The sequence below is a fragment of the Centrocercus urophasianus genome, unplaced genomic scaffold (genome assembly GCF_019232065.1).
Source record: "Centrocercus urophasianus isolate 14NV4802_14NV808 unplaced genomic scaffold, USGS_Curo_1.0 seq_9, whole genome shotgun sequence".
Lineage (NCBI taxonomy): Eukaryota > Metazoa > Chordata > Aves > Galliformes > Phasianidae > Centrocercus > Centrocercus urophasianus.
In genome coordinates, this window is record NW_024885532.1 from 1154533 (window position 1) to 1433509 (window position 278977).

General features: G+C 40.8%; 2 protein-coding genes across 4 annotated transcripts in view; one reads left to right on the plus strand and one right to left on the minus strand.

Annotated features, from left to right (window-relative positions):
- The window catches only part of CLDN10 (claudin 10), a 13552-nt gene extending 4726 nt beyond the window's left edge, over window positions 1-8826 (minus strand). Inside the window, exons 1-3 of the mRNA XM_042839043.1 lie at window positions 8583-8826; window positions 1574-1735; window positions 1345-1426 (exon numbers count right to left, since the gene is read on the minus strand). Of these exons, the coding sequence (XP_042694977.1) occupies window positions 1345-1426; window positions 1574-1735; window positions 8583-8802 (464 nt within the window). The 5' untranslated portion in view covers window positions 8803-8826. The remainder of the gene's footprint in view (window positions 1-1344; window positions 1427-1573; window positions 1736-8582) is intronic.
- A 79705-nt stretch (window positions 8827-88531) lies between these two features.
- Window positions 88532-242375, plus strand: ABCC4 (ATP binding cassette subfamily C member 4). Of its 3 annotated transcripts, none has more exons than XM_042838843.1 (32): window positions 88532-88635; window positions 99572-99682; window positions 102895-103015; window positions 103686-103910; window positions 107868-107957; window positions 108429-108592; window positions 112525-112650; window positions 115325-115574; window positions 118451-118555; window positions 126798-126887; window positions 127220-127411; window positions 128914-129008; window positions 129115-129201; window positions 139340-139436; window positions 140445-140660; window positions 142608-142748; window positions 144066-144103; window positions 144446-144546; window positions 147758-147904; window positions 174445-174524; window positions 191809-191959; window positions 192563-192682; window positions 196621-196731; window positions 198199-198299; window positions 200345-200536; window positions 203770-203826; window positions 205935-206090; window positions 209894-209983; window positions 210453-210625; window positions 218754-218859; window positions 233024-233158; window positions 238095-242375. In XM_042838843.1, exons 1-32 carry the CDS (start codon window positions 88562-88564, stop codon window positions 238200-238202), a joined length of 4050 nt encoding a protein of 1349 aa, XP_042694777.1. In that variant the 5' UTR covers window positions 88532-88561; the 3' UTR covers window positions 238203-242375. The 3 variants fall into 3 exon arrangements, with proteins under 3 accessions (XP_042694777.1, XP_042694778.1, XP_042694779.1); XM_042838844.1 differs by having other exon boundaries at window positions 203773-203826; XM_042838845.1 differs by lacking the exon at window positions 203770-203826.
- The last annotated feature ends 36602 nt before the right edge of the window (window positions 242376-278977 follow it).

The following is a 278977-nucleotide window of genomic DNA, read 5'->3' on the forward strand; positions in this document are numbered from 1 at the left end:
AACTAAAGGTATTTAGTCAGTTAAACTGCCTTCTTTCCATCAAAGAGTAAGGGAGAGGCTCAGGATACATTACTTGGATCTCAAGGAAATTTATATCCAGTGATTGACATGTTCTGGAGTCAACATAAAGAACGTTTTGAAAATCTTCTCTTTAAAGATAAGTTTACATTACGTAAGAAACCACAGTGTGAAAGCCTATGATGCTCTAATTTGCAGCCAATGTTTTCAATCTGGGTGGATAAAACATGCTTCTAAAATTCAAACATTGGCTCATGAATGAATTGCTGCCTTTGAAAGTTCTAAGCATTCACAGCTCTAAGGAGAGTCTTTATGGATGACTATTTCTGGTAAGGATTCCGCTGTTCAGTAAGCACAAGTTCTTTCCTTATGTTCAATTACATAAAGTATAGTCAAAGCATTGACATTAGTCTTGTATGATCATGGGTTTTGAAAAGGTTCATGATCCAGCCTGGAGAAAAGAAGGCCCCTGAGAGGCCTCACTGCAGCCTTTCAGTACCTAAAGGGAGCTTATGAACAGGAGGATGTCTTGCTTTTTTACTCACGTAGCGACAGGACAAAGGAGAGTGGTTTTAAATTAAAAAAAAGGGAGATCTAGATCAGATATTAGGAGGAAATTCTTCATTCAGAGGATGATGAGGAACTGGCACAGCTGCTCAGAGAATCTGTGGATGCCCCATCTCTGGTGGTGCTCAAGGTCAGGTTGGATGGGGCCCGGGCAGCCTCAGCTGGTGGGTGGCAGCCCCGTCCACAGCGGAGGTTGGAACAGGATGGGCTTTAAGGTCCCTTCCAACCCAAACCACTCTGTGATTTTATGATCCAAATTTTAGCCATCTGGATTTGGAAATATGTCGGGAAAAAAAAAAAATCCCTTCAAATGGAAATAAGATCATGCACTCCTCAACACTGTTACGGAAACTATCTTCTATCAAAAGCATAGATAAATATTTTCTTCCTTTCCTATGGAATTATGCACCTAATGAGTGCCTCTGTCTTGTGAAATGCCTTTTTTGCACCTCTGACATAAACATAAGTTTACTCCAGTCAGCACAGTAGGCTCTGGAACAAGTGCTGCAGAGCCCCACCAAGCTGTGATAAGCCTGGGCACAAAGACTACAGGCCCATCGTTCTACAGAGAGGTGTAAGCTCACTGCATTTCAGCACAGTCACTGCAGTTGGAAAACATGATCAAATAAACTGCATCCCACTTTCCCTTTCTGCCCAACAGGAGAAGCATTTGCTTCCTGTATAAATGAGTTCTGGCGTGCAGCACAAAACTTAAGGTATACTTTTTCAAAAGATTTATGGGTATAGGAAAGTACTTACTTTTGTGCAACATAAGTAGGATCAAAGAACTCAGACGTAATCCTGTGTGCATACAGGGAACAACCAGTCATGGAGCACAGCCCTGAAAAGCATAAGACAAACCATTCAGTGGAACGGGCAGAGAAGCTTTGGGCCTCACCCTGAAGCCGATGAAGTGGCGTAGAACGGTGTGTGCACAGCTCTGGTATGACTCCAAAGACACAAACTTAGAGAAGTAAGGTATATTTACCACACAGTATGAAAATCAGTCCAGCTAAACAAGCTATTCTTGCTTTATTTTTATCAGAGCCGCCGATTTTTGTGCACTTCATCCCAACCAGTCCAGAAATGGAACCGAAGAAACCCAGACAGACAGCGGAGATCATCAGTCCTCTGCAGGCTTGGATGTAACCTGCAATGAGAAGGGGTAAGATTCATGTGAGGGCATGGACCACACCGGGTTTCACTACAGCTTCCCTCACCACACACAGGAACAGGCATTAATTAGTTATTTCAAACAGAATCAAACCTTGGCTGGAGTAATGCCATCTGATTACTGAGCACGTTCTTCTAGGCGACGGCATGACAGTGTTCTCCAGTGGGCATTGCCATGTGAGCCCAGCACATAAGAAACATACTATGGCAATCAGAGCTGGAAGAAATAATCCTGTGGCACTGAGCATAGCATCAGCAAGAGGCTGGACCGCTGGGTTTTGAAGAGCACAGTGCCTGTCACAGGTTGCAGAGCTTCTCAGAGCACATGAAGTCTTGTATGTGCATGTGCCATAGATGCAATAGGAGTGGCAGCAGGCTGGTGAGCCTGGCTGGACGTGCCACTCTGATCTCATTTGGATCAGCTAAGAAGATCGTTGTTATGCAAGGAGTCCAAATACATTCTCAGCGTCATGGATAGCAGTGATCCTTCAGATAAAGCAAACTACTGGACATGTGCCTTGCCACTGCATTCAGTTGTGTTGCCATGCCAGCTGAGGCTGCTCCAAACTGAACCGCCCAGCAGCTGGACTTTCCCACAGGACAAGAGATTACCTGTCCTTTTCTTCTTTCACAGTTAAACACTGTGATAATCACACAGTACTGTCCACTGCGTGGAACGCCACAGTCTTACACAGTTGAGTAACTGTCACAAGATGTTTTTCTCCATAACCTACTACATCTCATTTAAAATGGAAATGCGCTTCCATTATTCATGCGTTCATTCTTTTCTCTTTGATCTCCAGTGGGTGGAAATCTTGAGAGCCAAGCCAGGTTTCCATTGCTTATTACACCTACTTTTAGAGAATAACAAACAAATAAAAAAAACCCTGCATAAAAGCCCTTAATACGTAGAAAATTAATTTATTAGAACAGGAACCAGGGCACATTTAATGAAAACAGACGGCCATAGATTCAAACCAAAAGGTGTTACTGTTCATATAATGAAGCTGTGGGACTCTTTTCCATAGGCTATCTGGATGCTAGAAGTGTACACAGGTGCAAAAAGAGATGGGATAAATTCAGTTAGAAGAAATGTGTGTCTGGCTGGCTGGTCCCTGAACTGCAAAAGGCCATCACAGGTGCTTGCCCTTCTTCTACACTCATTAGCGGCATTCGCTTTGGTTGCTGTTGGAGGAACATCAGCTTCAGGATGACGACTCCCTGTTTGAACAATGTTTAAAAAAAACTCACTGATGCACAACTTAGCATAAGACACAGCACACAAGATGCCCCATCTCTGGAAGCATTCAAGGCCAAGTTAGATGAGGCCCTGGGCAGCCTGATCTAGAGGTTGGGAACCCTGCCCATGGCAAGGGGTTGGAACTAGATCATCATCTTTGAGGTCCCTTCCAACTCAAGCCATTCTCTCATTCTCTAACACTGCATTTTGTAGGATATAATGCTGCATTTTATCAGTCCTACAGAATTCAGGTGCTCACTGCATGCCTTGGAACAAAACCCAGTGGCATTTATCTGCATGCCTATAACATGATTCCGTAACCCATCCTGCTAAATGCAGTGTACAATTTAATAACCATAACTGTCATAGGACTCTCATGTTGGAATTTGAGAGCCATTTATGCCTGCTCAGGTGTCTAACACAGTCATTAAAATTAAAGTCTGAACTATAAGACACACTCCTACTGTAGCTGGATGAGCTGTCCATTGGAGAAACCTTTATTACACTACTGATAATAGATGAAACATGGGGTAACCAGCTCAGAGTTGACTTCTAATTTTTAGATATCTACAATTACGTTAATAGCCCTTATCTTCTATATGCAATAATACCTAACAATTTGTATTTTTAGAAAAAAAAAAACGATAAAAGACATTGAAGAAATGTTTCATTCTTACAGAAACACACTTCAAAATATTTTTCCTTAATGAGGTGTTACTTCAGTATTACTACCACGTTCAAGCTTTGAGCTGAAAAATTATCTTGCTATTTGCATAGAAATCAATTTTTTCCCTTTCTGTTGTGCTGAGTCTATCTACTAGAATCATAGGATCATAGAATCACCAAGATTGGAAAAGACCTCTAAGATCATCTGGCCCAACTGCCCACCCACCATCAGTATTTCCCCACTAAACTGTGTCCATTAGTACCACATCTAAACGCTTCTTGAGCACCTCCAGGGACAGTGATTCAACCACCTCCCTGAGCAGCCCATTCCAGATTAGCACACTGACGCAGAATAATTTGATAAGGCTTATATTTTCCCTTAGTAATTGTGAAATAGCCTAGGTTAAAAGGCTTCAAGCAGAAATGTTTAGTGGCACGTTGCTGTACCTCCAAACCTTTTGAATATAAGTGAGGAGTAGTACTTCCCAGTGTTGTAGCTGAAAGAAAAAGGGCAGCTCTTCCTCTGCTCTCCTGAAACCTTAGTTAGGCAACTGCTGCTGCTTCTGATCTTCTCCTTCTCCACTCAGCACTGAAGAGCCTCCAGCCCTGAGTCAGGAACCATAACAAGTGTCTCTCTGAGTAGGTCCCTCTTGTATCCCTAAACCTGTAATCAAAAATCTCATACATCATCCTACAGCATTCAAAGGAGATGCTTTCACCCGAAATACCACTGAATGGAAAAGAGAAGCACCACGACATCCTGCAGTATAGGGATTCTGACAAGATTTGAGACAAATCCAGCTGAAGAATTACAGACTGAAGATATACGAAACCACATCTAAAGATTACCATCTGCCTTGAGCACCTCTCACAGGTCCTATGTAAGATATTTTACTTTTTCATTGGGATCTGCAAGAAAATAAAAAGTAGAGCACATCTTCTGATGTTCGCTGGACTGTACAACCAGTTTATAAAACCCGGCATTTCTAAGGCATAATTCACCTAATCCTAACAGAGCTATATCTACAATAGATCATATTAATTACATGTAATTTTTTTCTGCAAGCTTTGTAAAGTGAGCCTAAGGGTGACTCACAACTATTTGGTGGTTATCTAATACCAGGTGAGATGACTACCACTGCTAAGTAAACTGTTTCCTCAACAGTGAAATAAAATTGCACTCCCAAACAGCTCGCTTCAAATTCCAGCAATAATTAAAACTTCTTCTGTGTCAAATTCTGTAACTTTACTCCTTTGTTTTTTTTCCCCCTCAGGCAAAACCCAAAAGATGTCAGTAGGTAAAGAGTGTTGGTAAGACTTCAAAATGTGGCTCTCTCAGTTTATAAAGGCCCAAGTCTGAAGACGGTGCCCTCGCTTTGCTAATTTTTGCTACAGTAGGCATGGAAAAATTTGTCTTTATTACTTTTCCATACAACGTATTTCTCGTAGCACCTGGGTGAAGCAGGAGATGCAAACTGGTGAGGTAACTATTATTTTTGACAGGTCCAATTTATTGACACCGTTAGTAGTTAATTGACACATTAAGGTGCTGAACCATGAACACATCCACCCAGAGGTCCTCTAAACCTTTATTTATGCCTGAGCCTCCGAGGAGAAGCAATAAATATTCACCCCAACCAAAATAACCAGCATATGCTAGGAACAACATGGTTGAAATTCAGTTGTTACTGAAGGTCAATACACAGCTTTAAAGTAGTAGAGGGGGTGAGACAGCGAGAAATGATTAACTCACTCAACAGAAATCATTTTCAACTATAATTGCATGAGTTGGAGCACGGCTCAGCTCTGCTGAATGAATAACCTTCCTCACTAAATATTTCACCAAATTCTGCAGGCCAAGTGAAGTGGGACTTGTTTCAGCTCACCACAGCAATTATCCAACTGCCACACATTTTTAAAACAAAATAACTGAAGTGGTCATAATCTACACCAAAAACATAGAAGAGTAGAAGGCTTTGTTGCTTCTACCAAGCTGACTGTGGCAAAAGCATGCGTAAAAGGGTGAAATCAATCTCAGGATCAAACTCAGCCCAACTGCTCGGACCTAGGATAAAACAGGCCACTTACAGCTGTGAATGTAACTGCACCTTTTCTTTGCTTCCTGGAAAGCAAGAACCAAGGTTCATCATGCAGAGACTGGGAATCTTCTACCACCAAAGATTGTCTCCTTCCCAAAAATGTGCTATGCATACTTTCGTCAGCATCTACAGGAAGCTGGTACCTTGTCATGTACGCACTGACCACCCAAACAAAGCTCTGAAGCAACGAGAAGCCATATGTTTGAAACAGACAAGTAGACAAACATGTATTACTCATAAAGTCATGTTTAGCAGCATTCCAAGAGAAACCTATTTCAAGTATTTTTTTTCAAACAAATGTGTTTTGTCTTGCATTCAAATTAATCTTGTTGGGCTATCATCTTTCTTGCCTCACCACTCTCATGCTTGCCTCTCATGCTCTCAAGGAGCTATGAGGAATTCACACATTCATACTGTATGATTCTCACAAAAACATCTGCATACTGTTATGGGGGGTTGCCACTTTCACAATGAATACCTGCAGCGGCACCTTGCAGTCTGCATCATGTGAAGTAGCAGTGGTTACCTTACAGATACAGCTCAGGTTCCTTCTAAAAGTACACACCCATTGCCTTTGTATGTTTTTCTAAGCTCCAATACCTTCTTTTATATCATAAGTAAATTTTTGTTCAGCTGTGTTCTTTCTAAAGGTCACTGGATACACTGCTGAGAACACGGTAACGGATACAGCATTAGGAGGTGGTTTCACCACCAAGTTTCTGTCTACGACCAGCAAAAGCAAACCCAAAATGATTTGAAGTCCTGCAAGAACACTTATGCTCACATACAAAACATGGGGTCCGTAATAAGGGGCCAGCCCTTAACAGTGGTTGGCCAGGTTTACTATACAAGAATGCATGAAGGTGGAAAGGAACACAGGTAATTTTCTCCAGCGGCCAGTGGCGCAGTGCGATGGCCCCAAAGCCGTGAGTGCTGCCCTGCTGCCATGTCACTGCCAGGAACTTGCACTCCATGATGCACATCAGAAACTGGGAACAGGGAGTGACCCCTGGCTACTCCTAATCCAAGCTACAACACTTTCTGAAGAAGGCAGCCCTTTTCCTGCACCCCACAGGAGTGTCCAAGCATCTCTCCAGTCCTGCCCCACCACTTCAAGGAATGGAGCATGCTCTATAGGGTTTGCTGCTTCTGCTCACCAAGAACTGCTCTCTTGGGACAGAATGGGCACCAGAGCTGTCCTTCTTTGCTTCCCCTGGGTCCACCATCTGAGGTTGAGCTGCCATACCGCAACACCAGGGAAGGGTGAGGGTGAGAAGGTACACAGGTTCACAGCAGAGTCCGTTGCTGTGAGGAGCAGAGCTGGGGCCAGGCAATAGCCCAGAGGCAGCTCTGACTGCAGCAAGACCCTCAGCTGGTCTACAGTGTGCTGGGGGTCACACTGCTGTATGTGCATCCCACGTCTCCTTTACTGTGCCTGCACACCAGTATCTTGGCCTCACTTGAAGACACGGATCAGGGACACTGAAGCCAAACTATCAAGCAGCCTCTGTCAGGAGGATGGGATGAGCCCTGTCCAGATGTGGATTCAGATGCTCTGCCAGATGCACGCCTGCACAGACAACTGCCTCAGACACTCATTTCTTGGAGAACTGGGACATGGCACCCAGAACATAATGTTTTCTAGGTCTGAACTGGGTTTGTGGAGAGTAAAAGGGGCTTTGCTGTTTTCTTTCTTTCCTGTTTGGGGTGGGTGGGGGGTGAGGATTTTAAACATTCCCACATACTTTGTTTGCAACTTTGCCTCTCTCGTTCTAAAATCAGATCCACCCACTGCAAACCCAGCACCTGAACAACGGATGCCACGGGTCCAACACTCATCCGTGATCATGCAGTGCTCCCTCACAGAGCACAGCTCCTCATCAAAGCCTGGAGAACACTGGTTCCTACACCAAGCCCCTGAGTGGTGCCACTGTTCCACTCCGCTGTGGGACCAGCAAAACCCTCTGCCACCATGGGGCTGGGGCAGACGGGTTCTGGGTGCAATACTCCTCCATCCACATGCAGCATCTGAAGCACAGATGCCTGAAGGCTGCCTGCACCCTGACCTCTTGCACGTCCTGAGGGTGGATTCAAGGTTTTCTGATACTGGGACTCATTTGCTTAATGGCAGCATTAATCCCTGCTGTAACAGCATCAGTGTCCCACTAGCAGATGTTTCCTCAACGAACTTTCCCAAGAAGTGGACCAGCCCTGGACCCTGCGCAGGGAGTGCCCTGGAGGCAGAACCGTGTTTGTTGTTGTTGTTTTTTTTTGGAATATCAAAGCCACGGGCAGGCTATATAGTTTATTCCTTTATGACCATAGAAACTTGGAAAAGGTGCCATTATTTTAAAAACCTCTCCTCCCTTTATTGACAGCCACTCCTGAGGCTATAAACCAGGGCCGGCCGCACTTTCACTCTTTCTCCCGAAGCTATCATATGAACTGGCGGCAAGTTGCTCGCTGTGCGGGCTGCAGCGTTCGGCTCCCCGCAGCGATCGGCCATATCCCCCCCCAGCGGGCACGGAGCGCAGCACCCACCCGCCTCATCCCTCGGCTCCAGGCGCTGCAGCTCCGAGCTCTGCTCCGGGAAAGCCCAACGCCGCGGTTCGCCCATCGAGCGGCCACATCCCAGTTAAGAAGAACCGAGCAAAGCAGCGCAACACACCGCTATAACCCCATGCCCGCATCACCCCAAGCGCTGCGCCCCGACGCGGTCCCGGGACGCGGCCCGCTCGCCCCAACGCGCGATCGCGGTGCAGGCACGGACTGCGGTGTCGGGGCCGGGGGAGCCGGGGCGGAAGGCGGAGGGTTCTGACCGTCGAGAGCTAGCATGGACGGGAAATCCTTGCAGTTGGAAACGCCGGTGGAGTCGGTCACGCAGGTCTTCCAGAGGTTGGCCCAAAAGGTGGCGGTGGTGATGACCGTGCCGTCTATGGAAGACACCTTCCAGTAGTCGGTGGGCAGCGTGGAGGACACCAGCACCCAGCCGGAGATGGTGAGCAGAAAGGCGACGATCTCCGCCGACGTGCTCGCCATCGGGCCCGGCGGCAGCAGCGGGCGGCGAGCGAGCGGCGCGGGGCCGCGGAGCGGAGGGTGGGGCGGGGCTTAAGGGGCGGCGACCAATCGGCGCCGGCTGCGCCGGGAAGCCGCGCCCCCTCCCTCGCCCCACCCCGCCCCGCCCAAGTCACCTCCGCTTACACCGAGCGGCGGGGGTCCGCGCGTGTGAGCGCTTCGCTCCCCCTTGGGCCGGCCGTGCGCCTTGCCGGCCCTGCGGAACGCCCCTCACCGACTGCAGGAAGGGGTTCTCAGCCCTCTGCCACCCGCGCGCAGGTGGCAGCGCTGCTCGGGCTCGGCGTCGTGTTGCAATGCCAGCGGTGAGCGGCGGCTGTACCGAGCCCTGCCGCAGCCCGCGGGGCGAAACCATCCGCCCGGCCCTCCTCTGGTCAGGAGCTGTTTGCTTTCCACATCAGTAGTGTATTTGCTATTGATGTGGAAAGTACACTGCCGGTCTTTACTTTCCGCCTGTTTGTTTCAAAACTATTGTTACATTTTCTGAAGCTTTTTGCCAGACAGGCAATCACGGGAGGATAAGAAGCCACATTTACATCATTCTACGGTGATGAATGCTGTTTGATTTTGCCATGTGGAAACAAACCTGGATATGAGTACCTTATTGCTATGTGGCCATTCACGACGGGGGGAGGGTGGGGCAAGGAGAGAAAAGAAAGGAAAAACCCAGCGAGGGCTGGGCGTACCCTTAGGCACCCGTCAGGGCCCAGTGGCAGCAGGCTGCTGTCAGCCTGTTCATAGAATCACTGAGGTTGGAAAAGACCTCTGAGGTCATCTAGTCCAACCGTCAGCCCATCCCCATCGACCCACTGACCACATCCCTCAGTGCCACATCCACACGGTTCCTGAACACCTCCAAGGACTGTGACTCTACCACTGCCCTGCCCTGGGCAGCCCATTTCAGTGCATCACCTCTCTTTTGGAGAAGATTTTTTCCCTAATACCCAACATGAGCCTTCCCTGGCATAACTGGAGGACATTTTCTCTTGTCCTGTCAGTTACCTGGGGGAAGAGGCTGACCCTCACTTCACCACAACATCCATTCAGGTCATTGTAGAGAGCAATGAGTTCTCCCCTGCGCCTCCTCTTCTCCAGACTAATCAATCCCAATTCCCTCAGTTGCTCCTCATAAGATTTGTGCTCCAGCCCCCTCACAGTTTCACTGCCCTTCTCTGGACACACTCCAGAGCCTCAATGTCCTTCTTGTAGTGAGGGGCTCAAAACTGAACTGTTGGTGCCCAGCAGGTTGAGCCGGGCTCTGCAGGACACTGCTGTGGTGTCAGCTGTGCCCAGCACTCAGAAAAAAAGTGCTCCTGGGTCAAGGAAGAGGGTATGGCTCTAGACCAAAGTCTCATCTATGTGTCAGCATGATTTATTTGTTGGAGGGCAGGGCAGCAGACACAACATTTGAAAGTTGTTTATTTTATTTCCCCCTCATAGCACTTTGAGGTCTTGGTGGTGGGAAGAAAGTCAGAGATTCAATCCCAAATCTGGGTAATTGCATGCTCCTGGTGTGAGAAGCTCGCCTGTACATTTGTTGGTAGTGCTGCTTGGGTCCGTGTCATGTGTTGGATCCCAGATCTGCTGCCTGGGCGGCTTTTGGCCAAGGCCCTGGCAAGATTTCCAGTGTGCTGCTAGATTGAAAGCAGGAGGGCAGACTGAGCATGCTTACTAATACCTCTAGGGCCAAATCTGAGCCTTGGGAGGAAGAGAAGGAGGAAGAGGATCTTTCCATCAAGCACAGGGAACAGATTCCCTGCTGTGACCTTCAGCAATCACTTCTGCTCTCCCAGGCTCTCCACTTTGGACAGAGCTGGGCTTTGGCTGTGATATACAGTACAAACCCATGTCTCCTGGACCAGTATCCATCTACCTCCACTGACCACAGAGGAAGCCTGGGCAGGTGGCTGAGGACAGGTGATATTAATTCCACCTTCAACCTACTCACTGCTTGTGACCAAAGACCTACCAAGCAGGCCTAATTTGTAAGCCCATTCACCTGTACCCTTTTTTACCCAGGGAAATATAAAGTGTCTTTGGTGTACACAAGAGTCTCAGTTTAGCTCCAGAGAAAGCCTCCTGTTCTTTTCTAGCCTGACACTGCTGCTCCTGAAATACCTCTGGAGATGTTTGCGTCATTTGTTTGATCATTGCTGTCTTTCTCACCCAAAATCAGAGCCAAATGTTAAGCTTCTAATCTCACCTCTGATGGTGCAAACCCAAAAAGACATCATGCACAACTGAGTGTTTACTCAGATGAAGGTTAGCAGAAGCTGCAATAGATACTCTTCCCCCGTGGCATGTTCTTTGCACTGGCAAGTATCTGCAGGCATTAGTTGTTGGAAAACGCTCATCTGTGAGGTTGTGTTTGTCCCCATGCCACATCAGCTTCTCTCTCCTGTGCAACAACAAGGTCTTCAGTCATGATCTTAACTCCAGGGTCTTCGACTTCAGGAAATCATGGCCTCTTTTCTCCCAGCTGCTGTTCTAGGATCATGATGGGCACATAAATACTGGCCTGTATTTCCCCTCAGACTCCACCTCTGCCTTCTTGCCATCATCCTTCACACTGTCTTAGTTACCTTCAAGTTGTGTAGTAGAGTGAAAGGCGTAGCCATTGCTTGGTTTCTTCTTACCATGTTTTGGGACCAGCTATGACTCAGGGATATTTTTGAATTCCACAGGTCACTGGGTGTCAGATGCCTGCTCATGTCTGTATGCGAACTGAGCAGATCACTGCATTAATGCAGTTTTATGCTAAGTCGTTTGAGTGAGCGTGTGTTTATTGCCTCAGTCCTGGAAAGAGAGGTGCTTGAAACTTGTTATAAGAAAGCTGTCCCTTGGGGTTCATTTGTTCTGTTACAAGTCTCACTGGTCTGGGACATAAAAACGGCATTTTAAAAGACTGATTAGTAAGCTTTAGTAAATGTATACTGCACATGTTTTTAAAATCAGAATGGTGTATTCAACAGTTATGTAGTATTCAACAGTTGAATTTTTAGAACATATAAAAGCTTATTGTATTACTATGTACAGAAGTGTCCTTCAGGATAGTTTTCTTAACAAGTCTGAAATACAGGATATTATTTTAGCTTCTGCAGGATCAAAATCACAGGCAATCATTATTGCCTCATAAATTAAACACTGAGTGACAACACCTTTTGTTCTGTGGCCAGGATAAGCAGACTGGGGTCATCATGCCTTTGTGCCGGAGTAATTTTTCTTGTAATTTTACCATACGTAGGTTGGGCAACTTGAGGCTGTTTCCTGGCTCTGCTGTGTTATGAATTTCAGGGTGCCTAGAGCACCTGTTCAAAAGAAAAAACAACAACTTTATTTTTCTAAGGCTGAAGGACGACTTCCTTGTTTGCCAGGGTTTTCCTGAGAAACTGAATGTTGAAGAGGTAATGCAAACTTGCAGGGAATAGTATGACTTGAGTACCAAGCCAAGGTCAGGTGTGCTGCCAGTGGGAATGCACCTCAGCTTGGCATTAGCAGCGGAGGAGGTCAGAATGACTACAGATGGGAAGACTTGCAGTCTTCTGAATTGTAGAGCACAAAAGTGCTGCCTAAAATAAGAACAACTAAATCTTCTCCAAATGCAGAGTAGACAAAGCAATATTTCTTGTTTCCCTGTTCCGTATCAACTAAAAGAGTCCATCAGAGTGGGAACATCAGTTAATAATCACCAGCCCTTGCTTATGTTGGGTCACCACCATTGTTTTTGTAAAGCTATCAGAAATTAAATTAAATTACTACCTGTCTTCTGTAAACCATCAGGACAAGAATGATTGTAAGTTACATGGTTCATATATGCAACCAAAAGTAAGAACTTCATAGGAAATGACAACCCAACACATTTTAAAGGAGTGAAAAATTGCATTCCATGAGTCAATAAACTTTCCTCTCTCCCATTCTGTGCAGTGTGTTTGGACATTAGAGACTTTGTTTCTTGACACCAAGATTAATGCAGTATTCTTTTCTTTCAGCTTTGCTTAATTTTGCTGAAAAAAAATCTTGTGTTGTTCCCTGAAAGTTTGTAATACAATGCTTTTAAAAATAGATATAACCTGTTTAACAAACTGAGCAGGAAACTTGAAGAAATGCATCCCCTACTTCACTTGAGGTGCATTCCACCTGGCAAACAGCACAGCTGCAGCACTCAGCAGTTCAGAAGCTGTCTCCACACACAATGAAGTTTTGCCAAATGCACGTAGATCACAGTGTAAACTGGGGAAACTTTCTGATTTCATCGTAGAATCATAGAATCATTTGAGTTAGAACAACCATTAAAAGTCATTTACTCTAGTCCCCCTGCACTGACCTGTGCAACGGCGATTAGAATGGATTTGCCAAATGAAAGACCTCTGTATTCTAGAGAAACTTAGAAGATTTTATGTCCTCCCAAAGCAGCCTGTTTCCTGAAGCGATCCTTGCAGCAAGCTGGAAAGATGAAGAGGCTGAGTCCAGGCCGTATATAGTGGCGTTCCCTCAGTGGGAACACTTTGCAGCTCAGCTTGAGCTCTGCCCTTGTACACCATGGCTGGTCTGTGCCCTTTTGTGAGCAATTGGCAGAGCAGGACGTGAGCAGTCCGTCATCTTTCACAGGTACCCACCCAGATAGCTCCAAAAATACACATGACTTCTCAAAACAAGAGTGTTTGTGTTTTCAGACGGGGTTGGACTAGGTGACCTTCAGAAGTCCCTTCCAACACGAATTACTCTATTACCTACAGTTCTGTGGCCTCACCGAAGCAACAAGTTTAACAAGGGGATCCACATTTGACTTATTTTAGTTGTTTTGAGCCTTTAGTGGTGCCCAGCTATCACACTTCCCAAGTCTTATGGGGGACACCACACGATATGTGGGAACAGGGAGACCCATAACCGCATGCAGATGGCACACCAAGTGAGCAGAGGCACTGCTTCGTACCCTAAAAAGATTCAGAGTATGTTTGAACCCTTTAATTTTTGGCAAGGCAGTGTTCTCTGAGAGGAACCTGACCACATCCCTCTGCACACGCATGCACGCTCACAAATGAATCTATATTTAAAGCCTTTTTTTTTCTCTTCACACCTCGTTACTGTCAGCTTTCCTTTGGTTCCTTCAGATTTCAGATCTCTCCTCTTCATCGGGGAATTGCTGCTGTGGCTGCAGGCAGCCCCTCTTCTCAGTGCTTCTGTCAAGTCCAGTCTGTCTATCACTTATTTCAATGCCTACACTAGTTCAGAAAAGAAGTCAGACCAGCAGGATCAAAAGAAGCAGTATCACCGATAGATTAAATGCACATTAATTTGAACCTCTGTTTATCAATATTTTAAAGGCTGTATTGATCTATAAAAAGCCACATGATTTCCTTATTCCCTTTGTTTCAGAGCTGCTTGAGCGTGTTGTTTTAAGTCAACTTTTAACTCCACTTTGTCACCATGACCTTCTTTGATCCCGGCCAGTTTGCTCTCAGATTAAGTCACGCTACAGAAGCTGCTCTGCTCCAGGTTGTGGTTTTTGTGCTATTGGTTAAACGAAACTATTCACAGCCACTGGCAGGGATGACTGGTGCCTAACAAACAGTGGGGCCAGTGACAGCAAACCACAACACCATCCTGGTGACACAGCCCTTTTCTGAGTAAACAAGGGGCCGCTATGGGAATCGGGGCAAGGAGCTGGAGCTGAGGGAGGGGAAAACTTCCTTTCAGGTAGAGAAGCTGGTGAGAACTTACGAAGCAGACCCTCGCCTCCATGTTGGAAGCAGGGGAAGCTCTGTGCTGAGACTTGCTAGAGCTGGGTACAAAGACCGCAGTGTAAGTTATCACCCTGCTGCTGTCCTGTGCCTTGCTTCTGCCTCCTCCTTTGCCATGCCCTGCTGCTGTCACATCACGTGCTGCCATCTCCTCCACTGCTGCCTCCAGTTGCTATCATCCCCCTTTAACTGAAGCATGTGCTTATCAGCTTTGTCTGTTCTGTTTTTGTTGTGTTCTTTTTTTTTATTATTTTATGAAAACCCATCCGGTTATAGTACCAGTTCACTCGTGATTATTTTAACTAGTTAATAAAGCCTCAGGTCTTCAATCAGATCCAGCAGGGCCATCTTTTTTAAAAGCTGGATTTGTTGACTTGAGTGAAAAGCGCTGACCAAATAAATGGGAATTCTCTGGGTAGGGAGCACGTGTACAGGTTGTGTGCAGCAAGGGGTCTTCCTCCATGCTGTGTGGTGCTCCCAGTAGCTCTTGGGAAGATGCCTAGTACTCCTTCATGTGTCTACTGCATGCAGTAAATGAAGCAGTTATGTTATTTCAGAGAAAGTTTGTTTGGACTTATTTTTGCGGGATCATGTTCCAAGCCATTTTCCAAGAACAGTACACAATGTACTCTGCCTGTTTTCTTAATGCTTTTGTGCTTCCAAGGTGAAGATATTTTCTTTTATTATATTACCATCGTCCTCCCTTTCCATTGCCCTCGTAAAGAAATAAACCTTTTTGCACTGATAATGTATATGATAGAAGATTTGCACTGTGTTTTTCTGTTTTTCACTTTCTTCAGGTGTCCTTTATCAGCCAACTCCTTATTTGAGTGGATCATTTACGTGTTTGTTCTAGCTTCATTTCAACTGTGAGGTGAAATCTCTCCTTTTGAAAGATTTAGCATTAAAATTAGTCTTATTTTTTCTTGCCAAAATTGCACTTTAACATTTAGAAAGTGAGATATTTTTCAATAGTTTTGACTTAAGTCCAGCCTGTAAGGGAAGTTTGCAGCACTAAGGGACTTCCCATGTATATGGCCTTTTTTCTGATTTTGATGGTCTTTTTTCGGATTTAAATATTGCCCTGCACTTTCTTATTCCAGCTCTAAACTGGGAGAAAATGGGACAATTGAACAGTCTGCATACTTTGTGTCAGCTCTGCAAAAATTCAGTTTCTTTCTTTGTTCCAGTGTCTGGTATTCTCATCTTATGTGTTATGCATAGGTTTGAAACAGAAAATCTTCCAACAGCAAATTCACTGAGTTCAGAAGACAACAGTGCTTACTGCAGTGACTGTTTGTTGTTGTTGGTTTTTCTCTTTTTCATTTATTTTTTCTTTTTTCCTACAGGATAGTTGACAAAAATGAGTTTTTTTTGACTGAGGATTAAGGGTTTATTTGGAAAGATGGCCCAAAGCATTTTTTATGTCATAGTTCTGGGAAGTACGGGAAAAACCTGATCCTATAAAAGATGGAGAGGACATAATCTGGCACACGAAAGCGAGAGGTTTGCTGCATCCGTTAACAAACTTGACATACGTGTTACAATACAGATGCAGGAAGTATTTATGTTATTGCTTAACATACTGCTAATGCAAAACACTGCATTTCTGTATGAAATACAAAAACAAAACCGTGTATGGAATTCATCGCACAGTCACAACTCCCACTTTCCTCCAGCTTACACGGCCCCATCAAATGCAGATTGTCCTTAGAGATAGGCAGGTTGGTGGAAAACATTTCACTGACCAGGAAGGAAACCAACACAGTGGGCATAAGCATAGGTGTGAGCATATGGGTGCCTGTGTGCAGGCTGGTGAGTGAGGGTGCAAACTGAAGCCTCATGAAGCTGCCACCTCGTGCCAGCCATTGTGCTCTTCAGGAACCTTCCAGTGACGTGTCACATGCCCCAGGCTGTGACAATATTGATTTCTGGGATCGCTTGTTTGAACTAGTTTCAATTTTCATTCCATCCCACAGATCCCAGCCTGGGATCCCTGTGATTGCTGTAAGTCCTTATGCTGCCTGTGCTGAGCAGAAGTTTTTACCCACGCTTGTCACAACTGTTTGTCAGCCCACCCAGGGCTAGGCACACCTCCTCTTTGCTGAGGTTTTGTAAGCACAACCCAAGGCTCCCGTCTGCTCCCCTGCCTAATGCTCTCTGCACAGCCAGATAGCAGCTCTGGTTGAAGCCACCACTTCTGGGGACATCGGCCAGAAGTTGTAGACATTATACCCCGGATCTACACAAAGTGGTCAGAGAGGCAAAAGAAATGTCTTCTGAGCACCAAGTTCAAAGCGTAGCATGGAAAAGCTATGCTTGCAACAAAGGGAAAGCGGAACCCTGCCCGGGCCTCACTCCCAGGGCTGCACCAGGAGCACAAGCCAAGAGGCCTTCCCTTGCCCGTGCCACCAGCCATTGCCCTGGTCTCGGGTGGCCCTGCCAGGCCTCTCACATAATTGTACACGTTGAGTTATGGTGGTAGCAGCTCAGGCATTTTGAGCCCTCACCCTCTGCCCCTCTCACGTCTCCAAGGGCCGCACCGCCCCTCGTGCAAGCAGAAACTGCTCCGTTTGCCCAGTGAAACTCCTGGGCACTGGTGCGTTTCCTGGATTTTCACAGGGATCAGCTGCATCCTTGGACTCTTTTCTTGTGGCTGGTGGTCATTTTTCCCTGTTATGGTTGAGTGATTAACCTGTTACCTCCAACTGTCAGCCACAGTATGCCAGAAAAGACAGAAAAGTTAAAGATTTGCTTAGACTTTAAGGGCTATATGATGCCCCAGGGGTGCTCAGACCCTGGGGATGGAGTGGCAGCCACTCTGTGGAAGGGAAGCAGCGAGAGGAAAAGCTGCAGAAACTTCTCTCCACAAGCTCTCTGGGTTTGGGTCATGTATTCAAAGGCCAAAACAGGACAGTTTCAGCCATCTGTAACAGCACGAGGAAAAGGCAGAGGCATACGATGGGGAATTAGTGGCTGCTGCAAGGACAGTCATTGGTTTGTATAAACAGAGCCCCATCCGTACATTCAGTGAGGGATCTACCGCTTGGTCAGTGAAGTATGGTCAGATATAAAGAAAAGCCCAGCACAGCTCATGCTGCAAGCCTAGTCCTCCAACAAGGCCTGTAGAACTAAGGTTCTTCATTTCCAAAGAGGGACTGCAAGGGATCACTTCACTGTTTGTCCCTGAAGTCAAGCTCTCTTCCCTGCAATGCTCCCTGCTCACCATTGTGTGCTGCCTTGCGAGAAGGCCTCTGCCAAGTTTTCTCAGGCGTGCAGAAGTCATTCCCTTCTCATTTTTAAAGTGCTGTGGTTAATTTCTAATGAGATGTGCCTTTGAACTTCTGAACTTTAAACTTACTGGAGGAAGCCGTCAGAAGTAGATCAAAACCTGTAGCGTTACTTTGAGCAATGATTCATGCCACATACGCATGATGCCGAGATATTAGCTCAGGTCCTTCATACGACACGTGCATCGTTGAATATATTAAATACAACAGAAGAAAATAGAATTGTTCAGTTGAAAGGGACCTTCAAAGATCATCTAGTCCAACCGCAATGTATGTTAATGTATATGAGTAAATACAATAAAGTAATTAGGCTAGGATGCGTGTCCCTGAGAGAAGAATTTGCCCTGTAGGTTACCATACAGACCGAAATACAAATCACTGATCTTTACCAATGAAAAACACATTATGGAAAAAAACACACGTATACTCTCACATTCATGCATTTGTATATACTGGAAGAATGATACACTTTGTTATATTCCTGACCTCTATCTAGTATCTCAGCATCACGGGGAGAGATCAGTCTTCTCAAAACTGCTATTTCCTTGGTATAAGATCCAAATTACTGTCTAGCAATAAAGACAATTCATTAAATATCGAGAGAAAGAAAGATTTAGGATAAGACTTGGAGATGGAGCAACCCAGCCTCACACTTTTTTCCTTTTTACAGAAAGCCACAACTAGGGACAAAAAATAGCACTTGATCATAGGGTTTCTCTTTACTCAATTTTCTCTGCCTTAAATATCCCTACATACTGCTACATACCACCTCTGTATCCTTAGGATTTTTTATTGCTAGCAGTGTATTGGCTATGTAACAATTACGGCAATTCGTTAGTCTTATCGGGAATTACCTAGATTGACTTGCAAAACAGAGAGGTACTTCCTTCAGAGTTACACCTTAAAAACTCTGACCGAAAAATGCCCATCGAGACATACATTTCTTTAATTTTTGCTTTTTGCACTTTTCCGCCCTCCCCTCTCCTCCCCCCCATTATTTATGTTCTCATTGCTAAGAATTTGCACTAATATGCTAAACGTTTTAGCAAAAATTTCCTAAATCAGCTATTTGTGAATTGTGGGTCACTGCTTTCATCATCGCCACTCAAACAACAGGTTACAGAAAGGTTTGACATTCTGACTTGATTTGTTTGTGCAGTAGCCCAGATTTCTGTAATGGGGAAGTAAGCTCCTTGAGAAATCTCTGTTTTGAATAATGCTGTAGCAGTCCTGAACTGATAGGTGTTTTTGAGGTTTTTTTCCATTTGGTTACCAGCACTTTATGTCGATTGAACTAATTCTTTTTTAATTTTTTTTTTTTAATGGTAGCAGTCACACCTGGCTAGATAAGATATCTGAAACCCTTCCTGATACTTAGATGGGCAATAAGGATGGTGTTTAGCATTTCTGTGGGCATGTTCTATACAGTATTTTTCAATTAGAGTCCCATAAATGTCAATGACTTTACCTCTACTGCCCCAACAGGTCTGTAAGCTTCGGAGTACCCAGAGCTTTGAAAGTATACTGGCACAATTACTCTCCCATTGTGCATGATTTGGGGGTAACTTGCACTATCAGTAGAGCTTGCCAGATTTTGGATGAAGTTGCTAACTTATGCAAATTTGTTGTAGTCCTACAATGTCTCATATCTTCCTTCTGAACAGTCGGCTTGCACAATTATTTCTGCACTGTGCATCCGGTGATTTATGGCCTTATTTGAAAGATTTTTCTCATGACTAACTCACTAAATAGTTCACGTCCAAAACCAACTGACAATGGTTCTTTCTCCACTCTGAGCCTGAATCCTGGTGGGCTTTACTGCCATTTTTGAAGGATAAACACTGTAACAGGTAAGTAAGTGAGGGATTTAGTTTGTTAACGTGCTAGTAATATTTTAATGGTAATGTAAAGGAACTGTGAATGCGTTTTCTTCAGCTGCCTTTTCCTGGCACCCATTTAATTGAGAATCTCTACACTATGGTAGTAAGGGTTGACTTTAGCATCCTTCATGAATTTCTCTTAGCCTTATTTTTCTCTTAGCTTTATTTTTCTTGTTTCTTAAACTCAGACAACGCTACTAAAGAATTATTAGCTATCCTGTTTGCTCAGAGCAGTTGGTTACGTTAAAATGAGTTTGTGTCCAGGAAGCAATGTTCAGATGGGAAAACCCAGAGAAATGCAAAACATTCCCTGCCTTTGTAGGCTGAGACAGAAGGAGGGCACTCTGTGGAACCTCCCCACTTGGCTGAGTGATGGCTAGAAACATGATGCTTTCTTCACACCTGTGTATGCAGACACTTTCACTGAAGCGTTTTTGTGCTATGACTGCTGTGTCTACGCTTAAGGGGCAGAGGTACATCTTCTGGCTGAAAGTTTTCAACTCCTACTCGTGATCTGCTGATCTGTGGAGTTTGAGGAATGCTGGTAACAGCTAAGTGAAGTAGTAACAGGGATTGATGATACATAAATAAATGGAGCTATTAACCTGTGCCATGGCAGGCTTAAGTAGCAGTGTGTGCTAACCACAGTTGCACTCCTCTTCCCTTGCCAGGGGGTTTCATCGAAACTTCCTCAGCACCTCTGCGAGGCACTCTTCATCTCAGTCACTACTGCAGCATTGATAATAGTCTCACAATTGGTGTAATCAGAACTTCCAGTAAGTTCGCTTACATTTACAGTGAATGTGATGCAATATGATAATTGATGTTTGGCAACAAGGACAGTTAGGGTAAACTTATCCCAGGCTTTCACTGCAGAGCATGACTTGACGAACACAAGAGGAGGGATTCTCTTGGACTTAGACATCGCAAGTGTCGTTCCTCATATCTGGCCTTATCCACCTTGTCTCTTTTTGCAGAGCAGGAAAGGAAATCAATGCAATACATAAAACAGGTCAGCTAAATCCTACCCAACATGTGTACACTTGGTTTTTGGCATCTAGTGTTAAGTGTTCACACATTAGGTGTAGGTTTCTGGGCCCCACAGGATTAATGGAACTCCAGGCAATATACTCTAAGGAGGCTGGAGAGCTACTCAGCTGAACAGAGGGAAATGGGATGAGCTGTGTGCCTGAAGTACCTGTTTCTTTTTACTGACTCTAAAGGGAACCAGGACTGATTGATTCATACATAGTCATCTATATTATAAATACCTTGGGGTAGGAGTTTTGCTATGTTGAATTTCGAATCTCATATTTATCACTGCGAATACAAACAGTCTGAAAAGCTTTTGGGATACACAAATGCAGGCTGGCAGGCTACAGATTCTTCTGTATTGCCTAGTATGAATTTTGCGCCCTCTCCTGGTGAAAATCCATGTCAAATTGATGTAATTAAAAAATAATGGAAGAAAAAAGAAGGGAAAAAAAAACCTCTGTAGCATTAAGATCTCTTTTCATTTTCCTAGAACAGACTAAGCACAATGAATAGTTTACTAGGTACTGTTCCTTGAATTCATCTCACTTAAAGTCCTGGAAAATAAGGCTACTGAATTGGGAATTTATCTGTTGATGAGGTTAATCGAACTGTGATCTCTGTGAAATATGACTTTGAAGTGAAAATGTCAAATCATAGGAAATTAAAGATAAATATACATAAAATAAAGTCTTTTGGTATGTGTTGACCTGGTGATACAGAGAAGAAAATGACCTGACAAGTCCAAATATGATCTCAACTAAGACAGTTGTGTAGTAAAATCACTCAGTTTCTACAGCATTGAGATTTATGCAGCTCTGAGTAATCAGATCCAATGTGCAGTCACAGAAAAAGCAAACAGAAATTATTATTCCACTTGTAAGAAGAAATGGCATTTCTCAGGGCTACATCACACATCCCATCTTCCTGAACAAGCTGAAATGTGGCAAACAGATAATGCGAGCAGAAGATATGCTTGGATCTTGAAACAGTTATAATTTCAGCTATAAACCAGAGAGACTGCCATAGGAATTGAAGGTGAAAAAGTGAGAAAGCAGAAGAAAAGCTTCTATGGTCATAGGAGACAGAAAGGTGTGGCACACTGGAATATGCTGCAGCTGGGTCAGAAAACATAGACATAAAAAGGACGAGCAAGCCCTGAGTCTCCTCAGAACTTACATTCTGGAAGAGGATGCAGCAAAAGGAGACACATGGCCATTCTGTAAGCAAGACTTACTCTCCATTCTGTAGGGCTTTTAATATGGATCCTTGAGGAATCCACAGCACATGAACCACGGTTTCCCATTTGAGCTGCCTGTCTAAGCCATGTACTCATTTTGGATTGGATCTGTCTCTCTGAACTTAGATGTCTGAAGTTTAAGTTCTTAGCCTAAGCCACCAACTCTAAACCCCATCTAGTCACCAGAGAAGGACAGGTGCTTCCCAAAGACCATCTACCTCATCGATCTCATGTGGCCTGCCCTCTGGGGATGTCTGTCTGTATTCACTCATTGCAGAAGAAGTGGTTGCCTTAGACACACCTTTTGGACTGCTAAAATTAGTGAAGTCAGTTCCATCTCCCAGCCGGTACGTAGATCAGGGCTGATGTTGCTGAAATGAAGAACTGCCTGTGCTCCTCTGGAAGAGCAGCTTTCAGCCAACTGGGTTGGCTTGTACGCGTGAGGGAGGGCACGGCACCAAATTATGGTGGGAAAGAGGCATCATAGTGCAGCCAACTTGAACACAGTGAAAATGTCACATCGGGAAAGGGGAAGGAATACACCTTTGTTCATTGTCCTCCCAGAAGCTGCTGGCATTTATACGATTTGCTGTCTGTGTGTGCTGGCTGTCCAATCATTCAGCTTCAAAGCATCTTTCTTTACCCAAGCAGGCAGCAGGTGGAAGCCGTGGGAAGCACGGCTACCCTCCCAGCAGGAACCTCCCTGTTCTGCCTTTTGGGGCTAAGGAGAAAGGATGCTACATTTGCTCCACATCTGCTCCTAGAGGAAAAGGTTGTGTCTGATCAGTACGTTGGGAAATGTAACATTTGTGTTTATGTGTTATTTATGGTGAGGTGAAATTTCACACTGTGTTGCAAGCCATGTGGAATGTGTTTACATTGGCATTTCCTCTGCTTCTGCCTTCAGCTGAATTAACTGCCATCTATTCAAATATCTATTCATGTAGATTTTGTTCATTGAGTCATTTACTACTTGTGAGGGGAAAACATGGCAGGTGCTGCTGCTCAGGCCTCTAGTTCTGGCTTCTGGAGATTCACAGGTGGAGAGGGATGGAAGTGCAGGAGAGTTTCACCACTTAGCGCTTGCAGAACTGGGGACAGATTAATAGATACCTTGTTTTTAATAGACTGCTCCCTTTTTTTTGTGTGTGTGGAATGACATGATTTTTGTCAGAGCTTTTGAGACAAGCCTATTCTGTGCTAAGTGATCTTTAAGGAAATGTCTGCTTTCCTTCTCTGCTCTCTGGTATTTATTGGGGTAGCAGGGAAGCTCCAGTGTGAGTGGTTTTGTCTCAAAAATAATGCTTTTTCCCAGTAAGTTCTACTGCTGCAAACACTGCTGTATGAGTGGGCCTGGATTTTCACCAAGCTCTCATGATGCTCATCAGCTCAATTATCTGATGGACTTGTGCATCAATTTGATGACACTTTGTGGCATCTCAGTGCAGGAGAGAACCGCTTTCCACCTGTTTCATTTCATACCTCGAGTCTCTGGCAATCTTTTTACCCTTCTCTCATTAGTTTTGTTTTTCTTGTGTATTTACTTTTACATTTCACAGCCCTGGGGTCAAGAACATTCATTTCCCCTGTGGCTTGTTCAACTTTTACCCATGTGTTTTTTTCTCTTTCAGATACCTCAGCTGTATCTGTGTTGCACTGAAGATTTTCAGATGTTAAAAGCAAATTATACTTCCTTTGTAATAGTGCACCTTATATTTCAAGGAAAATTATTTTCTAGTCTTGAGAAGTCATCGCTCTCAGCTGCACTGTAACTGTAAAATGACTGCAAGAGGTTTTTGTGTGGAACATTTTGATCATTGAATCATAGAACCACAAAATGGCCTGGGTTGAAAAGGACCACAATGATCATCCAGTTTCAACCCCCTGCTATGTGCAGGGTCACCAACCACCAGACCAGGCTGCCCACAGCCACATCCAGCCTGGCCTTGAATGCCTGCAGGGATGGGGCATCCACAGCCTCCTTGGGCAACCTGTACCAGTGCATCACCACCCTGAGTGAAAAACTTCCTCCTAATACCTAACCTAAACCTCCTCTGTCTCTGTTTAAAGCCATTTCCCCTTGTCCTGTTAGGGCTGAGAGAGAGGAATACAGAAACAAACACGTGTTAACATCACGAAATGGCCACCTGCCACCTCTCATAAGAGCTGTCCTCCCATGAAGCTGTCCTTCACTACCCCTTTTAAAGAAAGTTATATTCAAAGCAAAAAATTAATAGCCCTACCCTTCCTGGGCAGGAAATGTCTTTGTTCTGGCAGGGCAAAGTACTGTCTAGGACAGAGAAGTTCTGTTGCTTTTGATTTGTCATTATAAAAAGCTGAGCTGACATAGTATTGATCTGCTACATCTGTTTTTTGTTTTTTTGGTGGTTTTTTTTTTTTTCCAGATAATTTATTTCTCTGATCCTCGGACGGTAAATTTTAAATGTTGATTTTACTATTTGGAGTTGATGAATGAGTTTGTCAGTTGCTTGTCCTCCTAAGCATCAGCATTATTACATTTCAGCCTTTCAGCACAATAGAAAGTAAATCACAGTGGGTGACCATGTCTGTGTTCCTTCTGGGTACACGAAAGCATTTGTTTTATCATCATATATTATTTTTTCCCAGCTGAGTCTTGCTTGAAGAAATTCTTCTACATCTTTTCTCAGAGAATTTTGAATTTTTCTTAAAGACAAACTATTTTCTCATTGACAGATCATTCTTTCAGATGCTCTAACATCCAACATTTTGCCTGTATAGAGCTTTCCTTAACTTTGTATAGGACTTGGGAGGTAGCAGATGCATACCAGGCTGGACTCAGCCATCCATAAGCATCTCATGTTTGAACATCCTAGTATTAGTTCATGTAGCTGCTCTTGCTTTCTGCTCAGCCTTTCTAATGGGTGATGTCTACAGTCACCAGAGATAACAAAGCAAAGCAGAGCAACGTATGTGTTAAAAGTCCAGAGTTCAAATTTTGGACAGTATTACAGATTCATCTCCCAAACCTTGGGTACTGCTCTGAGCCACTTCTGTAAGGAACATTTAAAATTTCATTTGAACTCTACATTTTTCTTCAGGTGATGGAAGGTCTTCCCTCTAGTGGGTGGACGGACAGTGTTTGTACCCCTGTGCTACCCAGAGAGCTGAGCTGAGGAAAGGTAGCCCTGACTTTGTAGTGTTTCAACAGTTGTTGGCTGAGACACTTGTGATACTTCAGTTAACAGGGCTAATACCAACTGCTCCTAAGATAATCAAAGTGGGTCTCAGTGAACTTTCTCCTAAAATCTGCCAGATTTTTTGTCTTGAGTGCATGGCACTTTACTTCCTGGAAACTTTCAATAAAATTAGGCCAGGCACCTTCTTTGCATTCCACAATCCTGAGATGTGAAATATCTGAGAACATAACATAAAGACTTTGCAGTCATTGCTTTCACACTATAGAGATTACATTATTTGAACAATAAGTTAAGGAAGGCACAGAGATACATAACAGCCATTAAAGAAGCACTCTGTGGCCAACTGTCACTGCCACAAATAGATAGCTGAGACTCACTTTCAAGAGGTGATCATCCTATAGCTGCAGGATAAAATGCTATTGAAGAAACTTGCACTGTTATGTTCTGTCTAACACAAGAGCACCTCTCCTATGAATAAAGGTTGAGGGAACTGGGCTTGATAAGTTGGAGAAGAGAAGGCTTCAGGAAGACCTCATTGTGGCCTTCCAGTACTTGAAAGGAGCACATGAACAGGAAGTTGGACAGTTTACAAGGGTGGATAGTGATAGGACAAGGGAGAATGGTCTTAAACTGAGACAGGGGAGGTTTAGGTTAGATATTAGGAGGAAGTTTTTCACATAGAGGGTGGTGACGCACTGGAACAGGTTGCCCAAGGAGGCTGTGGATGCCCCATCCCTGGAGGCATTTAAGGCCAGGCTGGATGTGGCTCTGGGCAGCCTGGTCTGCTGGTTGGTGACCCTGCACATAGCAGGGGAGTTGAAACTGGATGATCATTGTGCTCCTTTTCAACCCAGGCCATTCTATAATTCATTCTATGATAAGATTCAGTGGATAGTTTTTCTTATTGTCTAGGCTCTCTTTCTACACAAAAAAGAGACAGTTGAGGGGGAGGACAGCTATTCAAAAAGAGTTGTTTGAGATAGGTTGGGTGAGTTCCCTCTTTCCCTAGAAGGCAGGAAGAGTAGAAATGCATTATTCAATTATTAACATCTCTTCCCTCTATTCTTTGGACATTAGAGGGCTTTCACCTACAGAAGTTAACAGCCTGATACATCCAATTACACAGCGTATGAAAGAAGGTGGTATCTTTTTCTTAATGTTTGCAGAATTAGTGATTTACCTAATCACTAATAGAGAGAGAGAGGATTAGTTGTTTGCACTTTGTGCATACAGACTTGGAGAAGAAATATCTGAAGAACTGATTTTTAGTGACCCTAATATCTGTTATATACTTTTGAGAACAGTTTTCCTGCAAGCAAGTCACGCTCTGAGCAGTGCTTTCTAATGAATCTAATTACTAACCCCTTTATCTCCTTATTTCACTGCTGTAGGCAGATTTGTGTCTACAGGGATAAAACTTTACTGATTTTACACAACTTCTTTGTATGAACAACTTCTTGCTAGAAGATTTATCTTGCATGCTTTCCCATTTTCACACCACTTAATCTTCCCCATCACTCACCAAAAGAACACGGTATTTTTTTTTTGTAAGTAATACGAAGCAGTGCTCAGGATTTCTCATTTTACTTTATATTGTTCTCTGTTCTCAGAGGCTTGGACACTTCAGATATCTGGACACAGTTCTCGCAGAACTGGTTATGTCTAATGTTTTGTAGCTGTTCCAAAACACATTCAGCAGCACGCAATCTCTCACCTACTTTAATTCCTTGTTTCTTATTTATGAATGTTCTGTTGCTTGTATGGGCTGTATATTTTTGGAATGATCTCAGAAAGTCATAAGCTTATGGAAGCACACTCTTCAACAGCAGCAGTTAAGTGCAAGAGATTGCAGGGCACTCTGCATGAAAAACCAAGATGGATGGTCTTAAGAAACAATGAAGCCGGATTCAGGATCAGCTTGAAGAGCAAAGGAGGTGTACCTTCTTAGAAAAATAGAGCACTTCAGAATTTGGATGAAGTTCAAAGTATATTTATCAGTAAGGGGGCTTAATTTTGAATTTGCTCATCTGCCTTAAAGAGGGTAAAGGTCTATCTATAGAGAACTTCCTTCACAACACCTTTGTAACTAACTCTTTTGACAGGTTCCTAGTTGCAATGGCTTTGCAAACAAATAAGAATGTTCTTGGGCAGCCTCTTTGAACACTGCATTTCTACACAGTTTTGCTGCATTCCTAAATTCAAATGGAATACAGCCTGCATTGGCATGGCTATAGGCACTGCTGCCAAAATTGCAGGATGGCTTATATCTTCTAGCTGTCTTTTGTTAAAGAAAATTGTCTGTGACAACATTGTATATCATTTGTATTGTTTTGGATATTTTTTAGGCCCAAAGTGGTAATCCAAAGTCATAATTACGAATTTTGGAGGTCTTTCTTTTTTCAGTGTTTTCATATCATGAAACTGAATTTTAAGCTTTTCATATCAGGTATAGCTAGGCATGTGCAAGAGAAGGTGTCACTTACAGGTAGTGCTTTGTGGAGACTGCTGTTGTCAGAATTACAACCTGGTTTATGTTTTGGTCAGATGAGTAGTCACAAAATTACAGAATCACAGAGTGCTTGAGGTTGGAAGGGACTTGGGTTGGTCATCTGGTCCAGCTTCCCTGCTCAAGCAAGGACATCTACATTATCTACAAATGAGGTCTTGGAAGAGAACTAACTGACACAGTGTGGGCAACGATGGTGAGGAAAATGAAGGGCTTGCTGAAAAGCTTGAAAAGGTGAGAGCGATTCTTCAGTTTCTACTCAGAACACCTGGAGAACTCGGGACCCAAATTGAGAGCTGCCTGGAGTCACTAGGCTGCATCTGGAGCAAGCTAAAACACTAAGAAAGAGCCCTGTTTCTGCTTCCTTACTGCCTGATTAGGGCAATTACATTGGATAAAACAACTATGGAGCAATTTAGGAATCTAAACATTTATGTATTGTGCCATTTTAAATGCCCTAAGGTATCTTCCAGTGCCCTGAGTGAAGGGCGTGGGCCTCCTATATCATTTTTGCCAGTCATGTGGAAAATGTCAGATATTTTAAGAGCTTTTAAAATGGCCTGTGCTTAAACATCTCAATTGCTTCCTTTTCTCTAAGTCAAATAAGCCCCACTCTGACACGCTCATTCATTCGTTTTACCTCAGGAGAATAACTGCTCTCCACTCCCCACACAGAAAGGACTGGAGACAGATATTTAATTTACCTAAAATCCAATCTACCCTCTGTACCTCCCGCTGGAGCTGTCTACACAGTAATGAATCTGAACATAAATGCAGGCTGATTACATTTATTACTCAGATTACAAGGAAGAAATAATCTTATTTCTCACAGTCTACCCAGTTAACAAACAGGTAAATTTTAATCTCCTTTTATTCTTCCCCATAATTAATCAGACAAAATTACAACTTGCCAGTGTGCCACTCCTACTTGGGCACCTTTTTATCCACACTGGGAGTCATCCATAATGCCTCAATTAAAAGCCTAGATTTCACAGCTTGGATTTAAATCCAAGCCTCATTATAGCAGGGGATGTGCCTCCAACGTTTTTTAAACCAGAATCTTGACATCAAGCTGAAAGACTGGGCAATCTTGTTGATTTTCAGTGAGATGTGTTTTTCTTGGTGAAAGAGATGAAGTCAAAGAGTCCATCCTACATTTTTCCATCCTTGGAGAGACCAAGTTCCTAGACCAACAGGGTTATTCTGGCATCCTTGGAATTGCCTTACTCGAGCACTAGAAGTAGGAAATGAGGCACATTAGGGAGCAATTTCACCTTCTGAGATGAGACATTTCTCATACTTTATTACACCAAAGAGTTCCTTCCAGGATCACATGAAACTGCACTGATATTGCTACTACGCCTGAGAGGTCAAACATCCTCTGAGCAGAAGCTGGGGAATGAAGATAGCCAGATTCAGGTTTCTGTCCAGGACAAGCCAGTTCACCTCTGTGGTTCACTTCACTGTACCAGAGAACCAGTGTGTGTTCACTACACTGTACCAGAAAACATTTAGGGTTGAGACTTTATTTTAGATAAACTTACTGTGAAAAGCACTGCTAGCTGATAAAATCTATTGCTTTACTTAAATCTTGTTTCTTTGTCTCTTAAGACAAAATAATAACCTTTAAAATATTTATTCCTCTACTTCCTAGAGCTCAAACACTTCTCCAGATAAGGAAAAGACCTGAGCATTGTTTTTAAATGAAAGACTTGACTGATGTTACAGGAAACAGAATAATTCGTTGAATGGCCTTTAGAGGGAAGCAGATCCAAAGAATCCATGGAGAGAGAGGAAAATATTTTGCATGAACAGACTGCGAGATCTTGCTGCACAAAACCAGAAACTGAGACACTGTGCTTGTTGTCTCCAACTCTGTGTAGTTCTGGTTCAAATTTGAACATCCTCCACGTTATCCTTAGGTGAGAGCTCTAGTCACAGCAAGGGAAACCAGGCTTAAGAATTTAGCTCAATTTGCTTGTGTAAGGAGACCTTGCTGCTGACCTTTACTACTATTCCTTCAGCATTCTCACTTGACAGTAGGATTAGATTTAAGATTCGGTGATGACTGAGAATCACAGGAGCACAGAGGGCACTATCTTGGTGGTACTTATCATGTCTGGAAAGGTAAGTCTTTCTGTCCTATAGCACAAGGCATGATTTGATATAAATCTGTGATTTGAAGCTTCCTGACTTCTGTCTGTTATCATATGAGGCATCAGGCAATAGTTTTGTTTGAAAAATGCCTCGACAGAGATTTAGAGCCAAAATCATAAAGGTTGAGTTTTAAATACTACATATCTGAAGAAGCATACATTTGACATTGTAACTCTAGTTGTTTGAAGCGTTCTTTTTGTACTAAAAACAGTTTTAAAAACTGTTCAAAGATCCATAAAGATCAGAAATAGCAGTGAGATATTTACAGGAAAAATTCTTTGCCCTTGCTATGTGCATCTGTGGCATGAAGCACTCATTCCCCAATGGGCATTGAGCCAGCGCAGCATACCTGTGTGCTGCACTTTTGGCAGGCCAGAGGTGTTTTATGGGAAGAAGGCAGATGTCCTATATATAGCCTGGAATTATGAGTCTGAAAGAGTCTGGGAGAAGTTTGATCATTTTCAGCACATATGCTTCTAGATAAAGAAGGTGGAAGATAGTCTATGAAATGAGGTCTAGCATTCGACCTCTAATTGGCAAAACGAGGAACATCAGGGAATTATAAATTTATAACATAACTTTAATTGTTGGAATTATTGGAATACATAATCAAATAAATTCTTTGTAAGTACTGTAAGGCAATAAAGATTTGCATAAAGTCCAGAACAGATTGTTATATATTATTATTCTTGTCAAATCAATCGACTTATTTCCTGATGGAGTAGAAGGCCTTCTGTCTAGGAAGACGTACTTAAATGTTGTATACCTTGAGTTTTTTTATGCTCAGCAAAAGCAGCATGAAGTTTGATGAAATTATCACGAATTAGCAGCCCCAGACTCTCACTGAACTTCAGTGGCTTTCTGTCAAAGGCAATCTCAGAAGGAGTTTGTGGGAATCCTCCCTCATGTGCTTATCATTGTGTGCTTTGTTTACACAGCTAGCAAACAGAACTCTGTTAATGCTGGCAGAGCTAAAACACAAGCTATTGAAACGTAGGGCCTGGAAATTAAAGTATTCCCAATCCTGTTACATGACTTGCAAGATCATTTTTAGACTTCTGCCTAGCTCCATGGCAGCCCCTGCTCTCTCTGCAGATGCTGTCCTGGCAACACAGACTACTTTACTGCTAGTTGCCTGTGCTGGAGTTCTCAGGCTTATGAAAGCAGGGGTGACTTGCTGGTATTGTCTTAAACAAGATGCCGTGTCCTAGAATCATATAAAATCAGATTAATTACATCAGCTTTGGTGTATCCCTTTTCACTGAAATTGCTGAAGGATGCTGTAAACAGATTAACAAGTGCTGGGCGAGGGTGTAATTTTAAACTTTAATAACACATGCTAATGTTCAAGGGTTATGCAAGAGTGGCATTCAGAGGAAACGTGAACAGTGTTTTATGTGCTGTGGAAAAGTTTCCAGATTTGTATTCTCTTCATTGTCTTAGTCAAAATTGGACTGATGATCCTAACAGACTAATTGTATTTTATTTTTCACCACTGAGCTTTGGAATTCCTAGGGATAAGAGTTAAATTCATAGGAAAAAAAGAAAAGAAAAAAAAAGACAGGAAGGTTCACAGTCTCAGGTATTTCAAGGACAAAAAGGATTATCGACTGTAAAACCTCTCCTCTTTCCAAGTAAAGTCCACTTGAAAATGCCAACATATAGATCAAGAGGAACTAGAGAAAGAAGAAACACTTGTGCCTGGGTAATGTGACACTGTGTCCTCTTTGTCGATAAGTGAGAAAGATCTTTCATGTATGCACAGTAATCTGGATTTGAATAGTAAATCCTAGCTGTGACTATTACTCTCTTCCCATTCATGATGTGAAGGAAGGAAAACGGGTTATTTAAACAGTGAAGAGAAAAGCATCTGAGACAACAGTCAGTACTGCCTGTTAAATATAATTAGCCAACTCTTTTTCGTGACTGTGGGCAGTCGGACTGGATGATCTTGGAGGTCTTTTCCAAACTTGGTGATTCTGTGATTCTATAACTAGTTTATTAAATACCTGAATATCTTCTAGCCATTCTATGTTGACTAATCAATAAAAATGGACAAAATATATTAATTCAAAGTATATTTTTATTGTTTTTCTAGCATATATTTAAGATTTAGCCAAGAGTGGAGGCAAACAGAAAACTAAACAGGGGGAACTCAGTGAGAGTAAATGTAGTTTTAGCAAGTGGATCCGAGAGATCAGATGTTTAGAATTTTTAATCCCAAAATAAAAATTTTGATCCTGTCACCAAATCTAACTCTTGATGTGTGTACACAAAGCCCTTCCCTTAATGGTTTTTTCTTTGACCTTGGTTTTGGCTACAACTGGCCATGTAAGAGCTTCTGTCATATACCTGTTAGAGGGCGATGATAAATGGATCATTAGCACAAAAGCAAACACGGAATTAAAGAAATACTCTGTTTATTCTTATGTGTAACACAGAAGCCCAGCTAAGTGGCCAAAATAAATTCTTGCTCAGGTGGTTAGGACCAGACTGGCGCCTACACTGATGCCTGCTTTCAGTGCTCATAGATTAATTTTTCCAAACACAACAAAAGAGGAGAACAAAGTCAGAAACACAAATTGTACCAAAGGGGAAAAGCCAAGCAGTTGTACAGGATATAGACTTCAAATGTTTTGATTGATAGTTCATTATTGATGAAGTCTGCTATCTTTATATCTTCCTAAGCTGTGTCAGTTGACAAGATCCTTGATCATTTTGGAAGGGTTCTGGGATAGCATGGGGCATCTCTACCAATGAGAACTGTGGTAGTTACTGGTAATCTGTATGATCAGAACTTCATTCTTAATCTAATTGCATAAATGTTTCTTACACTTATCCTTCTTAGTCTCAGATGTATTGTTCAGATAGTGTGAAAGTTGAAGACATCATTTTCCCAGGAAATCTCTGTTGTTTTATGTCCTCTTCTCAAGAAATTCTATCAGAATTCAAAAGGCACCTTGAAAAATGTTATCTGTGCAAAACATACTGGAGCTGAACAGTTGAACCATTTATGTGTTTAAATTATTTCGTCCTTGGAAAACAGATAAATCAATTTCGTATGTGACCTGCCTGAAGTTGTGAGTTGCGGTACCATATGAGTCTTTCTTGTACTGGCACCAACATTCTGGTGCTAACACCAGTTCTAATATCATTAAACAAATTGTAAAAGTGGCCATGGGCTTTCAGAGTGCTACGTACAAGACCTGAGTTTTTCATCCTTGTGCAATCATTTCCTTTTTTATAGGCTTGTTTGCTAGCCCCAACATTGATCAAACATCTAAAAATCTCATAGAATCATAGAATCACAAGGTTGGAAATGACCCATAAGATCATCCAACTGTCTTCTCATCACCATTGCCACCACAAGCGCTAAACCACATCCCGCAGCTCCTCATCCAGGCGCCTCTTGAACACTGCCAGGGACGGCGACTCCACCACCTCCCTGGGCAGCCATTCCAGTGCCTGACCTCTCTGAGAGAAAAAGTTCTTCCTTATGTCTAATCTAAACCTCCTCTGGTACAACTTGTGGCCATTTCCAAACCCCTCTTCACCACAACCTCTCTTCAGGAAGTTGTAGAGTGCAGTGAGCCTCCTCCGCACTGAACAATCCCAGCTCCCTCAGCCGCTCCTCATAAGACTTGTGCTCCAGACCCCTCACCAGTTTCGTTGCCCTTCTCTGGACACGCTCCAGGACCTCAATGTCTTTCTTGTAGTGAGGAGCCCAAAACTGAACACAGTACTTGAGGTGCGGCCTCACCACTGCTGAGTAGAGGGGGATGATCACCTCCCTGCTCCTGCTGGCCACACTATTTCTAATGCAGGCCAGGATGCCGTTGGCCCTCTTGGCCACCTGGGCACACTGTCAGCTCATGTTCAGCCAAGCATCAACCAACACCCAGCAGGTCCCTTTCCTCTTCACACTCATCCAGCCACTCATCTCCAAGCCTATAATGCTGCATGAGGTTGTTGTGCCCAAAGTGCAGGACCCGGCACTTGGCCTTATTAACCTCATGCCATTCACCTCAGCCCAGTGATCCAGCTTATCTAAATACCTCTGAAGGGTCGCCCTACCCTCGGGCAGATCGACACCACCTCCCAGCTTGGTGTCATCTGCAATATTACTGGGGGTACACTTTATCCCCTCATCTAGGTCATCAGTAAAGACATTAAACAAGATGGGCCCCAGTACTGACCCCTGGGGGACACAACTTGAAACGGGTCGTCAGCTGGACTGAACTCCATTCACCACTACCAGTTGGGCACGGCCTTCTAGCCAGTTCCTTACCCAAAGAAGAGTAGACATGTGCAGGCCATGGGCAGCCAGTTTCCCCAGAAGACTGTTCCTTACACAGACTGTTTTTGGACTAAAATGCATGAAGGTGTTGTGTGGAACTTGGAGCTGGGGCGGACAGTATCCTGTTCCTAATGTCTGCAGCTCACAGGCTGCCCACCTGCAGAGCAGGCACTGCTGAGCTCCTGGCTGCTGCTGTTGTGTGGGCTGCTTCCTATCCAGCAGTCATGCTGCTGCTAATGCCTTTGGCTCATATCTTATTTTTGGGTGTTGTCTGATTGGACATTTTGATCCTTTTCTTTAAGACATAGAATAACTATAAACTATAAAACATTTCAAAAGGAGAGCCAGGGTACTGCACTGTCTATTTTTTTCTGACAGAAACGATTCCAAAGTGAGAAATGTATTGGTGACTGATGGAGTAACTCCCAACATGCTGAAGGAACAGCTTAACAAGGGCCTACAAATTCCACTGATCCAAATCACGTTTTAATCACATTTTGTGAAGTAAAATGATCAAAGAACTTTGATCTTCTTCTCCCTTCTTCTTCCTGCTCCTATACAGAATAAACCTACCCACTTCTTTTGAAGTTTATTCCCTAGATCATAAACTCTTTGTGACACAGTTGGCCTTTCTATTCGTTGTTTGCGCAGTACCAATTACAAGATGTAGTCCTAGAAGCCAATAATAATAATTGATAATTAACATTTGTTCTAGTTCCAGTAGTTCCTGATAAGAGCAATGCAAGCACAATGCCTGTGTTTGGTTCCTTTGTGGAGTTCTGCATGAGAGGGATGTAATCCTGAAAGTATGCAAATACAGCTGACCATCGGCAAGGCAGTGAAAATACCTAATGAGGCAAAGTCAAACTCACAGATGCCCTAGGATCCTACTGAGGGTCAGTGGATCATTTGCTCTGTAATATTTGTCAGTTCTTTGTAGTTTTGTGGTAATCATGAAAGCAGCACAGCCTTTCCAATGCAAATACAGTACTGACTTCAATCTAATCCTTCTATAGAAAGAATGAGTCATTATTGATGGAATTAAAATATAGATATGGAATTTAATAATACATAAGTGATTGTTAAAAAAGGAATAACATGAGACAAACTTCACTAGTGGCCAGATTGGCAAATCTCAATGATAGTTCTATTTCTCCATCAGGAAATACAAAGTTTCTCTGCCTTGAGGATATTCCACTAAAAATCATAAGCCTAAAGCTTGTTCTATAGTCACTATTCAGTAGGACTTGATGAGTGCACACAGATGAAACAGCCTTTCTTTTCTGTATATATGTGTTGAGCAAATGTGATAAAGGCTGTTGCTTTCAGGATATGCTCTCCTAACGGACTTGGTAAGCATTTTCAGTTTGCAAAAAAGGTATATAATGGAAACAAATGCTCACTAATCATAACTCCCTCAGCCTCTACTAGGAATCCCTTCATCCAGCTGTAATAAAACGCATAAACAGCTCTTTGCTTTAATACCTGTGCACATACAGTGCTGGTCATGGCCAGATCCAATGTGATAAATAGCCAGTGTGCTTACAGGACCTGTTCTCTTGGAGCTTGGTGCTTGTAGAGAAGGCTGGAACTTTACAGCCCTTTTAATAGCACAGCCATCCACAGTAACATTGCAGAGGTGGCTGCCTGGAGTTATATAATAACAGGCATGGTTTTTCCTTAACAACTTTACTTAAGCCACTACACTTCTGTTCTTCATGCTGTTGACTGAGGACTTGGCATAGTCTGAGGTGCCATCTGTAGTAAGGGACTGTGGAGGGGACAGGGTACAGAAGGAGGATCCCGTGCAGGAGCATGTAGTGGGGAACAGAACAGTTATATTGGTGGAAGTTTCCCGGCTCCTCACACAGCCCTTTGCCAGAAGGACATAATCATCAGCTGCACCTGATCAACGGGGACTTGAAGCAGGATAGGGTTAGCCATGGTTTCACAGAACAGCTGAAAAATTTGGTTGGAAGGGACCTTGCAGACTATCCAATTCCAACCCCCAACACCTTCCACTAGATCAGGTTACCCATGTCTCCTTCCAGCTTGACCTTGAAAATTTCCTGAGAGGAGGCATCCACAGCTTCTCTGGGCAACTGGTTCCAATGCTTCACCACCCTCTGAGTGGAGGATTTCTTCCTGATGTCTAATCTAAATCTACTCTCTTTCAATTTAAAACCATTACCTTTTGTCCTACCACTACGTTTCCCAATAGAGTTCCTCTTCATCTTTCCTACAGACCTTCTTAAAGTACCGGAAGGCCACAATAAATTCTCCCTGGAGCTTTCTCTTCTCCAAGCTGAACAAGCCAGGCTTCCTCAGCCTTTCCTTGTAGGAGAGGTTTTCCAATGGCTCTCTTCTGGACTTGCACCGACAGATCTTTGCATTTGTTATGATGGAGGCAAAAACAACAATGTGATGCAGTACTCCAGCTGGGGTCTCCAGGGAATGGAGTAGAGGACGTCAATCTGCTGATGATGCTTCTTTTAGTGCAACCCAGGATACAGTTGGCTTTCTGGACTGCAGGTATTCATTGCTGGCTCCTGTTGAATCTCTCACCAAGTCCCTCTCTTCAGGCCTACTTTTAATCCATTCTCTACCCAGCCTGTGCTTGGAATTGCACCAGTCCAGGGGTAGGACCTTGCACTTGGCCTCGTTGAACTCCATGAGGTTTACACAGACCCACCTCTTGAGCCTGTCACAGGCCCTGTGGATGGCATCCCTGCTCTCCAGGGTGTCAACCACATTACACAGCTTGGGAGGGGAATGCCAAGAGCAGCATAGGGAAGCATATGATGGGAGAGCAGTGGGAGATATGTCAAATCTGTGAGATGTGCTTAAATGCACTCAAGGTAATGGAGAATCAGCCCCTACATCCCTTCAGGACCATATCCACTATGCACAAGGACATTTAGGCTGTGTACTTAACTAACATTAGGTGCTTGAAGTGTATTATTCTGGTCTGAGATAGCAGCTTTTAAGAAACAAACATTAGAAAAGAGAAACTTCCTCACAACATCGTAACTTTCTCAACCTATTTAAAAGAAGTACTTCTTTTCTCTTACAAACTACAGCCTGGTCACACTGCTTCAGTGGGTGGACTCCCATGCTCCATTTTTCCCCTCCCAGATCTTGATTAACTCTCAGCCTGGTGGCCCAGAGATCAAAACTGCAGTACTTTAGAAATAACTGAGGCCTTGAATTTCTTGAATTTTGCAACTATATAGTTGAAACCAGCAATTCAGAAACTACTTTTAAGAGCATCTGGAGATCTTTCTTACTTTTCAAAGATACAGTCTTCATCATCACATACTCTGGAACAGCACACTTGCATTCATGTTAGAAACTTAATTATGCATCAGTTGCGTGGGGGAATTTTAAATAAGTTTTGCTGATCCTTTTGTTTCATGGATTTGACTAAAACATTCTGTTTATTTTGGTATCACTCGCATAGCTGGCATGACTGATTTATCTGATGACTAATTTATTTGACTCCAGCCTAAGATATATTGCCAAAACTTCAACAAAGGGCTCCTTTGGACAGGGTTTATATTGTTTCAGTGCCTTCTAACTATTAAACATTTTATGAAAACAGCCATTGACTCCTCAAAGCATCCTGCCAACTACACAGTGTTTAACAACTGAGCTGAACAAGTCCTTCCTCCTGATTAGCCTTTTTGCATGCTGCAGCTACTCCTCCACCATCCTGCTATCACTGAAGTATCTTCCAAGACTGATAGCATTATTTCTGCATGAGGATAAAACCTATGAGACCATGAGAGACAGCTTGACTTCAAGTTCACATTTCTGCACACAGAGCATGTTTTATGTAAGAGCTCAATTCAAAGAATAAATGGCAGGCTTAGTTTTTGAAATAGCTGATGTTTTCTCTTGCATGAGTGAGATCCAGGCTGTCAGTGACTTGTTTTCCATACTTGTGCTCATCATCACATGAGCGAACATGGATTTTGTTGGGGCATCCTAGCTGTTTGAAAAGAGACAACAACAGGACTTTGCACATCAAGGATAGTTTAAGCTTAAAGGTCTACTCAGTGAGGACTAAATACAGTAGGATAGGATCCAAGGTAGCATTTTAGGGGTTGCAGCAGCTTTGGGTGAGGCACTGCTCTCTTCAAGCAGTCTGCGTGGGATATGGGGAAAACGTGAAATTTGGGAAAGTTAGCATAGTAGGAAAGGAGAAAATTGTTCTTCATGCGCATTCTGGTTTGGATTGAAAACTGTAGGTATAAATGACATCCAACTCATCTGAGGCAGGGATACCTGCTGGTATCCGTTGAGTCAGGGTCAATCTGTCGATTCAATTGAATCCTGCTTGGTATGTCTATAATTTCCCAAGTCAGTATTGGTTTTACTGTCATTTGGCATGTACAGGTTGCTCCTCTGATCTAGCACGGGGTGGGGATGGATTGGGTCGCATTCTGGGTTCTGTCCCTGATGAATGTAATGGAGCTCCAGGTGATCAGCTCACATACATACACTGTACGCCACAGATTTCTGGCATGGACTGGCATAAATCCCAAGCCTACATCTAACATCAAGCACAGCAATTTTAGCACATCTGTGACTGGCTTCAGTTGCCTGGAGAAGCAGGACAACATTGCCTCAGTAGGAAAAAAGAAGTATGGAATGTAACCACTTAAGATTATTTATGAATGTATCTTAGCTCTGTACACGCGATCTCATGGTAAATCTCAGCTGTTGCAGAGTGGACTTTAAGCTTATTCAAAGCATCACCTTTCCCTGCCAGCCTTGCTTGACTCTTCACTGAGCTGGCCATTAGCTGGATGCTTTTTATTCAAATTCTAGTCCAAATGCTGTTTATATTTGATACAAGGAAGATATGCATAGCTTGTGTAGTTCAAGCATTTTGGCCTATATTGTTTCCTCGTCTCCTCCATTTGTGCTGATTCAGATAGGTTAGAAGGATATTTTTTTTCAATGAAAATAGCACAGAGAAGTAAAATAGGAAAAATGTGAATGTGCTGTTTTTGCTCAGGGCTGTAGATTCTTCAGCAATATCTAGGCCAAATTACAAACACAGAACAAAAATACCTACTCTGAATTCAGAAAAAAATGAAATATATATAAAGAAAGGGCAGGAGGATTTAATACTATTTGCCAACATTTGCAGACCAGAATTCCACTAAAAGACCTTCGTAGACCAAGGTCTGCCAACAAGTGGACTGTAGATACTGGATAATTCATCTTTTCTGAATAAAACTTTCCACCCAAAGGTTGGAAAGGAGAAGTGAGAAGAGGCCATTTCACGTCTGGTGTCTCCAACAGACCACAGGATACAAGGTTGAACTGATTTGGGTAACTGCACAGAAAAAGAACCATAGAATAACAAAATTAAGCAGGAGGTTGCATCTAGTCTGTCTGTAGGAAGATGAAAAGGGACTTTTTTTTTAGGGCATAATGATGAAACTACTAAAGATCTTCATGGTAACTCAGGCTCACCATTTCTTGTGGTATTACTAATAGACAGGAGGAACTGATTATTCCCTTCCTGTCAGCAACCACTTTCTACGTATTTGAAGGTTATTTTCATGCCTACATTCAGTTTAGCCTTCTTTAGACAAATCAATTAACCCTTCCGGTCTTCCTTCATAAGTCACATTGTAAACATGGATTCTGATTGTTCTTATCTGTGTTATTTCCAAGTGCTCTGCGTCTTTTTTAAAAGTGTAGTACCCAAAGTGGACACAGTACTGCAGCAGAGGCTTCTGCTTACAAGCAGAAACCATCTCACATTGAACAGTCTCTTTTCCTGTGAAATTTTTTGTTCATGGGTTTTTGCTGTTGTTTGTTGTTTTCTTGGGGTTTTTGTTGTGTGTGTGTTGTTTGTTTTTTTTTTTTCTGTTGTTGTTTTCAACAGAATATAGTCTCTATGCCATTCATTTCTTGATCCCTATTAAGGCTAATCCCTATTGGTCCAACTACACAGAACCAATAGCTGGCCAGAAGCATGCAGGATTGTTTTTTCTGCTGTTTCCATTACGTTATTTAGAAAGGAGAAGGTGCATAACTCGAGGTGAAGGAGGTGCTACGTTATACAAACGTTATTTGAGCAACTGCACTGGATCAGACATAACATTGAACAGTTTTGAGCCTGTCTCTCCCAGTATTGTGAAGGAGACACTAAGACTGCAAAGATGTTGAGAGAAAAAGAAACTGATCCATTTAGAAAATATTGCTGTTGGTAGAATTGAGTGAAAGCAGATGTAACCCAGTGAACTTCAGAACTTGAAGTAATGCTATTTTTTTACTTACTGAGGAAAGTGAGCGATGCCAGTGAAAAAAGCTCTGGCTCTCAAAATCATTTTGCATGACTAATACATAATAGAAATGAGTGTTAGGAAACTGACTTTTCCTCGTCATTCTTTCTTCTTGTAAAAGGCACGGAAGTGCCTATCACATCTGAAATACCTTTCTTTATTTCCTAATTCCTCTCCCTCTGTTCATCAGTATTTTCACTTCGGTACTGCAAGCTGGAACCATTTTGTTGCAATGCCACACAAGGAAATGAGCACAACATGGAATTTTATTTTAGTTTGAAACTAAGCAAGGTGGTAAAATTGTAAAGGATAAGTGATCAGAAGTACTCAGGCTCCTTAAATAAGAATTCCCACTCATTCTTTTGATTGAAATGCTAGAACATTTTTGAAATGATCTGATTTCTCCTGGTTAGCCTTTCCTGAAACTGTGGAGAGCCTGGGCCCAGCGCCTCCCATGCTGACAGCAGAGGCAAAACTGACATCACCAGCACAAGGCAGAGCCTTTGCATTTCTCAGGCTTCCTTCTTGCTTTCCAGCAGCTTGTCTGCGTGTTACCAGTTCAGAGTAGTGATGAATGCGGAGCCGTAAGCTGAGTGCACGTCCTCGTTAAGACACTTTCTGCCTCTAGCCTCACTCCTGTGCCTGGGCCAACTCCTCTGCTGTGTTTTGATACCCCTCTGGTAACAGACCGGAGAAGTGAATGTTCTAGAAGTGAAGGTGCAGTGCAGGACAAAGTCAAAGTCAAAGACTGCGAGCACACGGAGGCTCGTGCTTCTTTGGGGGTGACTGTATGTGTTCTGGTTGTGGCAGGTAAACATCCTGCAGTAACGCTGACTGAAGATCTGCTCTTTCTTTACACCAAGCTACTAATAAAACTGCTTTTCTCTCTGTCTCTGTGTAACTCACCCATTTAGTTTCTGAAGTCTCCTAGTGATCTGCTTCCATTAAGCTGACGTATTTTTAGGTAGCTGTGGCCTACCTGCTCTGCCGAGAGCTCTCTCCCTGCCTCTTGGCCCAGCTGATCCTCACTGGGCTCAGTTGGCTGCAAGTGTTTTGTCTCCTTGCAAACTGTTCCTAGGAAAGAGCTGTGGGGGAGTGTGGAGATGTAACTGCACGCTCAGATCTTGCTGACAGTGCAAATCCTGCCAGATAGTTAAGAAAACCAATCTGTGAATTTATCTGCCCTGGGCCTTCCCTTTAGTCTCCCCAGTAGTTTCAGTAATTCCCACGCTGCAGTGCAACTAGCCAGCGACTTTAGGAAGAAATCAAATATTTGCATATCATTGCAAACCAGGAAAATAATAATAAAAATACGTGGGATGCGTGGTGGTGTGGAGTCTCTCTTATCAACAGGCTCCACAAAAGCTCCTTTTTTTTTTGTTTATAAGGAACTACAGACCAAAGATGTCTGATTTTGCAGACAGGAAGGGTGAGGGAGGGAAAACAATCCCACTTGTTTTCTCCTTTGAGCAACAACATTTCTCTGAACTAAAGAAGGCAGCAAAGCCACTTGGCAGACAGGCTAAGTGTATGAAGTACCTTGGCTGGAAATACTTATGCTTGTTCCTGTCCTGTAACGCACACAGCCTTTTGCTGTGTGACAGCATTCTGCTCCGTGTGTGCTGAGGAGATGGATTTGCCATCTTGTGTAGCCAAACCCCCTGCAGCCTCTGCCTGTGAGGAAGAACAACGATTCTGACCACCTGTGTCTCTTACACCCGTCTCCCATGACCATACCAAATACAGCCCCTCCCAGCTGTTGATTATTTCTTTGCCTTTGGCCCCTCTGGCTTGTACTTTTGAAGGGCTTTGTATCTCCTGAAAAGATCTGCTCCTCAGATACCTCAGTAGAGCCCTGTCCCCCTCCTGCCCTTCCCCAGGTAGCAGTAATGTGACTGCCCCTCTGCAGCCTGTGCTGTCAGACCCACAGTTGTCCAGAAACGCCAGAGGAGCCCTATGGTGGTCACAAAAGGAGATGACCTTGGGAGAAGAGGGCTGAGGGAGAAACACAAGATGAAGGCTGTGGGAAGCAGGGAACGTGCAGAATGGCTGTGCTGTGGGGAACACTGATGTTGGCAGGTTGCTGGCAGCATGTCCCCAGCAGGGTTATGGGGCCTTTGGCCCTGCTCCATGCAATTATGGCTTACTGAAGGCTGACACTTTAAAATACTGAATTTCTGCAATGTGAACAACGTGAATGAAACTAAATGTGAACCTCTGAGTTTCCAGGAAGGGAGTTAAGAAATTGCTAGATAGCCACCTAATAAAACGAAACTACTTGCAGCATCAGGATGTTGAAACACGGTGTAAATTAAGTTAAATGGCCTACTGCATTGGTTTTGCTGGGGTATATTAATATCATCTGTTTTGTAAGCTGGTATTAAAAGTATGCTATGGAAAAGCCAGATACCATTAACTGTTACTTAGTGGATTGAATGACCTCTTCTCATCGCTTTGTGAGATAACCACATCTGCCTTTAACAGAGCGTGGCTGGCTCAGGGCCTGGCATGCGGTGGGATGTGTGCATGGGGAGGGATGCCAGCTGCTTGCCTTGTGGTGGGTGTGCAGCAGAGAAGATGTTTATGCCTCTGGAGAGGCTGTTTGTCCTGGTCATCCAACTAAACGCTGCACTGAGATAACAGTCGGTGAGTCACTTTCACTGTTTCTTAGTGGATGGGGTTTGGTTTCTGCTTTTGCTGCTTCCAGGATGAAATGTCAATAGAAAGGCTTTTATGTGACACTCTGTGTTATTGTTTATAAATTCATTTGTGAAGAAGGAAAAGGCAGTCTCCAAATACAAGAATATTTTGGCAGATTTCCATCTGTGCTAGAAATTTAGAACTTCTGAGCACTCACTTCCTTTGGAAATATAAGTGTGCACTGCCCTGGACAGATTTACTGTGCAGCAGAATGTAAGCCTGAGACATGTCTTTGCAGCTGACTGGTAACTGGAGAGGTATGGCCACACATTTCAGTTGGTCTCCCCAAATACAAAAATAATGGCAAGTATAAGGACTGGTGTAACCAGTAGAAATCACTATATATATTACTATAAGAGCAAATTTTGTAAGAATCTTCAGATATTCTTTTTTTTTTCTTGTTTTGGCTGCCAGACTATGTAATTTCCCCCATTGAAATACTGATAGTCTATGTAATTAACTTCTGGGAAAATGAGGGCTAGAAGGGAAAATTTAGGGTACAGCCTGAAATAATATTATAAAATAAGGTCAATGAAATAGTTGGTTGATGGTGTACCTTATTAAAAGTTACCACATGAAAGTCTTAATTCATGGAAAACTGTTCAAGGGTACAACATAAATCTCAGCTTAAGATGTGGAATTAAAGCTCACGCATTTTGTCTTTAAGAAGGTAAATACTGAGGGCATGTTTTATTTGAGGGCTTGGCTAATTACCTCCATAATAAGATATGGTTTTTTTTAGGAAAGTTATCAAAGTAAATAAGAAATGTAACTGTAAAATGATCATATCAGCGAAGTGTTGGATGTGGTCTTCAATGCCTCTGCTTTTTTCAGATTCTTTTAAAAGAATTAAAGGCCAAATATCTCGGTGACCTGTACAAGTTATTTAAGATAAGAGATGAACAAAAGGCTCTCAGGAGCTTGCCTGAGTGCAAAAATGTGTTGTGCTGAATTAAGGCCTTAAAATTTAATCTGTTGATTTCTTTAATATTTGGACAGGCAGCACTGTCTCCCAGTATCCCATAGAGAATCACTGAAGTGATAGGAAAAGAATCTGGCTTTCTATCTTTCTCTTCAGGCCAGCTGAAGATATTCACTCATCCCCTGTCAGTCCTGTGCACTGGATGAAGATGCAAGGCCATCTTACTCTAGAGGCCCTTCCCTTTTAGCCACCATCCTTGTTCCTGAGAGATCTCAGCTAGCTAAATGCCAGCTGGCTACAACTGTACACTAACACATTCTGGTAGATGTCTGCTCAGATGGTTATTTGTGCTTAACTACTAAGTAGTTCTTTTTGATATCTCTTTTTCTGTCTCCTTCATGCCTTTCATTTTGTTTCTGTGACAGAAAGCTTCCAATGGCGCAGACATACTGTGCTGGTGTATTAGCGGTAGAGAAACCAAGGAAGGTTTGAATGCTTTGCTATGTGGCTTGAATTTTATTTTGGAATATGTGTGTTTTTTAAATAGTAGTGAAATCTAGAAAGATTATAATGTCATTAAAACATTTTTAAATCCTGAATACCTGAATACCTTCTAAAAGGAGATGTGGCTTCTTCGCTTGAATAGTGAAATGTCAGCAGAAGTATCCTGTTGCTAATCAGGCAACCCACTGCCATACCTGCCCAATCTCACATGTCCAATCTGGGACCCCCTTCTAATGCATGCTCTCCAGCCCTTTAGCACAGATTAGGAAACCAACAGTATCCCCAGAAAACCAGGATGGAGACATCTGGAGTGAACCTGATGACAGTGGGCCAGAGGAAAACAATCCTTTGTTTCTTCCTGAAGACAAAGCCAGACCTGCTATTAAAACAGAAAGAATTGAGGGACCTTGGGGTAATGCTCTGTGACATGATGTATGAACCATCCTGTGGGACCCATTGCAATTGAAAAATTTGCAAGGAAGATACAGCAGAAATCCAGGTGGAACTGAAACTGAATACTTATTACAAGCATGCTTAAGTGGTGGGGACAAATAGCGTTGAGAGGGGACGAAGCAAATGGCCATTGGGGTCCAGAAGTTTTCTTAAATTTGGGACCCAACCTGGCAAGCATACCCCATTCTATCACCAGCCAAGAAGTGAATTGGGCTGGGGGAACAGGTGAACCATAATCCCCATCAGTTCTCTAAGTGAGCTCTCTACAGCCAACATAGAAGCTGCTTGAAGACAAGCAATGCAGAAACAAAAGCCCCTTGGTTTCCCACTGTCTGTTACCGTAGATTTTGTGATGTTAGAGTCACTAATTAGGGGAGCCCTGGCAATTCTTAATCCCTATCTAACTGCGACATGGGATGGAATAAGACAAGACATAAGAGATAATGAAGCACTAGGTGACAGTGTTTGTTATGCTCTCAGGCGACTCCTACGTGGGCAGAATTAATGCACAGCATTGTTAATGACAGCTGTGAAATATACTGGGGTGATGCACTAGTGGAAAAACAAAACGCAAGTCCTTGGGAAGGAGATCATAGGGTGAGATATGTAAACTAGGGAGCAGAAACTAAGCTGTAAGAAAATAAATCTAAACCCTTGCAAGCAGAATTTCAAAAACAGAGAAATCTCGCAGTATTCTCAGGACTGTGACTTGAGGTCAGCCCACTGGCATTATTTTGAGTCTAACTGAAATATTCCAGAAATTAGATAGCAGCGGAGAGAAAGAGTGCATTTTGACTCCTTTGGCACCAGTTCCTGGGAAGCGAGTGAACATTTTCTCCCCCTTAGCAAGGAATTGCATGGCATGAAACAAAATAAATGAGCACTGTCTGGCGGCAATTGGGTTTGTCTATCTGGAAAGTAGACACTTATCACTTACATTTTTATTCCAGTTAGTCCTTAAGGATAATTTGTGAAATTTTGAATAGATAGAAGAGCACAAATTTCAATACTAATCACAACAAGATGCCAAGAAGTTGTGTGTGAGACCCAGATGGCAAGAAGTTAACATTATATGTGAATGGAGCAAGAGCTGTTTGCCAAACTGCCAAGGTCAGTTTATGGCTCCCACTCAATAAGTGCATGTCAGCTATTTGTTTTGCAATTAAAGACCATGAAGAAAATATTTTAGGTTTCAATGCTTTGAATAGATGGATCTGGAGCCTGCTAAATGTAGTCTTTTGGCCAACATCAATCCCAAGCCCAACAGAAATAGGGAGGCTGCAATGCATGTAGTTTGTGCAGCCCCTGCACTTCCTGATTCAAATATTACCAACATACTACAATATCCAATTGTAACTGACTGGGAGAAATGACAGAACTCACTCACTTATCTCCAGAACTCACCCCCCATCCACTCACCAGTCCAGCCAGTTCAGAAACCAGTCAAGAAGTAGCATTTGACAACTGAATATCAGATTGGGAATCAGAACATAAGGAGACAGTCAAAATTCTAATTGAAGAATTAAGAACATAACAGTCACTGGAACCAGTATGTCCCTATGACCCTATTATAGGTAAATGGGCTTGTCCCAAACATGCTATTTACTATAATCTGTTCCAAAGTGAACCTGGTAAATCCAAAGAGACCTCAATTGTTTAGCTCGACTGCATTTAAATGAATAGAACAACAATAACCTGAATGGGGAAAGGAGCATTTATCTTTACTCCAAGCAGTTAAACAAGTTGAGAAAATACATCAAAGACAGCCTGTGATGATCAATTTAACATTCACTGATGCTATGCCTATGACCTTAACTAAACTTGGTGTCCCACTTGTCTGGGAAGCTACCAATAGCAGTGCTGCAAAACTAAAAACAGTTCACAATGGATTTTGCTTATTTGTTCAGACTCTTCCTGCCCCCCTCCCAAAAAAAAAAATCTCACTTTTCTTCCAGTACGGCAGGCAGAAATGCTGTTGTTCAAGCTGTTGTTCCAAAACACCAGTAATGTTGCTTTGATCTGTGGTCAAAGAGCCTTAGAGTGGCTATGGTCTTAACCTCATGTGATCTATTGGATGTATGGGAATAGACTTTAGTAAGGAAGATTTGAATCTTTCCACTGAGATCATGAATGGAACTGAAATATAAATGGATTTGGATATTAACTGAGGAGGTGCTCACTAAGCCACTTTCTATAATTTATCAGCAGTTCTGACTGTTCAGGAAGGTCCCAGTTGACTGGCAGCTAGCAAATGTGACACCCATCTACAAGAAGATCTGGAAAGAAGAATTGAGGAACTGCAGGACTATCAGTCTGACTTCAGTGTTGGAGAAGGCTATGGAGCAGATCATCTTGGCTGCTATCAGCTGGCACATATAGGACAATCAGATAGTCAGAACCAGTAGCATGGGTTTATGAAAGGTGGGTCCTGCCTGACTAACTTGATCTCCTACGATTAGGTTACTTAGTGAATGAAGAAGAAGTTGTGGGTATTTTCTACCTAGACTTTCATAAAACATTTGACTGTTTCCCACATCATTCTGGAAGAAGTGCCTGCTCATAACTTGGATGTATGCACGCTCCTCTGGCTAAAAGTTGACCTGGCCCAAAGATCTGTGGTGAATGTAGTTAAATCTAGTTGGAGGTCAGTCATAAGTTTTGCTCCTCAGGGCTCAGTATTGGTGCCAGTTCTATTTAATATCTTCATCAGGGATCTGGATGAGGGATTTAAACATACCTTCAGTAAGTTTGCAGATGACACTAAGTCAGGCGGGTCTGTTGATCTCCTTGAGCTTAGAAAGGCTTTACAGAGGGATTTGGGTCAGCTGGATCAATGGACCAAGGCCAACTATATGTGATTCAACAAGCCTTAGTGCTGGGTCCAGCACTTGGGTAACAATAATGCTACAGGCTGGGTAATGAGTGGTTGGAAAGCTGCCTAGAAGAAAAGGACCTAGGATTAGTGGTTGGCAGCTGGCTGATCGTGAGTCAGCAGTGTGCCAAAGTGGCCAAGAAAACTAGTGGCATCCTGGCTTGTATCAAAAATTTTGTGGCCAGCAAGACTAGGGAAGTGATTGTTCTTTCTGTACTCAGCTCTGGAGAGGGTGCACCTCAAATACTGTGTTCAGTTCTGGGCTCCTCACTGCAAGAATGCCAGTGAGGTCCTAGAGCGTGTCCAAAGAAGGGCAACAAAGCTGATGAGGGGTCAAGAGAATAAGTTAGGAAAAGCAAAGAAATGGTTTCAAGTTGTACCAGAGGAGGTTCAGGTTGGATATTAGGATGAATGTCTTCCTTTAAAAGGTTGTTAAGCACTGGAACAGTTTGTTCAGGGAATTAGTTGAGTTGCTATCCCTGAAGATGTTTAAACGGTGGGCTGGTATAATGCTTAGGTGCATGATCTAGAGCTAGACTTGGAAATGATAGATTAATGGTTGAACTTAATGGTCTTAGGACGTCTTCTCTGTGATAAAAAAAAGCCACTGCTTTTGTCTTAACATATGCAATGCTTTGGTATATATCATATACTCAATCATTGCACTAGGATTATATCTCAGTGGGAATATATTCATTAGAACACAGAAGACAGCCAAGAAAAAGCTAACAAGACAGAAACAAATGGCAAACTGTTGATGATAACGCATATGTTGCATGGGACTACGAGGATTTATTTGTGACAGTAATGTGAGATATTTGTCTTGACACTGAACATAATGTTTCTCATATTCAAATAATTCTGATTAAAGCCCTGAAACTGCACAGGAATATATTGGAAAGGGATGTGAGGGAACTCTTGTATGAGAAATCTTTGTGATTTTATACATGTAGAAAATATGACTGTAGATATAAGTAGTTCAAATACTTGTATTTGTAACTTGACTATAATTATACAATACAAATTTAATTATTCAGCTCCTGTTATTATTATAATTATTACAGTCTGATGATACATTGAGTCCAGATTCTATTGGAACAAATCTCATGCTGGTGAGAATGTTGCAAGGTGATGACCTGTATCAGCTGCTAGAGCATGTCTGAAGCAATGGACAAAGCCCCTGATTGCCATTTTACACGGTGCAGAAAAAAAACACCATGCTCTGGAAAAACTGAGAAGAGTACAAAATTGGTGGAAAATTCTTCTTGGGTGATCACTGACAGCAACAGGAATTTTTAATTACATGCTTCATCCAGCTGTGATAGTACTATCTCTAACGTTAGTGTACCTATTGCTTATAATCATATTGTATATAAAACTTTGGCACATTATAAAGCAAATAACCCAGCTTCAACCACCCAAAAGATACAAAGGAGTGCATAACTAATAGCAACACTGCACTATTTCCCATGGATCTGTAAGTGCCTATCAATATACTATTAATGGTACAGAGATAAGAGGTGACTGCACCATGACTCTGTGACAGTAAGGAGGATCTATAGTCATGGGGTAGAGTGTGGTGGTGTGCTTCCCCTGCACCTCCTCCTCCCCCCAGCCTGACCTTTCTACTGTAACTCTGCTCCGATGACGACCATCAGTGATGGCTGTGGTGGGTGCATCCAGTGGTGATAGCTGAACTGGACTCAAAGAGGAGTCAGGGCAGATAGCATGCACCCACCAAATATAGCTGGTATGCAAAATTGACAAGTGGTCAATCACCGTGGTCCATAAATAGGGGACAGTACAGAGCCTGCTCAGCTCCCCTTCATGGCTGAGGGCTGCATACCAGCGTCTGTCTTTGAGCAGGGACACCTCTCAGGGTTACTCCTCAAGGCTGAGGGATTCCTTACCTGTGGCAGACGCTCGGTAAGTGACTAATAGTGAACTTCTTGAAACTTCTTGCAAGGCTGAGATTTCTGATCTACTAATAGCTTGCTAACAGGCTGTAAGGTACTGAGTGATATAAAGGATCAATTGGCGGTATCATCCTTTAGATGTAAAATGTTGGCCATTGGGTCCATTCTAAGCCTGGTGACTTTGTTAAATCACTATCTTATAGCAATAAAATATATTGCTGCTTCTCTCTTATGAGGGAAGCGTGTAACATCCTCTATGACAGTGCCTAAAGAATACTCTAACCAGCTTCCAAGCCACAAGTGAGCGCCACAGCATCCACTCCAGAGAAGATTTACAAGGATAACTAGACACTGCAGGACTCAGTGCATGTGGGCTCTGGGCACTGTAAAGATAGAATAACATATATGTTATTCTATATATAATAGTTATCTGTCTTGTCTGTGTAGAGAATTGTTTTCTCTGTCAAAAATGGCATTTCACTCACACCTGCCCAGCTTGGTCCACAGTTTCCACAGTGGAGTTTTTTATGCACATAGATTTTTTTCCTGCTCCTGTAGCAGTTGGCTACGCTCATTCTCACATGCCTACTCACAAACCATTCATTCAGCCTCTTTCCTCCCTTTCCCACTACTCTTTGGAAATGTCAGATATACTAGAAGGCTGAAGATTTTAAATCTTAAATGTGAATGCCGAAAGGATAAGCTGTAAGGGTTTGCACTTGTCTTCTTCTCTCTCCCATCCATCTGGCATGGCTATTTTTGCCGGGTTTCCTCTTCTCTCCCTCTGCAGTGATTTTCAAAAATGAAATGGATTTTATCTCCATGACTTTGAATGAAGGTCTTACTACCGAAAATTTAGAAGTATATTAGCCCTGGGCTCCTCAGTGCATGCAACAGGAAAGCTCCCTGCACCCACCTCAGTGCTCACAAGGCAGACCAGGGTAGAAAACTTGTTTGAACAGAAGTATTTTAAAGCATTGGCTCAGTACCAATTACTGCAGAGACCTATTCATTTTGCAGTACACTCTCTGCTGCTCTGTAGGAGTAATCAAAGAAAACTAAAAGCAAACCAGAGATTACAATCTTTTCTAGCGAAGATGAAAGAGCGTTGTTATTAATGCCCCAATAACAATCTTTGCATTCTCATCCCTGCACCAGCTGCGTGGAAAACATGTTGGCAACTGCCAGCACTTTCCAGACTTCCTCACCAACTTTCTGCAAATAAAGACCACACGTTTGGGATTGTCCCAAGCAAAATCATTAGAGTGAGGATTAGTGAAGAGAAGCACAGGCAGCACTACTTTTTGATCTTGACAAAAGTGAGAAAGATGCTCAGCATCTTAACATCTTCTCATTTACAGAAATGGGAAGGCAGAATGGTCATAGCATAAAAACAGAATTGCAGAAATGCTGACAAACTTCCAGTTGCAAAGAACTAAAAAAGAGAGCTGCTCTGCAATGCCTTACCTTTTCCTAGAATCCTGCAGATTTTAAGGCAGTATCAGAATCTGTTCTTTGTAACTTTTGGGTCAGTTGCTCCCCCCCGTAACTGGCAACTGACTGTCAGAGCCTCCACCTCCATGTTTTCCATCAGGCCGTAGGGCAGTCTGGCCCTGCAGTTCTTGGACCCCATTTGTTTATCTTTTATATCTCTGTGGTCATACATCCTCCCAGTAGGCACACCTTTTTCCAGTCCTCCCACAGTGCTGAACTATTCTGCTTCAACAAACCGGCCAGGTCCAGAGTGTGTTCATAGTAAATCACAGAAAGCAGTGATTCATTGTGGTTTAGATTAATGAATTTTCAGAGCTTATGGATTAAAATCTTGGAAACAAAAGGCTAGAAAACAAAATTTGACAGCAGGATTCAGAACCACTCCAAAATCTCTAACCTGCAATGCCTCAGCTCTGAGATTAAAAAAATCCAGGTTTCTCAGAGTTGTTCTTGCTCTTGAGGACTCCTGGGCTCTAGATGCTTCTTCAGCAACACTCTGCCACAAGGAATCCCTGAATCTTGCTCTGGATCTACAGTAAAACTGCTGCTGGAGATCCCCGAGGGCAAATGTCTTGGATTGAGGGAGTTAGCCTTCTTCAGTTCACACACACTGTGTAAGGGGCTGTTATATCAAACATGGCTCCTCTTCATGAATGGCCCTACAAATGAATTTTTTGCCTTATTTGAAGCCACCCTACCAAGACTCATTATTTTTCAAACTATTTCCTTCCTAGGCTGAACTATTTAATGTACTTTCTTCTTTCTCTTTCAAAAGTAGGGCAGTGATATGAAATATGTTACAGATAACACCAAAACTTTGCTGTACGTTGTTACTACATCTGAGGATCTCTAGAGCTTTCTCTAGGGACTAAACATGCATTCAAGCTGTCTCAGTTGAGTGGAGAGAAGAACAAGTAATCTAAAGTCAGAATTAGTAGCCTTTCATTACCAAGATTAAAAACCTGATTGTTCTGGATAAACAAAACTCTGTGCTGGAACCAGCATTTCTATCAGTCGAAATGCTGACCTTTTTGCCTACTGAGAAGTGGAGAATGCTTGGGGATTAAGCCATAAACATCATGTCTCATGGTCCCCATTCCCAAATTTGAGCTACTGATCCTAGTGTATTCCCTCTCTTCTGATCTCCCCTCCCAAAAGCACACTTCATGAGGTATGGGCTCTGAAGTTGCACCACGGGAGGTTCAGGTCGGATATTAGGAAAAATTTCTTCTCTGAAAGAGTGGTGAGGTACTGGCACAAGCTGCCCAGAGAGGTGGTGGAGTCACTGTCCCTGGAGCTTATTCCTTAACCGTGAAGATGTGGCACTGAGGGACATCGTTATCGGGCATGGCGGGAATGGGTTGACGGTTGGACTAGATTGTCTTACAGGTCTTTTCCGACCTCAATGATTCTATAATTCTGTGATCCTATACCGCGTTGCCACCACCCGGCGGCAAGCTTCACTGCTCCTCCCTTGGCCGCTCCACAGGGAAAGCGGAGCCTGAGCAGCGCTGCCTTCACGGCGACGGGGGAACCCCGCAGATCGCAGCACCCGCCGGCGGAGGCGCTGCCGCCCTTGGGCACGGCCGGCTCTGCCCTGGGCCGCGCCTGCAGCACCATGGAGAGCGGGCAGCTGGGAGCCCAGCGCGTCGGGGGGCTCCGGGCCCAGCCTCGCCCCGGGTCACCCCGCAGCAGCGTCACCGGCGTTGCTCTCCCCATCTGGATGGCGTCCGGCTGAGCACGGCGGCTTTGGGTGCAATGGAATCACAGAATCATAGAATGGCCTGGGTTGAAAAGGACCACAACGATCATCCAGTTTCAACCCCCCTGCTATGCGCAGGTCACCAACCACCAGACCAGGCTGCCCAGAGACACATCCAGCCTGGACTTGAATGCTTCCAGGGATGGGGCATCCACAGCCTCCTTGGGCAACCTGTTCCACTGCATTTGAAGCCCTCTGTGTGAAAAACTTCCTCCTAATATCTAACCTAAACTTCCTAGTCTCAGTTTAAGACCATTCTCCCTTCTTCTGTCACTATCCACCCTCGTAAACAGCCGTTCCACTTTCTATTCATCTGCTCCCTTCAAGTACTGGAAGGCCACAATGAGGTCTTCCTGGAGCCTTCTCTTCTCCAAGCTAAACAAGCCCAGTTCCCTCAACCTTTCTTCATAGGAGAGGTGCTCCAGCCCTCTGATCATCTTAGTGGCCCTTCTCTGGACCCGCTCCAAGAGCTCCATATCACAGAATCACAGAATTGTGTACCGGGGGCCTCAGGCCTGCATGCAGTAAATAGTAGTTGGTTGTCATTTTGCAGCTTCCTTCCTGTTTTCAGCTTTATTGCAGCATCATGAAATGGCAGCTCTGAATCTTCGAATCATTAAGGGAGGAAAAGACCACTAAGATCATCAAGTCGAGCCAAGACCACTAAGATCATCAAGTCGAGTTGGCCCAACACCACCATGCCCACTATCCATGTTCCTCAGTGCTACATCTGATGCATGGCATCCTCCTGTTGGTTCTGCTGCCATTTGGGATAGCTCTACTTGCACTACTTCACTGCACTCAGACAGGCACTGACAAGACTAAGAAATGCCAGTGAAAGATCTGATCAAGCAAAGGGTGAGGAAAGCACATTTCTACTGCTTTCTGGTACACCTCCAGAAACTCATGACAGGGAAAACCAGAGTGCAGAGCAGTCCGTGCCATAGGGTGAGAGTACCAAATGCTTCATTATTTGAAGAAGTCTAGCAGCTGCCCTGATTGACTGTGGAAGTGTCATAGGAGAGGGGACGAATCTGAAAAATTTGGAGATTGCAGGAATTCAGCATGATCAGCATGAAGAGGAGAGATGACTATTGCCTTTGAAGCACTGAATTAGGGGGAGATGGGGTAGCAGGTAGTCTGGGTTGCACAGGCTATGTTCATGCCTTTGCTCCTATCAGCATAGAAAGTCAGTTCTGGTATATACCCACATACTGCCAATGACAGCGTGATAGTGCTGCTCAAAGAAAGATCATTGAAATCTGTTTCTTTTCATTGTTTGTTTGCTGTGGTTTCAATATGGAGAAAAATAAACATCTTAAAACTTGATAGAGACTATATGGAAGCCTCTGCTGTAAGAGATCCTGAAAAGTGCAATAAAAACTTTTATGATCAAATGAATCTGCTTTGGAGTAGAAGTGACTTCTGTTATTTACTGGTATTACTTTCTGTGGGGGAACATAAGGATAGACTGGAGTGCAACGAGGAGCTTGTGTAACAAAGTTGTCTTTGGCTGGAGGACAAATTGCAACCAGACTCCATAAAATCATAAAAGTGCAGTGGTACAAGTTATTTTACCAGCCCTCCCAAAGTCAATAAGCCAGTAGCGATGGTGAATTGATGGTCTTTTACATGAACATTTTAGTGTTTTACAATGAAGAACAGAGTGAGAGTGGAGAGCTCTTTCCCTGCTGAACTCTTGATTTCCTTGGATTAGCAGGAGTTTATGTTTAGCAGATTTTCCAAACAAACAAAATGCCTCTCTCTTTCTCAGTAGTGCTTAAGCTACGTGTAACACTACCCTGTGCTGCTGCCTGCAGTTTAAAATTAGACTTCTTAAATGTCAATCTAGAAGTTTGCCACCCTCCTGTTTTAACAAGAGCACACAACTTTAATTTGTTGTAGGCTTCTTGTCTACGTTATTCTAAGCAAATGAACAAAATCTTACTCAGATGCCTAAGTATTTATTTAAAAGATATTCACATACTGATGTGCAGTTTGTTTATTCGAATTTCAGTCTGCCTGTGATCTAAATAATAACAGTAAAAATACCAAGTGCAAGTGGCAAATGGATTACAGCTGATAATTCTGAAATCAGCTTTTATATGAATTGTAAGAGGAATAATGGAAGTTTATAGTTACTAAAGTGCTTTAAACAAATTTGATTATGTGTGCCTGAGAAGAATCTGCTGTTTCTTTTTATTTAAATCTCAACAAAAATAATGCGTAAATTGTTATTTGCAAAAAGGATAACATTCACATTTAAAGCAAAGTAGGATTGAGTTTTAATGCTTGTTAATTCATTTCTGATTGTCAGCATTCTATAAAAGCAGTGCAAATCACCTCACCCATTCAGATCCCCTGCGTGTCACTTGTGATGGTGTTGAGCAGGGATGGCAACCTGCACAAAATCTCAAAATCGTCCGTACGTGTAAGGGTTGATCTGTAGGCCCCAGCAGGCAGTCTGATGTGGCAGATGGGGAAGGCAATGCATGGGTCTGTAGCATCCCTGTGTTTCCAGGTGTGGGGACGTGTGTGCACAGCCCTGCTCACACCATATGGGAACAACCAAGCAGCTGTGCATTTTGTATCAGCCGCTGCCTGTGCACGCTTTATAACCGTGTTTATTGCTGGTCTCATAAAAGCATTGCATGATTGATTCTATTTCGGATGGATTTCTGTTCTCTTTCCCTAAAACACCTGTGTCTGGACACATTTTTCCTACCCTAGCCTGACTCCATCTTGCTCTTACACCGCTCGTATCCAGGAAAGAGCAGTACGTCTGCCCCTGCCCTCAGAAGTTACGCAGTTTCACTGAGACCACCACCTTACCTACAGTCTCAAGGCTCAACAGACAGAAAACAAATCTCTTCACACAATGCTTTATACATAAAACTTGTGCTGTAGACTTTCAGTGAGCCCCTGCCCCTGAGGAAACTCTTTCCTGATTTAAGGTATGAAGACCCCCATTTGCTTTCGTGCTCTGATAGATGGCTTTAAATACAACACTTACCATTAAATGGGAATAATACACCTTTGATCTCTAAAGTTAAAATATTAGCCTGTGATACAGCAAATATATACACATGCACTTAGTTTTCTGCATGTGAGAATTTGCATAGTATTTGTGGATGTAGTGCTTTTCTACCTAGTTTCCTTGTATACCAAAAAAGCACTGATTGCTGTCATAGATCTTGCTGTCTTTCCTCCTCACCCCATCCAGCAAGCAGTATGCTTATGTTTGCATGCAAGTTAGAGTTGGAAGCCAGTTCTGTGCATCTCTCTACTCACACTGGATTGCTACTGATAGCGTGTTTGCTGGAAATTTGTCCAGAGTATTTATCTTGAATTACCAACTGCCCAGTAGAGCTTTGCACTCTTTCTTGAAGTACATATCTACAGTTTTTTTTCTGACATTCTGCCTATGCTATCCTTATTTTCATAGCAGTGCTTTAATCATGATCTCTTGCACAAGCTGAAATAATCTCTCTCCTCAGGCTCCCATCCTGAAAAAAAAAAAAAGAAAAAAAACCCAACCCTCTGTATGTTCCAGTTAAATTCCACTTACCTTCCACTTTGAGGATAGTAAGGTGAGGTCTGCAGTGAAAAGCACCCAGCGCGTTGCCTGCACAGTTCATCCACAGACCCTGGAAAACCCAGGTTGCAGTGATAACAGATGATGCTCTGCTTGTGACTTTCCACTCATTCGATGCAGTAGCAGCAATCGTGGCTGCTAACCCACAAAAAGAAAATATAAAAGCTATAATCTGTATTCCTAGCATGTTTCTCCGTAACCCAAGGACTGGGTAATGCCACTGTGTGGAGAAAAAAGTGCTTTAGTCATGTGAGTAAGAAAAAGGCATAACATAAGCAAATTATACTTGAACAAGCTCAGTTCTTCTTGCTACGGAAAGTTAATGTGGCTGAAAGAATTTGTCATGCTTGAGTGATTTAAGAAAGGCCACGGGCATTGCAAATGTTTAGAATGAAAGACAAGGTACAACTTTATGGGAGCTAATTACTGGTACTTACTGATTTCTAATTGTAAAAAATAATTAAAATCTTTTCATCGTTTTTTTTTCGATTTCATTATTCCAGTTAATGCTTAATTTTTAGTTAATTGGAAACCTAAAAACATCACATCTAGCAAAAGAAGTCCAGAGTCCAAACTGTACAGTGCTATTTAACAGATTACCGTAACACTTTAGAAGAAACACACAACAGTTGAAAAATGCATTCTTAAAAGGCTGTGAAATTAATTCACCCATAGCCAGCCATCATACAGACAGCCGTAAGACAGTAATATCTTGGAGGCTGTGTCTGTGAATGTGATATGGAGTGACAAATTTAAAGCAAGAAAAGAAATAGCAGCTGGTCCCTCAACTTTAGTAGTGGGGAGAATAACTTCATGTAGCCACCATCGAGATTTCTTCTCTGGTCAATTTACTGCTTCTTACGATATGTATGACCTGCATGATGAATATGGTGCAGAAACATCTTACTGCTGACTGAGCTCCTGCAGCTTCGTGCCATGCAGAATTCTTAGAGAATATCACTGATTTAATAAAATGTCATCCTTAAGGTAGTAGGCATTGATTCTCAGCAGAGCAATAAGGTGCAGCACCACACAGAAGTAGTCTTTCATCCAGTTCCTGAGTAAACTCTCATTACTTGTGTGGGAACTGCACATGGTTTCATAGAATCATAGAATCATCAAGGTTGGAAAAGACCTCCAAGATCATCCAGTCCAACCATCCAACTGTCACCAGTATTTCCCACTAAGCCGTGTCCCTCAGTGCAACCATCTGAACGTTAATTGACCACCTCCAGAGTCGGTGACTCCACCACCTTCCTGGGCAGCCTGTTCCAGCATCTGGCCACTCTTTCAGAGAAGAAGTGTTTCCTAATGTCCACCTGAATCTCCCCTGGAGAAACTTGAGGCCATTCCTTCTAGTTCTATCCCTAGTGACCTGGGAGAAGTGGCCAACCTCCACCTTGCCACAGTCTCCTTTCAGATAGCTGTAGAGAGCATCACCCTGAAATTCCTCTTCTCCAGACTAATCAATCCCCGTTCCCTCAGCCACTCCTCATAAGAGTTTGTGCTCCAGACCTCTCACAGCTTCATTGCCCTTCTCTGAACATGCTCCAGGGCCCTCAATGACTTTCTTGCATTGAGGGGTCCAAAACTGAACACAGTACTCAAGGTGTGGCCTATGTCTGTTTTGTAGACATATCTGTCCTTCAGACTTTTGAGATGCTGTCTTCCAGTTTTATTCACAACCATCTTCATGCTCTGCTCCTCTTGGCCTTTTTTCTGATGAAGGAGCATAAATCTGCTCTCTTGCCCTTACCTTGTGCCCTTTGGTGACATATGATCCCATACATCAGGGGCAAATAGATCAGGTGCAAATTTTTATTAACATGGCCAGCTTCGGAGAGGTGGAAAGCAGTTTTGCTATAGTGTAGTGTAACAATATAGCAGATAGTTTTAATGATGGGGACTGTATTAGAAAGATAACAATCATTTTTTCTCTTGCTGTTAAATAATTCAGTAATATATTTGACTTACACCAAGAGTTAATCTTCATATACAATGACTTCAGATATAATCCTTCGTATATCTTTTCACAAGAGGAGAACACAGATAATGGCCCACTTTTGGTGCAGATTCCGGAGAGCTAATATCCATTTTTTCAGATCAGCTCAGTGACAGTGGTCCTGGCTGAGTGCTCACAATTACCAACGTGGATTTGCAACTGAATTCAGGACAGAACTTTTCCTGAGTGCTCTCCTGGCTGATGCTGGCTTGTGTGGGCTCAGAAACTGAAGGTGGCTGAATGCCAGTGCTGCCCTATCCCTCCCAACTCTGCCTTTTGTAATGCACAGCAGTGTGCCTTATCACTGGGGTGTGTGACAAGCCACTAAGGTTCCATAGTTTCTTCTTCATGACATGAACCAAAGGCAATGATGCCTCCTCTCTGACATCTCTCTGTTTCAAACCAGAATCTAGATAGGAAGGGGCTTTACATTTCTGTTTCTAGTCAACTGATGCAATATCCTAAGCACTTTTCCCTTCTCACTCTTGCATACACGAAGGCCCATTCTGGTACACATCAGACACGAGTGCTGTGTTCATGGGACACTCAAGACCACTTACAAAGTGCCTGCACAAGTCATAGGCACCACTTGAACTGTATCTGGACTATGTTTTTCAGGCCTGAGGAGGACTTTGTGGTTTCTTGGCCTTTCTCCCAATTCTCATTTGGTGGATGACTCTGCGGAATTCGTGGTTAGACACACTTTCACCAAGCAATGTTTCTGGGCAGTTATTGTGTGAGTGATGAATAAATTAAACAGATACTTAAGTGATAAGAAAGAAGTAAGCAGTCCTGTTTACAACCCTCATTTCTTCTATAAACTGTCGAGAAGCAAGTTAATCAGTCATTTAAGAAGTTCAAGAAAAAGTTGAAAGTTAACCTGTTAATGGTGTTTTTCATTACAAGAAGAACTTCTTTGTTACTGAACAGACAACAGTTGGAAAACAGATGATAGTTTAATGAGTGTTTAAGTATAAAGCTGGAAAAGGGAAAGCACTGCTACAGGCCTTTCTTGAACCATTTTTCAAAACCTCCACAGAAGACACTACCTGATTGTGTGACATATTACAGCTCTACTGTGTGATACTACTGTTACTACAGATACTCCTTTTGGAAATCAGTCCAATCCCAGATTTTAAACAGGGCTGATACCTTTGCAGATATCTTGCATGACAGCAAGATTTGTAACAGCTACCAGTACTATTTTTGGTATATGAAGAAATTAAGTAAAGCACTGGGAATACGGTGCAAATATTCACATGCTGTAAATTATGTGCCTATGTACGCAATTGCTTTGTACAAAGTATGCTGTTCCAGAATGTCCATTTTAATGGCATGCGTTGCATATGAAACCATCTACTGGAGCTCAGAAATCAGGGCAAAGATGTTAACAATGGTAAACTGTAGCATCCAGTTTATGATGCCTATGTTAAGTGTTGTAATCTGATCACTAGAGGAGTAAAGATTTCCCAAAGCTGATATGTTGGCTGATACAGATATGAGTGGTGACAACATATGGTTTCCCCATGAAGACATACACACTTCGCTAAACCAAATTAGCTGTGAGGATAGCTATGGTAAAATCAACAAAAGAACTACATGCAATTTGTTCCAGACATTGTCCGGATAAGCAAAAGGAGATCACTTCAAATGAGACAGTTCAGGTAACACAGGGAGGGCATGCTAGATAAGTAACCAGTAATGCTGAAGCAATCCACCCCTCTGCAGCACAGGTAGACAACACAAGCTGATCCTGGGCACTGTGGAAGGGGTTATGACAGGCCTAAACAACTGTGAAAAAGTTGGACAAGCAGTAAAACAAAGATATACAGGGACAAATTTGTGACTCATGACTTCTGCAGAAGCTGAAGAAGTAAAAGCAGTGTCTAATATGGTGAAGTAATCAAAAGGCCTGAAGACATCAGTACAGGGAAGGGCTAAGTTGTGTGAAAATATGATTGGGCTAATAGCACAAACACAAAATAGGTTCCTGAGAACTGGCAGTGAAGTAAGAGATTATGTTGCAAGTAGGAAGGCTGCATTCCAGTAGGTTCCAATTCCTGCTGTTCCTTCCAGATAAATGCCTCCTAGAAACTAGGTAGACAGAGTAGATGGCCAAAGCTGGATGGAAGGAAACTATAGAGGAGCTTCAAGGGGCAATGAAATCACTGGAAATGCAAACACTATAGGAATTGGCAATTTCACACCTCTCTAGCAAAAGGACCACATGCAGTTACAGCAGGATGAAGTAATTGTAGGGTGAGGTGTTTGCTGCTCACCTTTTATTCCAAAGGTGGTGGGTGACCTACACAGCTAGAGGAGGTTACCTCAGAATCTTATTCCAAATTCATTGTTTTTTATTGAGCATTGCAGTGACAATACGATAATACAATTACAATATTGGTATTATATTTTATTTTGTAGTATAATCCTATTATTCATAGTGCAGATGTTGTATTGATACAGTATGGAAAGAGAAGCCTCATATTCTCATCACTAGGAAAAAGATTTTGAGGATATACAGGCACAGAGGGTAGCCTGGTTCAGGATTTACTCTTTATATCAGTTAGGTTTATGTTTGTATAAGAATATACATGCATGTGCATATCAGTATATGCATGTATTCGATATAGAAAATACAAGCTATGCTTTACAACATTTGTAAGCATTTCATGTTAGTTTTTTTATAAGCTAACTACTTATTCATGTAATATTATTACTTTTTGAGTATTTGCCCACGAATGTGTGGGATTGCAAACACAAATGGGGGAATTTTTGATGGAAGAATAAAAATGCACAGGATTAACCTTGTTTCTTCATCATTCTCCTTACTTGGACATTAAGAATAGCAGATGAGTTGGGCAATAGGGCAGTCGGTCACTCTTGCTTTACACTTTTTGATTTATGTAGTTAACACTGGACATTAGGAAACTTATTTAGGTTAATAATATTTACTGTAATTAAGTACATTGTTCTTGTTGGCATACTGTCTAGACTTGCAGTGAGTAGCAGAAAGTCGAAATGGTTGTATCTAGATAAAACTACAAGAAATGCAAAACACTAAAATGCAGCAAATTTGAAATTGTAGGACAAGTCATATGTTGGATCAGTGCTGTGAGCCAGGATGAAATAAAGCTAACTGTGCTTTTCTGAGATCTTCTGAACAGGCGTTGATAAAATTAGGTGCTCAGTGAAGACATCATGTTTAAATAGAGTGAATTCATCAAATGAAGCCGCTGTTAGAACCACTGTGCTACAGTGTGCTGGTAGCATTACTGGAAGCAGTAGGATTGCATGTGAACAAGCTTCAGGGTTCGGTGGACCAGAGCTCAGTGCTTTGAGAAATGGCAGATACAAAGTGAAATGATTGCAGTACTCACGAAGAAGGAAGATACTGGGAAAGAGGACAGCCCCTGCTTGCGCTCCTGCTCCCATCACCTTGCAGCCCAGCCTGTGCTGGGCCATGGACCATTGGTCTGGATATGGACCCTGTCCCTGACCTGCTGGCTTGATTCCTGGCTTGACCTCAGACTTGGCCCATCCCACGGACCTGCCCACCAAGGCTTTGTCTGACCCAGGTCACTGTCACCACGGACTACGGCTCCCCATCTGCCCGGCTCCCAGCTGGGGCAGTGGGACTGACTGCTAGGCCCTGCCCTGCCACCTACCTGCCGTGGGAATCCATGCCCTGAGAAGACATTATCTAAATCTCTGTCTGTTCGTGGCCAAAATTACGGTGGAGCTGACTAATCGGCAATCCTGTCAATGCATAATTCACATTATCTGATTTTTACTAACTTCGAATGAGCGCATTTGAAAGTATATGGAAACCATTCTTTTCTGAATGCTGTGCCACATGATTGAGTTACAGGCACAGAACAGGAAAGCTACCAAAATATAATGGTAAGAATATGCATGAAACAGTAGTGTAAATTTTGAAGATGACGTCCAACTGTGTCAAATTTGCATATCAAAATTGCATAAGATACTTTGGCATAAACTAATGATATAAAAATTATAATGCAAATGAGTCAATGAAGGACTACCGCTAGTACTGTGTTTTACAGATCAGAAAATATTTTCATGCCTCCACAATATTCCAGCTGATAACATAGCTCTTTAGAGTACAACACTCAATCAGACCTCAAAACTCTCTCCATCAGCCTAGCTCATAAGGAATGGCTCACACTCATCTCTTCTGCCTGCCAGCCTGTGGTGGTACCAGGCCTCTGGAATACTATCGCTTCACACAGGCAAGAAGGAAAAAAAATGCTGTTCCCTTCCTTCACCGGTTCCCATCCACACCTCTCTCACGAGGATGCCTCCACCCAGGCTGCTTCCCATTGTGGTGTGGCAGGGAACCAACCTCTCTTCTGAATGACTACATTCGTTGGGCAGGTGCTGCTCCAGGGACTTTTGCAATGCTGTTAGTCATTCTTCGCCTGAAGGCAGGAGAAACATATCTGCTCACAAGAACAGATAGATTTTTTTATCTGCAGTAACAGATACTGAACATGACATAAAACACCAACCTCTCCTATTCACATAAGGCCCTTTAATACCACTTTTCCAACAACAGCTAGGTGGTTTCTGCTAAAGCTGATATGCAGAACAAAGAACTATGCATACACACTTAGGCATCAATTCCTGTGACTTGCTCATATGATTCTGAAAGCAGAATTTGGTAGTTTAACTCATTTAAGTCACTGAGAAATTCTCTACAACAGGGCTATTAAGATATTTTCTTGTCCCTGCTGACATTCCAAGTCTAAGTCATGCAAGATACAACTCTTCATCACTTGACCCAAGTTCCAACACCAGCATTTTGGTAGATCTGTCTTGCAAAAGAGCCCAGTGTTGCTTCTGGGAACAGCCCAAAGTACTGGATTCTTACTCCAGCCATGTTTGTCTCAGACCATTTCCTTTTCAGGAAAGGACTCATGGGGTTATATATTCTATTTTTCCATTTTGAATCTTGCAGTACTGTTTAGTCTGCTGAAAAGCCCAGACCTAGTGCTTCACACCACACACATGAATTAGCTTTCAGGTCTGGATGGTCTCCAGTCATTCTTTCAAAGAAAAGTCTATTGCAGTACCCCAAAAGTCCCATGCCTCTTCACTTTTCAGGTAGCAATGTATTAGGCCAAGCCATGATCGATGGCAGATAATCCTGTCCAGAGCCTAAAGTATAAAACTGAAGACAAAATAGCACTGTTCAGACAGCCTTTCTGAATATTTCTGCATAGCAAGCTGTCCAGGAGCAGTAAGGTGACTACACACATCTGCCTCACATCTCCAAACAGATCATGTGGAGAGCATGTGTCATCAGCCAGAGGCACAGCTCTTGGTTTGCCGGTATGTAAATAGCTTGCCACCCAGTTGGACTTATAGCCAGTGGCTGCAGCTCTTTTCTTAATTCCACCTTTGCTGCTAATTAAAAACACACCCAGGCAGTCCGTCGCCCATGACACACACACCTGACTGAGAACCACTTAACCACACTAATGCCTTCCAAAACTGTCAGGATCCAGAAGGGCACAATCATGGTGCTCCATGGGCTGAGGCAAGTTTCACTCATCTTGTAGAAACCAGCAGATGAACGCAGTGCTGAGAGTAGCCAGAAAGCTGGCTATTCACTGAGGCCTTGGCCCTGCTCAGCATTTTACTGTTAGTAAGGCAAGATACAGAATAAGAGAAGAATTGCTATGCTACATCTTGATCAGTGCTCATTAGCTGTCTCCCATATACATTCCTGGTGCTTGTTACTGCATTATCTTAAAATCATCTCATTTTTATATACGTCCCAACCTGAATCAGATTTCAACCACTTCCCCCTTTCAATGGGGCTATTCTGACTAGTCTTTCTTAGGAGAAGGCATTTGCTTCCGATTTAATGGATGAAGCTGCAAACTGGAATGTGTTACTGAGCAGTTTGCTCCAAGCATGGTTTGTTCAGTATTTAAATTCACTGTCAGCATCCTGTGTCTCTTCTTTTGCTTATCAAACAGCCGTTTAGCACTGACTGTTCTGGAAACAATTTTATACAGGAGTCAGTACATAAATGGTCCTCAGTTAGTTTTTATAAACTGAACAGATTAGTCTTTTAGTTTTTGCAACCTTTTTAGCTTTTATAAACTGAACAGAAAAAGTCTTTTAGTCTCTTTCATCAAGTATCTTCTTGGACTTTCAGAAAATTTCTAGGATTGTTTCCAATTTTTAAGCATTCTTGTCAAATTACAGGCACCAAAATTGAAAGTTATAACTTGACATTTCCTGCACCAGTGCCTTTCCTCTTTTTTTTTTTTTTTTTTTTTTTAATCCAGAAGAATCTCATTAACTTTCTTTTCCATGGCACTGCATTGCAAACTCATATTCAGTTATTACTCTTGACTACTTTCTAAAGGCATGATTTTCCAGAACAGGAAATTGAGCAATCCTCATGTGTCATTATCTGATATATCACAAGGAGTGTGTTAAAATAAAGTAATATTTGATGTTAATTATATTAAAGAAACACTTTCTGCCTTATCATTCCAAATGAAAGATAGTAATAAGATTTTTTTAAGGAAAAGCACAGGAAGCCTTGGTAAAAGTACTAGTCCTTGGAAATGAAGAAACAAGGCCATCCTAAACAATCACTCTTGCGCATGAACAGCTGCTTTGGCACAGTAAATCCAGTCCACTTGGGAACAACTTGTCGAATGACATTTCGTTGTGGTATAACTTGGCAGCAGTTCAGCACAAAACAGCTGTTTGCTCACTCCCCCACAGCATGATAGGGGAGAGAATTGAAAAAAGGAGAAAGGTATAAAGACTTGTGGGTTGACATAAGGTCAGTTTAATAAGAAAGGTTAAAAAAAACCAAAAAAAAGTATAAAAAAACAAGAGATGTGCAATGCTCAGCCATTCCCCAAGAAGCAGATCCCTTGACCCCAGCTCTCTCAGTTTTATTGTTCAGCAAGATGCCATATGGCATGGGTTATCCCTTCAGCCTGTTTGAGTCCTGGCTCTGTCCCCTCCCAGCTCCTTAGGTACTCTCACTTCCTCACTGGCAAAGCAGCACCAGAAACTCAAAAGTCCTTGATTTATTGTAAGCATTGCTCAGCAACAACTAAAACATCCTTGTGTTATGGATATTATTCTCATCACCTAAATCCAAAATACAGCACCATCCCAGCTACTAATAAGAAAATTAACTGCTTCCCACCTGAAACTAACACTAAAACTTACTCCTCTTTAAGATTTTAAACCCTGGAATTATATCAGACGTACCTTTTCAGATTTACAGAACATCCTTTCCTGTTCTGTGCTCTGCTTAATTCCACAGAAGTAGCCAAATGTGTCTCATAGTGCTTGAAAATCAAAATATTGCAATGGTCCCACCGTTTCCTATGGGGAATACTTGATTCAATGTTGTGGTTTTAACTACTTTTGCAATTAGTGAAAAATAAGTGCCTTCTTGTGAAACTACATTTATCGTTATATACATCGTGCTACTGTTGGTAGTTTACTGGTATAATTACATTTGGCTGAGGAAGGGAAAGATGAAGTTAGGAATGGGGGCTGCTATTGCTGAGAAGCTTTTGGAAGAGTAGCTGGGAAATGAGAGTTTTACCGCTGAGAGGCTAAGCTTTGCCAGAGATGATCATTGTGTATTCCTATGTGGTGCCAGCTTCTCAGGACTCCAGGAGTAAAGTGCATGTGAGAAGAATTGTGCCCTTCTCCCATCTGGTCCTTGGCCCTGGGCTGAGGGAACTCTCTTTTTTTCCTCTCCTCCCCCTCCTGAAAGACAAGCTGTTGGCAGGACCAGAAACAGAGGTGAGGAAAGTGGAAGATGGAAAGGGAAGAGGAAAAGGGAGAGGAGGACACAATTCTGCAGTCAGTCACTGTCTGGTGCTGATCCATTTCTGAATATGGGTAGCCATTGGTACACTCACTGGGTCAATATCTAGAGCTGAAGTCCATGTTAATCTCATAGTAGGAATAACAGCTTTTCTGTTATGTCCCAAAAATATATTGCCTGTGTTTATTGCTCCTGGACGTCCTGAACAAAACCACCATCCTCACTTTGGGTGGCTGAGCTGATCAGTACTGTGCTGGAGCCTGATGGGAAAGAGCTTCGAAAACACTGCTACTGTCCAAGTCAGTATCACCTTATTGTCTAAGCCACACTTCATTTTGCAAGGAAAAACTGTCCTTTTGTCTTTCTTTAATATTGAATTCTTCATTATCAGGCAAGAGGCAATTTAGCCTGGAAACCTTTATGTTTTTGAGGAAGGATTCTAAAAGAGAAGACTGCAAATAGACGTTAGGCAAAATAAGACTGCTGACATAGCTTCAATTAGTCTAGAACAGAAAACATCTTTTCATTTGGGCTGACAACTACAATCCTTCCAGTTCTTTATTTCCCTGGCTATCATTGGCCAAATTCCAGAAAGCAAATGATTCTCAAATTTGGAAGGGACTAAGTGGAAACCTCTTCTGTAACAATCACCTTCTGACCACAATCTCTGGTTTCCTATAGATAACTTGTAGATTTCAGCAGTGGTGAAAATCATACTCTTTGCAATGGTTGTTGTTGTTCCAGTGCAGTACAATTCATCTCAATAATTTGTGCAAGAAAGTGCAATTGTTTGAAGGTCTCATTGTCTCATTCCTTGCTACTGATTTATAATCTTAAATCGCCGATCTATTTGGGATTTGATGGAAGTAAGAGCTGTATTTTTACTGAGAAGGGTAATTGATGAGTAACTACTGAACTGCCACCTCCTCAGCTCTGGAAATGTACAAAATCTCATTCAGAGAAAAGAGAAAAAACACATTTGAAAGTGTTTATTGACCTACCACGTTCAGCTGCGTGACACACATACTTCAGACTTCTCTGTCCAAAGTCCAGCTCCAAGAGAAGAGCCTCATTCTGCCATAGCTCCACCGAGGTCAGCACAGCTGCTGTTGTGTTAACACCTTCCACAAAGCTGCAGTTACTCATCTGTTTTGTTTTCCTTTCATGTTTCCTTCACATCTCAAGTTGTTGAATACTAGCGCCACTTCTTGATCCTAGACAGAAAATGTTTTGAAAATCATGTCATAAAATGCATTTTTTGTCTTCTCTAAGTGAAAAAATGGAATTTCCATCTTTGCCATTGAGTACTTTCTTCTGATAAAAACTTAAGATTAGGACTGGACTAGACATGAAAACAGTGACACAGAAATTAAGAGCGAAATACTGATTTGTGGGATATGTGCTGCTCTAGACAAAGGGAAGGAGGCAATCATTTGCAAGTCCTTTTTGTAAATAGATTGCAAAAAAATAAGGAAAGAAAATGTAGCTAAACAAGAAACCATTTTGGTCAAAGTGACTCACACTGATAAAGACCACCTAGCATAGGAACACTAACCTTGGTAACTTGACCTAAAAAGTAAATAGCTATGAGATTTGGAGTCACTGTGGTAGAATTAAACTAGAGTATTTTCTGAACAGTAATTTAAACATCAGGAACTGATGTAATTTCAAATTCGGTTTTGAAACGTATTCTTTTTTAGATATGGCTCTGGGGAATAGCCTTGACCTAAGTGGTCACTAGACGAATCAACTTCAGATAAAGGGAAAAGAAATCGTCGTAGTGTTGCAACTAAGCTCTGTGATTTTGAAAGCAGAAGTTGTGGTGAATTCGTTGGACTTATCAGTAAAATAATCTCCATTAAGAAGTTTAGGGATTTGAATGCAGAGGAAGACTGTAACTTGCAGCTATGCAAGAGCGGAAAGGAAAAAAAAACAGCATTAGACTTACTGGGTAATAGGGAAAAGTGAGTTAACACATCATTTTAATCTGCTAACCTACTTATCTGTGGTTCAGAATGCAATGGAATACTACTAGGGATGCCAAAAATCAAACTGAGACACAGCGAACTTCAAAGTAAATGACAAAAGGTCTTGAGATGTATGAAATAAAAGAGAACAAAGAAAGAAAATACAGATCAGCTGTATAGAAGGAAGGAAGTAGATGTTAATGATATGTCAACATTAACCCAAAACAGTTCAATCCAATAGGGGACAGGTGTTATGTGGTAGCATCCAGTCTGGCATACCTGTGAAGACGCCTGGATTTGTTCTGTATTGACTGTAGAGAGATGAGCACTAAGTATGGATTTGTAGCACAAGAAAGTTGTAGAGTTAAGGCACATGTGAGACTGTTAAAGGAGTATCAGAAGGTGGTCTATGATGCTGTCTCCTATGTTTAAGCATCCAATGAAGAGTTACAGTAGGTGTCCTAGTGAAGCCTGCATCAGTTCAGTGCTTAGTATGTACATAAATGTATATGTTGTACATATGCATTATTGTATATTACAAAATTATGTGTTGGGATGCAGATGACTGGCTCACCACTTCCATGGCAAAATGGGAAGAGAAATAAATAGAAAAAGCAGTAATCAGTTTTAATAACGTGTATTAATTGAAACTGTCAGCAAAGAAGTGGAAGTCTCTTCATCAACTTGTGTATAATGAACCTCCTAGTTCCTGTGTAACTCCTGCAGACCAGTGGATTATGAAGTAACTGGGAGGGTGACACACTTCATCCCCAGCTTCCAATGCAAAGTTTGTGACTTCAGACATCCTGGGGCCCAGCAAGCAGGGGGCTTGGTTGGATAACAAGACAAGTAACAACTAGTCTCAACTTTAAGTTCTTCTATATTTTATGTGGTCCTGTGTAACAGGATAAAGAGCTGAAATTGTTTTGGTGTGAGAGACCATCTAAGCAGAGAGTGATGCAGACAATTTATATTTGCATTATGTTTGTCTGTCAAAATCAGTAAAGCAGAAAAGCTTCCATCTGTTTTGCTCTCTAATCCTTATTTATATGAACACTCAGTGGAACACAAACTCCTTCTGAAGTATGCAAAACTTGCTGGGATTCTGCAGGGCAACTTTAAGGCAAAAACACTACTACAACTTCATAATTTCCAAATAAATGAGGAAATCAATACCTTCTGCCATACAGCGCAGAAACAATCTGTGCAGGGTTCACTTTTAGGATGCAGATTCAAGCTCTTTTTCCTGTGGCAACAGTTTGGTGCTTCTGTATCTTTCAGGTTCCAAAAGGTGCTTGCACCAAGCTGCTGGAAGCACGTCTTTCTCCCAGGGTTTTGAGGGAGTCATCGTCACTAGAACAATTTAACAAATTAAAAATTCCTGCATCTCTAATGACTGGATCACCTGCAAAATCTTTTAATTTAATTTCCAAATGTTTCAAAATAACATCAGTTCCACTCTTTGTTTGAGAAAAAAAAAAAAGAAAAAAAAAAGAAAAAAAAAAAAGAGAACACCAGATCTACCAGCTCCCCTGATCCTGAAATAAGATTTTTCCTTCATCTGGGGACAGTCTTACACTTTTCAGTTACTTCAGGGGGCTCATATGGGGATCAACATTTTTGCTACAAAGTTTGACTTAACTTGTGTATGGAATCTTACGCTTGGGGTTCATGAAAATGGTATTTGCTTTGAAATATTTATCCCATGCATTCCATGCAGTTTCAAATGGACAGAGTTCTTTCAGTTGAGAGGAAGTAGCACTACATTCTATGTAAAACGCAAAAAAACTCAATCCTTTTTAAAAATCCCACTCTTTAAAACTCTGTCGCAATGTTGTTGAAAAATTTGTAATGGATCCAACTCAAGCTTGTTACTATGTGTCAACATTTGGGTCTGTGGACCATAATGTAACGTACTGAAGTTGCTTCTTATATCTCACGAAGTATCCCGTAGTCACCCATAAGGGTATGTACTAAGATCCTAAACCTTCAAAGGTAAATTCATTTTTTAGCAATTACAGTGTGGTGCAACCAAGTTGATTGCCTTAATGTAAGTATCAGCAGTCAATATTGCTCATGTTTGGAAAGCCCACATACTTAGTCATGCAAACATTTACACTGCATCATTTAAACTAACATAAGGCCCAGGCAACTCAGTACCTGCCGGTGTCAAATCCGGGGGATGTTCTACCAGAGCTTTTCTGGGAAAGCATCCAAAGTCAATGCCTTATACAACCAAATGCAACAGGAAGAGGTAAGCTTATTAGGAATGTAAAAAGCAAGAGCAGATAAAACAGAAAATAAAATTATCCAGTTCAGAGACATACACAGTTCAGTGAAGCAGAGGTGAGTGATGTTGTCTTGCTTCCCACCAGCTAATTGTTGTGTTAGCCAGTGCCATTAGACTTATATCATTTTAATGAAACTACATTACATTTTCAGGGCTCATGTTTGACTGGGCATGCCCCTGCTTCTTTTATTTCTTCAGCCATTAGCAAGTGGCTCAGTGCTGGCACCTGAGCAGCCATCAACACCACTGAAAGTTGGTACAGAGAATGGGACAAAGAATTCATTCTCCATATTTCGTGGCTTTTACGTTCCCTTCCCATCCATCTCTAACCAGCCTGCATCTTGGACACCCACTCTACCCTTATCTTCTCCAAAAACAGAAGTGGTAACATATTTCACAGAATCACAGAATCACAGAATGGCCAGGATTAGAAGGGACCTCAAAGATCATGAATCTCCAACCCCCCTGCCACTTGCAGGGCCACCAACCTCCCCATTTAGTACTAGACCAGGCTGCCCATCCAATCTGGCCTTGAACACCTCCAGGGATGGGGCACCCACAACCTCTCTGGGCAGCCTGTTCCAGCACCTCACCACTTTCTCTGTAAAGAACTTCCCCCTGACATCCAACCTAAATCTTCCCTCCCTCAACTTAAAACCATTTCCCCTTGTCCTGCAGTTATCAGGACAAAGGGAAAAGAGTTGATTCCTTTCAAAGAGTTGATTCCTCTCCTGTTTGTAGGCTCCCTTTAGGTACTGAAAGGCTGCAATGAGGTCACCATGCAGCCTTCTTTTCTCCAGGCTGAACAAGTCCAGCTCCCTCAGCCTGTCCTCATAGGGGAGGTGTTCCAGTCCCCTGATCATCTTTGTGGCTCTCCTCTAGACCCTCTCCAACAGCTCTCTGTCTTTCTTGTACTGGGGGCTCCAGACCTGGACGCAGTACTCCAGATGGGGCCTCACAAGAGCAGAGTAGAGAGGGGCAATCACCTCCCTGTCCCTGCTGGCCACCTCTCTTCTGATAGAACCCAAGATACATTTCAGAGAGGCTCGATGACACAAGATGACCCACTAGTTGTCCTACTCCTATCTAGTTTCAGACTAGACTGTATGCAAAGGAAGAAAATGCCATTCAGCATAGTCTGTGTTGCCTAAATGGCATAGTCACCTCTTTGAAGCATCTCTTCTATTTATTTGTCTCAGGATAGCTTGTCTGTGTCCCTTACTGCCCGATGTTGTATCTGTGCACTCATGGGCAGGAAGGTGGGAAGGGAAGAAGCACTATCCCTCCTGATATGAGCTGAAAACCTCTTATCCTCCCAGCCAAGTGGCTGCATTCAGGCTACTTGCTGGGAACACTCTGTGACAGCTCCCAAACTGCACCTGGCAGGGCTAGAATTTGGCACTGTCCTAATCCACGTTCTTGGCAATGCTTATTTTATTAGTAAGTACAACAGTGATGGTGTTGCTCTGTGGAAGCATCCCTTGGCAGGATGGCATCAGGATATAAGATCGTCTGTATTGGCCATTCCTAGGAAATGCAGACTGTTGCCCAGCCCACTTGCTTTAGGGAGGGAAAAATGCTTCCAGGACTCTTAGGAATGCATGCAGCTTGCAGAGCTGGCAGTGGGGAAAGGTACCATCACTGACAGAAAGCAAACTTTGCTTTCTCATGTCTGAGGAAAACAATCTTCGTGGATTTGTCCTGGAAGAACACCAACACCTGGTTTTAGAGGAGAGCTGTGCCTGAAACAGGCTGTGAGCTCATTCTGCAACGAGGGTGAAACACAAGAGCAGCCTACAGGCACTGCAGAGGGCCAAGATACGTTGTTTTATCCTTAGGGCTTTCTCATTAGATGGTTATGTGCTGTGCTACCCACGTCACCTGGCTGCGTTGCCTAGGCTGAGAAGGCTGGAGCTAAAAGCCTCAGAGAAATAGCACATTTCATTCAGGAGACTGTGAAAAAGCAGAGCCAGAGAGGCTTCACCTGACGGTTTCCAAATCTTCCAGACTTCTGGCAGGCAAGGCCTGACTGACCTTTTGTATGCCAAATTTCTTAGGTTTCTGCAGCAGTCTGAGCGTAACAGTTGCTGCGCTGAGAGGCTGGGAGCCTACCAGGAGCATGGGATTGCCATTCTTCATTGATGGTTGTAAGGCTCTGGCATTTTCCCATGGCCCCAGCGAGAAGAATGGAAATTATCTATCCTGGTTATCAGCAATGATACTTGGCTTTTGCTGGACTGCGAAAGTGTCTTGCTTGTGATGTGCGTTATTGCCCAAAGTTCTCCCTTCTCCTGGGTTCATTTCTATACTTTCAAGGATGTCTCCTCTAAGCTCCCGTAGTCTGAGCTCTTCTGGATTTGGAGCATCCAAAAAGAGGGACATTCAGGCCTCCTGGCAAAGCCAGGGATGGAATGAAACACATGGGTCAGGGCAGGGTGGAGTGGGGTGGCAGGAAGGCCTTGTCCTGTGCCAACATTTGGACAGACTAGGCCTGCAGGAGTGGGTTCAGTACAGCCTGCCCCAGCAGGGCTGCCAGAAAAACCCTGGGGAACAATATAGAAAGCTGTTAGCCTAGTGCTGCTCATCTTTCATATCATGGTTAAAAATACATGTGCATGAAGCATGTATTTAATGCTCAAGATGACACTGTTCGGAGGAAGCTTTCTTTTAAAGCAGGTCCCCATTGAAGTGACACACATGAAAATCGGGTCTGTATGTTCTGTGTGTGGGCACAGCTGGGACAAGTGACTCATTGCCCTGTAATTCCTCTGGAAAAAAAAAAGTACTTGTGTTCAATTATATAATAAATATTTTTACTTGTTGGGGGTTTTATATGTTAGATCTGGATTTGGGCAGGAGAGGAGACCAGCCACAGAAGCAATTGTGTGTAGGCTGCTAAGGGCAGTGGCTGGGTCTATAGCTATGCAAGAATATGTGCAGTGCATGCTTTTGACCTTGGTCGTATCCTCTGACTAATACAGCAATGCATGCATATAATCCTAAAAATCTGTTTACAGTAAAAATGCAAAAGTTATTCCAGAAACTGTGCAGATGCTACTGATAATTTGTTTTATGTGAAAGAACGTGAACAAAGCAGACAGAACTCTTACTTTCAAAGAAACAAGAAAAATGGAAAAACCCAAATACTGTACTAAATTTCAAAAGCAGAAATTCTCCAGGGAAGGAAAAATCTAAAGTCTGAGGATGCAGAATAGAAAAGTAAGTATTAAAAACTATGGGAAAAGGTACTGTTACTACTAAATTCATTAGAAAAAATCTGTTCTGAATGCCCTCCATAAAATACCAAAGCTTCATATTCCAGCAACAAATAAGAAAAATAAACGAGACCAGAAATGTTGAATTACATTATACATTGATTCATTTAAGCTTTTAGCTATGTCTTTGGCCTGTAAAGTGCCAAAAATGTTGCTTTATAGGATCAGAAAGAGTAAAAACCTTTAAACCAGATATTGCCTAAATCCACTGATAAATACAGCAGTCTTGGTTTGAAAAGCCACCATCCTGTTTGTCATTTTGTCTCCTTTTTTTTATCCTGGTCACTCAGAGTCTTTCTTGCTTGCAGTCCTACTCAGGACAACAGTGTGCAGAACGTTCCATGCTGGAAGAGCTATAAGCAGCCCCCAGGGTTGAGTTAGAGGCTCATTGGGGTAAGGCAGGAATGTCTTCCACGTGCCATCCGATTTTGGCTGTGAAAAAATGTACCCACAAATTTTGGATGCACTGGTTGGAGTCAGTTTAAAAAGAATGCACGAATCCATAGCCCTAGAGGAGCTGAGAAGCAATGCCTGCAAGTCGTGGAAAAGGGATGCTGATAAAAAGACAAGTAGCGACAAATTCAAGTATGGGCTGAGAGAAACAAATGCAGTGAGGGACTGATTTGGGCCTAGTAAAATCTAAATGAAAAACTTCACACCTTACAAATTCTGGGGAATTGATGTGTACTATCTGTGCTGCTGAGTCAGCATGGAAAGAAAGAGAGGAAGTGTATAACCAGGGAAAAAGATTTACCAAATAGAAAAACTTTTCTGAAGGTCCCTCAGATTAGAGTTTTCCCTAAGTGCACAACAAAGTGCTCAGATCACAGTATTTTATGGAAACAAAAATAATTCTGGCAATGCAATTTGTTCTGAATTGACTAAATGATATTTAAAAAATCCACTTTGAGACAATCAGCAAAGGACAAAGAAAATATTATTCTTAGTGTTAAAAAAAAAAAAAAAAAAAAAGCTGTTTTGATTGTTTATATGAAATTACTTATCCAGTCTGGAATTTCTTTGATGATTAAAAATGTAAAGTTCTCAGATGCATAGGCTGGAAAAAAAAGCTTTCTCCAACCCCAAATTAACCTTTTCTGTGAAATTAGCATCAAGTCAAAAAAAGACTCATTCATTCGTGGGTTTATCCATCCATCTTACCACCAATAGAGAAGCTCTCTTCCATCTCCCTCACAGCTCTGACTCTCTATCTTCTGTCATTTATTATTGTTTAACTGTACTGCCATTCACCCAAGCCAGGGCTGAACTGTGCTGGTCGCTGCATGACTCGATAGCAAAACCTTCAAATTTACTGTTTCAGTAAAGAAACCTTTTAGATAGGAGATGTAAGTAGAAAGGATTTAATCAAATATTTATCATAGTGTAGTCAACTAGAAAAAAAAAATGGTTGCCATGGTAGCTAAAATTTCCCTACACAAGCACTGGGTGCTGTGATAGTTCACTGGTCAAGTCACAAACTTGACAGTCTCTGCTACTACAGATTTCTTCTCTGGCCTTAGAAATGTATGGTAGGTTTCTTTCTTCTCTACTTTTTCAGCTGCCACAAAAGTTAGGTGTGGCTTTGTGTCTGTTTGTTTGTTTTCTTTTTTAAGTTGAAATCTGATAAAGAACAGGTAGTTTTCTGCCATCTGTATTGCTTGCATTTGTACAAGTTGTGTCTTCTCTAAATATGCAGTGTATATAATGCTTTTAGCATCAGGTTCTGCTAGGATGATAAGGATGTGCCTAGCCTAAGCATTCAGCTTTATGATCTATTACAGTTCTCAGCTTGAAGTAAAACACCAAGCTTAAAACACCAAGTTACTGGATACTGTAAGGCGGTCTCAGCAGAAACTTCAGTGCATTTATGGAATTAGGCTGTTTCACATCACCACTTTGTTGATATGTTCTCTTTGTGGAGAAGGTAGCAAGAGCTATATCTGTGTGTCTCTTTTATAGTGTTGTCACACCTTTAAGGAAGGATCAGTCATCTGAAATGTCACCTGGTTTGTATAGAGGTGCCAACATGTGGCACATCTGATCTGGATTGAAATCTTGAAATCTTTCTGCAGGGATGCTTGTTGATATATTTCATCTTTGGACTTCTCTGAAATCTGAAGGGTTGTACAAAGAGTGGAACAGGGTTTGGAGCCTACAGGGAACCTAGTATGTTCCTCCCCCCCCAAGTCCTTTTCCTCCTGTTTACATCTTCTGCCTCTCTCTTTAATTTATACACTGGCAAGTCCAACAAAGCAACTGAGTTTACCGAGTCACTCCCACTGAACAGGAACTCTGAAGGAGGAAGTGGACTTACCTATTTCACATACTCAGAAACATTCCAGCACAGAAATTAGTAAGGCCATGGTCTTCTTATTCTGGGTGGGCCTTTTTCCTTCAAAGAAAGGAAATAGGAAATATCAGGAAATAACATTCTTACAAAATTGCTAAGGGAAAATCACTTTAATTTTTTTACAAGTTAAATGACTCATTCAAAGGTTCATTACTTATTATGTAGAACAAAAGCTGGCAAGGTTATTCTTACTCTTTTTTCTTTCTTTCTTTTTTTTTTTTTTAACATAATGTAGCCCATGGGAATCCTGCTCCTGAAGCAGAAGCACTATATACTGTTCTGGCCCAGTACTGGACAATTAAAGAATGAAAAGAACAATCAAACCCCAAAGGAGCTCAGCATCTTAATATGAAGACAGTGATTTACCATATTTTCTAATCCTCTTGATAACTCTGTATTATAATGGTTGCTTGGTAGCAAAATGATGGCTAGGGTTCTCTAAGGTTTTTTACTCTCTGTTTTCTGGTGATAGTAAATAGAGCTGAGAGCTGAGAAGGAAGTGCCACCAGCATAGGTGCTAAATTGGTGCTCGCAGGGAATGCAAAAAGATTCTATTTAGATTGTTAGCAGCCTGATAGGTTCATGGAAAATTAATTTGGAGCTTTCTGTTGGGAAGGATAATCCTGCTACTGCTTGCACTTAGGAGGTGGGAAGCCTTGATTTTTCCTTTTCCTTTCTGCAAGAGAGAAGAGTTGTACTTTATGCATCTCCTTTAAAAATGCCGCACATGGCACTTTCTCTGTCTGGAAAGATGATACAACATTTTGCTGCTGTGGAGTACATTTAGAAGGTTATAAAATGCATTTAGGCACAGAAACAGAACTACAGCTACGACTACTGATAAAGCCTAAAGCTATCTCATGCACAGCAATCTAAGCCTATAAATATACAAACAAACTTATCCCACCTATTCCTGTCTGCTCCAATCACGACTGAAGAGCTTCCTCTCAATCAGACTAATCTTGAATTTCAGTTGTTGCTGGGACCTGGTGCATCCATTGTGCTTGTTGGACAAAGCAGGTAATTCCATACTTCACCATCTGCTGTCATCTTAATGCTTGACACAACCATCCTTCCCTGTCCCCTTCTCATGGTTAACCTCACCTCTCTTATTTTATCGTGCTCCGACTTCTACCCTCCTTCCCCATCCTTGCTTCTCTCTCTGGCACCACTTCAGCCCCACATCCTCCCCCAGGCCTTGAAGCATTCTTGCCCCAGCCCTTCTGTTCTTTTTCTCTGTGATTCACCTAGGAGTCCTTATTCCACTGCTGTTCATCTTATGCTGATATTTCTAATTTCACGCTTACTTCTGCTTGTGCTGTGTGTGGAACTACCACTCCTCTTCCGAAAACTTCTGCAGTCCTTTTACATCTTTCTGGCCCAGGCCATCAGAAGGAATACACAGACAGAGGATTCTTCTCCTTGAAGAAATCAGAATTGTATAGTACAGACAAGGACAATAATGGAGAAAAAAATTAAAATGTATAACGTGTACATAGCTACAATGGCCTTAGCTTGGCAGCTTAAGAGCAAGAGCAGGCAGTGCATATGTGTATATCTGACCAGTGTAAGTCATGACATGGATGTGCCACAACTGATGCCATGGCATTCTTCTCTCTTTTACATTAACTTATCTGCCTCTTCTTTCTGGACTACACCCACTCCATGCTCTTGGATGTGAAGCTCTGGGCCCATAGGAAATACCAAGAAGTGCAGAATACAAGATGCACGTCCCCATGGTAACACAGAGTGCTACATACACATCTCTGTGTGGTCTGTTCTCCGCTCCACCTTCCAGAAATTATCATAAACAGCAAGGTCTCACTTTTTGCCCTCCAAGTGCACTGTTGCTACTTCTTGGATGTCTAAATAAATGACTAAAATTTTGAGACAAAGACAACATAAACATCTTCCCACCACAAAGGAAGTAGAACAGCAAGCCTCCCTCTGCAGAAGACAAAATTTTCTACCGTTGTTTGAGGCTGAGAAACAAATAGTCATGATATGGGAGCACTACAGAAGAGCTCTCTGCCCTCTGCTCTAGCTGCAATATACATTACTTCAGCCTTCTTTTCCCTAACCTAAACACAGCTGTGGACATACTATCCTGAAGCTACACTAAATCAAAACAGATTGAGAGCAAGAATAAACTACACTTGACATGTGTTAGTCATAGTACTTAATATGTGGAGAGAAGATACTCAGATGCACCAGTGATTAGGATGTGGTAAGAATCTACATACAGAAAAATGTTTTGTATATAAATACCCTTGGTGCTGTGGATGTGTGTGTGTACATACATGCACATACATGCATCATGTACATACATGCACATATATGCATACCTATATAAATATATATGAATATGCATAGATGCTTGTCCTATTTTGGATTACATTTACAATTTTAAAGTGGCTCATGTAAACAAGGAATTTAGCACAAATACTGTGCAATAATTACATTACAAATCTTATAAAGTAAATTTCTGATTCACAAAATGCATTTGATTCAGAAAAAAATTCCTGCTGTCTTGGTCCACGCTTACTTGCAGTACCCAAAATATCAGGATGTCAAGAAAGAATTAATGAAGAAGAGCCTTGCCAGTGGTGCACGTTTAGGTAAAGAGGTTATGTGGGCCATGGAAATGTGGACAACAAAAATAAATTCTTGGTTGCTTTGTTTCGGCGGGTAACTGGTGATCTGCTCAGAACTGTACCATGAGTCCAGAGAAACTTCTGTTCCTCTGCAGAATCCTGGAGCCTCAGAAAAGCTTGAAATTCTGTATGACTCAGCCAAAAATCCAGGCTGTGGACCAGCATGTTGTAGTTCCTGGTGAAGCTGCAGTGAGCTAAGGAAGGACAAGTGATAACAGTGTTGACAGAATATGTTTGCTAAATCTGAGAGTTAACACTGTGTTCTGATGGTAAGTACCTAATATCCAGGTCAGTTATGACACATTTTGAAGACAGGTTGTGTTTTTATATGCAGCTAATTGGCTGTCATCTCATCTCCTGACATATCTACACTCTGCTGGTCTTAACTTATTTCGGGAAATACCTTTTCCCATTTCCATCTGTCAATAGATTTCCAGAACAGTACTGAGAATGAAATAAGCCATCCTCTCCTGCCTCAGTAGAAAAATAAATAACTGTTAAATGCAGATTTTACTGTCCTTAGCATCTTACTAGAATGCATAATCATCTATGCTTGTATCTAAAGGTAATGGTGTATGCACGCAGCTGTATTCGACCTAGCACTGTCAGGTATAATTAAGGGTAGAAGTCAAGTTCTCAGCGTGCAGCATGAATTTGCTATTTCCATTTACTATTAAAACTTATCTGAGTGTTTTAGTGTGTGACGTCTAAAAATTATTTGACCTAGCAGTACTCTAGTTATTCTTGAGCTTCACCCAGGATGCTGGATGACAATGAAGGCTGTTCAGAAAAAGTCTAAAGAAAAAAAAAAAAAAAAAAAAAAAAAAAAGCATATATATTTTTAGGTTTAGTGTTATTTGAGGAAAGTGTGTAGACTGAACCATCTTCAGTTTCTGTTTTGAGGTCAGAAGTATTGTCTTAAAAGGAGAGAAAATATCTTATTTACATCCAACGTCACATCATACTTGATAGCATCCAGTAGGGTAAAAGCCATGTCTGTGCCTTTGAATTTAAGCAAGTTCTTCTATGACTTTGTATTAGAGAAAGAAAAATCTCAAATCTATATATTAACTTACAGACTTGTCTGTCTTGCCCTCTCTGCCTTTGCTGCTGGCAAAACCAAGTTTCTTAAACTTAAGCCTAGCAATGCTGTATGGAATATGATGAGAATCCCGGTGATTGTGACAATAACTTCTCATTTTGGAAAGCAACTCATGTACCTTTTCTTCTGGAACTTGCTAATTATTTGTGTTTTTACTAGAAAGAAAGGAATTATTTCAGACAGAAAGGTAATTCTGTTTGGCCATGTATACGTTGTCTGTATTTTAATTTTAGCAATTAGGAGGCAGAATGACAACAAGAATAACCTGAAAAGTTTAGGATACAATAACAGATCTGCTGACTGATTTGTTGTGTGACTTGTAAATGCATGAGTGCTCACCATCTGCTTTTTCCTTCTTTAGTCTTTAGGCAAGTGACAACCTTCATGCTTCCACTTTGGTCTCTCTCCTCTCCTCTTGACCTACTTAGGTTGACACTGAATGAAAGGGATCTGGACAGGCTGGACAGCTGAGCTGAGGCCAGTGGGACAGAGTTCAACAAGACCAAGAGCCAAGTCCTACACTTTGGCCATAACAACCCTATGCAACACTACATGCTACAGGCTTGGGGCAAAGTGTCTGGAAGACCACATAGAGGAAACAGGGGTGCTGGTCAATGGCTGGCTGAACGTGAGCCAGCAGTGTGCCCAGGTGGCCGAGAAGGCCAGTGGCATCCTGGTTTGTATCAGAAATAGTGTTGTCAGCAGGAACAGGGAAGTGATTGTCTGTACTCAGCTCTGGTACAGCTTGAGCTCTGACAGCTTCAGGCTGCATCTCAAGTACCGTGTTCAGTTTTGGCCCTCTCACAAGAAAGACATTGAGGCCCTGGAACGGGTCCAGAGAAGGGCAACAAAGCTGGTGAGGGATCTGGAGCACAAGTCCTATGAGGAGCGGCTGAGGGAGCTGGGATTGTTTAATCAGGAGAAGAGGAGGCTCAAGGCAGACATTATCGCTCTCTACAGCTACCTGAAGGGAGGTTGTGGTGAGGTGGGTGTCAGCCTCTTCTCCTATGTAAATATTGATAGGACTAGAGTGCCTCAAGGTGCACCAGGGGAAATTCAGGCTGAACATTAGGAAATGCTTCTTTTTCTTTGGGACAGTGGTCAGGTGCTGGAATGGGCTACCTAGGGAGGTATTGGAGCCACCAACTCTGCAAGTGTTTAAGAAATGTTCAGATGAGGTACTGAGGGACATGGCGTAGTGGGCAATATTGGTGACAGGCAGACAGTTGGACTGGATGATCTTGGAGGTCTTTTCCAAGCTTGATGATTCTGAAGAGATCACGCAATGGAAACTCCATTCATCTAAATAAATGTAGAGAAGGCAAGATATTCTGTAATCAAGAAAAACACTGAAAGAAGCATAAGGCAAATGTTGTTTACTACTAGCTTATTACATCTTAGTCACTTTTGAAACCAGCGTTTTTAATGGAAACCACTGGAGTTGTTTGTTTTGGGTTGTTTTTTTTCCAGTATTGTGTAGCCCAAAAGCTACTGGGGAAAAAAAAAGAAAAAAAATACACACAAAAAAGAAAACAATAACCAACTAAAAAAAAATTACAAACACCAAAACAGAAAAAAACAACAAGACAAAACTCCTGTCCAAGATCCTCATCTGTACATTATCATATCACTGAAACCAGACTTACATGAAATGAAGTAGAAGTCTACATCCAAGCTCTGAGTTTGTAAAAGTAATTTCCCTCTTTGTTGTGCAGAAGTCATGGTAACACCCTGGGAATCTTGCCTAGTCAAATAAGTCCATGGACAGCAGCATCCATAGAAAATACAGGTGTCAAGAGGCCAGCTAGTCTACTTCCTACCCTTGGACCGTGTTACCTATGTCATGACAGATTAATCTAATCTGGTTTTTCAAATGTCAAGGATGGGAAATCTACTTTACTTGTGCTATTAGTCATAGGCTACACAATACTCACAGAAGTTTGTTTTCTGTTTGCTGACTCACCCTTGCCCTGAAACTAGTTCACCACAATTTTTCTGATACTGTAATTCATTGTTGCTGGGAGATTATCCTGGGCTGTGCTGGCTAGTATTAAACTAGAAAAGCAAGAGGTCAGGTTAGGAAGAAGGCAAATAAAGGTCAAAAATCTCTATCAACCACTATGATGTGGAAAATATAAAGATTTTGCTCCTCAGAAGCTATATTTCCAATATTAGAAATATGAGTTGAGAAAAGAGAAGACATGAAAATGCAATGAATACCAGCAGAAAGTTTAATGTCTATTACACGGTGAAACTGGAACAGTAACATAAGCTTTAGCTGCTTAGGAAGGGATAATAGAGAGGTGCGTAGCTCAGAATAGCAGTACTGTAAATACACCTTAATATTTTAACTATAAGTACAAGGAACTGTCGATGAAAGCCTGCTGCAATCTCATCTAAACCATACTACAGTTAACAGTCTTGAAGTATCTGCATGAATTACAGAGAGAAAACTGTTAGTTGAAACTTACGGGAGGTAGGTGTGCCGATTATAACTTTCAGTGCAACCTTTTCTGCTACTTTTCTATTGCATCAACATTTTAATTTAATAGAAAGTAACTTGAATCCTGTCTTAGCAGATAATCAACTGAAACTACTATTTGCTACTTACACTACTTTGTGTAAAGCAAATAATCAGACAGCCAAACATCTTAAGAACTAAACTGTGAAACTAACATCGTGTGTGTGTTTGTGTGCAACACTGAGATAGAAAAGTGTGAATAGAAATTAAAAGCTCTTTACAAGAAATCCTAATGGTTTAAATAACTGTAATGTTACAGTCAAACATGGAGAAAGCAAGCTATGGACTCAGTAGTAAAGATAGTAAGGGTGGGATTCAGTGGCCCAGCAGAGGTGTCTCATGCCATTCGGAAGCCACCTGAAACATCATTGTGTGACTGGCAGATATTCTGCAGGTAATGGAAGGCCTGAACTGTTCTGAAGTGGTAACTTCTGGCTCAGTGGAATACCTTACCGTACCCAAAATAGAAGTAGGCATCTATGCTTATGCATCATAATTTCAGAAAAAAATGAATAAGTTAATTGGTATAAACCATAAAATTAGAGATTTGGGGAAAATACAGATGGCTAGGAGAGTAACAAGAAGAAATAAGAAGAGCATTGGTATTGAACACCGACAACCAGGTGGCAATAGCAGAACCATTTACAGCACGACTCTGCAGCTTTTACATTCCTGTGATGTAGCTGAGGAGGAACAGGCTGATATGTCTGTATTGCAAAAGAACAAGAATTCATTCTCCAGCAGACACGTCAGCAAGATGATGAGTCAGGCCACAGACTGAAGAGTGACAAGCTGGGCTTCCTGCCAGTGGACTGCCTCTTTCTTGTTTGTGGCATGGCAGGAGACAAGGCTACCTTATTGGCTTGTCAGGCAGGCATACAGAGTGCATTTCTGTCTGGCTTCCTTCAAAAAAATTAAACAATGCACTGCTGTAAAGCCTTTACATTCTGCTGTTGTAGCTTGTCTTTGGGGAGCTATTCCACCAAGTGTCTTTCAAACAGCTTTGGAAATGTTTCTGTCCTTATTTCCTCACTTGATGCCACATGATGCTCAGCAAATTCTTTACCCAGAGTTTTCAAACTCACATGTGATACTCAGTCACATGTGCTCTTGATGTTCTGGATACCTGCCTTGAGGTCCCAGAGAGCATTTTGTAGAAACTGATCAGTGCTGAAATCAATGGGAACTTGCCAGAACAAGAAGGGTTCTAGTACTACATCCTCTGAAATATTAAGCTTTAGGTTCATATTGCATAATCAAAATGAGCGCCTATACTTCATCTAAAATCCACATGCTTTTATTCATCATTTGAAAATTAAACCACCCAATTATGCTGTGAGGGCTTTGTGAAAAGCAGATGTTTGTTAACCACTTGTACTCAAGCGGTGAGCACCACTGAACACACACATGAAGAAACTTGTCCACCTGGAAGCATTCAGAAAAAGAGAGTAGATCAAAGAGGGCTGAAGGCTGCACATCATACAGGTGTTCATTTAGCAAGCATTGCCCTTCTTGTGCACTAAAGAAACAGGGAGCCTTATGTGTCTGTCAGTTTGTGACATCTGCTGTGAAACTAATCGATTACCCCAGGGCAATAAATATGACTAATGGGTGTGATCTAGATGCCACTGGCTTAGTTTGGCTATTACCTTATTTGAGCAGCTGGCTTTGCTGCACTGACATTATAGATTTATTAAGTCATACCTTAATTAGTTTGCTTATATATCTTGTACTTTCCATGTTCTGAGCATTGTGCTATCATAGCAAAACATTCAACAGATAGATTGGCAGTTGCTTTTCTTTTCCCCTAAAATAAAACGGAGATTATAAATTCCATTATGGTGTTATTTTTCCTCTTAACTGTGTGCAGTCTCAGATTTTCTTGAGCATCCCTGTTGCTGTTTTAATTGCTACCTAACTCTGTGTTAAAATTCAGTAGTGTCAATGTTTGTTACTGATAATGCTGGCAAAGAATTTTACTTAAGGTTTCTTCTTTGCCCTTTTCCTGCCATTGCAATGATCTTGGATATAATTACTTTGATATTTTACTTTAATACTGATAACTCTGTTCATTAAAAAAATTACTTGTTCATAGACCAGTTGTTCTAGTCCAAACTAAGAAATGTTTGGATAATCTTTCATTGCAATATTACTGGCCTGGTACTTTATTTCACAAAGGTAATGCTTCAGGAGTAGAAGCCAGTTTCAAGATTTACATCTTTCTTTTTCTTTCTACCTGAAATTATGGGACATCCATTGGGCTGTCACACATTTAATTCTCTCATGAAGATCTGGTTGGACAAACTTGCTTTGCAGAAATCCAAACCTGCCAGAGTTTGCTGTTGGGCAGAGTTTGTATGTTTTGGAAGACCAGGGAATACATGAGAACTATCTTGTTAAAGCCTGTCCTTTCAAATCACCACACTTTTTCCTTGTGCTAATTTGCAAGGATCTATGGACAATTGTTGAAAATCACACTACTTATTGCTTGTAAAATTCTGTGGCACACTGGATATGCTCAATGTATTCTGCTGCCAGTTTTGTCCATGCTTACTGACAGCAAGCTTAAGCTTGATTTGTTTGGCTTGCAGTTGTTTTGACATTCTTGCAAGCATGAACTGATGTGCTTTCTTCAGTAATACTGTACAGCTCAGATCCTGTCCTTCCTTTATAACAACGTGTGAACTATATTAACGGTCTGAGGTCTGATGCCAGCCCTGTTAATTGTTTCACTGATAAGGCATTTCAGTAGGAAGAGATAGGGCTGGATGCTTCTGAGGGCAAAAGATAAACAAGGAGAATGTATGTACAGTGCTAGTCTTCCAGCTGCCTCAGCTGGAGGGGAGGCAGTTTAGCAGACTAGAGTTGAGATTAGTTGCACCAGGTCTAGTTAGAAGCCAGTAACTAGTGGTGTGTCCCAGAGGTCAGTACTGGAGTGGATGAGACACCAGGGAGCTGTACTGCCATCTGTATGGATCTGGCCGGGTGGTGAAATGGGCTGACAGAAACCTCATGAAATTCAACAAGAAATGCAAAATCCTGAATGTGGAGAGGAACAAATCCATGCACCAGAACATGATGGGGGCTCACTCTGAGTGAGAAGCTGGACATGATTCAGCAGTGTATGCAGTCCAGAAGGCTATATCCTGGGCTGCATTAAAAAGAGGAGTGGCCAGTAGGGATAGGGAGGTGATTGTCTCCCTACACTCAGCTCTTGTGAGAACCCATCTGGAGTGCTGTGTCCAGGCCTGGAGCCCCCAGTATAGGAAGGACATGGAGCTCTTGGAGCAGGTCCAGAGGAGGGCCACTAAGATGATCAGAGGGCTGGAGCACCTCTCCTGTGAGGAAACATTGAGGGAACTGGGATTGCTTAGCTTAGAGAAGAGAAGGTTCTGGGGAGACCTCATTGTGGCCTTTCAGTTCTTAAAGGGAGCATGACAACAAGAGGGGGAACGACTGTTTACAAGGGTGGATAGTGATAGGACAAAGGGGAATGGTTTTAAACTGAGACAGGGGCGGTTTAGGTTAGATATTAGGAAGAAGTTTTCTCACTCAGAGGGTGGTGACACACTGGAACAGGCTGCCCAAGGAGGCTGTGGATGCTCTACCCCTGGAGGCATTCAAGGCCAGGCTGGATGTGGCTCTGGGCAGCCTGGTCTGGTGGTTGGTGGCCCCACCCACAGCAGGGGGGTTGAAACTGGATGATCATTGTGGTCCTTTTTAACCCAGGCCATTCTATGACCTGTGAAGCAGCTTGGAAGTAAAAGGATTAAAGTGTCCTCATGGACACCAAGTTGCACGTGAGTTAACAGTGGGGCCTTGCTACAAGGCTAACAACATTCTGGGGGAAGTTAGGAAAAGTACTGTTAGCAAGTTGAGGGATGTGACCATTCCCCTCTACTCAGCACTGGTGAGACCACACCTGTAGCACTGGATCAAGTTCTGGGATCTCAAGTACAAGAGACATGAACATACTGGCAGTAGTCTAATAAGAGCCAAAAATGATCAGGGGGCAGGTACACAAAGGCTAAGAGAGACTGGACTATTCAGCCTGGAGAAGAGAAAGCTCAGGGGGTCATATCCATGTGTATGTGCTGTGCGGGTGCTGGAGCACTGGCAGCACTGGCACAGGCTGCCCAGAGGCTGTGGGGTCTCCTCCCTGCAGCTCTCCAGAAGCCGCCTGGCTGTGGGCCTGGGCACCCTGCTCTGGGTGGTGCTGCTGGAGCAGGGGCTGGGACACGGGCACACAGAGGGCCCTGCCCACCTCAGCCAGACTGTGAGACTGCAGAGACACTACAGCACGCTGGAGATCCATTCAAATAATTATTTTTGTAATGGAGAGAGAAATATTATTTTGTTATCTTCAGATACTTGTACTGCATTCCCATTTTCTTAGGCCTCTGTCAATTTATTTCTTCCAGCCACAGCCTCTGTGGCAGGCCATTGGCAACAGTACTGGAAAAGAGTAACAATTAAGGTGCTAAATTTTTTTAGTTACTCCAAGGACTTCTGTGACGCACCACCTTGTGGAACTGCAGAACTGTTTAGAACCACTCCACTCTTCTAATCACAGTTGAACTACAGACAGCATTGGTGAGCTGTTGCCTCAGACCAGCCTGGCTCGTCTCAAGCCCCTGAGACTGCAGTCCTGAACTGAGGTGAAAATGAGTGCATCTGGTGGGGTTTAGCCCAGTGAGCTCATTCAGAGGGACCCGGACAGGCTGGATCGATGGGCTGAAGTCAACTGTATGAGCTTCAACAAGACCAAGAGCTAAGTTCTGTGCTTTGGTCAAAACAAGCCCATGCATCACCACACCTTGAGTGCTATGTTCAGTTTTGGGCCCCTCTCTACAAGAAAGAGATTGAGGTCCTGGAGCATGTCCAGAGAAGGGCAATGAAGCTATGAGGGGACTGGAGCACAAATCTTATGAAGAGCGATTGAGGGAATTGGGATTTTTCAGTCTGGAGAAGATGAGGCTCAGGGAAGACCTTACTGCTCTCTACAGTGATCTGAAGGGAGGCTGTGGTGAGGTGGGGGTCAGCCTCTTCTCCCAGGTAACAGTGATAGGATGAGAGGGAATGGCCTCAAATTGTGCCAGGGGAGATTGAGGTTGGGTATCAGGAAAAAGTCCTTCTCCGAAAAAGTACTGAGTCACCCTCTCCGGAGGTGACCTGTAGGTGTGGCATTGAAGGAGAGGGGTAGCAGGCATGGTGGTCATGGGCTGATGGTTGGACTAGATGATCTTAGTGGTCTTTTCCAACTGTAATGAGACTCTGATTCTATGATTCAGGTGGCCTTGCTCCTGGCCCAGGAGGTGTTTTTCTGCCTCCTATGGTGCCAGCGGCACTGCGAGGACGGCAAGGCATTTCACCAGCAGCAGTTTAATCAGTACACGCTGACCAGCACCGGCAGCACGAGCAGCGTCAGCGAGGGCAGCATCACCAGGCTGCAGCCTGGCAAACGCGGCGACCCCTCGCCTCGGGAACACAATACAAAGTACGGCCGGTTTCAAGCCTTTCTTCGAGCCTTGTGGGGCATACAGGGGTCTCCCAAGGCGGGCAGAAGGGAGCGGAGCCGGGCCCAAGCAACGGGAGCAAGAGCCGCCTGGCAGGGCACGGCGGTCCCTCTCAGCCCGCTCCCTCCCCTCGCTGCTGCCGGTAGCTCTCGGCCGCGGCCTGCGTGCGGGGAGCCGGGCCGGCAGGAGGCGTCCTGCGGGGCGGGCTGGAGGAGGGCCGGGGCGGGAGCGCCGGCTGTCCCGGAAACAGCACCGACCGGCGGCACAGCGGCGGCGGCTGCCGCGGTGGGAAGTCGCCTGGAGTCGTGCGCTGCCGCCGGCGGGCTGGAGCGGCGCGAGGCGGCGCAGAGCGGCGGTCGGTATGGAAGCGGTACCCCGCGAGGAGAAACCCAACCCGCTGCAGGATGCCAACCTCTGCTCCCGGCTCTTCTTCTGGTGAGCGCCGGGCACGCGGCCGACCCGGGGTGATGCTGAGTCCCGGCCACGCGGCGCGGGGAGGGACAGATCCGCCGCGAGGCTCGGGGCGGTAGGGCGGCCCGGGCAGACCCCGCGCGCAGGTGGCTCCGGCGGGAGCGGCCGAGGAGGAGCGAGGTCATCCGAGGTGAACGCGGAGGGCGGTGGTGCCGCTCGGGGTGAGCCGCCTGGCGGCTGCGGCCCCGGGGCCTCCCGCGAGCACCGCCGCCCGCACACGTCGGGCGCGGCCCCGCTGCCGCACGTGGGGCGCCGCGGGGCCGGCGGGCAGCGCGCTCCGGCCTCTCCTCGTCCCCCGGCTCCGCGCCGCCGCGCCCGTCGCGTAACGGGCCGCGGGCCGGCATCTCGCGCCGCACTCTTTCGTGGCGCGGGGTTTTCCTTCCGCCGGGCTGCCTCTGAAACTGCGCGGTGTGCGGAGTTCGCTCTTGAAGGGGCTGCTGGCTGAAGGTCAGGTGTGGCGGAGCGAAGATGAGGTGCCGCCGGGACGCTAGGAACTGGTCGGGGTCGGATGGCCCCTGCGGCAAAGGCGGTGCTCGTGTTAACGGAGACCACGTGTAATAGAACAGCGAGGAGTTACTTCCCCAGTTTTGTTGCTTTGAAAGGCGTTAGGAAAGGACACGCAAGGTGAAATGGAAGGGCACCAGCTCGTCTGTCAGGGCAGATTCGTTTAGAAGAGAGCAGGCAGCTTTCTGAGCCCAGAGCTCAGTGTAGGAGAGGAGAGTGAGAGCATAGCACTTAGTTCTGCAACACAAATAATGCTCTGGGATCCTGAAAGCCATGCTGAGCAGGTGCAGGAATCCGTTTTGGAAGGTAGGGGGATTTTACTAGTCCTGACTAAATAATGAGAATAGGGGGGCAGACTTGGGTAAGGTCTTAACACCAGGAATGCCCACGTTGGATGCAGCAGTGCTAAGAAGCCTGGATGCAAAGGGATTTGGGGAAAAAAAACTGAACAAATGGGAGAAATTGCCTCATATGCTGCTTGTCAGGCCTCCAGACTACTTTGCAGCAATGGCTTTAGCCTTTTAAAGCCTTTTCTCTTGCATGTGCTGCATGTGATTGTAAAAAACAAACAAACAAACAAAAAATTAAAAAACCACCACCCAGGGTTCCACTTTCCTACAAGTTTGTATGGTTTTACATAAAATCAAGAAGTATTTAAACACCCTTTAGCTATAAATGAACTCTAACGGTCACCTTGAGAAACATTCTTCTGTCCTGCAGATGCATACAGTATCTAACAACCTGCCCTGTGAGCACTTCTGAGGCACTGCTTCGTTTTAACCACTGCTGCTTCATGCTGGATGCTCTGCAATGCTTCCTGCTGGAGAACTGGAAAAGTGGTGCTGGAGGAGGCAGTCCTGGGAGCTGCTGTCATATGGTTGCAGGAGTGTTCCTGCTCTGCTCTCTAAGTCCCGGGTGTTGTCAGTGAGGATAGAAGGTAGGGCACAGCAGGTAGCTGTGTCCTTTTTTTTTTTTCTTCCTTTTTTCTTTTTTGTTCCCCATATTTTTTGCTCCTAAAATGCAATTTTGCCATTGCAAGAAACCACCCTCCTCTTTTGTTGCCAGTAGTGCAAAAGAAAAGCTAAAATTATTCTGCCTTGCGGAAACAAGATCAAACTCACAGGGAAAGAAAAGAAGTCATGTTTTCACTGAATTATAAAACTAGGGTAATGAGTGTGTAGGCTGAAGACATTCTTCTCCCATTGTTCAAAGCTTGTCTTCTTGCTCTTGGGGTTGTGACTTTGACAAGTATGAGCTTGATGAACATTAAACTCTCCAGCAGTACATTCATGGGAAAGAGGAGCATCTGGATTGTGTGTGAATGTTGTTATTTTATGGTGCATCCCTTCTGTAACGCTAGTCTGGATGTTACATGAATGAACTATTTATGGCAAGATTATGAACATGAAAGTGGTTGCGAAATACTCCAATTTTCCATAGCTCTCACTGAATTATCTATGTTACTGTAGAGTTATCAAAGCCCAAATTGTTGTTTACATGTTGCAGTTACTGCTTTATCTACTGACCTTCAGAGTTGCAAGTTTCCGTGCTTACCAAACTTCTTGTCTGTCCGATAGTTACACCGCTCAGCACTCAGCTGTATTTCTGATGTACTTCATTTGTGAGATTTGTTTCGTTACTGGCTCAGCTTGCTGGTGGGATTGAGGGCTTTGAAGGATTGATAGGAAGATTTGCTTTCTTGGAGGGACCTGAAAGACAGTTTCATTCAGTGTTTTTGATGTTCAAAGATCTCTTCTGCCTGGAAAGTGTTTTGAGTTTAAATGCTTTAGACTTCATGCTTTATGAAGTTGAGACTGGTGCATTTAACATCTTTTTTTTTTTTTTTTTTTCTGCTGGGGAGGGTTCAGTACTACTGAACTAATAACTGTACAGTAAGGATATTTATAACTGTTGTTCTGTCTTGAAGATTGCATGCTCATTAAGTAGCAGTGGGTATGCTGTTGTTAACATATAGCATTTGCTCTCTTGAATAATCAAAGATATTCTAACCGTACAGTGTTTGGATTTTTAAGCACTCTTCGGCTCAGGCACTGAATCCACTCCTGTGGTAAGTTATAAAACAAGTCATGACGAAATTTTTACAGTGGGATAAATTTTGAGCCATTAAGAACATGAGAAAGAGAGCAAGCTGTAACACCCTGAAAAAAAAGAATCCAGTATTTTTGTTCAGAGAAGTGAAAGAAAGTGCTGTTAAATATCACGTATTTATAATTTATTTTTAATAATAATATTAAAATATATTAATAACAATAATTCTGTTCCAGCCTCGCAGTGACAGAACTGAAAACTTGCTCAAAGGTATCTAAGCAGTTACGATTGTAAGCTGTAAACAGCTTTTGTAATTACGTTTTGGTGTCTACAGCACTGCTGTTGGCTTACTAAGAGTGCGCTCTAGGGAAAATGACAAAATGACTGAGACTTCTTGACTGGTCTGAGTGTAATGGGAGAACAATAAAAAACATCTTTGCCCTTGGATTGAAGCACAAACAGAATGCAATAAGCACAGACATGAAGGCACCAGGTATTTTGGCGGAGGCTGTAGAGTGTGTAGCTGTTTGCATCTGACCAAATACAGTTGTGCCATAAACCCGTCTTGAATCAGTGAAATGCACACTTAAATTCTTCCTCCCTGCCCCAGAGCTTAGAATCAGAAGGGCCACCAAGTGCTTCAGCTGGGCCTTGAGTCAGCCTGGATGCCACCTTCATTTTGGTCCTGTGACATGGCACGTCCTGCCTTGCATGGGAGGAAGTCAAACGAGGAATTCACTGCCTTTCTAGAAAGGTCCAACAATGCCACTGTTGCAACTGATGTGTGTTTCTTATGGTGGCCATTGAAGAGGTTTGCTATGAGGTTTTTAAGTTTACTTCAGGCAGCAAATGAAAATAGCAAACAGGATCAGGTTTTCAGATTTGGCCTTATGCTTTGTGTAATACTTGGTGAATTCCCACTCAGAATGTCCCAAATTAACGTTTTTGAGGTTTTTCACTTTGTAATGATCTGAGATAGCTATCTCAGATAGCTAATTTGTAGTTCATTCATTGATTAGTTGGTACAAGGTGGCTTTTTCAGCAGGACTGTTTAGATACTGTGGGAAACTTGAAGCAAATATGTAAGCGTTTTCAATGTGGATAAACAGAAAATGAATTTTCAGTAGTCAAATCAGGCTTGCTTCTCTTTTTTTTTTCTCCCAGTTGAAGGAAGACTGAGGGCCATGAATCATAGAATGGCCTGGGTTGAAAAGGACCACAATGATCATCCAGTTTCAACCCCCTGCTATGTGCAGGGTCACCAACCACCAGACCAGGCTGCCCAGAGCCACATCCAGCCCTGCCTTGAATGCCTCCAGGGATGGGGATCCACAGCCTCCTTGGGCAACCTGTTCCAGTGTGTCACCACCCTCTGTGTGGAAAAACTTCCTCTTAATATCTAACCATAGATACAGCCATATACATCTTTTATAACATCTTTTGTAACCGTAGCCATACATACATCTTTTTATAATAATAATTTTTTTGTTTGTTCATTTGCGAGATGTTAAGTACCTGTAGTCACGTTTGAATCAGTCTCTTGACCAAAAGTTTTGCTCCTTTTGTTGCAAGATAGCTGTACTATATGGAAGAAAATACTGCTTGAAAATCATAGCTTATGTATAAATCATATCAGCTATGATAAGGGCGTAGATACTGTAGGAATGTTGGCATTTGCTGTCTACAGTAACTATCTGTGTTTAGATATGCAATTAAAGGAACCACTTGACAAAACACTGAAGCTGTTTGAAATGTCCTAGCCATGCTCAGTCATTTCTAAGAGGAAGTGTCCTTCCTGTGATCCATGCAAAATTTAGGAGTATGTTGTACTGTTGAGTATTTTTGTTGGTTGTTGGTTTGGATTTTTTTTTCATGTAGTTCTAGAACAGGCCTTAAGAGTGGAGGACACAATAAAATATGATTTCTGGGAGTGGAGAGTCAGAAGGAGTGATCACCTATGTGTTTATTTTCTTCCTGTATCCCTATCCAACCACTTGTAACAGCAGTGTAAGCTCACAGGTCACTTAATTCTTCCTCTTGCCATTGGGTGTGGAAAGAGTAGATAAAGAAATTGGTAACAGAAGGTTTCTTTGGAAACTGAAATGAGTCGCCATTAATTTCAACTGTAAACTTTCTGAATAACTTTGGTTTCAGGATTTGATCCATGGTGTGTTTTGTTGTTTTTTTTTTTTGTTGTGTTGTTTCTTATGGCTGCTTTTTTTGTGTTAAACACGTAGGTGAGCTATAACAATTTTTAGATGCATTTTGCAACAGTGAAGAAACTGCCTGCTCCAACTGTTTGAGCAGTTAACTCACCTGAGATTAGGAATTTCTTTTGATGACTGGTTCTTTTCTGCTCAGTTGAAGAACTCTCTTCCTTTTCCTCTGTGTAACTACTTAATACTCAGGCCCTACTTCAATAGATAGCTTCTACTAAAATTTCTTGTCGTAAGACATAATCTTGAGACCTTTGCATCAAATATTTGGCATTACAAATATTCTTGTCCTGTGGATGTCAGATTTGGAAAGTAGTCATTGGAATGCCATAGTTAAAGGTAGTGCCACCCCCTGTTTCCTGGTTTCTGACTTTACAAAAGATGTCTGCTGCAGCATGGCAGCGCACCTTTTCCCCTTTTCTCACTTCCTTCTGTCTGTCTGTGCTTCTTGCCATCTGAAATATTTGGAAGTGTATTACAGTAGTCTGTTGAAAACGTTGGTTGAAAAGCACCTAAAGAAATACCAGAATTTAATATGTTTAATCATTGTAGATGACTGCCTTGGTAAAGGGAAATAAGAGAGAGCAGCTGGCTGAGGGGAATGAGTGAGCATGTGAAATAGTGATAGCTTAGGAAAAGAAATCACACGGTGACCACAATGAGTTGGAGTGGTGTTTATACCTTGTCTGTACATCCCATGCCAACAGTGCTCTTCTGGACTAAAAGCGGGATGTAGCACTGCTGGATATGTACTGCTGGTGTAGAGCTCAGAGTTGTGTCACAAAGCCATGCTGGGGCAATCCCAGATATGTCTGCAGACTGGGACAAGAACTCCTTGAGAACAGCCCTGTGGAGAAGGACTTGGGGGTCCTGGCAGGTGAAAAGATGGACATGAGCCAGCAGTGTGTGCTTGCAGCCGGAAAGGCCAATGGACTGCATCAAAAGAGGGGTGGCCAGCAGGAAGAGGAAGGTGATTGTTTCCCCTCTGCTCTCCCCTTGTGAGACTCCATGTGGAGTGCTGTGTCCCAGCCTGGGACCCCCAGCACAAGAATGATGAGGAGCTGTTGGAGAGGGTCCAGAGGAGAGCCACAAAGATGATCAGGGGGCTGGAGCACCTCTCTTATGAAGAAAGGTTGAGGGAGCTGTGCTTGTTCAGCTTGCAGAAGGCTCCAGGGAGACTTTATTGCAGCCTCCCAGTACTTTAAGGGGGCTTAAGGAGGAGTACCAACGTTGTACATGGGTAAGTAGTGATAGAACAAAGGGAATGGCTTTAAACTAAAAGAAGAGATATTTAGATTGCACGTTGGGATGAAATTCTTTATTCAGAGGGCGGTGAGGCACTGGCAGAGGCTGTCCAGAGAAGCTGTGGGTGCCCCATCCCCGGAGGTGCTCAAGGCCAAGTTGAATGAGGCCCTGGGCAGCCTGAGCTGCTGGTGGGTGGCAGTCCTGCCCAAGGCATGGGATTGGCCTGGATGATCTCGAAGGTCCCTCCCAACCTAAGCCATCCTGTTGATTCTGTGAAGTTGGTTAAAGAACAGTACAAAAAAAGAGCACATAGATACCTGGTGTAAGCTGTGGAGGATAAGCACTGTGGATTTGCTATCAAAAGGTCCTATGAGGAAACCTAATTTGTTTTACGGAAAATCAGCTTCAAATTGGGTGACTAAAGAGCAAGAAATGCATGTTCCTTTGCAGCTTAGTGATTGGAGTAGTGCTTTCAAGCTGCTCAGGAGGTGAAATCCTAGATTCTTGTGTTGTGGAAGAATTTGAGTAAACAATGACTCTCCTGTGCAACTTTGGAAAAATAACTGGACATAGAGTATAAACAGTGATGCTTGTAATGTAGTGTACAAGTAGGCTTAGGAAGAATGGTGAAAATGTAGCTTGTAAATTACTTCCCTAAGGTATTAGCTGATGAAAACATACAGGATGTGGCTTTTAGTGGGCACTGTAAAATTACGCCATTGTTAAACTTATTCTTGTTTTGCTTTTTTATTTGTAATTAGACAGAATTGTTTAATCAGAAAAGTAGTCCACTTAGTCTAGTCTTTTGACTTAGTGATGAAGTAAGATCTTTTGGGAAACTGGTGATGATCAAACTTTATGCTTGTCCATTGAAAGGTGTCTTAAGATTTTAGTGATAGATGATTGTGTAGCTTCTGGGGTGAAGCACTGGAACAGGTTGCCCAAGGAGGCTGTGGATGCCCCATCCTTGGAGGCATTCAAGGCCAGGCTGGATGTGGCTCTGGGCAGCCTGGTCTGGTGGTTGGTGGCCCCACCCACAGCAGGGGGGTTGAAACTGGATGACCATTGTGGTCCTTTTCAACCAGGCCATCCTACAGTTCTGTGATCTAGAAGCTGAGGGTGACAGACAGCAGTGCCCTTAGCCTCTGGGGTACAGCTGGTGAGACCCAGCATGGTGTCAGTCCCAGTACCCATTGACAGCCCCAGTGAGGAGAGGGGATGGACCAGCCCCAGGGCATTTGCAAGCAGAACACCATACAGATCCAGAGTACAGTAAGTTCCCTTCCTGGGCTGATGAACTGGATAAGCTAGGCCTGTGTGCCATATTTCCTCCTTGACTGAAGGGGAGATCTTTTGGGACACTAGCAAACCTAATTTAACAGCTTTCTCATTTAGGAAATTGTATGTGGTGTATCAGAGTAGCATGACTATTCTGGTTACATAACAGCCTTGCCTGTTGGATAGGAGTCCCTGATTCTCTCGTCGTGCTTCTCTTATACTGATAAGAAAACCTTTTCTTAATATTGTTTTCTGCAGACCCAGTGGAATCTCTCCAAAATACTAGGTAATTAATTATGGCAAGTAAAAATTGCACTTTGCTGAACAACCAAGTAAACTGTGGCTAGTTGGCTGTGTTGTAATGTTACAGGGCGTGTAATGTCAGGGCCAGGAGTAGGAAAATGCAGGAAGTGAGTGTTTATGTTATGGTCTTTGTCAGTTCAGAACTGAATCATTTTATATTTTTATCAGTGCCCAAGGCACTGCTGTAGAGGAGGGACGTTTTTTGGGTTCAGAGCAGTGAGTTACTGCTTTGCAGTTGGATATCTGTTGGGATTGCATCAGGTTTACAAGTGATTTATTATTTTTTTTTAATTTTTCTTTTTAAATCTTTGTTCCTGGTGACATCAATATTCTGGCAATAACAAGGGCTAATTCTGGGCTTCTCTCCAGACTGATGTCTTTGATCAGCTGATGGTCTTGATAGAGCAGAAGCATTCCCTGCAGTACAGAGGGTACTCAGGATTCTTCCAAACATTCCCGTGTTTATGTGTAGTTTATGCTAGCAAAAAAAATGGGACTGTGTGAGAAGGATTGAACTTTCTGTGTTTCCTGAAAGCACAACCTGACCATGATACTTACACTAAAGGAGGTAGGGAAGATTACCTGTAGTCTATCCTGCTCTGTTAGAAAAGAGACCTTTGGCCGGTTTGTTGGTACGCTGCAGACTGTGCTGCAAGAGGAGGAACACCTGGTACTGACCACAGGAGCCGACTGAAGGCTGCAGATGCTTCCCATGGCTGTGCTGGAGCCAAGTGAGCCTCTTTCATCCAGCAGGCAGAAATTGGTGGATGGACCTTGAGATTATTTGCCCCGTGTTTGCTTTATACCCATAGTCAGTAGCAAGAGCTCAGTGTTGAACCGCAGATTCAGGTGATTTGATGGAGATGTTTGTGTCAAACTGTGCAGAAGCTCTTCTCATGGCAGGAGCAAAGGATCTTTGAGAACCACAGAATAAGTTTAAGTTGGAAAGGACCTTGAAAGGTTAACTAGTCCAACCACACAGCATAGAACAGAAACACCTACGGCTAGATCAGGTTGCTCAGAGGCTCATCCAGCCTAACCTTGAATATCTCCAGGAACCTGCTAAAGAGTCTGTCTCCTTCTTTCTTAAAGCCCTCCTTGAAGGGCCCCTCTCAGGTCTTCCTGGAGCCTTCTATTCTCCAGGCTGAACAACCTCAGCTCTCTCAGCCTGTCCTCGTAGGGGTGATGTTCCATCCCTTGGATCATTTTTATGGCCCTTCTTTGGATGCACTCCCACAGGTCCATGTCTCTCCTGTACTGAGGACTCCACATCTGGACGCAGAGCTTCAGGTGGGGTCTCACCAGTGCAGAGTAGATGGACAGGATCACCTCCCTCGCCCTGATGACCATGCTTCTTTTGATGCAGCCCAGAGAATCTTGGTTCTTTAGAGAAGCTGTGGCAGTGATTTGGGTCCTGATGCTGTGTTGGCTGTACAGTCTAAGCAACAGTTGATGTGTTTTTTTATTTCTAATTGTACGTTTAACATGGATGTGGAGAACTTAACATCTCATATACGATGCAGATCTTCAGTACTCCCTCCAAGACTTCAGAACAGGCTGTTGAGCGTAAGAGATGCTGCTTTAAGGATAGAGAGTTAATCTTTGAATGAATCGGGCAAATATTGTGCGCTGACATGCTAAGTAGTGAAAGAAAAGTGTAAATCCCATTTGTCACGTACAGTTCTACCATGGAGCCTGTGAAAAGGCTGTTGGGACAGTTCTGCCTTGAAGAAACTGTGTTCCTCCTCTTCCAGCATTCAACTCGTCTTGCCACCCTCTCTGAAACTAACCACCCGACTTCTCATATGCCAGTGTATACAAAGTTAAACTGGAGCGTGCCTGAGCAAGAAATGCAACTCGTTGATGAGTGTCCATAACCACTGTTGTGGTTGTGAGTAATAACTGTCCTGATTGTAAACCAGGATTGTAAACCAACTTGATTGCAGTCTTGAATTCTCGTCTGCATGCCTTCAAGAAAAGAATACTCTTCATCTAGTGCACCAGGTGTTCTAGAAAACGCTGTGTTGAAGTCAGGGAATAATTAGGCTGAAGAAACTGAACAGCATGTATGAGCTTTCACAGGCAGTTGACAAAAGACAAGTATCTTGTCAGGAGTTGATAAAAAAAAAACAAACAAAAAACAACTGTTTTTCCAAAATGGGTCCATCTCTGACCTCTTTGTTCTGTTCGTGACGGCCGACCTAGAAAATTCTTCTAGGGAACAAGCATGAGAGCTGAAGTTCACACTCTACCACAAAACCAAATATTAGGGATTAAAGTATATAAAGTGGAAAATGCATTTTTTACAGCCTCCCCATTGCTTTTAAAGTGTGTGTGTTTCATAGGTATCGTTCTCTTTTACTCTGCTTCAAGAATGATGATGTTGTTGTGCTTTCTCGTGCTTTTGCCTGCTTTGTGAGATGCAACTGAAACTATTTAGGTCTCCTTCACCTGTTTTTCAAGATTGAAGAAGTTTCTGTGTGCATAAAAGCTAGTTTTACTACAGTACTGTTTGATTGGAAAAAAAATCGTAGAATCAGAGACTAGAATCTCAAAGTGTATCAGACCCGTAAGAATCAGTTACCTTTTCTTACAAAATGACAGCAGCACTGTAACAATCTCTTTCATAAAATACTGAGCTTTTAAAAATCTGAGTACTTGAGAAAATTGATCTATTAGAAAATGTTTCCCAATTTTTAGTCTACTCGTTTCTTAGTATCCTTTCTAATGTGACATTGTGCTTTGTGTTTCTACTTCCACCTGTGTCCTAGTAATAAAACATTATTTATCCATTTTTACATTTGTGTGTTTGTCTATAAATTACTGACATTTAAGATTTGTAAATGTGGAATTTGAACATTTACTTTTTCTCCCATATAAATGAACACCCATGCAAATTACAAAAGTGTTTTTAAAAAATATACAGTAGAGTTTTATGCACAGTTCTGTCAATATTATAATAATTGGTTTAAGCTCTATTTTTCCATAAATATTTAAAGGAATGCTAGTTTTCCATAAGTATAAGTAAGCACTGAAAAAACTGCCTTGAGTCTGAAAATTGCATTGGCTATCTTGGATGCCTGGAGCTAAGGTTCTGAGGGGCATAAACAACTTCTGGTTGTTCTAAAGTGAAGATGACTTACTTCTTCAGGGTTTGTGAAGATAAATTCTGTAAAACATGTGGATGTTGAGTGATGCTTGAGAGGAGGAGGAAAGACGGGGCTAAAAGAAAGAAGTAACAGATAGGGAAGTTAATTATTCTTTTGGTCTGCTGATCTGTTTACTAATCATTGGTATTTAAATAGGTGGCTGAATCCATTATTTATTATTGGCCACAAACGGAAACTTGAAGAAGATGATATGTACAAAGTACTGCCAGAAGATTCCTCAAAGAAGCTTGGGGAGGACTTACAGTGGTAAGGAGTAAAATCATTGTTCTATTTCATTGTTTTTCTGCTGATGAATGTGAGGTTTTATTCATATTCTAAAATTTCAAGAGGTTGTTGTGAAGTTTAACAAGGTCTATTGTAAACAATTCTGGATAGCTAAGAGTAGCATTTACACATTTTACTATGGAGACATTTTCATTTCTTCTCATTATACATAGTGAAAGTATGTTAGAGTATTACTATTATGCCATTTAAAATTTGTCTGGCACTCTGCAGAATACTCTGGTGAAGAAGGCTTTTCACCAGCTGTTATTGTGGTAATCCTTAATAAATTAATGCAGGTCTTTTGGTCTTACTGCCATAAGACTATGAATAACTATGAAAACTGTTAAAACTGTTAGAACTTCTCTTTATAAAAGTGAGGAAAAATATTTTTGTTGTGTTTTTGGAGAACAGTGAGAGCTGTATATGCTTCACATGTGTTTATATAAAGAGAATTTTTCTTTTTTCTTCTAATAGTGATGTATCTCCCTATCATAGAATTACCAAGGTTGGAAAAGACCCCCAAGATCACCCAAGATCAACCATGCACCTATCACCAACATTTCCTACTAAACCATGTCCCCCAATAGAGCATCTAAACGTTTCTTGAACTCAGGAGGTTCACTTGTCCAAGGTTGCTCTGAAATTAAGGCCATCTCTTTATTTCCGTGTAAACTACAACAAATACAAAAAGCACAATAACACTGTTTTGTAGAGCAAATTCTCAGTTACATTACACCATTTTTCAGTAGTCACCATTGTTATTTATGTTGTTTATGCATTTTTGCCAGCAATGAACAGGACTCTACATGCTACACTCTTAAAAAATGTGCACCAGCGGAGATGACCCACTGTTTCAGAGCTGCTCTGACAGCATAATTGCTAGGAAAATATTGCCTAAGCAGTCCATCTTTTATCAGACTAAACAGATAAAAGTCAGAAGGTGCCAGATCCAGATTATACAGTGGTTGCTGTGGGACAGTCAGTCCAGCCAGTATTGGCGATGTGCTCAAGTCTTCAGACTGGAATGACACCTGGTGTTACTGTGTTGCAGGATAAAGCTTGTCTTCTTCTCTGATCTGACTCTAGAAGTTTGAGCCTTAGCTTAGTCAGTGTTGTGATTTAGTGGTCAGAGATGATGGTTTTTCTAGGTTCCAGAAAATCCAAAGAAGAATTACTCCTTTCCTATCCCAAAGCATGACACATCACATTACCCACTGAGGACTGTGGCTTGACCTTTTTCTTTGGTGGGGAATTCATGTGTCCACTCAACGACTGCCATTTTGACTGGGGCTTGTAGGGGTGACACTGTGTCTCATCCCCAGTAATGATGTGATCCAGGAAACTGTCACCCTCAGCCTTGTATGAATTCAGTAGGGCCTGACAAACTTGCATGCGCTTTTCTTTCTGTTCCTGTGTGAATATTCATGGAACTCACCTGACACGAACTTTGCACTATTCCAGCATTGCTACCAGAATTTCTAACACACTGAAGCCAGTATTCAGCTCCATTTACAGTTCCCTGGTCGTCATCCACCGGTTTGTGTGAATGTCACACATTTCATTTCCTGGTGGGACAGCTGTGCATGGCCATCCGGAACATACCTGATCTTTTAAGCTGCTTTTGCCACTGCTGAAGCACACCACCCACTGCTTGGTCTTCACATGTGTTTGATGAATGATTCAGTAAGTGTCAGTGAATGTCCATGCATGTTTCCACATGGAGTCATTCAGTGACTTCCCTTTGCTTCATATGCACATCTGTGTCAGATACTATTTTGAAAGGCTGCCCCTCTGCTGCTCTCTGTCACATGGCAGCAACATGGGACGGTGTATTAGTGGGAAGGTTCAGCTTCTACTGCCCTACCAGCAGGCATTACTTTTGGAGCAGCCCTCAGAAATTGTCTTGAACCTTTCAGTAGAGAAAGGTTTTGTATTCAAATAATTTTGTTAAGTAGACAAGAGGTCTCTCCCAGCGAAAGGTGATCTCTGAATTAATAAACTGTGGCCTTGTCTTTATGCTGGAGGATGTAGAGCAAATCAGCATTCCTAATAGTTTAGTTAGGGCAAGAGGCTCCTTAAGGAGTGAAAGGAATCCAGAAACTGAAGGTTATGGCTTTTATTACCCTGCCATGCCTGAGGAAGGTGAAGAATGAGAGGCAGTGGTAAGCTGGCTTGTGATGTTTGCCAAAGTCCAAGGATGTGTCTTGAAGCTGTTCAGGGAGTGCACTGTAGAGGAAGATGAATGCTTTCCAATGATTCTTACAGTAAAAGCGCACACTTTCCGTGAGTCAGGAAATGGTAGAAAATACAGCATGCCAAATAAAAAAAGGTTCTTTTTATTCCCTAGTGGACTTGGCTCAGAAGCAAAGAATATAATTCATAAATAGCCACTGAAGGAAGAGCTACTTCTCTTTGGCCAGCAAAAAGAATCTGTCTAGTTTCAGTTCTGATTCTGGAGTATCTATTTAGACAATGATTATAATTCTTTTAATAAAAAAAGAAGGTAAAATGAAGAAGTTATGTTTTCCCATCCATACTGTATGCTTCAAACTTGTGTGCCGTGTTACAAAATAACAAAATTGGCTTTCATGAGTTAGACTAATTTCAGCCCTCAAACAAGCGAAGTCAGAGGGCCTGGCAAAAAATATTTAGCCTCCAGAAGCAAGGGGGATGCCTTGTCTGACAAGTGTATTTTAAATGTCTCCTTAAGTTCCAGTTAATTTCATGTTTGCGTTTAACTGGACAACATCGTTCTTGGTATTACCACCTTTGATTTTAATCTGAGCAGATTGTATCTTGCTTGTGGGTGGAAACGTGGTTAACACAAAGGTCATTGCTACTCAGCTGGTGAAATCCTTCAGAGAGACGTGAGGAGTGCGAAGTGACTGAACTGCTGCTAATGCTTTAAAAAGGCAGATGGTGCCATATCTGTTTGTTTTCATGAAATCATAGGGCAGAGACGAGTGAGGGGCAGATAGGAGAGAAGGTCTGATTACAGGAGAATAATCTTGTAATGCTAAGCACAGTATGTTGATGAGAAAACATTACTACCTGTTATCTTCTTAATTTCTTAATGAATGAAGAGTATAAAGGTGATGGTGGCAATCCTGCTGCAAGTCTGAAACTGTTTTACTCCAGGGAATTGCCTTATTGTTTTACTGCTGTCTGCAGCATATTTGTTTTTTGTTTGTCAGGTACTGGGATAAAGAGGTGCAAAAAGCAAAAAAAAGAGGAAAAACACCCCATTTAACTAAAGCAATTATTCTTTGTTACTGGAAATCCTATTTAGTTCTTGGAATTTTCACAATGATTGAGGTAAGTGATATAAAATGTGATGCAGTGTATTTCTTAGCTAGCAGTGATGTGGAATTTGACCTTTGAGGTTGTGTAATACTTAAATGATTTTATGCTGAGTTGTTCAGAGAATCCATACAATCCATGCTGTTCATATGCTCTCTCAGAAAAATAAGACAGAGATGCAGCCCCTTTGAGACTGAAAAACTGAGCTGTGGCTGCAGAGTTATGGACTTGGAATAGAGAATGATTCCAATGCAATACTTCTGAGACATTACAAACTATCTGACTTGCTTTATAGGGCTTAGCTTTATTCTGTATATCTGAGGGAGATGCCCCACAGAAGAAGTTTGGGTTTTTTTTTTTCCTGATATACGTAAATGGTTGTAAAGGACACACTAAGTTATCCTTGAATATGCAAGTGTAATATATATTCATGTAACTTCTATAACCTCAAAGCTCTTACTGGTAAGTGACAGAGTTCTTTTTAAAAATCTAGCTGAATTTTAATGGGGGTTAAATTATTTTGGAGTATGTTTTTATAAGAATTGGCTTGATGTTTTAGAGAATGAAAAAATAATGTAGGGTATAATTTGTGGCAGTAACTTAGCTTTTTTTGCTTGGACACTGAGATGGGGAGCGTGGTATGATATGAAATTGTTGATGCTTGTTTTTCTTCTTTTTCTTTTAGGAAACCCTCAAAATAGTTCAGCCAGTATTTTTGGGAAAAATTATTAGTTATTTTGAAAACTATGATGCCTCAGATGAGGTGGCTTTGAACATTGCATATTGCTACGCAGCTGCTCTGTCTGTGTGCACACTGATTCTAGCTATAATGCACCACTTATACTTCTATCATGTACAGCGGGCTGGCATGAAGCTCAGAGTGGCTATGTGTCATATGATTTATCGGAAGGTAAGCAAAAGTTATGAGTAATATTTGGTGTTCAGGTGCTATTTCATGTGATGAATGGGGTTAAAAATACAGCTCTTTGTTGCGCTCGTTCTTGCAGTACCACTGAAGTTACTCATTTGTAGAAATGTACTGCACTCTAATAATATACATCATCTCTTAAATGAATCTTTTGCTCTTCCTTGAGTAACATGATGTCTGAATGACCCCTTCAGTCCTCGCAGTGAAGGACTTAAAGCTTAGGATGAGCTGCTGGTGTTCACCTGCTGCTGGTGGAAGGGCTTGTTGCTGGAGCAGCAGGAGGTGGTCAGCATCCAGCAGAAGGGCAGAGCTGCTGGTGGGTGCTGGGCCCTACCTGCTTCCTGCCTGCAGTCTGTCAGCCCTCCAGTTTCTTCCCCAGGAAGAACATTGTGTTTGAATGTCACCATGAGCCTCCGCACCCCCGTGCCTGGGAGTTGCTTCACTGTGTGATCTTACCCCCCTGCTGTGATTAATGGCCTGACTCATTTCTGTTTTCTTCCGCAGTGCTTTAGGGACAGTGAATTGCCTGCTTTGCAGGTCAGGGGGATTTCCGGCTGAGAGCATGGGGTTAGTTCAGTGAGATGTGGAGATAGTGCAGTATTGCTGCTGCCCCCTCCAGGCTGCAGGGCCGCTATGAGATGGAAGGTGAATCAGGAGGAGCTGGGGATATCACGTTATGAGATGAGGTTTAGTAACATCAAGTGTGAAATGCTGGCCTTGGGGTATTCCAGGGAGCAAGTGAGCCAGTTCTGAATGTCTGCTTCCCTCTTCTGGAGGTGCTAAGTGCCTGAGCCATTGAGTCTTTCTCCACTTCCAAGCTGGTAAAGAAGAGAAAATGCACTGCACGTCTCATTTAGCAACCTGCCTGTGGCAGACCTCAGCAAAGAAGTTTGAGTGAAGGATCAGGAGTGCAAATCTTACTTAAAATATAAATAAAACCATGTAACTTTAGCCATAAGTGCCACCCACTACACTTACAATGCTGTGATAGATTATGTGAGGTTTTTAGGGAAAGCAGTAGAAGTGAGGAGAGCAAAAATTCTAAGTGGAGATTCTTTTTCATGTGCGTATTTATTCTTCTCCCTCTTCTGATACCTTGGAAATTGTCCTCTGGGAACTCAATTCTAACAGGGCACAGTGCTTTCTTGTACATAAGCACATCTCTAAGGTATTAATTTACTCAACTGATTATCATAACAGTTTGAAATTCATGAAATATGTATATAGTGATGTTGTTGCAGTGTTGATATTAGCTTAGAAGCCTAGAAGCTTGGCAAAAAAGTGTTTATAACGTGCATCCTTATTTCTAGAGATGTGATTAAATGCAAAATTAATCTCCCCTCATCTCATAAATGTTTACTCCTGAGGGTGAAGGCTGAGGTCGCAGTAGAACATTGATAAACCCTGCTAATCAGTTGTCTCCATTATCTGAGGCTTATAGATAGGTCATACTTCCTCTTTATTCCCATAGATGCTTTTGAAAGAATCTGGATGCTGATTTACCTGCAGTTTTGCAGTGATCATTAAGTGCCGTAGTAAATAGGACCTTGGATGTGCAAGGATGAGTGGGTTGAGTGGGAGAGCATCCTTAATACAGAACTTCAGACGGCAAACAAACTTCTTATATTTTGTACCTTTTCTGTTTCTGGGAAAGTTAAAATCTCATCTTATTTGCAAAAAGCCTGTATTCAAGCTCTGAGGTGTTTTGTGATCAGTAAGAAGCACTGGTGATGCACAGGAAAAGAAAAATCTGTCTCATACCTCAACTTCATGCTTGAAAACCAAAGACTACTTATGGAAGGCTTGGAGGGGAGGAAGACTTTAATCATATAAATTCTTGAAGGTTCAAAATTAAACACTGAAGTGGTTTAACCTGTGAAGTTGTTGAGACAGGAAGCAGACAGAAAGGTGTCAGGAGTTATTTGACTGAATAATTGCGGTATTCTTCTCCATAGTCACTTCTTATCCCTTCTCTGTGCCCTTGAATTAACAGTTTGAGGCATGGAGAGATTAAAACACTAAGATTGGAGGACAGAAGTCAAGGAATGGTAAAAATACTGAAATTTGGTCTGTACAATTACATCTGAAAAAGAGCAGAGTGTGAACTGAGCTAGTAAGTGTAGAAATGGCCAACTGTGTTCTGGGCTGCATTAAAAAAGGGGTGGCCAGCAAGGAGAGACAGGTAGGTGATTGTCCCCCTCTGCTCAGCTCTTGTGAGGCCCCATCTGCAGTACTGTGTCCAGGCCTGGGGAACCCAGTACAGGAAGGACATGGAGCTCTTGGAGCAGGTCCAGAGGAGGGCCACTAAGATGATCAGAGGGCTGGAGCACCTCTCCTGTGAGGAAATATTGAGGGAACTGGGCTTGTTTAGCTTAGAGAAGGCTGCGTGGAGACCTCAATCTGGCCTTCCAGTAGTTAAAGGGAGCATATGAACAGGAGGGGGAACGACTATTTACAAGGGTGGATAGTGATAGGACAAGGGGGAATGGTTTTAAACTGAGACAGGGGCGGTTTAGGTTAGATATTAGGAAGAAGTTTTCTCACTCAGAGGGTGGTGACACACTGGAACAGGCTGCCCAAGGAGGCTGTGGATGCTCTACCCCTGGAGGCATTGAAGGCCAGGCTGGATGTGGCTCTGGGCAGCCTGGTCTGGTGGTTGGTGGCCCCACCCACAGCAGGGGGGTTGAAACTGGATGATCATTGTGGTCCTTTTCAACCGAGACCATTCTATGATTCTCTGATGTAACTAGAAACTCTTTTCTTTGAGAAAGGATTTGTGCTGGGAAATAGATCTGTATGGAAAAGTAATAGAATATCCTTGAGCTGAAAATAGAGAATTGGCAAACGTAAAGTCAAATGTAAATTCAGTGTACAGTTGCTTTTTAAAAATTGTTAGCTTTAATTATTTTTTTAGTTGTATTTCTTACCTTGAGAGTGAATTTGGAAGCACTATGATCAAAGCAATATTTAAAGCCATAGATGGTGGAAAGGGAGAGTAGATGTGCACTAAGTAGAAATGCTCAGTGTTTTTGGGGAGTGAACTATTCCTGTTACAGGAAAATGTGTAGCACGTTTTGTTTGTTGTTTTATTTGTGCAGCAAAACTGTTTCTTTGTAGCAAGTATAGAAGGAAGCAGAGTCTGTTATCTGCATCTTAGATCTATCTCAGTTTGGATCTCAATGGTAATACTCAGACTGCAGGTTTATAGATAAGATATTTCTGGGGATATTGTTGTAATCACATTCTGTTTTCTACCGATTAATCTATATCAGCCGGCAAAACCATTTGGTATTTACTGCTGTTGTTTTTCATGGCACGTGCTTCTTGTAATGTAATCTAGAAATTTTAGCATTTAACAGGTGTTGTCACCAATGGAAATGTTTACACTTTGTAGAGGGATACTAACTTCGATTTTCAAAGACAGAAGATGGAGTTTGCATTGTTACTAAGGAGTGATAGTATAAAAAGAATGACTTCATTGATTGCATTCTGCCAGGAATCTCACAACAAAATTATTTTGATTGTGCAAACATTGCCCTGATTTTAATTTGATCTTCAGGTAGAGTTTTCTATTTTAATTTTGTAAAGTTGCTTGTAATATGGGTGGGAGATCAATGTAAACGAAAAGTTAAAAGCTTTTCTGTTTAGCTTTAGTAATTGCTATGTTGGTATTTTCCCATTTCAGAGAAAGTGAAGATAGTGTTTTTTTATGGCACTTGTGTTCTTGCAGTCTTTTCCCTACACTGCTTGTTTTTTCAATAGACTCACCTTCAGGTTTGGAGTGTTAACCAACATATTGTCTAACGTTTTAGAATTGTGCCCAGATACTCTCAGGAAAAGCTTTTGTTCCAGCATTGTATATGTGCATTGAGTCTTCTAACTACATGCATTCTGTGCTGTATAAGCTGTGACAAACTGGGACTGCTTTCAATTTTTTAGGCGCTCCGTCTCAGTAATGTAGCAATGGCAAAAACTACCACTGGACAAATAGTAAATCTTCTCTCAAATGATGTGAACAAATTTGATCAGGTAAGAACTATTACAGATCTTTCTGGTGATATGTATTTCTTATGAACATTTCTTCTAGTTGTTCCTCAAATATCACATGGAAAGAAATATTCATAGAGTCATAGAATCGTAGAGTATCCTGAGCTGGAAAGAACCAATAGATATCATCGAACCCAACTCCTTAAAATATTTTTTATTCTCATAAAGCATTCTTTTTGTCTGTTTCATACTTTCCTGCTGTTTTCCTAAGCTCAGATGAATGTTGGCACAAGAAAGTCAATGTGGGGATTTATTTGCTTTCTAAAGCTTAGGCGCCTCAGTATAGACTGCTGTATTCAGGTCTCTGAATCTGGTGCAGAATTGCACCAGGTCTTCTGACTGAATGCCTCAGTACCACTGCAGACAGAGGTGCTTTCTCAATTGCATATTATTAGGATTTAATATTTTAGCTAGGACTGAAAGCTGATTTTTGTTTCTTATCTCTTTGCCTAGGTAACAATTTTTTTGCACTTCTTGTGGGCTGGACCAATTCAAGCTGTAGCAGTAACAGTACTTCTCTGGATGGAAATAGGCCCATCGTGTCTTGCAGGAATGGCAGTACTGATTATTCTTCTGCCTGTACAAACCTGCATTGGGAGGCTTTTTTCTTCTTTAAGGTAAGGTTGCATACATCAGGTTGTAGGTATTTTCTGACCTGAGTTTGATACATCCCCCTTGTCTACATTTGTACATCCCCCTTGTCTAAGGGCTGGATGGAGTTAGAATACTAGGATGAAAACAGCTTCCATTTGATGAGGATTTCTGCTTTCTCTTTGATCTCTGCCAGTGTTTCTCATAGTTAATAATGCGAGATTTCTGAAGCTCTGTTCATAGGGACTTGAAGTTGTTTTTCCCTTGGAGATGCAGACAGTATCTGGCACTTTTTAGATGTCCAGTGTATTAAAGCCTTGGGCTATTTTTGTAGCTCCCCTGTAGCTCTCCTACATCTACCTTGTAGGTTTTGGGCATAGAGTTGCATAGCAACTTGAGCTTTGCCTTACTTAGCTAATGCTTAGGGGAGAGATTATTACTTGTCATTCTTGCCGTAAGTTTGACTTATTGAGATTATAAAGGTGGAGTGGAAAGCTCTGAAAATTTTGTGTGTAAAAATCTTGCTGTCTCTCCTCCAAGATAAAGATGCAGAGAAGAAAAAGGTGAAGGAAATGAGAGAAAAGTAAAGCAAAATTATGACCACTGTTTTGATGCCAACTGTTTCTAGCTCTAAGTTTCTAGGGTTGCAGATATATGAAATGGATCTGCAGTAGTTTTCCGCTGTCAGACAAATTTAATTTATTTTTTCTGTGACTTCCTCTTAAAAAATGACTTATCTCAGGTGGGAATGTTAAGTTATCTTCAATATTCTGGCTTCCTAATTTTCCTTCTGTTGTGTAAAAAATCATGCTCTACTTGCATTTTGGTTTTATAAATTACTTTTTCATCTAAATGGAAATACTTTTTTCTGTGTACTTGTACACTTTGTAGGTTACACATCTTTGTTGCACTTCTGTTCAGGGTGAATGGGTTCCTTTTAGCTTTTCAAATAAGCAAAACTTAATTTTTAGTGGATTACTGTAGGGTTATTTTCAAGCTGTATTTTAAGACAGGTTTTCCAGAAGTATTGACTGGCGTTGCCGTTGCATGGCTAGATAGGAAGAGAGAGCTGAGAATTACAAAGGTGCACCAACTCAGATATACTTCTGCTTGTAATCACTGTGTTAGTCTTCAGTTACTATGCTCATGTGCTATTTCTCAAGTAATGAATCATTCCATGTTCTCTGTCAGCTTCGTAGGTTCTTCATAAGATCTATTTGTAGAATGTATATTCCTAAGTATAAATTTTCACTGCATATGTGCTATGCATTCATATGTGTCAAGCTACTTTCCACTTGATTTGAGTTTTAATGTCAACAATTAAAATACTTAACACCTAAATAGTGCCTTATCCATGGTGTTCGGAGTGCTTTTCCAAAGTGGTAAGCATTATTATTCCCATTTTACAGATGGGAAACTGAGGCACAAAGATTAAGGGACTTGTCCAGGGTCAGACAACAAGGTGACAAAAATCTCTTCTGTAAGGTATGTATTTTAAAGGTTAGCCAGTGGCAATGTAACATTCCTTGGGTTTTTTCCCTATTAATTAATGGCCACTTTATTGGATGCAGTGCAAGGGAAAGAATTTGTTAACCAGAAGGAGCTTTTGCTCACGTACATGTGGACATACAAATGCCCAGTAAACAGAAGGAGTTACTGGAAAAACTGAAGTGGATTCCAGCTTTGTAATGATGTGTACGTTCACGTGACAATTGCTGGAAATCTGCATGGATACAAGGAATTCACCCTATGAATAAGTAATTTCAGAATTTAAGGCTTTTCCACAAAGCCAGGCACAGTCCACGTGGCACAGAATTTGTGCCGTTACTCAACATTGCCTTTTCAACCCAATGTTGTAAATGCATGCACACCAGTTTATTATACAGGTACTTATTCGGTCTTCTTCCTGTGCTTTTACCTGCAAGAGTTCTGAGTGTTGCACAAAGTACACATGAAATCCTTTATTATTTGAGAAATAGTTCATTTAGTGGACTGAAGACTGTTTAAAATATATTCACAAGAACTGAACCCTTTCAGCGCTTAGCCATGCAACCGTAATGTTCCCGTTTAGAGCTCTGTGTATGCATTTATTTATTAAAGAATAACATTTGGAACTGTTGTGTCAAACATAACCAGAATCCACTGGACGTGCATCATGAATGTGAAAAGGAGTTCTGTAACTTGCTTAATTTAAAACAAGTATTATTGTAATATTTCTGAGAAGGCTTGAGATCACTGGGAGACCTGATAGCTGCCTTTCAGTTTCTAAAGGAGGACTGTAAGAAGGATGGGATCAGACTCCTTAGCAGGGTCTGTTGAGATAGAAGGGGTAATGGATTCAAACTAAAAGAGGGGAGATTTAGATTGGGTATAAGGAAGACATTTTTTACACTTAGGATGGTAAGTCACTAGGATAGGTTGCCCAGAGAGGTGGTGGGTGCCCCATCCCTGGAGACATTCAAGGTCAGGCTGGGTGGGGCTCTGAGCAACCTGGTCTAGCAGTAGGTGACTCTGTTCCTTGCAGGGGAGGCTGATCTAGATGACCTTTAAAGGTTCCTTCCAACCTTCTATCATCTGGAGGCCAAATCTGGAAGTTACCTTTGAAAGGTAACTGTTTTTGAAAGATCGCACGTGAGAATCATTGTTGCTACAGAGAAATGAACAACATGTTGTGTACTTTGCCATGCAGGGGTGAGGCGGAAGGAGAAGGTCTTGCATTTTTTGAGGAAATCTTTTTGTCTCACTGCTTCTTTTTGACAGAGGAAAAAAAGGACTTTGCAAAGATTCTCTCATTCCCTGCTAGTAGGGTTGGTTTAGGCTAAGCAGTCTTTTTCAGTGCTAGTAAGAAGACTTGATTACTTTAGGGCCAGTTTCCTTGATTTCTTCTGTAATAACTTGGTTTAGCCACCTAACTTTTATTGGTCACTAGGAATCCGTAACTGGTAAGTTAGTTTAAAATGATGAGCAGTTACCTGATGTTCTTTCTTCATATCTCCTTTGATTGTGGCTATTCCTTCTAGAGAAATCTTGCAGGGGAGCAGATTAAACTGACACGGTCTTTGCTTTTTTGATTTGGTCTCTGAGTTTGTCTTTCATTGATTTTACATATAAAAATATGTTATTTAGCAGAAAAAAAGTGGGGCTCATCAAAATAAAGCCCACCATAGGTAATTGTGTGCTATGTATGCTTCTCTACATGAATGAATTCAGAGTTGTAACCTGTTTTATTAGCATGGTTTATGCATTTGTGACATAGCTTCTAACTTTCAATGCTTTTTTCCTAATTGAAACTGTGACTTTATTATTTAATTAGATGTATTTCCTACTTTGTTCATCAGTTCAATCATAATGCTCGACTAGAGTAGGTATGCTTCATTCAGCATTTCTTAAAATCAGCACTTAAATTCTGTTTATTTACTTAGGAAATTTAGATATGCTTTTGTTTCTCCTAAATTATAGCTCATGCTGTGTTACAAGTCATCTGTACTTCAAGGAGAATTAGCCTTAAAAAGATGCAAATCAAGGCCGGTTTCTTTAACATCAAAACACCATTTGGAGAATAGATTTGAAACGTGAAAATAAAACAACTCTTAAGAATGTATGCTTTTCCGGTTTTTTTGTTTGCTCTAATTGTAACACTTAGCATTTTTGTTATTATTTTTAATATGTGAAGCTGTAATTTAGGGAATACAGTGTGGTGGGACAAACTGATATACAGTTCTGGACATGAATCAACTGACAGTTCCCTAAGAGTGGGGAATGCCAGGAACATGGACAGAATTATCAAATCTGTTTGCTGTGTGTGAGCTGTAAAATACTGTTTAAGAAAGATCTTCTAATGCAGTTTAATTTGTGTGAATCCTCTGGAAGTAAGAGCACAGACTTAATGTGGGTGTATTATAGATAAAAATAGTTTATCTTCTTCAGAAAATCTGATAATTTTTACTTCTATTTACAGGAGCAAGACAGCTGCCTTTACAGATGTCAGGATTAGGACCATGAATGAAGTCATAAGTGGTATGAAGATAATAAAGATGTATGCATGGGAAAAATCATTTGCGGAACTTGTGAGTGGTTTGAGAAGGTAATCCTGAAGAGATGCAGCTTGGTTTATGATCTGTGTCTGCTTCCATTTTTCACATGTCAATAGGTGCATTATTCTCTGCTTTAAAGTGCTTTTTTTTGAACTTCGTTGGCTTTTTTAGTTTTCTATAGCAAAAGTGAAGGATTGAAAATATATTCTGAGAGGACAGAAGAAATAAAAAATCATTTGATATTTGTAAACTATATATATATTTTTATTTGCTTTTACAGTTGTGCTTAAAAATGGCAACTGATAAATAAAGTAATTGAACAGGTTCCTTTTCACAGCCTTCTAAGCTAATAGAATGAGACCAGTAAGCAGACATTTCTCTTGAGAAGTATGTGGTATCTGACTGTCTTAAATGAATGGCATCTTCAGATACTACTCTTCTTCACTTTTTGCCTTTTGAAGGGGTGGAGGACAGAATAATAACAGCTCAGAATTGCTCTGATTGTGCAGCATTGTTTCTTTGTAGAGATCTGTCAGCATCTGATTAAAACTTAACTCATAAATTTGTTTTTCAACACTACTTGCTATTCTTGACAGGAATTCAGGTGCATGTTTCCTAGCACTTAGTTTTCATGCAGTTTTTCTCCAGCATATCAGTAGAAGGTTATTAACCTGCCATAGATTCTCTGTTACTGTTTTTATTTATCATTATCTATTTATTTGGCATTCCTTTTTTTTTTTTTTTTTTTAATAAGCATTTTTTTCCCTTCCACATGCAAGTTTTCAAATGCGCTGATGCTCCCCAAGATATTTCTTCCCATACATACTGCAGTACTAAAGAATATAGGATCCTATGCTGACCAAGTGTTCTCAATTGATTGAATGTTTCAGTGTCTTGCATGGAGCCAGAGAGGATATTTCCTTATTGAAAACTTCCTCAGTCATATCACAGCAGTCAGCACCTCATTAAGATTAGTGGTTTCCTATCCACTGATGGAGTGAAATAAACTCTTCCAGAACCATCTTGAGCTCCCTTTCACTGTGCTGTGAAAAAATTAGAAGTTAGAAATTTTAAATTCATCCCAGTTGTTGCCCAGTGTTTCCACAGTGGCCCTGAAAAGTTAAGATGACATCTAAACTTCTCTGTTGTTTTTTTTCCTGTGGCTGTTGGTGTTAGTTTCCCTTGAAATAACTCTCTTCCATGAGACAGTGTGGTATATAATATACAGCCTATGGGTTGATTGTAATTTATCAGATATTTATGGAGAAAAGCACAGAGAACTTGCTAATTATCCACAGATAGTGAGAGGATTATTAGGGATTATTAGAATGTGGGAAAAAAGTTTCATCCAGAAGTAATTAAATTAGGCCCAGTTCCAATAGTTTACGTACAAACGTTCTTTCACTGTCCTTTGGAGGAGGTCAGAGATTGTGAGCCGTTAAGCTGAGAAAATGTCTTTGAAATGCTTTGAAAGTCTGTCAGTTCAGCCAATTTGGCAAGAATAGTGGGAAAGTTGCTTAACTAGTTTTCCAGTAGTAGCTACTGCATCTTTCTCTTCATAGGTGAAGACCTTGTGTATTTCAAGCAGTATGATCATGACTTGATTTTCTAATCTTTGCATATAGTTTCAAGTAGAAAGTAATCAAAATGATCAAGTTTTTAACTGAGAATTGCTGGAATATTTAGGAAGATAAGTTAGGAATTGTTTTAATAAAATTCCACGTTATTTCAAGCAGATTAAAGTATATATGTGGGGAAGAAGCAAATGATTATGTCTCTTTTGATAAAGAAAACCTCTTCCTTTAACATGAATTTAAGCCTGATGGCAGTGTCATTGTAACTAGTGCAGTAACATTTTGAGCACTGGACTTGAGGACTCATTTAGAAATCGAAACTGAAGCTTAACTGAAATGAGAATTGAAAACAGGTGCTTCATCAGCTATTACATTTCTACAGGGAGACTTCTTGTCTGTGCCATACATCACCTACTGTTTAGCTCAGGGACTATTTGCCAGAACAATTGGCCTTGCAGACCAGTATTCTCTTAATTACAAACAGAACTCCTGGAGCAGAAGAAACCAGGAGCAGGGTCCAAAGTGAGAGGATTTAGACTGAGATCAAAGGAAATACTGCAAACCCCATGATTCAGCTTGAGGAACAGCAGCTGATTGATTGTCCACAGATGGACTTTTAAAAGTTATGGATGTTGCCCTGTTTTTCTGGTTGAGGAGAATGTGTTGATCTTATTAAGAGTTTGTGAATAAACTCAGATTTTTGTGTTGGAAAGATAAGGAGCTGCATGATGCTTGACCATTACACAGATTTATTTTCCTTTTTTCTCTTGTACACCATCCAGAAGTAATCAAAGCAGCTTAGAATGGGAATTGAGATGATAGTTTGACCGCAAAAGGAAATAAAAGCACTTTTGTTTTCTGTCTCTGAAAGATTCTTCTTTTTCCTATAGCTATCAAGACACCACATATCTTAACTTTTTATTTTCCTCAATTCGTAAGACTTTTAAATTTTATTTTGCTATTTTCCATGAACCCTGCTTTCTTGACAGTTACTTTTGAGTACAGTTCTTTACATATGAGTTGAGGTGGTGTAAGGGGAGGAGAAAGGATATACAAGTATAATCCTGAGAATGGAATCTCCCTCATCCTACTGTTGGGGGCAACTGTGATGGGAAGGATTGATGTGACTGTTTATGTTTTGCACTTTTAGGAAGGAGATCGCCATGGTTTTGAAAAGCTCCTACCTTCGAGGATTGAACTTGGCCTCTTTCTTTGTGGCAAGCAAAATAACAGTGTTCATGACTTTCATGGCATACGTACTACTTGGCAATGTTATCTCTGCAAGTCGGGTGTTTGTGGCAGTGTCCCTGTATGGCGCAGTCAGGCTGACAGTAACTCTGTTCTTCCCTTCGGCTGTTGAGAGAGTATCCGAGGCAGTGGTTAGCATACGGCGAATCAAGGTACGATTACTGGTGGGAGTAGTTTGGTTTCATTGGTGAAAAAATATTAGATTGGGGTAACTAGAAATGCTGTACATGTAATTATATGGCTTTACCGAGTGTCACTATGCCATTTATTAATGAAGGTGCCTAAAAATGTCTTTCTTCGTATGCCTGAGTATAATAAAACTTTTCTTGATGAATTTGCTAATTGTACTAAGTCCACATGGAAACTATGTATTAAACAGATAAAATCTGCTCTTCAAAGAAGCATTTTGTGAAGGGTGATGCAAAGTGGAGTTAGAAAAGCATAATGTGTGAAAATCACCACCCAACAGAATTGTAGTCCATAGCGTTTCTTATTAGTGTTCAAATTAGGAGGAAAGAAAGAGAAATGCTTGGGATGCTGGGTGTTGCAGTGTCTTTTCAGTGTTTACATGTACCTTGTGTTCAGCTCCCACACAGTGCTCTTTCAAGTGATCATTCTAATTATGCAGGTTGAAAAACATGAGTGAAAGTCTAAAAAAGATGCCTTAAGAACAAGACACAAAAGCACTTGAGCAGATAGTGGCAATCTTTTTCTCTCATGTCTTCTTTTCCAGTATATCCTACAAGGCAAAAGATTTTGCTCTTGACAGCTGGATTCAGTTTCTCTGCATTTAGGATTCCATAAGGATACTTTTTCAAAACTAGCTCCAGAATGAAGGTTCACTGGAATGGACAAATAATTGTCCTGATGAATCTTTAGCATCCCTGATGCAGACATGAACTTTTTAGCTTCAATTTCCAAAGCCACAAAGTAAGAGTTAGGCATTCTGCTACTGTATGACAAGATGCTTTGTAACTAAAGATGTGCTACTGAAATGTAAATAAGTGGAAAGGAATTAGGTAGAGAAAGTCAGAATACAGGAAAAAAAAAAAAAAAAAAGGATGAGGATGATGGCTATCTGGGCAAAACTGAAAAGAATTGTTTTGCTTTTTAAGAGATTACTTTCTCCATGAGCTTTATAGAACAAGTGAGTTTTCAGTGCTGATCATAAATATGCTCAGTTGGAGACAAGAAAGCAGGAGATACCATGCTTCAGGTGAAAATAAAGTATAGTTGGATGGGAAGTATTTGCTGTTTCTCTGTATTCATGCATAGAACATACATACATACATACATACATACATACATACATAAGAACTGTGTGGCAGAAAGTCTTCCTTTCTTTTTTTCTTTTTTTTTTTTTTTTTTTTCCCCTTTAAGCTGTCATGTCCCCTCACCTTAGCTGTACAGCTGCATCACTCCTTGAAGCTCCTGCTTTTTGATGAAGCAGTGGCTCACACTCCCATTTTGTGAAACAAAGTGAGAACAATTTTTCAACAAGTTTTCCACAGAGGCTGTGGAAGGAGGGTAAAAATTGTCTTAGTACAAAAGATGGAGGTTTTTGTTCTCAAGGACATAGTCCTATCTCAAGCTAATGTTTGCTTCTCAGCATCCTGTGGATGCTAGCGGTTTTATTTTTCTCTGCAGGGAAGATTATTAGGTATAAAAGTAACAGAAGAGTGTTTTGAGAGATCTGAAGAAGTCTTTAAGGCTTCAGTTATTCTGCTTTTGAGAACTTTATTCATAGTGTTGATTTTCTGCACCCACCCCCTGCTACATAAAATTCCTGGTGTTAGCCCTGTAATTATTTTCTTGTTTTGTACTGCTTTTCTTCAAAATCTTCCATGTGTGCTTACATTTTTTTACTTAAATGGCTGGCAAGCACTTACAGCTGATTTGAATGCTGCTGCTAGAAGAGAAATTCCTGGTAAGAGCTCAAGCAGGAGACTGATTCCTTGCTTATAACCCTCTGATATTTGGGTCGTTATCTAAACACAAATCACATTTCAAAGGTTTTTTTTCTTATGTCACATGCTGCAAATATGGATTTAGGTATGTTTGGAATTTCTTTCTGACTTCCACCGTCATCTCCCAGATTCTCTCCCAGACCTGCCCTTTGCACCTGCCTGTCTAAAATCAGACTCAGCAATACTCACCTGGCTGGAGATCTCAGACTTCTACTGACTTTGCACTTTTGCCTTTTGGTGGAGATGTATGTGTGCGTTGAGTTTGGAGACTGCTGCATGAAATGCTTTGACTTCTCACAGCTCTCTTAAAAATGGTGCTGAATTTTCAGCAAGGTCCCTTGCGCTTGCTTACATGTAGAAGTGCTGTTCTCATCCTCAGAGCTGTCTGTCAGCTCTGTTTTGTTTCCTCTTAGTTACTGACTTCTGTAAGTCTTCAGCACCAGTCTCATGTCTGCAGACTGTTAGCTCAGTACTTGTTAACTGCATTTGACATTCCTCAAGGTACTGTCTGCTAGAGACCTATTTAAGGTCTTCATGGTCAGCAATTCAAATCATGATGGTTTTTCTGTGTTTTATCTTAAACTTGTGGTAACTTTTACCTGTGAATTTGCCTTTTTCCTTTCAAAGTGTGTTTGAGCTATTTATAATCTAGCATCTAGGCAAGGAAAGTGAGAAAGCAGTGGAACAATAAGGTGTTGCAGTTGAGGTTTCATCTCTTCTTCATGGGCAGAGGAAGTCAAACAATTATAACGTTTGTCAGGACTGACTTTCAAGTTCTGTTTGCTTCAGGAATTTTCTGTTGCCCAGCAGGTTGCTGCTAAGAGTCCCACAGTACTGCTATGCAATGAAATCTGCGCTTCCAAGTGATCTCTGGGATGATCAGCTAGTTAGAGGTGCATTACTTGAATGAGTTGTGCATTGCTTTTGGAAATACAGTTCTTTCATGAGTGTGTGTACTTTGTCCATCAGTGATGTGTTGTATGCTGCTTGCAAAAGCATATTCTTGGGTTTCTTTCCCAGTCTCACATTAGGCAGTATCCTGTTCTTTTCTTTTATTGCAGAACTTCCTGATACTTGATGAGGTCTCACACTTCAAACCACAACTGCAAGATAATAATGAGAATGTCATTCTTCATGTTCAGGATTTGACTTGCTACTGGGATAAGGTAAGCTTACTTTTAATTTACTTTAAATTTTAAGAGTATGCTTGTGCTGTAGGCAATGTAAGCCTAAAAAGCACAATGTCTATGTCTATGCATAGTGTGCTCTTGTTTTGTATTCCGTCATTTGTTGGAGAAACCTTTTAGCATGTTAGACTAACTCTGTTGAATAGTATTAAACTGTATCAAATGCATCTTAAAAGTACCTATGCTTGAATATTATACTAACTGAAAACCTGTACATTAATTCTGAAAATGTCTTGTTATTAAACAGGATTATAATGCAGCTTAGATATTCAAATTGGAATTAAGGACAGACAGCACATTAAGGCAGGCCTTAGCGTGTGTGTTTTTGTTTTTTTTTTGCAGTGAACTGAATGTTGATCCGTGCTTTAGTCTAGAACTAGTACAATATTATACTTCCCATAGCAGGTTTGAAAGCTTTAGTCTAGTCTACAAGTCTGTTACTCTATGTATTTTAACTGAGAATGTTCAATTACTAATTGTTCTTTACTTAAAATGCATCACACTTGCCAAAATGGTGGTTAATCTATAGGAAATGGTTGCACAGTATTCCCATAAAACACCTTCAGGTTTTTCCTGAGTTATTTATATTATTTAAAGCTGGGTAGTGTGACTGGAATTACTGGTTTTCTTTTGGTTTAAAAAAGAAAACAGAACTCGTAATTTAACTTTTATTTTGATACATAATTGAAATGTGCATGGGAGAAGAACAGTTCTCCCAGAAATTTAAAAGCAGCTCGGAAAATTTCTCTCACATACTCTTATAATAATGCAAAGTAATTTTATACATTATTTATAAATTTATTATTTATACATTTATATATAATTTTAATTGCTAACTGAAAAGATGGTGAGTTCTGTGAGAGAGGATTTATAAAAGGAATAATAAAAGTATGCTGTACTTTGTCATGTAAGCAACTTAGCTTGCTACCCTTAGTGGGTTTCTAATGACTCTTTGGATCTCTGTATAACAACTGTACAGCTGAATGATGATTTTTTTGTTTGTTTGTTTTTAAGGATTATGAGCCGAAGTAGATACTTAAGGAAAAAAAAAAACAACAAACCCAAACACAACCCACAAATCCAAAATCACTGGAAGTAAAAAAGGGATTATTAGGTAGACTCTTAGGAAAACAACTTAACATGGTGTATTACAGTTTATCAAAAGATAAACAAAACCAATTAATTCACGGTCACACTCTTGTTTTACTGAGGCAAGTCTTATCTGAGTTCCACAGGCTAGTTTGATAGCAGCATGGAACTAGAGTTTCTTCAATATGGTGTTTTTCATGATGTGCCTTTAATTTCTGGAACAGCCTGTCTGCTCTATTGAAAAACTTCAGATTTAAAATTCAAGATTTGAACAGTGGCCAAGTTTGTCCGTTGTCATTGTAGTCACTTAAATGAAGAGCCTAAGCAGCGTAGTACTTCTATACAAAGTATTGTCTCTATAGATGGGATGAATTACTACTTCTGTTTGGATATGGGATATCATGTCTGCCCAAACTCACCTAAGGAGTTGCTCCCAGTGAAGAGATCAGTCCCGTGTCCTTGGACTGTACTGCTTTGTTCTTTGTGCCGTGTGCCAGCGTTAATGCTTGTATGTGTCACCTGACGGTGAGACAGTCCACAGGGATAAAGCAGTAAAAAATGAATCACTTTTTATGTGATTTGTCCTTTGAAAGCTGAGTCCGATGAACAACCTGTCTACAAAGCTAGGAAAGAAGAAGCGGCAGCAGAAGGAAAGTGACAGGCACAAATGCTTATCAGGGTCCAAGGTAGTTGAGACATTTGGTGGCAATTAGCTATCAGATGAACTTATTCATACCATCAGTCTGTGCTCTAATTTAAAGTGCCACAATGCCTAAAAATAGGGCAAACTGTCTTTAATTATAAATAATGGTGTTTTTCAAAAGTAGCATGCTCTTGAAGTAGTAGTAGGACAAGGGGGAATGGTTTTAAACTAAGACAAGAGTGGTTTAGGTTAGATATTAGGAGGAAGTTTTTCACACAGAGGGTGGTGACACACTGGAACAGGTTGCCCAAGGAGGCTGTGGATGCCCCATCCCTGGAGGCATTCAAGGCCAGGCTGGAAGTGGCTCTGGGCAGCCTGGTCTGGTGGTTGGTGACCCTGCACACAGCAGGGGGGTTGAAACTGGATGATCATTGTGGTCCTTTTCAACCCAGCCATTCTATGATTCTACGATTCTATGAGATATATGTGGTCATTCTTTTTGCTTGCATTACTAGTTTTGTGTCGGGTCCATGATATCTTAAATAACACTTAAGTGTCTAATATTTAAATAATTATTTTTAAGATTTTTTTTTTAAAAATTCTTCAATGGATTAGGCTCTTACGATGTTCTGTTTTGAAAACCCGGGCAAGAATCTTTTAGAATTTCAGAATCATGACCTCAGGACCTCATTACAATCATTGAGAGCTCTGTGGTAGGGCTGGTATGTGGGAAAGCTTATTTACTTTTCTGTAAAGATTAATGATTTAGTAACAGATATTTTCTCATCCTAAAAACTTTGCATTAAAAAAAATGCATTTTCTTTCATAAACTGGTGGGGCTCTCCAGACCTTAACTCCAGTTTAGCACCTGAACTGGATACTCTGGACCAAGAAATCAAATAACAGAATTGAGAAAAGAGCCGTGTTGCTGCCACCTTATGGAGATAAATGATAGCAGCAGAGCTGATTTTGCAGTGTTACAGAGCGCAGGCAACTTCGGATTCTTATGCTGTGACTGATTTAATGCAAAACTCATGGTTGTTGTGTGAGATAGCAAATCTGATTGGGTGTGTGCTACTGGGCTCTAAGGGCTTTCCTGTTTCATCAAGCTGGCCTGAGGAGGCACATGCATGTCAGCCTAGTTCTCCCAGCTGGCACAGATGTGAGTGAACACCTCTCATAAGCTCAACCATGCCTTTCCCAAATCATTTAAAACAGCTAGTTGCAAGCTTCCCCTGTTGGCAGTTCCAGAATTTGGTCACAGGGCAGCTTGATTGCTTTTATATTATTTGCATTTTAGTGTCAGTTGTGCTTTGTACAGTCTAAGATGGATATATGGGTGGGTCCTGTTACAAAGATGCTTTGCTTTAATTAGAGGGAACTGTTATTAAATACGTGAAGATCCCCTTTTCATAAGAAATAGGGGAAGTGAAGTGGAGGTGCCACTTGATATGTCAGTAATCAGCTGCAGTGCATGGATGGGGATGGATGAGGAGCCAACTGGGAGCTGATGGGTTAAAATTAAAGGTAGTGTATGGCCACGTGACATGATAGTGTTGGGTATTATAACTAGATGGTATGTAAGGCCTTTTCCAACTCTAGCTCCCAGTATGTGGAGAAGGCTGAGATACTCAACAGCTCTTTTGGCTCATTCTTTACCATCAGGCATTGTAGACATGCTGTCCTAGTCTCCTAAGTGAAATTCAGGGATTGGAGAATGAAGAACCACACTCTGTAGGAAAAAGTCATTATCAAGATCATCTGAGGAACCTGAGGATGCACAAGTCCATGGAGCCTGCTGAGGTGCATCCTGAGGGTACTGGGGAAGCTTATGGATGGAGTTGCTAAGCCACTATTCATCATATTTCAGAAACTGTGGCAGTCTGCACTAACTGGGAACGGAGAAACATAACCTCATTTTTTTAAAGTGGAACAAAGAAGGGAGACACAGGGAATTACAAGGTAGTTAGTATCACTTCTATGCCCTGCAAGGTCATAGAACAAATCCTACTGAAAACAGTGCTAAGGCACTTGGAAAACAGGCCATTGATGACAGCGCTGGTGGGTAAGGGAGAAGCAACTGACGTTAACTACCTGTAGTTGTGTGAAGCCTTTGACATCTATTGACATCATATTGACAACATGACATCTTTGTCAATAAATTTGAGAGATGTGGATTTGATGGATGGACCATTTAGTGTATAAGGAATTGAATAAATTGTTGCACTGAAAGTGTTGTGATCAGCGGCTCAATGTCCTGGTGGAGACCATTGATGAGTGTTGTTCCTCAGGGCATTAGACCAATGCTATTGGTCTGTCAGCATCTTTGTTGATGACATAGACAGGGGCATTGTGTGTCTCCCTCAGCAGGTGTATGAATGACACCGAACTGTGTGGTGAAGTTGACATGTTGGAGAAAAGGGTTTGCCATCCAGAGAGACAGAGGTGAGCATGTGTGAACTTCATGAAGTTCAGCAAGGCCATGTGCAAGGTCCTGCACCTTACAGACTGGGTAGAAAATGGATTGGGAAGCAGTCCTGAGGTGAAGGAGTTGGGGGTGTTGAAGTAGAACTTAGCGTGAGCTGCCAGTGAGTACTTGTAGTCCTGAGCTGCATCAGAAGTCTGAACATCAGGCGAATCGCAGAATCACAGAATCACTGAATCACCCGGGTTGGAAGGGACCTCAAGGATCATGTAGTTCCAACCCCCCTGCCTAGCAGGGCCACCAAACATACACATTTAGATCAGGTTGCCCAGGATCCCATCCAACCTGGCCTTGAACACGTCCAAGGACGGGGCATCCACAACCTCCCTGGGCAGCCCGTTCCAGGGCCTAACCACTCTCCTTGTAAAAAATGAGTGTCTCCCTCTTCTCTGCTCTTGTGAGATTCCATCTGGATTACTCCATTCAGCTCTAGGGCCCAGAGCAGAACGTGGAACTGTTTCTTCTCCTCCAGAGGAGGCCATGAGGATAGTCAGAGGATTTGGAGATCTTTCCTATGACAGACAGGCTAAGAGAACTGGAGTTGTTAGCCTGGAGAAGAGAAAGCTCCAGCAAGACCTCATTGTGGTCTTTCAGTATTTGAAGGGGGCCTACAGGAAAGCTGGGAAAGTGACTGTTTTATCAGCGCAGAAGAAGCAGTCTAGGACGTTTCTGGAGTGTATGGAGGATAACTTTCTGATGCAGCTGGTGAGAGAGCCGATGAGAGGAGCTGCCCCACTTGAACTGCTGTTCACTAACAGAGAAGATCTGGTGGGAGGTGTGGAGGTTGGGGGCTGTCTTGGACAGAGTGACCATGAAATGGTAGAGTTCTCAATTCTTGGTGGAGCCAGGAGGGGGAACAGCAAAACTGCTACCTTAGACTTCCAGAGAGCGGACTTTGAATTACTCAGAAGGCTAGTAGGGGAATTCCCCTAGGTTTCAGTCTTAGAGAGTAAAGGGGTCCAAGATGGCTGGTCACTCTTTAAGAAGGAAGTCTTAAAGGCACAGGGGATGGCTGTCCCCCTGAGCCGCAAAATGAGCTGGCGGGGGAGAAGACCGGTGTGGATGAACAGGGAGCTATTCTTGAGGCTCCAGGAGAAAAAGAGAATCTACTGCTTGTGGAAGAAGGGACGGGTGACTCAGAAAGGGTACAGAGAAGTTGTTAAGATGTGTAGAGAGAAAATCAGAAAGTCAAAAGCCCAGCTTGAATTCAACCTGGCCACTGGGGTTAAAAGGAACAAGAAACCCTTTTACAAATACATCAACAGTTAGAGGAGGACTAAGGAGAATCTCCATTCTTTACTGGATGAGGCTGGGAATGTGACCACTGAGGATAAGGAAAAGACAGAGGTTCTGAATGCCTTCTTTATGTCTGTCTTTAAAGGTCACACCAGTTATCCTCAGGATACTCTGCTCTCTAACCTGGTAGTCTCGACTGGAGTGCAGACAGAACCCCCTGCAATTCTGGAGGATACAGTCAGAGACCTACTACTCCAACTGGACTGCCGCAAGTCCATGGGGCCAGATGGGATTCATACAAGAGTGCTGAGGGAACTGGCGGAGGTGATAGCCGAGCCGCTCACCATTATCTATCAGCACTCTTTGTTGACTGGTGAGGTCCCAGAAGACTGGAGGCTTGCTGATGTGACTCCCATCTACAAGAAGGGTTGTAAGAAGGATCCGGGGAACTACAGGCCTGTTAGCCTGACCTCGGTGCCAGGGAAGGTTATGGAGCAGATTGTCTTGAGGGAGATCACGGAGCATGTGCAGGACAACCAAGGGATCAGGGCTAACCAGCATGGGTTCACGGAGGGCAGGTCCTGCTTGACCAACTTGATCTCCTTCTATGACCAATTGACCTATCTGGTAGATGAGGGAAAAGCTGTTGATGTAGTCTACCTAGACTTCAGCAAGGCCTTTGACACTGTCTCCCACAGCATTCTCCTGCAGAAGCTGGCAGCCTGTGTTTTGGACAGGTACGCTCTTGGCTGGATAAGGAACTGGCTGGAGGGCCGGGCCCAGAGAGTGGTGGTGAATGGAGTCAAATCCAGCTGGCGACCGGTCGTGAGTGGTGTTCCCCAGGGGTCGGTGCTGGGGCCTGTCCTCTTCAATATCTTTATTGATGACCTTGATGAGGGCACTGAGTGCACCCTCAGTAAATTCGCAGATGACACCAAATTGGCTGGAAGTGTGGATCTGCCTGGGGGTAGCGAGGCCCTACAGAGGGATCTGGACAGGCTGGAGAGCTGGGCTGAAGCCAATGGGATGAGTTTCAACAAGGCCAAATGCCGGGTCCTGCACTTCGGCTACAACAACCCCAGGCGACGCTACAGGCCTGGGGCAGAGTAACTGGAAGACTGCGTAGAGGAAATGGACCTGGGGGTATTGATTGATGCTCAGCTGAACATGAGCCGACAGTGTGCCCAGGTGGCCAAGAAGGCCAATGGCATCTTGGCCTGCATCAGGAACGGTGTTGCCAGCAGGAACGGGGAAGTGATTGTCCCCCTGTACTCAGCTCTGGTGAGGCTGCACCTCAGGCAATGTGTCCAGTTTTGGGCCCCTCACTGCAACAAAGACATTGAGGCCCTGGAGCAGGTTTAAAGAAGGACAGCAAAGCTGGTGAGGGGTCTGGAGCACAGGCTTCATGAGGAGCGGCTGAAGGAGCTGGGATTGTTCAGTCTGAGGAATGCTCAGGGGAGACCTCATTGCTCTCTTACTTCTTATAACTCTCTAAAACTACCTGAAGGGAGGTTGTAGTGCGCTGGGGGTTGGCTTTTTCTCTCGTGTAACTAGTGATAGAACTAGAGGGAATGACTTCAAACTGTGCCAGGGGAGATTTAGGCTGGACATTAGGAAATACTACTTTTCTGAAAGAGTGGTCAGGTTCTGGAATGGGCTGTCTGGGGAGGTGGTGGAGTCACTGACCCTGGAGGTGTTCAAGGAACATTTGGATGTTGTGTTGAGGGACATGGTTTAGTGAATACTATTGGTGATTGGTGGGTGGTTGGACTGGATGACCTTGAAGGTCTTTTACAACCTTGGTGATTCTGTGATCAGGGAGTATAGTGGTAGGATGAGGCAGAATGGCTAGAAACTAAAAGTAGATTTAGACTAGGAAGAAATTCTTCACATTGAGGGTGGAACAGGCTGCCCAGAAAAGCTGTGGATGCCACATCCTTAGAGGCATTCAAAGCCCGGTTGGATAGGACCCTGGGCAGCTTGATCTGGTGGGTAGTAGCCCTGCCCGTGGCAGGGATGTTGGAACTGGCTGATATTTCAGCCTCCTTCCAACCCAATACGTCCTATTATTCTGTGATTTTTACAATTATACATTGGTAAAAATGGTGCAATATATTAGCTCTTACCAGTAGTGTGACATAAAGAATAGGTGTACTATTGAACAAAGAATTCCAGGTCACATATTTTTACTCAAATAGCCCACATCATTGTCTGCCAAAGGCTTCCAAGTTGCATGAGATGAAGCTGTGTAGAAGCAAACAGTACTCTTCTGTTTTGACTTTTGATAGTCAGGCCTTGGTGAGAGCAAGCACAGTCTTAGCTTCCCAGGTTTTGAGAAAGCTTCAGATCCTCTCTTTTAAAACGTATGCCTTTCTGCGCGGTGAAGCCGAATGTGCAGGGCTGGAGCTGTGAATACTATGGAGATGGCCAGCCAAGACCTCCTGTTTTCAAGACTACTGTCTCAACTCTGTGCTGAGCAACAGCCTGGAGAGGTGGGCTGGGAAGAAGTGGTGCTGCTGCTGCTATTGCCTTTAGGTTCCTCATTCCCTGAATGCAATTTTGTGTGTTAGTAATTTTGGATTAGAGATTGGTGACTGTCAGAGGTGTTTGTGAATTACTGAAGAGGCAAACCACATGTCTTAAAATATGGTTGTCATACGGTTTGCTAACTTACGGTCATTTACATGCATTATCCTCTGTTTCTAAGAGCTGTTTTGATGATATATATTTCATGACTGATGAAGTGTGACTTTTTCTTATATCCGTAGAGTTTAGAAAGCCCAGCACTCCAACAGCTTTCATTTACCGTCAGACAAGGGGAATTACTGGCTGTGATCGGTCCTGTGGGAGCTGGAAAAGTAAGTCCATTCTGTGAGGTTTTTTAATCTGTTAACATGGCTAAAAGCTTCCAATTGTAAAGATCTTTTGTGTATAATAGTATGCATAACATCAGGGTGCTGTCATTCAAGAAAGGCAGATGTCCTGTGGGTGGGGAGGAAAGCGTTCAAAGTTGGACCATACTTTGCATTTTGCTTCTAGACTGCATGCAAAGGGTACTTGTGCATTTAGACTAACAGTACTTTGGGTGGCAGAGTGAAATAAGCCACCATGCCAAAAAAACACTACTCAAACTCAGTGATGTTTTGAATGCAATCAGACTTCTGAATTTTTATTTTATGATGTTTTTCAGTCTTCCCTCCTAAGCGCTGTGCTTGGTGAGCTACCTAAGGAGAAAGGTTTGATAAATGTTTCTGGAAGAATTGCCTATGTTTCTCAGCAGCCATGGGTGTTTTCTGGTACTGTTAGAAGTAACATACTGTTTGACAAGGAATATGAGAGAGAAAAGTACGAAAAAGTTTTAAAAGTCTGTGCTCTCAAAAAGGTATGCTTTTCTTTTTGTGTGTTTTACTTCCAGCATTAATCTTAATGTTCTTGCAGGCTAGCATTACGTGCTGCATTATATAATATATAGAATTGATTTTTATTTGTACTGTGAGAAATAAATTCTTAATAGAGATGCAGGCATTATTTCTGACATCCACGTGTAAGGACATTCATATAATTCCTAAAACTTTCACTAGAGGGAGATGTGGTTTATGTAAAGCTCAAACAAATTTGGAAAAAAGCTGTTCACAGATGTTTAATTTCATGAGCATGCTCATCAGTATTACAGTAGGTATGTGCGTAGATTTAACAAGATGTGAAAAAACAAATGATTGAACTAGCACTTTTTGTGACTTTTATTTTATAAATATCCCTTATGCTTTAAAAAAAAATAAAGTAGATATCATTTATTATGCATTGGTAAAGCTATCAAAGAACCTTAGTGGTATATATTGGATAACTTGCCGAGCCCAAGTAGTTTTATGAAAAAATATTTTTGAAAGGTCTGTGTGTAAAGGAGTTTGTGACATGAGATATAGGAGAGGATTAAGCCAGATTTGTCAAGAAACAGACATTTTGCTTGGCAGCTAAAAAGGTTTTATGCAGCATGTTATGATATTCCTGTCAGCAGCAACACAGGTGAAAAGCAGATGGTTGCTGTGATGAAATTTTTTTGCAAGGCTTTTACACATAGTGGGTTGAGTTTTAATATCTTCTGCTGATACTCAGTCATAGGCTGTTGTCTAAACTTAAGGTTTCATTGACTTAAAAAGATGGCAGACTGTGTTTAAAAAAACCCACAGTATTTGATAGTAGATACGTTTTCATTGTTCTGTTTCAAATGCATGTTTCTTATTAAAGCTTTGAATATGTTTTATAGCTTACAATATAATATAAATATAAATATAATATAAATATATAAAACTTACGTATTCATTTGAGAAAATACAGTATTATGAGATGGAACAGTGTGCATTTTATTCTAATAGTCTACAGTCCTAGAACTTAACCAATTTTTTGTACTGAATGGTGTGGTTATTTCTTTTTAATAAATTGTAGTGCAAATAAAACAAATGTAATTCTTAGAGACAATGATAATGGAAAATAATCTACTGATAGAAGCTAGTTTTATTTATTGTGACAGTTCATTTTGTTAAATAATTATTATACTTAATTTTTATTTTAGACTGGTCTGAATCACCAACAATATTCCATATAACAATAAGAATGGTTGTGTGCTTTCCTTTGGCAAACCTTGTTGTAAAAACAAATCTTTAAGACCTCACCTATTTTTCCTGCTTTCTTAATAATCTTTTGTTGAAGGTACAAACTAAGAAGTTAATAGTAGATATTTCACCCAGTATGGTCCTTGTTTTTTAATGTAAGGTAATACATTAAACAATACTGTTGAAATAGGAGAATGTTATCTTGAAATAGGCTTACTTTTGAGGTTCAGATGATTTATTTTAATTGCTTTCTGCCTGTTCTTTATGTTCACAGGACTTGGACTTACTAGCAAACGGTGACCTAACAGTTATAGGAGATCGTGGAGCTACGCTGAGTGGGGGACAGAAGGCCCGTGTAAATCTGGCCAGGTTAGTATTTTTGTTGTTTCTAAAATGTATTTGTTGACAGACATTAGTAACTGAAAGTAAATGAAAGTAAAACTTTGTGACGCTGGCTTTTCTTTAAACCTTATAGAGCTGTATATCAGGATGCAGATATCTATCTTTTGGACGATCCACTGAGTGCAGTAGATTCTGAAGTTGGAAGACATTTGTTTGAAAAGTAGGTTATTGCTATATTTTTATTTAAAATACAATTGTTGTCTTTCAGTTTCCTATAGAGAAACTTGAAAAAGCACTTTTGGATAGATGGTTCACAACGTTTAATGCATTCACTTTCTGCATTTATTTTTCTTCTCTTTTACACATTTGGAAGAGCTGTGAATCTTTTCTGCCTTTTTTTTTCTTTATTTTTAAAAGCTTTGGAATACTCTGGTTTGAAGATATTAGAATCATTCCTAAGGGAATCTGTTTTCTTGAGGAGAATGACAGATTTTAAATCAGTATTGATCAGTGCTGGGTTTTATGAATATTCGTACCAAGTGAAGAACAATGTGGGCTGGGATCTTCAATCTCTCTTAGTTTTTATTGCAGCTTTATTTGCAGAGTAATTTATTGGAGAGCTTTATTGGATTGATAGACACTCCAAGCAGCTGAAGAAAAGGCCAGAACTCTTACAGTCTTGAGTAGTTGAAATTTCTCTTTGAAGAAACAGGGAATGATAGTTTGCAGACCAGACTGCGGAGAGCAAAAGTAGAGAAGAGAATGTATAAGCTTAACATAAAACAGAAGAGAGATTAGACCTTCCCCTATTTCTGGAGATGGGAAAGTCTTCATTAAAAATCAGGTTCCCTTCTCAATGAGCTTTCTCTTCTCTGTCTCTCTTCTTTCAGACTGCCTAATCTACAGCACATTGATACTGTAAGAATAATTCATTTTTTTTCCAGCCAGTGTTTTATCCTTGTTTCTTCATAACCTACTTCTCTCCCTGTCAAACAGAATTTATTAGAAGTGTAAGGAAAAGCTTCCACTGATTGAGTTCACTTGGCTTTAGTCAGAGCCTAAGCGAAAGCATTTTCCAAAGCATATGTACCTCCCTTGAATTCCACACTCAAACTACTTAAATTTGCTTGTACTTTTGTTCCCTCCTTCCCACCCCTAGGCAATTGTAGAAACTTGTATTGAAGAAATGATCACAGAATTTCCATTGACCAACAATATACGCATGTTCTTTTTTCCCAAATGAGGAAGCTTTTAGCATCCAAATTTGAAAACTGTACGTCTCATTTCTGTTGATGGTTTTGAATTTGGAGATCCCTTTAAAACCACGCCATCGATTTCTTGAAATGGTTACATTTTCTTTCTGTGAACTGGTATGAAGTTAGAGTTTTATGATAGACTTCATATTTGTTATTGTATGCATGTTCATTTTCACCTGCTACAACTGATACATGGTCTTCACTACTTCTGTAGCTTATGTACCCCGTAAAATTCTTCTAACACCTGTTGCAGCAGCTATCTAAGATTTACCCACTGCTTCTCTGTTTTTGCACAAGATCACTTGACAGCTTCAGCTTCTGAATGTGTCTGTGCCTTAGTTTGGAAAGCACACATGCCTATGTTGTCAGTCTTTCTCTTTTTTTAGGTCTGAAGGTTTATTCGCTGAGGGGAAAACAGAGAAATATAGTAGTGCCTTGGGTGGAAGTTTGAGTTGCCTCTTTGATTTATTCTGTGTTCTATGAGGGCTCTGACATGGAGTCTCTAAATGTTGCTGCAGAACTGGAAATCTGGATTTTTGTATATGCTCTGCTAGCACTATGTAAGTTTTGCTGATAAGTGGAGGAGAAGATGTAAGGAGATGACCTCAGAGAATGTGAAACTTGGGAAACTGGCTGTGGTTCTTCCTAGCAGCATGAATTTTCATTTACCTCTTCCTCTTGAGCTCTAGATTAATTTGAGCTAGGTAGGTAAGTACAATAAAACTGTTTTGTGGGGAGAACAGTCTGTGTGGAGTAGTAGTGGCAAAGAAAACTGAAATGTGTCTCTTCTAAAGATGTTAAATGAGGGCTTTTTTAGATGAGAACCTGGATTCTGAGGCCCCCATGCGAGCTGTAAAAGGTGCTGGGTCAGCTGGGAGAGTTCAGTAGCTTTCAGTGAATAACAAGTCTGTGCTTGTTTCTTAGTGCTTCCTGAGCAGTGCTAGAAATGTAAAGAAGAGAGCGCTTGAGCAAGAATGATTTCTTAGAACATGGTGCTGAGGAATGTCTGAGATACCACTTCATACAAACTGCCCCCAGGAATCCAAACCGCAAGGCGTAAAACAATGGGCTAGATGGAAGAAATAGGGGCTTATTTAATGAGACTCTGAAATGGATATTGTTCAGTTCACTCGCTCAGTTTTTTTTTTCTTTTTCCTTTGTAATTTTATATTAAAGTTTAAATTTTTTTAGAAGTGCCTATTCTTTTTGTTTACATCTAAAGATAGGTATGTTCCTAGTAATTCCCTGAAGCTGTAGAGGGCTGATTCATTACATTTGTTGCTTCTCTCTGTTCTGTTCAGCTGCCGTGGTAAACAGCTTAAAATATATAAATTCTTTTCAAATGAGAAAGAATGTGAAGTAGCACAGCTCCAGTGGGAAAATAGTCCCTAATATTAACGAGAGCTTGTGTCTCTTAAAATTTTTTCTGGAGTGCATACAAGTTGTTCCATGGTTGATGGAGCAGATACAGTCAGTTTTTCAGTGAATTTCTCTCTCCCGATCAGATTCCTTGAGGCCTAATAAGATATAAATTGGATATTCCCCTATTTTTGTGCTGTTTGTGTTTTTTTTTTTCTGCTGAGTTCTCTGATAATTGCCAGTAGATCAGCATCAACCTTTTCATAAAAGGAGGCACTGGTATAGTTCTGTAGTTTTGTTTATCTGTGTGTGTATACACATATATACATACATAAATATGCATATATAGATGTATGTTATTTTTATTTATATATACTGTACGTATGGTATCTTTTCAATAAGGGAACTTAGGGAATTTTAGACCTCTGGATTTTCCACCAGGTTTGAAATGAGGGGCATACATTGCAGATGGTGTGACATGTTTCCTTGTATGACAAAGTTTGGAATAGCCTTTCATGCTCTAAGAAAGTAATTCAGTCATACTTGGGCCCCGAGAGATTTCCTGGTCTGCCTGTGCATCTTTGTAAACAGATTTCAGTAATTGTATGGTTTCACATCTCCTTTCAACAGAAACTGTGTCCTATTGACGATGCTGAGTTAAGGTATTTTAAGGGTCAGGTTTACTGTACTGAGACAGACAGACTTCTCTAGGTGTTGTTCTTCCCTTGTATCCTTTCTAGTGATAGGAGCTGTGTGCTGATCTCAGTTGATGATCAGCCTGATTTCTTTCAGTTCCTCCTTTGTACACGTGGGAGTAGCTTACAGGACAGTTTGAGAATCTTTGGAAATCACACCTAACATTGTGATGATGTTTGGCAGTAGTAGTTACAGCATCGTTCCTTCTATCAAAGGGAGTTCTGCGGATTGTTTTGAATTTATGCTCAAGGTGTTTTGAATGTAATGGTCACTTGTCTGTTCTTTCTGAATTTTGCCTGTAGAATTAGAAAAAATTTGCAAAAGAAATCCTTGCATTATCACAGTAATAACAATGAAACTTCAGCGTGTGTTCAGGTGTTGGTACCAGGGGATGACAGCTTCCAGTAGGAACTCAGGTGATTTGTGGCATGTAGCTGGACAGTGGGTCTCTGAATAACTAACTGTAGGTGGAAGCTGACCAGAGAGTCAGCTGGCAACTTGGCCAGGTGTTCTGAAAGATAATGTTTCTCCTTTGCCATCAAATACAACTGAGAGTTGCTCCGCGAGAGAGGAAAAAGAGCAGGCAGGATTTGTAGCAAATCATTTTGTAATGGCAGAAAAAGGTAAAGAAGTGGTAAGCTGGTGGCACAGGAGAGCGGGAAATTCCATCATGCAAAATGCATGGATAAGATATCCTGAATTCCTTAGTGTACTCTTACCTAAGACCCAGAAATGTTTGAAGGAAGGAAGAAAATTAAGTATGGAAAAACAATAAAAGAACTGTTTTAAAACTACATGCACAGATCTGATTATTTATTTAGTCTGTTTAAAGCAGTTCACGTTTGGAGCCCTTAGGACTCTGTGAATGCTTCCACTCTAGCATTCCTTAAAGTGGGTACACATGCAATTTTCCTGTAATGCTGAAGTTTTGAGGGAAGAGAGCTCTTGTGGTCGTGTAGACTTGGAAAGCAAGTGGAGTACGTCAGTTCTGCAAAACTAGCAAATAGAAGCTAGGAGGTGTCCTTGCTGTAGAGAGTTTTACAGGCAGAATTACTGTGTCAGAGGAACCGAGCAATGGTAACCCTGCCAAATGTACAAGGAAGCCATTCCGTAAACCTAAGGATTTTTCTCTGCTTCCCTTTATGTATAATGTCTGGAAATAGGAGATATCTCAAGGATATCTATAAGGATTCCCACTTTGTGATTTACACCTGGTCCATGCTCGTCATTCCTTTGGTATGACTGCAGTGATGACAGCCCTAATGTGGTGCTGTCGCTCTTAGAAGTGTGTTAGTTATGCCTTTATGTTTGGATGATAAAATAGGAATTCCTTGAATTTCATTACACTTATTGTAGGTATTATGTTTAAAAGGTATGAATATGTCATAGAAACGTTGTTTTTTAAATAAAATGAAAAGTGTAAGTTTGACCACTGTACTTTTTATATGTTTTCAAAAAAAAGCCTGTAAATCTTTATAGACTTTTACTCCTAGAATTATTTTGAGGTTTTCTGTCTGTGTACATTTTTGGTTTGTTTTGTTTGTCTTAAAATCATACAATATATGCTTACAGAACCCCAGTATACTTAAATGGCTTAGAGTTCTGTGGGTGAGATGCAGAAGAGTATTATGCATACCAGAATAAAAACAGACTTGGGGGCTGTACAAATTCCTGGAGGGAAAGATCCCGAAGAGCTACTTGAATTCAAAGATCTTTGACTCAGAAGGTCCACTGTATATGGAGTCTAGAAGCTAGAACTGTATGGTAAAGAAAGTATGTTTATTCAATTATATACTTCAACCAGCCATTCTCTGCTGGCTGCTGTCTAGGTCAGGACAATGAATTTTACGGATCTTTATTTGGTGTCAGTGCAGTTGTCCTTAAGCACTGTCACAATGGAGACAAGGACTTGTCATGAGGTTGAAATAAATGTTTAACAAAACAAGCGTAGAAATAGAAACGATGTAATATAAGTAGATGTGTTTCTGCGTCTTTGGCAATTATGTCACTTTTTTTCCTCTCCTGAAATCCTGTAAATTTCATAAGGTACCAAAACAGCTGGAGAATTCATCTTAAACTTCTTAAATTTAAAGGAGAGAAAAGCACGTGTAGTAAGCAAATTAATATAACAAAGGCTTTACGCCTGTGAGCACTTGTGCATGTGCTTTAATTTAATTTCAATGGTTGTTTCCACTGAAACAGATGTAAGTATTAGAGTAAACTTAAACTTGTGTGTGAACTTGCAAAAAGAAGAGGCAGGAAGAATGTTAAGGAAGAAAGTCTAATCATTAAAGAAGAAACGCTTTGCAGAGGTGAAAGAAAGCTGGTTCTTAGAGATAAAAACTTTAAAAAGATTAAAGAACAACATCTCTCAAAGTAAAGAAAACCTGATATGGAAGGAAGAACAAACAAGGATTCACATACGCAAAGGTGCCAACATGCTGCCTCTGCCTAGAGGAGCAATTGTGCTGTTGTAGGCACCCTCCTAAGTGTCTTCTGCCACGTGCCCTGCAGTATCAAAGCTCAAACTATTTCTTTAATTGCACAGAAGTTTTTTGGCAAACTGCACTGGGTTTTTAAATGGGTGATAATATCCTGTTACTTAGATTTGTTAACTCAAAGTATTGTTTATTTATGTCAAGTTGGAAGAGAATAGTTTTGAAACAGATCTGTCCTGATTCTGTCCTCAGTGCAGAATGAATGAAGGTCGTTGATGCTTTAGTTTTCAGGTGTTAGAAACCTGGGCTATGCTTCAGGCAGTTTTGGAGACAGACAGGGAAAAGGAAGTTCTTGATTAAAGGTTGTTAGTTGTTATGCACACAGAAGGTTTAAGTGTGGTGTGTGACTCTGTGAGCGCTCAGTGGGCAGGGATCAATGGTGTAGCAGTTGGGTAAAAATTAGATGCAGAGTGAGGAAGATCATAAATAAGTGTAAGTTGGCAATGTCTTGTCAAGGAAACTGTGCCCTCTTGTTAGATTTTGCTTTGTTAACGTTTTGTACCTGAAAAAATGTATTCAATCAAAAAACGCAGAGGGGCTTCAGACTCAGTGACCTGTAAAGGAGGTTCAGAAGTCAAGGGGGAAAAAAGAGAAAACTGTTCCTCACTTGAAAAAAAAAAAAAATAAAAAAATGTATATTTGGTGTTTGTTTCTTTTTTTGTCTGGAATAAAGAAGCCCAAAAGTGAAGCTGTTGACTGTATAAATGGTCTATGCACACAGAAATAATGGCTTATTGGGAAGTGGTGGATTTAAACTGCATCAAAAAACCATAAGCTTGGATTTAGAGAAAAATGTACAGTGGTAAAGGAAGTTTGCTGCTTGAATGCATCTTGAGGAATATGAAAATTTCTATTGTTGAGCTTAAAACAATCATGCAAAACAGTCCATCCATAATTTGTCAGGAAGTGATGTAAGTTCATTCTTACATGGTATAGAAAATGAAGCTTTCGTAGCCCCCTCCTCCCCGTTTTCCTTGTACTGGAAAGACTGAAGAACATTTGGGTCTTTGCTGTATCTCTCCTGGCTGCGTATGCACATGTATGTCTGTATGCGTACGTACATTTAATAAATGTGACAGCATTTTTGTTCACTAATTCATCCTGCTGTAATGCATTGAAGATACTTGCAGTCTAACTAAAGAGAGCATGCCCCTCAAGGGAGTAATGGAGAAGCATGCTAAAGGTGAACTGTATGGTTTTTAAGCAGCAAGAGGAACGATAGAGGCGGTTTGGAGCATGCTCTTTAGCAGAAGTCTGAATCATAGAATTGTCTGTTCCATGTTGGAAGGGACCCGCAAGGATCATGGAGTCCAGCTCCAGGCTCCACACAGCTGCGCCCAAAATCAAATCCTACGTCCGAAAGCTTCTGGATGCTCCATGAACTCCAGCACTCGGGGCTGTGCCCACAGCCCCGTGCATCCTGTTCCCTGCCCACCGCCCCCCGGTGCAGACCCTGTCCCTTAACCCCCAACTGCTCCTCCCCTGACGCAGCTCCATGCAGTTCCCTCGGGTCCTGTCTCTTTCACACAGAACAGAGCTCAGCGCTGCCCCTGTGCTCCCAGTGAGGAGCTGCAGCCACCGTCAGGCCTCCCCTCAGCTCCTCTGCTCTGGGCTGAGCACACCCAGGGACTTCTGTGGCTTCTCGTGCATCATATTGTGTCCTTCACACCCTTCACCATCTTCGTAGCCATTCTTTGATTGCTCCCCAATAGCATTATTGAATTATTTGGCTTGGAAGGGACCTTGAAGATCATCTAGTTCCACTCCCTTTGCTGTGGGTTTGAATAATTTGATGACTTTTTGAAGTGTGAGAGCCATACTGCAGGCACTCTCGCAAAGCAGCAGTGTTTCAAGAGAGGACACACTGCCTACCAGCAACGCTGTACAAACCATCTAAGGATTGACAGGATTTGGCCTTCTGTTTAAAAAGTCAGCAGTCTAAACATGTTGATGCATCTGAACACTTTGGCCAGGTGTGCGCCACCTGTATTTTCACTGAGTTCCCTGCATGATTGGTAAGAAAATGAGATATTCTCAGATGTTCACCTAGAATTGGGCACCTTCTGTTATGTTTGTTCTTCTTCAGCTGTGCACAGCAGTATTTCTAAAAGTAGGTGGAATGAAACTGAGCCTTCGTGAACCAATTCAAAACATAAATGCTTATAGACTATCTCAGATCTTTTGTGCTTCATTTACAAGGCAATGCTAAGTTTTCACAAATACAAATTAAATGAGCTTGGAGTTTTGTGCAGGGCCCTTTATAACATTTGGCTGTATTGTACTACGCTTTGAACTTCGCCTTTTGTCGTGGTGATCTTCAGCCTATAAACTTAAAGCTCCGCTGTACTTTGCAAAACAGGATGTTGTCAAATGGGGGAGAGAATATGCAAAAAAAAAGAAACAAAAAAACCAGAAAACATAAAACTTAAAATAGCCTGGTGTGTTGAAACAGACATTAAGTATACACTTACTGTTTTACTCATTTTGCAACCTCGGTGCATCACGATGATACTGTATTTTAAATGGCAAAATTTTCTAGTGAGCTGTGTGGGCAGTGAGTTGTTTAACTCAGTAATAGCTCGAGGTATATGTGCTTCGTTGTGATTTTTTTTTCCTCCCTGTGCCAGTGAATTGTGACAACAATTTTTCTACTCATCTCTTATCAACAAACTGTTCAGCTAGTTCCTTTCTACCCGGGTAGACGTCAAATATAAAGTTGTTGTTTTTTAAAAAAATCCATATTTGGATGAACTGATCTGTCTCTGGAAATCCACATTTCTACAGAGGTCACGATGTAGGTCACGTGAGATGCTGTGCTAATGGCTCTGACAGTACTGATCGCTTTGCTCTGATGCTGAGATAATGCATGCTTTTCTTTTTTTTTTAAATGTAAACTTAAAGTACAGTGAGCTCACCTCGCTGTGACTCAGGATCAAGGTTTGAAGGTTTTCAGCCATTAGATTTTGTGGGTCTAACAGTGAACTGTTAGGCATATATCTGGCACAGAGAAATTTAATAATGGAAGTAGCATGGAGGCTGTAGGACCTATGTAAGGTTGAAAGCTAGATCTCTTGACAATGAATATCTCATATATTCTTTTCTGGCAGCTTTCCTATTAGGCAAGCAAATATCCTGTGGTGTCTCTGATCTCTGTCCAGTCCTCTGGATAGGGTTTGTTGAAGACTGTTTTGTAGCATGTCTTAAGCTGACGCTCCAGGTCCCGCATGGCTTGTTTCCGTGACTGCTCAAAGGGTAGGCAGTCACCACACCCAAAATAATACTCCCACAAAGAGTTTGGTGTATGAATAGTTGCAACTGCTCAAATAGTTACGCTGCTGCAAGTACGCTGTCTTGATTAATTGTTATCTTGATCAATTAAGAATGACATCACTGGTTTATAGTTACTTCTAGAATGCTGCTTAGAAGGCAGATAACTCGTTCAGTAAGCAGATAACTCAGTTCAGTTAGCTTAATTTTGCTGCAGTTTATTTGGAGCTGCATAACATACTTTCTGCATGTAATTATTTACTCTGACTAGTAGTATTAAGCACGTTGTATACTTCTCCCTGTGATCTGTCAGACTGACAAAATAGATGTTAAAAGTAGGTGTAGCAGAAACACAACAGGAATTTATGAGACAGAATAAACCAGATGATATCATTGTTTGGCTCATGTTCTTTTTCTGTTTTTCTCCCTATACTGCTTATTTGCATTTCTCCATTGAATTTGTTTTGTTTCGTTTTGTTTTGGTTTTTTTTTAGAAGAGTGAAAAGATGCAGTTGTTGTGTAGTGTTTTTGTTTTTTCCTTTCTTCAGTTGTGAATGTCATCCTCCTGTGTTTTATTAGGGAAAAAAAAAAAAAACAACCTCAGTAGCAGTGGATCTGTGGAGTAAAACGTGTGGTGCCCAGGTCCACATGCAAGTTAGGAAGGTTCTTCTTTTAGCAAGCTATCATCTGCCTCTGTGGGCTGCATTCCTGCTGGCAGATGAATTGGATGTGTGCTTATGGAATGTATCTTCCAGCTTGCTTTCACCTAGGGGAAGTCCAGTCTACATTCACCAGTACTGCTTGCCAGTATGGACCACAGCAGATTGAGTAGTAATGTTTGCTTTTCCAACCCTCTCAGTGACTTACTTGTAAAAACTGTTATGAAAGTTTATTTCAGAGAAGTTATTTCTATTTGCCATGTTTTTCTGTCACTGTCCACAACATGTTGCCTTGCTTCTTTTCCATTAGTTTCATTGTCGTTAAATAACCTCTTCAGAATTCAGTTTATATATGAACATTTGTGAGGAGGACATTCATTGCAACTTTAATGAACTACATCCTTCTCTGTCACTCTAAACCAGAAATACAAAATTACTTCTCTTCCTTGAATATGTAGAAAAAAAAGCAGCCTGCTTTTTGTTGAGCATAATTTTGAAAAGTGCAATAGGCATGAGTATCAGTTTATTTTAAACACTGTTACATCGAGTAGAAGTTTCCCAGAAACAGTCATTACATTTTAGGATACCTTATTTTTAAAATTCTTTTTTCCATCTGTTTGCAGGTGTATTTGTCAGGCTTTACATCAGAAGATCTGTGTTTTGGTGACTCACCAGTTGCAATATCTCCGTGCTGCAACTCAGATTCTAATATTAAAAGATGTAGGTGATAATTATAGCTTTCTAATCGTCTTTTATAATCTAAGAAAGGAAAAAAAAAAGTTCACATCTCATTTTTTATTTGTAAATGCATTTTCTGTTCACTGACTGTGTGTGTTTTTTAAGATAAATAGTTACTAATAGCAGTTTTTTAGAACAACTTGCCTGTTACATCTTGCTTCTGAATTTTATTATACCTACATATAATTTTACATATGAATTCTGTCTTACATATATATGTAATATATTGTGAAAGAATTATTTCTTTTGAGACAGAGTTAATGCTTTGCTTTTATTCTTGTTTTTTACACTGTTGTGTGAATTAAGGGCTGTGTTGGTTTTGCAGCCAATCGCCTTTTTAAATTCAGACTGAGAAACAGGCACAGATACCTTTGAGAACAAGCAGTCCTTCAGAGAAACTGGTTCCTTCCAGACTTTCTTGTACCATTTGTTCACATGTAGAGAGGAAATACAACAACTTGAGATGTTTTTTCAAGGTTGAGTGATGAAGTACTTCAAATTACTTTTGATGCATCACAGAGTTGCAAGAAAGCATGTTACCTGCCTTTTTCCTCGTTCAGATCTCTTTAAATGTTGCATTAGTGTTCTAGGGATGAGTTTGTGACACATAGAAGAAACAGCACACACTAGGAAAAAATCTGGAGTAGACATGACTGATGGTCATGAATGTAGTTCAGTAAGCATGTGCTAAAGCTGCATGGCTGTCCTCTGCAGCTTCTCCAGAGAGGTAAGTCTCACCTGGCTGTAACTGGGACTTTTGCTGTCCCCCATCTGTGTTATTTGGCCTCACAAACTGTCAGAACAGGATTGCTCAGAGAGTGAAGAGCTTGTTACTGCACTTTGGAATGATGAATTGAGAGAGGCTTCACTTCATTTACTGCAGTGGGTTGTATGCTTAGCAACAGCAGAACTGTAGAAGCAGCAGGGATAGGTGAAAACATTGTTACGGAAAAGGTACAATGAAGATAATAAAACTTGTATTAATTGTAGGGTAAAATGGTGGGAAAAGGGACCTATTCAGAGTTCCTGAGGTCTGGCATCGACTTTGCTTCCCTTCTGAAAAAAGAGGAGGAGGCAGAACAGCCGTCAGTTCCAGGCACCCCAAACCTGAAGTCCTCCCGGAGCCGTACCTTTTCAGAGTCCTCTGTCTGGTCCCAGGATTCTTCTGTCCACTCAATGAAAGATGGAGCAGTGGAGCAACCACCTGTGAGTACTCAGAGAACAGAAACATCACAATTCTTGTTTGGCTGTGTGTGTTTGTTTTTGTTTGTTTGTTTTCAACTCAGACTGTGAGGAGGGCTCTTTCCTGACTGCCTTTGAATTTCAGTGAGTGTTGGCTTCCATTAGCAGTTGAGAGCTCACTTGTGGCTGCCCAGAACTGGTAATCCTACCCCCTAAGCTGCAGAGGGCAGGCATCCAACAGCTGTGTGCAGCTCTCCTCAACAGTTTGATCAGATTCATCAGTGGCTCTGCCGAGTTTCCAAAAGAGTTGTACCCTGGTATTTCCTGTCCTCTGACAGTGGTACTTTAAAGGATCAATAATACTGTGTTGAGTGGGTCTTATGTGTTTGTACAGTGCTGAGGTCAGATTAATAATTTCCTTGAAATCATAAGCTTGGGAAATGCATGCAGAATATATAGCAGTGGCTTCCTACAAAATCTTCATTTGCATGGCTGGTATTATCATCCCCACATGATCATGAGCTGGCCCTAAGGGAAGAACCTTGGGATGCTGTTGCACAGCTCTCCCCAGCTCTTCTGGTATCGAAAAAAGAATGCTTTTATGGTGCCAGCTTGACTTCCATATGCCTGGTTATCTCTTGGTCTACACCGTGCAAAAGCAGCTGTAATGTTTTCTGTACCAGAGGTGGCCTTGTGATGGTGTGTTTGCATTCACACAAAACAGTGCAGGAGTCCTGTAGCCCTGCTAAGTTTATGCTAGCATACATCCATGGAACAGGTAATCTCTATATGTCCTTGAATCTTTTCATCTTTATGCTATGCGTGTACATGATACATTTTTCTATAATAGAAAGCAGTTAGAGCTGCTAAACCCAATCCCCACCCTCCCAAAAAAAGGGCTGCAAATGTTTACTTTTCATGTCTTTTTGGAAGAATGTTTTTATGCCAAAAAGCAGTGAACTTATCTTCATATCTGATATTATTCATTTGTCAGCAATAACTGCTGTAAGATCCACAAACATGCCAAACTTCTTAGCAGTATTAGAGCTGTTGGGTTGAGAGGGGAAAGAGAAAAAAAAGAACAACAAGCAAAACAAACGACTCCCCAAAAAACAAGATAGGCTTCTCTTACAGGCAAGTTACTGGGGTTTCTCTTCACTTCTGAATCAGATCTGTTCATTCCTCTGCTTCTGTACAGCTATGTCTGCTGATAACAATACCAAATGTTATATGTGCATTGATTTAACACCTGGTTTTCTATCATGTAAGAATAACCCCCTTCCCTCCCCCCCCCCCCCCCCCAAAAAAAAAGAAAAAAACAAAAAAAACCAGAATGTTGTTCATTTGGATAATAGATCTGTTTTATGTCTGTTTTGGTTTTTTACTTTTCTCTCTTTTATTGTTCCCTATCCATGGGTCATTTTACTGGTTTTTCCCAATTAACAGATGCTTTGATTAGAAGTTTGTTAATTCTTTTTTTACTGTCAGCATATGTTGACTGATTTCTGATTCAAACTTGCAGAAGATTGTTTACTTTAAATATTTTTCTGAAAAGGAAGGATTATACACACTTGGATACTGAAAACAGAGACTTTTCTATGTTACGACCTTGGTTTTGAGAGCCGTGATGATTGATGCTAGTGCGTAAGAAAAGAAAAATCTGGTGCAGCAGTTAGCAGTGCTGGCAGTTGGAGCAAATATTTCTGACTGCAAATGAACTCATGTTACATGCCATGATGCAATGCAAAATATAATCCTGCCAGTGTCATTTTGCAGAGTAGATTTTTCAGTGTTACTGCAATGAGACTAATTTTTTTTTGTGAAAGCTGTAGTTCTCATACTTAAAGTTTTTGTGTGTGTAATCGCTTTATCTTATTATTTAATTGTTTGCTGATTTTGAACCATGTCTTTCAAGTAGCTTAGGCTGAATCTATAGCTGCCAGGTTAATGTTTTGGCTTTTTTTTTTCCAGGCTGAAAATCCACTGGCTGCCGTGTCAGAGGAGAGTCGTTCTGAGGGAAAAATAAACTTTAAAGTTTACAGAAAATATTTCACTGCAGGAGCGAACTACTTTGTGATTTTTATACTTGTATTATTTAATATTTTGGCACAGGTAAGGCACAGGCAGTAAAAAATAATAATAACAAATAATGTTGGTTTTGCCATTTTTTGACGTAGTGTATGCTTACGACTGTGATCTTGCAATGAAAATATTTAGGAACATGGCTTTCTTACATCTAATAAGTTGATCAAGTATGGAGTTTTTATACTGCATTGAGATATTATGCACTGATCCTTATTCCAGCAGTTGTAATACTTAAATAAAATCATAATTCCACTGACAATGCAGCACACAAATTAGAAGCCAGTTTCGTTTTTTGGAGGCGCAAAACAAAATCTTAAGGTGTATTAAATAGCATTTAGCAAATCTGAAAAAATATTTCCTTCTCCATCTGGAAGCATAAAGAGCTTGATGGGGTATGGAGGAAGGATTACAGAATTGTTAAAAGAAAAGCTCTTCTGCTGGTAAACACAGGTTAAGAAAAAGGCTAGAAGAGTCACTGTTTAGAAGAAGAAGAAAGTGAAATATTGTGTGATGCAGACTGTAACAGATACATAAAAGAATTCTTAGAGAAGGAAAATTATTTTTAAAACTTACTGAAAGAAATGATGAGCTGAGAAGGCTCTGTGAAGACAGCCTATTGCCCTTCTCTTTATTTCCTGCTGAGAAAGCTCAAATTCATTTCATGGAAATGATTGGTCTTGGCTGTAAAAAGTAGTATGTATATTTATACACGTTACATCCTTTTTGCTTATCCTTAAATTGAGTCTGTTGGAAAGAAGGACAACTAAGCAGGATCTCTGCAGCAGGCTTTAATTCACGTGAACAGAGGTATATTTTGAGATAAGTAGCCCTTTTACAGGTTTATAGTCACCTCTTGACACAGAAGGAAAATGGTGGTAAAAGTTTTTCCCTCCCTCTCCTCTCTCATCCTCTTTCAATTCTGTTTCTGGTAATTATCTCCTGTAAACACAAATTTCTGGACTGGTAACATCAGAAAGTTTGTTAATCAAAAAGCATTTTGAAATATCTGTAGTGGCAAATTTAGGAACTGAAAATATGTCTTCTTTAATGTGCAATTAACGTATGTTAGGAAGAGCTACTATGTTTTACTTGCCTAAGTGTCTTGCTTTCCTTTAGTTTACTAACAAGGAAGGTAATTTAAGGTAACTTCTTTCTTTGTAGACGGATCTCATAAATCTTCTAATGTGCTTTGCAAATTGCTGCTAATCTTGAAAGACTGGATGGCATACTTCTTTGAATATGTGTTGTTTTCCCAGAGAACATAAAAGAATAGCAAGGAAGTTAACTTTCTAATGTTTTTTTCATTTTGCAAAATGATTCCTGTATTTTCCTCTTTTATTCAAGGTGGCATACGTGCTCCAGGATTGGTGGCTTTCTTACTGGTGAGTTAATGGTGAAAACTGATCAGTCGGTCCTGTCTTTTCACTCAAGAGTTGTTTGTCAAATAGAAATCACTGTTGTATAGGTATGGGAAAAAAAACTTGTTCTAGGAAACTTGATCTGCTTGATATTTTCTTGTCTCTACTCATTCTGTGCATGGAAAAAAAATGAAACATTATGCTGTGGCTGTGATAGCTTCTTCTCATGGTGTGGTGCATGGCAGTACATGGGATCTTTTGCACTGAAGGTTTCAATAGAGTTGAATCTAGAAACAGTTAAACATGCTCATGAATATTTGCAGAATGTGATTTGATGATTGTTATCTTCCGTATGCATTTCCACAGGGCAAATCATCAAGAAAAGCTGAATGTTACAACAAATGGAAATAATGGAGCAAATGAGACTGAGCATCTAGACCTTACCTTTTATTTGGGAATTTACGCAGGTAATGACACGTGTGCAGGTGTCTGTATACCTTAAAGATCTATTACTTAACCTACTATAATTAACAGTTTTGAGTGGTGCAAAGCAATGGCAATGTGGGGAAATGTGATTTCTAGCAGGAACTGAGCATCCTAACAGATTTGGAGCTTCAGTCTTGCTTCCTTACTAAACTTACTGGAATTAATAAATAAGTAGATAAATACAACAGAAGAAATGGGTTGAATGCAGACTCTCCAGTTTTTTTGCCTAGATTTTAGAAAGTTAAACATTCAAAAAGTAAGCTTATGGTTGTTGTCTCTATTAATAGATTACCCAGCTCTATCTCCTGTTGGGCAAGAGGGGTTTGAAACTGATACTCGTTCTGTACTGTTCTAAAACTTGGCATGGCAACATTACTTCTGAAGTGCCGTAGCAAAAGAACCAGTTTTTAAAAAGCCTTCCAGATGAGTATGCAAAGCCAAGTGTTAAAGACAAATTCAATATATATTCTACATATATATTTCAATATATAATATTATAATATATGTAATAGTTATCCATATGCTTTTTAATATCCAGAAAAGGGAGCTAATCTTTGCGTTCAGACATCGAGACATCTTAAAATACTTGTCTGAAGTGTCAGTTTAAAAATTAATGTTGAAAAAGGATGCGTAGAAATATGCTCTCAGACTTTGCTATTTAGCACTTCTAGTGACTTACAGCTTTGCATGGCACAGTAATTTCTTGATTGAGATATGAGTGATAGGACTGAGAAAACAGGTAGTATACCAAAAGAAAATTCTCTGAATTGAAACATCTCTCTTGCGTGAGAGGATAAGTGGAATCGATTTTATCTATTTTTTTATTCTTTCTTTTTCTTTTTCTTTTTCTTTTTCTTTTTCTTTTTTTTTTTTTTGTGAGAATCCACATGATCTGAATATTTGACTGAATACATTGTGCTTGGCCTGGGAAACAGCAGTGTAGGAGCCAGATAACTTGGCTTTTATTTTCTCTGTAATGTCTTATTTCATGCGCCAATCAGTGGGCTGCACAGCATGATTAAGAATGTCAAACTTGGCTTTCTTTGACCATATAACCTAAATCAAATTGCAGAAAATTTTATCCTTTAAGGCAAATTTTGTTCTAGATAACAGAAAAGCGAAAGTTAACTTTGATATTGAAATGTTCAGATATATCAGTGGTACATTTGCAATGGTTAAAGAGAAAGCATTGTTACTTACATAAAATTGTAAGTTGAAAAACAGTTATATAAGGATAGTAAATTTCACATAAAACACATGATTAACTTTTTATATACTCTCTGAAATGATGCATAGCAATTAAACAATTTTTTAAATTGCTCTCTATATTTAAAAAAAATGGTCACCATGGTAGCTCCTTCCTGGTCCATGTTTCAATGGGATTAAGATTTAGAAGAATAAAATTTCTGTTAATGGGAATCCTCAGTGGTCAGAACTGAGGTGCCATGTCCATACCTTTTGTATGAAGTGAGTGTATCAGAAGACTCTGCCTCTCATGCTGAGGAGGTGTGCTTGTAAACATGGTAAGCAAAAACCTTCTGCCTGAGACAGACAGGAGGAAAGGCTTGGCACTAGTGTTGTTCCTCCCTTTTTCCACCAGCCCTTAGGTGTCCTCAGGTGATCAGTGCAGTGAGGGCCACACCAGCAACTTCAGTCAGCTCTGAAGACTGAAGTTGTGCAGAAACATGGGGTTGCCAGGAGCACTTTCCTTCCTCATCCGTTTCTCCAGCCATCTACTTTTAGGCTATCGCTCTGAAAGACATGGATAATGAGGTTCAAATTAACGCATAATGTAATTTATTTGCCACTGAAAAACTTATTTTTGCCAATCCCATTTCTCTCCAGACTGTAGTGGGAGGAGCAATATTGCCTACAAAAGATGTCTGAGTAGTGTGTTTAGATTTCTGAAGGTGATGGGTTGAGCCAAAGCTCTGCCCAGGTGCCCCTTCTGCTCTCCCTTCTTGCCTGACCCGGGTTTCCTGGAGGAGCACGTGCATTTACTTTCAGAAGATAAGCTTTCTTCTGCCTGGAATATAGCTTTCTTCCTGACATGGAATATAGCAGTCAGGACAAAGCAAAAAAACTCTCACCCCACCCATGTGCATCTCCATGCAGAGCAATAAAGGACAAACAGAGTAGTTACATTTGCATTCTAGAAGGATACATCTGTAAACAGGAGGTAACAATTGGCCGAATGACATCGTATCATGTAAAACCTCATTCAACCACTACACCCTAGCTGTACCTGAATTGTATCCAGGTTCTCCCTGTCCTTAGAACTGGTTATGTGTTGGGTTGATAGTTAAAGTCTAATTTAAGGTTGTCCTCAAGGCCTGAACATCTGGGCTTGTGGTGGCTGCATTCAGTTTCTGGAGCACATTGCCTGGAAGGCCTGCAGAACTGCCAAGTACAAGGTTAGCAACTGCTGTTCAGCTTTGGACTCTGCTCTTCATTGGCTGGAAACTTAGACAAGCACATTGCGGGCTACTTGCAGCAAACAGACCTACAGCAATCTCATCATTCTTTGTTTCCATCTTTTGCCTTGTAGCACCTCTGTCTTGCTCAGAAGAAAGACAAACAGTCTGCAAATCAATTCCCTAGAAGCACTCTACTCACACTGCATAAGGGATGCATCTTGTTCTGTTAGAGAAATATACATCATTTAAATGATTTGATGTGGTTTACAAGGGGAAGTATGGCACGAGTGGTTTGAACTGATTGAGAATAACTCAAGGTTGTTGCTAAATAGCCGTGTATATATATATTACTTGGTTAATACCTGCTGGCAAATGCTGAATGTTCACAGTGACCTCTGCAAACCACAATTATACATGGCACTGTGAAATGAATTTCTTGGCAAAACTGTTATGTGGAAGGTTATAATACAGATTTATTTAGTGGGTTAACAGACATTTCCTGCATTTCCATTAAGCAGTGATTCTTTTGAAGAGAAAAAGAGAAATTGTTTACATATGACTAACTACAGCTAGTGACAAATATCAGTTAGCTGCATTCTGTGCTTGGAGTCCCTTAGGCATATGTTTGGATTCTTGCTATATGCAGAAACCAACAGAATTATTTTGTTGTTCAATTTTATATTGAAATCCTTTGTGTGTGTGTGTGTGTGAGAGAGAGAGAGAGAGAAAGATGCATATCTGTATGCAGGCTCTGTCAATTTTTTTTTAATTTCAGGTTTAACGGTGGCTACAATACTGTTTGGCATAATAAGAAGTCTTCTGGTCTTTCAAGTTCTTGTTAATTCTGGTCAGACCTTGCACAACAAAATGTTTAAATCCATTTTGAAGGCTCCTGTCCTGTTTTTTGACAGAAATCCTATAGGTAAGTTTAATAGTCAAAAACACTTAACATTTAATGTAACTAATTCGTTATGTTAAATATTCTATTTCTGAGCAGTTATGAATTGAATGTAGTAGTTGTTTTGTTTTTTTTTACACACTTGTGGTTTCTGCTTCTTTTAATAAAAACCTATTCTGGTATTCCTAAATTCAGAAGTCAGAATGTTGACTGTTTATTGACAGTTGATCTTACTCCTTTCGAAACTGTGGTCTTGGTGTTGTTCATTGAACAGCTTGCTGCTAGTAGCACCAACTGCACCAGTTGCTGGTTGGTGCTGATCTGATTCAGTTAGCAAAGATCTCTCTGTGACATCGTGAACGTATATGCATGTGTTTTGTGGGGATGCCTTCCTTGTGCTTTTCTTTGAAAATTTGACCCCAGCCATCATTTGCCCTTTTTAGAAAATAATTCTAAGCAAGCGTGGTAATTCACAGTTGTTGAGAAACTGTGTAGTTTAATATCCTTCCAAAATGGACAATAGAATGCAATTTAAAACTGTAATGCAGATCCTTACACTCTTCAGAGGAAGAGACAGGGAGAAAAGCTGGAGCAGAGTTAAGAGAGTTGGGGAAGTGGAGTGGTGCTGATTTAATGACCAGAAATCTGATGTGCCTTCTGGCCTTCATTCTCTTGAAGGAAAGGAATACAGGGTTGGTTTCATCTTTCCAGGGACTGTTTAATAACTGTCAGGGTGCATAGGGATCGCTTTGTTGTTTGAGAGAGAGTAGGAATATTTTCAGGAAACATAATTCATGTGTAGAAAAGGTTCACATCCATAGTGTGATGAAAAAAACATATATAGTTTCCCCCTTAAAAAAAAAAATCTACAGCTGCATGAGTTTAAGGCCGTTGTATGGTCTGCTTGTACTCTGTGTCTGTGGCAATGAAAATTGAAGGCCGCCGCAAAGGGTTAGAAGTAAAGCAGTAAGCTCAGTAGAAAGCCAGTGAGAGCATATATGTCACAAGAAATTACAGTGCTAATGGGGTTTGTTGTCAGAAGTGCAGTGTTTATCCTCTTACCTTTTTGTATGCAGCGTGTGCACTGACTGTGTTTTTTGAGGAATACATAATCATCTTGTAAGAATGCCCAAAACCGTGGCTTATTGTAACAAATAAAGTCAGAGCTATAGACTAAACATCAGGGACAATGTAGAGTAATAAGAAATGGTTTGCTTTGTAACATACTGTGAAGCTCAAATTAGCAGTGCTTTGTAAAAGAGTGGCATTCATACAACCTGCCTATCGCTGGTATTCACATGCCATCATGACTTACTGATGTATGTTTCTATTTATCAGCGGATATTTTATAATAGAAGATTAACTTCAGTGTGTATAAATTTCTTTTCCTTCATCTTTCCTTTGGTCACGGTGGCGTGCAAAGGTACAGATGTTCTGATCTGAACATCTTTTGGAAAAGGAAAAAGAAAAGGAAAAAGATGATGTTGGAGGCGTGATGTTCAGAACTGCAGCGAGTAGCAGTTCTGAAATTCTGTTTTCAATATCTTTGTTTCTCCACCTCATTGAGGTGGTTTTGTTGTTTTTTTTTTTTCTTGCATATGTATCTTTTGGAATTTGCATTAGGGAAGGAAGCAAAAGCCTTTTTTTCTTTCCTTTTCTTTCCTTTTTTTTTTTTTTATTTTTAATTTTAAAGATACTGCACTATGAAATAGATACTGAAAAGAAGTGGAAATTACTAAATTATTAAAGCCTCTTTTTTCAGTGTTGTGACTGTAGCAATCAAGCCAAGCTATTAGTTAGCATATCTCACATTAGCAAAGGTGATACTGTAGCAACAGATCTATCATTTAAGCATCCAGTGTGTTTTCAGTATTTGTGTGAAGTCTCTGAAACATTTGCAGGATCAGTTGCAGAAGTGACTTTTGCTGTTTTATTTCTCCAGAAATAATCTCCAATTAAAAATGCCGGAGTCAGTATTTTGAACACACAGTGATCCATTTTCAAAGTTGAGGAAGGAAGGAAATTAATAGACATCCCAAGCTTTTTGTGGTTCTGACTGGAGAAACAGACTGATGAGCAGCATCAGGGAGTCGACATTAGGAAATGGAAATATGTATTGAATCATGACATGTCTGTCAACTCCCAACAGTGTAGATCCAATCAGTTGTGGTGAATAAATGCAATGACTTATTTCTTTAAAAAAAAAAAAAAAAAAAAAGCTTTTTGGATCAGCTTAAGCATGAGACTAAGGCCTCTGTTTACTCTCCTTATACATTACATCAGCAATGTATAGGGAGGTTTGTTAAAGGAATAGTAATGGGCGTCTCACTCAGACAACGGAGAATATAGGTATATTTTTAGGAACTTTGATTATAGAGCACAGATGGAAAAGAAGTATGAGGACCCCTCTCCTTTCTATTTTCCCACTCAAAAATATATTTATCTACACAAATTTCACTTCTCTGTAATTTGGCATGGATCTAAAAGTACTTACACATTGCTGTTGTGATGGTATTTTGCATTAGGTGAACCTTGCTAATGCACAGCTGTTTGTTTCTCAAAGACTTAAACTCATACAGCTGATAATCCAAAGTGACTAAAGCTTTATTGTGCTATCCCGGATTCAGAAAGAACAGATACTTATGACTGAAAGTTAAATTTATCAGTTGATACCTATATGGCACCAGTTAAACAGCTGTAAGGAAGTTATCCATTATGTGGTTGTTTTTGTGAATTCATCACATCTGGCTTCATTAACAGAAATTTCTTATTTACTCCTTTCAAGAAGTTGTCTCTTTCTTTAGAAACTTCCTTTCTTATTCTATCAGACCCCGTTAAGAGAGTTGCAGGCATGTCAGGATGTCTGTAAGGAGGAAAGTACGGCCATTCACACTGTGTAGGGTATGCTTTATATATTCCTCTTTACATGTCACTTGCAGGAGTAAAGGAGTTGGTTTCTGTGCAGGTCTAGCACAAGAGGGCAGCATGATCTGTTTTATCCCAGCATAGCATTGCTAGAGCTTGTTAGAAGGCTGACAAAATTTATGTTACAGTTTTAGAGATGGCATTTGAGGAACAGATTTTCAACCTCTACACTGAACAGAAGTGGTTCTGTTTAATTATCCTCATTATCTGCAAGTGTAATATTTTCTCTTAATCTTTTACAGTATAAACTTTTTCACTATGTAACCCTGAGTTCAGGAACCTAGTGGACAAAAGTCAGATAACTCTGTGGAGTTTTGGTCCAGTCAGTGAGGTTTTCAGCCATTATTCCTTACATTTCTTTCTCAAAATGTATGAAATGTTTTAAAACAAGCATGATAGAAAGTGAAGTAAAAGAGACTCGAACCTCAGCTGCAATGACTGTTGAGTTGGGTGTTCCCTCTTTTAAAATTAGTTTCTTATTGATAATGTAGGAGATTTTGGCTTTGACAAGCTTTAGGATTTGATTCAAGATTACTTGCTTAGCTTGTAAAAAAAAAAATTGTTCTTTCCTGGGATTTGGGAACAGAGATTTCTTTAGAGGAGGAATGCTAATGTATAACTGCATCACTTTCAGTAATGGTAGTTTTAGTGGAGATTGTGTGCAATTTTGAACTGCATTGAGTTTAGGAAGCTGAAACCTGCTGCTGCTGTGCTGATGGGTGCTACAAGAATGAATGAGTGATATGCATGAATTTGTTCAGATAAAATAGAAATCTCTTCCCCCTCCTCTGTCTAAAATTCAAATTGAACGAGAACCATTACAGAGATGCATTTGAAAGTGAAGCTCTTTTTTTCTTTTTTCTTTTTTTTCCCTGTTTTTTTAAATTTGTCTCTCCAGACCGTTGATTCTGATGGTTCATGCAGTGAGGAAAAATATTTCGGCAGGTATTACAGCATTCTGGTCTGCCTATAGACAGAAGATAATGAATTGTATGATTTGTCCTTTACCTGTTAAATTAGCAGCTTTCCCACTTCCTGCCCTCAGATGCTTCACGGAAGCTGCATTGATCCCTTTTGGTTGCTTACTCAAACTTCAAGGTTTGACCAAGGTTATGTTCTTCTGTCGTGGCTTCCAGAAACGATGTGCCAAACTGATAGCTAAGAGCAGCATATAAAGCAAACTCCAACTATTAAAAGATAAAAATGTGAAAGAAAGCTGATTTTATAATGAAGAGTTTGTTTTTCTTTAAGGCATAAGGATTTTAATTATGGTGTTCATAAATCATGTGTTGAAACATCTATAATTTGACAGAGAAAGTTTCTTTATAGGATTAAAAGCTTGTTCGTCAGTGCACAAGTGTCTATCTGCATTTTATCTGACAGAAGCGTCAAATGGGCCGTGTTTAAAGTATTTAAGCTGTATAATATTTGCAACAAATACGACATTTCAGCAGTTTGAAAATTACAATGCTGATAATGAGGTTGTTAAATTATAGTTCTATCAGTTGGATAGTGAAACTGCTTTAGTTAGTGTACATTAATGTATGCTTGTTCACACAAGTGATTCTGCTGAACGAGTAACATGTTTGAACAAGAAATACTGGTCCTATACCCTGTGATTTATAGTAGGTGGTGTTTTGGCATATCATCCAGTTAACAAGGCAAAGCTTCATGTTAAAATATTTCGTTTGTAGTCTCATTCATCTCTGATATAAATATTCAGTAGTGATGCCAGAAAATGTATTGTATTCCTATTTGACTCAGTGATTCAATTGCTTTCTTTTTTTCTGAAACAAGATCTATGGTATCTTTCTGATGCAGTTTTCAGATATTTCCTTGTGGTCAAGATGAATTCTGAGGGATTGTGTAAAAGTATGCTAGATGTCTTGACAGCTTCCATGTTCTCTCAAGCTAATACAAAAAGAAAAATGTTGTCCTTAGAGTAGCAAAGGCTTTGTTTGCGACTCTCTTTGCCAAGCTCCAAAACGGGTTCACATGTGCATAGGTTTGTTAGTTTATGTTGAAAAGAAGTCCCTACGGGACAGCCTCTTGTTGTAAAATAAAAATGCAGCTTCTCTTCCGTGTTGGTAATCACTTGCATTTGTTGGTGGTGAGATGACAACACAATATGTCCCATCAATCACCAAGATTCTTAACAGCCACACAGGGTTGTAAATATTATGTTTGGGTGTTTTAGTGGAACAGCTCGTCACTGAAGTAGGTGTGGTAATTAAAACCTGTTAGGTTGCTACATTTGTTCACCGAAAAAAACTTTAATGTTTTTTCACGTAACAATGGTACTGTGTACTTTAAACCTTATCAGGGCGTGATTAATAAATGATATTTTGTGGGAGTTGCTCATTTACTGCTAGCATTATCATGGCTTTTGTTAAGAGTTTAAATAGCTTTGTACTTCCATGTATTTTATCGCTATTATGATTCTGTCAGGAGCCTTATAAAGTTGATTACTGTAGGAGTAGTCTTTAAAGTTAGTAAATAGCACTCTGGAGTCATGTTTACATTTATTATCTATTAGTGTAACCCAATTCAACTCTATCCTATTTTTCTCTACAGTAATAACTGAATGAAACTTGGCTGTAAACTGATGAGACAAACCCATTACGTGTTTGGTTCACCAAATCAGTGCTCACCCTATTTATCCTCCATATGTGAGATAAAATGAAAAGGTTTACAGAAAACTGTTTGTAGGAGGGTATGGTGCATTATTTAAGAAGAAAACAGTGGGAAGCTGGTACCGATGGCTGCTTCCAAATGGAAACTCCTGCGTTCCTGGCACAAGATTTGTCATGCCTTCACAGGGATTTTCTATCTCCTTGCATTAAAATCCCCTGGTGGGGAAAACGACCTGCTGCGAAACTCATTTCTGACCATATGCTGACCTGCCCAGATACTGCAGTTCTGGTTTTTCATTTGCTAAAGCAACCACAAAGCAAGCTACTCTCTCTCCACCTCAGCCAAAGGAAAAGGAAGCACAGAGGAGGTGACGAAGATAAACCTAATTAAAAGTGTTGGGTTTCGAAGACTGAACAGAAGTTGTTCAGAAACATGGCAAAAAAAATTTTAGTCTCACATAGATATCAGCCTGATTTTGACAAGAGTTATTACAAGTAGAAAGAAAATGGCTGAAGGGAAAGCTGCAGTGAAAAGATTTGTGGGGGATAAAAGAAGGCTTCGCTGAGGTGGTGCTGCAAATCACCTTTTGGAGATAACGTGAAGGATGAAGATTTCTTGATTTTGATAATAACTAGATTAAGAATATATACTTTTTGCCATTATGTGCTTAAAATATTGCTGGACGTTGCCTTGATTGTTGTGAGCCACGAGAACTGGAGGCACCACATGGTTAGGGCCTTCTCTTTTGTTGACTCACACAATCACTGAACTGCAGGGATTGGAAGGGACCTCTAGAGATCACAGAGTTCAACCCTCTGCTAACGTGGGTTCCCTACAGCAGGTAACACAGGTAGGCGTCCAGACAGGTCTTGAGTATCTCCATGGAAGAAGGCTCCAATCCTTTCTGGGCAGCCTGTTCCAGTGCTGTTACTCTTGACAGTGAAGAAGTTCTTCCTTGTTTATAGATACCAGTTGTGGGTGGGAGATGAGCATTTTTGAGAAATGAAGTTCTCAAAAACCTACTTTCACTCTACCTTGGAATAAGGTAGAAGAATTTCCGAAAGAATTACTTTGTGAGCAGTAGGGCAGAGATGGCAAACAGCCAGGTGGTGGTGAGAATGTGTGCGTGGAGCGTGGGAAGGAAGGCCCCATCTCCTCACTCACTGGTTTAGGAAGGGTTTGGAAGGCAGGAGTCCAGCATCCCTGGAGAAAGCCCTGTACATCAAAGCGCTGGCTTTTCTTGATTCTTTCCCATTCTTTAACTTCTTATTGTCATTTCTTATGGACATACAGACCACTGTGGTGCTTGCAGACCGTTTTCATTTTTTTATTTTTTATCAGAATGGCTGTTAACTGAAAGAAAACAAAGACTATTAGAGTGCAAACTCATTTCATTAGCTCTGTTCTTCTGTTTTGTAATGCACAGAAATCGCTCTCCCAGATGATCTTAGGTAATTTGCACTGCAGCATCTGGGTGAATTAATTATTCTTTTTTTTCAGATTGCCAGCATCTTGCAGATTATGCAACAAGTGAAGATTAGTTTGTGCCTGTGGTGATCTTAGAGAGTACTTGGAAACAAAGGGCACTTCTTGATCCAAAATTAAAATTTTAATGTAGAAAAGAATGAATGTTGTATGTGAATCTGCCTGTTCTGGCAATCCAAAGTGAAAACTGAATGATAGAAATCTAAAAGTAGGCAAGTGGAGTCTCTGCATTTTGGAGGTATTGTCTCAAGCTCTGCTTTACTGTCCTGTTCAGTTTAAAAAGTGCAAACTTAGTAGTCAGAATTAATTACTTATCTGTTTGTGAATAATATGAGATATTGCTTGCTTTCTGTCTTCCCCTGGTATTCTTTTTCTAGGAATCAGTTTGGGTAGATAAGTTGTCAGTGTTTTTTGTTACATATACAGATGAAGACATAGAGAGGAGCTTCTTCAAGTTTTGACTTCTGGTTATTTAATGCAAAATAATGCTTTGTTTGGGAGAGGCAGTATTATGGCAAGCTGTATGTGTTGACAGCTACCAGTCTTAAGGCAACTTTACGAATTATTTTAAAATACTATCAAGTATATGAAAAACTTGTTTGGTAGTGTTTTTGATTTATTAGCTACTGGACAATAGTGCTATAATGAATTTTGTAATGGATATTAATTACTGCTTATGACAGTACCTACTGTGGGGTAGGTTCCATGAATTTGGTTACTGTTCATTCTTAGTGTTCTTTTTATTAATGTTCATTTTTTGGGCTCCTGTTGAACATTTTCTGAGGTGATTCTGACATGCAACTTTAGTTGACTTAGTGTTTGTTTTCTGCTTGAGCAGAACATTTAGTTGTGGTGGGCCCTAGCAAGAGATTGTGGAATGAGGAGATTTCTGAAATGCATGGAGAAGCTGTTTTGGCTACTTTTCAACTGAACCAATAGGTAGGAGAATGTGCTCAAAGAGCCAGAGCACATAGCAAGCTGAGTGGTATATTGGAGAAAGATGGCAAGACTTCATTCTCAGTTGTTTGGTTCAGGGTAGAATGAATTGTATGCTTGTGTTTTTGTTTTCCTTTTGGTCTTTTCACTGCTGGAGAAGACTTGTGAATGACTGCTGACCTGGTGTTCTTACGGATATGCTTTCCCTCATCCATCTTCACTTCGCCAGTTGAAAAATGTTATTGAGGTCAACAATACACCTCAAGCTTGAAATTTTATAGCAAGCTACTCATATTATATATAAGATATTTGAACTCAGGGGAAGTTGTTAAAACTTCCTGCAAGATCGTGCTTCTGCCAGCATGTTCCTTGACTGTTTTCACCCCCTGTATACCTGAATTTATCCTCTATTTTCTGTGTCTGGGAATGCTACTTTTCCATCTCTCCTAACCTCTTTGAACTGTATTCTGCATGTATCTCGCTTTCTTCCACGCATTAATCTTCACTACCCTGTGTTAATGTTGAGATGCAGAACACAGAATAATCTGACAGCGCATGGAAAAAAGAGAAGGTGATAATTTGGAATATGAGCATTATTGTTGGCTGTTATAAGATATAAAAGATGAAGGATAGATGGCCTAACATTTCTCTTTCTCAGTTTTCTTTTTATCAGATATGATGAGATTGTATGTGTGTGGTAAACCTGTTTTTTTCTCAATGAAGTTATTGTCTATTTAAGATGCAAATGATGCAATGTAGAATATTGCTAATTTGTGCGTAGGCAAAAAAAAAAAAAAAAAAAAAAAAAACCCTACTGCTTTGTGGTAAACTTCCCTTCATCAAAAATACATGCTCCCATTTCCTTGCATGTATTCATTTCTCAGAATAGTCTCACATTCATCAGTTTGCACATTCACAGCCCAAAACAGATTCAGTTCAATCTAAATTTTCAAAGTTTCCTACATCTGTTTTTAAGATGTTGTAACTAATTTCTCATACAGGAATACTGTTCCCACCCCATTCTTTCTAAGACATGACCAGAGGACAGTAAGTAATGTGATACTGGGGGCGTTTACTCAGTTCTGTGTTGTTTTTATTTCTTTCGTTTTAATATGAAAATTTAAAGCTGTAAACTTTAAACCGTCTCATTCATCTCTTCTTGTAGTGCACTTATATTTATAATGTCATGCTGTTCTTAGCAGAGAAGGTGGTGAGCGTCTGTCTTCTCTTAGAATGTTAAATGTTTTGTACACAGTTATCATTTCATTACATGGGATAATGAACACTTTCAGAAGAGTCATGGTTCTCTGTCTCTAGCTGTGTTTGTTTTCTTTCCCTCTTGTTGAAGTGGGGTATGTCCTTCATGCTGGGCAACTTAGAGAAGGACTTATATTTCTGTTATAACCTGTAAATGTGAGTAAATCTTCGCAGTGCCTAAGGAGGTAGGAGCCTATCAGTGTGCAAAAGGAGAAACTGAAAGCAAGGTTAAGTTCCAGGGTTCCTGTGCCCATTCAGATCACATTTGTTGTATGCTACATACTTGGTTGAGCTGTTAAGTATAAAGTAGAAAATGTGTTTGTCCAAATAACGTTTTCCCTTGAATAATGGAAATCAGAGTTTCGAGTAGTAAGATAATAAAACTTCTTCAAATCCCTAAATTCTTCTGTTTTCTAATAATTTAAGATTCCAGATTGAAGATTATATACAGTGAGAAATGATGAGACAAACAAGGGTTTTGATGAAGGTTAACATTAGTCTAGGTATATGACAGAGATTCAGGCTCTTCCAGGGTGTCATAGCACAAAATTTAGACTTCTGCTCTAAATCTTATGGTAGGGGAACTGAATTTCCTGTACATTACAGTATGAGAGTTCAGGGTCTGTCTTATTCGTAGCTGTTCTTTATGAAGAAATAAAATTTGTTCATAGTTGTCTCGTGTGCTTAAGGATGAATATCATACAATCTTCAGCATTCAAATTTATTGTTAAATTTAAGGAAAATTAATGAATAATAATTTTAATGTGTGTGTGTAATACGTATGTTATCCCCGATGCTAATATAATGCTGCTTTCCTTCCTCCCTTCCTTCATTCTCCAGTCTCCTTTCTCCGGTCTCACTAACCACACAAAGGGAAACAGCCACTGTTAGCCTTCTGAATATTTCTGGTATTTCCTAAATAAAAAATGATTTAAGGGAAAGTCAAAAGTGGGTATTGCTGGTCAGCTGATGTTCCTCTACTGTTGGAGAAAAAAGTATGTGGTTCTCTCACAGGACAAAAGATATCTACAGAAACCTCTACAAGCTGGAAGTACTAGAATTGTGCAGTGGTTTTAGCTTTAGAAGATGGTTTTAGCTTTGGAAGAGTCATCTTTTTCTACTGAACTAATATTATAGAAGGAATATTTTCTTCCCAATATTTTCAACAGAAGACTAGGTATAATTTTCTGGAATAGTTCTGATATTTACAAATCGAAGCACTTCCAGAATGAAACAAACCTTGAGAGAAAAAAAAAAAAAAAAAAAAAAAGCCTTGGGGTTTTTGTAAAGCTGACAGGTTTTAATATTCCAAATAGTGATGATGATAATTAAGTTAGGACTGTTTGTTTAGTATTGAATTCAAAGCCACTCATTAGATGCTGTTTGTGTTTGAAAACAACAACAAAACCTTAAAAAAAAAAAAAAAAAAAAAATCCTAACTTTCTTTTTTTTTTATTTAAGGAAGAATAAACTCTGATGCAGCAGAAGTGGCCTTCTGCTTGAAAGTTAACTGTGGGAAAAAAAACAGATTTTCATTATTTTTTTCCCATGTTAGCCTCACAATAAAGAAATAATAATATATACTTACAAGAGACACACATTCTGTGAAATGCAAAATCCAGAGTCTGAAACGGATCTCAGATGTTTTCAGTTTAAAATCCAGTGCTGTAAGGACAGATTAGCTTGTTAATACCTTTGCACTCTGCTTAAGCTTTTTGTAGTTCTGCACTGCAAGGCGTTCAGATGCCTATTGACTACTCTTTATTGATTGTAAAGTAGGCATGAAGATGTTCTGAACAGGAATCTTATCTATTTCTTTTTCAATAAATATACAGGGGAACAAGCTACTATCACATTTCTTTAAGAAACAAGGAAGTATGTTCATTCTTTGATTCTATGAGAAGATGCAAGAATATTATACTAACTAGTGATCTTCAGTGCTAGAATAGAATTTGCTAACTTCTTCGGATAGTGTCTAAGTTACTGCAAAATAAATATGGCTTTCAGCATAGGAAAAAAAGACTTAAAAGGCTCTTCAGATTCCCTTACTGTGTACAGCTTGTTTGTCATGCTTGTTTTTCATCTAATCTTTAAAAGATTGGAAGTTCTTTGTAATGGAGCTTGACCAGTGGGCTAGACAAACAAACACTGTTTGATCTAAGAAGTGTGATGGGTAAAATATTTGCTCCCTAGACCAAATCAGCCTATATTTCTATTTCTTCTGTAATACCAAAAGCAATTCAGAGAGGAAACAGAGCAAAGCAAAGAAGGCAGTTTAATTACTGAATTCTAGACTATCCTCAAAGGCTCTCATACTAAGATCTAATTCAGTTTTCCGATTTTCTGTTGATTCTTCCAAATGCTTCAGACTTACTTAAACAAAAGCCTCTTTCTTCACAATTGTCAAATTTCATTGAATCTCAAGTCTTGGTGATAGAGCTTAATTGTCAGCAAAATAAGTCTTGGTTTCTGTAAATTGTTTGATCCTCAATTGGTTTAGAAGTGACAATATACTTTCTTTTACAGGGTTTAGACGTTGTTTCCGTGTGACACATGGAGCAAAGTTGGACCAACTAAAGAAATCATTTCAATTGTTTTACATCAGGAAGGCTTATACAAAGAGCTTAGTCTCAGATCCTTTAAAGTTCAAGCGTCTGCCACTAGGGGCAAAAATTATTTTCCTGTAGGCATTCATCTTTTATTGTAGATTTACTGTGCTGCTTCACTTTGTTGATAATCTAATTTAAACCTCTGAGATGAGTCATACTTCTCAATGGGATTCAAATTCAGTTTGAATTCTCTGATGTCAGAACGTTTCAGTTCTTCTGGGATCTCTTTTCTGAGCCATATGGTCATTTTGGGGTCTGAAAGCACTGAGGAGAGAGAATATGACCGATGCAAGCTGTAGCATGTTATTAATATTATTCTACAGCATATCTGAGGTCATGTTTTCAGTATTAATTTGGGTTTTTAGTTCAGGTAATTCACAGTGTCTTGATTTAATTTAGGTCCACGTCCTTCCTGGGTGGTGCGTTGTGGACAGACCTCTGCAGGTTTGAGGGCGGTGCCCTGCTGAAGTGAAGAGTCTTTTGTAAGGGGGAATAGACCTCAGCACATGGATCGTGTGCTGTATCAGAGACTTAGGTTTCACAAAACCGTAATTTTCTGCACTAACTGTGACAGTGACTAATGATGGCAGTTTTGCAGAAAAAATCCTGAAAGTATACAAAACCTCGATGTCAGGAAGTTTCCCTGGATTTTCTTTGAAAAAATGCAGAATATGGAAAATTGAAAAATAATATATAATGCTGTTGTCCAGAAGGTCCTAAAGGATTCTGGAATGATCCAAACGCTTAAAATTCTTTGTAATCTTTGATGAAAACATGACCACTGTATGGTTGGCCGCTAGGAACTTCAGAAATTGAATTTTCATATTTGGAATGTGAATTGCTCTTTAAGGACTTCTTCTCTGGAGTCAGTCAAGGACAAAATAGACATTCTGAAAGCTAAGAGGCGTTGTAAATACGATTCAGCTGTGATGAAAAATGTATTGGATGCTGTTCATATGCATTCTAAAATTAAGCTACGTTTTGAGAACTATTAGAGTCAATATTTATTCTCTAAATATTACAATTAAATATCTATAGTGCTATCTTTTAGTAATTAATGCTTTGTAATATTAATGGTGGTTGGGATATTGACACAATCTTGCCTTCTGTAGTAGGTTTTTTTGTTGTTAGTTACGCTTCTGCTTCGTATTTTTAATGTACCCACAAACTGATCCAGGATCAAGTTTTCTGGTTATGCAGTTATTGGTTATGCAGCTATGTGAAGAGGAAAAGGAATCAAAGAGATTTTTCTGTAATTTAATTTTATTATATGTATGTTTTTCCATTATAATTCAGTATCAGAGATATTTGTTAATGCCATATTAAATTCAGAATAACAGCTTCTCCCCTAGGATTAGATTATGATCAGTAACTGTTAGTAAAATCTGTGGTGTTTATACCAAAATACAACTTTAAGTTACATGAGGGATTTTTATGGCGTTGCATAGAGTAGATATAAACAGCTGAAAGGTATGTTTATTTTAGTTAATGCTCTTTTAGTTCACAGAATCACAGAATCACCGAGGTTGGAAAAGACCTTCAAGGTCATCCAGTCCAACCATCTGCCTGTCACCAATAGTACTCACTAAACCATGTCCCTCAACACAACATCCAAATGTTCCTTGAACACCTCCAGGGTCAGTGACTCCACCACCTCCCTGGGCAGTCCATTCCAGTGCCTGACCACTCTTTCAGAAAAGTAGTATTTCCTAACGTCCAGCCTGAATCTCCCCTGGCACGATTTGAATTCATTCCCTCTAGTCTTATCACTAGTTACACGAGAGAAGAGGCCGACCCCCAGCTCACTACAACCTCCCTTCAGGTAGCTTTATAGAGCAATAAGGTCTCCTCTGAGCCTCCTCTTCTCCAGACTGAACAATCCTATCTCCTTCAGCCTGTGCTCCAGACTCCTCACCAGCTTTGTTGCTCTTCTCTGAACCCGCTCCAGGGCCTCAATGTCTTCCTTGCAGTGAGGGGTCCAGTTCCTTGCAATTCTGAAACTTCCTTTCATTGTAATGGATCTGATAGAGTTTCAGCAGGTACGGTTCTGATTTAAAACAAACAGCAATAAAAAAACCCTCTTTATTATGAAAATTGTTAGAGAAACAAAATGAATACATAAATAAGTGAGAAGTGAACTGTTTAGACCCAAAGACAAACATGTTTGTTTTGAAGAAAGAAGGTAGATTTTGCTGAGATGAGAGTTCTTCTACCTAAAATCTTAATCAGCATTGTGAAAGCTGAATATCATGTGTGAATGAAATTGAAGGAACTCATTGGAGTATACTCTAAAAGCACAGCTTTAGACATAACCAGCCCCTACAGTTTTGCAGTTAGTGGAGTGAGACACGCTTCTTTAAGAGCGGTTGAATGCAAGAGGTAACTCAAATCCTCTGCACTGTTCTCTAAAGGCATCTCTGAACTGATTGCAACTCTTGCCTCATCTGTCTATGTATAACCTTCTGAGTAGTCAGTATATATCAACTGATTTATAGCTGTGTAGTATCTTATGAATGTATTTCGCAATCTTACTTTGGGTGACAATAGCATTGTGGCTTTCACAGTTTTAATTTGGGAACTATTTCACAACCTGATATCTCATTTGCTCTAAGGATTTATCATGTTTTTCAGTGTAAAACATCCTTCCTGTTCCTTGTATGACTCACGTAGCTGTTGCAGTTTCCTTATCTGGCTGGTTTTGTCACATTGCATTTCCAAAACATTAATTCAGGCACTGTTCTGCTTAAAGTGTTGTGGCCGCCTTTGGTTCACCTTCCCATTTGTTTGTCCCAGTTGAGTCAATGTCATGAGGTCCAGGTTGGGTTATTTTCTTCAGCTGTTTCTTTGACCAAGTCTTCCCTCTCCACTATCTCAGTATATCTTACCCATCCACGTTTCTTTGCCTTTATCTGGCTTTACCAGGCTTCATGCCTGTGTTGTGCTTGGGTTGGTATTCTCTTCTAAAGTATGCTTGTTTATGTCCAACAACTTATCGTGCTGTGGTGAGGAGAAATAGAAGAATAGATGTTGAGGAAAGGTGGAGAAGAGGCAAGTCAGAGAACGGATGTACATTAAATGAAACAGAAGTTGAAGGAGAGTGAGCATGCAAACAGTCAAATCTGCACAGGATGAAAATTCAAATCAATACGTGCAAAAGTCTCACAATATCCAAATGTGCCAGATTTGGCAGCTTCTGTGACTTACTACCAGCTAGTCTTTTGACAAGGCTGTCTTGCAGCTCCTCCCCAGGGCCAGATGGAGAGAAGGCTCATTCTTTATCTTACAGCCCCAGTGTATTTTGAGGAGCCTACCAGGAGGTGTAGAAAGATTGTGGCTTCATTTAAGCATTAGCCCAGTGCTCCTGCAAAGCTTTTACTGTTTCTGCACCTGGTAACTGCAGCTGTTTGCACATTCCTATGTGTCTTCCACCCTCTATCATCATTTTTGTCTGCTTATCTTTCATGCTTACATCTTTGTAACTTCCTGCTCCCTGTGCAGCAGAGTTCATCCACGAGCTGGCTCTCCTTCATCTTAAAATAATCTCTCAAGATATACCAGTATCACTGTAACCACACTATATCTATAAACGGAGACTAGTTAAAGGTACGAGTAGGGAAACTAATTCATTCCCTCATTCCTTTGTTTTCCCGTATTTAAAAGAAAATAAAAAGGTGCACATCTTGTCTTGCAACTTTATGTTCCAGCTTACTGCTGCATCTTCCCTTGTCTCTTTGTTCCTTTTACAGCCAATTGTGTTGGTTTCCCTTCACTGACACAACAAACTCTTGAGGGAAGGGCATGCCGCTGGCTGTGCGGTTGTCCAGCCTAGTGGCTTTGACTCCCACTTCAGATACATTAATCCTCTTTTGGGAGTTTCTGTCATGCAAATAACAAATGATAACATTCTCAGAAGTCCGCTGTTACAGACTACACTCTTCTGCTTTTGCCTGTTTACTTATTTAGGTGTTCCTGCTGCTGGACAGCTGTAAATCAGAGTTTCACATTAAAGTCTATCTTTGAATTGAACAAAGACAAAATAGATTGTAAATTCACTTGTATTCACTTTTGCTTGAATGACTGTTCAAAGAAGTCATCTCTTTTCCTTGATGTGAGTGAAATTCTTTGCTTACAGAAAAGGGAAGAAAAGTTGCTGTTAGTGTATGCTGGTTTGCTGTTCTTTGTTTCTTATCATTTAAAAGGCATGAAATTGAATGTTTTAGGGCCTTACTAGATCGTTTGTTAGTTTTAAGCAATGCAACTGTAAACAGGTTTTTTAATTATTCAAGCAGCAGACTTAAGTAAAATACTCCCAACATTCAGTTGTCAGGAAATCTACGAGAAGGAGCACAAGGTGTACATTTATATGAACATTAAAGTTTATTTGATTAATATACCACTGGTGCTTTAGCATAGTCATCACTTGTAGCTACTTGCTTCTAGTATAATTTTTATCTTTTTTTTTTCAGGTAAAGCTTTCTAATAGTTGCCCAGTAGAGGGGGTACAGTAAAGTTATATACCATGCAATGCAATTTTTCACAATTCTCAGCATTTAATTATTAAAATTACTTTTTAAAAAATGTAATGAATCTAATATACGGAAGAGAAGAGGTCATATTTTGCTTTTTTCTTATTTGAATGTATATTATAACCCACATTTCCATTCCAGTGTTGTTAATTATAGTTTAGGCTGTAAAGAAGTTTACACTGATTTTTTTCCGCCGGAAGCTGATGGCCCAAAGAAATGCATTGCAGACTATATCTAGATTCCTTTGGACAGCATTCTTGCTTGAAGAAAATTGTTAGGATGTGGTTGTTGCCTTCAGCTCTTCTGAGACAAAAGATTTTTGGTTGCTTGTGAGGCCAGATTTGCAAAGAGAATTTGATGCCAATCACAAAACTGAAGAGGAGGTGAAGTCATCCCTCCTTTTCCCCTACAGCCCAGTCCTCGGGAAAGGATTCATTCCATGCCCCAAATTAGGCAAAAATAAAAAGGGATTTGAATCCAGCTGAAGTCCTTCCCATGCTGATTGCTGTAGCCTTCAGGCAAGCACTCATTTGCCTTCTTCCGGTGCCATACTTACTCACTGATTCATCCAAAGGCAGAACAGCTTTGACGGGAGAGACCAGAGGAGGTTTTGCTCTAAGATGTGGTTTAAAATGTCCTAAATTGAAGCAGAATTTTTAAGTTCATGGAGAAGATGTCCTTTTTGTTTTTTTGGATTTTTTTAACACACAAATTTTTAAAAGCAAATTCTTCAATTGTTTGCACAGCAAACTAAAACACTGTTCTGATTTTTACCTGATGTTATCTGTTGTGATTTCTGTCTAGCCAAACCTGGGTTGTTGCAGTAGCTCTTCTGTGGTTTGAGTTCTTAAAAAGAAATGGTATTTTCATAAAGTGCGTATGTATGGGTGGAATGGTCTTTAGAGGGAATCTTACCAAACAGTTCCCATTTTCTGGAAGAAACTGAAGCTAAAGAGAAGAAAATGATTGAACCGAAGCAGATGTGTGTTTTCAGTCAGATGAGGTTGTAAAATGGCTCTGCTCTTTGAGCTGCCCGAAGACTTTGTACTCCAAAATGGATGGATTAGATAGAGGCTAGAAGTCTTGTCATAGCTTTCACAGTAGTCTGTATGGAATTACCTTCCATGGCTTCAGAAATGGGATTGAACAGGCAAAGTGTGTTCTCTTCAATATGTAGGAGGTGATCTGATTACATCTGATTGACAAAATGTAAGATAATACTCGTCTTCTTTGTGGTCATTGTATCTGCCGCATAGCAATTTCAGATGAGAATTTAAGGAGGGAGAAGCTTTATATTCATTGTCTTGGTTATTGACGTCTTTGGCTGGAATGTTGATTTGGCCGTTCTAGCTTCAGTGTAGAGTAGATATGAGCATATTTGCAGGAGCTATGTGATATTCTTTTTCTTGAGATTTTTCTGGAATACGGTATCTAAGGCCTACTCTGAAACCAGTTCTGATGACATAAGTAGTATAGGAAAAGCTCCATTTAATGTTAGAAAACCTTACCAAAAATGTGATGTGTTTTTCCCTTTTTGTTTTAATTCTTATACAGATGCATATTGATGTATGACCACCAGCTCTCTAAGAGCAACGTTCCTCATGTTACGTAAAAATATGATCAACAGCAGTCTTCAGATCAGTTTCTCATGATTGGTAGTGTTTGGTTGAACTCACTTGAAACTCTTTTTCTTGCCTCAAAATAGCAGCAAAACAATTGGGGCATATTTCAATCTTAACTGCTTTTATAGGAAAACAGAGAGCAATACTACGCTATATTCTTTAACAACTGGGTGTTTGTGGTTTAATGCTGTAGCCTGTAAAAATCCAGTGTAAGCCTATATTTCATATATACTCTTTCAGGTTTCTATTACAGTGATGCTTTATAATAAGTGGGAAGATAAAATAGATAACTTTACATCTGTAGTAGAATAAAGTGATGTAAATCAACAGAAAATTCGGTAGATAGAAAACAGCTTAACACGTGGTCTTGAATAAATGTCACAAAGTGTTGCCTTTTTTTTTTTTCAGGAGGGGATGGAGGCCAGTGTCAACTCTTGTACTCCCTCTTCTTCTTACAAATACATTTTTTAAATTCAGTTGGGCTTGTGCATTGTGGTGTTATTTATTTTGCATTACATGGCAGAAATTGTTGTGTTTTTGATAGTATGTTAGAGTAGGTATTTTAGTTTCTATTTGTTTCAGTATGTTTAAGTATGGATTTCATCCACAAAACTCAGGAAAACAAAAAATAGCTCCGAAGTTGGATATTGTTAGAGCTTTGAGCAATCTTCATAACAGATCATGTATGAAAGATTTAGTGTTACAATGAGGCAGGAGGCAATTTGTGCCACATTAGACATCCACTTCCATGGTCATTCTAATTTTGATGTGAAGATGTGGCTCTGTACTTTAGTTAGAGGGTAAAACTCTGCTGTATAGCCAGAAGTTCGTTGTTTCTAATTGACTCAAATGCTTTCTTTCACAGTAAGCTAATAAAGATAAATCTGGGAATGCTAGTTATTGTTATAGGACGTTGTATTACACTGATCAATAATCTTTGAAATTGCTAATTGATATGTTACCCTAGATCTATCTTGTTTTTGTAAAATAAATAAGTTTAAATGTTTCGCTTGTGGCCACCTAAGTGCACCTAATGTAGCAACTGAAGTAAAACTATCTTTGAGTCTGTTACAAATTCTGAAGTTAAAGCTAATGTGTTTAGATGGTAATGATATATAATATGAAAATGCAGGAAGCATTTGGAAACTTCACATGAAAGCAGTTGTAGAATGAAGGAAGGTTACAGGGCTTTTTTGTTTTTAATGAAGAATTTACATACGCTTTATCCATTGTATCTTAACTGGGGAGATAGACTTTGATTGGTGATAACTGATAGTAATATTGATGCATCTCTGGCTGTATTGAAAGAGGGAAATTAACTATCCTGTACAATTTAAGGAAGGGACAAGCGGGACTTGCATGGAGCACTGACCTTTTCTGGTTTCCTACAAGCAAGGCAGTTCTAGTCGGTAGGTTGTTGGAGTCCTCAGCTAAACTGATGGATTGTAAAGCTCAAGAAAAAAACTGTACGCTTGGGATCATTATATTTATGCTAGGTAACAGACATCTCCATCATCAGTAAAAATAGAAATTATGTGCACAGAAGCCTGTTTTTCGTTCTTATCATCATCAATAGTTATCCTTTCGTCTTTAAATCCTACACTTAAAAATAAGATCAAACGCAGCATTCACATTTTCTTCCCATTTCCCAGCTGTTTTCCTGTTTGACAGCATTTGTGTAAAAAGTCCTTTTCAAGTAGTAAATTAATTTGGATAGAAAGCATCCCACCTGAATTTATTGCATGCTGGCAGTTTAGATAAACGGATATTATGATCTCAGCATATTTTGGCCCTGCACCACCGTGCCTATTTGCAAATGTCTAAGAAAGTGATAATATTCCTGTCAGTTTCAGGCTGCTAAAGAAAAAAAATGGGATAGCATTTCTTATTTATATTTATAGGATGCCTGTAGGGAAGACAGTAATGCTGTATGTGGCAGTTATGTGGATGTGTGGTGCTAAACATATATTAAAAAAAGATAACAGACCTATTGACGTTTCTTTGTAGAAATATGGAAGAAAAGCCAGAGTAGATCAGTAATTGACAGCTATGTAGGAGATGCATTTCCAGATTTCTTTCTGAAGAAATATTTCACAAACTTACAATTCCTTTCAAAGACAGTAATCCATCTTTAATTACTTCGTTGATTTCATAGTTGTATTTTACAAGGTTGATGTAATGTCTGCTTGCTGCCAACATTTGATATGGACAATCCACTTTTGTCACAGCTTTGATCGAATGGAAGGCTGCTTGTAGCCACAGTATTTTTTTCTGTGTGTGTTTGTGTGTGTGTGTGAGTGAAAAGTGAGCATGAGCACAGACTTACCAGTCACAGAATGCCATAGCTTCACAGCACAGTATATGTGGAGCTGTCGATTTATGCCACTGACAGGGAAAAATTGTTCAGTGTAGCTGAATGGATGTATGTTTAAGCATAGCCGGTTCTGTGCAGTTATTCCTTTTATTTTCACCTTCGAGTATTGTGTTATTATGTTATTACATGCTCAGGCAACGTCTGAGCATTATTTTACTGCCACGTGTTTGTAGAAAATTACTTTGGCTTTATAATCTGTAATTTGGACTGTTTAAGTAGATTACTTCTCTCTTTAGGGGAAGTTAACACCTTTACCTGTAGCTCACCTTGTCAAAAACTTCAGTGTGGTCTGTCATGGTGCATTTCCCCAGGACAGTGAATGATGACAGTGCAGTAACACGGTCACCATGCTCGTGCCTACGCTCTGCATCCTCTTTCCAGCAGGACCTGGAGCATACTGTCAGCAGAATGTGATGTGCAGGGCTTTCTTCTTGCTGATGAAAGCGGGTTGCAGCAAAGTGGAGTTCCTTCAAATTAAAGTTGTCTTAAACCAGGAGAATGTTTCTGTGGCACAACTGCTTGGGGCAAATGTGCAGCTGCACTTAGGGTTGCTTTCATTATTTCTACGTATATGATTAAGTAGCTTACTGAATCAATTCCTAACGGTACAACTTGCTTTCAGACAAGTTTCTACTAGTTTGCAGTGCGGAGTGGGAGATGATGATGTGTAATTTGTTACTTTTTCTTCATGGAGACCAGGTGATGGGGGGAGCATTCATGTCTTCACTGTTAAAGGGATTTTGAAGACTTTTTCCCCTCGGAAGTGCAGTGTTCTTGTACGTGAAAACTATCGTTATGCCAGTTGCTACGGAGTTGTTTACGTTAAATAAAGCAGCATTTATTAATAGACTGTGTATTCAACTAAAGTGGGAGGTATTTAAAATTGTCTGGATTGAGGATTAGCCTCATTTGTGAGGGTGGAGGAAGAAGTTCTAAGCGTGCACAGCTGTGCAGGCACTCACACATACACAAGAAGGAAAAGCTTTCTGTCCTTAGAAGGAAGGCCCTTCTCCTTAAAACCTGTATTTTCTGAAGAAGCCAGGCAGTGGACTAGAGGAGTAACAAAGTATTTCTGCAATGTATGGTGAACCCAGTGGGTAGAAAGAGTGAGCTCTTTGCAAGGCATGTAAAATCTATGTCTGCTTTATTCTGTTACAGAAAAATATTTCAGTGAATGCAGTGGCCAACAAAGGATACTAGAAATGCCAAATACATTTAGAAATAATGTGCAGCAGCTCTTGGAGTCCTTGACCCTTGGAATTTACATTTTGCAATATTGAATGCTATTGGTGGCATTTGGTTGGTCCTGTGGAAGATCCTATTTCTTATTTAAATATATATATATATATATATATAATCCTCTTATTTTCTGGTGTTTACATCACAAGTGTTGATTCAGTTTGGATTATATTTCTTTCATCATAAAGTATGTATAAACATTTTAAGTAGGTGTGGTACACTGTCAAGTGTTTTCATTATTTGGATGATAGGTTTGAACATCAATTCCAAAGTATCAGTAAGCACCTGCAGAAGCAAAGTGAGTCTGTCGCACCTGAACACATTCTGATTCGTGCAATTAAAGCAATCTACAGAGTTTGTAAGTAAAAAGTATCACATTCTGAGGTTAGATGGCTCTTTCATGGAGAACAAAGGAGTTTGATTCTTTCACTTCAAGTTTAGCCTAACTATTGTGTAGTGGAGGACATTTAATGAATCATTATTTAACTTTGATACTGCCAAGTATTTGACCATTAAATAGTCTCAAATGTGTACATAGCACTTTGGTGACAGACTTTTATTTAACTATGATTAATTGGCATTGAATAGCTGTTTAATTACTAAGGAAAAAATTTAACAACAGTGTGTTTTCTGATTAAATTACTTAATGTAAAAACAAACATGGAATTGTGGAAAAGAGCACGTTCTCTTCTGCAGCTCACTACTCACACAGCACGCTAAGTGGGAGCTTGAGAATGATTAAAGCACCAGATTGCATTTGCAAATTTGGGTGCTGTTGTGACATCAGCATGCTCAGTTCTTGTGTTGTTGTTTTCAAGAGGTTTTTTGTTTTTTTTTTTCTGTAGCCTTTTCATGAAATTTCAATTGCCTTGCAAATTCTGTGTTTAGTATTTCCTTTTTCCTTTTGAAACTTAAACTGAATTTCAGTGACATCAATAAAAGGGGCAAGCATTAGGTGAGCTGGAAGATTTTTGTGAGCTGATTAGGTGTAAGAAATACTGTCTCACAGTATCTATCTGTGTCACAGAAATGATCACGATGTATGTTGTCTTTCTTAAGTGTTAGGTATTGTATGGTGATGTTGATAGTCTGAATTTGGAAGAGCAGGATGTTAAAAGCTTTGGAGAGGAAACTGCATTTTGTTTTAGTATACCTTGTACAAACCTTGTCCTTCCTGAATAGCAGGTGCAACAGTTTCTTTAGTCGAAAGTGCCATCTCTAAAAGCTAGCTTTGCAAATGCAGGTAGAAACTGTGGTAGTAACTGTAAGCATTTTGAATCCTGACTGAAAATGACTACTGTTATTTTCATATCTGGAAGGTTTTCTCTTGCATGGTTAATAATGCATAACTAAGCCACTGATTTGCTGTGCTTCCTATAAGTAGAGACAGTTGTTTCTCCATACCTTGCAAAATAGACCTCATTTACTTGCAGACATCCTTGTAAATTTAGCAATCGTTCTCAGTGCAACATCGTGATGGCTACAGGGCATTTTGTGGATGTTTCCAAAGTATCGCACTTCTGCTTGGAGCTACGCTGCTCTCTGCTATCTGTGCTGGAATTTGCTTGCTTTAGTGGGTTACCGTAGCCGCCTTCTGTGCTGAACACGCTGAATAAAATGCCAGTGCAGTTATATCTTTATGAACAGGATCTGAAATAAATTTTCAGGGCCTGTGTCTTCTCTTACACAGTCAGCAGGGTAATATTACTGAAAACCAGCATCACAAAAATAGAACTATGTTGCTTCCTTTTTGAAGCCATGAAAGTAGTTACTGGAATAACACTGGCATTATGAGAGAAAGAGACCTCTTAGCAAGAAGCAGGGCATTTTTTTAATCTTAATGACTTCGGGTGCTGTTTTCTGGAATTACTATATGCAAACACTAAATAGACCATGGACAACTTTTTTCCAATAACTTGAAAATTCACAAGCAGTAACATTCTGCTGCCAGAGATTCACCTCAGTACTTATTTGTGAACCAGCTGAATCATGTCCCCAGTGTTTAAATTGCTGTAATTGTATGAGGTGGACTGTAAAAGGTTCCACTGTTCTCAAGTTACATCTTTTATATACCATTTCTTCTGCTCACTCGTATTTTAGTTCATGTCATTTTACAGAATTACTGTATTTACATTCTAAAGAGGATTAGGCAGATTAAAAGATGTTTTCATGTTTTATTGATAACGTCAGAGTAATTTCCACTTTCCTAGTGGCAGCTTGAAGCTCTGTCAAAACGTAGTCTGTGGAAGCACTGAATGAAATTGTTAAATGTAACAGTGCTTAAAGGCAATTGCCAAAAATACAGTTTTGGCAATTAATGAGAAGCTCAATTACTCGCAGGAACTTGAGTAATTTGTTGTTAGTGGATATATGGAAGAGAGTGGAAGACCAGAGGAATATTGTGACCGTACTCCTCAAACAGCTTCACCAGGTGTTGCTGTAAAAGAGAACGTTGTCACAACCTCCCCTGGTGTTAAGGATGAATGCAAACATAAGGCACTTCTCATTTGTATCTGTGTTGCTTTCTTATCAGCTAGATACAGATCTGTATCATGCTTGCAATGCTAAAAGTCTTAGTTGCAAAAATGAAACTTCAGGAAATCATTGAGAATGGTCACAGCTTCCAAAAAAATCTGCCCAAACCTAAACTCAACCTCTGCAGAGTTCCTCCTTGAGGAACTTTAATTGGCCTTCCTTCAAATGTAAGGCAGGGAGAAAAAATGAGAACTGAACTCGAGGATCCTGTTGGAAGTGAAGCTACAAAAGAGTTAAATGCTTCTGACAGTCAGTGAGCATTTTGTGCCGGTTTCTCTCCTCTAGCCCTTAAGGACTTGTCCTCACTATCCAAATCAAGCATGAACACAGCACTTTCCTAGGAACAAGTTAGGATATGCTCTTCCACAGGTCAGAGCATGGGGGTGAGGTAGGCACTGCTTGCTTCCTGAGGATGCTGGTAGTGACCCAAGCCATGCCTTATCTGTGGGTAGCCACATAGCAGCTGCAACCAGCAGCTGTGTTAGAGATTCTTTACAGAGCAACTGACAGTCCTCTGTAACCATGGCACATAAAACTTATTTGTGTTTAAAAGGTGATGGAAGATTGTAAAACTGAATTTGGGCACAGATTCCAGGCTGTGGGACAGGGCCAGGCTGTTGTCAGCACCCCTGATGGTGATTCACAAAGGGGCTGGGTGCTGCTACCTCCCTTTTCTCTGCCCTTTGCTCTGTAACATATAACAAGGTAGCTCAGGATACAAGAGGCAAAGATGGAGAAAGAAAGCCAATATCTACCTGAGTCCAACCACTGTGCCATGTTCTTTCTTTCATCTGCTCTCCGGGACAAGCTGCTAAGGAAAGCTTTGCCCAAAGGAATCATTGCACCTCTGTGGATAATGACCAATGAAGTCGTGGATCTTTGGGAAATATCCTGGAATGCAATGTTTAGAGATGTTAAAAAGTCTTATCTCAAGCATGTGTGCAGGGTGTGCATACTCTTCCATGGGCAAAATCCCAATGTAAGGAAGACAAAGGAGAAGGAAACTTGAAAAAGTTTTCGTGGAGTTCCTTCTAATGGATCTGTTCCATTGTGAAATAAGTGAAATCACTAGCTGCCTTTTCTAGTAGAAATATTATGAAATATATTTTGCTGAATCTTGTGCTGCTGTTACCCTTTCTCTGCATGTGCAGTGCACCAAAATAGGATTCATGCTAAGTTGATGTTTGACATAACTGCCTTTGGACTGGAGTACTGCAGAACAAGCTGTTTGCCAACAGAATCTTTGGAGTCCCAGCCCTGAGGAGGATTTTGCATATTGGTTGGTGTGGAACGAAAATTCCTTTCAAAAAGAAATCAATGTTACGCAACAAAATCTGTAATTCTGAGACGGCCATCAACTGAAAAATAGAATGATGGTTGCTACAGAAGTTGCTTCTGTTTGTGCCGTTGTCTCTGAATTATGTCTCCAATGCACTCCATGGAAATTTAAAACTTAACTACTTTCAGTTTAATGAGCTCCTTTGAAAAGGGAAAAAAAGTCTTTTGTTGCCAGTGCAGAGAATGTGTTTGTACCAGTTAGAAGTAATAATTGAATCAAGATATACGTAGATAAAAAAGCAATGTGAATGCATGTATGGGCATTGCACACCCTATAACAGACAGGTTCCCATCCTTAGCTTGGTTTCCTTCCTGTAGAGTCGAAATATCAATTAATAGAGAAAGATACTAATCCACTTATGGGTGGCAGTGTTTTGACTTTAATTATTAAAGAGCTATTGCTCTTACTGATTTTTTTTCACTCATGTAGAACTTGGGAAAATAGAAGAGTGTAAATGCTTCAGTGACAGCAGATTAAAAATTGTTTTATTCCTTTTACTGAAGAGCAGTGTTGTCAAGGTGTTGAATAAATCTAAACGTAAACCTGCACAAACAGAAATCTACCTTAAATTTTATTTGAGAAATGCCTGCTGTTTGGATTCACAAAGGAGGGGTGAGAACAGAAATACTAAAAAGGATCAGTTAGATCAACTGTGATCTATCTAAGACATGCATGCACTAGTGAATTTCACTCAAGGCCAGAAGCAGATTCTGGCTGATGTTACTTGATGAAACTTGTATTAGGGTGCCAATACTTCCATCCCCTTTATGTGCACAGACTGAATATATGAAGTTTCACCTGTTATGTTCTGTTGAACTATTAGCCTGAACTGCTGGAAAAGAACAACATCAGCTTTGTAGTAAATCTTTCATGTTTGAATAAAAGTGTTTCTTAAAAAGTATTCTCAAAATACATTGCACTGGTTGTAAAAGGTCTTCCATGGTGGTTTCATAAGGTGTCTTTTTAGATACCAGCTGCTTCTATTTGATTGTTAAGTATAGTTTAATGTATTTTTATCTTTTAAGGAACAATATTTACCTTTTTTTTTTTTTTCCTTTTTCTTTTCCAACTCAACTTCTGTAGGAAGAATCTTAAATCGTTTCTCAAAAGATATTGGCCATCTGGACGACTTGCTTCCACTGACATTTTTGGATTTTGTGCAGGTAATTCATTTGCTTCTAAACTGCATTCTGAATTTAGATTCCTGTTGGCTTCAGAGAAAATGAACTGTTTATTACAGATGTAGTTTAGTTTAAGGAAAGTGCTTGTTTGTGAAAGAAAGGTGTGGTTGAAATTCAGTGTGTCAGTAAAAAGCTAACATGAGTAATAACTGGCAGGTAGGAGTGGCTATACACAGCTTGCTATTATGTCAGGATTTCAGCTCATAGTAGCTACATGCTTGGTAAATTGCTCCTGATTTGCCTCCAAGCAATCTGGCAAGCTTATTGCTGTTATAAGAAATATGTCCATAGTAAAGAAACAATCAACTCACATGAAAAGATAGCACAGATTAACCTAATTATGTGTCTACTTCCACAAAGAATCAAATGCTTACCACACCATTTTGGATTAAAATAGGTGTGGCTATTTACAAAGAAAAGATTAGTAGTAATAAGGTGAATATAATAGCCTTAATAGGAACAAGTGAAATAAGTTACTACAGACAAAAAAAGATGGACAAAGCACTGAGATTTCGATGATGATGAAAGGATTATATATGACACCAAGGTAATTTTTCTGTTGCAGTTTCTGTTAATCCTCCTTATAAAACTCTGTGAAAAGCATAATGCAACAAAAGGATTGATTGTACTGTATCAAAGTAACTTGAATCACAGAACAGACAGAGTCATGGAAGCTAGACAAAAGAAATGACTTAGTGGATCTTCTGGATCCACTTAGTGGATCAGCCCTGTAATATTTCAATCAGAAATGTTTATTAAGGTGTGATTGCTAACTTTTCTTCCTCTCTCAATCAGGATTTCAACTTTGCTTTGACTTCTTTAAAATTAAGCCAAAGACATTGCAGGTTCATAAAAGCAAGACTAAATACATTGTTAATGCTGAACTCAAGAACGGGGGAAAAAAAACAAAAGATTCCAAAGAGCTGTCCTACTGTAGTTAAGCTCTTAGAATTGAAATATGCAGTTGTTTTTCAAGCTTTATAGCGCGTCATACTATTTTGGGGAATAAAGGAGGGCACTGTGCTTTACCTGACAATTAAAGCAAGTGCTGTTTTGCTCTTGGGTAGTTTTGTGTGGGGGGGGTGGGTGGGTGGGTTACAGTTGCTCATAGCAAATATGAAGAATTCAAATTCCTATGTTAAGGCCTTGATAAATTATTTCCTGAAAATGAAATACCAACATTTTCCGTAGTACACTACCCATTTTCTACAGTTTACAAAGATCCCAAATTTTCTTCAGTCTCATTAACAATCATTTAGACAGAATATTATACTTTATTTCAGCTCTCTTGGGACAGTATGTAAGTGCCTTTCCTTTTGGCTGGAAGATCAGGCATCAGGCTGTTGTGCAATCCTTGTCCTCTTCTCTTTTAACATAGGGGTTACTTCCACAAAGTCAAAAACATTTTTTCTGCATACAAGTCCTTGGCCCTTAGGCCAAGCAACGCAGAAGAGTTTCCACACATTTGTGTTCTTTACAGCAGACTGGACAACTTGTGTACTACATACCACTCTTGGCCAGAGCATCCTCTGGGCCTTAAATCTTGAGATAAAAAGATTAACCTTTTTCCTTAGTTCTGTGCATGTATAATAGTGTGAGGGTTGTGTTGCAGCCCACTTGCGTGATGTGTTTATAGCAAGAAACTGAGTGGGTGTTTTGCATGCCCTGGCATGTGGTTTTAAGGCATGTGAGGTTGTCTGAGGATGCAAAATTTGCTGGGAAAATGCTAGAGAACTTCATGTAAACAGAAGGGACCCAAAGCTGGTGTGGTCTTGTCCATATTTTCTTTTGGGAGCAGACCCTGAAGCAAATTGTCTAGAGAATGACACAGTTTTTATTCTGAGAGAGACAACTGCTTTGTTCCAAAAGCAAGTTGGGGAAGGAGGTAACCTGTATGCAAAGTACATGAGAACTAGGGAATTGGGAAGCCTGTTTATTTGACCAGTGTACACATAGTCCAGGCAGTACACGCTTACAAAATATAACTGATCTGTGATAAAGGTGTAGAAGCTGCTGCATTATGCGTGATTGCTTTCTTCTTCAAAGCTTGTAGTGTAAACTGCATGTTACAAACGTTTCCCCTCACGCTGCTTAATTTTTTTTTAACTAGGCTACTAAGAAACTGTCAAAAATAGGAGGAAAAAAAAAAAAGGGGCAAAGTTAAAATGTGAAATTTTGTATTTTAAGCCAAAACTTTTCTTTTTCAAAACAAAAACAAAAGCGAAGATGTTGTATGTTCAGTACACTGTTAAATGAATACAGGCTGAAAGCTTGCCTGTGCCCTTTGATATGAGAGAAGAAAACTTAGGAACTTGCTGTTGTTTAATAATAGGCTGCTATCCATTAGACATGAACACTTCCTTCTTGTCAGGTTTTCTAAAACTTATTATTCCTGATCAGCAAGCTCGTTGATTAGTTGATGTCTTTTGAAATTCAGTAGCAAAGATACAATATTTATTTCTGAAGAAGCGCAGATCTGTACAAAGGATAACTGTTATCAATTATGATAGAGATCTTTTGTCGCTTGCTTTGTTTGCAGGTGTCTTTTATAAGACCTCCTATAATCCCTTCAGGAAGAAATATTTTCTCCTTTCTAAAAACAGTATTAGCTAAATATAAAAGCTCTGATCCCAGCCATTGTCGCTGATTCTCTGAGAGACATTTCCCAACATTCATTGTTTAAATGGTTGTCAGGAGGAATCAAGTGAAACTTAATAAACAATGCAGTAACTGGTTCATCTTACTTTGTGCATAGAAGCTTTTCTTGAGCGGATTTGCATTGAAGAAGTGCTCTTTTTTCTGAATTATTACTAGGATTATTGTGAAGCACTGCAGCCCTTTACTATTTTGGCAAGTGAGTGTTTAATTTATATATAAATAAACAAATTCTAATTGAGCTCTCAAAAGCTACAATACGAACCCGTTTCAGTACCTATACATTAATAATTAAAATATACTAGTTTTAAGAACACCATAATTACTCTAAATGCAGACTTTAAGACAATGCTATAAGTTGATAATGTTCTTTTTGAGTCCCTAATAAGATTTATACACTGTGCTACAGTCATAATGAGCATGATTAGTCTAGACAGCTATACTGCATGAAAATTAATTCCTTAAAGTAAAGGAAGTAAATATTTTGCATCTTTCATTGGATTAATGAAGAAGATGCAGTTAGTCATGTTCAAGTCAGTGGATGGTTACTGTATATTTAGTTGTTAAAGAAAAAATAGATTTGTAGCAAGCTCAGAATTACATTAGAGGTCTTGTGTACTTTTCTGAAAACCCAGTTAGATTTTGTGAATGCTGCTTTGCAGTAGCTCCCAAAGCACCAACTCTCCCTCTGTCCATAGCTTCCCTCCTTTAGGTTTAAGTGCAGCAGAATATTGCATACGTGTCTTTAGAGAGATGGGCAGAAAGCTGTCCTCACTATGAGGAGGCACTCATTATTTCATCGTAACTTAGGACATTAACAGCTAATGGGAAATGTCCTGTTTGTGCAGTTGACTATCCATTCACAGAAAATATCATATTCAGAAGATTCATAAATCAGGAGTAAGCCTCCTTTATGAAAACACTTTTATGGTGTATGTAATTGTGTAGCACTTGAACAGAGCTCAGTGAGTAGCACAAAGCATATCAACAGAGAAGAAACCAAAGGTAAGTTATGTAATTTAACTGAGATATCTTAAGTGCTATGTTTGTAGTCCCATTCAGAACTCATTAACATAGAGAACAAATTGTATGCTCTCCTGTCCTGCTAAAGGGTCTGGATTCTGGTTGGCCGTAAGTTTCTGAACCACTTCTTTGTGAAAATTAAAAAGCAATTTTACAACAGTTTTTATTTCTACTAAATATAGCATGGAATGTATTTGTAAAATCAGATGTTAATTTTTTATAGCTTGATTCAGATAGTGAAAAAGCCAAATGAACTTTTTGACCATGGTGATGTATTTTTGCTAGTGAGCTTGCTTATTTTTAACCCCTCACTTCAGTACTGTAAGCCTCCTCAGCCTCAGTTCTCCATCTCCCTTTCTTTTTCCTTCTCTGAGTTACGTATTTTTACATATCCTGCAGTCTCTTCAGGTATGTCACTGCTTATGTAAGGGTCATTACAGTGCTTTAAATTCTTCTAAGAGGATTTGAGCACCTACTTCATTTAGATCTGTATACTGTATTTATATATTTCTTAGTTTAATCAGAAGGCAGGCCTGACAGCAGCCTCCAAGAGCTACCCAAATATAAATAATTGCAGAAGTGCATTCTCTGTTTGATATGAACTTGATCATCTTCTTTATAAGTTGAAAGGAAGAATTTTTTAACTGAAGTCAAGTACCATTTAAAATGACTGGAATTTTGTGACTTAATTTTCTTATTCTCTGAAAATACCAGCTGATGTTGTAGTGTTTTAACCAGCTGCTGTTCCTCCTCCTGCCTTCACCTCTGTTGATGCAGGTTCCAGTGATAGGCGTGGGGCTTGGAATCTGAAATATCATGGTTAAAATGGTTAACAATGTCTAGCTCAGTGCAGCATTAGTAAAACATCCCGTACTTGTTTGAGAGAGGATCAACTAAGAAATAGAATAAAGTAATTTTGTGAGAAAGTACTAGAAATCCAATCCATTCGGTAGTATTTTATGCACATTAGCCCAGATGTTCCCAAGTAGCTGATAGTATGGATGCTGCATTTTTGAGGGCTCGTCAAAGGTTTCTTTTCAGTACCTGAGCTTTCATTTGTGATAGATCTGCAGAGGCTAAACATCTTTGGTATGTGGTCTTCATCAATGCACCAATGGATGAGTGCACGAGGTGATATGTTGTTAACTGCAAATTGTGTCTATAAACAGAATATTTATTGGACGCTGAAGTATATATCAGACTTCTGCTCTTCTGTTCTTTATAATGATAAATTTTAAAGAGTTGTTCTTTCTTCCTGTACTATCTTACCCTTTCTTCAGTAATCTCATTACCTTTTAACAAAGATGATTTTCTGCTTCAGTTTCTAGTGAATTTAAGTAACTTCATGCAATGGCGCCTTAATTTTGATTTCTTCCCGTGTTGAATTGGGGAGAAAAAATCATGATTTGTTTTGGTTTTGGAGAACACTGTGAACATGTGAACTATCTGCAGCTGTCCTTGGAAAAGGGCAGTGATTTATTGAGGAAAACTGAATTGCAAAACCTTTTTCCTCCCCAAAATCAACAGCTTGACTGCGTTTAAATAACTGACTTTTCATATCCTTTCATCACACACAAAGACCTAATCCTGAGACTACTTGAGCCACCAATGTAGGCTGTGGCTGAGACCACCACTGAATGTGCCATTCCCTTCTCACCACACACAAAACACATTGACTGCAGCTTTATGAAGTGAAAATGCTGAAGAAAAGGAAAATGTGAAGGAGGTGTCCACAGTCATTTCTTTTTTTATTAAAAAAAAAAAAAGGAAAGAAAAGGAGAAAAAAAAAAGCTGCTGCATCTGGATATTAGGAACAAAAAGTGCCTCAGACTGGAATAATAGCTTGGGTCACTTGGTTTCATATGTGCAAAAGAGTGGAACTGCCGTTACTTGTTTCCGTACCACTGACCCTTGCATTTTATTGTGTGAAGATTTATTGTGTCAGGGAAAGTGTGTAAAAGGAATTCCAGTATCTTTTAGTTTAACAATGACTTTGTTATTTTGTGATCCCTGTGAGAGGTGGGGTGGGTTTTTTTTTTAGTTTTTTTGTTTGTTTGTTTTCTCTCAGTTTAGTTAGGTTTCGTATGTAGGCCTGTGAGATGGTTTCAGGAGATGTTTGTGCTCATAAAAGAATAGTTCTTTGTGTATTTGTTTCTGCATGTGCAAAATATAATCTCTAAATATGTTGTGACCAAAAAAAAAAAAAAAAAGCAGTGATTGAATCTGTGCTAAATGTCCACAAGTTATAAAGTACACAGAGATGGTACACAGAGCAGTCACGTATCTTGGAGAGACCTTCGGGTTTCCCTTCTAGTGAATGTTTTTTAATGATGATTTTATCCCAAGGCTCAGTGTGATGAAGTTTAAATAGTAAATAAGTTTATTCTCCTTTGTTTTTGTGTTTTTTTTTTTAAAGCAAGTTACTTGTTGACTGCTGAAATCTCACCAAACTTTCGCTATGAAACTAAAATTCAGAGATGTATGCTACAGTGCGTCTGCTGGTGCACAACAAAAGGCCAATTAAAACTAACAGGAAAATAGGAAAATAACAGGACTGTTTATTTTTTTCACTGGTTACTTTTGAACTCTAATTTCAGGAAAGGTTGAAATTAACACTGTAGAAAGCTAACTTTAATTTTAGATATAGCCACTTGATACTTGTATATATTTTCCATTTTGCATTTATTCTTTTGAATTCAAATGGAATTATATGTTACAATGCAGCTGTCTGTCGTGCCCATGTCATTGTAAGGGGTGGGGAAGAAGAATGAGACTTGGCTTGCACTGGTATCTCCAGTACCGACATACAGGAGCTGCGAGTTTAGAATAGCCACTTGACTGAATAATGCAATCCTTTATTGACCTTTTGTTGCTTGGTTGCTGAATGCCTTGATTGTTAAATCCCAGCAGCCAATTAGTCTTCTTGATAGTGACCAGCAGTGGGGATCATGCCAAAACTACGGCTGGTCTTTACGTTGGGCCCGTCATCATATTTCTTGGAATTTAAAGATAAGTCTCTTGCATTACATGAACTGCATAGGTAGTCTCATTGTTCATATCTGTATGGGTGGTTTCCTACTTACACAGACTTCAATTTTCTAGGGAAAGCTACAGGTTTGTTCTCACTAGAGCAGCTCTATGAAATCAGTCCAAATTCTTTTTCTCACCTCATTTTTTTTCCTATTTACATTGATAGGCAGAATTTTTTAACAAATCATTGTGTGCAGGCGTCATTCTCTGTGTATTAGTGTCAAGGCAACAGATATCATTTTAGTAATGAAATGAATTGGTGTGGGAATATAATGTAACTTGGAAAATATTTTAGGGTTATAATTACTTAGTATTGACTATTAATAAAATTTGAGGATGCAACCCAGTGTTTAACATAGGAAAAAATATATATATATTGAAAAAATAATTTCACTGTCTTCTTGTCATCTGGCTTCCTTGTGTGTCTTTACCTTCTCTGTGTTCTTTATGGGTTTACTCTCATTTACGTTTTCAGCTACTAGAAAGCAGAGCAGTTTTGTGGAAGTCCACTAATGTGCTCCAGTTCTGTGTAATCTCGAAGCTCTTCTACTTTACTTATTTTTCTTATGTTAACTGATGCGAATTTCGGAGAGATTCTGTTCATCTGGGCTCTTTGTATCTGTTAGAAGGTGTTTCCTTGTTTGCTTTTCTTACACTGAAAGATAGCAAAGAAGTACTCCGGCATAAGTGAACTTATATTAAAAAAATAATAATAATTCTACAGTACTACTTCTGCTTTAGGTGTCCAAGTGAGAATTTTTATTATTATTTATATTTTTTAAACTTTTTTTTTTAAGCATTGTTGTGCTCTTTCACATCTCTAGTGTAGCTCAAACATTGTTATTTTGAAAACTTCCAAAGATCATTAACATTTCTAACACTTCACAGTAGCTAGAAATCTTTTAATTCTGCTGTCAGTCATAGAGTGTAACAATCCTGTTCAGAATGGTGATAAGTACAAATCTTCTAGATTGCCTTTAACTACTGATATGGTGTAGATAGGATGTGTGCTTACAAACAAAGTAGGATTTCACTGTTTGGCAAAAGGACTGGAGATTTTACTTTTGATTCAGGAGAGAAGGGGAAACTTTGAGGTTATTTGAATTACTAAACTGTATAAGTGGTGTGTGTTAAATCATGATGCATATTTATTCCCAAAACAAACATGTGAGACAAGGAGTTATCTCCAGCAAAAAAGACTGCATCTCATAAAAATGTGCTGCCAGGATTATGTGTACATCTCATGCAGAACATAACAATTTTTTCGTGCTTTTCATGAGATCTGAAGCTGTGATCTAGCTGTGGGGAACCCTACATCTGATTTGAAAACTCCAGATGAGTTCCTTCTTTGAGACACAGTGGCTTCAATGTGGGCAGAAAAAGATGAGTTCAGTGGGGAACTGAATGTCAAATGTCTTTGTGAAGCTTGTTATCTCTTTGTCTTATATTACATAACAGCTTTATATCATTTAAAGTTTTTTGTTAATTTGGGTTGCTCTCTTGAAATTGTAAAAATTTGTATGTCAATATAATGTTTTCAAGAGCTAGACAATAGCAGTTCCCACACTGTGGAAGAATAGAGTGCTGAGTGGTTGCATTTTCTTCCACAGTTGTTTCCCTCAATCTTCTTTGCCTTCTGGTTTTTTTCACACTGGATTTTGAAATAAGCCTGATGTTTAAACAAGCAGAGCTCTCATTATGAAAGTCACTCATTTCATGCTAAAATAAAGGTTTTAGATCTTTCTGAAACTGAGAATTTGCTGGCTTTGGTATCCAGTTTATGAAGTTGTCCATGCATCACTTAACATAAGAAAGAATTTTCAGTTTTCTTACTCAGAGAAGTCTGAACTTGGGGACTCAGTATCAGTTATTTGCTGTGGTGTGTTGATGATTTGTCATAATCAAAAGGCCTTCCAGATGGAGAGAAAATGTAGTAAATTATGAACGGCGTGCACTTATCGCAGTAAATAATCATAGAAGGAAGTTTCTTTTTTCTTGCTTACATGCACCAGCAGAGAATGACTGAACTCAGTGAAATGTGGTGGTGTTCAGAGGCCGGTGAGGGTGAATTAAAGTATAGGTGCTGAATGTGTCAGGCCACTGTTAGGTGTCCTAGAATTGAGGGACTGCAAAGCAGCATGTTGTTCTGAAGAATTAGGAGTAAAGAGTTTATTTTGAGTAGGAGAGTAGTGTTTTATGTGAGAGTTGCAAAGCTCTGGACAGTCTGGGAAAACAAAACCCTAAGACAGGCTAAAAAGCATTTTTTGCATATCTGCTAGGAAAGAAGGTAACCAGAAAAGTTACTACCAAAAGGTAGTTTATTTCTTAGGATAGCTGGTACTGTAGTGCTTTTTATTTTTCGTAGTTCTGACTTAATTGGAGCAGAGAGGCCACTGTGAAACATGCAGAAATTCCACCAAAAAGTAAGTAGATAAATATTGTATTTTTAATTGTAAGAACAAACAGCAAATTGTTTGTAAGCTTGTAACTGATGTGAAGCTGAAGAGCTGTGTTACTGAAGAACTCATGTTCCTCAGAAGGGCCCACAGTTCAAATGTTGCACAAAGCTATTAAAATTGCTGAAATTGAATTGAATTGACTTTTAGCCAAACAGTTGTACTTGACTGAGCAGAAGAGGTCACAGAGTTGAAAATGAAATATTCCTGGGAACATTAGAGGGCTGCTCTGGTATTTGGGGCAAGAGGCCTTGGTCAGAGAAATCCATATAGTTTGTATTGGAGATGTCAAAATTGCCTTTCATTTCCTGGTTCTTTTAGTAGCCATTGGTTTGCAGCCTTTACTGTTGAGATGTGAGATCTGCCTCCTGCAATCTATTATTCTGAAAGCAGTAAGATATTTGATAATTTTTTATTTTGCTCTCTATGTATGTGTCCCTCCATGGAAAAAAGGCCTTTTAAGAGGATTGTGAGCAGAATAAGATCAATACATACTGGTCATACTACTTTCAAGCTACGGCAGGGGAGATTCAGGCTGGACATGAGGAAGTATTACTTTTCAGAAAGGGTGGTCAGGCACTGGAATGGACTGCCCAGGGAGGTGGTGGAGTCACCGAGCCTGGGGGTGTTCAAGGAAAGGCTGGATGTTGTGTTGAGGAACATGGTTTAGTGGGAGCTGTTGGGAATAGGTGAACGGTTGGACTGGGTGATCTTTTAGGTCTTTTCCAATCTTGGTGATTCTATGATTCCATGATTCTATGGTCAGGCAATCTCTGCTGATGAAGTACTAAACGTACGAGCAAAGAATGAAATAGGAAATGTACAATTTGTAGTAATACTAAAGAAAAAAGTACTCACTGCTGAATTAAGCATTTTGATTTTGTCAGGGTCTGTGCTCAGTAGAACTGTATTGGACTAATGTAGTTGGGCAAGAGTTTTGGGAATGGATTCTGAGAAGTAGCTGAGGATCAGAATTTGCCCAGCAATTCTTTAATTTCTTTTTTTTTTAAAAAAATAACCCATTTGGTGGCAGGGATTGGCAGAGGAGTTAATGAAAATGCACTGGAAACGCAATGGAAGAGCCGAGAAAGCGACCACATTTGCTGGTGTTATTCAGGAAGCACAGGGTGTTAGACTCCCTGTTTTACATCCAGATCACAAAATCCCTAAGCTAATGAGATGGAAAGGGATGTTTTCCATGCTCTGAGGAGAAACTCTGAGAGGTTGCCTGGTGCCAGTCATTTTTCAGTATTATTTCAGGCAGATTCTGATGCGAGAAGCTGAGAAAATAACGCATGTGTATATGCATATTCTTGACTCTCTATGGTTGTTGCTGTTTCTTCAGAATACCACATACGATTGTGCTTGACATCACGGGTGTTTCAGAGAAAGATTCATCATATTTGTCATTGGCTCTTTAGTTTATGAGAGAAGTTTATGTGCGTGTACAGTTTTTCCTTGGGAAAAGAACAGTGTAAGAGTATGGTCAGAGGCTGGGGACACTTAAGGAATAAAAAACAAACCTAGCACTGTTGGACAAAATATATTACCTTTTGGTTAGCAAAAGAGAGAAATCTTTTTTATAAGCAGATTAGAGTAATGCTAACTCACTCTCTATTAATTTCAAGAAGGGTAACTGTCTTACATGTCCTCATTTCAAAGCCATGCTTTGCTTGCTCAAATCACTTGAGAATACTTCTATGCAGAAGTGCTTGCTGGGCACAAAGTGCGATAGCAGAGCGTTTCAGAAGATCAGGTTAGAGTTTCTAACCTGGAGTTTCTACTGCTCGTAAATAGAAAAACTGCTTGTGCATAGACATTTACAAAAATACATATTTGCTTTATCCTTTTTGCCAAACAGGTCAGTATAGCAGACAGCAGTTTCTATGTACAGCAGTTATGAACAGGAGCTGCATGTAGAGATGCAGAAGTAGAGGCTGTGGCTTTGACTCTGATAAAACCTTGTGTTTTCGTGGAAAATCTTTATTAGCAGTAAGTTATTGCCATGGCCAAAAGACCCTGACAACTACTTACTTAAGTGAGGATAATTTATTGTTAAAAAGAAAATAACCTCTGTGTGAAGTTGTTATTTCATGCGAAGCTTTAACAAACAAGTACTTTGTGTGTCTGACCAAATCAGAAGGTCTGGAGCTTGATCGTGCATTTTCAAAACTTCAGTATCTGGAAGTCTTAGGCAATGTATGAGCTGTGATTTTTGAGAGTTGCTGCTGGAGTTGAAACCTACATAAAGTATTGGCGCAGAGTGCCAGAAAGACTATTTTAACCCTTCTTGTGGGTTAAAGAGATGAGAGATGATAGGATACTAGTTTAACACAAAATGACAGCAGTGTCAATGTGTTAAAGAAAACACCCTTTTATTATAAGGTCACTTGTTAAAGAATAATTGGAGTAAACTTGCCATGGTCTGAAATACGAAGGCTTCTCACTTAATGGCAAAATGCATGCTACGGAAAATGAATGAGAATGGTGGTGGCAGAGAAAACCAAGAAGCTTGAGTATATGTTTGTTCACACAGGAGGACAATGATCTAGAAAAGCTGTCTGAAAGAGACCAGAAAAAATAGAGGGTACTAGCATTAAAGATGTGATTGTTAATCTCAGATACATTTCCATGCTATATCTGACAGACACGTTCAGACCACTTGCAGTGATGTGGATTTAGTCACATAAATTCATTGTCTTATTGCTCATAGCAAAATTCTGAGGAGAAGAGAGCATCTTGTATAAGATAACGTGAGCTTGCTGTTTTTAAAGCTTTTGTAGCTTACAGTATTTAGTTCTTACTTTTTTCTTTCAAGCACTTTATCTCTAATTTCTTGCCCAACTATGCTTTTTTTTTTTTTTTTTTTTTTTTTTTTTTCACTCTCAGAGCTTTGTTTGTCTTAGCTTGTCTTTATATTCCTGAATTTTCTTGTGGATGTGCATTTTCCTAAAATTAAATTAACACTGTCTGAGGGCTGTTATTCCTGTCGAGGATTTCTGTCACTGTTTCAGAAAAGGACTCTGTCTGAAATGTCTTTCAGATGTTGGAGTTACAAGAGAAAAAATGCTGTACATAAGTCTTGCTTCTTCATTCAGGACAAATGTCTTGCTGATGGTTTCGTGCAAGCAATACTGCAAACAATCATATTTCTACCTTTTAAACTCAGTTCTGAAAGAAAATCCATGCATTTTATTCAACAAGTAGTTTTAGAAAAACACACCCACACACCTCAGCTCCAGTCACTTTATCTGAGCGGGTTTCTATCTGGATCTTTTCTGATTATTTTTTTTTTTTTAAGTAATGAAGAAGTAATAAATAAGTCTACAGTGTAGTTGGTGATGCCACACTGGATGCAGCTGTTCCAAGGGAAGTTTTTGCCTCTCTGATCTGCTCATAGCAGTGTTTCCTCACCAAGGAAGCTCGGTCCTTGCTGTTCCAGTACAGGCGGTTGTATGTACAGCTGGGCTTTAACGGAGCTGCATGACAGTTGGGCTGGACAATCTGGTCTGAGAAAGCATTTGGGAAAAAAAGATAGGACAGGGGAATCATCAAAAGTGATTAGGGATTGATTGTGCATGCAGTTACTCGTCAGAGCCAATGAGGAAATAATTGTAGTCAGGGAAGGGGAGGAGAAGAAGGAAAGGTTATGCCAAGCATGTATGAACAGAGTGGGATTTTGTAGTTTCTTGGCCTGGCTTGGCTTCAGACACAGCTGAGCTTGACTGAGAGTGCCTTATGTTAATGCAGTTAAAGTTGTGGACTTGAAATCCGGAACGTGCACAGTTGCTGTTATTACATTAGTAAGGCTTCGTATCCATGAGCTGATCCCTGGAAGTGCTTTTTGTTGTTTCCGGAGGTATGCTTTGACTTCTGTTCAAATATTGGAAAACCATTATTGCATTCCTGCAGTTCTTGAAATTTGACAGCAGATTCAGTCGTCAGAATGCAGGTACCTTCTTGTTGGGCCATAGGTGCTTAGAGAGCTGCAGGCAGTGGGCACCGTGGCACTACAGTCAGAAGGCTCTAGAGAAATGCTCAACTGCTGAGTTGCTAGATATCCTCTTAACCTCTTAAGCTCTGTCTCTTTCTAAGTTCAGACAAATGGGGCAGGAATTTATCTGTGTAGCTTGCATATGGACTTCTACATTCAGGTTGATGGGTCTCACATGCCATCTCTTTGGTTCCACTTGACCATTAGAGATCCTACATGCACATCTGCTGCAAGTGCAGAATGACATGGTTCCTGTGGTAGTAGGTAGGCCCAATACTATTCACCAGCTGTCAAATCCATGCTGATAAAGGCTTGCCACATCACACTAGTCAGTTGAACAGTCGTACAACTGCATGATACCCCTTAACTGTATGTTTTACAAATATGCTGAAATAAATTGTAAACTGCATTTAAAAAACAAAAAATAAAAATAAAAACCTTGGGCTTACGTGAGGAGAAAAAGGACTGTAAGAAGTGGGGGTACAAACCACCGGGGCCAAGGTGCCAGCGGACCTGAGCAATTCATCTACGTGAATGCTTAGTGCCTTTCTCAAAGTGCTCGACTAGATATGAAATACTGAGCATTGGAATGGAAGCAGTCAGTGGATGAAACAGGGGACGTTCTTGTGAGACATCTTAAAGCTCTCAAAATTTTACTAATATATTTTAATGAATGTTTTCAAACGTTTTGCAACTTGTCGTAAGGTTTCTGGCATTATATAAATGGTGTCATTTCTGCAACAGACTTGTTGCAGATTTGTTATTCTCATGTTTTCTCAGATTTTAATGGCTCTTTTCTTACTGTTTTGTTATGTCACTTTAAATGCTTTTCTGGTATGTGGTTAGAGTACAAAAAAATCTTGTACATCAAAACCTTTTTGAGACAGAAACTCCAAGATATCACTCCTTGTACCTGTAAGAATTATGAATATGTAGATCATCAGAAGATGAAGGGAAGGCATGGGTTTTGCACATGAATGCACTGATCTGAGTACTCACTTCCCCAGAGGCTTTTAGGAGACTATGCTTGCTCTAGTGAGAACTGCAGTATGATGAGCTTTCTTGAAGAAAAATAAGCTGCAGTGAGTAGTGTGACTAATCAGAGCATGAGGGAAGCCCTTCATGACACTTGCAAGCAATGGGATGGCCCCAGCAGAAACAGCATTTGATTTTTCTATGATTTCCATATTCTGTATTTCTAAGGATAGAGTATGCGGTCTCAGAGCAGGTCTGTGAGTGGATGATTCTTCTTTCTCCAAGGAAACTGAAACAAGTTTGAATGTGGACACTGGGCAATATGGCTCAATTTGTAAACAAATTAATGTGATCTTGCCTTGCATCCAGGTCTTTTGAGTCCTGGTAACCTCTGCATCTGTTGTCTCTAATGTAAGATGGTATTGTTTTCAGTACTGTGCAGATAGCAATAAAATGTAATTAATCAGCTCCTTTTAAAAAAAAAAAAATAAAATTGGCAATTGTTTTCTACACAGCATTACAAAAGACTTCAAAATGCTGAAATTAAGAAACATGATAAATTTTGCTGATTTTTATGGGCTGTATTTCTTTTGTGTAATGTAGTTTTCTGTTGTGCTTAGCTTTTTGATACAATTTTCAACCATAAGCTGATTCTACCAGACAAGGCCTAGATAGCCCGTCCTGCCAAATGATTACGTAGGTCATTGCTCCTCTCTAGAGAAGAGAGCAGTCTGACTGCTCGCATTATCATTATCAGCAGCCTAGTGATTATCCTAGGTCCTTCTGCTTGCATGCTGTGCATCTACTAGAAGTTCAGGCAGCCTTCAACTAAAGGGGTTGGTTATCTGTTGTGAAACTCAGGAACTAGAATCCTTGCCTTACCTCACACAGTAACTGCTTGATTACAGTCTGCAAGTAGTTGTGTCTGGCTTTCAGACTTCTTCATTAGGAGTTAATTTATATGCAAGTTTGGTTTCCAAAAAAACAACACACATGACTGATCCACCCTATCATACATTTTTATAATGATAAGGTGGTGCAGGCTCATCTAAAATTCCTTCCGAGGGCGGTGCCAGATTTTTACTTTAGTCATCGTAACCATCTTTTCCTTCCCTGTATTTTTGTTGCAGCAAGGCTTTGTTTACATGAGCTGGATCCTAATAGATCCTACTCCCACCCCTACCAGCACTTTGCAGTGTATTATAGATTATTATCACTAAAACTTCAGTTTTGTGGGGGGTTTTTCCAATTGTTTTATTTTCTTAAAGAAATGTTTCATTTTCTTCGTAATTCTATTATTTGAAGCAGCTTTCCTTATTGTTTCACTTTGTTTGCAGCTCATAGTATGGGGAGACAATTACTTCACACGCTGTTCTCTTGTCACTTCCTAGGAATGATGCAGTTTAGCTCATAGTCCAGCAAAGGTGACAGAGGGAGATGGGGAAGGCAGGAGATGTGTCAAGCAGGTTTGGGACCAGAGTGTCCAAGGGAAGGAACTGACTTCAGTCTCTATTTACCACTGAGGATAGAGTTGATGGAGCCTTCAGAAATTAGGTAGCGTGTGGATGGCTGATGGCTTAGCAAAGACAAGGAATAACACTGGGGAAGCAGTGATCTAGGCAAGAGAAAATTTGAGACAGGAGTCCTTGTTTCCCTTCTCATCCCTTCTTCACAACAAAAACTAAATATACCAGTGGGATTTTAAAGAATGCTGGAGAAGTAGAACATGTTGGGAAGAGCTGACAGCATCGGTAGTGAGGAGTCAGGGTGCTTTGTTTTGTTTGGTGCTGACATAACCATTTGTGTAATTGATCCAAGTGAAATACCATGCACTCTCGCTACCATGTACCTCCCCATGATGAAATCTAGGTAAAATGTTTGCAATCTACTCTGTCTATCTAGAAGGTCAGACAACACGATGCCATTAATAACTTCACCCACAGATGAGCAGTGGAGTAGTAATTCAGCTTTCTTCAGAGCTCCTATCCTATTCCTATCTGATAGCTATTTTCCTTAATAAATTTATGAGACTTTGTAGCATGCTTTCAGGATCACTGAGATTGAAGGCTTTTCTGCTGATAAACCTTCTATCATCAGCTAAGATCTCACCTAAAGCCGGAGACTAAATTGTGCTAACTCATGCAGTCATTATGCTTAACATCTGTGGGTTTACTTTTTGGTCAGGTGAAAATAGGGGAGAGTTAGAGAAGCCACAAAAAAAAACACAAATGTAGGGGAAACTGTTGTGTTCAGTTTTGACTGTATGGTGTGCAGTGGCTACCAGAAGCATGACAGGAAATTCACTGTTTCATTGACAATTCCAGTGAAAGTATTTGAAAAACCTGGTAGCTATCTACTATCCAGCTTGAGCTGTTCTGTTGCTTAATTTTTTTTTGACTGAATGCATAAATAAAGGGACAGAAACCTTTTAGCTGCAAGACATACATCTTCAAGATCCAATGGTTACTAACAATTTTTGCCAGAATTTACTTACGCACAGTATGTGATGATGAGGAGGGCTTCCACATTGTCTTGGAAGTAGAAACAGTTTTGGAAATATTGCCATCTCTAAGGAATTCTTAAGTAAATATAATACAGGAATTTAGTATGGAGCTAGAGTTTCTGTTGCCTGATTTTTATACAAGTGGGTTACAGGTCTTTGTTGAAAGTCAGTCTTCCAAATGTTGAATTTTTTAACTGGAAGTCAATCTTTCAGCAGTCTGTCTTTTCACCTGGAGTGAAAAAATGGAACTGATTCACCATATAGATTGGGTTCATCAAAGATTAGTTGTCTGTTTCATTATTATCATTTTGTGACAGCAGTCAAAGAACAGCCCATAAAGTGGGATGATTGTGTTCAGTCAATTAATTTTATAAAGGTATTTCTTAAAGAGCAAATAATACATAAGAAAACCATGAACTGCACAATTGGTCAATTTAGGTGTTACTATAAAGTCTTCAAGCTTTTTTAAAAATAAATGTAGCTTGTATGTTACACAGTGCTTCTGCTCTAAAATTTGGTAGCTTTGTTTAAATGTTTAAGTGTCTCAGTTGTGTTAAACAGTTCTTATACTTGTTCTAAATTAAATTCTTCTGGCAAATGATTTCTTATTTTGTTTCTATTGTGTTGCAGACTCTTCTACAGATTTTTGGTGTGGTGGCTGTGGCTGTGGCAGTGATTCCTTGGATACTCATTCCCTTAATTCCACTATTTATTCTTTTCATTTTTCTTCGACGATATTTCTTAGACACTTCAAGAGATATTAAACGTCTAGAATCCACAAGTATGTAGCTTGGTGGGACTGAATGTTAGTTTGGACCCTGCTTATTATTATGTGAAATGCTAGCATTTTACAGACAATCCACCAAAGATTCTTCTGTTATGCAAATGACTTCCTTATTGCCTTTCTTCTCAACTAGTGGATTACATACTTAACTCTTGTTTTTGTGTAGTGACAGCCTTAGGTATATCAGTTTAACTGTCTGTAACTGAATTTTGTTACAAACGTGCTAAGTAGCTGATCTTTGGGACCTTACATGCGCATCGTAACAGTGCTTCTGATCTAATCTGATTCTTGTGCCTGACTTTAGCTTGACTGTGATATGAAATATGAAGTATTATCAATAACAAACATGTTCGTCTCATGTCATTAATAAAAGTCAAAGAATTTCTTCAGTGACAGCTGTTGTTGGAAGACATTTTTGTATATATTAATCATTCTTACTGTCTGACTGATTCTAAGATACTGTTTGTGTATTTTGAAAGGATGCAGTACAGTAACTTGTATGGTTAAGCACAAAGTAGTAGGATTAATGATTAGTTCTACAAAAAAGAATTAAACATTGCCCTTCAGCTATTGCTAAGTTACTCTCATTTCCCTTTGTAGCTCGGAGTCCAGTGTTCTCCCACTTGTCGTCATCCCTGCAGGGCCTTTGGACTATTCGGGCTTTGAAAGCAGAAGACAGATTTCAAAAATTATTTGATGCACATCAAGACCTCCACTCAGGTTTGTGATAAACTGACATGAAAATTCAAATACTTACTTTGCAGGAGGGAAAAATCTTATGCCTTCAATTACATGTATATAATGTACATTAAAAATCAATAGGAGCTGTGCATTTTGTCTCTTTAGGGTAAAATTTCTCTTTTAGAACAAAAAAAAAGTTATTATCTGTCTAGATTTTGAACATTCACTTTGGTCTGTAATATTATTTGAAATACCCTTGGATATGTTTCAGCAGTGTCTAAGATAAACATTTTAAATTGTGCCTGAAAAGAATGTCTAAAGAATAATTTTTGACATTTTCCTGGATTTCATCTTGAAAAAGACAGGGGGGGAGGGAAACAAGCTATATTATGAAGAATATTAATTTAATATTAAGTAGTGTGCTAGAAGTCAGCAGTGATAATTAATATAAATCACAGTCTTGGAAAACTTTTGTGAATCTCTTTTTTACTTTGAATAACTTTCGGGGCTTAAATATAAAAAAAAATATAATTAACAAGACCAGAGGATACAAAACGTTAGCAAGCAGAATTAATAGGATTTAGGTTTGTGCTACGACTTCTTACCTTCTATCAATTAAATACTCTCTAGTGGAATGTTCTTCAAGATACAGCAGAATGCAAGTTTGCAGTCTGGTATTTGTTAGGTAAGATCTTGAATTTCCCTGTCATAAGATGTGCAAGTATATGGCTTTTTTATATTTATATACAAATTCTATGGCTTTTTTCTCATTTTTTGACTTCTGAAGATTCAGACCACAGCAGAACTTGTGATCATTTCTGACTCTCTGTTTATCACAAGCCATAGAAACTTGCACACTTTGTGTTGAGTGGAGGAATTTGTGATTGAGAAAACATACTTTCCAGGGAGACACCTCTAGATTTGAATTTCCCATTTATTGGTATTTTCAATTTGTTGTGTATAATTTGGCAGTAGTTGATTGTAAGGGAACACAGTTGTTGTATCTTTAGTAGGAGAAACTGCATATACAAGTTAAACTATGCAAAGAGGACTGTGACCTTTAAAATAAATCTTTTATTGTATTTTATGATCAAATCAAAGGAGCATAAACACACTGTTTTTCACTCTTATGCCTCTATGTCTTAAAAAACTATCAAGAACACTTCCATGGGGCAGTTCAGGAGCCTGCTGTAGTGATTAAATTTTAGTGCTTAAAATTGCATTGTTTTATGTACCTACGTGCTTCATTTCCCACTAAAGTATTTAGAGTATGGCAACTTGCTTAGTATATGTATTTTAAGATTCTTGGAGGGAATATTAGCCAACAGTGTGCCTGAGCAGCAAAGAAGGCCAACAGCATCCTGTACTCTGCTAACAGGAGCTCAGACAGAGGAATGAGGAATGTGATATCCCCCTCAGCGCTTGTTAGGCTTTATATGGAGTGGGTTCAGTTGAGGAGTCGCTAAGATGAACAGAGGATTACGAGGAGAAGATGAGAAAACTGAAAGCTTCTAACTTGTGGATGAGAAAGGTTAGAGAGGACCTCGTCAGTGCCAGCATCCAGTGAGAGCAGTACAGAAATGGACAGAATGAAGCTGTTCACAGGAGGATTGTGAAAACAGGAATGATTTGAAATAATTTGACATGAAAGACTTTTTACTGTGAGGACAGTCAGAATAGAGGAGCAGGATGTCCAAAGACTACGCAGGCTCCATCCATTATTGGGATTTTCAAGACCCAGCTGCATTAATTGTGAAACAGTGTGATCTGACTTCAGGACCGGCCCCACTTAGAGCAGTTGGTTGGTACCTCCCAGGGCTGTTTCTACCCTGAATGATTCTTTGATACAGAATGCGTGCAAACCGTTGTTGATGGAAGAGAATAATCTTCTGTGCTAGCTCACAGAGTTGGAGTGTTGAGTTCTTAAGCGCCTCAGAGGGGTTTAAATTCTTTCCTGAACCATACAGTGTTCTTCCAGTCAGCAGTGTTTTTGTTTAGTGCTTTTTGCTGGGGTATGCTCCACTCTATGTAAGGCTGAGCCTAGAAAACAGGATACTGCCTTCAAACCCTGTTTCAGGGATGCCTATGAGTGTGGTTTTAAGTAACCTTTTTTTAAGAAATATCTAAAAGGCTTCTTGAGGTTTGAACTAAGGCTAAGCTTCCTTCCTGTCAGTGCACCATCTCTACAAGAGAGTCTTGAGTCATCAACAGTTACAACATGATGAGTTTTTGTTAGTACCCAGGAATGTCATGTTCCTGTATACACAGGGGCCCCAATTACATGGGGAGATTGCAGAACGATCAGTGTCTCTAGCAGACAGTTTAGTGCACCTCCCTGGACAACAGGAATGGAGCAAAACCTTAGAGTTGAAAATCTCCAACACCTTTGTCACATTTCTCTGTTTTCAGAGATACCCAGCTTCTAGGTATCAGAGAGATACTCGTGCCCTGGGTCATGTCAGGGCAACAAAACTGGTGAGGGGTCTGGAGCAGAAGTTTTACAAAGAATGACTGAGGGAACTGAGATTGTTTAGTCTGGTGGAAAGGAGGCTCAGGGATGACCTTATTGCTCTCTAAAACTACCTGAAGGGAGGTTGTGGTGAGGTGGAGGTTGACTTCTTCTCTTGTGTAACTTGTGATAGGACTAGAGGATCAAGTTGCACCAGGGGAGATTCAGGGTGAATGTTAGGCAAAACAACTTCTCAGAAAGAGTGGTCAGGCAATGGAATGGGCTGCCCAGGGAGGTGGTGGAGTCACCATCCCTGGAGGTGTTCAAGAAACATTGAGATATTGTACTGAGGGACATGGTTTAGTGGGAAGTGGTGGTAGGTGGATGACTGGACTGGATGATCTTGGAGGGCTTTTCCAACCTTGGTGATTCTATGATTCTGAAGTTTCACCATGAATTCTATTTCTCAAATTAGGTTTGTGACTTTATATGATTCCCCTTTCTGCACATGTAATTTCATTGGGCCCAGTACTGAGTGCCTTTTGTTTAATGAAATCATGTATATGCAGTTAGAGCTGATATAATTGGAACTAGGAAATTACCAGGTCTGGCTTTTGCCTGGCTGCCTATCATTGTCATCTTCACTCTTCCTCCCCACCCTCCAGAAGTTAGCATTGGTTAAAGACAAGCAGTGCAAAAAGCATTGGGTTGGCAGTCTTTAATGTGACTTGGTAGCAACTAGAACAATACATTTAACTGTATCCTAAGCAATATATAATGCCATGTTTTGTTATGGGTATTTCACTTCTGATTTTGGCCTTGAATTCAAACACTTTACCTTCTGTATTCAGTGTCTTTTGCTGCTGTCTCCTGTATCTTGTACTGCAGAATATCTATATGGGATGGAAATTAGCACCAAATTGTGAACACTTGCTTACATATGTAAGTGGCCAGTGGAAATGTTCACCCGTAACCTTCTCCAAAAGTAGATGTATGCTTTTGGTCAGTTGAACAGCTCTGTAGCTCCACTCACTTTATTGAGTAGCTCTAATCTGCTTAACCACTTGCAGCTGTCTTCTAGAGGCTTTACTCCGACATTTGTGCTGTGATACTCCATCCAAAAGCCTGTAGAGTCTAGTCCAGTTAAAGCAAATGTAGTTGTACTTCTGCTTTTTGTCTGGAACTCCTGTTCATAGTCCACTAGAATTAAGGAAAGGCTTCTATTTTAAATAAATGTGCTGTGCTTCAGGCCTTTTTCTTCCTATTACTGAGTGTTACGCTAGCTTTGGCTGCTGTTAATGTGATTACTAGGTCAGACCACTCCAGGAAAACTGGACAGTATTCTGATGATCATCTCATAGAGATGTGCACTTGAAGATGACAACTGTAATTGATAAAAAAGGAATAACAGGAAAAAAAAAAATGTAAAAAGGCTTTCTAATATAAATGTAAACTGATTTAATAGTAATTATACAGCTCGGTTTTCTAATAATCCACTGTTCTAATGTCTTTCTAAAATACCATTTAGAGGCCTGGTTTCTATTTTTGACGACCTCGAGGTGGTTTGCTGTGCGTCTGGATGCCATCTGTGCCATTTTTGTTATAGTGGTTGCTTTTGGTTCCCTGCTTCTTGCCAAGAGTAAGTACAGACGTTAGAAAAAGTTCACCCAGTAATTACCATGTATAGTAATGCCTAATTCTTTTTCATAGTTTACTGTTTCTAATTGTTTAAGGACCATAATTAAGTTAAATGTTTCTTTCTAGATCATGATCTCTTCCTCAATCTAGAGCATTGGGTCTCTATCTCCTTTTCTGCAAATATTGGAAGCAGTTCAGACATCTTCTGGGCATGCATTTACCATCGTCCTCAAATGTGCAAACAAACTTGCAGATCTGCACTTCACTTGGGCGATTCTGGCTTTCAGAGCAATAACAACAAATAAATCTTTTTTTGCCACCTTTGCCTTTCTTTTTAAGCCCTACAGGGCTTTGCTTTTCATATTGAAACACCCACAGAGCTGCTTCTTAACAGCTCTTTTCCTTTTTGCACATGGCACAGTAGGCAAAAAGGCAGACTAAAATTCCTAGGGATACTTTTCTAATGTCTTGGATCAGCAGGATAAGCAAGTTGGAGAGAGAAAATCACCTTGTAATGATGCATTTTATATTCACTGTCACTCACGAACTGTCATTAGTGTATGCATCATCCAGGATGTAATTGGGTAGATGTACTAGAACGAGATAGTCATCTAAAGTATGAGGGAAGAAGTAATTATCTTGGACGTGAAAATTAGTGCTAATTTGCTGTTTTTGTTTCTTTTCTTTTTCCTTTGGACAAGTTATGTGTATGCATGTGCATTTCAAAATTTGAACACTCTACACTTCTTGATACTGAAAATGTTGAGCCAGATTTGAAGTTAATAGAATGCAAACAGACAAGTCAAAACAATGGTCCTGAATCTTTCCTTGCCTCTGGATAAGGAGTAGCTCTCTTGAAGTCAATAGAGCTGTGCTAGGATAAAGTTCAAGTAAGTTAGAAAACAATCATGCTTAATATTGGGGCAGACATAATTATTTTATTTTATGAGAGTAGGCCCACTGAACCCAACAAATCTTTATGTAAATAGGGGGAAAATATTCTGTACAGTTATTTTATCTGATCACTTAAAACTGTACAGAGTTTATGTAAATGTTCTTAAGTTGAAATCATTTTGCGATTATTTTTTGTTCAGATTTAGAGGTTGATATAATTCCTTCATAAAAGACTGGAAACTTACCAATGCTTAGCTGGGTAGGAATGACCTAATGAGATATGTAAGTATGGTCTTGAGACCGAGTCTCAGTTTTAAGATAAAATACCTGGCCAAGTATCAAGATTCATTTCAAAAACACAAATAATATCCAAAACATACCCCCAGAAAGTGCTGCAAGAAACTGTTCTGCCTGGAGCTACTCATTGCACACACAGATGGTAAGTATGGTGTAACCAAACAAAATTCTGGCTGTGATAATTCCATCATGTAAGAAACCTCATGAAAGTGAAGTTAACTAGAATTGTGTAATTAGTAGTGTACCTATTTGATTCTCTCTTTTCTTTGTTCTGCAGCTTTGAATGCGGGGCAAGTTGGTTTGGCACTGTCCTATGCAATCACTCTCATGGGAACATTCCAGTGGGGTGTGAGACAAAGTGCTGAAGTTGAAAACCTGGTAACGTTTATTTCTTCCTTTTCACTTCTTGGTTCCTTTGGGTAGTTGTGAAACATGATGCTTTAAGGACGGCAGTCTTCTTAGTTAACTTAGGATGTTAATTACCTTCTTGGGCAACCGAAACACTGTTTAAAGACAGTAGAGAAAAACAGCTTCTCCTAGAGTACAGTTTGTCTCACTGATTTTTGAATGTCTATTCAGATGAATTGTCCATCTCTGTTGATAGTATGGGAACCTTTATAATCTTCCTTCTTTGGTAGAAAGAAGACTGTCTGGTTTTGATGTAGAATCTGCATTCGAAGTCACTAAATTACATAAAATGAATCCCTCAATAAGTAAGATTTTTTTCTTAAAGACTTTTTTAGATTGGATATTTAATTATTTTTTTTTTGCACACATTGCTGCATGTTTTATTTTTGTTTATATCCATCATTAGGTTTTTTGTGATCCTGATAATTCACTGTAAAGGCTTACACTTTCTTAACTTGTTATAAGTTAACAAGTATTTGAAAATATTTAAGTTTATATTCACCTGAGAAGGTAGTGTGGTTTTGAATATATGTAAAACAATATACTTTTCACCAATTTACAACATTTACTAGCATGCTCTATTTTGTCCATTTTCTTTTTAAGCTAATGTGTAAGAAAAAAGGGTTATAAAAGGAACATACTACATCTTAAATCTGTTTGGGTTGAAAGGTGAAGGTTGCTTGTAAATATGGCCGTACTCTAGGAGACATATATATTCTTTTAATAAAAGGAACAAAACTATGTTTAATAGCAGATTAAATAAATAACAATATTAGGTGTGTTATTGGTGGTGGTGATGGGTGTTTTTTTGGCTAGCACTTTGCTTCTCCGTAGCGTTTTTCAGACGTGAATAAGCTAATGGTCACCACACTTTGGGGAAATTCAGAGAAGTTCTTGGGATTTCTTTTTGTACCAGTTAGGAAGATTTGGAAGGATAAATCTATTGCATTCTTGTGTAGTGAATTACTCTGTGAGAGGCTGTGATTCAAAAATACCTTGGAGGAAAAAGACTCACCATTCACCAGCTGGCTTTCTAGTGGAGTATTGATCATTTCATGGGGCTGTGACAGGTGGGCATCCAGCAAGAATCTTGTGTTATTAAAGGCTGACTTTTTTGGGGGGAGGCAAGAACAGTTCCCTTTCTATAGTTCTTTCTTTACACATTTTTCGTGTGAGCCTGTTTTGTAATGTGGAACGGGTAGGTAGCAGTGAGGTCAGAGAACGCGTTGCCTGATGACTGCTGTTCTTTAAAGCCACTTCAGGGAGGGTAAGCTTGCTGGATATCTTCATGATGGCTTTTTTAAAATCCATCTATGCACAGATACAGTTAAGTAAAATAAGCTGTACAGATAGTTGTTTGGGTGAGAATGTTTGCCAAAGCCTAAATATGGCTTTTATCATTTACCTGCCTAGATAGGTCGACTTCTATTTTTCTTCCCTTTCTAAGACTAAAGACTGCATCAAATACTGCCATTCACTTAATATTTGACATAAAATATACAGGGAAACAAGTTTTACTGAATATTAAGGCAATAATATGGTGTAACAGTTATCTTAGATTTTGGAGTTGCTTGTGATGAATATATTAAAAAGCACTAGTGCAGTGGTAATGAGGAGGACAAAAAAGGGAAGGTGAAGGTGGTAACTTCTAGTATGTTGTGACAATGCTAGTAGCTATCATTGGTATGCTTGTAGCTTATGTGGCCGTTTCATTTCTATCTCTTTTCTTAATACACGGTGAAATGGTGTCAAAGCAGCCGAGACAACAATCTTAGCTTAAGTTTCTTAAAACTTATGCACGTGCTCCCAAGTTGTAGTTAATCTCACTGATTCAGCTGTATAAAGTAAGTATGGGATGGTACCAAGCACTCCTATCTGTGCCTGAAGGAAAAGCTCTGGAATAATTTCCATTGAATCTTCACAGTAAAAATCCATGGGTGTGGGTGTGGGTGTGTGCACTGAAAAAACAGAGTAAACTGAAATGTATGGAGATATGTCTTCTTTCCTCCCCTTAGATGATATCAGTAGAAAGAGTAATGGAATACACGGATCTTGAAAAAGAAGCCCCTTGGGAAACCAACAAGCATCCACCACCTGAATGGCCAAGCCATGGAATGATAGCATTTGAAAATGTTAACTTCACTTACAGTCTAGATGGCCCTTTGGTGTTAAGACATTTGTCTGTTGTTATTAAACCAGAAGAAAAGGTATGTATATTGCTGGTTTTGGTCATTTATGGCAATTAAGCAAGGAGGATAAGTTGAAAAGAAGCTGTGTTACAAAAAGACGCTGTAAAATACATGAATGTTAGGAAATCAGATAACTGTAGTTTTAAAAAATAAGGTGATCATACTTAATAACATTAGTTGGAGCCTCTTTATTTCCTGTAAATATAGCATCAATGAATCCAGGAATGTTGCATTTCTGTATATCAAAACAAAAGGTTAACTGATAAAGTGTAGATTTCATCAGAAAGTGGCTGACATTCAGAATATAAACAAAACCCAAAACATTTGTTAAAATCTAAAGCAAATGGAGCTGCATTAGGGAATTGGGAATTCAGTAAAGGGAACAGAAATGGAATGATGGGTATCAACACAGAAGGTGAGCACAGACTACTGTATATAAGGAATGTACATGTTCTTGCACAGAGCCCAGAATAGGAAAGAAAGAAATACAAATCCATTGCACAACTTTAGAGTTGGGGATTTTATTTCAGTTCCTTTTGGCTACCAATCCAATTAACTGTTGCTGTTAATTAGATTGGTAGCCAAAAGAAACATGGAAATAAAACTCTTCCTCCTCTGCAGATTTGACTCTTCCTCCCCAATTTTGACACTATCCCAATTGAAGGAGTGCTGCAAGGAAGGTCTCTCCCACAGACAAAATTAAATTAGAGCCCTACAGTGTTAATTCACACTTTGCTACATTTCAGATACACACGAACTTTTTTGATTAGGATATCTTCCCTAGGAGGCTGGTTTGACTCTCTGCAATCATTACCTTTGACTCATTTGTAACATGCTTTTCCATTCAGTCCCAAACCTGTTTTGTTCCTCAAGTGGACCCTTTTAATAACGTGCGTGTTACAAGAATTCAACACAACTTCACTGCATGGAATTAAGTATGGATGAGTTAAAAAAATGTGTTTAAGAACTTTTCTTGCCTATGGGCCATTTCTTCAGCTGTAATATATCACCCCAGTGTAATAGCAGACAAGGCAGTTTACTTTTCTAAGGGAGAGAAATAAAGTAGTAATAATAATAATAAAAAGGAAGCAAGAGATAATAACGTTGATTACTTCTTGGTAGGGGCAGTAGGAGGAGGGATGAGTGGGTATATTTATTTTTGCTCTGGTTCTGCAGTGGTTTTGTCATCCTGAAGTGAATTTGTTCAGCTTGAAACCATTGCCAAGAATTTCATGTTTGTTTTCTATGGTGCTTTGCACAATACTGCAGTAGACTGCCACTGTGTAAAATAAATCTTTCAAGCATCTGTGTGCCCCTTATACTGTTTTTAATTATGGAGAAGTGTCTCTTCAGAACCAGGTTTCTGATGCACTGGGGGGTTCCACCCATGGAGCTGGCATTGAGAGCTTCTGTGCTTGCTCATACTCCTGACTACTTCAGACTTCTGGTGACTGCAGTGCTTCTCATGGAGCTAATGAATTTAAACTTCTGCCATGTGCTTAGATTTTCTTATAACTGACCATGCACCCAGTCTGCCAGGCTCTAGGTGCAGGAATAGATGAGGCAACTTCTAAGAGATCACTTATGGGATGTGGTGTCTTTACACCTGCCACCTAGCCTCATCTTTCTGTGTTTGGTATCTCCCTATAGTCAAAGTAGGTGAGGAGGGTCCTTCTCATTTAACTGTCTTTGCTAACCCAGTGCAATCTGCCTGAAACAGACCAGAGGATGCTCGCACAAGGAGTTGTGCCAGCAGCCAGCTGTGCTCTGGTAGTATAGGTGAATCATAGAATCATAGAGTTAATTGGGTTGGAAGGGACTTTAAAGTTCACCTAGTCCCAGCCCCCCTGCCATGGGTAAGGCTGCTAACCCACCAGCTCAGGCTGCCCAGGGCCTCGTCCAATCTGGCCTTGACCACGTTCAGGGAATGGGGCACCCACAGATTCTCCAGGCAGCGTATGCCAGTGCCTCACAACCTCACAGTGAAAAATTTCCCCCTAATATCTTATCTAAATCTTCCGTTTTTCAGTTGCAAACCGTTCCCCCTTTTCCCGTTGCTATCTGCCTATGTAAAAAGTCGTGTCTCTGAAGCAGATGACCATGTACAACCCTAATTTGTAAACACCACTATCTTTGTCTTAGGAAGGTTAGTTGAATTCAACAACTTACGAATGATTATTGACTATGAATCGTTAAGAGTACATTGCCTCAACAGATCCTGAATCTGAGGGTATGGCTACATGAAGAAGTTAGAAGGGTAAGGATCTAGATTTATGGCACGGATGCTGTTCACGCAAATACCCTTACAGTGTAGCATGAAAGGGAGGTTGCCTGAGGGGCAGCAAGAGCAGTTTGAGATCAATAGCTGACGTGCTCATTTTTTGTGCAGCTCTGCTTTGAAGTACAAGTGATTTTTGAGTAATGATGAGTCCAGTGTAGCAGGTGTACTCTTGGGTATGCACATGGCTTACATCAAGGCTACAAAATCCTGGTTAGGTGATTCCTATTGGGTGGCCAGGACCTCCATTTGCAGACCATCTTTGTGTTTGCACTAGTTATAGATGTGGATTTCAAACACAATGTTTTTTAAAAAATGTCTATAGGGAGAACTGTTTCAAATTCATCTTAATTTTCAGCAGCCTGTAGTCAATTGGACCAAAAATACAAATAGATTCTTCTAAATACTGAGCAGCATAGTCCTTTCATTTGTTGCCAAACTGAAAGTGGGATTTTGACAACATGCAGAGCAGCTGCATTTTTATTTTAAGTATCGATGTTTTTTTTTGTTGTTGTTTTTCTGTTGTTCTTAGTGCAATACTTTGTATCACTGATGCTTACAGGGAAACAGTTGAACTTTTGTTTTCATAACTGTATTCTCCATTCAGTATTTTCAGTAATGTAACTGTTCAGAACTGTTTTTTCCTTTGTTTCATGTTGTTTTGTTTAATATAATATGAATACTGGATATCTTATTATTTAATGTAGTATATTTGGTTAGATTATGCAGTAGCTTTACTAGTAAGTACCACAGTTTATGTATAGTTGCACAGTAATGAATTGTTAGATTAATTTTTCAATCAGAAAATGGGAGTAGGAAATACTGCTTAGATTATGCAGTGTAAGTTGCTCCTCTTGTGTATTTATGCTCAGATGTGGGCACTGTTGCTTTATCTGAGCTGAAGGTCTCTGACTACTAGAAAGTTTTTCCTTGCTTTTCAGTGTAATGTTTCCTGTGCTTAATTTCATTCCAGCAGTCATTACTGCATACATCTGAGTCTCAGGCAGTGGGTAATTGCCCTCTGGTGTCTGTACGTATACTCGTGAAGGTTTTCATGTTTTTTCTTCCTTTCTGCACCTGAATCACTTTGCCAGGCTATATTGTACATGTTTAATCCTCATAAATCCTTCCTCACAAAATCAGTATCTCCAATTTCTTCATATTAATTTTATGTTGCACTTCTCTGAACTCTTTCCAGTATGTTGATTTCTTTCTGGAAATGTAGCGATTAAAACTGAGTGCAGGAAATAACAAATCCTGCCAGATCAGATCTGCATAGTGAGTTACACCCGTCACCTTCTATGATACAATTGATTACTGTACATTGTTTTCTTTAAGTATTGTTCACCTGCAGACAACATATTTTTAAGGTTTGCTGTTCAAGTAGTATTTATTTAACCATCACAAATTTTGTTTCTTCTTAATTATTAATGACCTTACTTTTTCCCAAGACTCATTTTTATACGGTATTTGTAACCTATCATAAAAGTTAGCAATCTCATATTTTGCTTCGTCTCTACCTCTTTTTTTTTCTGAAAGCATTGTTTTTTCACATTGCAGTTTCCGATTTCCTTGGGGAACCCAATGAAGCCTGAATCATTATGATTTTATTATTCACTGTTTATCCTGTTTAGATGGGAATTTGTGCTTGCTCATGTTTTCCTGTCGTTTCAATACTGGTATCACAGAATCACAGAATGGCCAGGGTTGGAAGCAAACATGCTTCAAGCATGATCCTTGGACCTCAAGGATCATGAATCTCCAACGCCCTGCCACATGCAGGGCCACCAACCTCCCCATTTAATACTAGACCAGGCTGCCCAGGGCCCCATCCAATCTGGCCTTGAACACCTCCAGGGACGGGGCATCCACAACCTCTCTGGCAGCCTGTTCCAGCACCTCACCACTCTCTCTGTAAAGAACTTCCCCCTGACATCTAACCTAAATCTTCCCTCCCTCAACTTAAAACCATTTCCCCTTGTCCTTCAGTTATCTACCCTTTCAAAGAGTTGATTCCCCTCCTGTTTGTAGGCTCCCTTTATGTACTGAAAGGCTGCAATGAGGTCACCCTGCAGCCTTCTTTTCTCCAGGCTGAACAAGCCCAGCTCCTTCAGCCTGTCCTCACAGGGGAGGTGCTCCAGCCCCCTGATCATCTTTGTGGCTCTCCTCTGGACCCTCTCCAACAGCTCCCTGTATTTCTTGTACTGGGGGCTCCAGGCCTGGACACAGTACTCCAGATGGGGCCTCACAACAGCAGAGTAGAGGGGGGCAATCACCTCCCTGTCCCTCCTGGCCATTCCTCTTCTGATGGAGCCCAGGATACCATTTGCCTTCCGAGCCGCAAGGGCACACTGCTGGCTCACATTAAGTTTTTCATCTTTCAAGACCCCCAGGTCCTTCTCTGCAGGGCTGCTCTCAAGGACCTCTCCTTCCAGTCTGTATGGAGGCCTGGGATTCCTCCGGCCCAAGTGCAAAACTCTGCACTTTGCCATGTTGAACCTCCTTCTACCGTGTCAACCGCAACACTCAGCTTGGTGTCGTCAGCAAACTTGCTGAGGGTGCACTTGGTATCCTCTCTGCTGAAGCTGTCTGAATACTGTTTATAATCCTACTGATAGTTTTAACTTTACTTTGGCTCTAGAATCTAAATACTTTACAGTACTTCACCTTAACCATACTAACCGGCCTTGGTTTCTAAACTGGGAGTAATAAATTGTTCCTGAAGTGCTCATAAGAGTCCTTTTCTGGATTGAGAAGTAGGTGCATGCCTGAAGTGATTTACTTAATGTCAAGCAGCAAATCAGATTTTGTGTAAAATTGGTTGCCTTGAATCACATTACGCATCAGACTGTTTCATCTCACATACACAATAAAACACAATGCATTGAGGGAAAAAACTTTGTTAGGAAAATATTTCTTTCACCTTTGAATGATATGATCATTAAAAATCACTTTGGATCCAATTGTCACCTGAATCCCAACTGATCTAGCAGGAAGGTTTCTTCCTCTTGAAAAAGTGTTAATTACAAAGTAGTTTTATTTGATGTTTATTCTATTACAAATCCTGTGATATTGTAAAACTGTTCCTTATCCTTCAAGGCTCCTGGTCTAATTGTACAAGCTCTGTTTGGTCTACAGGTTGGAATTGTGGGAAGAACAGGAGCAGGGAAGAGCTCTTTGATAGCAGCCCTTTTTCGGTTGGCTGAACCTGAAGGAAGGATCTGGATTGATAAGTACTTGACATCAGAGCTAGGCCTCCATGACTTAAGGAAGAAAATTTCAATTATACCTCAGGTAAGAGACTGACTTTGCTATAAACATTTTTCCTGTAATACTTAAATGCTTTGCCAGGATATGTATACAGAATATATAGAATGGAATCAGCTTTGGGAACTGGAGAGTTTTCTTCCTAGTTCTATTCTCAGCCCATTCCTCCAGAATAAGTACAAGTAGATGTTAGCAATACGCTGCCCTCCATGGCTGGAAATCAGCAAAGAAAACTGGGTGGGAATACTCAAAGCTTCAGTAGTTCTCTGATGTCAGTTCCACCTTCAGCAGAAATTCTCACCTGATGCATTGCCTGAAGCTTTCTTAGTAAGGGACTTTGAGGAGCTACATTCAACTCTGTAGACACCCCTGTAGGCTGAGGCTAGGTCTTGAAAGAGCACATATACCAACTGTAAGTGAGCTACCAGACTTTCCATTATGGAGAGAGGGCTGGAGAGGAGAACATGGAGAGAAGAAAGAGTGGATCATTATGACCCATAAATAAGAACTAGTGATCTTCGAATGCTGAATATAGGAAAGGCTGCCATGGAAGGGGGAGGGAGGGGGGAAAAAAAACATTGTTGGGAATAGATTCGTCTCTGATGTTGGAACAGAGGAAAGGATGTTCTAAGAAATCCAGTAGGCCAGAAGTGTTGTGTTCTATTGTCTGCCTTTTGAATGAAGCAATGGAGAAGAGAAGGTTTATGTGTAACCTCAGAACTTCCTGAAGGCAGTGTCTGTGCAGATTACTCCATTTCATAAGAGGGCTAATTCCTCTCCAGTAGAGAACAAAAGAAGAGGGAAAAGTTCATACATTACACATGCAAAGTCCATCTCTGTGGCAAATAAATATCTTGTGTTTGTTTTTTTTTTTTTTTTTATAGCAGGTTGATAGAACAGTAGACTGGAAGCCAGAGGAATTCATTTACTGTGTTTAACACTGATTCTGAAATCTTTGTATTTTGTTATGGAAGTTGTATTTAGAGTTCTTTGGCCATATTTTTATCTGAATCTTTGCTAGTCAGCCATTGCGATGGCATTAAAAGTGTTTATATTACTTTCTTTGAATTGAGAATCTAATAAAAATGGCAGTGAACAGTGGTTCCAGCCTCATTGGAGGACATGCCTTTTTTGGTTTTTTTTTTTGTTTGTTTTTATTTTCCCAAGAATACAAGTCAGAGAAAGAAAGTATATATCTTAATAAAAGTAAATACTCCCCCAACAATTGGATTGTTGCCTAATGCAGGCTGCTTTTTTCCTTCTGTATGCTGAAATCTTTCTTTGTGCACAGCAGAGGTAGTTGGTGTAACTATGGAAATAGTCGACTTATGGGATCTAAAGAGAACTTCATGTGGACTTATTTCCTTTCCCTGAAAATATGTAGTCATCAGTTTTTTTAAGGTGCTCTGCAGCTTTCCCGAAGCCCTGCCCTTTTGAAGGTGATTTCCACATTGGGAAGCATTCAATCCCATTGGTTAAAATTCAGTGTTGGGGCAAGAAAGCTGTTGGTCAGGTATGGTTTCTACACACTGAGTTATGTAGATGCTTGAAGTTCCTTGTATTTAGTTACACATTATTTCCATTATTTATTTTTTGTATACAACGTCTTAGTGACGCTGGCTTATGGCCATAAACGATGTTGATCCAGTAGAATATTGTGATAGGGTTTTCACTGTGGGCTCAAGGGGCTTTAAGTGTCTGAAGGGTAGCAAGTGACATCTGTCTTCCACATAAGGGAAGGCTTCTTTTCACTGAAAACATGTAGAATGTTGAAATGGTGGTAGTAAGAGGAGGAGGGTTTGGAATAAGATTCGTGCTGTAGTAAACTGAATGACAAACACTGTCTTTGTAGTACATAAATAACACTAGTGTCAGTAATAGAAATAGTCACGGAACAGGCAGTTATTTTGCAGCAAGTATCTTCATAATTACGTGGGAAGCTTTAAAAGAAAAAGAAAAAAACCCAAAACACCAGGGAGGGAGATGTTCATTTAAATTATAAGGCATGCTAAAGTAAACCGTTCCTAGAGAGTAATGAGGTAAGACTGAAGTTTTCTTATATGTAAGCTTAAATACCTACCTGGAGAAATAAAAATGTGCTTAGGCTTCTAATTGCTTGTTTGGATAGAGCTGTGTGAAGGTTGTGTTTGTAAATCTTTCCTATGCAAATATTGTCTGCCTCCCTGACTGCAAGCATTTTTACAACAATTATTTACAGGTTTGTCTTATTACTTTCCTCTCATAAACCAGACTATTTTGAATAATAATCTGTGTCAGAAATGGTAATTAAAAATATATCCTTATCTACTGTTGCAGTGCATGTCTGTTGTTAAGACTTTTATAGCAGTTAAGAACACTTTTTAAATTCAGTCCCTTATTCACTAACCTATAAAAATAGAGTGAAAAGAAAAACAAACGTAACAAGACCTTCGAAATGCACCAAATAGCATGTACTGTCAATGCAAAATTTCATATAATTGGCACGCTGCGTCAAGAAATGCATGTGTTTTTTTACACTGTTTGCAGCGTGTTCTGTCTTTGTTACTCCTTTGATGCCACTCAGAATGGTTTAGATGTCAAGATAATAAAAGAGTTAACGTTGAAATTCTGGTCTGATTTGCTGCTGCCATTTGGGACTGGCCATCAGTAGAGTTAGGTGGGGCGTCAGTCAAGAGAGAGTAATCTTGGCATAAGCTGAAGTAATGAAATACAAGTTTAGGCATCCTTTTATAGAGCAAAAAAAGAAAACATTTGAAATAAGATTTGTCCAAATTAAACAAAACTCTGATTATTTGATGACCAGTCTGCTTTTATGATTAGCACTATTAAAGCTTTTGAGTTGTATTCTTGATATAGTATCAAGAGAAATCTAGTTGTATCAGTGCATGATTCTCGGGTCTGGCAAATCACCTTAGTTAGTACTTGCTGCTCAGGGAACACTGGACCAAAAACCATTTTCCACCTTCTCAAACACCATTTTTTTTTTTCAACGTGCATTGATTTGTGTCCATGTAATTAATGATCTGTTACTTATTTGAATGGGAACTGAAGTAGAACAATGGCTGCTTTGACCACTGGTAAACCCACACTGGTGCCTTAATGGGAGACTGTACTGGTTTGACTCAGTGGTTTATTTTGAGTTAGATCTTTGACCAGCTATAAGTAACCTGAGTAACCTTGGTATGATGCTGTAGGCATGTAGATTAACTTCTTAGTTAACCTATAGTGACTATATGTTACATATATGGGCAGGAAGAATTAAGCATTGCTCTGAAATGGTGGAATTTGTTTCTTCTAGGATCTTCTGTAAAACTGAAAGGCTTTTGTATTATGAAATGCAGAGAGGGGGAACGGAAAAGAACAAAAATGGCATTGGGAGCTCTTTAATTCATCTTTCTTTTATTTAGTGTAAATACGAATTTTAGAAACTACCCAAACATAATTTAGGAGTCTGAGCCCATTGACAACAGCAGTTTTTGGTTTTCACTAAGAATAGCAGGGTAGCAGTGATTGCATGTGAGTATATGTATATATATAGCTTGTGGCATCTAAACAGTGTCATGTAAATGCCCATTTGAGGACCCACATAACTGTGTACAGCAATTTACAAAGAAGACCTACTCTGGTAAATGATCTCCACACAGAATGTCTGAATATTTCATTTCTTTCTTCCCTCCTTTTCGTGTGCTACGTACTCTTCCGTGTTTCATAAAAGATAGCTTGTTGTAGGATATTTCTGTGTTGTGGGTTAATTCTGACTGTTATTAGCTTACTTATTGTGATGATAAAACCTGTGTTTATAATAGAATGCTAATTTTACTCGGTTTTAGGAGCCCGTATTGTTCACTGGGACAATGAGGAAGAACTTAGATCCTTTCAATGAATACACTGACGAAGAACTGTGGAATGCCTTGGAAGAGGTGATTTACTAAATCTAATAATGTACATCTGATGTCTAGAAGCCAAATTACACTATTGTGCTTGTGTGCATTAGGTTTTAGATGTTTTCCCAAGGTTTGATAAGGGCAAACTGTTGATGGAAAAAGGTAGACCGTTGTGTCTGTGTTTGTCAGTGTGTTGTTTGTGCATGTGTGTAGACATGAATATTGTTACATAAGTCTTTTATGAAGAAATTATCCCTTGGGATGATGTTTTGGTTACATTTTGATTCATATCTTAGTTTTAATGAACATTAATAGATTCTTAACAATATGCTTTAATGTTTTTAGAATTCTAATAACTGACACTGTGTAATCCAACTTGGCACTTAGTCATTTTGTGCCAGAATATAAAAGGTAAATCTTGCATACTTATTACTGTGTCATCAGACATACAATAGCTGATTTGAAAGGGAGTTACTCATCCTACAATATGTTGACATGTCAACAGGTGCAACTGAAAGAGGTTGTGGAAGATCTACCTAATAAAATGGAGACACAGCTGGCAGAATCTGGGTCTAATTTTAGTGTTGGTCAGAGGCAGCTGGTGTGTCTTGCCAGAGCAGTTCTAAAAAAAAATCGGATCCTTATCATTGATGAAGCAACAGCAAATGTGGACCCAAGGTAAAAACCAAAATGCTGTGTTAAGATGAACTGTTTCTTCTTTTAGCTTGATCACCTGTGCTGTAGAAATGAAATTAAATGCTTTCTATTTCCTGTCGTTTGTATTGCTGTTTTATGTTTTCCACAGTACTATCATAACTATCTATTTGTAATGGGGCGACTGAGCTTTAGATCCAGAGCAGATGATGTACACTGGATGTGTGCCCAAAATATCCCTAATTTCAGTGCGTTATGTAGAGTAGGAAGATTAACACTGAAAGTTAATCAAAGTATTTCTCCCGCAGCCATAGACAAGAACTTACCTGGAAATGCAGATCAGTGGTGTTAGAATAGCCATGAAACTAAGCTGAGTTCTGTTGATTCTAGGAAGAAATATCTGCTGGAAAAATAATAAATTAATAAATTAGCTCCCCCCCTTCCCCTTCAACCTTCCCCAAAAAAGATAAAAAGCATGTCTTGTATAACTCAGGCCAGCAGAACTTTCCTGAATTCATTCCTATTTTAACTACATCGTACTGCTAGAAGGACATCTACCCTCAATAGAAAGAAACTTTCAGTGACAACCCTTGTTAAATTGTTCCAATAGCTAAGTACCCCCACTGTTAATTTTTAAACGTTTGAAACACTGATGGAAATATTTTGGAAACAATACTGCAAATGTACTGCATCAATTAGTCTGAACTGAATATATAGTTCCAACAAACTATGGCTTGAGGGGGAACTCAAAGTCCAAAGAGGACAATAACACAGCAAGTCCCTCAAACAGATGCATTAAGGATTTTGTATGTCATCTGGGTGTGACTCATTTTTATAACATCTTCTTGGGGGAGAAGTGGTGCCACTAGGACAGCTTTGCAGTTCAGCTGACAGTGTATTTCTAAAACCTTTAGAGGAGTGCATTCCCTTTCCAGAGGTTCTTTATTTTATTTTGTTTTATTTTACTTTGACATTTGTTTTCTTTTTTGACTATTAGTTTATTTTTGGCTGAGCACTGATAGATTAACTATGATTAATCATAGCTGTGGAAATTTAATACCATCTTACTCATCCTCCCAATTTTGGCATCTAACGTATGTGTTCTCAACTTGCACTATCCATTTAATTAATCTTGATTAATGTGTGCTGCAATATATATTATAATAAGGTAAATGTTTGTTTGTATCAACTCTACACATAACAATACAAATAATAACTTGGAACTTCTACTTTGAATTCATTTTGCATTACAGTCATTATTACCTTTTTCTTAATGCGTTGCTAAAACTAGAGCAAAGTATTTTTCAGCTGTGCAGTCTGATAGGATGCTCATCAGGAAATGCTGATGTGTGTTGCTTAACTGAGCAGTTAGGGAGGCAATTTTGGAATGTAAAGAAAACCTCCTTCTCTTGTGATGCACAGCCCCCATGCCTGGCATGGTAAGCACACGTTGTATCAAGCACCTGGAATAGGAAACTGTGGGGAGCTGCTGCTGGCTGTAGAGATTATACTTCATTTTTTATTTTTCTGGCTCATCATCTTTTTGCCTGGACCACTGCTGCAACTGCACTTCCCTCCAATTCAACCTGAAAGCAAATGTGAGAAGACAGGACTTGAGGGTGGGAGAAGGAAAGGAGTGGGTGAGATGGCATGAAGTAGTGGAACATGACATTCCTTGGGGCTGAGGAACTTTTCCCCATGGTTCTTCAGCCTGGCTAAGCCATTCATCCTTGCTGGCCAGTGAGGCTGAGCAAAAGAATAAAGGGAAGGAATTTGGAGTTCATCTTTCTTCTTTCTACATCTTAGAGCTCCCATAAGTACCCTGCATCTCACAGATAACTGGGTGTTCTGCATACTGCAGGGGTGGCAGTGCTGTTGTAAGAGAGGGGAGGAGTTTGCTATAAAGAAGGTTCCTCTAAGTCAGACTGCTTGCATGTTGTATGTAATGAATGACAAGCGTTGATTTGATTTTATCTTTTTGGTCCTGAAGCCAGAATTCTTATCCTTAAGAATGGAATAGTTTTATAGCAATTAAGTGATTTGGAATGGTGATTTGAAATCTGGAGCAGAAGAGCTGAAAAATCTTTCTGCTGTCACTTTGGTGGTATATTGAAACAAAATTTGTAGTCTTTGAGACTTGATTTATTTTTAACACCAAGTTCAGTGTACTGAGCTTTCTGTGTACTGAATGTACACAGTATATGTGTTAACCTGTGTTTTTACTACTTGTAAATGCAGTCCACTGCCCCATTTCCACATCAGTGATTCATTGAGTCTGCTTAAAAACGGTCATTGCACACAGTTCAGTTTGTTAGTCAGCTTAACCTTGTAAAATTTAACTTTTTATTACATCTTATTGCTATCTGTACTTGTTTCCCTTTTGGAGAAATTATCAGCATGTGTGGCCTTCTTCAGGGCCGCTCAGGAATTGTTTAATGTGAGATATGCTTCCAGGACAATCCCAGGATGACATTAGACTGAAGATAATGACTTACCCAGCATTTCTTTCACCAGCTTGATCGCTTCTCACTCACGTTGCATTTATATTTGCTCTTTAGATGTCTTCCTTTTTACCCAGTCAGCTAATTTTGGATATACCAGGTCTTGAGTTGCAATGAAACTTGCTGTTAGACCTTCAACCCACAGTGCCAGTGGGACAATTATAGCACTCTTTTTTCATAGAATTGTAGAATGGTTTGGGTTGAAAGAGACCTTTATGATCATTTAGTTCCAACCTCCCTGCCTATAGCAGGGGCACCTTCCTCTAGACCCGGTTGCTCAAAGTAACGTCTAGCCTGGCCTTGAATGCTTCTCAGAGAAGGGGCATTCACGACCTGGCATTCACTGGACAACCTGTTCCAGTGTCCCAGTGTCTCACCACCCTCACAGTAAAGAATTTTTTCCTAATATTTAGTGAAGAGCCCCAGCTCTCTCAGCGTTTCCTCACAGGGGAGGTGCTCCAGTCCTCTAGTCATCTTCGTGGCCCTTCTCTGGACCCTCTCCAACAGCTCTGTGGCATTCTTGAGTTGTGCTCACTTCAGCCAAATCTGCTCTTGAGCTTCACATTACTCACCTCCTCACTGGTGAAGACAAAGTCCAGCATAGCACCTTTTCTCATGAATTCCTGTAACACTTGGAATAGGAAGTTATCATCAACGCATTTCAGGAACCTCTCTGATTTCTGGTGCCCTGTTGTGTTGACCCTCTAAGAGATATTGGGATGGTTGAAGTCTCCCATTAGGACCATCTTTGGTGAATGTGAAGCTGCTCCTATCTGTTTACGGAGGGCCTCATCCACTCGGTTTTCCTCATTGGGTGGCCTGTAGCAGACTCCCACTGTGATGTTTCCTTCCCCCGCCTTCCCTTTAACCCTAACCCATAAGCTCTCTGTCCTCATCTATCTCCAGGTGGAGCTCCATGGACTTCAGCTGGTCTTTGATGTAGAGGGCAGCACCCTCTCCCCTTCTCCTCTGCCTGTCCTTCCTAAATAGATTATACCCCTCTGTTCCTACATTCCAGTCATAAGAGTCATCCCACTATGTCTCAGTGATGCCAGTGATGTCAAAGCCCTGTAGGCACACACATACCTGCAACTCTTCTTGCTTGTTCCCTGTGCTCCATGCATTAGTGTACAGGCATTTGAGTTGGGCTCCCATCGAGGCTGATTTAACAATTGGAGTTTCCTTATCCTGCATCTTAGGTGCTGTCTTACTGGCTTCTGATCCAACTTCAGGCCCAGGGCATCCATTGCCATAATCTGCCTCAAAGTGGGATGGTTTAGCCACTCTAGTTTAAAGCCCTCCTGCTTAAATTGGAAAGCTTGTTGCCAGAGATGGTCTACCCCTTCTGGGGAGTCTTATTGCTTTTCATATACTATTTTCATATTACTAGATTAAGGTTGAGTTTCTGTCATCCAGCAGCCATGGTTTGCGGTTCAGGTTGCATGTTTGGTTTATGATGTGCCACTTAAGAGGATAATGAAATCCCTTGACGCTTTCTTGGCCACTTTCTCAGTGTGGTTTGACTCCACACAGGGGTCATTTATGCCTTCAAAAAAGGACAGAAATACTCCTTGCTTTGGCACTTTTCTGGAGGCTTGACTGCTCCAATTGGCATATAATATAGTCTCTCATGAGGAAGCTCACGAGAACTTGCCCTTGCAGCCCAGAAAGCCAGCCATATCCTGGGCTGCATCAAAAGAAGCATGGTCAGGAGGACAAGGGAGGTGATCCTGCCCCTCTACTCTGCACTGCTGAGATTTCAGCTTGGGATCTGTATCTAGATGTGGAGTCCTCAGTACAGAAGAGATGTGGACCTGTTAGAGTGCATTCAGAGGAGGACCACAGAAATAATCCAGGGTGGAGTACCACTCCTGTGAGGACAGGTTGAGAGAGCTGGCGCTGTTCAGCCTGGAGAAGAAAAAGTTCTGGGGAGACCTTAGAGCAGCCTTTCAGTATCTGAAGGGGGGCTATAAGAAAGAGGGAGACAGATTCTTTATCAGGGTCTTTAATGATTGGGCAATGGTTTCAAACAAAAAGAGGGGATATTTAGATTGGGAATAAGGAAAATGGTTTTTACAGTTTTGCCCAGAGAGGTAGTGGAAACTCCCTCCCTGGAGATGTTCAAGTCAGGCTGAATGGGGCTCTGAGCAACCTGATCTAGCTGTTGATGTCCCTTTTTGTTGTAGGGGAGCTGGACTACATGACCCTTAGTGGTTCCTTCCAACTCAAATGATTCTCTAATTCTAAGCTGTAAGCTGCCATGAGGCCTCCCCTCATCCTCTTCCTCTTTTATGTCTGAAGAAACCAAGTGACTTCAGTTGTTTCTTGTATGTCTTGTCCTCTTAGACCCTTCACTATCATGGTAGCTCTCTTTTGGACAGTCTCTAATAGCTTTACGTCCTTATATTGAAGCACCCCAAACTGCTCACAGTGCTCAGGGTGAGGCTGCACAGAGCAGAGCAGGACAATCCCTTTCCTCTCCTGGCTGGCAGTGCTGGACCTGATGCACCCCGGGGTACTGTTGGCCTCTTGGCTAGTTTTGGCTTCAGAGGCACTCTGCTGATTCAGTTTCAAGTTGGCATTAACCAGAACGCTCGGATGCTGTTCTGCAGGGCTACTCTGCAGCCTCTCAAGAATGAGAATTGTTTTCTTAATGGATATGCAGTAAGAGATGATGCTATAAGGAATGCATGTAATAATGGAATGTATAATAAATGAATGCAGAGGACAGGGGTGTTCAAGGATCTTGCATTCTACTGAGATAAGAGTAGGAATAATCTGCGAGTTGAAAATCATTTTGAGCTCTTTTAAAAGTTGTTTTTGAAATTTCTGAGCGAACTGCAGTTTTCTGTGGTCCTTACTTGCTCTGTAGGAAACCTCACCTTGAGATTGACTATAATGAAAGAAAAAGACTTTCCTTACATTATTTCAGGTAGTACTGAAGCTTTTGTTTCCATTTTGCTATTCATTGTGGGCTATTTTTAACCATTGCCTCTTCCCTACTTAGTATTATCGTGTGTGGTACTGGTTTTCTTTGTTGAAATAAATAGATCATTGAGGCATTATTGAGAGGACAGCAAAAAAAAATGTGTGCATTAGCAATGCAGTGGTAGCACTGTTACTGCTGTGATCTGATAGAAGTACACGGTCGTGGAGTGTTAAGCAAATTGCTTTTTTAAGGAGGTTGCCATTATGTCTTGTCCTGTCACTTGACACCCTTGAAATGAGCCTGGTTCCATCTTCATTGCACTGTTCCTTCAGGTATTTATAGAAATTGATAAGATCCCCCCTCTTCTCCATGCTGAACAGTCTTATCTCTCTTGGCCTTTCCTTGTAGGACAGGTGCTCATTGTTTAATCATCTTTGTGGTCCTTTGTTGGATTCTTTCCATTACGCTTGTATATGCTTATACTGAGGACCCCAAAAATGAACACAGTGCTCCAGGGATGGCTTCACTAATGCTGAATAGAGGAGAAGGATTTTCTTAAGTCTTTCCTTACTCTTCTTTTAGGAAATAGTAGCAGAAGGATCACACTACCAAGAATCTCAGACCTCTCATTTCCTTAATGAGTGTTCTTATTGCTGCTAAACTGTTAGAAGTAAATGTAGTAGATGGTCAAGGAAGAAGTGTGTCATGCTCCAAACCGCTCCAGTGGTCCAGGTAGCAGTAACAATTTTGGCAAAAACTGAGTTCTTGTCTAAAAGTGCTCTGTCTTGTCCAATTCATGACAGTGCATAAATGTTTCTGTCTCCATAAGAGGATGGCAGTAAGCATGCATGGGAACTCTTACTTAACTGTTAATAATCCTCCTTCTCTCTCTCATCATCTGTTCTCTCATCAGCAGTGATCTGTCTTCTTTTGTCATGCTGACTGCTTAAACTGTTTGTAACAGAAGTTGTGTTCAGTCCATCAGACCACAAAATCATACTGTGGACCACAGAAACAGTGGTTACACCATTCCTCACATCATCCTACACTTCCAAAGTTATCTGTTTCTCCTTTTTGTTGTTAGTGCTTCCTGCCATGGTGGAAACAGAACAGTTCTTTTTTGCTTGTGAGACAGTACCAAATATTTGTCATGTCCAGATGGATTCAGTGTACTAGTATCTAGAAAATACTGATTTGTCAGAGGAAGGTGTGTTCTGTGTGTATTGTATTTGATTTCCGAGTTACTTAGAACAGTTTGAACAATTAAGGCTTTGCAAACAACCAGTTGAAGTTAACATGGCCCCTGAATATATTTGTTTATCTAGACATCTTCGATGACTATGTGGAGCATTTATTGTTGTCTAATCATTGCATAGAAGTACAGTATTCTGTTTTAATAGGAATCCTGGAAATGAGACCTGTGCCTTCATATGCCTGAATTCTAGGCTGCAACATCCCTGGTCTCACTAACACCGATGTGTTTTGAGCTGTTTATGTCTTCCTTTGATCTTGGATGATAATTTTAATTTCTGTACCTGTGTTCCCACACTGCCTTTTTCTCCACTGTTGCCCCTCAACATCTTTTGAAGGCTGATGCACAATATATGCGTATTCACATGACCTGGCTTTGTGCCCAGGAACTAAGGCTTCTGGTGCATTGTGGGCTGTCACGTGCCTGTAGAAGGCATTCATCACCTGATGGCTGCCTAATTCAGGTGCTCGTGTTCAGATTCCAACCATGCCTTTCCCCTTTTCGTTGACTTTAAGGAGGGTTATACAGATTTCCAAATTTAAATCTAACTGCAGTGCTTTAAGCTAGGTGATACCAATGCTTCTTCAGTATAGTCTCTTGAATATTATCCAGTTTTATCATTATTACAGGCCTTTTGCATTAATATTTGATTATACAACTAAAGAACATTTTAGTGTCTCTTGTATATTTCAGTATATTTCGTTTTCAGGATTCTCAACTTAACTTGTGACAGTTCTCAACATTCGTACTTCAGTGTCTGTGCTCTGGCTTTGTTTTCATTCTTTAAAAGTCATGTGTTTCTACCTGATACCTTTCCTTAAGAGACTAATTCATGTAGTGGATTGATAGCTTTTGTGTTCCAACTCAGGAATCTCATGATTCTATCCCATTCCTTGGATTTTATATCAATCAACACTTGACTTATAAAGCATGTCATTCTGTACTCAAGTCCTTGAGCTACTGCAGTTGTAGCTTTGCTTACCAACCAGCTCTGTAATTTAACCCACTTTTGCAGTGGTAATGAAGAATCTTTGTTAGAGGTTGTCTTCTGTTCATTCATTTACAATGAAGGTTATTTATTTTCACTAACTTTTATTCACAGCTTGCATAAACTAAATCTTAATAGTGTTTTGTTTTGTTTTTTTTTTGGTATAGAATAGAAATCTGTAAGAATACCTCACTCTGCTAAAGGGAATGTTCCTTCTTCTGTATTCACAGCTTGGAAGGCAAGACTCCTGAAATGAAACTTACTGCTCTACTTTCAAGGAGAAATTCTTTTCTCCTCAACCACTAGCAGATAGGTTTTGGGGTATGTTTCATGGTATGCCTCCAGGAAGAAGCACTAATAATGACTTCATAAACACATTTCCTGCTATACTGTCATGTTTGATGAAGTCGTAAAAGCTGCCTGCCATTAAGTTATCCCTGCTAACATCTTACTTTGTCTTCGCTGCTCTTGCTGTGTTTCAGAACAGATGAGTTCATCCAAAAGACAATCCGTGAAAAGTTTGCTCAGTGCACAGTTCTGACCATTGCACACCGCTTGAACACCATTATCGACAGTGACAGAATTATGGTAAGAATTAACAGTTTAAATTTATTTTTTTTTCCCTGCAAATTGATAATTTTGTTTACTCTCCTTACTTTTGATTGAGAAATGGTCAGAAGTTTAAGTTGTAATTTAAGACTTATCCTAGATATCCTAGGGGCTGTGACAGGCAACTCGTGAAACTGTAGTGGTAATGACCTGAAAAGACTGCTTACATTTTCTCACTCTGTGGTTTCCAACCTGCCAGGCACAAACCCATTGCAGGTGAGGTGCAGCAGCAAACTTAAGCAAATGATCTCTGTCGGTACTAGTGAAGACACACCCAAGTGCTCTGGACAGAGTCAGCTGGATTCAGTCAAGTTTATTAATTCAGTCTCGGTGGGCTGAGGGAGGCAGTGCAATATTTAGTGGTGTGGAATGTATGAGAAGGAAGTGGTAGAGGTTCTGGAGCAGGAGATGTTGGTAACAAGGCAGCAACTGCCCTGGGGCAAGGGTGTTGGTTGGAGAACTGGAGCTAGACGGGTGAGGAACTGAACGTGGCCAGCTTTACAAAGCAAGGTTCAGACAGAAAAGATGGAGTATTACCAATCCAGCAGCCTCTGCCATCTTTGTTCCCGACGGAACAGCGGTATATTCTGCTAATGTGAAGCACCACATGGTGCCTGCCCTGTGATGCCTTGCACACACACAGAATGAAAAATATATATTTGCTGATTATTTTCATAAAGGCAGTGGTCTTCAGCTCTCAGGAGCTCAGTCTGGTTTGTGTCCTTGAAACGATGTTCTATCTGCGCTTTTGCAATTTTCTTCAGTAGCAGCAGGAGCCTATTGCAAACATTTTCTTCACAGTCAGTTAATGGGGTAACTTACTAGTGGGCAAAGCTTTTGTGAGTGGAATTCAAATTTAAATGTGCGTCAAACAGAAATTACCCATATCCTCTCAGTGGTAACTTTAAAAAATATTTATGAAACTTTTTTATATTAAAATGAAGTTTGTTAATTCTTTCAGTATTGTTTTGTGTGGTTGTTCTTTCTTAACTGGATGCCCAGAGCATTTTAAAATCTGTGATTGAGGTACAATGGTAGCCCGAAGTATGCAAAATGAAACAATTGGACCTTCTGAGGTGAATGATGTTCTAAGGAATAGAGTACAGCAGATTGTGAACTGAGTGATTATAGTTTACTTACGAAGAGAGAAACCAGCAGAACTGCCATAATAAGTCATGTAATTGCAAGCATTTAAGGTATAATAAATAAATATTTTCCTCACTGGTGAATACCTCCCCACAAGTCTAATGGATATGTTGGTGTTCTCTACAAGTAAAGTGAACAAAAGACTTGTGAGGAAACAACTGTGACCTAATTAATAGCTGTATGTGTTTGTTAGCTGTCCAAAGGGATTTCTGTGGGTTTTGGTTCATTAACTACCATTAACATGTTATGCACAGAATGTTCTTTCCATGGAGATGTTTTCTTAGTTTTACCTTTTAATATTGTGCAGTTGAAATAAAAACTAGATGTTTTTATTTACTATTTTGCTAAAAACATTTAATTAAAATTGGAAGTTACTCTTCAGATTGTTCAGTATAACTGCCAACAGTATGACTACTCTATTATATGTTAAGATCCTGTATCTTATTTTTGACCTTCCATTGTTTCAGTTCAGCCACAATCAAGATCTGACCTTCCTAAAGGTCCGCTTTTACATTATCTAGTACAGTGTTTTTAGAATGACTTTAGCCTCTTTAGAGTACATTAAGGAAAAGATTTGCAAGAAGGTCTACTTTAGGGTCTGCAATCATTAGTGTCTCCAGTGTTTTTCATCTTTTTACATTACTTCATTTGATCCTTCGTATTACTCTAATTCTGGGAGGAAGTAAAGGGTGAGAAATATTAGAAAATGGAGGAAACTGGCACGTTGACTCAGTAACAAACCTGTTTTCTTGACATCCTTATTCAGAGTTACTGATTCTGCTTCCAAACAAATTGTAAACTTTATATTGTTCGAGGAGTGATCAGAGTTACGGCAGGTGTGCTTTTGTTATATTTTTTAATTACTTGGTTTACTCAGGCATGTAAATCCTAGTGGGAATATAATGCAATTTTGGAAGAGTAAGAAAAGTCTGTGCGTTAAAAAATATAAGGAACAGGATAATCATAGAAGGCAAACTGTTAAGGAGTACCATTAACAATAAAAACGGCTTCCACAGAAAAGTAATGTTTTATTTAAATATTAAGAAAATTGGGAAAACTCAGCTAAAGAGAGCTTTCTGCAAATTTTAAAATTTAGTGTCTCAAAATTTTAATGTGTTTTAGTAATTTACACATTTAACCTTTGTGCAGATTCTTTACAAGTATAAAAATGCACAGCTGAATTGCACTGTTATTCCAGTATCAGGTATTATTAAAACTTCTGTTTTTCTCTCTTGTTTAACTGAGATGTATGGATAAAATAATGCATTCCTTTATATGTAATCCCCATCTCTGTTGTCTGTCCTGGTAAGTTTGGTAGAAAATGAATGAAGGAGAACAAAGATGGAACCTCCTAGTTGGAATATTATCAATTATCTTTTGGCAAGCAATGAGTAAACTTATTTTTCAAATAAATGTTGGGCAAACCCGTTCAGCTTTCTTAACTTAATAGTCCAAAACCCATTCCTGAACAAGTATACATAACTTGAGCTCTCCCCTCATTGAATCATTTAATGTGGAAGGAACCAAAGGAGGTCTCTAGTCCTATTACAAGTCAAATTGTTCAGGGCTTTATCCTGTTGCGTCTTGAAAACATCAAAGATAGAGATTCTGTACGTTTATGGGCATCCTGTCACTGTGTTTAATTATCTGCCAATAAATCTGTATTTTTCCTTATATCCACTTAAAACCTCACCTCAGTACGTGGCAAAAGCTCCTTGTTTTCCCACAGTATATTTCACTAAAGACCGTGGCTCTTGTCTTCTGACTAACTTTATTGTAGGTATGAAATTACTCCTGTTGAGTCTCATAAAGCCATCTGTTCTCCTCAGTGAACAAACTGCTCTGTTAGCCTGTCCTCTCACTGGGCTGATGCTCCAGTGCCCTTATTATCCTGCTGAATGTGTTTCAAACTTCAAACCAGAACTTTAAACTTCAAACTTTACCCTCGCCTTAATTGTTCTGGGTAAAAGACGAAGGGCAAAAGAGCATTGGCAAAACTGTTGCTGGTACTGATCACAAGGGGTTAGCCCATTACAGATTTGGGTCTTTACATCTGTCCGTGTTGTTTGTCATCAGGTTCACGCTGAACTGTTCTTTTAGCTTGTCTGCATATAGATGCCCTTGATTGCTATCCTGTCTTAAGCACACTGACTGCAGTTTTCAGTTTGACATTGTCCACATGCTTTTGATCTAATTCCATTTAATTGCTAGTTAAACCAGAATTTTCCAAAAAGATGACATCCATCATTAGGGTTAATCCGAGCATTAAAAAGAACAAACAAACAAATAAATAAATAAAATAGAACAAAATAATTCTGAGAAAGTCATGAGAAAAAGTCAAGTTGGATGAGTATGGAAATAAGAACTGAACGTGAACTGTTGCATGTCTGCTCACACCCATTGTAATAACCGGTTCTATTTTAAAAGAGAAGAAAGCCTACTGGAAGAGGAAAAAAAGGAAGAACAAAATACGTTTTTATACAACTGTAGACAAATCTGGCCTCGGGAGTTGTTTTAATTCTCGTTTGTTCTATTCCCAAAACCATACCTCTGGTTTCATAATCCAGGTCACGCCTTAAGAGTATTTCCATTATATCCATCTTACTGATAAATCCACTTTATCAGAACTTCAAACGCATAAAATCGTTGAGGGAAGAGCTGCATTGTGTAATGTGATACTCTCTAGCCCAATCACCTCAATGAGTAATCCTCCATTGCACTTGCATAGGACTTTTCATCTGGAAATTGTAACGCTCTTTACAAACATTAATTAATTAAACTTCAAACACCTGGGTGAGATAGGGAAGTATCCATACAATCTTTGGAACCAAAGTTGGAAAGACTTGTTAAGTCAGGCCATCAAATAATCCTACCATAAAATTATAATCCAGTGGTTTTCAAACTTTTTTTTTTCCCCCCTGTGCTGTTCAAGACTACTATAGGATATTTTCTCACTCGTGTTTCCCTCATTATTTTAAGAACCCAAGTTGTAGCTCCTCCTACCCGATGCCTACTTATACTCATTTTAGCCATTTGATATAAGCAGCCTCCTTTCTCCCTAGCAAAGGGGGGAGGATGGGAGAAATGCTACAGTTTCCTCTCTTCTAGTGGCAAATCCTGTGAAAAGCTCAGTCCAGGCTTGCTCCACTAGCCCCCCATTCCACATAGCATCCCCACCACCACAACAGCTGCTTCCCTATCATTTTCTCACCTTTCAGTGTGAGGGCCTTTTACCTAAATCACGTCTGCAGCTCACCAAACCCAGTCAGGAGCAGCCTGGGGCAGCCAACAGGCACCACTCCCAAGACTTCCAGTGGTATCTTGTAAAATCCGCATCACCCATTCCTCCCCCTCTTTTCTGCTTCCTTGTCCAGGTTGAGAAATACTTTTTAGAAACTGTATTTTTAGAGAAGAGAGAAGCTGAAGCATGCAGAAATTGAAGCTCACCTAGGGAAGCAGTGAATCAGTAGCAAATTAAGTATGTGTGTCTGGCAGGAATCTGATGCAGTTCTTTGTTCTGGTTGCTGTGCTGTGGTCTTTCGGTAGGAAAGTCTTAAAGTAGTGAAGACTTGTGCATTTTCCAATGACAAGGATGTTTCTCCACAGAGACTTTTCATATTAGTAAAATACTTATTTGAAATGAAAGCTCTTTATGCAAGCAGAACTTGAACTAGTAATTAAAAACTGTCATTCAAATAGGAAATTTTTGAGGATGAGAACCATGGGAAGAGATCTGATTTATTTATGGGAAAACCTGTTGTGGCTATGTACTGAAGTGACTTAATACTCATGGTTAACAGTGCAGTGTACCTGATAAACGGACCTAAGGTCTTTTTTTGGTCAGTAGAAAATGACTTCTTACATCTCTCTGGTACACCTCCCTCATTCAGTTTTTCCCATTTTTCTGACATCGCGTTACATTTACCTTGTTGGAACACCTGGGCCTCATAAATCAGGTGCTGTGTTTCATGTATTGTAGACATCTAACCTCAACAGGGCAAATCAGTCCACCAAAATTTGGTGTAAACACCTTGAAAGGAAAGAGGGAACTCTGCAGGGAGATTCAAGAAGTTTGCATAGTAATAGGAGAGTCATCTACAGCTAGACAGAAAATGCCGTGCAGCAGATAAAGTCTGGGTACTTGTCTCTGGAGTTCTGGCGTCTGACCCAGTATTGCACATTAGTGTCCTTCAGCCATCGAGCGGGAGATGAGGCAGTTCTGCTAACAGACACCTAAGTAAGCATGATAGTGATGGCAGTGTTGCCCATCGTTAGCATGGAAAGAGAGCATTCTTCCAGAAATTTAAGAAACCTGAGCTCTACGTTTTCCTCTCTCTGCCAAGGTTTGGGCACTGTGCTCCCCATTCCCAGGAAGATGCCATGTCCACCAGCATACACAGGGCATTCATGTGAAAGCCTCTCTCCTGAAAATACGAGCTAGAGAACACTAGAACTAAAAATCCAGCTGTGCTGGAACCAAAGGGACCAAAGTCTCTTGGGTAAAGAAATGTGAAGAAAAGAAAATGAATGTTAGTCATACAAGAAGACCAGTGTGGAGCACATTAAACTTAATGGTACTAGCTGAGATGCTTTACACAGGAAATGTGTACTTGGTCTCATGATAGCTGAATATCGGTATCCCACAAAATATTGCTTGTGTATGTGTATTCTGTACGATGACAGGTAAATTGCAATTCCAGATTTTTGGAATCTGGAAGATAAATTGTGAAAATTTAGGAAAGATCTTAACACTTAAAGGGCTGGTTAAATATTTCAGGGACACTTTAGGAGTTTTAATGCAGTTCTGCCAGACCTTCTGTCAGGTGTAATTAATACTGATCTACCCGCTTGGCTGTTCACTGTATTGGAGTCCATGTGGACAGTTGATGGTGGGCAGTGGCCCTGGAAACATCTAGGTTTCTCCTTTAATTTGGTAATTAAGGACTTGTGGAATTTCTGGAAGAGCTGAGCATTAGCAAGTGATTTTCAGAAATGATCAATTTTGATTTTAATGCAAACAAAGCCAATTTCCACAATTTCCAGATCCTCTGAAAGTGGGTTAACGTTTTGCAGACAGCAAAGGAAAACAGATGTTTTGTGGAATTCAATAATTCAGCTCAGAAGATACAAACAGTGAATATGTTGTTTTCAAACCTGAGTAAATTATACATCTTTGCTATTAAGAGGATATTATCTTGATGTTTAATCCAAGTTTGCATAAAGTGCTGGGCTATGAACCTTATATCAGAGCCACTGCTGTCAACTGAAGTGGTGTGTCTGTGATAGTTGTTAAGCATCACACTTGGCCTAGCTGTCTCTGTAACAAGTCAAAATCCCAATGATCTTGAAGAAGCACTAGGATTGTTGGCTTCAAATTGGCCAAGAGAATCATACCTTCCCAAAATGTTGACAACTTTAAGATTGTTCTTAAAAGCTGCTCCAATTTCAAGACAGCCGCCCAACAAGGTTCTTTTTTTGCCTAAATAAAGCAGCTAATTACTGAAGCAGTGCTTCAGCTTGGGAGCATTCAAATGAAGAGCTGCTTTTGAATTACAGCAGGAAATGAAGCTAATGTCTGATGAACCTCAATCTCTCATTCTGTCAGTCATTTTGTGTGTGAATTTTCATCTGTAAAAGGACAGAGCAGTCAGATATTTCTTTAAAGGTGGTGGTATGGAATGCAGACCACACTAGAAATGCTAACGCATCTTTAGAGAGTGGTTTTCTGCTCTCTCAGAAATACCGTGTTACTGTTTAGGAGCAAATTAGTGCAGGACATGTTGACAGCTGATGATTTGAGCAGAGTGTCTCTGATAAGGTAAAACTGTGTGCATGGCAGCTGAGCCACAAGTTCACTGTCTTCAGAAGCAGATAAACCTAGGAGAGAGGCAGCTGTATTCTTTAACTTTTTGAAAAGTATAGTGTGTTTGTAACTTATCTGACAATCCTCAAAAGCCTTATTAGAGAGTGGAATTTCTTAAGCTGAAGCATATCTTCCATCACTTCAGGGCCATGTTTGAGCCATTCTGCAATCCAGATTGAGAAATATGGCTTTCCAGTGCTGGAAACAGTCATTACTGATTGGCCAAGGAAGAGTTTTGTCAGCATTTAGAGCTCCTGGTAAGAAGTGGCTCTATGGGAAAGGTTGAACTTGCACTGATATGTCAGATATTTTGAGGTGAAGAGATTGAACAATACAAAAAACATCTCCAGTAACTAGTTAACAAGTTTATTTCCTCCAACAAGATATAGAAGTTAATATCAAATGATTATCAATAAAATAAGACTCATTGCTACATACATTACTACTGCATATTGATATTTTTTCCCCACAACATCCAACCAGCTTACAGTGGTGTGCAATCAGATGGAGAAAAACAGCAGGAGGGGAGATTTTTAAGCCTCTGCAAGAAGAGCAAAGATAACACATGTGTGGAACAACTTACCAGTTATTATTACGTGCTGAATTTTCTCTAAAAAGAATAATTTCAATTTAAAGAAGTCCAGTTCTTCTGACTCCAGAACAGCATCTGAAATTGCCTTTTCTGTGAAATAGAGGGGAAGTGGGCAGGGGCATGTGTTGAATACCAGAGACCAAGGGCAGGCTTTGCATTGTTAGAGTGAAGTTAAACTCTGCTGAGATGAAACATATGGAAATTCTGAAAGGAATAATTCATATTGTAAGAAGGTGAATGCCCAAGTGTGCTCTGGTTTGTTTGAAGGAAAAACAAGAAGTACACAACTGGCATGTGGTGCATGAAAGTTTCTTTATTTGACACCAGATTTGTCATAGAGTAAGTTATACGTGATTCCTGAAGGAGCTTGGGGAATGCTTAGATTAAAGCTGAAAATTTAATTAAAAAAAAAAAAAAAAAAAAAGGCCAAACGAAGCCCCAGTACCAAAAAATCATAAACAGAAACAAGAACAAAAAAAGAAAAATAAAGAAAAACTTCATTAAAAAAAAAAAAAACTTTAAAATGGTTCCCAAATTAGCTTTGCGGCCTCAATGTTCTTCCATTTTTGCAAACCTGTTCAGATAGGATAATATTTATAAATGACTCTTCAGAGAAGTATGTACATGTTTCTGATCTGTTTTGGCAAACTGTTGAGATGGAAGAGATGGAACGTACTTGTATCTGAACTTAATGCCAGCTGGGGAATGGGCTGTTGACTCTTTCCCACAAAGCCATGTATTGTCTTGTGTAAATATATTTCTTTTAATATGATGTAACCAGAAGCATCTCCTGAATATTCTCCTCTTCCCAGGACTTTATTGAATATCATCTTGATGTATGCTCTCTGAGGAAAACATTGTTCAAAGTTGTACTCCTAGCAGAGTTTTGAACTTTAATAATTTTGTTGTTTGCTGATGTCTTCTGCAAGTCTAAATTAAATCAGATGTATTCCCTAGGAGATAATTTGCTTGAATTATTTTCCTTTTGAATAGGAAATAAAAACATTTATGATCAACTCCTAAATGTCCCATTTTCCCTCTGGCTTTATGGTGAAGATGAACGTGAATAGGAATACTAGTCATTCCTCAATAATAATTGAAATAGATTCCCATGCCCCCCTCCTCTGTGGCTCGACACTTCCAACCTTGGGCTTTTCTTTTCTCAGAATGTTTTATAACTATTGTTCTCTTCCTTTGTCTGCTTTTGTTGCTGAAAGTTAGAAAATGCAGGATTTAGAACCTTCTTTCTTTCTTCTGTCTATGGATAGCCATAAGTACATGGAATTTGTTACAGCATTTTTAAGGATCCACACTTTTTTTTCTTTCTGTGGCTAATGTTAGTGTTTAACTATATTAATCCACGCAGAAGATTTTAAATTCACTTACCAAATGAGTATTTGCTTTTCAAAAGTTCTGTGCAACTCAACTGTATAAATCGGTTTCAGGAATCGTCAGAAAAAGTACTGTCCTAGTTCTGCTGCTTGGGTCTTTGCAGAAATGGACCGGTTTCATCAAGTTTTGTCTTCCTTCATTGTCTTGTTCCTCTCATTTCATTGTGAAATGGTTCTCAGATTGCATTTTCGTCATTTTATGGCTTCATTTTTGTCTCTCCTTCCCATCCACCATTGAATGTTAGACAAAAATGTATTGAACATCTAAACTAACCTGAGAGTGGAATTCTACATATGAGTAAGGCTCACTTAAATTATTATGTAAGCCAAATATTTACATACAATGCCTGGGAAATAAATTGTTGGTTCTGTATTTGCTGTGGCTACTCCGGCCTTATTGTACAATTTCTTGATAGCTCAAATACTGAAATCCCCCCTGCCCAGAATTTATCCATAGCAATTATGGTTAATACTTGAAACTATGAGATTATGTAATGACAGTGCTGCATAGTTTGTTTTTGAGGGGGGACTTAGGTAGAATGGAGGTAAATATCCAGGCAGGATAGAGAGGAGGCAGAAATGGACAACCATTTTATAGCTGCTGAATCTTACCTGAATTTAGTGCATCAGCATTTCTGTGGCATAGGCAAATAGTCCTTCTGTGCTAACTAAAGCTAACATAAACAACAGATTTGAATGGCTAATACTCCCTTTTCGTGTTTGCTTTTGCAGGTCAGTCTGATTCAAGTTGCTTCTTCCCTGGTTCTCTGTCTCTTTGCTGCCATATTTTAATCCTGCTCTTTCTGCGTTATTCTGTGCCTCCATGTCAAACCAAGAGCTGTTAAAAACTTTCTTGCCTTCTGCCCAGTGTGATGTTCATCCTTCTGCAGATCTCACAGCTGTGATGAGCATCACTGTCCAGACTGTTGGACCCAAATTAAATCTTGGGTACAGCAGATTTAGATGGCATGAGAGGATTTTGCTCTAGAGCAGTATTGATCTTACACCCCATTTGAACATAAAATGTCTGAGTAGCACTACTGTAAGGGGAATTTGAATAGCTCTAAGTAAAGATCAGTTTCACTTCACTGTAGAAAGTGAGAGAATTTCCCTGAATAAAGCTTTTCCTGTGTTGTCACTTTTACGTGGTCACCATCATCCAATTCTGTAAATTTCACACTGTTGGAGTTACTTTTCTGCTGGAGAAAATATGTTGAAGTTGTTAGGACCTGACCATAGAGGCAAGAACAGTGCAGGTGAGGTAAAGAGGATGTCTTGCCAGTGCAAGACAGTGGAGAACCTGGCCGTGGATTACATATGATTGCCTTGGGTTTATGTTGCCATTTTGTGCTTATTTCATTTTGCTCTGAGCTGTCGAAGTATTTAACAGATAGTGAAATTGTTAGATTTTCTTTGGTTTCCAGTATATACAGCAATACTGAAATTTGTCCAAAATCTCTCTGCCTCTCAGAATCTGTATTAGAGCCTCTAATGGAATCACGAAGTCCCACGCTCCTTTGTGTGTCCTCTGTAATCAGCATGCCGATCTGATTTCACTGCCTGCAAGCCTCTCTGGCTTTCTATATCTAGTTCCACTGGAACAACCACCTTGGGATGCATCTGGGTTCAATTCAGTGGTATTGTACAGTGATAAGGGATGCATGCAAGTTGATCAGAAAGTATGTGGCTAGTAAACACCAGATTCCACCTTTCCTGAATGATTAGCTTGCTTTTTGAAGTTCTAATGATTTTAATTTGGCTTGGAGTCAGTAAGTAAGCATATGCAAAGCCTTAGCCAAAGTACCTATTTATTTATTTAAATGTTATCAGCATATATTTCTTCAAAGAAGAATACCTATCGCTTTGTCTATGCCCTTTTTAATAAATGTATAGGTATCTGAATGTTTAACTACCAAGTCAGCCTGCTCACATTCCCTCCGTTGTGTTGTGGATGGTAGCAGATAGTAGAAACAGGTTTGGTTTTTTTCCCCCCGTTAATATGGTTTATAGAGTATTCGTGACGTGTAAGAATGATGTCTGTTCTATTTCATTCTTTTTTCCATTTCAGATTTTTAGAAAGTAGCGAGGGTTGTTTTTCCTATCTTTGTTCTGTCTGTTTTCAAAACATAAGTTGGTTTTTATTCCCCGAGAAAGGATATGAATAGCTTAAAGATTTATTTAAAATGTGTATAGAATTCTGGACACAAATCACCCTAATTATCTGTTCATCTTCTGGACTTCACTGTTTAAAACTTGTCAAGAAAGAATAAATTTCTACTTTTTCCCTCGCATGTTCTTTCTAGGAGAAGGACTGTCCATGTTTGTGGTTCTTTCTGATACTTGCAAAATTGCTGTTAGAATTTGAACACTACAGTAATGTAACAGAAAATAAAACCCTCCAGTTTATGTGGTACTTGTTACTAGAGGGGGAGACACTTTCAGTGGACATGCTTTTTGTCTTCTTTGTTAAGGAGTGTTTATGTAACCTAGAGCTATGCTGAAAAAAATCATTCAAGGAGCCAGAAATGTTCGGTGACGCGGCACTTCATGTTAATTATTGCATAGAACTGTATGTGGTAGTTCAGTTTATGGCACTGTTAAGGATTCTGACTTCAAACTCTTACTGTAGAACGTAAAATGTTGTGATTACAGTTAAATACTCAAATGCGACAGAACTAAGTATCCAATTTATAAAACTGAATGTCAGTACACCGTTATTGTTGGCTTGAGTTTTACATTCAAATACAACGTACTGAATGAAAGCAGAAGCTCAGAACTGGGCATCTTTCTGCGGGTGCTTGGTCCCTGATGCCCAACAACCTGGCACAGGTCCCAGCAGTGTAGTTTGCACGTCGTGCAGCCGAACGGATTCGTTCAGCTTCCTCTTGTGTTCTGTCATTAAAGGGGTCCTGCCCGCCTGGAGGTTCTGCTGAGCTCTTGGCCATTAAGATGCTTTGCTCTAAGGAGTTGCACAGGCAAATGGTACACTTGGAAGTTTCCTCACAGGACTTTGAATTTACCTCCAATCTTACGGGAGCTCCTTCTTTTGAACATAAGTTTGCAAACTGTTTTTGTTATTTTGATGTTGTCCTCATGGTACCTTTTATTTCTTTCTTGCCTGAAATGAACAATTCCGTCTTTTTAGATGTTTTTTTTTTTCCCTTACAACTTTGTACACCACAATTACAGCTTTGGTTATGAGTCCTTGAAGTCCCTCTGTTGTGGCAATATCTTCTTCAATTGTGTGTCTTGGGTAGTCAGTTTTTTTTATTTATACAGGGACAAAAACATTTTCTGAATTACTTTTTCTCACATAACTTTGGGGTTGTTTTTGTTTTTTCTTTTTTTTGAACTTCATTGCTCCTGCACATGGGTTGGAGTTCTGAACTCGTAAAGTGTTATCCAGCTCTCTTTCTTGAGTCAATACCATTAATTTGTAAGCCAGTTAAGTATTAGAGTGTATTGCTTTTGTCAATATTGACTTTTCCCTGCTATTGTATTTCTCTTAGGTTAGTTAATTACGTGTACCTGAATCTCCTCTAGTCTAGACTTACCTACATGTTTTTGTGTCATTTGCAGCTTTGTCAATTCTCTGATAACCTTCTGATGGCTGGCCCATACGTAGCTACCACAGACCACTCTGATAGCGACCAGTTCCTGCCCTTCCAGCTCCCCAAACAGCAGAAATGCATTGCTTATTTCCAATGTTTGTTTTCTGTGCAAATTCTTGAGGTTTTGTCCCCAGTTATTTCATTACACCAAACACATTCCTGGAAATCCATGTGGAAATCCATATAAAATGTTCTTTTCATTTCATTCTGACGCATTAAGTATTCTATCAGATATGTGAGGTACCTTTTCATTTTACTAAAATTGTGATAAACAAATTCTGCCTGTGATCTGTGTGTCTTCTAGTTGTGTTTTATTCAGTTTTGTCTAAATCGTTGTCCTGAAAACATATATATGCTGGTCTAAAAGTTCCTTGAAAGATGTTAAATAGAATCATAGAATCATAGAATCACCAAGGTTGGAAAAGACCTAAAAGATCACCCAGTCCAACCGTTCACCTATTCCCAACAGCTCCCACTAAACCATGTCCCTCAACACAACATCCAGCCTTTCCTTGAACACCCCCAGGCTCGGTGACTCCACCACCTCCCTGGGCAGTCCATTCCAGTGCCTGACCACCCTTTCTGAAAAGTAATACTTCCTCATGTCCAGCCTGAATCTCCCCTGCCGTAGCTTGAAGCCATTCCCCCTGGTCCTATCACTAATGACACGAGAGAAGAGGCCGACCCCCAGCTCACTACAACCTCCCTTCAGGAAGTTATAGAGAGCAATGAGGTCTCCCCTGAGCCTCCTCTTCTCCAGGCTGAAGTGTGTAAATGTAAATTTAAATGTAAGTGTACTATACGCTACCATGCAGTCCTGAAGTAGTCACTTGCATAAGAATATTTTCTTATAGGCTCAAGCAACCTATTCTTAATTTCTTCTGATTTTTTTGACTGTATGTATCCTATGTGCCTTGCTAACTTAATGCTTTTTTAATTTCTCCTTTCTATTTTTCCTTCTCCCCTCCTTTCCTTGTTGCCTATGTCGCTGGTGGCATCTCCTCTTTTTTATGTAGAAAGAATAGGTTCGAGGTAAGTATCTTTCTAATATGTAGTCGGCAGAAACTGATGCAAGAAATTGTTTATCTTTTCAGCAACACCCTCATTTTCTTTAATTACATCTTCACCTCCTCTAATCCAAAAGACCTACTTATTCTCCCTTACCCGTCTCGGTGGTTATTGCGTGGTTTATACCTACAGCTGTTTACTTCAGAGCCCATTTCAGGTCTCTTTGTTTCGTTCTTACACAATGAATCTTATAATCTGCTTTGTTGGCTTCACAAACATTGTATTTCCATATTCTGCATAACTTTGCATTGGATTCCTATAGGTGGAATGGCTGTAGGGCACTCTAAAATTGTACAACAGGTCTATAAACTAAAGAAGTGTTATGCTTGTTTGAAGAAGACATAATATTTCATTTTCAGAATGCAAAGTTCGTCTTAGCACTTGAAGTGGATACATTCCCCCTTTGCTAATGGATTTAAGATTTGTTTTTGAATTTCTTATGTTAATAATTTAATTTCTGCTGATTTAACAGGTTTTAGATGCAGGAAGACTAAAAGAATATGGTGAGCCTTACATTTTGCTGCAAGAAAAGGACGGCTTGTTTTACAAAATGGTGCAACAAGTGGGCAAGACAGAAGCAGCTTCTCTGATTGAAACAGCAAAACGGGTAATTTTATAATTATAATTCAGTTTGTCTCTGCACTAGGTTCATCACAAGTTAGCATATTCAAGGTTATAGTAGGCATTCTGCTAAACATCAGAATCTGTTGACTTAGGAAGGCTGAACCCTCATTTTCACTGATTTTTTTTAGTGCTTACACACAGGGTTCCAAATGATAGGTGTATTTATGTACCCCGAGTTGAAAGAGTGTGTTTCTTGCATCCTTGTGTACGTACTCACAGTGGTAAGTGTAAATAATATATGACATACGCACCTGTGCTGGGCAGGTGTCTTGCAAAAACTCTCTTTGAAAGCATACAAAGGCTGCAGACTCCAGCATTTACTTCTCCTGTATTTTCTAAAAGGCCCAACCAGTGTTAGTGTGAGGTTCAGTACTGGTTCATTAAATTATGATCACTGGGAGTGCGATCATAGTTTTATTTCTCTTACTTCGTTCTTTTACCTTTGCTTTGTTCTGCAGATAGGATGAATCGCGCTCAATTAAGAAACAGCTGTTGAATGTTTTGTTGCCTCCTTGTTCCATGCGAGGCTCTGTGCCTGATTTACTGCTTACTATTCAAATCCTACTCTTGAGTGTAGCATTATTAATGTAATTGGGAGCATTCCTCTGGCAATCAAAGTGTTTAAGAAACATCAATGGATTAATTTTCATAATATGCCTCTGAGGTGAGGCTATATCATCTCCACTTTTCAGATGGAAAGCTAAAGCTGAGATAAGAAGATAAAAAGAAATGACCTTTGATTAAGGAACTCATTTTGACTAGCTTTTGGCGTGCTTTCTCTTTTTTTGTGATAATTCAGCACACAGGACGTCCAAAGACAGGGTGTATTTTTCGTATTGCAAATGAAGTTTCAGCACTGCTGCAGCTGAGACTTGCAGTGCTTGGTCTGGGAGCAATTTGATTATCTTCACACAACTTTAAGTGTGCAAGTAAGGCACTGATATTAGGCATGTAGCATCCTAAGAGACTTTCCACACGAGAGAACAAGGTCTTATCTCTGTCCTCTATGCTTTCTTCTCCTCAAGTTGCTTGATGTGCGGATCGTAAGGGGGACACAAATTGCAAACTATTTCCTGGGGGGAAAGGAGAGCACTAGGCATGGAGCAACTGATAAAGACAGCAAACAAAGTGACAGGTGTCTGCCTGCTTCCTAGTAAGAATAGCCACATTTCTGGAAAGTTGGAAAAACAAACAATTGTGCAGTCAGGGACGCTGGGTGCTCATGTATTGCAGCTGTTTCGGTGGGCATTTTGAAGCATAGGGAAGAGCTTTCCATGTCTGTGCATTCTCAGGTTTGTTGTTGGTTGTTTTTTGTTATACCAACTAAACCTCTTTCGGGATTTTTTTTTAAAGAGTTTTTAACATGAAAACTTTGCACCATATAAACCCATGCGTGGCACTGATTGCCTGAACTGAGGAAATGGCTTTTGTCAGTTGCTGCAAAGTAGCTTCTCACATTTTATTACTAAATGTAGTGGTTTAGACATGTTTTTTGTTGGTTGTTGTTTTTTTTTCTTGCAACACGTGTATGAAGATCTGAAGATTATATAAATGATGTTTAAAAGAATCAGTTCTAATTGATGAGACCAGTGTTTGTCTGGCCAGGCTTCCTGGGACTTAATCCCTGGGATGGGTAGGGGTGGCTGTCTTGATATCACCAACAGAGATTCAGCCATGTCATGCTGTCTCTCCTTCCTTCCTTGCAGCCTTCCTCAGTTGCAAAATTGCATTAAAAGATAAATCAAAATGTATAAAAATAATTGCCTGATGTTACTTGCCCATATAGTTACCACATCAATGTTACGTGATTTTGTACAGGAAGGGAAGAGATCCAGGAACCGGTCTCTGCTGAAATGTGGTTTGATGAAAAAGTTTGCTAACTCCCAGGCTAGAAGGCAGATACAAGCTTTTGCATCTGCCAAGAATGCAAAGCACGGTGCTTATCCACACTCAGCCCAAAAAATGGGAATCGAGAGACTATATCTCCAGTCAGCAGCTACCCAGAAGCACAGTTACAGTTCTTTCTTTTTAAAGGACTTGGGCATTAATTCAAGGTTTTTGTTATTGCTGTCCCTTGTGTTTCATGCATGCTTTCAGAGAAGTTGCTTGGTAAGAAGAGCTGATTCTGGGGGCCGTTCATTTTGCACACGTGTGTCGGTTGCACGTATTGCTGCTGGTCTCATACCTTCTCTTGTGGTTACCAAGAACTGTTTTTATGAAGAATTGCTTTTTGCTGTTGTTGAAGAACAGCACACTGCACATAAAAGGAAATGGTAATATAGCATATACACGTACTTTTCAAAAGGTGTTACAGTGAGTTGCTAAGTGAAATGGTTTGGAATGTGGCCATGCTTTGACAATGATCGTTTGATTTATTGTGCTTTGGACCCAAATCTTGAGCAGAGCAAATTAGTACCAAGAGCTTTTCTTCCAGTAAGGTGAGATTTTCAATCAGTTTTCTGGAAGAGTATGGCTCTTGCGTATATTCCTTAGGTGTGAACAAAGAGGGATTACGGACCTTACATTGGAAGACTTAACTTGGGACATCTCTGAAAGAACCACGATTATCTGGGAATAAAAAGAAAAAAAAAGACACACATTGGTTATCTTAGCTAAGCATTGAAAGATTAAACTATTCAGGATCACCATGCCTGCTGAAAACTTAGTTCAAGCTTCTCAGTGGACCCAGGCTTGCTCCCTGTATGTCTCTTTTGGTCACCCCATATCCCGCATTTTTGTGCAAGTGTGAAAGAATGCAGTGCAGGCACAGCTCAGATGGAGGCTGCAGTTTGCGAGCCTGACTGCAGTGGAGTTGGCATCATTTGTCTTTGTTCAGTTTACAAGAAGCTTACTAGGAGAAAATCCCGTGGGAAGGTAAGAAATGAAATAGTTAGAAGAACTTTTTTTTTAAGTGTGTTCAGTGTTTTAGATTACAAAAAAAATAGATAGCCTCAGAGTGTTCTCCATGCTGTCGTCGGCGCTCAGAGAAGCTTTTCCACAAGAGTAGGACTATTCTTCTGTCAATCAGTTTTTGAGAACTTTGAGGGAAGAGTGAGGGTGATTTTATTTCAGAGCTATGACGGATGCGTAAATATTAAAAGAGGTGTTATCTCACCTCCACGATTACTCATCAGAGGGTTGCAGCTCTGTTGGCTGTAGAAGAAGCTTGTGTAAAGACTTGGGCATTTAGTATCTTGAGGGATTGGGCTCAGGGGAAGAATCACAATGAGACAGTTGAAAAGCAGCTGCCATTTCATTAGGTCTCTAGTAATGTGCCAAGGTTTTCTATTAACTTTGAAAAAAATTCACGCTCAGAAGCTCCATTTAAAAAGTATGCCAGAGTTTTGTGTTTCTAACCAGGAACAGGATGGGAGCGCAGCGCTGGGGCTGCAGGCTCTGCACTGTGTGTGTGGCTCCTGATTAACTCTGCTGCTGAATCCGATCGGGGCTGGTTATTGAGGAATGCCTCTTAGCAGCCTCCCAGTTGGTTCGATTAAAGCCTTAATATTCTCTGCAAAGAGATATTGTCTGAAGATATGTATATCCTGCGTTGGTGTGCGTACACAAAAGACGACAGTGGTACTTACAGGGATGTTTCCATAGAGCGACTATTCCCCTTTTATACCCCGTGTCTTATACATGCATTCATATATCCGAAAGGGACGTTATTATCAAACAAACCCAACTTTGCTGACAACACTCTGAAACGTAAATTGGAGAAATATTTCATAAGCTGTAGTCGGGGCAGTATTGACTATGAGACCTAACTCGTGACATGTGTCAGGTTCAGAGAGATAGTGCATTTTCTGTTTTTGAAGACTCAAACAAAACTTTTCACATTTTTCTTTGAAAAAAAATGCATTTGAAGTCCTTTTTCACCCAAACACATTTTTAGATAAGAGCACACAAGTCTTGACATTATTTCATTTTGTTATGCGCATCTGTCAAGGAACAGAGATATGATACAGCTACTAAAAACTGATGATTGTGGAACAGTGAAACTTGACAGCATTTCATTTCCTTTATGTTCTGATTATACATTTATCAGGAAACCTGTATCTCTTCTAGTTCAGCTAGAAATTGGTAGAATTCAAGAACTCAAAGGCTTGGCAAAGAACCGTCCTATTATTTGGTATCATCTTACATTTTAGAGAAGTTGCTTGGTTGAGTCATTGTTAAAGCTTTTGCTTCTTCTTTCATTATTGTGGTTTGCTATCCAGAGATCACATTTCTATAGGCCCTATAACTGCTCTGCAGCACAAATTAAACGCTGGGATATTTCATACATATACCTCGACGTTTCAATGGTTGTCAATCACAGTTTGTAAAATACAGGGATTACAACCTGATATTAACATCCAAATCCATTGTGTTCATTTTATGTGTGAAAATGAGAAACCCTTGTGCAGACGCAAGATTTCACAGCTTCTTTGTCATCCTGTTTTTAATTTATCTCCGTGTTTTGAGCTAGTAAAATGATTTTACTTATCAATTTAATGCGAAGTGATAATATATATCTGTTTATCTGAATCACCAGAATTTGAGCAGACCTACAGGTTGTGTGGGGTTTTTCTCAGACTTTGTTACAATCTAAGATCCTCGATAATTTTAGTAATTGTCCAGTGCCGTAGAATCACTGAGTGGCCTGTGTTGAAAAGGACCACAATGATCCTCCAGTTTCAACCCCCTGCTATGTGCAGGGTCACAACCAGCAGACCAGGCTGCCCAGAGCCACATCCAGCCTGGCCTTGAATGCCTTCAGGGATGGGGCACCCACAGCCTCCTTGGGCAACCTGAAATTCCTCTTTGGATTCTTCAGGGTCACGCATTTCTTTGTTCTCTGTGTACCTCTAGAATTGTATTTTAAACTAAAAGGCGTTTAATGTAAAATGACATATGGAATCTGATATTTTCCCTAGGTTTACTTCAGTAAGAATTACCCAGAAGTTGTTCAGAATGGTCAGCTTGCCACAGACTCCTCGCTGGATCCTTCCTCAGGATTATGTGTAACTGAAACTGCACTGTGATTCCTCATGACCACAGTTTTTTTCCACTGAATATAAACCTGAGAGCATCCAAACCATCGATGTTCACGAGTGTCAACGGGAGAGGAAAAAGAGGGGGCGATTCTTTGCACTGGACATCCTTTTATTTAATACTGAGGAGAAGAGTTTTACTATCCCTGTTTCTTTGATTTCAGTGCAATATTTTTTTTTCCTTTCCAACTAATTATTTTTGTATTGCTAAGGAAATTAGGCAGACTCAGTTCTTATTTGAAAGTTATGTGTCTGTTATTTAAACAGGTGCAGGACACCTAACAGGTCTAGGGTGCATCTTTGGAATTTATTAAAGAAAGATTGGAGTGTGTCCCTATTCTCAGTTGGAGATACTTTGAGAGCAAACAAAGCCAAATGTTTTTTTAGTGTCACTGTACCCCCACAGCTGTGCCTAAACAGCAGGTTTGGATATGTACAACTTAGCTTCTAACACAGGTGTTTCTCTACCTGTCACAGGTAGCTATGCAGATGGTAGAAAAAAAAAACAAAAAGAATTAAAAGCCAAAAACACTTTCTTTTTTGATAGCAAAAAGTACTATATACTTAGATTTTTTTTATAATTCAAGTAATGCTGTTCAAGATGAATGTAAATGTAAGTTTTATTTTGCTGAAATCCAGATGCTGAAAAATCAGTCTCAGTCTTCTCTACTTTAGAAGAGAACATTTGCACTGAAGAAATATTTAAATAATTTAACACACATTCCTCTTTTTATCCAGGTTATCAGAGAAAAAAAAAAAAGTATTAAAATAACTTGAGGAAATCTTTGAATGACATGTCATTATACCTAAATACCACGTAGTACAAAGTTATCTTCAACACACCACATTGAAATGTATACGTTATTTGCATTTATTGTGCCTTAATATTTGTGCCTTCAAGCCAAAGCTGTAACTGCAGGGTACACAACAAATTCATTAAATATATGTTAAAAATATTTAGCCTTAATATATTTAAAGTTTTGCATCAAGGATTCTGTTGAACTTGTGCTGTTTGAAGTTACCATACTGCTGGAATAGGTAGGGAAGTGCAACCCGTACGTTTGAATGGCTGTTGCTGGTACTGAGGAGATTGCAGTGAGATTCTGTATTTGTACACCATGTCCTGATTCAGCAAAGCACTTCAGTGTAAAGGCACTATTCTTGTGGTTTAAAAAGTCAGGCAAGTGCTCTTCTGCTGCAGAGCTTTTTTGTCTTCAGTGAGATACCTACCCTTTGAGGTCCAGTACAGAATAAATCTATTCCAATTATTGTCTGAAGGGACAGAAGGCACTGAAAAACAACAGGTCTCTTCAGGACACAGAGAACACTGTGCTTTTTAGAAAAAGAAAAATAGTAAAAAAAAGATGCTTGCTATTACCTTGGCAAGCTAAATATTGCTCACCCAATGTTCCCCCAACAGTCGAAAATTAAGGCGAACACAAATGTTTCTCATTTCAAGCCATTTTACCAGCAAGTAAGTTGCTGACATACAAGATTGTTGTTTGTATTGTTGTTGAGAAGCAATCTGAGGCCAAAGCCTGTGCCTGAAGACAGGGGCTCATCCAGGAGGGCTTTGTCCTGTGCAGAAGTTGGTGGTGAGAGGCAAAACCTTCTTTCCCTGCTGCCTGTGCCCCCACCAATTGGCTTCTCTGGTGGATGGGAGGAAAAGACAGGCGCTGGGTGTTGGATTTGCTGGCAGCATCCTCCTGTACTGTTAGCAGGAAGGTACGCAACGAAGCGCTCTTGCCCTTAGCTTTCTTTTGGCAGTCTCTAACACTTCTGTGGGGCGTCGCTCACTATTGCAAGTGTCTCTGAGATAAGTGGAACTGAACTTCACGTGGGTCTTGTCCTTTGTCTGGTGCTAAGTACAAGGCAGTCAGGGATGACTACGTGTCCCCTGGCACAGATTGGCTCATGTAAGCAGCAAGCTCATAGCTAATCCTTCTCAGAGCGCACCAGCCACAGCCTCTTTTCTGGATCGCTTTGCCCCCTATGTACCTAGCACACTAAACACTAACGTGTTTTGTTTTGTTTCTTTTCAATTCAAGTGGTCTCAAATAAGGATAGGGCTATTCTGCAGCTCAGCAGAATGTATTGCAGAGCTATGTGAAGATGTAGAGAAGTGTTTGAGGATGTAAAGTCACATGGGATAATGCTGGGGGATTGTATAGCATGGAGAAAGCTCAGCCTTGCATGGTCTTTCTTGTCTGTAACTGCCTTTTGGAAGTGGTCCATGGCATAAACCATGTCCAAGCTCTGCTCAGCCTTTATCATAGAGAGATCCAGCTGGAGTGCTCCAAAACAGAGCCAGAGTGAGCTGACTGTGACAGTGCAGACAGCTAACAGGGACTGGAGCTTGAGCTCATGCGTTTCCCTTTTTTATTCAGTAGTTTGGACAGATGCACAGGGTCTGCCCATGCTTTGCAATATTGAATTATTTTGATTTCTAAATAGTTCATACAAGAAAATAAGTGTGATGTATAATACGCTGAGACTTTTAAATGTTTAAATGAGAGAACGTGATGTTTTCATGGCTATATATTTTGTTTATATTTTTGTAAAACGGAATTCAAGGAGGTCGATAAACTGAGGGTATAATTATAGTTTTAGTTCATTTCAGCTCTGAAATGAAACTATGGTAAGTTGTATTTCAGTGCTGAGCTCCAAGATGCTGACTGCAGCCCACTCACTGGTATGAGACCCTGACAAATTCAGCTCTCAGTCTATAAGGCAGAGTTAATTTGATCCTGCAGATTTTTGAACGTGCACAAAAATGCTAGGTATCTGAAAATGCTGATCCTGCTTCTTCACAGGTTTTGACAGGACATTACTAGCTGTAGGTATAAAAAATCAAATATTTAAAGAATCACACTTGAAAACCGTACATTACTGAATAGATCAGCAGATAGTGAGCCATTTGTGCCTGTCGTTGCCATGATATCCACCTTTTTAGTTTAAAGTAACAAATATATTTCAGTCAGGAAGTTGTTTCTTACAGATTCTTTTGTTGCTTGTTGTTGAGAGTTGTTGTGAGTAGTTTAGGTGACTGTTGGTTAAGATGGACACACCTATTTAATTTTAGGTGGGTGACAAAGTGCATCGTGCCTGAAACTCGAGGATGAGAGAGGCCTTCCTTTGTTGAATGTTATGGTCTGTTGTATGTACAAATTATCTCTCCAGTGAGGTGTTTTGTGTTTCCTTCTAAAGAAAAGTTCAAATAGTTCTAAATTTCCACTTTGAAAATGTTCGTGCTTTGTTTGGAGAATAGTAAAGCTGCTTCTTTCAAGCTACATTCCTTCATGGGGATCTTGGAAAAAGAACTCAGTCTTCAACATTATTAAAGCCTTTAAAATATTTCTTCACCATAAGGTGCCTTAAAGTATTCCAGAGTCTAATAGGCAATTCTGTGCAGAAATACTGCACTGCAACAATTGTGGGACTGTTGTTTGGTTCAAAAGTCTGGGAACAGCCTCTACTTGAGATCGAAAGAACTGTTCCTCAAACGTTCATTTTGGTATCTCTTTGCTTTACCTGTCTGTGAAAGACCACTGGGAGAGTCAAAGCCAACATGGTTCTCAATAATAGGTTATTTCTGATTTTGCTTAGGTTAAGGGCAAAATTCTGCTCCGTGAGTTGAACCACAGTTCACTTGCCAGATAGTTTTAGTCTTCTGTGATATCACTCATGCTCCTCTTTGGAAGAGGGAGGACCTCCTTCTGACCAAGATCAGGTTGACAAAGCGATATTGACAGTTTCTTTTAACCTTCCCAGTACACATTTGGAAGTAAGGTGAAGGAAAGAACAAGGAGACAGAAGGTCTAAATCGTATAGAAATTTCAGTGAAAATGCTGCTTTTTGTGTTAATCTGACCCTTCCAGATGTCTCACCTTGAAGTCTGAGGGGGAAAGGGGAAGAAAAAGATACTGACATCACTTACATCCTGTAATGATGATGAGCTTCTGACACATCAGCAGAAGAATGTGGCTTTCTGTATGTTTCACACTGTATAACATCGCACTGCTTTTCCATCATTTTAACTCCGTTTCTGTTTTGTTTTGGTTTTTACATTTGTGTAACAATTTGATTCTGTTATTTCTGTGGAATGATTTCTTTTGTCGACATCCACGACAGCTTCTGTCGTACAATAAAATGTGTTTCTCAGAAGTGTGCCGAATTCTGTCATCATTGTGAATGTATGGGTGAAGGCAGAAATGCAGGGCTGAGCACGGCACAGGACATGCCCGAAAGCTCCAAACAACTCTTTGTACAAACAACTCCAAGGGCTGAAAATCCTCCATTATGAGGATAACAGAATGCTACATCTCAGCTCATTTTTACCATTCTTCTGCTGTCTGAGATCTCCCAGGTCACATTTTCAAGCTTTTTGCCTCAATGGCAGGAACTAAAAAGTAATTCAGATAGATTTCCAAAAATCATTATATGACTTGAAGGCAGAACCACTGCAGCTGCAAATGTACGGATCAGATATGGTCTATGCCTCGAACAGCTCACAAGCTAAATGGATTGGATAAAGCTAATGGACACAGAAAGAGTGGATTAGCAGCAAAACTCCAAAATCTGGTGTCGTCTCTCAATCCTGTACTTTTCTCTGATGAGTTTGTTACTTAATTCAACAAGACCCTGGAACTGCTCATTTCTGAAAACTGCTCGAAGTTTCTCCCCGTCTGCCGACTTTCTCAAGCAGTTAAATCTGTGATTTGGGGTATGAGTTTTTAGTACAAGTTGGATTATGCATTTATCACTCATCTCCGAGGTTAGCAACTTCTAGAACTGATAAAATGGAAATGGTCACCTGTCCTTTTATAACAGGATGCTGGAGCATGTGTTCGAAATTCATGTTTCTACCAAAAGTCTGCAATACAACTGCAATGCAGCTATCTTAACTTGATGTATAAGTGAGTTTATCTTAGCTTGTCCCAGCACAGCAGATGCTTGTGGTATGTACAGTATCCCGGAGCATGTGCTTACCAAATTCTTGTGCTGCTGTTGTTGACGTAACGTTGTCGAGATGAGGTAGAACTGTGTCATCTGCCTGAAAGACAGCTGCTAGTAAATAGCAAAATCAAAGTTTTATGAACTTGACCACAGAAGATGCACAAATATCACCAACTCAGTGGATCAAGCTGTTTCACGGATGGTGAGCAATATAATGTATAAAAACATTAGGCCACATTCTGACATCGGAAATCAGATTTCTGCTGCTTCACATCATAGAATGAATCATGTCATAGAATGGCCTGGGTTGAAAAGGATCACGATGATCATCTAATTTCAACCCCCCCCGCTGTGTGCAGGTCGCCAACCACCAGGCCAGGCTGCCCAGAGCCACATCCAGCCTGGCCTTGGATGCCTCCAGGGATGGGGCATCCACAGCCTGCTTGGGCAACCTGTTCCAGTGTGTCACCACCCTCTGCGTGAAAAACTTCCTCCTAATATCCAAACTAATTTTCCCTTGTCTTAGTTTAAGACCATTCCCCCTTGTCCCATCACTATCCATATGGTTTTGCATAAATGTTTGTCCATTCTGAGATACAGAGTTCCCTCTGGGCCTTGGTGACAGATCCAACGCTCAGAAGTACAACAGCCCTGAGCAAAAAACAGGAGGTAGCCCCAGTGGCACTCAGGAGCCACTTGGATCACACTCTGTGTCCTTCACGTGCTGCTGAGCCAACAGCTGCGTGAGAGCCGCTGTCCCGGTCTCCTGGTAGAATACCCTGGTTATTCAAGTACAGACTCAGGAATCAGGAAATGGGGACTGCAGGCTTTGCTTGGCCTGAGCCTCCTGGGTCCTTCAGGCTTCTGCATCTCCAAAGCATAATCCTCAGGGTGGTTTTGGTAGGGATATTCACCAGAATTAAATGAAGTGTGTCAGTAACACAGCAGTTCAGGGGGCAGAGAGAATGGACAAAAGCTGGGGCTGGATATAGGGGGTAATGTTTCTTCCAAAAAAAGGAAATCCCAGGTTGTATTTCCAGTTCCAGGGAGTATTTCTGCATTTTATTCCGTGGCTATTTGTGGAAATTGCATAAGCACCCGGAGGAGCTGGGGATTCTGCTCCAGAGCCCCCGTTCTATACTCGGGGTCTCACCATGCGGCAGGAACAGCTTGCTCTCACCACCCACCAGGCCGAGGCTCCAGCTCCGGTGGCTCACAGCCTCTTATTTCAGAGTTGGTGCTTGAGGAGTTCCACAAAAGGAAACACTCTTCTTCTGCCTCCCCAAGGACACTCTTGCCCTCAGCTCGGTGTCTACCAAGTGGATGTCTGCTCTGGACAGGCTGCTTGCTGTACCCACCGATTCCTGCCGCAGCTGCTCCTTACACAACATCCAACTGTGAGTCTCCCTGTAGACCAGGGTTGTCTTTATTAATCAATAAGGTTCCTAGCAAAAGAGCTCTTCTAACTGAAGTCTATGCACTGACTGTACCCAGAGAATAACCTGCCAGTTTACAAGGTCTAAATGGCAGCACTGCAGCCAAGTACATGTATATCACTTAAGCACTCTCACATACAGATTTGATGTCTGAGGTATGGCTTTGGATCATGTCAAGACAAATGAGGCTTACAAAGACAATGTGGCTTTTTGAGGGTTTCTTAGAGTTGCTATGGGAAATTAAGGGAGGGAGCAATGAAAAGTTGATCCTTTTGTTTAATTCCAGAAAGTTTTGTATCTTGTTTGGTCACAGATAGCAAATAAAGTAGGGACTTATTTGTCCCTGAAGAAAGCAAGTCTTGCTGTTGTTCTCACCAACTGACATTCTTCTCAGAGCTCTGTATTTTGCAGAAAAGCACCATAATTACCTTTTTTAGCATTAAATTGAATTGGATGGGAAACACAGCCTAAGAATTATTAGTCAAAGTTTCACTGTCAACAAGAGCTCGCTCTTGAAAATTACAAGCCCGGATTTTCTTTTTAGCATAAATGCCAGGCATGAACAGGGTGAGTGAGCGCCATACAACTTTCCTTTGGAAACATTGCCAGGATAGCAAAAAAGAGGATTTCTCCCCCACCTCCCTGCCAGACCGAGAGATTAGCTAGATTTTTGTTTGTTCTGTACTGGCAAGAAGGCCACGTTGTACCACGAGTATGGAGCACTGTGCGCTTTGGTTGATTTAACATGTATGCACTTTTGCAGAGTAGTGATTTCCTCAAGCAGAGTTATGCAAGTAATTCACCGTGAGGCATTCATGCAGTGATTAAGTAAATGCCTCTTCCCACAACCAGGTCATCTCCTGACAATCATTGCTTTTTTCTTTTTTTGCTTTTTTTTTTTTTTTTTTTCCAGTTACTCAACAAATCCTTTTGCAATTACTTTTAAGCATTCTGTGTAGAGAGTGAATTTATGCACGTGGTTAATGCTTACTGCTGTTTGAGTAATATTCATAATAGATCAGAGAAGCTGCACGGTGTTGTCTCTGCGTCAGTGGGTGTAAATGTCCATACCTGTGAATTTAAAACTCTGTTTTCGTTTGTTTTTGGGCATGCACGTGTGTGTTCCTTTCTGCGCATATTCATGTCGGTAAAGCTAGCTGTACTTGAATGGCATGTCACGTCATGCAGGCACAGCAGCACAGCAGGGAAGCGAATCTGCATTTTTTAAATAGTTTCATGGAAAAATCTCTGCTTCCATTCCTGGCAGCAAACGACAGAGACGATCACAGCCTCCAGAGAACGTGAAGGCGCTGTGACACTGGCACACAGAGCATGCCTGTCATCTGTGGAGCAGGGCTTGTTTGGGAAGCACGGGGCTTTGAAGGATCCCCTCTGCACTGCATGTACCCGCATCGGGTCCTTAGACACCTGTGTGCCTCTGATGTAAAAAAGCTGTGCACAGCCCATTCCCGTCACCGAAAATGAAAAGTTAAAGGCTTGGCGCTGCTGGTGAGCGGGTGCAGATGGCTGCCCTGCTGTAGGCCTGGCTGCCCGGCTGAGGCATGCTGCCTTCAGTGGTATCCTCACCAGTGTGTGTACCAAGGTGAGCCCGCTGCCAGCTGTAGGGCTCATCTGGAGGGAGCAGGAGCCCCTAAATGAGAGACATTGCTGAGGACAGCTCTGAGGGCATAAGGGAGCCGTGGGGCAGCAGGCCCAGGCTGAGCGCCGAGGTGACAGCTTTGTGCCATGAGGAAGGTGCAGCAGCCGCACTTCTTACCTGGACCTCTAATGGGCCGGTTAATTGGCTAATGGGGATTCCTGAGCTGCAGCGTAATGGATGCGAGTGCAGCGATTACTTAACAGAGAGACGTGTAGATCTCGGGGAGATGGCTTTGCTGGGTTGCCAGAAGTAATGGCAACAAACCAGTTGGAGCTGCTGATGCTGTTGTCACGGCTTTACCAGAAAGGCTGCTTTTCCCTCCAGCTTTTTTTTTTTTTTTTTTCCTTCTCAAGAGGCGATGAGCCTTTCCCTGGAACTGCTATTGAGGCAAACTTCTATCACGTATTAATATGCGTAATGTGCTGCTTTGTGGCTGCTTGCTGGGCAGAGCTGCCAGGCTCACACAACGCTCGGGCTCTGTTACTGTAACTGTGGCTACTGTTGTTGGTAGCTGTTCTGGGCTTTCATTTGCCCATCCTGAGGGGACTGTAATAAAGACTGACCCCTGCTGTTAAATTGTTTGCATAATTCCTTCCTTTATTTTCCTTTTTTTTCTTTTTTCTTTTACTTTCTTTCTTTTTCTTTTTTTTTCTTGACTGAGAAAGTTGATCTTACACTGGGAGAAATACCAGCCCTGTGAAAGTTTTAACACCTAATCGTATCATAGCTGAAGGAGGCATGCAGCTTCCTTAAAGCTGAGTGTGTTCCTCGTCTCTAATCCATCGCCTTGAAGTTTAGGGAAGAGATGGGTTTCCCACTTTGATTTATCTGGACTGTGCTTAATCCTGAATTTTGGAGAGGAGTTGATTTATTGTCCAGCATCAGGGAGGGGACATTAATTCCCCGCCTGCCACCCAGCATGGCTACTTGGAAAGAAGAAAGACTCCTCTGCTGTAGGTAGGATCAAAACCCATGCGAATAAGCTGAATTGAAGTGCATGTGTCCAGGCAGCTCTTCTGGAAAACTCAACTCTTCTTCCACTTAACCCTGCTGTTGCCTGCAAACTCTAGAAATACCTTACTTTTTACCCTGGAGCTTACACGGGTGTGGAGAGCCATACTTTGTAACTCCAGAGCTGACAAGACTGGGCTGTGTGGTGCCTTAATCTCACCTAAACCTCTCTGACATGGAGAAACCATGGAGAAACTTCGTGGAGGGGTTCGGTGGGCACCAGTAGCCTCGCTTAGAGCCTCTTCATGCAAAGCAGTGTCTTTTCCATCTCTGTGGACACGCACAGATGCACACCTGCAAAGCGAAGGGAAAGGGGAGAAGGAGGGTCCCAAAACCTTCACACAGCTTGGGGCAGAGGAAGCACTCAGCCTGTGAACCTGGTCCTCTCTGGGCTGCAGGACTTTAAGCCTGTATTTACTGCCTCTTGCCATCAGGGTGACGGGTGCCCTGGGTGCCTGGGAACGAAGACATTCCCCACTTGGGAATGTCTTACTGAACACCTTTCCTAGAAACATGGTGCAAAAGAGCGAAGAGCAAGCTGGAGGCCGTGTGCACTAATCCAGGCGGCGAAGTGTGTGGCTGTGCCTGCAGTTAGCAAACAGGAGTCTTTGGGTAGCAAAAGTCGGGGGAGTGAGGAGTGAGCCCAGGCCTTCCCACTCCCTGCTGACTGACCTCAATACAAGGTTTCAGAGTCAAGCACACGCTCCCTCACGCTCCCCCCCTCCCTGCCGGCCTCATGAGTCTTTAAATTCCTTGCTGCAGAGTGGAGCAGTTTCAAAGCGGGGGTGGAGGATCCTCCACCCAAGGTAGCCTCCAGCATGGCGGTTAGGGCACTCTCATGGGATGTGGGAGACATGGCTTTGAACCCCTCGGGCTGAGGCGGGAAAGGAACCCAGGCCTCCCACTTCCTCAGCATATACTTTGAATACCGAGGCATTATATAATAAAAGCTATCACCACCTTTTCTTCTTCCTGCTTTGTTTTTAAAAGACTGATCTGTGTGGAGTCTTTTGAAAGAAAGGGCGTAGGTACCAATCTCCAGGAGAAGATTTCAGACAATAGATCCCAAGCAGACAGGATTGCCTCACTCCAGCCTCAAGGAGCTTTTAGCGCAAGAGAGAATTGCAGATACACCCCTGTCCTCCACTTTTCATAGTGCTTGAATGTAAGCAGCTGCGTGCTCCCTTCAGGAAGCTCCCACTTTACACTGCCAGCTCCTTTCGGTTCAACACCAAAGCAACCAATCTCCACCACGAACTATGCGGGGAGACTGGGTGCAGTTCACAAACTGCTGGTGGTGAGGGACCGACAAATCAGGAACTTCTGTGTCTAAACCTCTCCTGAACCTAAGCCTACTTTCTCTAGTTAGTCCAGGTTGTCAAATCCAGACAAAACTACTTGCCCTTGGAGAAAATGCTGAGGATGGAAGCTAGATCAAATAGGATGCACAAGCAGGTGAGAAAATTTTAAACTCTTTCGGAGTAAAATGAACCTCTGAAAGGAGTCTTAATCATTGCACCCTATGAAGACTTAATTGAAACATTCAGTCTGGGTAATCAGTTCTGATGTAGCTCTTTTGCTGTAAAAGCCCAGACAGTCAGTCCCAGATGTCTCTTTGATGCAAAGTCACACAAAGATTCAAGTTTCCATTGCTCTGATCAAGCAAAATGTCCGCTGTCCTAACTGAAGGGGGAAGCTGTTTCTGCTTCCCGGAGCATAAATTTGTTGCACATGGTGCCTATCAATCAATCAAGCTCAAATTTGCATCAAGTCTTCTAACTTGCACTCGGTGAGATTATACAAATTAAGTTCAAACCTTGAAAAATCTGTATGTAACCTGTTTTTTAAACACTCAATCTATGGAAATCTATTGTTTCCCCCTCATTTTCTAGGCAGAAACCTTACTCTAGAGAGGATGGGGCCAGCTCAGCAGTTGAGTCTTCATGAAAGATTGAAGTCTTTGGCTTACTGCAGCAGATACTGTAAATCAAAGGAGATCAGGCAACCAGAATAAAGAAAGGATGTCACTGTCCTTGCCACAATTCTGCCAAGAGAGGTCCCCAAAGCAGGGACAAAGACCCCCCTGGAGCCCCTTCGTTCATATTCTCATTATTATTATTGTCAGTGGACTGATCGTCTGCATCTGGTGAGGTTCATTTTCAGCCCCTGGTTCCTGTCACTTTTCCCTGTAAGCATTTTTCAGTGTTGATTGCTTCTATGTGAGGGAGACCAGCTCTTGTAGGGGAAAATGAGGTTTCCTCCATTCTTGGAGACAGTTAAGAAAGCTGAAAAGCATTAAATAGATTTTTCCCAGAATATCCTGAAAGGCTATTGTACGTTTGAGGAAGTCCAACTGCAGTAGAAGTGGCTGATTACCCTGGACACGGACTGACTGCCCAGATATGATAGTGCATGGACCCTGGTGTAGTTTTTGCCAGGTGTTGTGATGAGCTGCTTCTCTGATACCATCAGAAGATGCTCATCACCATGAAATAAAAGAAAGGAGGTATTACAGAGGATCGTTTCAATATCTGACATTCTAACACTTGGATAATTGTATTTGTTCATTAAGATAAGGATCATCATTCAGCTTCTCCTACGTTTAGGTCAGCCTTCCAGCACATTTGCATTTGCAAGGGAGAGCTGCTGTAATGATGGAGAATGAAACTGCCACACATTGCATCATGACTTCTGTGTTAATATCACTTACACATGATAAAATGCAAATAGTATTGACAGTCAGCACACAATCATGCTTAATCCCTTAAGCCCACACACATACATGTGTTAAAAGTGATCATCTCCCCAGCAGTAAACACAACACATATCAGTGCCTCACTCTGTCCTCCTGAGAACATTCATTCTGCCTCAACTCAAAGAGGGTTCAATTCTGTCCCTCAGCCAAGCATGTGGGCTGCAAGTGGCTCAACAGGGATATCCTTGTGGTAGGTACCCTCATTGACTGCTGCTCACAGAAATATGACGGTGCCATGAGACTTATTGTAAGCACTCACATGTTGAAGAGGCCAGTGTTCCTTCCATACAGGCATTCAGAGAGCAAGCTGCAGTTCACTCTTCTTCTGCAAGTTCACTCTTATTCTCTTCTATTCTCAGTTCACTCTTATTCTGCACTTTGGTTATCAAAAGATCCCTTTGTGGGTGCTCAGAATTTATTTGGAAATGAGTGTATCAGCTAAATAGTAGCTAGCATCAAGGCTTAAATTTTTCTTCATTTGGGATTCATACCGATAGAAGGATACTGACATTCCATTTACACCTTTCATTTACACTCTTTGGGTGTAAACTAACTAGCCTTAGTTCAGGACTGCTGAAGTATTCACTCTGGAAATTTCCTATTTTTCAGTGCTAATGGCAAAGCACTGCCTTGGGTTTTAAAGATTGGAAAAAATGCAACAGCCAGTCAGCAGCTGTAAGGAGATACTAAGAAGTTGTGTCAGAAGTGGTCCTTGGAGTGGCAGCCACTGGTGAGGAAACCCTGGCATGAGGTTGGACAGGTCAGGGTCTTCCACAGGCACTTTTCTCCTTTGACTAATAGGCCCTTCTTTCAAGACAGCTGCTTCACAAAGAGTGTATAACTTAGCTTTGTGATGCCTACCAGATGAATCTCACCATGCAGCCAAACACTTTTAGCATCCAAAGACTGCTTGACAGAGGAGGGACGTGTTCCAGTGTCTCACTAGCCAAGCCTAATGGTTGCAGTGCTGTTCAGGGAGTGCCCAGCACTGGATACAGAGGTGCACTTTGGATGCTTCTTTGCCCATTTAAGCCCAGCAAATCTATTCCTACTCTCACCTGAAAACACGTCATATTCCCACAGCAGCTGTGAAGTGAAAACTTGCCGAGCAAATATTATTCAGCAATTATTACACTCCCAGTATTTTAAGACCTGGGAAGAGGAGTATGTGCCAACAGTGCATGTTAGAAAGCAAAGGACCTTCCACCCAGAGTGCAAAAGAACACAAACCCAAGGGAAGCATTTCCTCTGACCCAGCAAGTCAGCCTACCACAAGGGTTTGAACCGAAGACCTGAAGAGACATTGCCTCCTAATAGCAGCTGAATGCGGGCTCCTCCCAGCTGGACGACGTGCTCAATTTGGGGATTATGCATGTTAGATCCTTGCTCCGATATTTTCACTTGGGCAAAGCCTTGGCTCTGTTCATTCCAGTGAAGTCAAACTTGGGTGAATCAGCCTCCCTCAGACCATCCAGCCTGATTCAAACACTAGGAATCCAGCCTTTCATTATTGCAGAACAACTAAAGCAAGCTCCAGCAGAGGTGTCTGCTTTCATCTCAGCCTTGCAAACGTTCTTCTATACAACCAATGATCTGCTGAAGCCTCTGTATGACTGGATATTTAAGAGTGGGCCTGTGCACCTGGGGTGAGCCTGCACCCCACACACAGGGCACCGAAGCTGTGTCCACACCAGTACTGCTTCTTCTTAGGGGTAAATCAGCCTCAGGTTGATTTTAACAAGCCTCGTTCTCTGAGCTTCAGTGGGCATAATGCTTTGGTGAGCTAGTTTTTTTCCTCAGGAACGATGGGGCTGAGGTGAACTATCCCCATGCTGCACTCTCTGCATCTTCCTTCTGATCTGAGCAGCATGGCTGAAGCCCAGCTCCAAGCCACCATATCCCAGGCACCAATTTTTTTACCTACCTTTTGTTTAATTCTCTGGACTCATCTCCAGCAAAGACTCACTTGCAGACAAAGAATGCGAACAGGCTATTTGCCTAAATTCTCATGGATGAGAAAATTAACAACCCCCTCTCCTTTTTTTTTTTTTTTTTTTTTTGTGTTGTTGCCATGGTCACAGGAAAGGAATTAAAGCATCAAAGCCTTCTATTTCCTGATGATGGATTAAGGAAATTAATAATTTGTCTTATAAAAAGGCAGGTTGTGTCTCTGCAATTAATGTTAGAGGGCCCTTCATGAGGGGAATTTCAGCCTCCTGGGCGGAGAAGGCTAACACACTGCTTATTTGCCAGCTTAGAAGTATAAGGCTGCTATGGGGGTCTGTGCTGTACCTCCTGCTTTCATTAGTCACTGCAGATAGGATTTGGCTGCCTAGGCAGTGGTTTCTTTGGGGCACAGGATTAAAAATTCAAGCTCCCCTATAAATTAAGCCTTCTTCTTTATCCATTTCTTTATGCTCCATCCGTGATCTCTCAGGATTTTCCCATTGCAGGATGAGGAGGAGAAAACTTGGGGAAAAAAATTACTCGTAATTGACTTTGATATGTTGCTGCTTGCTCCTTACCCTGCTTTTCTGGCTCCCTACTGGGGAAGATGTTGTTCGTATGTGAGCCCTTTCCAAAGGTTGGCTGCACGAGGAGCACCTTCCCCAAGGGCTGCGGGCTTTGCTGTGGGTGCTTCACCTGCCCCAACACTGGGCACAAAGATGCCATCCCACAGAGGTGCGGTGGCACCAGATTTGGGCCTCGTTTCACAGCTCCATCTCTGCAGGTTTCCCCAAGAACTACCCTGGCTGCAGCTCCTGCAGAGAGCAGCTGAATTCTCTCTCTGCCCTGCCTTTGGGGCTGCTCATGCTTGCAGGACACAGACAGGAAGGAGATATAGTACCCTGCTCGCTTCTGTTGTAGCCAATTCTTTCCTTTGCTTCACCTTTTCTCCACCGTTTCCATTGTTTTCCTAAATGACGGCAGAAAATACAGTTCTCAATCCCAGCACTTGCCTTCACAATTAGGAGAGGATAAAAGGCCTCACCAAAACAGGGAGATTTAGATCTTGAGGCTCAGCATGAATGTGTTCCATCATCCCAGACGTCGCTACAGGAGAAAGGTGCTGCTGTGACCTCCCTGAGCCAGGAGCCACATCTCTAATGAAAGAACTTAGCAAGCCACGCAAACTCTTTGTTAAATGTCTCCTTTCATATTTCCTCCTGCTGCATTCAGGTAATATGACCCTTTTAATTGCTGGAGCCCTCTTTCTTTTTCCTGAAAGAGGGTGTCTTGATGTTTCCCACTGAAAGCCATGGAATTAAATTGCTGTGAGATACTACCTGGTGAGTTAGCTCAACGCAGTGTTTGTGCCATGGAGCTGTGGCCCACGCTGACCTCCTGGCTTGTCCCTTTGATGCGGTGTCTCAGGCGCTGTGCCTGCCTACCTTCCTGTGGGAAGCATAGGAACTTGTTTGTCACTGTTCCCTACCCAGAAATGACACCAGGAAGGAAAGGATTTTTTCTCCTCTCCCTTTGATCTGCTTTCCGATGGTCCCTTTCCTCTCCACATGAAAAACTGCCATGAACTCTTCTTGGAAAAGCTGAGTGCAATCGAGAAGCTCAACTGGAGCTTGCATACCCGCCATATTTCTGTGAACTACATAGTGCTGCTCCCCCATTGACTACATCCAGATCACGCTCAGATGGGATATCTCTCTTGAAGATACTACCGCAGTCAGGAAGGCTCCTTTAGTTGATTGAAAGATACAAAACCCTCATTCCCAGACAGATGGGTCTATAATTAAGAGCTTTAAAATCAATGTTGTAACTCCATGACGGACGCTTCTTTAGCAGTGAACATGCTAAATGTGGTACTTCTCTCAGATGCTGAGTTAGAGCCCTTAAATTTTCAGTTTCTGAAGACAGAAACCATATTTACCTCTGTATTTGTGTGGTAATGATGGGTCCTCATCATACTGGTGTTACAGAAGCACTCCTGTGTGAAAACACATGGATTTGAAAACACGTGGAATCCTATAAGGTCTGAAAAATGAACATGTTTTAGCAGATGTACCTCTTGTACGTCTATACACTGACTGGGCTCACCTGAGACAGTTCCACTGTCTCCCAGTGAATTTATTTTCCTTTGGTCAACGGGTGCACAACATACGAGATTTCAAACAGGCCCTGGAGGAGTTTATCCTCTGCACAGATAGCCTTTGAAGACTCAGAAACGCTGGTGCCATCTTCCCCACCACATCTTATCTCCCTCACTATGTTCAGGAACTACATTGGTAGCCCATGCAGCAGCTCATCCCTCAGAACTTTCACAGTGATACCTCACTCTTTTGGGCCAGCCTGCAGCAAGTCATGATCACATTATACTGTCAATATTCTCTCTGTATTTGACACCAGAAGGTTATAATACTTGACATGATCTCTCCTTACACTGTTGCGACTGTCAAAATGGCTGTTGGCCACGTGCTGATGTATCTTGGCATTCAACATGAGTGTGGGGAGAAGAAGGGTTATCAGCCAAAGGAGAGGGGTTGAAAAGCAGACACTTTGCAAAAAGCAAGGCCACAGTTTACCTTCTATCGACATAAGGAATTAAATTTACACATAAATTCCTTTTAACTGCAATGCTCACCTTCAAGTCCAGAGGGAGATGAAATAAAAATTGAATAAGTCTCAGCCATCTTTCCATTTCCTTTCTCCTGGAGATTCTAGAGTCCTAACAAAGGTTCTCGAGGCAGCTTTATAAGTGCCTTCTTCACTGTGACAGTCCTGCTATGAGCACCATGTGTTTTCGAGGGGATACAGAGTATGCTTTGTGCTACGTGATTTTTTCTTGCTTTCTTTTATGATTTCTTTCAAAGACTCTTGTGTGAATATTTCCGAGTTGTGGCAGACTTCTTCACATGCCAGGGGAAGATGGAATTGGAAACTTCAGTCACGGTGAGAAGCCACTTATTTTTGATTCCACAGATGCTGCTGATGGAACATACAATCATAATCATGCATGTATGCCCACATAGATCTGGTAATCCATTTCCAGTGGCATACACGTTGTCTTTTTGGAAGCCTGTGGAAAATCAGGGAAGTTCATACTGCTTAATTTACACTGTAGTTTTTTATGTTGTGGAAAACTCATTAAAAAATGGGATTCTTCTTCATGTAATGCACCTATTTGGAGAGCATCTGAAACCTGTGCTGCCACAGCTCAAGGAGCATTTGGACACTCCCCTCAGACATAGGGGTTTGATTTTGGGTGGTGCTGTGTGGAGCCTGGAGCTGGACTCCGTGGCTCTTGTGGGTCCCTTCCAACTTGGGATACTCTGTGCATCTGTGATTCTATGATTTATGTAGCTGCCAATTGGCAGATAAAGGCATTACAGCTGTGACACCCAGCAGCATCACATGGGGCTGGCTGATAGCACACATGGCTGCAGGAGGCTTGAGGATCAGCTGAGAACAAATGGGCCACTCTACTGGATAAAGAGTAGAGCAGAGATGGTAAAGAGTTGCACAAGACACCTAGATTTACAGGCACAAATTGCTCTGGAGATCTAGTGACAGGGGACTTTTTATTTGTCAAAGACAAAGGAGGAATACAAGCAAGAAAGCTGCCAAAGTTCATCTGGGTAAGATTTCAGTGTAAATACTAGAAATTATTTGACTGCATAAAGAGGAAGTCAGGCTACATGGCAAAAGCTAGCTAGTATATGTAGAAAGCATGATTATTTCAAGTTTGTGGAGACAAGCAATGGAAAAAAAGTAAAGAAAAAATAGCAAATCCACAAAATACCAAAAAAAGAGTTGTACCTTGATTAAATAGAATAAATGTACTGGAGGGGAAAATATGCAATTTCCTGCTCAATTACTCCCAAGAAGTTAGCTGGCAAAATACTGGCAAAAACTAGAGCACTTCAGGAGGAACGCATATTGTGGCACATGAGATGTCACCAGGCAGGCACGTTTGGTGTTCAGAAGCAAAACCAACAGGCTGGAGAGTCCATTTCCTTTTTGCTACTGTGGCATCATGAAGGAAAGCACCAGAAATTTGCCAGTTTTGCAATGGCTTAAGACAAGCCCTAGAACCAAAAACAAGGTAGAACCCCTGCTGATGGTACCGAGGTGAGGAGCACTGGTGAGGCAGACCCGAAATTTCACCATGCTGCTGAAACTACTGTGTCTGTGGGAATACAGTGGTGTCAGCAGGAGCAGTTCAGACAAGATGGAAGATGTGCAAAGCAAAATAATTGCAGAAGATGCAGGAACATGTTACCATCTGAGGGGAGTGGGTATTTGAGACAGAGCAGCAGAAAAGGGAACATCCCAAGACTCTACTGCTTCTGGAAAAGCAAAGAAAAATCACTCTTGAAGGATGGGAGGTGAAATAAAAATATGCATGCTGCGGACACAGATAGTGCTGCAGACTGTGAGACTGGGATAGCCAGTTTAGAAATATTCATCTTGCGCAAGATGGATAGAAACATAATCTGGTTAACACCCTGGGTAGTGGGGAGAGACTGAAGATGAAGTTGGATATGGGATCATCACACAGCGGCTGTCATCCTGCTTTGCAGTATTAAAAAATCCCTCGGTGGCATTGTGCTAATGCAGACATCGGTGTGGTTGAAGATTTAAAACTCCAGAAAGATTGAAAAAAGCTGGGACTGGATCAGGGCATCTGCATATTATCACAGGGGGATACCCCCAGCACTGTGACAGCAGAAGAAAACAGTGACATTTAGCTAGACTGAAGATGCCCTGTCTGCCCAGCACCTGAGTGTACGTCCCAGCTGAAAACCAGACTCGGCCTACACTGCGGTGCCCTTCGGAGGAGTTTTGCCACCCCAGGCAACTTTGTTGAGGTGAGGATTCGGGCATGAGCCTCTCTACAGACCTCAGGTAGACACCTGAGCTTAGGCAGCATGAATAGGGACCCAGCTATGTGAAGCATTCAAGGAGAGGATCGCCGAATCCTGAGGAACGTGAGTCACCCTTTCACATTTGGCACTCTCGGTCCCACCACAAGAGCGTGCTTCAGCACATAGCAGAGAGGCTTTCATGCTTTCATGTCTCAGGTTATGGCAGATGGTTGCAAAAGTCTGTCACGGATATTATCTCAATTTCTATATAGCAATTTCTGGCCACACCAAAGTGGTTGGTTTTCAAAATAGTTATGGTAATAATTTACCGGGTTACTAATTAGTCTATTAATTTTGAAATGGTTCAGAACAAGGTTGAAAAATGATGATTCATATGTATTGTTTATCAAGAAAGATTTCAGAGAGGACAACTACTTATTACAAGTATATCACATTATGAAATCAGCAGCAGCAGAAGAAATGAAAAACCACAGAAAATAATAAAAAAATGGGGAACACTTAAGCTACCAGCAAAACAGACCACATTATATGTTCAGAAAATTAATACGAATGATATGAAAACAAAACATATCCCTAGCATTCGTGAAGTGTTGTAAGAAGTAGTAAACCTTTGCCTCTCATCTTTTGTGCTTACCGTCAATTATGTTTCTTTTGTCTCCTGGTGGATGATTATATACAGCTGCCTTAAAAGAGGAGGTCACGTCCCTGTTAGTCTCCAATCCTGGTGTTGTGCTCTGCTGTTGCACCAGTTCTCCCTCTGATTCCTAAGTGCTTACAGTCACCCCTTTCAGAGTCAAATTCATGGACAACCTCCAGGAATGAGGGCCATGGGAAGACTTCAGTGTTAGGCCCATTGAAGGGTGGGGGTGGTGATGCTGGAAAGCTGATGATGGCTGTTTTATGAACTGCTGTGCTCGTGACAATCAAGGCTCCTCACTGTGTTCACTAGGGAAAATGCTATTATTCAGAGTAAATACTATTATTTATTCTTATGCAATGTATGGCAGGCTAATACTAAAAATACTTTATATAAAAGTATATAATGCAATCTAATGCTGAGTACTGTTTTTGATGAAACAGCTTCTTTAATACAGAGGAAAGCCAAGAGAGCACATGTTAACAGCCCTGGTAAATGTAGGGTTTTTTAGCAATTCAGAAAAAAACTCTTTGGAACAAGGGGAAAGTTTTGGAAACTGCTAGTTTCCAAGGGGCTCCAGTCTGAGCAGCAAGATGATGATCTTTTAGACATAGTAAATGGAACAACAGCTGCTTGAAGTTTTGTGATTTGGCTGGGGAGCGCCCACTACTATGGACTCCTTGAGAAGAGATGAGCACCACTTGTCCAGCTTGTACCATGAGCAAATGGCCCATCGCCTGCCCTGGGCAGGCTGCTGATGAACTGCTGACCTTCCTGTGCACCTGGGGGTTCTTTAAGGTGCCCAGAAAGCCATCTTTAACAGCTGTTGACTTCTGCTGGGAAGTGGTGCTATGGCAAAGGCATCGGAGGGCTCTGTTTGGATAAGTTGAATGTCGCTGAATGCACCTCCGGTGTGCACTGCCCCCGCTGCTCAGAGGTTGCTGTTTGTGCTGCAAGGGGTAGCACAAAACCCAAGTGAAGGAGCCTGACTCCCAGGCCCAGTTTCCCAGCCCTGTAAGTGCAATCTAATTTACATTCCTCCTGAGTTAGTAAGCTCCAGCTCAGCCTTGAATCCTTCTTGAAAATCCTGGACTGATTCATTTTCCCCCTGAAGAAGCTCCTCATAAACTCTGGCTCACCCCACATACATACATTTCATTTTAATTAAAAAATACCTTGCTGGCATGACAAGCTATACAAGTTTTGCTAAAATATTAAATAATTTTTAAAAAGACCTCAGAACCCTCAGGACTCTGTCATAGAGAGATACAATACATCAAACATCTGTCCAGAGCAGAACTGAGGATAGTCGCAGCATTTGGAGTTATAACTTCTTCCCATTCATCATTGTGACTCGTTTCTGATGTGGAGGCAGGTTCCTTTCCAGCACGATCGCAGCCCATCCTTTTCTCCCATAGCTGTGCACAGGTTTTCCTCAACATTTTTTTCTTTACCAGCGAGTCTTCTACTACTTTTAAATTATTATTATTACTATTTATTTATTTTTAGAAAACCTCTTCCTCACATTTCCACCCATTTTGGGCATAGAAATAAGATGCATTTCTCCATTTCGATTCTCCCCCTATCACATTAGTTGCTCAGTGATTTCTTTTCAGTTCTGCACTGTGCTTTGCCTCTTCCAATTTCCACTCCTAGTTTACAGTCATTGATTCTTTATATGCTGAGGATCTGCTCCAGGCTGGCACATTTCACCCTGTGAAGCTATCTATTAGCCTCAAAGCACTATTTAAAGCTCTTCAGCAAGTCCATCTTTGGTGCTGTAAGACAGCTTACACACTGACCTGTTCATAGTTTTGATTTTTGGTTAGGCAACAGCTTTTGCTCCACATACACCCTTCCTGTCCCAGAGCAGGAGGAGGAGGTATAGCTCACAGAAACCTGTGCAAAGTGTTGGGAGCTGTGTAAGCAAGCCCCTGGGAAATTCAGAACAATGAGGTGGAGCACAGGTTCCACCTCTGGTATGCGGTCAGGCAACTCCAGCTGCTGGGGTTCTTAGCCAGCATCTTTTTTAGGTGTTGGGAACGAGCGAGAGCAAGCATACCATAATACAACACAACAGAGGAATACTTCACAGGAACACAGTTCGTATGTTTTGTTGGGTGTTGATGTTGTCATGTGTTGCTGTTCTCATGCATTGGATTATCAGTTGTGGTGATCCTCTGCTGCTGAACCCAAATTTGGCTGGCCACGTATGGCAGCTGCTGGTGTGCTGGACACACAGGGCTGAAACAGGAGAAGCACAGTTATGTCAGTGCACACTCCACTTGAGTGACATAGTGGTACCTCTCAGCCCAACTCCGAGCTACGCCACTCTCTCCTCCACACTGCCTTATCCTGTGCTTGCTTAAGGATATCCCTGCTGAGCTCAGCTCAAAGCTTAGGCATTCCTGGAGGTATCACAATCACAGAATTGCAGAAGTTGGAAGGGACCTCAAGAAATCACCAAGTCCACTCCCCCTGCTAAAGCAGGTACCACGATAGGTCACAGGTAAGCATCCAGATGGGTCTTGAATATCTCCATAGAGACTCTATAACCTCTCTGGGCAACCCGTTCCAGTGCTCTGTCACCCTTATTATAAAGAAGTTCTTCTGCATGTTAGTATGGAACTTCCTGTGTTCAAATTTCATGTCATTACTCCTCGTCCTATCGCTACACACCACTGAGAAGAGCCTGGCCTCATCCATTTGCCTCCCACCTCCCTGTAGGCATTTATAAACATTGATCGGATCCCCTCTCAGTCTTCTTTTCCCCAGGCCAAACAGACCCAAGTTACTCAGCCTTTCCTCATACAGGAGATGCTCCAGGACCTTTATCATCTTCGTGGCCCTCCACTGGACTCCTTTAGGAGATCTCTGTCTTTTTGAACTTGGGAGCTCAGAACTGGGCACAGTAATCTAAATGTGGCCTCACCAGAGGAGACTAGAGGGGGAACATCACCTTCCTTGACCTGCTGGCCACACTCTTTTTAATGTCTTCAGCACACTTATTCTGATAGCAGGGTTTATGTATGTACTTAACTAATATTTTAATTCCTTTTGGAAGGTGTCTTGCATTGACAGGAGTGCATTTCTTGGCTATACAAATTCCTTCGCCCACATACTTAATTTCAAGAGCAAGTCAGCCACACAGCAGAGGCTACCTCTGAGCCATTTTGCTGAAGCTTCCAAAAGTGTGGTCTAATAGATTTAATACTTAGAGTTATTTGTACAGCATTTAATACTTAAATGTTACCTATATAGCAATTAACATGGTATGCAATAGTTCAGCAGAACAAAGTACAGCTAGACTGCTCACAGGAGGAAAGGCAGCAAAGTAATGTCACCAATGTCACCTCATTTCTCACATGTCTTCACAGTGGAAAAAAAACAAAGAAGTAGCCACAGGTAAAGGTGGCCTTGTACATAGTCTGCAATTGTGACCAGACCTGTGTATGTTGAGGAAGGCAGTAAGAAACTATGACATAGCCATGACCATCTTTTGTCTCCAGACCTCAGCTGATCCTGATACCTCATACAGGCTAGCAACCCTGCCTGTGCCAGGGGGGCTGATATTTGATGATCCTTGTGGTCCCTTCCAACCCAAGCCATTCTATGATTCTGGGCATCCCTCACCCCTTGGCCCTCTTCAGTGTCCTTGCTCATGTCCCTGGAGCATTTTGGTGCCCCATGAGGAGGTGGGCACATCCCTGCCAGCTCAGCACCTCACAGCAGCTGCCCACAAGCTGACTCAGACTCCACGTGGCCTGCCCAGCCATGTCCCATGTCTCAATCTGGCTCCTCCTTAAAGGCCTCCGCAGTTTCCCTGTACAAAAAGTCTCCTTGTGTTTGGGTAATTTAGGAACACAATTATTATATGTTTTTTAAGTTAATGTAGCACGACTCTCAGTGCTCATGCCATTCATATTATTAGTAGCCCGTTTTTTAATCCTCTCTTCCTTGCCTCAGTGGTATCTGTGGCTTAAGGACCCACACATTAATTATATTTGGTGTAATAAAGTATTTCCTTTAGAAACAACTCCTTAATTTATACTGCAGAAATAGTCTACAAGGTATCATTTCATTTACCCCACCTATTATTCATTTCTTCTCAGAACCAGTGTCCCAATTTTTTCAGTCTATTTGCAAGAAGCTTCCATCCTCTCCCTTCATACCTGATTTGAAGCCAAGGGTGAGCCCTGTGCACAACCACTCCGTGGTGTTCTTCCAAGGTGCAATTTCAGCATTATTTCCTGAACAGTCCTGAAGTCAGCTGTCATTTGTTGGTGCCATTTCTTTGCGCTGCTGGAATCCAGGCAATCTTTTGGTAAGATGGTGACAGTCACATCTCACAGCTGACAAAAGAAAGCACGTCTACTGCTTTTTTTCTAAGGGAAGTGCAAGGAATTGGAACGTTTGGATTTTGTGTTGAGGGACATGGTTTAGTGAGTACTATTGGTGATAGGTGGATGGTTACAATGGAGGATCTTGAAGGTCTTTTCCAACCTTGGTGATTCTGTGATTCTGTGAATTTGCCTTGTTTCCAGCTTTACACTCCTGAGACCTTCCCAGAGTTACTCTGATTTTGGTGAAATAGAATCTACTGAGAGGAACTGATCCATTCTTTAGGTCCAGAACTTCAGTGCTGTGTCTGTGGTAACCCCCACACCATGCTGTATGGGCTGGGTGGGCATAAAGACCACATGGCAGACCTGCTAGTTCTGCTGCCCCCATAAGCAATAGCAAAATACAGTCTGACATTGTTTCTTTCTTCTGCGGTGTAATTTTCATTCTTTTACCTTCTAATGACAGTATTTCCAATTAAATCAATTTTTCACAGAATGGCCATAGAAATATTGATCCCTTAGGTATTTAAGCTGTGATACTCCCATCCCACATGATTTTCAAAAATGAAATTTGATGCAACCTAGTGTTGATTTCAGGGGGGAGTCTCTTAGCTTTTGAGAAGTTTGATGTGTGTGCTGTGTGTACGTAGATCTGCATTTGTATCATTACAGCACCGAGGATGTCTTACGAATCTCTTTATAGATCCAAGTTAATAGGGGGCTTTGTGTAGAAAAAAATTAAGAACCTTGTGTCATGGAATCATAGAACCATTAAGGTTGGAAAAGACCATAACCATCAACTCATTCCCACCATGCCCACTAATCATGTCCCTCCGTGCCAGATCTACTCATTTCTTGAATGCCTCCAAGGACAGTGACTCCACCACCTCCCTGGGCAGCCTGTTCCAATACCTGACTACTCCTTTGGAGAAGAAATTCTTCCTAATATCCAACCTGAACCTTCCCTGGCACAACTTAAAGCCATTCCCTCTTGTCCTATCACTGTTACCGGGGAGAAGAGGTTGACACTCACCTTGCCATAACCTCCTTTCAGGTCATTGTAGAGAGCAATAATGTCCCCCTCAAGCCTCCTCCAGACTAAAAAATCCCAGTTCCTTCGGCCACTCTCCATAAGGCTCATGCCCCAGCCCCTTCACAGCTTTGTTGCCCTTCTCTGTACATGCTCCAAGACCTTGTTTGTTCTTCTTGTACTCAGGGGCCCAAAACTGAACACAGTGCTTGAGTTATGGTCTTGCCAGCACCAAGCACAGAGGGGTGATCCCCTCCATGGTCCCTCCCTTAGAAATCATTTTATTCATAGGTACAGTTTCAGAAGCTCCTTGCTCGCCTGCAAATAGATAAATCCGTAAGGAAGCAGGTGCTGGGGCTTGGTGTGCTGGGGATGCTGCACTTGGTTGTGTTTGGCTGAGGCTCCTTGCACCAAGCTGGATGTATAATGGCTTCCAGGTCTTATGCTCAGCATCTGATTTGTGGATTTAAAGTCCGTAAGTGCTCATTGCCATGATGGATCATAACAGCTTTCAAGGCAGTTTTCAGCACCAATGTGGGAAAAGATATTCATTTAAAATTAATCTGAATGCAGGCATTTTGCTCCAGCTGCATCAGGCCATCAGCACTGCTCATTGTAATGATAGGGATGCATTATGCTGTCTCCTGCTCCCAGGTGAGGGTTCTTGTGGGACAAATAAGGGAACACACACACACATTCCTCCCACTGCACTCACAGTCCTCAGCTGAAACAAGAGCGGATTGAGGTTGCCCTGTTAGCCTGTGGGCTACAGGGTTATGGCATGGGAGCTCGGCTGAGTAACCCCAAACAGCCCCATTTTGTGAGCTTGCTCCTGTTCACCACGCCGTACCTGGGTACTGCAGAGAGAGGAAACTTCCATCAGGGGTCTCTGGCTAGCAGATGATCTTTGCACACTGTGTGTGTGATGCCTAGGAGAGGCTCAAGGCAGCTTTGAGCCTTTTTCTCTCTGCTGTGGCAAGGGGTGTGCTGGCAGGTTGGAGTGAGCACTGCCTGGGAAAAAAACTGCAGAGAGTGACTGCAGAGAGGCTGTTCTGGAGACAAGGGCAATGGAGCTGATGGATATCCTGCCTGATAAACAGCAGCAGCTCTCATAGCGGTGTAGTGAGAGTCTGGGGAAGTGAGAACCTCACTTACATCCAAGGAGCTTATTTCAGCTTTTAATCATAGAATCATAGAATCAGAATCATAGAATCACAGAATGGCCTGGGTTGAAAAGGAGCACAATGATCATCCAGTTTCAACCCCCTGCTGTGTGCAGGGTCACCAACCACCAGACCAGGCTGCCCAGAGCCACATCCAGCCTGGCCTTGAATGCCTCCAGGGATGGGGCATCCACAGCCTCCTTGGGCAACCTGTTCCAGTGTGTCACCACCCTCTGTGTGAAAAACTTCCTCCTAATATCTAACCTAAACCTCCCCTGTCTCAGTTTAAAATCATTCTCCCTTGTCCTGTCCCTATCCACCCTCGTAAACAGCCATTCCCCCTCCTGTTCATGTGCTCCCTTCAAGTACTGGAAGGCCACAGTGAGGTCTCCCTGGAGCCTTCTCTTCTCCAACATTGCCTTCTTGTAGATGCACACCCTGTCCCTGTACACGAGGCTGCTGTGGTGCTACATGCTGTCAGACAGGCAGTCTGTCAGTGTGAGCAGCTCTCGGCACAGAGCTGCTTCCACCAAACACTTCATGTGCGGGAGGATTTCTTCCAATCCCGCTTTGGGTCATAGGACACTGGTTACGCATCCTCTCCCAAACAAGTGCCAGCAAAACCTTTATGCTCTGCCCCAACACGGGCTATTCTGTGTATAATACCCTTTATTAAAGAAATATTTTGGAACAATTGCAGAGAGTTTTTAATAACGTTATTGGCACTACAGCCTTCTGCCTCCAAAGCCAGATGTCTCGGGGCTCTGTAAACACCAGCAGCACTTTCAGTAGCCTTCTTGGCTTCAACTCTGTACAGAACCTGTAGCAAAACTGAGTGCTGCTGAACCACATGAATCAGTCTTTTTCCCCACTTTAAAACATTTCACCGTGCAGCATGGTGTCATAATTTTAGGTTGCAAGAAAGCTCAGGAATTTCCAGGATGACAAGGAAGCATCCCACAGGAAAGCTGAAATTCCCCCTCTCTCAGTGCAAACCTAACATTTGCTGCATAGATAATCTTCAAGGTCTCGGTTTGAGCCCTGGCTGTCACAGTCCTGGAGGAGTCAGCAGGGCTGACGTGAGGTTTCAGCCATGAGCGGGTTTCGGTAGCCTTCCATGTGGGATTTCTGATCTAATGCTCACTGCAGACAGAGCTGGGTGCCAGCTAGTGGCAGGAGATGCGGTGGTAGCTGTCACTTGGGCTGGCAGGGGACATGAAGCACCTTTAACCACATGCAGAATCAGAAGTAGGCAAGGAGGGTAGTTTTATTTGGCAGATCAAATTTTAAAAAACAAAAATATTAAATGACAGCTGCTGTTAGCTGTTCGGTGCTTGGGAATAGGAAAAGCAAAGCCAACAGAGAAAGGTGTAAGAAGAGAACAGAAGATGGAGGTGACTATGTCTGGAAGGCATACCAAGTATACAGCTTTGCAATTTATCAAGTGCCTGTTACTCTGCATGCACTGTGGATGAGTGTGTGCAAGCAGACAGGAGGATACTGAGGGCATGGGTACATATGGGTGTAGGCACATGCAGTGGGGCCATGAGCAGCCCACTGGAACATCATGGGTACTGCCACCAACACTGCTGTTCCTTCTGGTGCCAAGTAAAAAGCCCCTAATCCCTAAATGCTCTTGCCTTGGTCCCTTCTGAGGCAGGGCCAAGAGCAGGACCAAGAATGAGGAATGACTTAGAACTTCTTGCTGTGGCTGCAGGCAGTGCTGTATTTTAGTAGGAGACATGCTTTGGGTATATCTTCACCCCTTCAATCACTGCACCATGAGTGAGAAAGTGAGAAAGCATTTTGCATCCCTACATCCCACATGCAGCAGCCAATGTCCTGCATCCCACATCCTATACCTCATGTCCTGCATTCCATATGTCACATTCTGCATCCACCACCAGCCACCCCAGTTTAATAGAATCATAGAATGGCTTGGTTTGGAAGGAACCTCAAAGATCACCTAGATCCTACCTCCTGCCATGGGCAGGGCTGCCAGCCACTAGATCAGTCTGCCCAGCAACCCATCAAGCCTGGCCTTGAGCACCTCTGGGGCTGGGACATCCACAGCTTCTCTGGACATATGCTGTGTCCTGCATCTCACTTTCTGTGCCCCACATACCATGTCCTGCATCAAACATCCAGCATCCCACATCCTACAACCCATATCCCACATGCTGCATCCCGCACTCCCCGTCCTGCACCCCACATCCAGCATGAGACCCGACGGAGGGAGGAGCAGGAACCCTGCTCAGCACTGGGAAAATTAGAGAGGTCTCAGTTTTCTCTAATAACAGGCTGCCCTGAGTGCTCAGCTCAGTCTCAACAAAATGTGCTGTCTTTGGTGTGAAATTCTCCTTTGAGAGAATAAAAACTGTGGCAGCTTGAGAGCCTCCCTGGAAGTGTCAATAATTTCCATACGGAAAGAATTTACTTGAGCCCAGGATGTCAGGGTAAAGGGATCCGACGACGGTAAGTAGGACCACTTTATTGCTGTTCACAAATTCACATGCATTTATTCTGCTGAAAATTTGATATAGGGCATTTTTTGTATTCCCATTTATCGCTTGCCAAGAAATAATTAAGAATAGGAGCTAGAAGATTAATTTTAAATAAAAAATCTTCTCAAATGAAAATGTCAGGTCATAAAAATTCCTTTTAAATCATAACAGCATATAAATCTTTGAAATTAACCATGTAATTACAATGTCTATCAACTTTTACCTTGAGCTTTGAGCCTCTCTTTTTAATCTCCCATTCTTTTTTAATGAATAGCTATTTTGAAATTAAAAAGTACTGTTCATTACACATGCCCCACTATAATAGGGTTTTTATCATATTTGCTCTATTTAAAAATACTTGCTACTTTGTAATTATTCACACGCCGATCCCTTCCTATATTGAGTAGAAAATAAAAAATGAAATAGAAGTCAAAGGTGCTTTAGAGCTGAATGATTTACACAATTCATTAAGGACGGTGATTTTTCAGTTAGCATCAGATTAAATGGTTACTTACTCTCAAATAGCCCTTGGGGAGTTGAATTGCTGGGTAGCAAACAGATTAAAGTTTGCATTGAAAGAAAAATTGAATTCAGAGGTAATCAATAGCATAATAGGGGCAGTGAGTGGTGCCTGCTGCCTGAAATGAAATTACCATATTTTTAATCTTAATTTTCCACTCTGTTTATCTGACAGTGTGGATGTGCAATCCAAACAGATAATGAGAGAGTGGGATATTGACACTGCTGTCCTCTGGAGTGCTTGTTTTCAGTGATTAAATGCTGTGATCTGTGATTACTTTGTGCGGGGATGTCAGAGCTGCTGGCCAGCACTATGGCAAAGGCACCAGCTCAGCAGCTGTAGCTCTCCGGTCTCTCAGGTCCTAATGTCTGAAATTCATTTTCTGCCGGCTTTACGGGGGGAAAAATTGCCAGTTTATGTATATACTTCTGCTGCACAAATTACAATAATTAATCCCATTACTGTTGTTGTCTTGATTCAAAACCATTTAATTAGATCAATATGCAGCACCCCCTCCGTAAGCGCTCCATTAACGACCACCGAACTTAGGAGCGGTGGTGAGACTTGCGGTGTGCGGCCCGACCAGCAAAGTTTGGAGGAGCAGAGAATTACCCATGCAGCAGGAGAAGATGGATAATAGAGTGCGCGGCCGGATCTGAGAGCCAGCACAGCCAGTTGGTGCGGATATACGGAAATCTGAAATGTAAATAATGCCCATTGTAAGTACGACATCCACAGTCTTTTAAAATGCAAATGTAATGATGGAGATGTTTTTGCGAAAATCATAGGAGGATTTGGGAACAAAACACTATTTAAGAGTCATAATGCATTTCCATAGCTAACACAACTGGAACGTAGAAAAATATAGTGATGCAACGTCCTCCTGACAAACAGCCTGGAAGATTACTTCATTCCAGGGAATGGGAAATCTCAGAATATTCCCGGTGTTTGCTGCTTAACCCGAACGCGGCAGGGGCCATTTGCATTTTGATTAGAGCCGGCAAGATGTCACGTCCGGTATCAGGGCCTGATCCTGCCTGATAATGGGATTACCGGATGCAGCACGACCATCGGCGCACCTCACCTCACAGGGATGGGGCCCTGGGAACAGCCTTTGGGAAGGGCTTGGTGGTGCATGTGTCTGTGTGGTGGATGGTGTGAAGCCGAGCATGCCAGGCCCTGGCAGCATGATCATAGGTGACAACTAGAGGGTTCCCCAGGGACTAGTGCCTCTACGCAGTACAGTTTCCACATTTGATTACAATTAGGATTGGGCTTGTTTAACACCACTGATGGAACACTCTCCTTGTACACCTTCCCAAGACTTTGCTTACTTTGATTACTTTGGTCTCACGTATTTTCACTGGTCATTATCTACTTACCTATTTTTACCTATTTTTGGCCTTTTTTTTTAATATCCTTTTACTGCAATACAAGCAGAAGGCAAGGTTTTATTTTCACAAGGACCACAGTTCCACAGTTTCACATTTCCACAGTTCCCCCTGCAGTAAGTGCCACATAAAGAGCTGAGGAACTCCCAACTGCAGGTCCGACTCTGGGCATATCTGCACCTTTATTGGGTCCATTTCTTCACCTACTGTGTTACTGAGGAAACTTATCTTACAGGGGTGTTCAAAAACACCTAGAGGTCAGATTTTCCCTTCCTCACATATGTAGATACATGCATGTATACATTAATGAATGGCAGATTGATTTTCAGGGATGAATCCTGCAGTCCACAAATATTGCACCTTCCTGGCTATTTCTTCAAGTTGGAGTAGAGTTATCGTGCATGAGTGTCCAGATGTTGCCTGATCAGGTCTCACCAAACACAACTCTGCCCTTCCTCTTAAAACTAATATGAATAGATCTAATAACATGCTGCTTCAGTCTTAATTTTATGTTCCCTCTCTTTTGGATTGGGTTTGGACGCTCAGGTGGAAACAACACAAAAGAGCTTCTTTACCTAGTAACACAAAATCCCAACAGCTCTGTAAGATCAAATCCCTGAAGGTTCAGATAATGTCCATGCTGCCTATGGGCAGCAAAAATAGCAAAACAACTGCTCCAAGACTTACTGAAGTGGAAACTGCCACAGGAATAATGCCCCCATCCCTCAACAGCTTAAATATGAAAGCAGGAATATCTCTAAGTAGAAAATACTTTTCAGATATCAATTTAATTGATGTCATGTGATTTCCTCTACTGCCTGACTTAAAAGACCTATCACATTTTTGGGATCTTGTTCCTACTCCCAGGGAAACTGATAGTAGAAGGGAAAAGAGAAGGGCTGGTAAGTCAAGAAAGATGTTGACAACCCCTCCACCAGGAATGGGGGCTAAATTTTACACCACATAATGCCCAAAGGCGCTAATCCTGAATAGCTCTGCTGAGTTTCTACACGTGGTAAGAATTTAGAAATTGATACAAAGAAATACAGCAGATCACAGCTCAATACATGCTAACAGAGAGGTTAACCCTAATAAATAGTTTTATTTTAAGTAAATCATGATCAGTAATGTATCTTATATGATGCTCTTCAGGTTCCCTTGTTTCATACTTATGCAGATGAAGGCTCTGATTCAGCATTGCTGAAATCAGTGGAAGTTTTGTCACTGATTTCAGTGGGAACAAGACCAGCATCAAATTATAGATGGAGATTTTCCCCATATTAATTCACACTTAGTGACTGGCCCAGAGAGAGGATGGGTGAGACCAGGGTATTATCATGAAGGCAATTGCTTTTTTAAGGACACTCTTTTTAAAAAAAAAAAAAAACAAAAAGCTTTATTTTCTGATTAAAGCCTTGCTGTTGGCTCAAATGAGTAATTATACAAGTATTTCTAGCATGAATAGTCATGCATGCTGAATTATAATGCCTTTTTCAATACTTAAATACATGACCTTGAAATTTGCTTTTCTTTCTTTGCAAGCATTTATGTCAGTAAAATTAAACGTCCCTGCAATGCTCAGAAAGTGAGTGCAAAAGGTTTGTGAGTGTAGCAGAAACAAATCCAGGTGAGTGTTGGATCAAACGTTCATGACACATTCATCCACCTTCAGTAAGACAGTACCCAAAATATTCACATAACCATCACCCATGTTTTCAGCAGACTTTTAAAGATGACATTATTCTCATATTAATCTTCAAACGGTGCACTGAGGTGATACTTTGTCACCTCCGTATGGTCAATGACACAAATTCCCCTCAGAATTGCCAATGTCTCACAGCGTCACTTGCTTTAACACATTTCTTTGAAACCGCTTTCTCCTGAAATTACTGTCTCCCATGTTTGTCACATCCATTAACATAAAATACAATGAATTAATATTAGCAATACGTATTTTTTTTTAATTGAGAAAGTCTTGACATGGGAAGCTCACCTGATTCATGACGTGGGGTTCGGGTTTTCTCTCCTTATTTTGCCAACCCTTACAGATAAAGATAGCATAAGAAGATAGGCATTTTCCAGCATTAGGCGGGGTTTACACGCCAGCTGAAATTCAGAGTTTCTCTGAGGTAAGAAGTAAGAAACTCCAGACTAGATGTCAATGGGAGTTAAAGACTTGGCTGAAGTGGTTTCCCATACAGGAATGATCAGTTACCGTACTCAGAAAATGATACAGTCAGATGTGAGCTGCACTTAATCCTCTAGCTTTCTTTAAAGCGGGGACATCTATATTTGTTACTGCTCTTTGTATCGTGTTATCAGAATGTGCATCAAATCCTTATCAGAACTTTAAAGTGCTGGTCTCTAAGACTCTAATATTGCTAATAAACACCCATTGAAATGGAAAGTGGTTTAAAAAACTGTTTGAACTTCTTTCCTGTCTTCTGATTATAGAGGTATAGTCCAAGCGAATGCTGGGGTTTATAAGAGCACAAAAGCTTTCCTGTGCCCATGTACCTGCAGCCACCACTTTAAGTATATTGAGCTTCAGAGCACACAAAGGAAAGGGAGAAAATCCAAACCAATCTCTTCCCTTTCACTCTTTAAATCCTGACATGCTCCATCACCTCTTCAAAATAGTGAGCTGCCCTTCCTCAAAATGGAGAAAAGAAGCAAAATCAAATGCAAAACAATGAAGAAGGGATAATCTGATCTTTAAATAAGGAGACATGTTGCTTGGGGCTTAAGCAGGGTAAAGTTTCACAATGATGTCACCTTCTTCTGAGAACGTGACCCCCGTAAGAGGTGAAGGGTAAAATATAAACACCACTAATCCATTGTGTTTGTATATCTCTTAAATATGTGCCAAGTCTTGGCACGGCTGGCTCCACCAAGTGTCTGACAAACTAGTAAGTCTTCACTGCAGGCTTTGAATGGGCAGTGTTTGTGGGAAGAAAATATCTGCTATTTTTTCTGATAGAAGTATAACTCATTGATGCCTTCTGTTTAAAAGCAGAACTTTCGTGTTTCATTCCTGACAAAATTATATCTGATTTCCACGTAAAAAAGCAGAGGAACTTTTCATGCACAAGATCAGCTTGTAACAGCAATTTCCACAATCCTAAGTTAAATGTCATGTGTGAAAAGCTGTTTGTTTATTTTAAATATCTTCTCCAACCCAAATGGGAATGAAATCAGGAAAGTCCCATTGCCACATCCATGCTGGTCTTCTGTATCAGTAAGCTGGAAAACAGCTACAATAACACTGGCTGCTTAGCCTAACCCATATACAGATTTGTATTTTTAGGAAATGTTTCTAAGATTTTCAAGTGGGTAAAACTTGTTTGCTGCTAGAAAATCCTTGGAGACAGCCTTGCATTAGCATAGTGGGAGCAAAAATGGAGACTGATTGAGAAACCACTGCCCAAACTCTTTCTATTGTCTGCATGACATCTGTTTGCTTTTAAGACAAGCAACACACAAAGTAGATTGCAATTTAATAATATTATTATTTAAAAGTGAAAGTGCTTCTAGGCATAACAACTGATAAGGGGATCAGAAGCTTCTGCCCCCATCTCACTGAGAAGAAATGAAATCAGTGCTTTGCCACATGAGCCAGTGAATTTGTTTAATTCAGCATTCTTGTACAGAAGGTGATACAAACAGGAGAATGGGGGAAAAGGGAAGAATATTTATTTTTAAGAAGTACAACCTTTGGCAGAAATTTTGAATCATAGAAGTCCCACATTTTTTACACAAGGACATATCCTGCAAAATCCTCTCCTGAGAATGCTTTTTGTCCTGCTCCCACACAGCCTGTTGGTGTTTTTCTGTATTTCTCCCACTTGCTCTTTCTTTTCTACTACAAGAGAAGAAGTTTTCTTTTTTGTTGGAAAGGGCCTTCACAAGCTCTCAGTATCCAATATTTCATCTCTGATAAAGTAGGTTACACTAGTTTTGACTGGGGAAATACTCCCCTTTTTCACATTAAGTTTTCATGTTAGCACTCTGGGACTTTTTCCATGGCCTAGGAAAAGTTTTCTGTGACATCCTCAAGGTTTTCGTTTAAGACCACTTCATTTTACTTACCAAATTCTGCTTTCCTCTTGCAGCAAAGACAAAACTAACTTTGATGTTTATAGTACCCACCATAAGGAAGTCCTAAGCCAAGGCAGAGGCTCATGGTTGGTACAAATTCAGTGATACCTAAAACTAAGATAAATCTAAAGTGACTGAGTATGCTTGGGTACAGTGGGAGTATGAATGCTAGCTTGCTACACAAAATATAGATGTGCTTCAGTAAAATTTGGTGAAATAGATAGCAGGAAAGGGTATATATTTGTACATCACATTGATCTAATTCCCACGTTCTTGCATGTACCAGTCTCGACTAGTGAGACTGCATCCTCTGAAGAGTGGGAACTGGATAGAAGTCAGTCACATAGCGAGTCATTCAGGTGCCTGAACACACCTCTGGTGTCCTTTCAGATGTCTTACAGCTCTGAAGGCATCCATGCGAGCTGAGAGGTACAACACCAGACCTGCTATGGGAAGGCCACGCAATACACCCAAAGCATCAGTCTCAGGCACCCTCTGCGAGCCATATACAGACAGGAAAATCTGCCAGCCAACAACAAAAGTACTCCAGGAACATGAAAGTTTCAGCCTAACTTTTGTTCTACTGCTAATTAATACACTGGCTGTGTCTAGACTATGGGGCCTGGGAGCTCTGCCAAGCGCCTGTTCACTGTGGGCACCCACCCTGCCACATCCCAGCCCTGGCCTAGGACATGAAGCCCATATTCAGCCAGCCCTACCAGCAGCCCCAGTGCAGGTCATGTTTGGGGCCATGGCCACCACACTGGGACCTCGCTATGCATGAGGCTGTGGTTAGCAAGAGCACAGCCACTGACATCAAAATGACATTAGTTTCAAAATAGCTTTGTAGTCCCCTGAAATGCTAGGTTGAAAAGGCTGGGAAACAGTCTTTAAGACATGCTAATGAAATGCTAATAAAATAATACAGCGAAGTCCCACTAGCTTTTGGAAATTTACAACTGAACTCACTCTCATGGAAAAGTTAAGTGATATTTAGTGACTCTGGACAGACACCAATTATCTACATTAAGAGAAGTTAAAGCCAGACATTGTTACCCTGTGTGCTGAACCAAAGACATGGATCGAGACACCAAATACCAGGGCTTCTTCTTAGGCAAAATGAAAAACTTGGGTCACTGTTTAATGTTGAAGACAATTTTTGTTTGTGAACTCAAACTACAGGCGATACTTACTACAAAAATTGTATTTTTGATCTTATTTGGGTTAATGGAATGATTTCTCCTCAGATGGCATCAGCATCAGCATCTGAGGTACAACCTAAGTTCCTTCATGGTGTGATTCACTCTGTAACATGAGTAACACACGAGAACTGTAAGGATGAAAAAGAAAACCTTGCTCAGGAAACAATACAAAATGCAATAATTGACAGCAGGACTCGGTGGTATTCTAAGGACCAACACAAAGAAAATGGCAAAAATCAAGCAAGATTCTTGAGTAAATCAACTCCTGTTAACTTCATTTTGCAAAGTTGGTGTACACTTCTCAATACAGAAGTGGATGGAAAAGAAAAGAATGCAAGTTATAGATGTTGGTGTCACTCCCGTTTCTCCTGAAGCGTGTGTGCCAGCTAGAGTTGGCATTTACCCAGATGTCAATGAGAGATGAAAACAAGCCAAGCCCACAAGCCTCTGCAGCTTCTCCTCATGGACAGGCCTACCCACTGAGCAACAGCCACGTACACCCCCACTCATTGTGCAGGGACTCTGATTCCTTAGGACACTCAAATAGAGATGATTTGTTTGATACAGTTGGTGGCAAGTCCAGACCCTGTGTTTGTTTTGAGAATCAGAGGCTGCTGCGTGGCCAGAAAGCCAATGAGAAAACAGCAACAAAGGGACGTGCAGTCATCACGTTGTTGTTCTTGGCATGATAGCATCAGGCTGAGGCCTCCCAAGGCAGCCTCCAGAGGAGGTCAATTTGTGACATTGTCTGAAGATACTCCAAATGTAACTCATGTCCCTGTGTTTAGGGAGGCAAAAAGCCATCTCTAAGGATCTCCATGTAGTTTCTGGCACTGTAGAGCAACTATACTTCAGGGATGGACAATACTAGAGATGCAAACTCCCTCGCTGCTCTTACGGCAGTTCTACCTAAAACCTTAAATAATAAAGTATTACTGGCAAGATGGAGCTTTTTTTTTTTTCCTGGAGTGAAAATGTGATATCAGTCTAAGAAATACAATTTGGAACTGAGACACCTGCCATAATATTATTTTCATTTGATACTATATTTCATTTGAACTCAACGTTAAAAGGGCATGTGTGCCTGTGTGCATAAGAAAAACAGTAGATTTAACTTTGGAAAGTGGAGTCAGCAGTCATGAAAACTTTTACCATGTGGCAAGTATATAATCTCCCTGTACAACCAGACCATAATATATAAAATATAGCAGGGAACTAAGCAGAAAGGAGAAAATCAGTCTTCTACAAGTAGTCCCTTGTGTCACACCTTTATTACAGAAAGGCTTTGCATGCAGTCTGTCTTGCCAGCATTTTAGCGTGCCACACTGCAAATGAAAGGGAGGAGCATTGCATAGGCAGAGGGCTTCCTGGACAGAGGTTATAATTTCTCTCACTGTTAATGGCCAGTCCTGTGGAAAAAAAATAATTTACACAGTACAGGGCACGTAACTGACTGCATATAGCAGTGATACAGAGCCGTGACGATGCTGGCAAATGAAGAGTAATAGCAACTAGTCCAGATGGCTGCAGTCATACAAGTATCATTCATTTGGATCAATAGGTAACAGCAATTCACATGCATTCTACTGTACTGAGATCCTTAAAATTTTACTGACTGCAATTCTACAGCTATATGGAATAATTCCTCCTGCGTACTAGCAGTGGTAGTAAATATTTATATTTATAGTATGATGGTGTCCAAAGGAACCAGTAGGAGAGCATTACACTCAGAACTGTATGAAAAAGCAACGATATAATCCCTTCCCTGCAGAGTTAACCATCTAGAGGACAAAAATAAACAAAGAGTTGAAGAATAGGAATAAAACGTACACGCAAATGAGTGTAGCAATGAATTGGGCAGCTTCGTGAGTTGAGAGATGTATTTCTGTCTTCCTTTAAGGAAAAGATAAAGATGCACAATGGTTGCTAACAAGTCACTGGGAAATTCTGGGGAACTGGATTTCATTTTTGTTTCAGAAGAGGAGGTTTATTAAAACTTTCTATTATTATTTTGTCAAGGCTTTTTCAGTTTGCTTCAGATTTATTTATTTTTTTAATAGAGGAAGGGGAAAAAAACCATAAACTGTAGCAGTTTCTGCTTCTTCGGATCCACAAACATCAGATCAGGATTTTATTATCTATAACACCCCAAGGAATCAGCCATAATTTGCAAGTCATGTGCATATTCATTCACGTCACATAACAGATCCAGCTGTTGGTCAGTGCCACACTTGCTTTCAGCACAGGGCTCACACGGAGACAGCAAGAGAGCGTCAGCCGCATCCCCTGGAGGGAAGGAACGTCCTCCCCGTTCCTGCATGGGCTGTGTGGAAAGCAGGGCATGGGGCACACCTGGTGAGCAGCTCCTGCTCTCTGAGCAAAAAACAATTAAAAAAAATGCAAAGTTAAGTGATACCTCTCCTCTTTCCAAGACTGCTGAAAGAGGGAGGAGGAGGTGGCTCCCTCTGCCACAACCGCAGGGCCGATGGAAAGATAGGCTTTCGTGTCCTTACGGTGGACTCTGGAGCTCAGCTTCCTAGGCTGGTGGTTGTTTACCAGTTACAGTGGAGATCTCAGGGTAGATGTTAGCAAAGAAGGAATTAATTAAGCAACTTCAGTAATCTTGTCAACACAGCTTTGGTTTGTTAACACAAGCTTGCCAGCACTTCCATATTTTCATCATCTCCATTCTGCACGTTTTCCAGGTGGCAGCGAAGGTGAAGAAGACAGCCCCTTCCCTATAACTTACCTTGACCATGAGATGAAATTGCTTTTTCTCATGTTTTCCCAGCAGAATCCCTTTTCTTTTTTCTTCCTTTCACAGCAAGCTGTATTCCTGGAGCTGATCTAAAGAGGCTCTGCTTTGCATCTATTTGTGTTTTATAAAATGCATTCTGCATCAGTCTCTCAGAAAAAAATTGATGTCCTGAGACAGTGGGAGCAAAGCATTGCTTCAAGTGACACAGTAACAATTTCATTGTTTAACTTAAATAATAAAGGCTTTGGGGCTCTGGTTTTTATTTTTACATGTTGAAAGTGAAACGTGGCAGTGATGTTCAAGTTAAGAACAATGTCACTTGTTTTTCTGCTGAGTAGTCCATACAGACGTGTTCTGGCCTACAGTGCTTTCAGCAGTGGGTCAGATTGGTCAGCTAGATTTGGGACAAAAACAGGTAAAAAGAAAGATGGCAAAGACGCATTTGAGTATGCTGTTTTCTGAAACTTAATTCTTGGTTATTGTGTCGTCTTTTTCCTACATTACAGGAGTAGGAGTTGATTAAAGAAACAAAGAACAAGCACAAGCATAATATGAAGCTGGAAATTTAAATTTCCATAACCTAAATTCTCATTCTAAGTGACATAGATAAAAAAAAAAAAAAAAAAATCCCTCCAGCCCCTTAGACAACAGTTCTTTGGATTTTTGTCTTTTCAATATCAAGAGCAAAGTTCTCCTTGCCCAAAAGCAAAAGAAAACGTTAAGAGTTCAAGGCTGCAGGAAGGAGAAGGATGTTTAAGTTCCAGACATATCACGAATTCATCCTAAAATTAGAAGGACAGACATTATTATCTGTTCTGATCCTAAATACCTTTGTCTGGCAGTTTGTTTCTTTTAGCAGGATGCAGAGGACTGCTCCCTTGCAGAAGGCTGTTTGGTGACTACCAGTGGCTCTTGCTACATGACCGAGAGGGACAGACGCTTTCTAAGCGATCTGGTTGAGTCAGGTCAGAAATGAGCCTCATCATCATTCCCACGCTGGGTGTTCTTTTTGTTTCTGTGCTTTTCCTGCTGTTTCTCCTTATGGGATAAACCCCATCTCCCTCTCCTGCAATAGATTTTCAGTTTTCATTACATCTGTATTTAGTACAATATTATTAAAGTTTTGGTGGCTTTTTTTCTTTGGTTCATTGTCTAGTTCGAGTTACTGCACATAAACAACGCCTCCTCACAGCTGAAAGTATTGCACATAACTGAGGACCTTTTTGTTTCCTGGCACAGAAATGAAGCATTACAGGTGTGTCTGCAAGTATCAAATGAAAACAACAACAACAACAACAACAACAAAATAGCAAAAACAATGACAGCATTAGAAAGGTTTGTTTATTCATATGATAATGGGCAGCTTTAATGTGAACTTTTTACATCGTCGAATCAGTGAGATCAATTTAATCCGGGTGAGTTATTCTTCTCTTGGTGTAAAAGACCATTGATTCTTTCTATTAGCTCAGCAAGGAAGCTCTTCAGCACAGTGGCACACTGAGGAAGCTGGTTGAGAGCCACTGGAATCAGCAGGAGTCTTTTAATTGAGTCTGCATTGGGCCCCAACACTGTACATAACTGCTTTCCTTTTGCAGAACTTTAAGTTTCTTGAAGACAACAGGATTATCTGAATGAATCTTGGTTTATCACTTAAATATTCTGGGTGAATCGATCATTCGTGGAGAAAATATTTTACTTACACAACGTATTCTGTGTGTTCTCTAGTTCTCTAAGTTCTCTAAGTGTTGCCATTTATAATCACTTCATCATCCTTTGTTCAGGTGACTAATTATAATAAAATATATGTAATGCATAAAACAGTATGAGACTCGTTTTTATACATTCATTTAATTACTTTTTACTGTGACAAATCACATTGCTAGAAATGTACTAACAGATGGGGTAGATTTTAAAGTTGGTATAAATTATGACTCCCTAATTTTTGCAAGTGTTGAAGAATTTAATTGTCTCCATTCAAATTTTTGGCTTAACTCCTGTGGTTTGACTTGTTAGGATTCCAGACACGCAACACAAGGAGCAAAGAATTTCTGGACTGTGCAGTGTCTTTTTGAGGAAAAAAAAAAAAAAGAAAAAGAAAAAAAAAAAAAGAAGACGAAGGAGGAAAGAAGAAAGTTAAGACAAAAGGAAGGTCTGAACAGGAGTGCTCAGTCTGGTCTGTTCCAGAGCGAGAGTGAGGATGTTGAAGTGCTCTCGCTGAATAGCTCTGCTTGTTAGGGGCAGGACTCTCTTGTTTTGTTCAAAAACCAGGTGCAATTTTAAAAGGCTCGTAGTGGGACCCCAGTCCAGGAGTTGGTGAAACTAGGAGCATAAAATTAGATCTTGGGTACCTCTGCTTGGCTGTGAAAAGTAGCATAGCAATAAAACACTGTGTGACTCCCCTTCCCTTCCCTTCCCTTCCCTTCCCTTCCCTTCCCTTCCCTTCCCTTCCCTTCCCTTCCC

What these genes read in the sequence shown, in the direction of transcription:
- ABCC4 (XM_042838843.1), top strand. Translation starts at nt 88,562, where the DNA reads ATGGAAGCGGTACCCCGCGAGGAGAAACCCAACCCGCTGCAGGATGCC. An exon ending in GGAAGACATTTGTTTGAAAA is followed by an intron (nt 129,202 to 139,339) that starts GTAGGTTATTGC and finishes ATCTGTTTGCAG; the next exon opens with GTGTATTTGTCAGGCTTTAC. An exon ending in AAATTTCAATTATACCTCAG is followed by an intron (nt 206,091 to 209,893) that starts GTAAGAGACTGA and finishes ACTCGGTTTTAG; the next exon opens with GAGCCCGTATTGTTCACTGG.